The sequence below is a fragment of the Scleropages formosus genome, chromosome 11 (assembly GCF_900964775.1).
Source record: "Scleropages formosus chromosome 11, fSclFor1.1, whole genome shotgun sequence".
NCBI lineage: Eukaryota > Metazoa > Chordata > Actinopteri > Osteoglossiformes > Osteoglossidae > Scleropages > Scleropages formosus.
Window position 1 is genome coordinate 30,035,907 of NC_041816.1, and position 288,358 is coordinate 30,324,264.

Here is a 288,358-nt window from a genome sequence, read left to right on the forward strand (position 1 = left end):
GGGGGCCCGAGTGCAGCGTCCCACTAAAATAAAACACATGAGGTGACGTCAGGTGCAGCTGGACAGAGTAAACCTCAGCAATGTAATATCGCCGTCCTCTCTTATGATACTGAGGGGGAAGCAGAACCTAAACTGGGCTTCGGGGGGAGGGGGGGGGGTGCTGTGCTTATGGTTGAAATTGGACATTTGCAAGCTGGGAAATTAAATTTAAAGACATAGAGACTGCATTGCACAAGTACCACTTTTAAAACTGCACACTGTTCTCACAGCTTGTTTACAAATTACAGCAACCGCACACTTGAGTTTGGCATTCAGGTGGAAGTCATTTTCTCATGTCTCCTCGCAGTTATTACACTGTTGGTATGTACATCAGTGTTTCTTCAAATAGTGCTATCTATCTATCTAGTAGAGGAAGAGGAGGGTTTGAACTAGGAACCACACACACACACATTTTCAGAACTGCTTGTCCCATACGGGGTCATGGGGAACCGGAGCCTACCCGGGAACACAGGGGCATAAGGCCAGAGGAGGAGGGAACACACCCAGGACGGGACACCAGTCTGTCGCAAGGCACCCCAAGCAGGACTTGAACCCCAGACCCACTGGACAGCAGGACTGTGGTCCAACCCACTGCGCCACCACACCCCCCTAACTAGGAACCATTCGCACATAACGTTGCAGTGCTTTCCATTACACGACCAGCTGACCTGTCAAGTGGCCCAGAATCTATTCAGATTTAATCATTTTTAGCATTTCATACACAATCAGCTCAGCTGAAGTATTTGACGAAACATCCAACAGTTCACTTCTCCAGCACTAGAACAAGTTCTGTTCTGGTTAAAATGAACTTGTATGACAACATCATGTCAAGAGAGGGTTTTAGGGCAAGAACTACACAGAAGTCAGCCGTGATCTCGATAGTCAAATGATCTTTTTTGTCCAAAGTTTCTAGTGAACGCTTAAGCTGTGCTGGTGCAGCTGTCCTCATACTACCTCCGGTACTGGTCCCCTTGCTGGTTGTTCGGCAGCCAGCTGTTGCGAAACGATTCGGAATTTAGGCCCCGGAAATACAATGTTTGCCTCCGGAGTTCATTTCTTTATATTTTCAACAGAACCGAGGCTGCAGTTCACCAAACCATCGATGTTTCAAGATGTTCTTTAGATCGCTACCCTGCCTACTTCACTGTTCCTCTTCATTTCAGAGCACTCAGCCTCAAGACTGTTCTCCAGAACACAGTATCCTAACCCTTAGTGCTGCTCTCCATTTCAGAACGTACTCCCCAAAACATCCCCTGCATCTCAAAATATTTTACACGCAGCTCGCCTCTTCAACTCTGCATTCTGAGTAACATACTGCACTTCTCCATCTCCAAGCCTCAGCTAGAGGGAATAAGGCAAGGAAAAAAGAGAATTTTTTTAAAACGAAGGGAAAATGTAAACTGCTCTAACTTCTTGATGTGCAAGTTACGGGAATTTTGAAAGGGCATTTTCTTCTGTTCGTAATGGTTGCCGTCCTTGTATGATTTCCCATTTTCAGAAGTCAACCACCACAAGAAATCAAATGTTCAAGATAAAACTTTTTAACTTGATAACAAAAGCTGAAATTCTTCTAGAGGGATAACACAAAATAACCGATTATGGAGCAGGAAGAGTTTTGGCAGAAAACCTGCAGCGAATGAATATGAAACAAGGAACAATAATTTGCTGGGGAAGAGACTCGGCAGTTAGTAATTATACCAGCATTCGGCCGCATGTTCATGTGCTGTCGGCTAGAGAGATAAAGGACAATGTAAAGCATTGAAACACTAGAAGGATCTTGTCTGCTACAATTCAACGTTGGCAATGCTGCCCGTGCTGCACAACACTTTCGGTTCCGCGAGTCGCTCGGCGAATGATGTGCAGACTTCAGTGGGATGCTGTTGGGCCCGAACGGAGCATGACAGTGATTCAGAATGATTCATTTACTATTGTTTCTTCAGGTTTGCTGATTTGAGGTTCTTTTCAAATTCTTGCCTAATTGGATTCTTTTTGTTTGTTTCAGGAGTTCAGTAGGAGGCTGTTTTTGGAACATAAACCGAGGTGCCCAAGGGGCTTTATAGCCAAATGAGCTGGCAGTAGAGCTGTGCGGTTCGAAAGGTGTTTTCATTTATACAGTAGCATTTATCACCTTTAGGAGTTAGTGGATGTCAAAGCAGTTGAGCACACAGACAGTATACCAAGAAAAAGCAATTATGTCCACAGAGCGAGGACTCAGGGTCAAAAGGTCACAATTTATCACAGGTATGATCATGGAGCCCTTTCTAATAACCTCCAGAAGGGTGTCCAGATATTGCAGAATTCCTTACAAGTCTCATACAAATCAAGTGTCAGGTTTACGAGTGGGAGAAATTTAAACACGTCTGTCATCTACGTTTATGGACATAACTTCAAGTGTCGATCAGAGCGTTGAAATACAAAATTTGTAAGAGTGGGTGATCTATTGACACACATAGGGGCAGCTGGTAGCGTAGTGGTCGGAGCTGCTGCGATTGGACCCGAAGGTCACACCTTTGAATCCCACCTTTAGCTGTAGTACCCCCTGAGCAAGGTACATACCCTAAACTGCTCCAGTAAAATTACTCAGCTGTAGAAATGGGTAAATAATTGCTAGGTGCTTTCAAAAAAGTGCCAGAGTGTAAAAAAAGGAGTTTGGGTTGCGACTTGTGTCGTTGGGGAGAAATCAAATTTCTGATTAGGATTCCTGCATCGTTGTGTGAACCCCAGTCCAAGTACACTTGTATCTTACCACACTCCCAGAATAAATGCAACAAAGTGCCTGGAGGCACTTTGCACTTGAAGCACAGCAGAGATGTCCCTGGTATCCATCCATACATAACTGCTTCTCCCAAGAGGGATCTCAATAACACAGGCCGCAAGGACAAAGGGGGAGGGGACACACCCAGGACGGGATGCCAGTCACAAGGCACCCCAAGCAGGACTCGAGTCCTGTTTGTTCCTGAGTGCTGAGGGAGGTGCAGGCGGTGAAGACCTTGGAACACACACTCAATGTCCACAGCCGCTTGGCCCGAGTGGGGGGGTCGCGGCGAGCCAGAGCCTAACCCAGCAGCACAGGGAGCAAGGCTGGAGAGGGAGGGGACACACCCGGGGGGGGGGGCACCAGTCCGTCGCAGGGCACCCCAAGTGGGATTCGAACCCAAGACCTACCAAAGAGCGCTACCCGGCCAAACCAGCTGTGCCGCTGCACCACCGCACCCCCCTCTTTTCTATTTTAGTTCAATTCAATTTATTATGAAGTTTCAATTTATTATAAAGTACCTGAGAGCAAAATAGAGTGCAGAAAGAGGTTGTAGTGCTAAACAAGGTTACTGAAAATAATATAAAGTTACCCATTTAAAACATGAAATAAGCACAGCAATCCAGCTGGCAACAGTGGAGAGGAACCATCATGACGCCATCGACCTGTTAAAGGACAGTAACCTGCTGTAGACTTTATTTCCCATAAACAATCCTGACATTGGTCTAGATACGATCAGACTTACTTTTAGCCTTTCTACATGTTGATATGAAGCACCTTTTTACTATCTTTGAGTGCTGATAGCGAATCATCATTAGTGCCAACAGGCAGCATTAATGTGGAAACCTCATTGTCAGCAAGTGAGTCCAATCGGGCATCAATATCTGAAAGTTGGGCACGTGGGAAACGTTTCACATTAACTGCTTGGTTAACAAATTTCTGAAGTCTAATATTCTGGGCTGCTGAGTCAGCAAATAGTAGCACATTATTTTTGGGTTCGATGGACGGACTGTTGAGTGCCAAGTATTTACTACGAGTCCGAAGTGGTGACCTAGGATGCTGCGGTCCAAACTTTGGTCTCCTCCTGATTGTAACCCATTCACCGCTCCAGAGTCGCTGGTTTGAGTCTCTCACTGACTGTAGCAGAACCTGCAGAGGTCAAAGTATCTACACAGACTGAATGTACATCAACCTCAGCAATATCTGGGGTTATTAATATTACAAGCGGTACAACACATAAGAGGAGACTCTGAATTCGCATTCAGGAATGAACTCACATTTATCAGAGAGTCCATCACTGTTGACGGTACGGTACGGTCAGTGCACTGTGTTCATCCAGCTTGCTGCACTGACTCACTGGCTGTATTCATGGATTTCTTGTCTGGACTATAAACTAAGACCTGCTCACTACAGGATACCTTTCTAGAAGCACGTGTTCCAAACAACACATCTCCGAGGTTCAGTGGGGGACACAAGTGGCACCATGCTAAGGCTATGATCTGCCAGTAGACATCTCCAAAGGTTCCCAAGCCTGAGGTCAGAATCCTCTCCCACAAAACAGTGGGTTGCTCTCTCTAGGTGAGGGTAGAACAACTGCCCTTAGTGGAGAAGTTAAAGCATCTGAGGATTTTATTCACAAGTGATGGTAAAGCTGAGCAGGAGCTTGAAAGGTGGCTTGGTCGAGCGTCAGCAGTTGTGCTGCTCGGTACCACTTCATGATGATGAAACTGGAGTTGAGCCTTCAGATTTCAGACAATGTTTTCCATTTACTGATAACTGTACATCCCCACCCTCGCTCATGATCATGGGCTATGAGCAATGCCTTAAAGAATGAGATTTCAAATACAAGTGGCCAAAATGAGTTTCTCCTCAGGATCACTGGGCTCACTTTCCATGACTGGGTGAGGAGTTCAGCAATCTGTGAGAACCTCCAAGGACAGTCATTGCTCCTCCAAGTTTGGGTGAGTCAGTTAAGGCTGCTCAAGCGTGTCATAAGTATAGCCCCTGATCGGCTCTTGATGCAGATTTCTGGGCACATCGCACTGGATGGAGACCCTAAGGCAGATTCAGGGCGTATTCTTTGAGCTGCCCTGGAAAAGCCTCAGGATCTCCCGGAAGGAGCTCCAGACTGTTGCTGGGCAAAGGAAGATCTAGGTCTGCCTGCTCAACCTACCACCATCACGACCTTCTCCAGGAGAAGAGGAAGGAAACTGACAATTAATTAGTTGAAAGTAGTTTATGTGGGATTTGGTGGAAACGATGATAGAAAAAACAAATATGCCTTGTGTACGTCTCAGTTTCACAGTTACATTTCAGTTATAGCAGCACTGATCAAGATGCAGTTTGCATGAGAATGTTTTATCCACATCCATTTTTTATTTAATTCACAAATCTGTATATAAATGCCACCATTTGTAATAAATGTTAAAACACTTTGGGAAACAGTGTAGGTGAGTTTAAGGCATGATGGAAAATCAACGAACATGCGGTTAAAACAAGTCGTACGATCCTTCCTTTCTCGAAATATGCCAGTAAATGCTCTGCTTTGTGTCTCCCTGAATATGTCGGATGGAAGAAGAGCATCATTGTTTTTTCACCTATTAAAGAAGGTGATGAGACCATCTCATAATGTATGCATGAGCTCACTGAAGCAGAACTGGTTTTAACTCATGGAAAGTATCACCTCACCTGAAAGTCACACTTGAACGTGTGCCTTGTTATCGCAGCGAATCTTCTCTTTAACATTTATTGAAAATAGCCTCGAACCCTTCCAGGTGATAAATACTTGTTTGAACAACTTTCTGCTGATAGGCTGCTTTTCCTTACATGAAAGCGAAGAAAGATCACAAACGCGGGATCAGGCGTCAAAGGGGGCAGATTAAAATCGAGCAATTGCATCTGAGAATGATCAGAAAGTCAGGAACGAAAGCCATATCGAGTGTTTGGACTCCCTGTGGTTAATAGGCAGGAACAAGTTGAATATCTTGCAAAAAAATGTAAAATCTTGTTCTTATCTGAGAGTATTAATGTGTATAATAGATGGAAAAAGTCTTATCGCTCATCTTTCATCTCAGGGAATTAATCTACTGGGCGCATATTGCATCGAGTCAGTTTGACATGAGGATTGTGGTCTGCACCCCCCACCCCCCATCCCCATCCCCATCCCCCATCCCCCATCCCCCCTGCCCCTGAGAGAAAGAGGACAAATCAAGTCTGCTTGGAGCGATAAGACTGCCCTGTTTGTGGTGTCACCAGCCGGCGGTGTTGCTGCCTGCCGCTCACCCCCCCCGCGCCCCGGTGTGATCTCGGCTTATTATATTCACGTTACTCCCATTTGAGCAGCCGGCCGGTGCCTCAAGTCAGGTAGTGAGACTCAGTGCAGTGTCGCCTATTTTAGCCAGTGCTCTCGCTGATCTCATTCTAAGAGACTGACAACAGTGAGACCTCTACTGGGCGGGGCACTGGTGTTGGGGTTCAGTACCAACTCTGAAAAATATCACAAGGTTTGTCCACTTTCGGTTTCCTGCCACCGAGTGATTTTAATGTTAAAGTTTTGATCAGTTTCAGCTCCAAATAGAGTACTTTTCCAATACACCGTGGTTATTTTACCATTTATTATGGCGAATATTCCTTGAGGTGTCTGCTGTTGCTTATTAACGGCTGCTTCCATTCCTCTGCACTTCTGTATCCAGTGTTTCATAATCATTCATTTATTTTAATGGGTGTAAAAGGAAGAGAAAATCATGGCCAGACGCCGACTGAAGGTTTAAGGGACAAAGTGTTTGTGTCGGTAACTCTGAGCCGTTTCCACGTAGCACCAGGGTCCTGGAGGAACGTCGTTTCGTTTCACTGTGTTACTGTACCAACTGTATATGGTTGAAATGACAATAAAGCCACTTTGACTTGTTTTTTACTACGATCATTTAAAAAGTTTTCATACAAACACCAGAAGCTGATTTAACAGTATTTGCCTTCATGAGGTGGTGGCGCAGTGGCGCAGTGGGTTGGACTGGGTCCTGCTCTCCAGTGGGTTTGGGGTTCGAGTCCCGCTTGGGGTGCCTTGCGGCGGACTGGCGTCCCGTCCTGGGTGTGTCCCCTCCCCCTCTGGCCTTACGCCCTGTGTTGCCGGGTGGACTCCGGTTTCCCGCGACCCCGTATGGGACAAGCGGTTCAGAAAATGTGTGTGTGTGTGTGTGTGTGCCTTCATGAGATTCAAAGCACATGATGCAAAGTGTGATCATGCAACATACTGTACAATTAAACATGACAAATGCTGTAGAGCATCATGTTACCATAGTAAAATCTGCCTGTATCACATCCTGTCAGGAAGAGGGGTACGCTAAATCCCACTTTAATAGCCCGTATTCATTCGGCACACGTGAAACCATCTTCAGAGAGAACTTTGTCTCTCTAAATTTGAAAAGGGTTTCATTTTTAACTGCAAAATTAGATGGAAAACCAATGATTCTGGCCACGCAGAACAGTGGGAGCAGAAACGGTAAATCGGAGCGCAGGTGCTTTTCTTTAACTGACACAGCGCATGAATAAGCAGTGTGGTTTGGTCGCCAGGACGGCTTCACTGCGAGCCGATGTACTGAGCCTCATCATGACACAGTGCAATTGATTGCGACAAAAGAGAGAAAAGAGTTCTTCACACTTGGGATCCAACCGAGAGCCCTGATGCAGACCCCTAATAAGGCCCTGGCTCCCCGCTGCACCGTGGGCCACAGAAAGAGAACCTGCGATGTGCACACCCATCCTGGAGGTGCCGGAGAGGCCAGGGAGGAACACGTCTGGAGAGAGGCTCTACTCACCCCACCAACCACCACCGCAGCCTCCATCTCCATCTCTGCTCTTCTTGCCTATGAATATTTAACAGTGTCGCAGAAGAACAGCAGCAATCAAAAATTTAACAAAAAAAAGCCGGGGGGGGGGGGGGGGGGGTGAAACTCAGATGTGTTTTTTTTTTTCTCTCTCTTTTCTCTTTGGTTTCTCCTGAACAGAAACCGAAAAAGCTGGTAATGAGGCGGCAAATGGCTCCTAAACAGCTTTGTCCCAGTATCAAAGGCGAGCTTCTTCTGTACTGAGAGCCGTCTCTCCATAATTAAGGATGTTTCAGAAATAAATAAAGAAATGAGGGGAAACACAAGTCCGCTCTCCACCTTGTGCCTCACAGCCGACAGCAGGAAGAGCCCAGCTGTGGCCTTAAGGGCTCCGCTCGCCCAGCCGTTCTCCTTCGTGGGCTCCTGCTTCTCCCTGAAATTCTGCAGACACTTCGGCCGTTGTCCCTCTTCTATTGGATTTACCTAATGACTCTGTTTCGGTCGGTTCGGTGGCCCTTGTAACGAGTCCTCTGTGGCTCACGTTGGCAGAAATGGATCGCAGTTTGAAATCCAATTACTAAGGACTGTCCGATGCAGGGGGGTGCGGTGGCGCAGTGGGTTGGGCCACAGTCCTGCTGTCCGGTGGGTCTGGGGTTCGAGTCCCGCTTGGGGTGCCTTGCGGCGGACTGGCGTCCCGTCCTAGGTGTGTCCCCTCCCCCTCCGGCCTTACGCCCTGTGTTGCCGGGTAGGCTCCGGTTCCCCCGTGACCCCGTATGGGACAAGCGGTTCTGAAAATGTGTGTGTGTGTGTCCGATGCAGTATGGAGCCGCTGGCCAGTCCGATCAGCGGATTGACTCTGTCCAAACTCTTGTAGAGCAGCGCAAATACAGTGGGCCCCATCTGCAGGTAGAGGTTCCACATACTTAAAGGGCCATCTCTGGGGCTCTGCGTAAGCATGGCCGGTGTAAGTGCGAAGAAGGAAAAAGACATGTTCTCTTTTTCTCAAATTGAGGATCACGCAGGCTAAAGGCAATTCATTGGAGTTCTAGGCTGCTGATTCAATGCAGCTGCAAAGCAATTTGACCTCAACCTTTACTCTGAAATTTAAAGGAGGACTGCAGCTTAAATGTATCGTTTGCTTGGTAGCTGCAATGAGGATCCGAGCTTGTTTTAGACATACCGGATTCTGAAAAGAGTTGGTTTCACATTGCTTATTATTATTATTTCTATTTTCACAGTTTTTTTTCCATGTAATATACAGGCATCCCTTGATTTACAAAATTAATCCATTACTGAAACTGATAACTACATCAGAATTTTTACCTATTTCGCATTGTTTTCAATGAGGAAAAATAATAATGGTTTTGCAGGCCATCCAAAAACCTCAAACGAATTTTCCAAATATCACTAGAACACTGTAAAACACCTATATAACTATCAACTCATGGTTTCAGAACAGTATCTAACACTTATATTTGCACACTTGCTGCTTCAAGGCAACTCCCTCTTTTCCATTTGATTGAACATTCCTGTACAGGATGAACAGTAAAGCAAGCAGGGATCCACTGAGCATGTTGTGTTTATTGTGAAAAACCTTCTAAAACTGCACACTGCTGCTAAAACTCAGACACACGCCTGATAAGACCCAAGCTAATCTTCTCCTCTTTGCTCCGCTGTCTCCGCAGTCATTCCATGAAATAACACACCCAGTGTGGCCAACAGACGCTCCTGTGGAACTTCATACACTCTCACGTTCGAAATACACCAACAGACAGAGGGATCTAGATGCAATCTGCTCTTCTTTCCTCCCAGTTCATGGAGACCTAGAAAGTTGTACTCATGCTCCCAAAGGTTTACCATTTATATTGTTTCTGGGTCTCTCCCAAACGAAAAATCACAATAAGTAGACTGGTTAGAGTCAGAATTTCTTTCTTCTACCATAGAAAGGGATACACTTGGCCAACAATAACAGGAAAGCTTGCGTCCTGTTCTTGAGTGACCACTGGAACTGTCCAAGGGTTAGTATCTCAAAATACTGTAGAGCACAACCTGTGCCTCTGGCCTTAAGGCCTGCGGGGCTTGTACATTTATCTTACTTACACACACACACACACACACACACACACACACATTTTCAGAACCGCTTGTCCCATACGGGGTCACGGAGCCTACCCGGTAACACAGGGCGTGAGGGGGAAGGGGACACACCCAGGACAGGACGCCAGTCCGTCGCAAGGCACCCCAAGCGGGACTCGAACCCCAGACCCACCGGAGAGGAGGACTGTGGTCCAACCCACTGCGCCACCGCACCCCCTTCCATTTATCTTACATAAAGCAAAACTTAAATAAACCAGTTTTGAAGGTTACACACTTATGCTGACAAGGGTCTCTCATTTCTACAGAACAGATGAAAGGGAAGTGTCTCTCCTTGTTGATGCCAACAATGGGATCACTAGTGCTGGCTAAGCTGTGGGAGTGGGGCTTGTAAAGTTCACGGACAAGAGGGAAAATACAATTAAATGTCAACAAGAGTGGAAACATGGGGACTTGATTTAAACACAAACACACTCACACACACACACACACATACACATACACACACACACACACACTCTCCCTCCTCTCTTTCTTTCTTTACCCCTTTTCAGACCCCAGTAACTATTAAACAATTGAACAAATCTTTTTGGCAGGAAATGGGAGGGGTGGAGAGCACACACATTTTTAAGCAACCCATGTTCTGGGTGGTGTCCAGATTCTTTCTGAAGCTGGATCGGCTCCAAATCCATTCCCAAATTATGTCCACAGGGTGTGTCTGGGCATCGTTGAAGGAGAGTTGTATAAGTCTGCTTGGAGGCAGTTTTATGGGTTTTCTTTGTAAGGACGTCTACGGTACGGTGGTACACTCCACAAATCTCTCCAGAAAGCAGAGGCAAGTCGGGCATTATAAGATCATCAAACACGGTGCATGACTTCCATAAGAATACACTAGACAGTGGTAACAGAAGGGTAAAGCCTAGATTATCCATCTTTCGGAAGGCTCGTGTGTGGATGCGGTACCTGCCTCTGCACCCACTCACGATTTATCCCTCTGCCCTGGATAAATCAGCCTCCCATTGCGTGTTTGTGTCAGTAATGGGAGCAACCTCACCCCCACCCCCCAATGAAGCTCTTACCCTTCACCGCACGAGATCAGAGTCTGAATTCACAAACATCCAGGCCCAAGAAAGAGGCTTCATGTATGAGGTGGAGGAGAAATGAGGGAAGAAACATGAAGCTGACAACCTGAGAATTAGCGTAAGTTCCTGCCTTCGGAGGTAGACACCACCTTTGGCGGGTAAATGTTTGTGTCAAAGTTCAGCCTTAAAGCCTATAAACAATGTGATGCTATGCAAAATTTCTGACTTGGACCACATGGTGCATTTCAAATTACATCCAAGCAGCATGTGAAGCTTTTATTCTTGTGGCATTTCTCTATTTAGCAAATTGCGTGAAACAAATTAGATTCTACTAGTACTGGTCTGGGATGGAAATCACAGCTAACTATAATGAATATGGCATTTGTCCTTCATTCATTGCTCCCAGGGTGTCATTGATGTACAGTAGACATTCTCTGCTACAGCTGAACACATCTATTAGCAGCTCAGACAGCAAGAACAAAGCGGAATCAATAGTAATAAAGTCACATCGTAGCAAATTTATACCTGCAGCAATCAGTTTCAACACAATTACGGAAGATGCGAAATAACAAATCCATCATCACGATGGGCTGTGAAGGAGTCATGGTTACAGAGAGACGCTTTCCTCAGTGCAGTTCACATACTTATTAAAGTGTCCTTCTATCTTAAGAAAATTGGTTTATCCTTTAGACTCTCAATTAAGTTTGTCTAAGGGGTTTTTGGAGTTAATTGAATATTGCCTCATGCCTGCCAGATCTTATAAAGACTGCAGGTGAATTTAATGAGGCAGGACATGAGGTGCCAATCGGACCTTAAAGGTAACCCATCGAGCAGGAGCAGGGAGCGCAGGCGCTGTGCACATCTAATCAAAAGTAGGATCATTAACTGCTTTGAAGGAGCTGCATCGATCTTTCCATTGTCCACTTCCATTTGCTTTAATTCTGCTCCCAACAGCCGTGGGAGAAAAGAAGATAATTCTCACTCCAAAAATGTGTTTAGCCCCCTGGGCATCCTATTCACCTTTAGTGTGTGCAAATGTGTCATCTGACCTGTGACACCCCTCCATGGGACTTGAACATATATTGACACTGGGAAATAGCCATTCTCCCCTCTTCTGCGTGCCATTGTCTGGAGTGTTGATAAACGTTTACCGCCTCCTCTACGGTGTGTGATTAGAATTGCTTTCTTTAGCTTTTTACATGCTGTCATTCCTGCGTCAGGTCACGGGCAGCTATTCTTTAAGAAAGCTGTTAAAAAACGTCAGAAGAAAGAAAAACACATTTTTTAAATGTCTCATAAAATGGGTATCATTTATTTTAATTGTCAGTTTTTTTTTCTTTTCTTTTAATTACATTTTTGCTGTTCATTGCACATTAAACCCAGCACACTTTAAAAATGAAATCAAAAAACTGAACTTTAAAGATCTAATTAACATTTACATTTATTAATTTAGCAGATGCTTTTCTCCAAAGCACAACCCCTTGTACAACTTAATGAAAACAAAAGTACATTTCACCAACAGACAGAGAGACATTGTTGCAGACACGATTCTCAAAGTGCACTCGTTTTGTCTCTGGTAACGGTTTAAACCAGCGGATGTCGCGTGAGTAGCAGAATATACAAGTGGTGGTAAAATAGTGTAACATCCCACGCTACTGAGGGGTGCTCCCTAGGTGCGGGAACAGGGATGGACTGTAAATAGTTATAACGAACAAGAGACTGCTGGGTTATGTAAATAGTTGTGCAACCACAGAAGGGTCTGTGAGGGACTGGAAGGGGGTCAGCAGCTGTTGGTAGATGTGAAGATCTGGCTGGAGCTGTAGGTCCTACAAGACAGGATTTCATGAGACTGACAACAATACGCCCTTGTCCATTTGAAGATACCAGTTATTGTTACCTCTCGCTTGTTTTTATTCCCCCATTAGAGCCCAATGCTGCACTTGCTGCATTTCAAACTTATTTCTGACAGATGATATAATGTAAACTTATGGAGTAGATAAGGGATCTGGAGAGAAGTGAGTCTGAAAGAGGTCAGTTTTGAGAACCTTCTTCAATGTTAAAGCATTTCTGAGTGAGAGAAGGAGCTCATTCCATCACATTGGAACCAGAACTCAAAACCTTTGTGCTTTTGCTTTTGGACCTCATGTGTGTGTAGGATTGTCAAGCGGCCAGAGGTGGAGGAACTTATCAGTCTGGTCGGGTCATGGTGAGTGATCAGGTCAGGTAGATATGCAGGAGCAAATCCACTGGTGGTCTTTTGGGCTGTGAACAGAATCTTGAACTTGGTGCAAGCAGCCACAGGCAGTCAATGGCGAGAGACAAGGGGGTGAGATACATGGGAATGCTCTGGCAGGTGAAACACAACTTGTGCAGAGGTATTCTGTATCAGCTGGAGAGGCTTGATGGAAATGATGGGAAAAGGCTGGAAAAGCATACAGGAGAGTGCCGTTCAGGTGAGACATCATCATAGCCTGGATCAGAATATATTTTGAGTTTTTTGAGATGAGGGTGGATCCTGCAGATATTAGGGTGGACATAGGTCAAAGACAAGGTGGTGGCAACACTGTGTTGAAATAAGCAGAGATGCGAGTTGATTGTTACTCCCAGCAAGTTGTCCAGTTAGATGCAGTTCTTGACAGGAGGAAAGACCAGCTGGGAAGTGAAGAATGGCAGTTGTGGAAGGTTCAAACATCCAGGCAGAGGTGTCTGAAAAGCAGGCAGTGATATGTGAGGAAACATCTGTAGCTACAGAGGGGAAGGAGAAGAGCCGAGCATCATCAACAGCAGAGCTAAGGGAAAAAGTGTAGACGGAGAAGAGTAGGGAGCCCAGCACTGCGCCCTGTGGAACACCAGTTGAGAGAAGCTGAGGGGATGAGCGGGAGCCATGCAAAACTGCTTGGTAAGAACCACCTAGTAGGTAGGACTCATCCTGGAAACATTTCAGTGCAGTACCTTTGATGTCAAGCTGTCCAAGATAGGAGAGTGTGAAATGCTGCGGACAGGTCGAGGAGAATAAGGACCGACTGGAGAGTAGAAATAAATCAGCTCTTTGGACGTTCCTGAAAGGTTTGCCTGCTCTACGGTAACAAATATTATTCAAGAAAGCAATCTGTCTTGCAAGGTCAGCTCAGCTTGTTCGATAAAACTCCCAGAGACACTGCAGGGAAACGGTGAAATTCTTTATATGATTCTCAGCTATACTTTACAGAGCTTAATGGATCATCATGGTGCCATGTGACACATTTCAAGCTTGCAGTCTGATTGCACGACCTCCTGCTGAAAATGTTATACATTTTGTGAAAAGGAACTGGACTGGTTTCAGGGGGTTTTTTCTTTCGCATTTCTAGAATCAAAAAGTAAAAAAATACACTCTTAACAGGGGCAGCCTGATTGCTCGATGACTGCAGTGTTACCTCGCAGCTCCAACGCTGTATGTTTCAATACGACCTTCCCGGGGCGGCGAGCTGGTTGGATATGTGGTTTGTAAAATTAACGAATTACAGCTATTTACATGGATGTGGTCTGTCGCTGTAGAAGGCAAAACCAGATTTGCAATATTAAAATATTGCTACAGATGGGGTCAGCATGAGGAGAAAATCAAAATGTATCATAATTTGTTACTAAATCGATATGGGCAGCCTTTAAAATTAATCCAGTTTTTTTTTTCCCCTCTCTCTCTCTCTCTCTCTCTCTCTCTCTCTCTCTCTCTCTCTCTCTCTCTCTTTCTCTCCAAAGATTAGACGGTTGTTTCAGGAAAGAGCACTGATTGGGAGGGAGGACAAAGAACAGCTTAAAGAGCTCGCGATGCCTCCTCTCCGCGAAACCCTCCATTTACCGCGACGGCTGCTGGGCTTTCCAGCCGTGCTGAGCTCTCAGGTAATTCTGAGCGGTAAATCAAAGAATGGGCCTCACAGCAGCCCCTGGTCCCTCATTACTGATACACTGGGAGACTGGAGGGGCGTTTTGGAGTTTCTTCTTAAAACAGCTCGCGGACAAACAGTAAGTCTCAGTGTTGAAACGCAGCCCGATGTCTCTCACCTGCTCTCCCTGCCAATGAAGGTTACAAAATAGAACTTTAAAGACAAAGGAATACGACATGAAATTCCATCAACCCGCACCTTACAAACTCATACAGTGTTATTACCATGTTTACCAGTAATTAACGCTACATTTTGAAAAACTGCTCCCCAAGACAAAGTAGAAACCACTCGAAGATTTTTGCACGAAAACCTATTTTCATTTCTATGCATTTACACGTTTTCCTTCCTTGAGAACTTTCTTTTAAATGGCCTTTTTCCTTTTTTAACCCTTTATCAGGGTTAGGGAAAGAGTGGGGGTTAGAGTTGGGGTTAGGGTTGGGGTTAGGGTTAGGGTTAGGATTAGACTGGAACTTGGAATGTTGTGTACAACTGGACTCTGGTCTCTCACATAAAATCAGAATCTGTAATTTGTCTGTTTCATGAGCAGTGATGCAAAATGGTCTGAATCCTACCTGTGTTCACCTTCTTTAAATCTCCTTGGTCCTCATCATTCAGCAGTTATGGTGCTGCATTGTACTTCTAGCATTAACTTTTAGAATGCATTTTTTTATTCTAATGGTAATATCATCAGTGCATGTGCACTGAATGCAGTCATAATGCATTTTGTCTGCTTCTTATGAAAGAAATTGTGACTTTATTATGCAGAACTCAGTTCCATTTTAAGATTGCCAGTAATATAAATAGCTGAAGAAGAAAATGGGCAGGACTAGTGCTTATCTGTCTCTCTGTGTTTCTCTCCCTTTCACTCTCTCCATATCTCTGCCTCCCCTCCTTCCCGTCCACTCAGGGAAAGTCCACCACACTTTGTCAGTTCATATTTTGCTCTTACCGTAATAATACAGTGAGGAACGGTGCTGTGAACTCCCTCAGTTATTGGAGAACCGGGGAGGACGTCTGAGACGGAATCCAACAGACTTCCATCATCTGGGGGGGTAGATAGAGCCTGTCCTGCCTTTCACCATGATCTTGGGTGGGACTGTACTATTGAACCACTTAAGCACTTTCCAAGGATTTTCTGCAGTATTTAGTCTCTGTTTCTCAATGCCATTCAGTGACGTCTGATTTCATTCTTTTAGGTCATTCTTGGGCCAGTTACACACGACTCCATGGTTTCGGGGTGTGTGTGACAGAGCAGGTGTGCTCCAGGTTAGCGTTAGCAGGAAAGTCGTTCATTTCACAGAGTTCAGCTCACTTAGTGGGTTGTCTGTATTTTCATGCCAAACACTGCACTCCCCTTGTTATGTGTGTATTATGCTTAATGTGTAATGTTTCTATATAATGTATCCAGCAACACTGTTTGCTTTCAGACCAAAACCAAAGTGGGTTTCGGCAGCATGGTGGCACAGCGAGTTATCCCTGTTCAGTCTGTGTGGAGTTTGCATGTTCGCCTCGTCTCTGTGTGGATTTCCTCCGGGTGCTCTGGTTTCCTCCCACAGTCCAAAGACATGCTGTTCAGGTTCCCCTTAGTGTGTGAGTGACACAGAGAGAGTGTGTTCCACTGATGTATGAATGAGTGACCCAGTGTAAGTAGTATATCTAGCAGTGTAAGTTACCCTGGTGAATAAGCTGTGTGGGCTGATAACACTACATAGAGTTCATTGGAAGTCGCTTTGGAGAAAAGTGTCTGATGAATAAATGTAAATGTGAGGTTTTTGGTGGCTGACAGCATTGCCTGTTTCTGTGGTGCACATGTTCAGTTGGAGGTACATGAGGGAACTAACTCATTGTTGGGAGAGTTAGTAATCAGTTAAGTTTCATTAATCGTTCTTTATACTGGTGTCATAGGGGGTGCGGTGGTGCAGTGGGTTGGACCACAGTCCTGCTCTCCAGTGGGTCTGGGGTTCGAGTCCCGCTTGGGGTGCCTTGCGACGGGCTGGCGTCCCGTCCTGGGTGTGTCCCCTCCCCCTCCGGCCTTACGCCCTGTGTTGCCGGGTAGGCTCCGGTTCCCCGTGACCCCGTATGGGACAAGCGGTTCTGAAAATGTGTGTGTGTATACTGGTGTCGTGTGACAAGGGAAAATTATATTTATGTGCAAACCTATTGAAAGGACTTGATGTGTAACAATATATTTTATTAGTAGGTCAATGTTTTACCTGGTTCGAATCAATGTCATTGTCATACACACATTGTCTGAGACTGCTCGTCCCGAGTGGGGTCGTGGTGAACCGGAGCCTAACCCGGCAGCACAGGGTGCAAGGCTGGAGGGGGAGGGTACGCACCCAGGACGGGATGCCAGTCCATTGCAAAGCACCCCAAGCAAGAAAGCAAGACGCGAACCCCAGACCCACCAGGACCCGGCCGAACCTGCTGTGCCACTGCAACCCCTGTCATTGTCACACCTCGTTGGTGTAAATGTTTCCGTCCTTCCTACAACGATGAAGGGAGGCTATTTGAAGGATTCATGTGCTCTCCTGCAGAAGTGCAGTGTAAATGTATGCTGTTCATGTAGCTGATGGTCCATGTGATGTGTTGTGGACTTCTGTAAGTTTTGTACATAGTTCCTTCTTCTCACTTGGCACTCAGAAGAGCCGTTGTGACTTTGCAGCCATGACAAGAACACCAGAGGAAGCCCATTCGCACAACAGCAAGACGCAAGGCGTGACCGTGGTCTCGCCCCTCTCGTTCACTTAACATCATGCTGTATATTGTGAGCCTTGTGGCTGCATGAGGTATTTACCAGTGACCATACCCTCCAACATATGAAGTCCTTTCGCTCTGCTCTTATCCCCAGCTTTTTACCACATTCCTCTCTTTTTGTACTCGGAATGCTTTTGCATGTTTGCCCAAGAATTTACTGTATAACTGGCTTCCCAGGGAACATTATTGCTACTCTTTTTTTTTTTTGGCTTTGTCTGAGCTGACATATTTATTCATTTAGCCGACAATTTTCTCCAAAGTAACTTACAACGTTAGTCAACCTACAATTACTCAGCTATTTAATATATGGGTATTGTTACTGGATGCTACCCCTTGCTCAAGGGTACTCCACCCGGAGGTGGGATCGAACCTGTGACCACTGGGTCCAAAGGCAGTAGCTCTAATCACTACGTTACCAGCTGCCCTCTACTAGTGTGTGGGCTTGTATTAATACTTTATAGTGCTTTTTAACAGGGCAAAGGTAGCAATCCTAGATGGTTCACGGTACTGCGAGACTCAGAGGAATGCGCAGGCCATGCATTGAGAGCCATCGGCGCAGAAGTGCAAACGTGTGTGTGCTGGAAAGGTATGTTGAAGCGCTGTTTGCTGCACAAGGTGAAAATGTGCAGATGCCACAAAGGACGATACCACTTCTACCTCATAATATCCTCAGAAGAGTTGTCTGGCCAAGTGTTTTGGCTGATTTTTATTTATTCATTTATTTATTTGTTTGTTTATTACATCAGCAGATTGTTTCTCACGTCCCTGAAGGGGAGACAGCAGGCCTGGGAGCCGCACGGTTCAGCAATTTTCCATGATGGATCCCAGCCAGGTGTAACTGCTACCCAGAAACGTGAGAACAATGGAGGGAAACGCGCCAGCGAAGGTAAACGCCGACCTCAGAGACGGCGGCGACGCGAGAGCCAAATGGGCCGAGAGCTGTACAAACACCGGCGGCCGATAAGATGTGAAATATGTCATATTAAAAGCAAAACAGGGTGCCCCGTGTTTCTAAAGAGTAAAACAAAAGTGGAAAAGCGAAGGAGAAGAGAATAAGAGTGGAAGACTTGCAGTTTTGCCGTCTGTAAGGCTTTGGCTACAAAATGAGTTTTCTCTTCCGTGTTCATATTTAATAGTCCATCTGGACTTTTACTGTTTGGGCTGCAAACTGAAAGTGTTGCAGAGGCTGGAAAACTGCTGTAAACATATGTTCAGCTCAGATTCTTCTCCATTAAAACTGATTTGTGCAGTGGCGACTCAAGGATATTCAGCGCTTTACCTTGGGAATGACAGTTCTGAACAACGGGGGTGTGTGGAAGCAGGAAGCAGGAAGCAGGCTGTTATAACAATGAGCTCACTTGTGACAGTTATCTTACGTAAACTAAGACTCGCAGGTTCAGCGCTGGTCACATATCGCTGCCGTAGTGGCGTTTGTGTGAGAGGCGCTATAACGGTTGCACTGTGTGAAAAGAGCACTTTTCCCCCGAGAACCTTGACGGTGCGTCCAGCGGGCCGTTCGACAGACACCCTGCGACGAAGGTCCTCGTGCAGAACAGCCTCCCCGAGCCGGAGAGATCTTCTCCATGTTCCTCGCAGGCCAAGGGAGAGTGTGCGAGCAACCGGAAGGCCTGAGGTGGCGTGAGATCCAAGGTGAGCGAGGAGAGCGCCGTGAGGGCGGACACCCTACGTATGGAGCACAAATTCACCGGGAGACTCTTGACTCACGGAGAAGGCGCCAAGGACCAGAAGCCACGTCCCTGACCCATCGGCCAGACGCCCCGCATGCATAGTTAATGATCCTCACTGAACCGGCGTCTGCGCTCGCGTTCTGCTTCTTTACTCCAGCCTACATTTCAGACAAAATGTGCTTCTGCTCACAAATATCTGTAAGTGATGGTGAAAGTGTTCAGTTCGCTCCAGTAAAACCTCGAACGTCATCATGTTCTTGCTATTCTACATAGGATAAAAAAAAGAAAAAACTACAGAAGAAGAACTTTGTGGGTCCAGAAAACAATGTTAGTAGAGCACAACCGAGCAGTAATTATAATGCGCCGTAAGTGAAGTGTCTAAAGACGACACCGTCATCAAACAAATGTATCTGGGAAAATGAACCAATAGGCTGAGTTTCCCTTTTTCTTTTTTTCCTTTTATTAAATATGCAACTGTTTTCTCCTTCCACAACCACAAGTTACTAATTATTGTGGTAAAAGGCCACATACTGTGGTTCGCTGCTTCTCAGTCTCTCAATCAAATGGCAGCTGCAGGACCTCCTAATGAACTCCCACCTTGTTACTAATCTGTCAACCTGCAGAGAAAGATTGAATGTCACTGCTTATTAAAAATATATTTAAAAAGTGTGAAAAGAGTTTCCTCATCACATCTTGTTTTCTTTCTTCTTGTAATGAATCCCGGAGAAATGAGGTGTCATTTTTTTTTTTGTTTGCACTGCATGTCGACTTCAAAATTAGCAGCAACACATAATGTTCCGAATTTTAAGAGTTTCCCATAACTGGTCCTCAGCCGCTTTCTTCTCCTCATAGAGCGTTTGGCCGTCACCGCTGCGCTCTCGGTGCGGCGCTCGCTACGGGGGGTACGGCTTCGGCATCGGAGCCTGGAATGACTCCGAATTTTAGTTCCGGTAAAAGTGGTAAATGAGCCTGTAAGGGCAACAGTCCATGTTAATGTCAGCTGCTTAGGCCTTGCAAAACAAATGAAACATTTTCATAAGTATGTATCTCTAACAAGTTCGTATCTTAGGAGATGCGCTCGCGTTCCGGCAGCTTCCGTCCGTTGGAAGGATGTGTGTGCCAGAGGAGCGGGAAGTTACTCCGCGTGCTCTCGTTTACTCGTGGTCTGCCGGCCAAAGAGCTCTGTCCATCGGCTCCAGGGCCGAGCGTCCCGAGGGAACCCGGAAAGCGTATTGTGTGAAAGGGCACAGAAGAAACGCGCCGAGCTGCGGCACGAGAGCCTGTCCTTCCTCGTGAAGGACTAATGAATGCGGTCAGAGGGATTAGCAGCAATTCTTGAGACGTATTGCAAATGCATCACGTGGTGAAATAAATATGCCATGTACATTGACATAAAAGAAAATTATTAAGATTGTGGATGTGGCTGTCAGTCGCAGTTCCAGGTGGATGAGCAGATGTGCAGGACTATGTGTGTACATGTTAAAGTCCGCAAAATAATATGGTAATGAGTGTCTGGATGAGTGTGCGCGCGCGCGTGCGTGAGTGTGTGCGCACGTGAATATGCATATCAAAATATTAGCTAAGTGAAAATGAACATTTCAATGTTAGTGCCCTGTTGTGTCAACACACACACACACACAGTCTGAAGCTGCTTGTCCCATACGGGGGTCGCGGCAACACAGGGCGCAAGGCTGTAGGGGGAAGGGACACACCCAGGACAGGATGCCAGTCTGTCACAAGGCACCCGAAGAGGGACTCGAAGCGCAGACCCACCAGAGAGCAAGATCTGGACAAACCTGCTGCACCACTGCACCACCTTTGCTGTTTCTAGTTAACCTCTTATTGCATTTCATGTCTTTTCCACTAATACTGAATCTGATACTATTGAGCCTCCATGACCATAATTTTGACCATATAATATAAATGAGCATATAATATATATTTATATTTTCCTGACATGCACTTGAACGTGACCAGATGCACTCACTTCAGCTTACTATCAGGACACTGCTGTGAATTATTTTTTTAGTTATGCTGGGAACTGGAAACTGAAGGTTTGCTCCATAAGATGTCCATCTCAGGGATATGGCAAAAAATTTTACTTTTACACCTTTTAATTGTGTTATTGCTCTAGTGCTGATGCATTTTTGGAAAAGGACTTTTCTGAAAGAGCTTTATGTTTTATTTTTGACACCTCTTGTGTTAATTATGTCACTGAAGTCGGAGAATAAATGAAATACACAAGAATGAACAGAATGAACAGTTTCCTCTCAAAATGTGGTTGACAACTGATCACCAAATGTTTCAGTAAACATTTTTTTGCTCTAAAAATATCTTGCTTTCCTCACTGGTGTTTCTCCAGTATTTTTATTGTTCTGGCAGGAAAATGGAAAGGGATTATAAAACCACTTGCATTCCTCTCTTACCTTGAAAACCATGTGAGCGGTTGCCATGAGACGGGTTCGACTCGATGGCACGTCCGTCGTCGTCATCATCATCATCATCATCATCAAGGGATTATAAATCTGAATTATGATTCCTTTTAAAATTGAAATGTATTTAGGCGTTAGGCCTCTTCATCTTCATGAAAATAAGTAACGCAGAGCAGAACAAAGAACGAATGAACAGAAAGCCAACGGACTGCTTTCGAGAAACGTGTTTTGCACCTTCCGCATGTTCCACTGAGGAGCTTGTGAAAACAACCTAACGTTCAAGCAGACTCTACTTTTTGCAATATCCAGCTGATATTTCAGAGTGGAATCTAATCAGCAGGGCAGACAAACACAAAAATTAGACATAAATCATTTTCTGATCCACTATGAGCCGCTCTGTGTCTCTGTTTGCTGCCATCGATCTCTAGCAACACGGTAACGAAGCAATCCGAAGAGAGTTAATGTCTTCATCCATTGCCGTGAGACACCGAGACGCAGTCAAACCCACAATCCGCTGCTTTCATTGTTCAGAAATAGACGTGTTGCTAATTGACAGGAGAATAGAGTTTTGTGGACGCAACTCTTTTCGTCCCTGTGCTTCGACTCACGCATAATCCCAGAAATATGCCTACAGATATGAGACTGTGAGAAAAAGAGCAATCACACACACACACACACACACACACACACACACACACACACATTTTCAGAACCGTTTGTCCCATACAGGGTCGCGGGGAACCGGAGCCTACCCGGCAACACAGGGCGTAAGGCCGGAGGGGGGAGGGGACACACCCAGGACGGGACGCCAGTCCATCGCAAGGCACCCCAAGCGGGACTCGAACCCCAGACCCACTGGAGAGCAGGACCCGGTCCAACCCACTGCGCCCCCCAAAAAGAGCAATCAATAAAGCATAATGCTTTTGTCTCACCAGATAAATGACATTTTGATAACTTTTTAAAGGCCAAACGGAAGGACGTGAATCTGCTTTTAAAAAAGGAGCGGTTGACAGTTTGGTTAAAATTGACAGTGAAAGAGGCACAAAGGTGGTTTCCACCAGGTTTCGCGTGTTTGTGAGGCTGCGCGCAGACGGCCCGTATCAGCAGCCCGTGACAACCCCAGGAGCCCGACACGGCGGAGCTCTGCGGCAGCGTCAGCGGCGGCGGCGGCAGGCCGAGCTTTCGTCCTGACATCCATCTGTCATGACTGGGTGGCTGATCCTGTCGCCCAGGAGCGACTCCCCGGCGCTCATTTGGCGGCAACTGATGTGCCACTCGAACACTCATCCACACAGGCACACATGCACGTAGACTTCACACTAACCCTGGAGCCCTGTGTGTGTCTTGTTTCATGTGTTTGAAACAGCAGGTGACATGGAAGGTGTGCGCCCTCCATCCGTCCAGTTTCAATAACCGCTTGTCCTGGGTTGTCCAGGGTTGCGGTGAACCGGAGCCTATCCCAGAAGCACTGGGTCCAAGGCTGAGGGGAGGTACACCCTGGACGGGTTACCAGTGTATCAGAGGGTAGCCACAAACACACATACACACAAACACACACACACTCAGCCATTCACACGTCAAGGTAAATTTGGCATCAACAATCCACCTCAACCGTACGTCTTTAGACTGTGCGAGGAAACCAGAGCATCCGGAGGAAAATCACTCAGACACTGGGAGGACATGCAAACTGCACACAAACTGAGTGGACATCGAAACCTCGTTCTTTCACACCATCAAGGCTGTGAAGCCTGTGATGCCCTATGAGAGACAAATGGTCTGAAGGTTGTCACTGTACTAAATAATGAGCAACAATTATTGAAATAGAAAATATCATGACCTCATCCGAGCAGGTGAAACATACAAAGTCACAACTTGCACCTTACAAACCAGGCAATGTTACCGTCACCCAAACAATTACAAAACTCACAGATCCCATGAAGGCGTGGCTGTGGGTGTCTCAATACCAGTCCTTATAACTGGATTCTGCACTTTGTCTTCCACCACAACTACTGTGAGGGAGGAAAACTCAATTTACCCAGAATTCCTTGATACGTTTACTCCATATCTCTCTGCAGGGTCACGTTACGGGCATCAACAGCTCTCTCTGACTCGGGATAGTAATGAAACATATGTTCTGAAAAGACGTCACCTATGAAGATGTGTGGTGGCTTGCTGGGTCAGTTGGTGTGTCCTCGATTGTGTCCTCCCCCTCGACACAGATCTACACTATTGGGAGTGTCAGAAATGTTACGTCTGCCTCTTCCCCATGAGGAATGTCTGGACACTGCACTGGGTGATGGACGAAGCGAAGCAGCTTGTAAGCCTGACTGGATCTTTTCTCAGTGCAAATCCCTGAGACACATGAAGACAAAGACTGAGCGTCATTCTGCTACAACCCACTGAATCACCTCAAAGAGACAGTCACACCGTAAGTGTAAAAATACTGACCAACCACCGCAGAGTGCCCACAATCCCAGAACACATGCCTGATGGTTTCGACCCCTGAGCACTTGGGTTTTCGGCCAGACTGAGTGTCCAATGAAAATGTGCTTATGCAGGGTCCCCATTACTAGAAATCTCCCACAAAGACTCCTTGTTCAAGTCCCACAACCTGCTGTCAAGCCTTTTTGGGGGAATTCCAGTCCAAGCATCCTCCTGAAGACCCAGCATCACTTCCTCTTAACAGAGCTTTATATAACACTCTGTATTTGAGGAGAGTACAGGCTTCAACATCTGATGGGACAGATCTACTCCACTTTACAGTGTGAGCAAAGCTGTGCAAAGAAAAGACAGTCACATTTTCAAGGAAAGCCCAACACCAAGACCTCCCACCCCTGCCTTTGTCTAGGTGCATCACCTCCCACTGCAGACATTCATCTCCCATCCTATACCAAACTAATAGTCTTTTCCTGCGGCCAAGCAAGGGGTAGACGTACGTGAGATAAAGCAAGGTCAGGAGGACCTCACCTTCCACAGCTACAACTTCTGCCCGGCCATTGCTAACCATTCTTCTTAACTCTAAAAATGAGCTTCGAATCAGTGTAAAGCGGGTTCTCAGGGAGCCACAATCTTTAAAGCTAGGACTCAAACCCCAGGCACAAGGACTTAACGTAAAAGACAAACCCAGGTTGAAAAGCAACAGGAATCAGCAAAGAGCATGAAAGAATCACCGTTCATGCTGGTGGTGGGTCACCAAGTATAACAAACAAGCACGCACCAGAACCCAACCGAGTAGGTCAACAAAAGACAGCTGGTAACTTAATGGTTAGAGCTGTTACCTTTGAACCGAAAGGTCACAGGTTTGAATTCCATCTCCTGCTGTCACCCTTGAGTGAGGTTCTTTACCCCAAATTGTGCCAGTAAAATTACCCACCTGTGTAAGTTGGTAAATAATTGGAAGTAGAGTTGGAGAGAAGCATCAGCTGAGTGAAAAAAATGTAAACAGTTCTGAATATTAACATAATATGCCAAGAGTCTTCATACGCAATTTAAATGGCACATAAACACCTCTAGATGATGGGCCTTAATTCACATCTTCTCAACTATGTACTTCACTAACTAAAAATTTTTAATTGTTCAGGTGATATCAGTAAAATATTGTACAGTGGTGCGTGTTCGGTTTTGAAATGGGCTTCTTGGGAGAGGTTTGTATTAAACAGCTAGTAGGGTAGTGGTTAGCGTTACTGCGTTTGGACCCCATGGCTGTAGGTTTGAGTCTTCCCTTGAGCTGTAGTCCCCTTAAACTAGATTGCTCAATTACTCTAGTAAAATTACCCAGCTCTTGAAATAATTTTAAGTATCTTAACATTGTAAGTTGCTTTGGAAAAAAAGCATCAGTGTAGTGAATAAATCGAATTTGTAAAGTCCTTCTGAGACATAGAATTAATTTTTTTCTCCTTTTGCCCTAATGAAAAGGTTGCATCTCAGCTTATATGATTCTATGACGCTTGAAAGAGGTGAAAGAATGCATTTTCAGTCAATAGAATTTGGGTGAAAAATTTGTAGGTAAAAAAAAATCTCATCTTTGTACCCACACGGTGTCTAAAACCACTTGTCCTGAGTGGGGTCGGGGTGAGCCAGAGCCTAACCCAGCAACACGGGGCAGGACACATCCAGGACAAGATGCCAGTCCATCACAAGGCACCCCAAGCAGGACTCGCACCCCAGACTGACCAAGACACCGAACCCGGCGAAACCCACTGCACCACCACACCGCTGCAGCCCCTGCTCTATGTACCATTATATGAAGATATGAGTGATATTGAAATTCAGTTCTTCTCTCAGTATAGATTCACTGTATTGGCAGCACCTGCAACAACAGGCAGATATCAAAAGCCATTTAAATTCTATGGACAAATATATGTATTTATTACTGTGTGCTGAATTGAATAAAACATTTTTCTGTCTCATACTCATTCATTTTTGTGAGAAAACGGTCAAATTCGGTCTCAGTTTGTGCCGCTCACTGCCTGCCAGGTAGATGATTCTCCCAGGATGCACTGCAGTGCGGTGAACAGGCCCGGGGGAGGAGAATTTCATACTCTCGTCTACGTGAAAGCTGGAGAGCAGCGTTACCGGGTGCTACTCATGTCAGTCGAACCGAGTAAGAGAATTTCAGCTTTTGCTCACCGAACGACAGCGTCGCATTTCCGGAAAACCCTTCGTAGTTACCATCCGTAGTCATCCTCATGCGCTCTGAAATTGACTAAATTATCACCAACTGCCAGTAAAACTGACGCAATTATTTCAACTGTTATTATTATTATTATAACACAATATAAGAAGACCTTTTTCATTCACTAATTAGTCCTGCTCTTCAGCTCACACACTTTACACACCAAACACATACACATACTCTCCTGTCTTGTTGAGGACTTGAGTACTATTAAGGTAACCAGGGTATCATTGCGGTAACTATAAAAGTTATCCCACGTCTGTTTGTTTTTCCATTTAAATGGATTCAAATCACTGGACCTTCAGAATATGCAGGAGAATTTCGTCTCGTTGCTGTGTTCGAAACAGAACGTTGAACAATCGGGTTAGTGGCCTCCATCTGTGTGACCTTCGTGTGTCTCTTTACCGCCACAGTGGAAGAACAAAGTTTTTCGTTCTTTTTTCTGTTGTCAGAGTTGTAGCGTTGACAATGAACAAGTGTTATGAAACGTGCCGTTGGTTAACCTGAAAAAGCCTCTTTTCATTTTGCATTTATTCATCCTTTTCTCCAAAGCAGCTTACAAGTATTTACCCTTTAATACAGCTGGGTCATTTTTACTGGAGTAATTTTAGGGTAAGTACCTTGCTCAAGGCCCCTACAGCCAGAGGTGAGACTCAGCTATGCAACTTCTGGGTCCAAGGGCAGCGCCTCTAACCACTGCCACCGCTTTCGCTGCCAGCTGCCCCGCTTTTTTCCCCGAAAGCCGCCCTGCCCCGTCACCAGGTGCATGTGTCCCACCAGTCGCAAGTTCCTGTGGAGTTCCAACACCGGACCGCAGCACGAGTCCCACGCAGTACATTTCGACGTAATGGGACCACTTACGCCTCTTGCCAGATCAAATGCATTAATTCTGAATACTTTATTACATTGGAACTGCCAATTAAGTTCAGCCAGGGGCTCCGAAGGGCTCGGCGCAGCTTACTGTCACCATTTGTTACGATGATGATTGAAAGATGATTACCTGCTTCTGCTGTCTCCCGTGTCGCAGTTGCCGTGGCAACGGTGCTTCATCGAACATGAACGGCAATCATTTTCTGTGCCCTAGAGTACTGGAGCTACCGGAAGTTTCTTCAGGATCATTATGGGAATCTGCAAAACAGCTGGAACCTTTCCTACATATGGCGTGAAAGAAACGGCGCCGAAATCTGTTTCCCATTTAACTGTGTGAAAACAACTTGGATGAAGAAGGTGTTGGTAAGCTTTGCTGGAAAACAGTGAGTTGACAAACTTTGTGAGAAAAATGTGTTGTAGCTCTTCTAAAAACATTTTTTTCTAAATGCATATATAATAAAATAAATAAAATAAACCACATGATTGTATAAACCGCTTTGGGGCAATGATGGTGTTTATTTCTGAAGACTGGCGAGAAAAAGAGACCATTTTCGGTGAAAAGGATCTCAAGGGCGTTCGAGCGCTGAGACGAGGAGCACAAGCCCAGCCGATGGACGCTGAGGAACTCCAACGGTGCTGACTAAGGTGACATCACAGACGATGACGAGGACAGGAATGATGATGAAGACTAGGAGGACCAGGAGCGGGTTCGAGACTAGAACCGGGGCCACAGCTGCCGCTCAAAGCAGGTAATGTGGCGTGATCTCTGGTGAAATTCCTGGTTCCGTCTCGCCGGGCAGCTCTTTCAACCTGGCCAAAGAGACGTGATTTGGCGCAGCAGTGACGGACGGGGCTTGCGGAGCGACCAGGTTCAGGGTGCGAGACAAGTATGTAAAACATACGCAGCACAAAAAACACCACGAAACACATATTTGACTGGTAGAGGGACAACGTTTGGCCTCCACAGAGCACAGTTGTGCAGGAGAGCCGTCCCTCTGGAACCAGCGACGCTACAAATGTGGTGCTTCCAATCCACACCATGAAGGCTGCTTCACATTTCATCGGGCTAATGACAGGTTTCATAATGCGATAAAAACCTGCAATTATTCAGAAGCCATAAAAGTTGATGGTGTTACAGCGACTTAACCACCCTGAATAATATAGAGCTCCATAAACACACGCTGCACTTCCACGCATAAAGGCGCTGCGTAATTGCGCCATCGGCAATAAAAGCCCGACGTGTGACCACATTCCCTGGAAAAAAATGCAAATGCAGATGCTTTTCGGGGAGGGTCATTTTGAAGTCCCTCCTTTGCAGCCTCCCTTTCTCCAGCGGCTTTTGCCATCGAGAAAAAATCATTTTGCGGAGGCGCCGCCGCCCCCCGTGGGTGCAGAGCCCAGCTGGTGCCTGCCGTCACTCCCCTGCTAAAGCTGTCACGATGAAAAAGGACTCCTCTGCTCTTCGTGTAAACCGCGGAGGATGAAGCCGACGCCTAATTCCATTATCGGTGATATACTGTCATTTGCGCCGCCCTGAAGCCGCGGGACCCGTTCGCCGCAAAGTCAGCAAAGTCCCGGAAATTTCCTGCACGCTCTCATTATTTCGCCCTTTCCCTCCTTTCCCCCGCCGGCTGAACGCACCCGGGGCCTGAGGGAGGCGCGCTGTCGACGCACGCCGAATCCGCATCTGTTACTTTTCCCAACGACGCAAACGGGAGACGCTTCTCCCCGCGGTTCCATCGGCGCTGCTGTGTAGCTCCGGGCCCGTGTCCGTTGTCACTCTCAGCCGATCCCCGGACTCGGCGTATCGTTCCTCCTCAAAGTGGTTCTACGCGTCACACGTTCCGTGTGCGGACAGTCACGTGTATTCCGGCCTTCTTCTCAGCCCATTCCGCACGCTCTACTGTAGCCGGTCGCGTAATAAGCCGCCCGCGTCGAGAGAAACGCAAATACGATCAGCAGCTGTTCTTCGCGGATCACAAAAAAAGACAAACATCTCGACCCGAGCAGCCGGTTTGGAAACCGCAATGGATCGTGCGGAGGAGCCGTTTGCACCTGGCCGCTCGCTGCATTTCTGACAAACCGCTTCTGTGCACGAGGAAAGGTGCCAGGAAGTCGTAGCCTTCAAATCGGTTCTTGTACAGAGTCATCAGGCTGCTGAGAAGGGCTCGCTGGAATTTTCCAAGTTTTGTTGACATTTTCTTGCTGTTTCTGCAGAATTCGTACTTACAGTCAGCGTGGAGTTTGGTGATCTTCCCAATCTGCCTAGATTTCCTCCGAGTGCTCTGGTTTCCTCCCACAGTCCAAAGACATGCAGTTCGGGTTAGTTGGACGCTCCTTCGAATTGCCCAGTGTGTGTGTGTGTGTGTGTGTGTGTGTGTGGTTGCCCTGTGATGGACTGGTGTTCTGTCCAAGGTGTATCCCTCAGTGCCTTGCACCCAGTGATTTGAAGATAGGCTCTGGACTCCCACCACTCTGACCAACACAAGAGGTTATCAAAAGTGAATGCGCCGAACCTTGATGCAGTAAAACACAGTTTTGTTTTAGTGAAAAAGCAGCAGTTCTGTCTCCACGGCTTATTTACCAAAATTCCAGTTCACCTTCATTATTCTACCTTATGTGGGTTAGTCCAGATGACAGAGAGTAAATCCAAAAAATGTGTCCAGATGCTTTCATGCTATGAATTTTGTTTAATGACCATGGTTTTTCTCCACGTGCTTATACAGGTCTTAATGCAAGATTTTTAAAGGTAAAAGTAACAATGATACAGAAAGCAATGCGAAAAATGATCTTTCAATGAGTGAAGGCAGATACCGCCGACACACACACGCACACACGCACACACACACACACAGGGTGCAGGACCCAGCGAATGCTCGCCATCCTTTCCAGGGCAGTGTCGGGTCTCCACCAAGTCAGCGGAAGGTCTGAACCCAGTCCCAACCCACTTGAAGTCAACGTCCAACAGAGACTCCCTAGGTCTGTAGTCCCAGTCCCATCATTCTCAGATTCTCTGGAGTTCCTGCCCACGTGTTCCTACAGAGAGTCGGCTGTTGACTCTTACTTTGGACGCACTTTCGATGAACACTTTGCTTACCAGTGTGTACCAGGTTTTATTGGGGGGGTAAAGATACATTTTGAGGTCGCATTATGGGCCATCGAGGGCTTCAATTAGCAGCACTTTTGCAACTAAACTCAACGAGTTTAAAGTCATTAATTAAGTAACATTTGGATTTCCAGAAATCCAGTTTAGTTATTTTATTCCATGAGATATACTTGATGCAAATTACAGGTAGAATTTCATAAATTGTTACAGGAAACAATGAGACTCTTAATGTCACCAAAGAATGTGTGTTGTTGCAACTTTTAGAAAATCCCTTTAAAATGGAAAACATTCTTGTCTGTGAACGTGAATGAGATTGTTAGACTAGGACCTCCAGCTCAAACCTTCTCATGTAAGAGCCCTTCACCCTGTACTGTACGGCAAGAAAAACCTTCCCGCAAAATTATACAGAGCAGAACGTGCACGTTCCAAAAGCCGAGAGGTCGAGATCGCTGCAAAACTGCGAGGAGGAAAAATGAGTGTGTCCTGCAGTACAACAGCCCCTCATTAACAAACTGGAAATGAAATTATTATGCATGCGGCTCACTTGTCGACAGCGACGCATCATCCTCACACGCAGCCTGACGTGATGTCCGAGAGCTACGCGCGTTTAAGGTGCCGGCGCCCACGTGCGCAGCTCACCCAGGTCGGCTGAGGGTTCCAGGTGCGCCGACGCCTACGTCTCGAGCCGAGCTGCACCAAATTGCCCTCGGCAGCGGATGTGAGTCGACATTCTTACGTGTCATTTCCGAGCTCTTGTTCATCACCGGATGAGCGTGTCTTCTAGAACACTCTTCAGGCCCCTTCCTGCTGGGAGATGGTGCCAGGTGTGTCACCCTTCCGCTTCCCAGCGTTGCCGGGCCCGCTGGCCCTGCTCCGCCGCTGCCTCCGGCTCTTCATTTCAAGCCTCGTTTGCTTCCCCGCAGCGCGTGTTCTCTCGTGTGACGAGAGCTTCCCTTACTGTCCATCAAGCAAACATTTATTAAATCATTTATTTTCCATCCTTTACGGGCCCTTTTCAGACACTTTGGCGAGTTTGCGATTTTACACTTTGCATGTTTATGCTGCCGATGATCTTTCGTGAACCAATTCGGCTCAAGCGCTTTAGCGAAGAGTACGAGAGCAGGGCGTCCCCTGGGATCCCCTCTTCAGAGGGACGTCGGGAGACAACGTCCAGCGTCTCAGGTTTTCTTCCACTGTGCGGTCACTTTGAGAGGAGCCTTCATCCAGCTACGCAGCTCGAACTCGCAGTGCGGTCTGCGCCCACGGTCAGCTTTGGCTACCAGAACCGCTGTACCTTCAATTCTGCTACTAGATATTCGTAAAGGATTTTCACCGTTTCCTTCCAATCTTATGTAAGACAAAATATTGCTTTGGATTAAGGTACCGTCTGTTTACTAGGAAGAACAGAAACCTTGAGTGCTCATGGTCCACTGAGGACCAAGTCATGATAGCACTGTGCATGAAAGAGGCGGTTAAGGCATTGTGGAATTTTTCCCACACGTTGCTTTAAAAAGACTGTCACTCACAGTGTGCTTCCATGCAACTTAGCACTTTTCCAGTGTTTAAGAGAATAACACAACCGGGATGGCTTGGCAATATGGAAATGAGCTGGAAGGGATTAGAAGCCGTCCCAGCTGTTTCTTTAATGCCTGTCTCTTAGACGCCTTGTGCCTGGAAGGAAGTGGCACTCGACAGCCTCTTTTCGACAGGAGCCTTTGTTTATAATAACAAGTTTATAATAACTTGTAACATTAAACGCCCACCTGATCCTCCCACTGCAAACCAGCCCCCCTTTTCACATTCTTCCCACGAAATAGGTGTTCAGAAAAGACGGTGTCGTTTGTTTGGAGAGAAGGCCGTTAGGATGTACCGGTTTATTATCAATGTGTTCCAAAGTAACAGTCCTTGAGTTTTATCGTTCTGTTTCCCATATTTATGCTGCTTCCAGGATGCACTTATTACTGTCCCGCAACTGCTATGATAATAAACAAGCTTTCTAATGTGAGCCGAGAAGGAAACTGGACCCAATAACTTTCGCTGGAAGGACAGGAGGAAACAAGTGCTTCCTGCACGCTGCAGATGTGGAGATCATGAGCCGGATGACAACGCTTGGGTCCGAGGAGGGTACGCGGCACCCTTGAGATGAAGAGATACCTCCCGCTCATCGTTTTCGCTGATTAAGCATTAAGTCATTCCTGTTCCTGTGACTGCCCGTTTCCTTTGTTTCAGTATCAGTGTGTGCATGTGTGTGTATGAGAGCAGGGAGGGATGGAGGAGGATCCTTTTAGTTCTTTCGTAGCGCAGTGGGAAAAGGAAAAAAAAAAAAAGGAAAACAAGAAGACAATAGTTCTGGAAAGAGGGAAAGAGTCCCTTTCCAAATTTATTCAGCTCTGTTCATTGCAACTATCTGTGCAAACTGCAGACTGGTGAATAATCCGAAATAAAGAAAAAAGATGGCCGTATTCATGTTTGTGAGAATAATTTGTTCTCCCACAAATGGAACCTTTTCTGTCGCTTTCGGAGAGAAACATTTTGGATGTTATTGGTCAGTCAAGTTATTGCTGTTAAAATTCAGTTCTACGCGTCATGTGAACGAAACACCTCTGAAAACATAACTGACCTCGGTTTATCTGCTGGAGAGCGGAAGCCAAAACAAATAGTAATGTATGGAAAGAGTGTTTAGCAAAGGGTCACGGCAATTCTTTAAACAATAAAAGTACTGTGCAAGATTCAGTCATTAGCTTTCCAAACACTTTTATGCAAAGACAGGTCTAAAGGATGCTTATGTTTTTGCATCCCCTTTCTGTAACACATCTTAATTGTCACTCTATGCAGATTTTACTATGGTGACTCTTCCAAAATCCCAGAGGCTACCCAGGAGAAGCAATGCGGGATGGGCTTCTAGAGAGAAACCAGATGAGATTGCATTCCTCTGACTGGCCCCCCAGGACCCCCAGAACCCCTACAACACTGGCTGAGCACTTGGAAGTGAAAAGGGGGCTTTCTTCCTTGCAGCACCTGAGGCAGCGGCTCGTCTCCTGTCCTCCGTTCCCCTTGACGTTTCAGCAGGGGCATCCAGCAGAAAAGTCCCACGAAAGTGTCTGCAGATCGCCAGGAGAGGTGACGTGGGCCTTTAGCCATACGTCGCATTCCATGCTAAGCAGGCCGACCGGTTGTGCAGGCCACTGTCTCCAGCATCAGGCACGCGATCCTACCAGTTGCCAGGATTCCAGGAGGCTGAACCAAGGAGGGTTTAGGCTCATCAGATGTCCTGCTTATCGATGGGGTTTCAATGAAAAACATCTCAAAGTAAGGAGCGGAGCTGATTTATTTCACTGGATGGTGTAACCTGAACGGCCTTTGTGCCAAGAACCGTTTTTACTTCCATCGTGTCGTTGCGGCTCATAAAGAACCAGGTTCTCAGCATCAGTTCTCGCTCCCATCTCTTTGCTGTTACGTGTGATTTCCGAGAAGACGATGCAGTTTTCTGGTTTACTGAGCAAAACAGGTTTGCTTTATCTAATGGAATCACGCTGGGTTGGGCTGCAAGAAATACAACTGATCTTTTCTGATTTCAACTTCATGCTTTCATTTATACATATTTTACTTTTAAAAACAGATTAGCTACTAACGAAGGACTTTAACTCCATTACAATTTTTGTACATACTCAGCAGTGGCCTTTATGTTGTTAAAAGGGCTTTTCATTTACCATGCGGTTTTACCCCTGAGTTTTGAGAGGGGTCACCATCACTAACCACATTTTCCTTCACTGCAGTGATTGATCTCCACACTGAAAGCAACGGGTGGTTTCCAAAGGGTCTCGTTTCCAAACAGAGCGTCGGTTCCGCACTTTCTGTACAGGACAGGAACTGAATACGTACAAATAAGCAATAATAAACATGGGCAGCTTTTAAAATGGACTTTTAGAAACTGTATTACGCTAAAAACTGGGTCCTCAACTTACGGAAACTATTGGAACCGGAAGCCTTGCACTTAATTTGTTCATAAATTCAATCACTGCGTCATAATCAGTAAAAGCTTAATAACACGTTTACATGTTCATGTGTTCATTTAGCAGATGCTTTTCTCCGAATCTCACTGAAAAATGTAATGAGTGCATTACATCGGCAGGAAGAGACTTTGTTTCAGACACGTGATTCAAAACAGTAAATTTGCCACATTCCACCAGATCCTATTCCAGTCCGTCGCATCCAGACGTCGCGTCATTTATTTAGTCATGAGACAAAGCGATGGGGTTAGATCTGCAGTCACTGTAACACTTTTATTTCTTTATTCATTCCATTTTCAAACATTCATCCTTTACAGCATCACTGTGATCTGGAACTTATCTTGGAAAAGTAAAACGAGAGACACTCTACACTGTGTTTGGGGGGCCTGGGCTGTTGTGTGACTTTTACTTCATTTCCTCATATTAGCAGGAAATGAAACACTTCACACTTCCAGGAAATAAAGAAGAAATGTCCAGAAGCTCCTGTTAAATGTTGACTGTTGATCATTTCGTCACAGAAGCACGTGCGACTTTTCTCAGCGTTTTGCTCCTTTCCGTTTGCTGTAACAGCAGAGATGCACCTCAGTTTATTCACTGAGTGAGTTCTGTTAAACTCCTGGAAAAAACTAAAAAAAAAAAAAAAAAAAAAAGAGCAGTTTTATTGACTTTGATCTACAGTAAAATTTAAACTAATGTGAAATACAAATAAACTGCCTCCATCAATGGCAACTGTTGACATATTTAGGGCATTAAAATGTGCAATGTTCAACATCCTGAGCGATCACCAATTTATAGGAACACCAGACACAACCTGTAAGCACTGTGGAAGTGAGCTGAATTGATCTGGTCCTGCATTCGCTACCCTGTTACAGCACATTTACCAGTAACTGATGGCTGAGCGCAGTAAAGACAGGATATATTTGCTCCATTACATTTTTGAAAATAGACAAGCAAAGAAAATACAAATAAAAATAAAAGAGCAATGTTCATAAATGAATAACAAATGTTTAGAACACTCACCGTGTTTATGAATGTAATTTCTTTTGCTCGTGTCTCTTCCTGCCATTTCCTTCTTCCTGACAAGGCGCAGCTCTTTGGAATAAAGGGGACGATGCCTGCAGTGCTGGAATAGAAACCGGAATACCGTACATACCGTCATTCAGGTACCGCACTCAGCTCGGTGACCCATGACTGTGCAAACGGGTTTTGTTGTTCTGTAATTTTATAGAATACAAGTCAGAACAACTGTACAATTAGTAAAAACAGTAAACTTTGTCCTTGCATCGCCAGTACAGGGAGGCCATGTGCAACTTGGATGCTTTTGCTCTGCGAAATGCTGGAGAAGGTCTTTCTTGGTCAGAACAAATGGAAGAAATAATGGATGTGTGATGGATTTCATGACTACTGTTGTTTCGGTGCAAGTGCCTGAGGCTGAGCTCTTATTCCAGTGGTCTTGGACTGGGAGACTGAACCCACATGAGACACCATCACCGCACCCCTACGTACGTCTGACCCACCGACTCACCCATCAGAAGGGTTCTTGCGCTTTACTTGCCACTATTATCAATCACCTAGAATCTGTACAGTATTTTATTCACATGACATAAATGAACAGGTGGCACAGTGAGTAGCGCTACTGTCTCACAGTGCCTGGGTGGTGCGAGAGGACTTGGGTTCGATCCCCACTCAGTCTGTGTGGAGTTTCCATGTTCTCCCTGAGTCTGCGTGGGTTTCCTCTGGGTGCGCTAGTTTCCTCCCACAGTCCAAAGACATGCTGATCAGGTTCACTCATAGTGTGTGTGTGTTCCACTGATGTGTGGATGAGTCACCCAGTGTAAGTCACTATGGTGAATAAGGTGTGTGGGCTGATAACACTACATAGAGTTCATTGGAGAAAAGTGTCTGATAAATAACCATTGTCAACAACCACTGGTCCGGAGCCTAACACAGGACACAAGGCCCAAGGGAGAGGGGGCACACTCAGGACAGGACACCAGTCCCTCACAAGGCACCCCAAGCAGGGCTCGAACCCCGGACCTGCCACGCAGTAGGCGCCAGGTGAACCCGCTGCACCACCATGCCCCCTGTCTGCTAAACACATAAATGCAATGGAGAAATGTTTTGCATGCGCTATTTGAGAAGCTTTTTAATGAGCGAAAGCTCCGCACTGAGAGCAGCCCCTTCTTTTCACACCTTGACTCCTTGACAGAAACAGAGTGATCCTCGCAAATTCAGCTACCTCTGAAAAACTTGCTGTCAGCACCAAAAAGACTCTCCAAACACAATAAAACGTGCGAAAGGCAAGTGCACTCAGTGGAAGAGAAGCAGGACTATAATCTGGCGCCGAAGCCTGATAGTGTTGCAGGTGGCTGTTGTGTAAGTGTTTGTCAGCAGCCAGTAAACAACTTTTAAATGGCAAGGAATCCAGGATCAGGCTCATCCGCAGCTCAGGTGCTTCAGCAGGCAAAGACATCCAGCGTCACGGCAACATTTGCCATAGCGACACAAGCAAACAGAATAAGTCGCGATGTCCCATTTTCAAAGGCTCCGGTGTAAGCGAACCCAATCAGGGTGATCGATGAGAGCGGCAGTGGTGCAAATCGATAAACAATATGGTAACAAAAGAGTGGGAACATTACCTAGTCTCCCCCATAGTCACAACTACTTGAAATGTGACCTTGAATCCCATGTGAAAGTCTATGCTTGGAATGAGAAAGGAATGTAAACCAGGTACTGTACTATGGTGTGTGTGTGTGTGTGTGTGTGTGTGTGTGTGTGTGTGTGTGTGTGTGTGTGTGTGTGTGAGAGAGAGAGAGACTCTTAAATGTTGTTTCTTCCACCAGGAAACGTGAGCAATTAAAAATAACAGCTGCAGATCCAAGGAATAGCTGCAGTTTGGGCAAAAACGCCAAAAAGGATCACCAGAGTTAGTTTAAAACTCAATGCATACTAACACTGTAGAGTGTCATGACACCGTTCTTTACAAACGTTCATTGGAAGAGCGGCTCACGGCGACAGATATCGCCACGAACACAAGGAAATAATGCTCTCGCTCCCAAGACCCCCCTCCCTCAAGGAGCTGCACCTCAATCCAGCCTGCTGAGCCTTTCTCACGTTCCTTCACCTCCCTCACTATCCAACAGACGCTCCCCACCCCTCATAGTCCCAGCGACCCCCACGGCGGTGGCACAACTATTTCACATTTTACCCACAATTCTCCACTTTTTACAATGAACATGTTTTCCCGCTTGAACACGACACTCCCCAGAAATGCAGGTCGTTACAATATAAAGGAAGTGACGTCAAACTGAACTACTGGTAAATAGGCACACACACATTTTCTGAACCGCTTATCCCATACGGGGTCGCGGGGAACCGGAGCCTGACCCGGCAACACGGGGCGTAAGGCCAGAGGGGGAGGGGACACACCCAGGACGGGACGCCAGTCCATCGCAAGGCACCCCAAGCGAGACTTAAACCCCAGACCCGCTGGAGAGCAGGACTGCGGTCCAACCCACCTCACCCCCCCACTGGTAAATAAAGAATTAAAATCTTTTTCCCCTTACATTAATTTATTTAGCAGATGCTTTTGTCCAAAGTAACTTCCAACAAACTCTGTGTAGTATTATCAGCCCACACACCTTATTTACCGCAGTAACTTACACTGCTAGATACACTACTTACAATGGGTCACTCATCCATACATCAGTGGAACACACACACACACACACACACACACACACACACACACACACACACACACACACTCTCTGGGTGAACCTGCACAGGATGTCTTTAGACTGTGGGAGGAAACCCATGCAAACTCCACACAGACTGAGTGGGGATTGAACCCATGTCCTCAGCAGCACTACTCACTGTGCCACCATGTCACCATTACGGTGTTCTCTCTTTATTAACTCCCCAATTTTAGAACTATTTGTTTAAAAAAAAGTAAATTATTAAAATAACTTAAGCACTTTTCAAAATGAGGTGTGAATTTCCATGCTCCTAGTTTTCCTTCCTCTAAGAAGGACGCGCTACTGTAAAAAGGAGCCGGTATTAATGGGCTGCTTCAGCCGTCATGATTCTGGTCTCTTATCTTTCCTAAAATAGGTGTCTTGTGCCGTTTCTCAAGGAAGGCCATTTTTACATCACCAGGCCACCTGTAGCAGGTCCCATCAGCGCAGATAGGCGTTTACGTAATGATAGCGACTAAAGACGCGGACTTGAACGTCGAAGGCTGTCAGCTGAAGCCCCACTTACACTGAACTGCTCCAGCAAACATAGAGAGGTGTGTAAATGGGTCAAATAATGTGCCACTCGGGATAAAAATCACAAAAGCATCTGTTAAGTGGCAAATTAATAATACGCACAGCCTGCTGACAGTCATAGTTACGATTATTAATTGAGCGTCAGTACACACATCCCGGATCACTGCGTTATTATTTGGTTGCTTAGCAAAATGTTCCGTCGTAGTGGAAGCCTGAGTGAATTTCTCTGTGCAGATCAATAAAGTCTTTTTGTTATTACTGTTGTTGTTCTGGCCTCCATGCCTCTATTTCTCAAAGACGTTGAGGAATGCGTACATTCCACCAGTCTCTCTCTCTCTCTCTTACAGACACACACACCGTAAAAGTCTGTTCAGCAACAATCCGCCCGCATGAGAACTTCCAGTTCACCGTCATCCGAGGAGTTCCATTGAAACCAACTAACAGAAAAAGTCACGTCTTCGATTGTGTGTGAGGCTCTGACACCAGATGGCTGAAGTTGTGCAACTAAATATGATAATATCGATTAGCATAACGTGACACTTGGAGACTGATCATGGGGATCCGGAGACTCGGCAGTAGGTCAGCCCTGCACCCTCCGCCCTCATTTCTGGAAATGTGCTGAATTTGATTTTCTCGGGGGGTGATTACGGTTCCAGGACTCCATGGACGCAGGTGGTACCCTGGTTAGGGATGCAGGTCACGGCCTCCTGCTTACTGAGCTTCATTAGACTCACACACCTGTGAAACAGCCCTGCGCTCCTGCCAAACATCCATAGCCATGTCAATGAGTGACAGGCGTGAGACCCCCTCCCGGGGTGTGGCACCTTGACGGCGTGTCAATAAAGACAACCTCCTCTGTGACACTCGGTGATGCAAAAGAATTACAGTTTACAACAGATAGAATCAAACTTTATTTATAGCAAAGGTTAAAAATATCCTTTCGTATTTGACTACCTAATCTCTGATACACATGATCTTTGTGTTTTGCTCAAACGTCCAAGAAAGCAGCCGAGCGAACTGATAAAGCACAAACACTATTAGGAACAAACGTCGGACGCCAGGGTCCCTATGAGGAGCGTCTGCCAACGTTTCCACATCATGAGCCCTTTACACCTTCGGCTAAAAGCTCCATTTGGCCCATCAGCCTTTGACGTCCTGCCAGGAACGGGGTGAGTCGAGTGTAACTTCACTCAGGGCTGAAACTCCAGAAACTCGCTGCCGTCTCCCAACGTCTTTCCAAAGCTCCGCTCCTCCGTCTCTGAAGCATCCACATCCAGCTTCTCATGCTGGCCGTCTCCCCCCCGAAGGCTCCATTTAAGAAGATGGTCTCTTGGAAACAGTACGAAATGAGCCAAACCCCATAGGGACGCAAATGTGAAATGAATTTCGCTCCTCCAGCTCCAGTTCGCAAAGTGTCGCACGAGCGAGATGTGACTCGGAATCAGAGCACGGGGGAACGACTCCAGCTTGAAGGGCACATAATTTTACTCGGATTTTCGGGGAAGCGGAAGCTGTTTTGGGGAGCCTGGGATTGTGGCCATCTGGGGAGCGTTGGGTCCTTCAGTAAGTGTCAACACACAGCCTGACGTGGAGACGGAGCTGTATGTTCATCGGAGACATCAGCGGTGATGAAAACCTGTGTGTGTGAGCAGAATCTTTCCCGAAAGTGCTCCTGCCCCGTGGCTGGCCACGAATCCGAGACGCGACTCATACCGAGACTCTACGCCGGTCCGTGATCAGCCCTAATTGAGTGTAGCGCCAGGCGCTCACACACTAACACCGCTATAGACACATCCCTGTTCCCTGTCCTCCTCTACAGCCCTTACTAAAAACACCATTTGTCCTCATCTCCTGGGGAAAGGGAGGGTGTGTATAGTCTGCAGTGTGTGTGTGTGTGTGTGTGTGTGTGTGTGTCTAAAAAACGTAATGTAAACAAGTACGTTTTTATGAGAGAGACCCGTTAGTTCCTGTCCTGTTTCATTTCAGCCTGCAGTGCTCTGTAATTATAGCCTCCGACACACACACACTTTTCCCATAATCACACCCTAAGACCCTGCGACAATAGCAGGCTTCACAATGTGCCACCCGCCATTAGACAGCGGTAATTATTGCGGTGGGGAGGCTGGTGGTTCAGGAGGCTGGAGAACTAGTTACTCATCCTTAAGCAGCCATTGCAGACTGAAATGACAGCAGTCTCTGCAAAGCGAACTGCAGACAGGTATCCAGGGAGTGTGAAGCGAGTGTGTCACCAGGTGTTCCCGCTCCGGAGCTGGGAGCGTCAACTGGAGCAGTGCTCCGGTGACCTGTGTCAGCAGTGTGTCACACACCACACGGAAAGACACCCTTATTGACATAATTGCCATCATGTTGTCAGCAGCAATGATGTTGAAATTCAAACGCTCCTGTGAAACAGTTTGTCTCTTTTTAGGGTTTAAGGGTAAAGCGCTGAAACGCTGTACAGATGAATGAATATGAAATGCCAGGCAGGGCCTTTCACTTCAACGGCTGCGTAATGAGCATCAGATCAAGCCAAAAGGAAAACGTTTCCCTTTCATGCTGCCATTCTGAGGTCAAAGTTGCAGAACGTTTCCTGCTTCGCACCGTCAGCAAACACTTGCGCAAACGCAGCACACTGGGGAGCACAGGGTTAATTTGCTCGGAGACACCGTCTTGTGCGAATGAGTCGTCTCAACATTAATTGCTGTTGGGAAAGGTCATAATAATTAAGCGCCTCGATTCACAAGTTATGGCAGGAAATGTGCTCATTTTGCTCTATTTGCATTTAACTCACTATCTGAATGGTAATTTCATAAGTTTTCCGAGCTCCTTCTCGGTAACGACCAAAATCGCTCCTTAATGGCCATCCGTTCAGCGTCTGAGACACATTTATTCATTGCTACGTGGATTCGTCCCTCGTGACAAAGTCTTGTGTTTCCATAAAGATTCATTTCAGCAAAAATGTGATTGTTGTTTCCAGAAGACAAATCAATATGCAGACAGACATACTATAGTAATTTCCTCCTAATACCAAAGCCCTACTTTAACCGGTAGGACACTTCGGATTTTCATATTACTTTTTACGTTACATACGCAGCACTTTGAGTTCAGCAGTTGATGACATTAATAAAAAGTATATGTAGAGGTGAAAAAAGTTAAGGCTACATGTTAATGAGGAAGCCAAAGCTGGTGACGAGAGGATGGTGTGAATAATCAGCACGGCGGTACTGAGGAAACTGTGTAACTCCACATTGATTCACCGCTGGCACAATGCAATCGCGTGTGAGGTGTGTGTCATGCACCACAATATTGCGAACGGTCCTTGTTCCAGATGACAGTACATAGACGACCTTTGGACGACCTTATCTTGGTTAACGCCCACAGCCCTTCCCCCCACCCCAGGTATTTATTTAAGTTCGGATTTAGTCCAACGTCAGCCTCCTAACTGGCTCTCCCAGCAGAGATCCACGAGAACAAACACGAGACTAAGGACGACACGAGTGTCCTTTGGTTCAGCTCCTACCAGGCGGCCCCATCTTCTGAGTGACCCTCCGGCCGCGGCGATCTACACTTTCTTTTTTACATGCAAATGGAATTCGGCATATAACATTTCCACATTAATGCACCTCGTCTGCCTCTGTTTTTTTTTTTTTTCCAGCATCTTTTTACCGCGTCACTGGGCAGGTTGTGGGTAAAAGGACTTTGAAACGATGTTGCACCCCACAGCGTTCCAGGTTCAGATGGAGCAAAGAAGGACGAACGGACGCTGCTCATTATGAACATTTACTGGAACAGCGGCACAAAGGGAGACACATAGGCGTGTATCAATGGAAACAATATGCTCTCGGTCCGAGGACCCATTTTCCTCAAGGACCTACGCTTCATACCGGGCCTTTCCAGCCTGCTTTGCCTTTCCTTCACCTTCCCACACTGTCCAACCGGCACTCACCCCTTATAGTCCCTGTGAGCCCCCACAGCAGCTGTATAACTACTGTATTTTACATCTTTACTGGCATGCCCACGCCGTCCAGCCAAGGCAAAACACCTGGGGCGCGGCAGAGACTATCGCATTTAAGGCAGCGTCAGACCAGGAGCTGACCTGACGCGGAACCTTGTTCGGCCTTGCGGCTTGCGGCCTACCTGTATTGCCTCCACTCCTTCCCGATCCCGCAGTCCTCTCCTAGTCCCGTCTCCCTCCTCCTTAATCTCTGTAGCTCCTTATGATTATCGACCTTTTGCCTGAATACCGACCTTGCCTTTTGGGTTATCCTTCGACCGACGTTTGCGCCTCGGAGACCTCTTGCCTGTTCTTTGACACTGTTTCCTGGACTTCCCTGAATAAAGCCCCTTTTCCTTTGGGTCCGCCGTTTCCTTCCGGAACCGGCCATGACATTCGCCACAATTCCCAACGCTTTACAATAAACATCTGCTCCCGCTGGAACGCGACACCACTCAGGAACGTGGTTCGCTACAATATTAATGTTTAATATTGGGACATTTCAGTGATCGGGGGAATGATGCCCTCGAAAGTGTGGAGATGCGGGTACATCCATGAATCTCTGTCGCTCGCTGCCACCGGACACGACCTGAAGGATGTAGAGCCTTAAACATGTTTCACCCTTCAGCAGGTATTAATAGTAGAGCTGTAAGCTGCAGATGTGATGGAAGCGGATGCTTTAGATGAAAGCACCTGCTAAGTACATAATTGCCTGATGAATGGACTCGAACCTCCAACCACCTGCACCATGCAGACTTTCAGGGTTTGTGCTTCCAAGCGCACCGGTCTCACCGATTCCCACGGCATGTGGGGAAGCGCCCCACTGGATTCATTTCCTGTGATTCAGCGAGGTGAGAACGACCCCCCGCAATGCTCCAGAGAGGAGATTACCGCGTTTCTCTGTTTCCCACAATAATAGGGCATGATGAAACGCTTCATCTAATTTCTCTTACCTTACATTAAAGTTTTGGGCAAAAAGATACCTCAGCGGCGCCGTTATAAATACTTCCAATCTTGATCTTTCAAGGGAAGGATGGATCTCTTAAGAGATTAAAATTATCTCACCTCACATCTTGGGTAAAAGGAAATTGAATCATAAAGTAAGGTGCCAGTTTGTTTAAACCCGTGAGAAAACAATGCGCATGTGCTTCCATTTCCGTGTAGATTCCCGAAGAATAAATGTGTAACAATGAGGCAGTGAATCAGTGATCTCGAGGTACAACGACCAGCCACGCAACACAATGGGACGACTGCAGTACGAGTTGAAGCACGAAGGCTCCGCACCTCCAGCGACAGCGAACTACAGTAGTTGAAACTACTCGTGGCCACCAGTTAAGGGCCAACAGTCGATGCGTTTCAGGCATGTAGACAGAATGTAAAATAAGCAGGCCGAACTAAAAAGGAATACAGTATAAGGAAAAGTAAATTCATCAAAAGAACATTTAAAAAGCACAAATGACAATATTCACTGTTCCTTTTTCGCTTGTAAACAAGTGTTCTTGTACCGGCGACATGAGCTCAGAGTATTTCCACATGGTGTCACTGGACCGCACGTCCCACGCCCTTTCTGAAGCGACTAGAAGCCCAGAATGAGCCGTTACAAACAGGACTGTGCGTGAGAAGCCAGGATGAGCGCAAAAACAGTTGGGAAAAACATGATGTAGAACCTGAGGGGAAGTACAAGTACCGCAATGTACCGTGTTTCTCCTGGTACCACTTTAATGTCATTGACGCTGTTTGGAGAAGTTTGTTTGTTGGACCCACCCTGATCTCTGGAAAAACTGAACATGCCATATGTGTGACAGTGCACACCTCAAAATTCAATCACTTTTTCCCAGTTATCCGAATTACTCAAGCAGACCGTTCTTCAACCCTTATATAAGTCAAAAGTTACTTCTGTCAGATCCCCCTCCTCCCCTCCATTCAACACAATAATATTAAGAATTTTTCCATCTATTATTGCACCTTGATGTTTCTTAGTTCTTATTGTTGTTTTCATGCTCGCTGTTCCTTTCACGTGTTCCTTTATGCGCGCAGCATCCTTCACTATCGTGTTCACAGTCGATATGGCTAAATCTGGTTCCCGTGCTATAGACCATAATCTTTGTCCACAACCCTAACCCTTCAAACTTCCTTATTATTTTCAGTTTCATCTCCAAATCGATCGCTGTACGTTAGCGAGATGCTTCTCGTTGTCCTTCAAGTGCACGTTTACCACCAGATGTTGTGATCAATGAAAAGGGTAGAAAATATGAGAAAAAGCATTAAACTAAAGAGAGGAGATGTGTTCACGGCTCAAAACACGCGGGAACTGGGAAGATGGAGTGTCTGGTTACGTCGCTTGCACTTAACGTATTTTTGATCTTCTGGGTAAAATGGAAGTCCGTGAATAATGTGCATGCCGGGAACTTTTTACGGAAATCTAGATTTACGCAAGTCAAATTTACGTAAGTAGAGGTGTGTCTATATTCGTCAATGAAGTACGATGTCTGAGTCAAAACATATGCTTGGCACTCCAACCCCCCCCCCCCCCCCCCCCCCCCCCGCTGTATGTTATTGTGGGAAGCGAAGATCACAGCACAAGAATTTCATTGTATTTGATGAACACCTACAACAATAAAACTGGAAATTTGTCTTTTAAATGTCTTTAGCTGACTTTCATTTCAAACTACAGACCTTCAGATTGCAGGTAAGAGCCCCAACTACTGCTCTGTGTGATGAAAAGTACAGTAAAATAATAAAAGAGACCACTGATGTGTAATACAGTTTTCCAAAGAACCCCCCCCCCCCCCCCCCCCCCCCACAGACACACGCCAATACAGAATATAGAACACAGAATTTAACACATTTTCCTTTTACGTGATCGTTACACCTCTCTTTGACACAAGAGGACCACTGCTCTGGTTACAGTGTAAATTATAACACTGTATACTGGGACAGATCTTCAAATGAGCCCCCAGGATCAGCAGTGAAATAAACACATGTGAGAAGGTTAACAGCTCCAATTAGCTTTTCTGTCTTAAAGTTCCCTCTCTTTCCATTTATCCGTCCCTAATGCCATTCCCACGGTGCAAAATTAAACAGTCCTGCATGAGCAGTTGTGCTAATATCTTTTCACTCACAAATGTTTAGTTACTTGTAAATGGTAATTGCAAGGTTTGGTGGTGACCTGAAATAAATGAGTGCAATTTTCTACAGCAGCAAGAAAAATGCACATTTTTATCTAGCCTACAATTAGTCTGAAAAACTTAGAGGGTAATAATAAAAGCTATTGTCGGAAGGAATAATTATTGTTCCTGTTCCCTGGTTTTGAAACACTGAGTGCCGCTGTTCACTTCTAAATTAACAATTAAAAACCATGTAATCTCAGTACTGTATTAATAACATTTCCACCTTTAGGGACAGCAGTAAAGTGCAATTTTCATATGAATGTAGAATATAGTCCACAGGAAAAGAACGCCTCTAAATAAGGTCTGTCACACACACACACACACACATTTTCAGAACCGCTCGTCCCTTACGGGGTCACGGGGAACCGGAGCCTACCCGGCAACACAGGGCGTAAGGCCGGAGGGGGAAGGGGACGCACCCAGGACGGGACGCCAGTCCGTCACAAGGCACCCCAAGCGGGACTCGAACCCCAGACCCACCGGAGAGTAGGACTGCGGTCCAACCCACTGCGCCACCGCACCCCCTTAAGGTCTGTCAATGGGGCATAAAGAAAGGATAGAAATGACGCTGGATGACGTTTGCTGTCGAACTGAAGGAAACGGAGCCGAATTCACCGAGGACGGAATGCGAGAGACGGGCAGAGCAAGAGTGTCGGCCCTTATAAACAAACCCTTGCAGTTTCTGGCAAGCAACACGTTCATAACTCTCCTTGCGATCCTGGATGAGTTGGAGAGCGACGCTTGTGCTTGGGTAAAGAGCTCATAAATCAGTTTGCTAGGGGTGCAAAGCAACTAGAGCGCAGAGTTGGGAGCTGCACGGCATTTAAATCTGTTCATCTCCGCTTCCCGGATCTCGTGTCGAGAAAACGAGATATTTGACTCTCCCTCTACGTACTTGTGAGTCCGTCTCCTTGCAGGTTGACGCGTCGATATCCTCACAGCTCCTGTCAGACTGAAAGTTTCTTTTCTTGAGTTCGCTGACAGCGAGCGGCACTTTGGAGCCTTGTATTGCAGCCCGAATATCATATCGTGACCACAAAGTTCCAGCTTTGCAGGAGCCTGGATTCTTCACTGCGTGTGGGAGCGTACAGGTTATATCATGTTAAAGAGCACAGAATGTTAGAAGACTGTTACAGTGTACAACGGCAAACGTGGTCTGAATGACCGATTGATTGCTGGTGACTCATTCGAAGTTGCTGCTGCGTGTCAGTCACCGTAACAGGACCATAAATGTCTGGATGAATCTTATCATTTGACGAAAAGACTGGCCAAGTGCCGGCAAATTCCGAGGAGTCTGACAAAGTGGCCTCTTTTGTGCATGGCAGCACTCCTCGAAACTAATGCTGCGTATTCTTCGGGGGTAAAGCTGGTCAGTGCGCAACAGAATTATGGTGATCCACACCTGAGCAACGTGACTCATATGACGGGAAATGGGGTGAATGAACAATGGCATCGCAGACGGGTGGGGCTGCTGGGAGGGAAGCAACTCGCACCGGCGGCAAGGGCAAAAACCAGCAGTGTGTCTGTGTGTGTTTACATGTGTATGGCTATTTGCATGCATAGATGTGTGTGTGTGTGTGTGTGTGTGTGTGTGTGTGTGTGTGTGTGTGCGCGCGCGTGCGCTTTGCCATAGCAACAATTCACTGCTTCCCAAATCTTCATGTGCAGAGATCTGCTGAAAAGCCCGTGATCCCTCAAGGAGCGGAAGAGAGACTTCACTTCAAAGCCTGAAAGAAACTATATTCGAGCGCGCGGAGCAGGATGGGTCGGTACCGCAAGTGCACAGCGCTGTGTGGTTTGGGCCGTTCCCTCAATGAAGCGCTTGTGTGAGTCACTGCTGCTGAAGAAAGCGGAGACCCAATTGTATTATGAAGGGCACACAGTGTGTGTACGATGGGTCTGGAACACAGGGAGCACAATGCTGGTAGCTGTGAGGGCCAGAACCGATACTATAGTATATTATACTATATACTTTAGTATTATAATATTGTAATAACACTGCAAAAATCTCTGCTTTTGTGTTGATGTCAGCACCACTATATGACAGGAACTCGAGCGGTGTTTATTCAGGCCGGACAAAGTTGTGGGCGAGTTCCAGACATTAACACCCATGAGAGACAGGAAGGCTGAACAGAGATGCTAAGAGATGCTTTGCCCCTAAGCAGGAGTAAATTAGCACAGGCTCAGTTTACTGCTGCCATGTTTTGGCAGGACGAGAACTGTCTGAGGAGATGCCGGCCTGCATATAGTTACTGAGGTGAAAGATTCTAACCAATCAAGTGGTAAAATTATTCAGGGAAGTAATTTTGTGGAGCCCCACCTCTGTCATCGTGGGGGTGCTCCCCTGAAACACGGGTTCCCGCGATTAACGAAGGTCTAACACGTCGGGACGCTCTGTCCCCACAGAGGACAATTTAATCCAATCCAACATAGTTCATTGCGGTGATCTTGTTAAACGAAGCCAATGTGGCCTCTGTGTTATTGCAAAATTCAGTCATGTCTGTATCTATTGCCATCCAACTGCTTCTGGCGTTCCTGGGACCACGTGGGAGTTACACTGGTACACATATTATAATTCCCACATAATTTCCATAGTGCACTGTGTAACAGTCCTTTACGTCCTTCCAGGGAAGTTTATCTGCGTTCCTCATTATTAAGCTTTCCCTGGAACACACAATGTATTACTCTTACACAAAGTTAATCTGTATGTGTTGTGAAAGAGGTAATGAGAGGGAAAAAAAACACACAAAAACAATGGGAAATGTGTTTTCCTTTAAGGCTGAAAAAAACGGATCAATTGTTTGATCAGCTGCCTTCTAAGTTCTACAAAATGGTATGGAAGTGCAAACCAAAATATTTCTCAGTATTCTAACAAGGAAATGTGTGTATGTGCGTGTGGCGTGTGAGAACACAACGGGCAACTGTTAACGGGCTGAAATGTGCCGGGAATTGCCAACCCGCACATTAATAGCCTCTTTGCTACATGCACCCTATTATTTTGACAAGAACTTGAGTTCTTGAATAGAACAGTGACTTTGGATTGATCACTAGGAATTGATGCTAATTTTGTTTCATTTCATGAATTAAATATGACAGTTAGTGAAATGTAACAGAAATAAGCAGTGAATTTATGATGCATTAAAAAACCCTCAAAAATACAGCAAGGGAAGAGGTTGCAATGGAAAAAAAAGTGTTGATGAAAAAATGTGGCAAAGCAATGGGGGTGGAGGAGCCGCATGTCCAGCTTCACTCTGTCTGTTTTCCACACTTGGGAAGTTTCGCTGAAACACTCTGGATTCATTCTGGAGTGACCTTCTGCTTCCTCTTCATCGACTGCTTCTCATGACGCTTCTTCTTCTTCTCCACTTGGACTAAATGACGAGCTTTTTCTCTCTTTTCCTTCATCATGTAACACTGAGACGCCGGAGTGTAAGTTCACAAGGAGAAGCAGCACGACGCGCATCATCTGTGCAAGAAAGAAAAATCCCTGGGAAAGAACGGAATTTCCTTCCCCCCGCAGTGTGTGTGTGTGTGTGTGTGTTTCACGTTTCCTCGTGCCTCGAGTAAGAGCGGTGCGTTCAGAAAGACACCGAAAACGCGCTTTTCCGCCAACCGACTCAGCGCACAAACACGAAAGCGCGCAACATACTTTCTTCATACCTTCTTACCGTAACGTGACGCGCGACTGAGTCACTGACCCGCCTTGTGGGCGGGGCTACGAGCCCGGTGGGCGTGTCCCCGCGTGCCCGCTCGTGGACGGCAGAGGCTGTCTCGCGGCAGCCCGCGGCACAAGTTTGCCGTTGTCGCGCGGCGGAGAGCTTCGGTTTCCTTTTGGAGCGTGTGGTGTGTTTCGGCGGGACGGCGTGCGTGACAGGATCCCGCTGTGTGGGGGGTCCGAATGTCCAGCAGCTGTTGAAGACCAAGACGCGGATGTGGGACTTTTCTTGGACCGGCGGAGGAGGTGTGTGTGAGTGTGTTTTGTTTGTTCCTGTTTCTCAGTGTGGACCTACTACGACGTACTATGTATGTGTGCTGCTTGTTCTGCGCGCGCGTTGTGTGTCGGGGGGGCATCATCATGCAGTTGGGATGTGAACTCTTGTGAGCAGTGAACACAACGCATTTAGGCTGTATTTTTTAATGTCTTTTTGCCTTCGGTGCTGCAAGTTTTACATAATAATGATGGGGGTTATAACTTATTTTAAGAGAAAGATTTGAAAGGTCCTTTAATTAAAATAAATCACCAGGCAGGTTTACGTACGGATTCATTCTTCTTGTGCTACTAACGCGTGTACTTTTTTTTTTTTTTTATCCGACCGAGTTGAAGCGCGCTGCGTGCTGCTGTTACGACGCCGGTGCATGATAACGTTTAAAACGTGTAACGGAGACTCTAGTCTAGAGCTGAACAGATTTATTCTGTAGCTCATTTTCGGGAAAATGGGAAACATTTGATATTTCGGTGCCGCCTCGCGTGTCATTTATTATTCCTGCCTGGTCCTGTGAGAAGCGCCGTCGTCTTGTCGCCAAAAAAAATAAATAAAGAAATAAAATAAAGCGTCACGTTCCGCTGTGCTCGCGCTTGGAGTTCCGCACCTCGCCGGTGTCTCCTGGGCGCCGCGCGCAGTCGCTTCCGAGCGGCGCGCGGGACTCGCGAGTGGTTTTTTTTTCCCCGCGCTGCGCTTCCGGGACGTTGTTTGGACCGCGAGGACAACTGTGAAAATGAACTTTAAGTGACATAAAAGGCGAAGCCTCGTGCCACGTAGCTTTATTTAATTGTGTCGCATCTCTGTAGAGGAGTTTATTCGGAGCGGAGCTACCTGCGCGAGACAGAGAGACACAGGCCACTGAGTATTCCGTTCCTTCATTATTATTGTCATTATCACATGTTGTTGTCCTTGTTACCGGAATCAAGTTCATAATAATTAGTCGGTTTAACTGACGAGCTGCTCGAGGCTCGAGCCACTCGAAACATCCTGCGTTTCCCAGTCGCACTCTCGTTTCACACACACATCGCCGGCGAAATATTTTCTAATAATAAGAGGATCTTGAACTCGTCGTGCCGAGACACGAGCACGAGGCAGGAACGCGCGAGCGGTACCGGAGCGGGAGCGCGCGTCACGTGCGAGAGCCGCTACCCGTGTAGCCCGTCCGAGGTGCAGCTGGGCGGACGCGGATCCGCTCCGGTGCACGATGATGACCGAACCGAACCGAGACCCGGCCGGGGCTCAATTTCAATTGGGAGCGATGGTGGCGGCGCGAGACTCAGACTGAGGCGGTCAAGTTGCTCCAGTTTGAGTCTCACGAGCGAACTCCTTGTGAGGAGAGACAGCAGACACTCAGTCACTGTGTGTGTGTGTGTGTGTGTGTGTGTGTGAGAGAGAGAATTCCTACTCGCTGTACCTGTTCGCCCTACGGTACCTACGCTGAGCTCAGCTACACCTATGGTACGTGTGTGAGGAGCGGCTGCGGTCGCCGTCGACTTGAGGCACTTTCCTGTCACCTGGACCCACCTGCGCGCTCTTCCTAACGCTGCCTACCTGCAGGCCGCATCTGGACATCAGGAGTTATTCGTGTTTTGGAAAGGCATCGCGCGCCCTACGTGTCTCACGTTTCTGCTCCCTATTATTAAATATTACTCCTAAAGTGTGCTGTGTGAGAAAAAGTTGGGAGAGACGCCCCGGGGCGTATTAGACCGCGCCAACGTGCCGTCCGTCTACGCGAGCGTTTGTGGGGAGGAGGCTGAAGAGGAAACGCGGCCGAGAAGCGGTTCGCGCCGCTCTTTTCCGTCGTAACGCTCGCGGAGCTACGGCTTCCTCCCGAACGCATCTCGCTTTCTTGCTGCTTTTTCATATGTAGCTCTTTCTGAAATGGTTGCTCCTCTCTTTGCTTTCAGCGATTGGCTGAGCTGAGAGCAGGAGGAGGAGTCGGAAGGACACGGGGAAATCATCTGAGGTTACGCTTCCCCCCCCATCCACCCCCCCCACGTGCGCGGCAGTCTTGCGGTGGAGCCTCTTTCGATGTGGGGAACACCGAGGTCCTCCTCGCCAGGCTGATACGAAGCGGGTTCCAAATCTCCCGATGGCCGCCTTGCTTTTCGGGCTGCTGCTCTTCACGGCGCCGTGCCCTCTCGCGCTGTCTCGGCCGCCGGGGGTCACCGAGGTGCCGACGCCGGCGGCCGCGACGGGCGACGCGGAGGGCGCGAGCCGGCGACTCCCGCAGACTATCATCATCGGCGTGAGGAAGGGAGGCACGCGGGCCCTCATCGAGATGTTGGGCCTCCACGGTGACGTGGCGGCGGCTGAGAACGAGGTGCACTTCTTCGACTGGGAGAACCACTTTGAGAAGGGCTTCTCGTGGTACGTGAGCCAGATGCCCTTCTCGTACCCGGGCCAGATCACCGTGGAGAAAACCCCCGCCTACTTCACGTCCGGCAAAGTGCCCGGGAGGGTCCATCGCATGAACCCGCACATCAAGCTCCTGCTCATCCTGCGCGACCCCACGGAGCGGGTGCTCTCGGACTACACCCAGGTGTTCTACAACCGCCTTCAGAGGCGCAAGCAGTTGCAGCCCATCGAGTCGGTTCTGCTGAGGGACGGCGAGATCAACCTGGACTACAAGGCTGTGAACCGGAGCCTGTACTACGTGCACATGCAGAACTGGCTCCGCTTCTTCCCCCCGGAGCGCATACACATCGTGGACGGCGACCGCCTCATCAGGGACCCCTTCCCCGAGATGGAGCGGGTGGAGCAGTTCCTGAGCCTCTCGCCCCAGATCAACGCCTCCAATTTCTACTTCAACAAGACCAAGGGCTTCTACTGCCTGCGGGACCACGGGCGCGAGAGGTGCTTGCACGACTCGAAGGGGCGGGCCCATCCGCAGGTGTCCGCAGCCCTCCGGGACAAGCTGTACCGCTTCTTTCACGAACCCAACAAGAAGTTCTTTGAGCTGGTCGGCCGAACCTTCGACTGGAACGAGAAACGCGAGCACCATGAGTATTATCGCTAGACGCGTTCCCTTTGTTTGTAAACGATGCGCTGTAAAATATCTCGTGTACAGTATAAATACGGTATATAAGCTAAATATATTTTTTTATGATTTGGAAGTAATGCAGTGCAGAATTTTCTTCGTTTAACCTTTTATGTGGAGCTTGTGCATGATGTCATCCATCAAGGTTTCGCTTCCTTCGCATGATATGGCGGCGTATCTTTGAATTGACCTTGTTTTGCTTCTCGTCACCCTCCTCGGTGGCTCAGCACTTCGACCGGGAGGCAGGCAGGAAAGTTTGCGTTCTTGCCGGAAACGCATCCGACTTTGGTGCAATATTAACGCGTGGGCTTCGCTCCCGCGTCACTTGGTGTTACTTGCAGTGTGTTTGTTAAACTGGAAAAAGAAACTTTCATTAGTACAACATTTAATGAACATTGTAGGAAACTAGGAGAATTTTTTTTTTTTTTTCTTTTTTTCTAATTTATTTCCGGTCGGTTTCTCTTTAACTGCCAAGTGAATGTCCAGCATTTTCCTTTGGTTAAATATTCAGTAATATAAAAACCAGTCTTGTGAGTCTGTCTGTGCTGCTGTTTAAGTATTTCTTGTGTGTGTCGTGTCTGGTGCTTTTCAGCAGTAATGTAAAACCTTGTGCAAGTGTGGAAGAAAAGGGATTCTTTTGTCGCAAGTGTTTGTCAGATAAACATTGCTGTCGTCATGTTCTTTTTCACACTTAGCATGTTTGAATTAGTATTATGTAAATGTTAACAAATTTCATTTTTAAATGAAGGATTAACACAAATAAAATGTATTTTGATAATTCTTTATTGAACATTTTGTTCATTTTATTTATTTAATTTTTTTTTTTTTATAAATTACTTCCTTAAACTCCTGAGAAGGAGGAAGCAATCTTGGTTAATTTCCTTTTAGTGACGTAGACATTAATGCTTATGTTAATCTGCAACCGACCATGTTTTACGGCAAATTTCTGAACTTATGCAAAATGTGTGCTGGGAAGTTTTCAAATTGTTTTGGACCCATATTTGTTCAGTTGATCATCAACATTTCAGCCGTTCGCACTGCGTTTTTCTAGGGGACATTTAACCTAAAATTGTGCAACTGGGAAAGAAAGTGGGAGCCTGTGAAATTGGGTTTTTTTTTTTTTTTTCTCCCCAACATGTTTTGGTGGAATTCCTTCATTAGCGCGAGTGTCACGTAAAGTGTGACACAGAGTATGCGTAGTTCAAAGATGTACATGTGCCAGGTAGCAATGTTCTACTGCTTGGACCAAGAGCAAAGGTAAAACACCAAATGGCAGTGGTGATGGAAGTAGCACAAACGTGGCCTGTGACATGTTAAAGCTGCTGAGTTGAGCGTTTCCAGTGTCTTCATCTAGGTGTTCGTGAATTAAAGAGCAACACTGAAATCACCTTAAACCAGCACGAGCTCCTAAAGGGTCCGAAACACTGCAGCGTTACAGGGACCCGAGATCGAGCGGCATGTTGAGCTGCGGTCACCATGATGCCGTGATGCTTTGAACTGGACCGACAGCGGCTCAACATCACCGAGCGCAGAGAACAGGAAAGTGCTGCGTGGTTTTGCTGATTAAAAAATGTCCTCTGTGTCTCTCGCATTTGTGAAACGTACCCAAGATGGGCTAAAACGGTACCGAACCCACAAGAAGAAAGTTATCTTACTTATGTCATTGAGCCATAAAAGCCATAAAGAATGAAGTACTTAATCGCTCCAATTACTCTTTAGTTGAATTCACAGGCAGCACATTTCTTGCCTTTCACCTATGTTTACCATGATGTTACTCACAAAGCCTCTGTGTACAGTAAAAACAGTTCGAAACCTGTTGCTGCTTTAAGAGAAGGTGACCTTTGCTCATTTCTCCCTTGTGAGGCTCTTTAAGTTCCCACGGCCAAAGAAGGGTCTGTGCTTTAAGATATCGAACCTGAGACTGGAGGCCCCTGCATACATACTGGATGTTTTCTTCACCCCTACATTAGCGTCTCATTCAGCACATTTCCTTGGGCTTCGGGGCCGCAGTTCCGGGCCTTTCTGGAAAGTTATCAGTCTGTTAACGTGACCTGCTGTACCGCGCTGTACCTGTAACCTTAGTGTTGTCAGACGATGTCCCTCAGTCACTGGACAAAATTCATGTTAATTTAGGATCGATATTGCCTGACCAACAACGCAACAAAAAAAAAAAAAACATAGTAAAGTGATAGTAAATGTAATGTTTGGCTCGGCACTGCAGACTAACAGATTGCTCCGCCGTCTCATAACACCGGCTTTGTGCAGTTGGCTGTGTGTTCCATCCCTGCGCAGTTTGTGTCCTCCTCGTGTCTGTAGGGGTTTCCCCTGGGTGCTCTTGTTTCCCCCTACAATCCAGAGGTGTTTCTGGTTGACTGGTGACTCTGATTGTCCTGTGTTGGACTGGCCTGCTGTCCAAGGTGTACCCTACTTGGGATGGGCTCTGGACTGGTACCGCGCTGCCTTCGGAAAGGTCCTTATCCGTAGTGAGCGAGTCCAGCTGTTACTAACATTGTCTCATTGTAGAAGTGTTTTCAGTACATCAGACACCCTGGAAATCATCTGGATTCGGACAAATGGGTCAAATGGCAATATTCAGAATTCGGTTCCAATGAATTAAGCTGGAATAATAACGAACACGTAGGATCAGCACTCAATAGAAGTAGCTGAAAAATGGCCCAGAGTCTTTTGCTGTCGCTTGTTCATCTTCATGGATGAACTGTGCAAGCGAGATGTTGAAGTGCAGCCAAGAAAGGAGAGGATGACATGAGGACAGCAGGTAGGCGCAGTCCGCCCACTCCGGCCAAACAGCTGGCAGAGCATGCAAATGGTTCTCTGTTTTCTTCGTAAAACACACAAAGCATTCTTCTCGACGTCAAAAGCTACTGGCAACAAAATGCATGATGAGAGTTAGAAAACGGGAGGGAAATTTGCTTTAAAGCACGAGGCCTTGTTTTGCAATTCTCCTCGGGAATCCCACTGTCCCTCCGCTGACACGCATGTCCCTTGATGAGGGACTTTTCTGCAGGACATGGACTGCTCCTGGGCCGCAAAAGACCATTTCAGTTTCATGGACGTTGCTTTTATTGTGCGCTTCCACTGATCATGGATGGAGGCCTTTGAGACTCGTAGAACATGCAGTCTTCAATGATGAGCTTTTCTGAGGAGGTCTCTGAAAAGCCATGATAAGTGCTCATGTTTGGTGGAACAGACCTCTGCCCTTCTCTTTCATCTGCTGCTCACAAAACATGGGTTGAACGGCAAGAACAATGTGATACCAGGCGCTCGGTGCAATGATTGAGACCCCTGGTCTCCTTGGGGCTGCACCTCCTTTTTGTGAGATCTTATTTGGCACTTTTGGGATTGTTATGCATAACACCACTGCCAGAGAGGGAAAAAAAGAACGTTACAAAAAGTACATCAGAAATGTCACAGAGCTTTGGTTAGATGAAAGACTTTACTAGGAAGAGAAACAGACCTTTCGAAATGTCAGATGTTGTCAGAGTGACCGACAACAGTGGGCGCAGAAGCATCGTGTGGAAGAGCTTACGGCAGCTCGTGATAAGTGTCCCTTGGCCAAAGCGTGCCGTTCGCCGAGTCGCCATCACGTGTGACTAAACCGAGCTCCGTTCCGGTGATCTGATGGGGTATCTGGATCACACTGGGACGACAACGTCCACCGTTGTGAGTGTACTGTCAGAGCTGCGGGTCTTACTGCTGTAGAGAGATGCAGAGTATCTAACCTTGGCAACGCTGATGATCTTCTCCTGCTGTTTTTCTGCTTGAGAAATTGTTGTGTTTCCACACAGTGTACAGAATGTCTGATCACTTTCCCTTTAACGGTATGAAAGTGCAAAATGATTTATGTCCAACCGTCTAACAGCTCAGGTTGGCTCCGGTTTGACGCGTGTGAGGATTTACGTTTATTTCTTCAGAAAGAAAAAAAAAAAAAACAAAATTGTGCCTTTCCATTTGTTCATAATTTCACTGCAGATAATACGCCTTTAGGCCAAACTTGTTTTTCCTGGTCCACCATTATGATATTTGGTTCTTTCCCAGGAACCTGTGTGAAAACAGCTGTCCTCATCTGTGCCAGGACAAGCTGAGAACAGGTGAGATGAGGTCATTTGGCGTTTTTCACAGCATCCAATAAAATGAGGCATTTTGCGGTTCTAACCACTCCCTGCCGGGGATTTGGGCTCAGGGTGGTGAGGAAGGTTGAACAAATGAGCGCTTTTTCAGATTCAGGGACTCATAATCAAGTGTGGAAATTCCACATTCAGCGCGTGAAGAACGTCACTTCTGAGGCAGAACCGTTTTAGCGTAAAATCTTATCAGATGGGTTTTTCAATAAAAGGGATCATTTTGTGCGTCTCCATCATTTTATTGCCCGATGTGCACAGTGACGCGCTTTTCGGGAGTGTGTAGGAAGACGGAATCAGTCACAGCGGACACAGTAAATACACACCCTATGGTACCCGAGGCCGCTGGACGACCCCCGACCTTCGCACTCTGGCTGCGGTGGAGGAGGAGCTCAGTCACAATTTACATGGATTGAGCTTTTCTCCAAAGTGACTTACAGTGATTTACTCGTTTATAGACTTTCACCTTTTTTTCTGGGGCATTTTAGGGTAATTACCTGGCTTGACTGTTTTTGACCCAAAGTTTTTGCACTTTAATAATATAATATAATATAATATAATTGTATCTAGCAGTGCAAGTCACCGTGGTGAATAAGGTGTGTGGGCTGATAACACTACATAGAGTTCATTGGAAGTTGCTTTGGAGAAAAGCGTCTGATAGATAAATAAATTAATATAATGTCAGTTAAGAGTTTTAAAGCAAGCTCGGGATTCTTCAAATGCAAGGCTGTTGCTCTAACCGCTACGCCACCTGTTGACAAGTCTTTGCCCTCAGCATCCCAGACACTCGCTGTTTTAAGGGGTTTTGCAGGATACTCTTGCTCCACAACTTTGTAGACACAGTTCTATATTTTGTGACCATCATGTATTTTCATTAAATGTGTCCCACGCTCTTCTGACTTCCTGCTCTCCTCACGTGAGCCCTGTTTTTTACACTGATTCTTGCACAATATCATCGAGAATCCAATAACAATGGGGGGCCGTTCTTACATGCCCGTGGGTTTCGTTGTACTGATTTCACATTCCAGTCGTCGTGGGAGAGTGTGTGTGTATGTTGTTGGGGCAGGGCGGCGCTAAGGAAACACTGCCTGTGCAAAATGCAAGACCTTTGACATTCAGTGAGCTGTGGTCTCATAAGTGCTTTTCTTTACCCTTTCCAGCGTTAACAGTTTAGCCAAACCACATGGTTTCTTCTAGCTCCTTTTACTTCTCTTTTTAATTTTACTGAGTCAGGTGGGGAAAAAGACTTTAATTTCTGTATTTTTGCAACATGTCACTTGGTGGTCCAGTAACAATCAGGGACTCTTCACAATTCATCGCAGTAACAACTGCTAAGTCCCAAAAGAAGACACCTGTCTTTAGTTACATTAATTCATTTAGCTCATTTGATTTGGCTCACACTTTTTTCCCAAGCAACTTACAATGTTAAGGTTACAATTATTTACCCGTTTGTACGGCTGGGTAATCTTACTGGAGTGATTTAGGGTAAGTACCTTGCTCTACGGTACCACAGTCAGAGGTGGGGATCAAACCTGCAACCCTTAGAGCCAAAGGAAACAGCGCTAACCACGACGCTAGCAGGTGTCCTCAATTCTTTCACATCAGAATTAGTTTTAGCTGATCAATGAGTAAAAATGATTATTGGTGTGCCCTAAATTTAATGATCAAAATCAACAATGAAGGGACAAGTGGTGAGAAATCCGATAAGAAATCGCTCTCGGAGAAATGGCTATGACAGATTCTGAAACGAAGAGATGTATCTTTGTGTACAAAATTTAGCATTTTTAAGCTGGGCCATCCTCCGTTGTGTCATATGGAGGGGAAAGTTGGACAGAGAAGAAACAGGATGAAAATCAACGCCTTTGAATCTCGGTGTTGGCAAAGATAACTGGCGATGCTACGTACGGACTGCCCGAAAAACAAATCAGTCGGTGCTGCGCGAGATCAACTCCAAGTTTTCCCTCAGAGCTCAAATAACAAGACGTCGGCTTTCATACTTCAAACACATCATGCAGAGTTGTAGATCATTAGAAAAAGACATCATCTTGGCAAGGTCGAAGGTCAATGCGAAGGAACAAGAGCAGAATGAACAACGCGATGGACCGATGCAGGAACAACAGCTACGAGTGCCAGTCTAGTAATGATCTGCCACCTGAGAGTAACTGTCCAAGCGGCCAGGAGTCATGAGGAAATTTAACTCCTGATGAACATTTAACTGGAGACTTTGAAATGCATCTGCAGGTATTTACTTATGGCAATTCCATTGCGGAAGGTAACTTGAGTAATCAAGTGTGCCCTCGGCTCTTCCTCATAACTCAAAAGTACAGGTAGAGGAAGGAAGAACGTGTTCGTCAGTAAAGCGTAATGCGCCTAGTCAACGTTGGTCTCTACGTAGAGCGAGAACCAAATATCTTGGTGATTCCAGCTACTTTGTGGCCACAGTGTGAATTCCTGTGAAGAAAAGGAAAAATCAGAGCTTATAATTAAATTCAACGGCATTTAATAGTCACAACAATTAAAGCATTTTGGGTTCCCCCTGATTCATCTTTACTTTGACTTTATCCCCCTGTCCGTCCGCTGACTCGAGTCTGGAGTCCTCGGTTACTGCTGAACAACACAGCACCTTAGGGGCATACAGAGCGACTCGGTTTTACTACATATACTGTTGATTCATTTATGGAGTACAAACCGAGGTATTCGTTCCACAAAAAGATCTCTGGACCACCTGTGGGATGAGCTGGATATCTAGAGTGTCGCACAGAGGATAACTGAGTCCAGAAGGGACTTAAATGGGGAAGTCATGGTAACTAGGTCCATATTTACATATATTTACATTTATTCATTTCAACTGGTGTTTGTTTGGCATTTGTCGATAGGTGATTGTTAGTTGCAACCAAGAGACATGTGGAAAGTGCTATAGACATGCACCGCACACAGATGCGACTACACTCCACACAAACAACACAGCCGCCATACACACACGAGGTTACAAGCACTTACCACGAGTTACCATGAGTTACCATGATCCTTCTGCTTACCTTCCTTCTGCCTTCAGCAGGACGATTTCTACGCTCCGTCTCCTAGAGCGAGAAACGGAGAAGGACCAAGGACTGCAGCTCAAAAGCCCGAGTCTCTGCCTACAGTTCTGACGCCCTTCTCCCCGAGGACTCGTCCAGCTTGAAGTAAAGACACATTTACATGTACGTTTACATCTATTTGCTTTGGAGACACTTTTCATCCAAAGCGACGAACATCTCAGAGGAAAAGACGGTGCACTACATCAGCAGAAGGAGAGCTCTGCAAGCAGACATGTCATTCTAGAGTACAGTGAGACGCAGTGAAGCGGGAAACCTGAGTTGGCATCCTCTTGTCCCACCAGCCAGTGCAGCTGTCCTACTGCCATTCTGAGAAGTATGAAACATTATTTAACTGTGTTCCAGCATTCATTCATCCTTTCATTCAAATTTTGTGTGTCACCTCCTTTGTGGTTTTACCCAGGTACTGAAGAATGTCTAAAGTGCTGTGTCAACGCCAGTAACCGGTATGCGGCATACAATGACTTATTTCAACAAGTATGATGGAAGTTTCGTGGGTCGTTACACACCTGGTGAACCCAGACTGGTTCTGCAGCTTTGCACTAATCAGGCACAAATGAGTGTGACAGATTACGAGGGTCTCGCTGCCGCAAAGCTACAACATTGCGGCAAAGTTTCCGGAGCCTCGTTCCTCTGGGGGCATCGCAGCGGGCTGCCAACCACGGCAGCTGGGGAAGTCTACGCTCCCGTGGCCACGGTGACCTTGGAACGTTCCGGATCCCACGTCCAGCACCCAGCCTGCTCAGACCCGTGGCTTTCCTTCCTCCGCTCCGAGAGCACGACGAGATGCGCCGGAGCATGACCCTGCCGTCACTGTGCTCGCTGCAGCCTTTCTCATTAAGACACATAATTTGTCCACAGGTAACAGGAAGAAGCAGCAGCAGAAAGAAAGGAGCAGCTTCGGGATCCACACTTTGTGAAGCCACAGCTACCAGGATGTCAGATTTCCAAACAGTGCGAGTAAAAACCTCTGCAACTAAGAAGCCCTGATGCACCAGGGGTCTGGAAACAAGGCGATGAAGGTAAGAGGACAAGAACGTTAGGGGAACGTGTTTCTGGAGCCTGCTGCACAGCGGGGGAAACCGGAGGCCTCAGTAACTGAAGGAGACCAAAATGGGACTAAAGACTGGCAGATGGTGACCAACTGAGTCTCTTTTTGAAGATTCTGATCATACGTGCACATTAATTTTTTCTTGTGTTGGTAGGAAAATGTGGCATTTAATTACAGCTCCATAATCATGTTTCAAAGTTATTTTATGGCAAGACATCAAGAAATATTTGAGTCCTGATTTTCCCGCATCTTGGGGAACAGCAGCATCCCGCTGAAGCTCACTGCCTTCTCAACGCCTTTACGAGTCTGACAGACGCTTCGCAGCTTATTGGACGGAACGGGATGTATTGAGTGCTGACACAACAATAGGTTGAAAGAAGAAAACAAAAACATTGAGTGTATTGAGAAGATTCACCTTCCCAGGCATCAGATCCTTTGAACTAGACAGCATTTAGAGTCCGTTAGAAGTAAACATCCCCTGGAACATGGTGACCTCTAGACGCAAAGCGTAACAAAGCGCAATCGCTTCATCACCTCCGGTCCACATTCGTAGACAATGTGCGAGACCATAGTTATGGTGGGCTGCCATGAATTGGTTGTGGCCCCCAGGCTGGGCAATGAACTGTGGTTCCATTTCATCGCTGTTCCATCAACGCGCCGCATTTCGGCTTTGAAGAACAGGGTCGCCTTGAGAAACCTCTGCGTTTCTGGCATGTTTTTGCTTTCACTGCAGTCCTGTGCTCTTAACTGTTACCCCCCTGAGAGCCATGAGGATTGTGAACAAACTCCCCATCATTTGAAATGAAATATATCTGTTACTTATTTCCTCTGCAGATTTCAGGCTTCGGATGCCCTGGTTCAAACGAGGTCATTTGGTTCCCCTCGGTTTTCGCTTCACGACAATATTCCTCTGCAGAACAATTCGGCGAGAATCAGCGCCTGGGCTTCAGCGGATCCTCGGGTCCCCTAAAGGAGCGTAGTGCTGTGGCTCAGCATCGCAAAATGTTAATGAGCACATTAATCTGCCTTCGTGTCCGCGGCCTGAGTCGCGTTCCCACCTAGTGGGAACCGCAGGTACGGAGCTCAGCGCTCACTGCTCCGGTACTCTGGTACAATACCCAAGGAGCAGGTCCTTCCACCATCACAGCCACAAACTCCAAGTGGAGCTCAGGTGGGTCTGCGGAGGGCCAACGTCGCACCGCTGGAAAGGAGGTGCGCTGTACGTAGGCAGCGGCGGGACAAGAGCCGACCTGCGATACCCAAGAGCGCACGCTGCCGGAGACACGAGAACGAGGCAGCGACGGTGCTTCTCCTTCCCTTCCCCGTACACTCGCGGTGCGTTTACGCAGCACGGAGCAAATGTGCCGACACAATCGAACACCACAAGTTGCTGCAGTAATGCATTCTTTCATTGGTTGAGTTCAAATCTGGCTTTGAAGCCACCCTGGTTCAGCTCCTGGTCACACATGTTTTGGAAATCCGACTGCAGACAGCGAGTCTGTGTTTTTCAACAAGGTGAAAGAGGAAGGAAGAGAATGAAACAGGAATGTGCTCCACAGTGAAAGCTGCCTGTAAGCCATGTGAACGCTCTCATTGTTACTCTCTCTCTCTCTCTCTCTCTCTCTCTCTCTCTCTCTCTCTCTCACACACACACTGTCTGAAACTGCTTGTCCCATACAGGGTTGCGGCGAGCCGGAGCCTAACCCAGCAGCACAGGGCGTGGGGCTGGAGGGGGAGGGGACACGCCCAGGACAGGATGCCAGCCTGTCACAAGGCACCCCAAGCGGGACTTGAACCCCAGACCCACCGGAGAGCAGGACCCGGTCAAACCCCCTCCCCCCCATTACTCGGCTTCTCCAAATAAGGTCGAAATGAAAAAGCTCTCGTCTTGCATTGTGCTGTTTGTACAAACGTGAATCACACCTGTTTCGCACCGTCGCCTTGAGGCAGGATGTCTTTAGAAAACTTCCCGCATTAATCCGATGCAGTGCGGCCGGTGCTGCAGTGAATGACTCTACCTGCAGTACTTGGCCGAGGGACTGCGGTCCAGGAGAGCGCCGACGCCTCTCTGCTCAATCGTCCTTTTTGGCAGACCGGGCAAAACTGCTGCCCTCCCTCGAATTTGCTCAGCCATCATGGCCATTTTCCCGTCATGCATCTGGTTCAGCAGCAGCACATGTCAAACTTCTTTGCTGCATTGCTGAGTGTGTGTGTGTGTGTGTGTGTGCGTGCGCGCTCACTTTTACCCTAAAAATCATAGTAGATATTATCCATGCACCATGCATGAAAAACTTTATTCACAAAGTCCAGCAGTTGAATTTAGCACATGTGGGGTAACATTTGAGAATTTTACATTACATTACTTTACATTCATAATATATAAACTGTAGCTGTTAAACTTTGTGGATTTTCTGCTGCTGCCTTCCTCTCGAACCACCGGGGTCTGGATCCCACTTCCTGCTGTAGTATCTTTCACAGCAGTAAGGTACTTTCCCTAAGTTGCTCTGGTAAAAATGACCCATTTGCACGAAAGACTAAGTAAGTCACTGTAGGTAGGAAAAGAAAAATTAACTGAATGATTGTTAACGTCGTCCGTTTTTTCTTCACATGAACTTGTCAGACCAGTGTAGGAATTACAGCAAGTTGACACATGGAATTTTGAGATGAAAGTTTGTTATTAGTCACAGACACCGCAGCAGAATCATGATGGAAGCCCCTTGGGGGAAGGAAGGGAGGTCCCGCGCCGCACACGTCATGATGCCACCGCCACGTCTGGCCAACGTCAGGAGAGCACAGATGGTTCTGCTTGGTGGGGGTTGTGATGACATCACCAAAAGTCTCTCGTTGCCTGGAATCGGTGCGCAGTTTCAGGGCTGCGTCCAGCCTGCCTGCCTGCCGGAGGGGTGGGGGTTGCAGCCCAGCAGCCCGGTTCACTGCACTGCTCATGCGCATCTGGTCGGGTTCCAGCCAAATGCCACACGTACCTTGGATTCTCGAGGCAAAAGCAAAATGCTGGAGCTGCCCGGGGGTCCGGCGCTATCGGACAGTTGTCCTTTGTGTCTGAGGGTCTTGGGTCCCGGCGCAAAGCAAGTCCCCCCACACATGGAGCACATTTGTTCAGGAGAGTCGTGTTCGGGAGAGTCTTTGTCCCAATAAGTGTGTGTTTGAAGGTACAGTACAACCGTACCGCACTTTCAAGGTCTTTGCTTCCCTCCAGGTATTGCGAAGAAGGCTGTGAAGGTGCTGTGTGACGAGTGTCCAAAGATTTATTTGTAGTAATTCTAGTAAAAGGGGGGCTGCGGTGGCGCAGCGGCTTTGTCCTGTGCCTGCTCTCCGGTGGGTCTGGGGTTCGAGTCTCACTGACGGTGCCTTGCGGCGAGCTGGGTGCGTCCCCTCCCCTTCCAGCCTCGCGCCTTGTGTTGCCGGGTTAGGCTCCGGCTCGCCGTGACCCTGCTTGGGACGAGTGCTTTCGGTCTGCGTGTGTGATTCTGGCGAAGAGATCGGTCAAAGCGACACTTGTTGGCTTCCAGCAGAGGTCATGTGTAGGAAGACGAACTTCACTGTCCTCAGGACAAAACCCAGATGAAGCTGTGCTGGCAGAGAGTAACGTGCGTCGTGGAAACGTTGGGTAGATATGAGCGCTAAAGAAAACGCAGAGGGAATAACAGACAGAAAGTAAGTGTTATGGTAAAGAAAGAAAAGGAATCTGACAGCTGGTGCCGCACAAGTTCTGTTCACCGAGTCCAAGTTTTACGGTGATCAGTAAGCGGCGTGTGGCCGACGCGTCCGCCCAGTTCCACCACTCGCGGTTGGTTCTGTTTCCTCATCTTTCCACATCTTTCCTTTTCCAATCTCATGTCGCTGTCACCCTAGTTGAGCGTCACAGTTTACGTCTGTCTCGGTCCCCCCTCCCCCCACCAGGAGATGACTCATACATGATTGAACCCATATGGTGGACAGCACACACACACGCACGCGCACGCATGGGGCCGTGTCACAATAGCCCCAGACGAGGTGCGCCACACGTGTCTGGCTCACGCTGCAGAGGTGGATGGACACAAGGACAGCAACATGTCTTCATGCATTAAGACACCGGAATTTACCGTGTTCTTCACTGCAAGATACCAGCTCATCTTTCTCTCATCGCCTTTTTTTGCAAACTCGTTCACTCAGAAATGTCATTTTCAAGAGCAAATGTAAAGAAGTTTAGTATTTATCTTAAAGTAAAAAATGGACTGTTGGTGTAATGATACGGATCCCTGTACCGCGGTAAGTCCTTACGGGTGAAACTTTCCCTAATTGTCACATGTGCTGGATAAAAGCACCAGTTTGTTTCAGGCTCTTTGGGCCAGCGGTGGATCTGAGGAAAAGGTACGGGACAGCTGCTAGTGTACGGGAAGGTTAGGTATCGGACCTGAAGGTTACAGGTTTGAATCCCACTTCCAGCTGTAGTGCCCTTGAACATCTCATAGAAAATACAAAGCGTTCATTAAATTAGGAGAAAGAGACACTTAGAGGCAGATGCGTCATTCTTAGGTACAGTTAGTTTGTTTCTTTCCACCGTACGAACCAACGTTCATCGCACGAGTAACTGCGTAAAACTCAGAATATCAACAATTCCTGATCACTAATTAATCCTGATTAATGGTCCGGTTAAGTGTAAGTTTGCAATAAAAGGTATCAGCTGTAATGCAGAACCTCTGAGAACTTTGTCATCATGTCAGTAGCTCTATATTCTTTGTCCGACATGACCTACGATGTCACATTTCTTCAGTACCACGGTACTACCGTTGGCCAATATTCTGTTTACACTATAAAACGCACTGTATTAACGTTGGGTAATAGTACTGAATACTTCTCCACAGCCTGTTTTGCCAGATGTTTTCTGTTGGACACTCATCCTGTAGAGTGTGAAGACCACATGTTCAACACTCTTTCATTCACTCTCGTTGTTAAATAGCACAAACTTAAGAGTGGTGCCGCTCCAGTGAGAGAGCTCTGTGCGGTAATACCATGGTAATGTGAGCACTTTAACAAAGGGGCTGGAGAGAAAGCCATGGTGCTTAAGAGCTGCAGAGTTCATTTACTTTTGTCAATAACCGTGAGGATAAACAGCTCAATCTTTTCTTAATTAGCCAGTATTTCCTCCGTTCCGTTCTCCGGTAGCTGTACGTGTCGCTGGTGTTCACTTCCACCGGCAGTTACGAAATACACTGCACTGCAGTTCTGAAAGTGCAAGACCTGCACATCTTTGGCATCAGTCTTTTGTTCCCATGCCTGCACCTGAAAAACATTTAAAAAAAAAAATAAATAAATATATTTCATATGATGTATTTAATTAATATAATGTATATTCTGTATGTGCCTCTATATTCATATAAATAGTGGCACATACAGTAGATACACTGTATCAGACACTATATTAAAGTAACATCCTAAAATGCCTATAATGCACCAGGATCAGTTTCCTTTTCCAGCTGTGATTCTCGGGCTTCTTCACCATTCCTTCCAACGAACTGCAAATGTTACTCTTTAACTATAGGAAGAATATGCAAAAATTCATAAGATGGTGTGTATTTAATGCATGTGTGAAACAGATATTTTCAATGCTATCATTTGCTTTCATTGCATGGTCTTTTTACCTTAAATTGTATTTTTGCACGTATTTATTGATTTATTTATAAGGAGCACACTCTTGTATGGTGCTGACTTTGCAGTTCAGAGGTCGTCGAGCTCTGTGTAGTTAATAGCTAATCTGCTTTTTCCTTAGTGACCTGTGAAAGACGCTAATGAGCAGCAAAAGACTTTTTCAGTTCCAAACCTTCCCTCTGTGAGCTGTGCCTCTTTTTCAGTTGCGGGCGAGGTGTGTGTGTGTGTGTGTGTGTGTGTGTGTGTGTGTGTGTGTGTGTGTGCGCGTGTGCGCGCGTGTGTGCGTGTGTGCGTGTGCGTGTGCGTTCCTTCTGTGTGTCTCCATGCCCTTTGTGAGCAGCAGCTGCTCCTTCTCTCCTGATCTGCTAGGATTTCATAGATGGCATCTCCAGCCACTTCCCCAGGAGCTGCCCTTGGAGGACCGACGTGTGGAAATGGGCAGCTGCGGACCAGGTGGACGGGGACTCTCGTTGTGCGTTCCAGCGGTTGTCTTCCACAGTGGCAGTAAGGCTCCCTGGTCGGCAAAGGCAGCTTCCCATTGCGCTCATGGCGCTGAGTCCTGCTAATGCCTTCGCCCGGATGACTACACGGACCAAGACATGGGAGCCCTGCGAGGGTCTGAATTCCCTTCCAGTGAGCTGTCGATTCTTTCTTATGCCATCAGACATGACTTAGAAACTGAAGGAAACCCCATACCCTTGCAATGGTTGGTGGACCAGCACTGCTCACTTCTCATGTATGTAAAACAATAAGCAAGAATGTACGTGGCTGTCTTTCAGCGAGCCGCCTGCACGCCCGTGTAACTCCATTGCCATGGGATTGTTTCGGTACTGATTGCCTCCAGCCTCCTTTAGAATTGTACTTTCTTTTGGAAACCTCAGTTCTTTCGAGTACTCACTTCATATCCATCAGCCAGAAGCGAAGGTGAACGTGAACAAGCCCAGGTCCTGATGATCTGGAGGAACGGAGATGCGGGGTGGGGGCACTTTTCTTGCCGTATTGTTGAAGTGGGAGGCAGCACGGTACCTACGGACACGCGCTGGTAACCCGAAGGTTGCTGGAAGGTTCCGTCCCCAGCTAGTGCTGTTAGACTACCCTTTGAGGAAGGCACTTTCCCCGAATGGCCCACTGAAGCTATTGAGCTGTATAAACTGGCCAAATACTGTGAATTACTAATTATTACGTTTTCGGTTCAAGTTAGTGATGCACCAGGACATTTCCCTCCCAGGGAATAAGCTGAAGCTTTTGTACACATATATACAGTATATATTTTTATTTTCTATTTTTTCTTCAAACCTACATGATCTACATCTCTACGGTGAGCACCAGGACCAGAAGAACAACTTCATAATTAGTGCATATTTTTACATGGAAAAAAACGGGTTCTTTGGATTGTTTTTGGGAGCTCTAGAAATACCTTTCCACAGCTGCTATATTAATTTAGCAAAATAAATAAATAAGTTGCTGTTTTATTTACAAAAGTACTGAATTATATACATTTGGTTCAGCAAAGAAGTAGTTGTTCCTCGTTTTTACTTGTTTTTGGTGTTTCCCCAATTGTGTACCATAGCGCTTTTCCGCTTTAAACTTTTTGTCTGTTACCATGGTAACGGCTCCTCTCCCATTATTGTTCAGACCGCGCTAATAAAAGTTTCTCTGTGTTGGACATTTCTTATGGTAATGCCCCCCCCCCCCACAACACTGCATTTATAAAGGCCTTAGGAAGAGAGTTTTGTTTTGTCCATACATGCAGTCGCTTCACGGTTTGCCTGTTGCGGCCCTTGGGGGAAGCGTTGTGTGTAAAACCTTTCGAGGGACCAGAAATCAACTGAAAATAAAGGGCTCTTGTTCTCATGTCCATCTCATTATTCAAATTCTTATTTTTCTGAGCACGTGAACTGTAAACCCCGAAGGCTACAGCTGCTCGGCGACTCGGTCCGACTGCGCCACTCTACTGAATATCTACGACTAACACACCTTTCGAGATGCATTCAAACACGAACGTTATGGAGATAAAACAGGGATTAACGCCAGCGGTCCAAGAGAAGGAGTGAACATAATCCCACAAGCAGCTGCGCACCCTGGGTTGTTGGATCCAAAGGTATAAGTCAGGTTACAAAGAACATCATGGCTGAATTTCATCTTCTGCCATAAGGCAGCAGGATCTAGTAGCTGGATTCAGACCCGTTAAAATGTTAAAATACAGGTTCTAGTCCCATAGAACTGGGGTAGCCAGGACTAGGTGGCTGTGGAGGGTTGGCACCACCTGAGGGAGACCAGAGGAAAGGAGGGTCTGCTCAGGTCATTGCCGTGCTTCTCGGTGTCTTTGTTTGGGGGTTTTGTTTATTGGCCAATCGGGTTTTTCCGCCGCCCATTTTCATTTTAATTAATTGCATCATAATTAATAGTTCTCCCCCCAGTGCGTCGTCTCAGTTCTCTCTGTACTTGGATGACGGCGATTTCAGAAGTCTGCCGCTAGGAGCCCACTGAGGTTTTTCTCACTCGGAGTCCGGCGGCCTTTAGTTCTCTGTATGTGGACGACAGGCATTCCTGACCCCCTCCCCCATCCCTGCTTGCGTAGACTTTACAAACAGATGATCCCTTTACTTTAAAGATGGGGGTCTCTAATCTCGCTTTCAAATCCAGTTTATTTTGGACTCAGGACTTTGGAGGAAGCAGAGCGACGATAACCACAAATTCGCTCTGCACTGTGAGCAGAATCCATTAATTCTTTATGGCGCTCGGCTCAGATGATGAAAAGAATTGTCACCCAAAATGTTCTCAGACAGTTACTATGTGCACAAAGATGAGGAAGAATAAAGAGGAACTTAGCATTAATTCATGCAGGCAGACAGGAATATTCATTGCACGACAGCGTAGTAAAAATTAAGTAAAAACAATATCACCTCTGGTACCGACAATATTGTGCGACTGTTACGCTGTGATGTCACTGCCGACACAAAACAGGGAAATCAGCGCATCCTCGTGATGGCCAACTCCTGAAACAGGAATACTCTCTTCCCTGACCTTCAAAGGTCTCGTTTTCACATCAAACTGCAGGATCTCCACACATTTTCACTGTTAGGAGTGTCAGTGCACCGTCTTCCTCGCACACAGCGGCATCGTGAGAGTGAACTACCAAACCACCGGTGCGATTCTTTTTATCGAACTCTCTCCTCCAGAGTGACTTATAGCGTTCGTCTTCTTACGTTGATTTGCCCGTTTTTACGGCTGCGTAATTTTACTAGAGCAATTCGGGGCAATAACCTTGCTCTAGGGTGCTACAGCTGGAGGTGGGATTTGACCTGGCAAGCTTCTGGTCCAAAGAGTCGACCGCTGTAGGAACAGTCGTTGATATGGTTCCCTTTCTCCGAGGATGGCACTGAGTGAGATGGGAGCTCCTTCAAGGGACAGAAGTGGGATTGCTCTGCAAAGACCTGCTCCATCCATCCCCTGGGGTCGCGCTGTTCCTCCTTACAGCTGTTCTGTTTAAGGCAGTGTAATACCCTGCTAATCTAAAATAACACTGTGGGATTCCAACCAACGGGTAGGACGCTGTGGTGTCCAGGTCAGCGGAAGCCCACCAGTAGGGCTGTGCGGTGCTGCCTGCGGGACCTTCTCTGGTAGGGAATCTGACCCAAAGAGTGTAAATAACTGGTGTAAATAACCTGCCGACCCCCCAGTCCTGCAGAGCTCGCTGAAAAACTTTACGGAAAACTGAGATCGGCAAGACGTGTCGGGCCACTCCCGTATTCCAGCAGGGCGCGAGCAGTTGCCGAAGCGCAACGGAGGGGCGGGAGGGAGGCATAATGTCTGTCCACTCTCCTTTCCACCTAATTTCACACACTGCTGAGCGTAGCGAGTGTGAGAGCTGAGCACGCTGACGAACATGCCGGCAGCTGTTACCTGTAATGTGTTGTCCTCCCCCACCCCCCCCTTCCGCAGCACCGCGGTTGTTTAGCACCCTCAGATACCGGGTAGCCTCCTATTGGAAGTGCTGTGCGCGCGCGTGTGTGTGTGTGTGTGTGTGCGCGTGCGTGTGCACGTCTGCTCATATCCCCAGTTCTCTCACCCAAAAAAGCTCTTAGCACCTTCAGGTCTCCAGCGTGTTTAGTCTCTGACTCAGTTCCTTGTTCCAATGTGCTCTGCGTCTCCTGAGTGTCCAGATTTTCTCACTTTTTTTGTAAAACATGAGTTGGTTGAGCTGATGTCACCTCGGGTCAGATGGTCTCCGGGCTTCGGTGTTGTTTGGGTCTCATTTTGAATATTCATTTAGAAATATATGCAACAACAACGATAATAATAATAAAACCACTGACACCGGGGTTTACAATGCAAAGGTTTTTCACAACGATCTCATGGTTAGGAACTAATTTCATTACAATTGCTCAGTGTCTTCAGAGAACAACTTGTTCCTTGGTTGAACAAGCAGCGACAGGTATCCGAAAAGTGACTAAATATTTCTAGTTTAGTGACCAGAAAGAGCCCTAAGGAGCAGCTCCGTGGCACAATTAAGAATGACTTGCTTTAATACTTTAATATTTGTACTTTATATTTAAATGCATTAAGTGTAAAAATCAGTGTCTGTGAGCTCCTTTCGAGATGATTCTAAAACAAAAAACAGCCAACGACAGGAAAAGGAATATAAAGGAAGCGCGAACGTCTCCAAGCGCAGCTCGGCCCAATAACCGATTCCTTTATAAGACGCCGGAAGCCGCGTTCGGCGGACGAACGGCCGTCACGGCGGCACGTTACCGGCGAGACGAAAAGCGTCGCGGACACGTGGGTTTCGCAGCACGCGAGTCAGGAGACGACGCGTCAGCGCTCGGACACGCGAGCGCTTGCTCTCTGCTGCTCGCTTTACCGCTGACTTTACCGCATTTACCACCAAAGGCTTCCAGCTGGCGAAAGTGCAATGAGCGAGTGTAGAAACACGCGATCGGTCCAGAGAAACGAGGCGTCGCGTGTCACGGGGTGGCGTCACGCAAACTCCCCGACGCTATCGGCGCGCCTAATAAATAAGATTGTCTCTGTGTACAGCGACACATTTCATGGAAAGAAAGGGCCTTTCCGCGTCACAGGAATAAATAAATGAAATCGCCGCAAAGTAATCTAGCCGCTGTCAGCCGGGCCCTGCCGAGGCGCGGGCCCTATCGTGATCTAAAACGGTTTAGCCGTTCTGTCGGCGGGGCCAAATAACATTGCGGAGCCGCAAAACAAGATAAGGCGTTTTTGAAGGATGAACTCTCTCGACGCATCCTGACAGGAGCTCGGGACTCAGCGGCGGTGCGGTAACAAGAGACGGGCTAGTCAAATTTCTACAGCGAGGGAAGCAGGAGAAGTGCGGAAATGTCTGCGTTTTGTGCACGGTAAGGGCGGCGGCGAACGTCGCTACTGCCGCGGAACTCCTCGTTTGTTTATCCGCCTTGCGGGCCGGTCACGGCGACCCTGGACCGAGACACGAGACGGCAGCATTTGAGGCGAAAGCAAGTTTATCTGAAAGAAAACCAACCAACCAACCAAAAAAAACTCCAAAACCTTCAGACCAGCTGTCTTTATAGTCCACGTAACTGGCCCTTAAGCGTCAGCTGCTGCTCCTCATTGTTCGGTCAGGGCAGGATCGGGGGCCCTGGGACACCGGACCCCCGCCAGCTCACGGTCTCTGCAAGCAATGTGCTTAATGCAAGGTGTCGCAAGTTCCCTTCGTGATTTGTTGATGTCGAGCTTTCCTTTTCCCGTCAAAGCTGGTCAAATATACCGTCACAACTTCACATGTTGGTCAAACAGCCATGACTGATCGTGTCGTGTCTATTGGCCTTCAGGCATTCTTTCTCTCCGCTGGTATCTTGTAACGTCCGTAAGAAGAGGCAGAGTAAAAAGTATAAAACAAAGCTGCAGAGACCCCGTCTGCGATGCGCGAGCACGCGGCACCTGTTGTCGGCCGCCGTCGCCATGGAGAGCCCCGTCTGCCACTTGACTTGTAGTGCGGTGAACCGCATCGGCACAGAAATGGGATTTACCGGCTCGGGAAGGTCACCCTGAGCCCTTCGCGCCTGTTATCAAAAGTGTGGATAAAAACGGAGGGACATAAAGCAGCGTGTTGCCCGGCGAAGGCCGAGGGAGCAGACAGAAACAGGCGATTTTCTCGAAGGACCCAGTAAATCCCCTGCTGCGAGGTACCTTACTGCGCTCGCTGTCACAGCGCCTCCGCACAGACGGGAAAGGGGAAAGGAACAAGTTTTTAAGTAGCGACGATTTTTAAAAGTCGGCGACGGACAGCTCTTGGTTCCGCGCACCGGTCGTTTGGCCGAAACGCTGACGCTGGCAGCAAACGGCGTGGCGGACGACCGCGTCCGCGAACGACCTCTTTCGACAGCAGTGGCGCAGCACTCTGCTCCGTCCCGTTACCTCCGGTTCGAGATCTGCAAAGAGTCCGCAAGAAAACCGCGGAAAGGGACTGTGGGCAAATTGCCACATTTCTCAGAAAATATATGGACCGGGGGGGTGCGGTGGCGCAGTGGGTTGGACCGCAGTCCTGGGGGTCTGGGGTTCGAGTCCCGCTTGGGGTGCCTTGCGACGGACTGGCGTCCCGTCCTGGGTGTGTCCCCTCCCCCTCCGGCCTTACGCCTTGTGTTGCCGGGTAGGCTCCGGTTCCCCGCGACCCTGTATGGGACAAGCGGTTCTGAAAATGTGTGTGTGTATATGGACCGGTGCAGAGAGTGGACAGGGCAATGGCCGTCTCCACAATAACTGGACCCAACCCACTTAACCGGACCCCGTAGCTCGGGGACTAATTACTCTCCTTTTACCTCTTTTCTCTTGGCGCTTTTACACGGCCTGTCTGTGCCGTGTGTGCTGTCTCGGAGTTGTGTTTCAGGCGGAGTCACCTATGCCTCGGTACCCCGTGTATGTACGCGATCGACGGTCACGGTCAGACAGGCAGAAGCAGTGCGGAGATGAACGTATTTTCTTCGTGAAGTTCTTTCTGAGTGTGAGCAGCTTGGGATTGTGGGACACTTGTGAAGGCGCCATCCGTATTCCAGTCAGCGCTCGGGACACTGTCTCCAGTCACGTCCCGTGTCCTCGCATCACGACTCCAGCATCTGTGGACAAAGGGCTCCCAGGAAGCAGAAGCGGTGAAAGCGAGACAGTGAGACATGCAGTACGAGACCAAGGCCACCTGTGTATGTTACCGCGGTTTACTGTTGCAAACAGAACCGAGCGCAGGCCTGACATGGAAAACGGGAATTTGGACACGGGCAACGGAACGTAATTTGCACCCGAGAATTCGCACTAAGAGCCATTTTTGTGCGACCGACAAGGGTGGAAATGTGAATTCAAAGCGTTCACCTGGTTGCTGTGAAACCCCCACAAGGAGGGCAGAGTCACCCAGGCAGGTGCTTTGGGTTCTCCTGCGTGTCTCTTCTCAGGTACCTCGGAAAGTCTTGCGTGAAACTCGATGGGATGATGAGAAAATTGTGAATGATGATCCAGCATCTGCAGCAGAGACCGTGTGAATTTGTTAATTCATTGAAATGACACCTTACAAATAATTCAGCGGGGGGGGGGTTGACTGACTGAGGAATTTCGAGAATTGCTTCATTAGGTAGTGTGGTAATAATAATGGCAATAATAGCACAGTAATAACAACGTGTACTCGGTGTGCCCGGCACTGAGTGCCCCAGACGAACCCAGAGGGATCATGAGCACCACCTGGTGTGTGTTCACAGTGTGACAGCAACCCTAGTGGCCGGAGCTCCTCTTCCAGCAGCATTTCGTCCAATAAACTGTTGTCGATGCAGTTCTGGACGCCCCGCTGCGCGTCCTGCTGAAAACGCTCAGTCACTCTTTTACTGTCATTAACCCCTTGTCCCTCTTAGGGTTGCGGTCGTCCGGAGCCTATCCAGGAATCGCTGAGAACGAAGCTGGGACGCTACACCCGGCATGGGATGCCAGTCCATCACAGGGTAGCCAAGCGCACACATTCGCACGAAATGGGCAGCTAGAGTGTCCATTTCACATTAACTGCCTGTCTTTGGTCTGTGGGAAGAAACCAGAGCACCCAGAGAAAGCCCATGCTGATCAGGGAAAACACAGAGGTGGATTTGAACCTGCGCACAAACAGCCCAGGTGTTGTGATGCAGAAGCGCTCGCCTCTGCACCATCCTGCCGGTAACAGTGGGGAACAAAAGCCTCGTCGGTGATCACGTGTGGCCGAGAACGCGAGGTGAGAGCAAAGAGCGGCCAGGGTGGGAAACTCTGCAAGAGAAAAAGGAGCCGACGGGACACGTGCTGCACGTACCTGAATGATGCCTCCGCGAATCGATCGGTGCAACTGAACGGGATGACGAGCCTCTGCCGGACCACGGTGACCCCCAGTGACCCCGCACGGTCCCGGTGGCGGTCAAAGCGCACGTGAGACACATCTGTACGGCACGAGAGCCGGTGCTGACGGGGCGAACTGTACAGTGCGGTAAAAACACAAATACTTTTGTTACCAAGGTACTTGGAAGCAATTACATATTTTATATATTTCTCGTCTCCTCCAACCTCAGTCAGTGACTGCAGTGTTTTTAGTGTCTTGGCTCCGTAACAGTACTACGTGTTCTCGGTTCTTGTTTATTTATTTATCTTTATTTGTTTATTTATTTATTTATTCTTCTTTCTGCTTTCAAGAAAATACAGAACAAGTAGTAAATATTTGAAGAGAGTTTGTAGCAGAAGAGAAGAGCAGGATGTCCTTGTATGAAAAGCAGTGATTGAGAGTCAGCTGGAGCTCCTCTGTCCAGTGCAGTGTAACCCCACCCGCAACCCATGTGTCACATCACAGTGTTTTACGCAACTTTTCAAGTTCTTGTGTGATTCTGTGTTTTTATCAGTTCCCAAATTTGTCTCCAACGTGTGTCCACTGCGCTCTGATTTGTTCAGTATCTAAAAGGAAACGTTTCACCGGCGGCGAAAGCGAAAGATTTCGGCTGATTTCACCTGCCGCTGCTGGGCTGTGAGGCCCAGTTTCCCGAAGAGCGAGAGCGAGAGCTCAGCTTCTCACTAAAGCTCAGCGCTGCGCTTGAGTGCCGTAGAAGGACAAGTTCTCCCGCGATTCGGGAAAAATCATCTGAGAAGAGTTCCAGAAGGAACATATGAGACATGACGGTAATAAAGGTCTGAAATGAAATTTATTAGTTTTTTGTGTGTGATTTGTGGTGTGATGTCTTCGTGTCACATGTTTGCAGTGTGTGTTCATTCGGAAAAGCGCACACACACACGCTCACGCACACACACGCACACACACACACACACACACGCACACACACACCTTTCCCACTCTTGTGTGTTTGCCCTTGACGTGTAACGTGTCGCATTTCTGAAGGACACGGCTGTTGTGACGGAAAAAAAATTGCTGAGAAATCTGGCAATGAAGTGCAATCGTATCAATTGTGAAACAATTTTTTAAGAGAAATAAAAGGTTAATAATTAAAAAAAAAAAAAAAAAGACTTTAAACCAAACACATTTTGTTCCTGAGCTCCTGATGGATCAAGGTTGTTGCTGCAGCAGCACGAACCAAGAAACCAGCAGGGAAACGCAACAGGAAGAGCTACTCATATTTTAGGCAAATCACATCTTTATACATCAGGTGACGGTAAATTACTGCACCTTTGTACCATTTGGAACTTGACCAGCTAAATCTGAACACAGTTCGAAGTAGTTCAGGGTATGGACCTCGGTGAAAGGTATGACAGCATGAGGCTGGATTTGAACCCAGGTCCTTCAGGTGCAAAACAGCAGCTCCCACTGACCACTATGGTACCAGTATGGTATAGTACGGTACCTTTTTAAAATAGTTTCTAATGTTTTCACCGGTAATGATTATGGCACCAAGGCAGGGCCACCAGAAAACTTTTTAAAACGATCACACAAGATTCTACAGTAAATTCCCTCTCTCATCTGACACTTTTCTCCAAAGCAACTTGGAAAGATTTGCTATTTACTCTAATTTACCCCATTTATACAGCTGGGTAATTTGACTGGTGCAGGTCAGGGTACGAACCTTTTATTGCTGGACAAAACCACGTACTTTAATTACGAATCATTTTGTTCTTATCGAATTTACCACATTCGGTACCTCCTCAGAACCAGGGTACCAGTCGTCAGTAATGTCACAGTGTGTTTTACCATAGTGACACAGTGTGTTTGTCCATAGTGACACTGTGCTCATCGTCAACAGTCTTTTTTTAATTATAGAGGGATTTTAACCTGATGAGCCCCGTGAAGAATAAAATCATCTGTATTATATACTCTTATACATTGTCTTATCAGTCATTACTGAATTAATTTCTTACACCTTTATTGTTCAAAGATTGTTTTTACATGTTAACATTTACTGTTGCTGCTCAAAATACCTTTGGTGTTTTTTCACATTCTCCTCCATTTGCCGATGGAGAAGTGCGACAGAAAGAAAACTTGCAGTGGACGACAGTCTCCGAAATCACCGATTGTACAGCGTGTGCCGTGTTGCTCAAATGTTTGAGTTCACCGACCAGAAATGACTTTTTTAAAATGATTTCTTATGGTTGAAATGGCTTAAATGGACATTTTGAAAGGAAATTAACACCTTGTCCTTGGCAGTGAAAAGGTGGCCCAAAGCAAATATAAAACATGAAACTGCCAGTTATGAAGGGAAGAAATACTTTCTGGGGCTGAACTCATACCTGCGACCGGTGCCTCGGCTTCAAGCAGCCGCGACAAAGACGCGGCTCCAGATGACACGTTAAAGTAGTGGAACGGAGAGCAGAGCAGTCAGTGACCAGAGCGTGAAAGTGTGTGTGGTTGCAGAACAATCCGCTTCGGTTCTGCCAGTCACAGGACTTTTATTCATTTATATGTCCAATTATTGTTGTGTGTGTGTGCGTGCGTGCGTGCGTGCGTGCGTGTGTGTGTGTGTGTGTGTGTGGTTTTTATGTCTGCAGGCCCCTGTCACTTCCCCCATTTCCTGCCATCACTGCCAAATGACAGAAGACCCCGATACACCCAGCAGACCACCTAGTCGTGAGGGAGGGAAGGCGCCACGACTCCGAAGCTCTGAGCTCGGAACATGTTCTGCAGACGCCGTATGAGGGATAATGAGGGTCTTTCTGCCCTTTACTCTCCAATTTGGATCCCTTTACTGCAGCACCCCCAACTGCCATCCCGGATACAAACTGTGTAAACCCCTAGCAGGTGGTCCTGCGCACTGCAAATCGACCCCCCCGCCAGTGGCCGTGGTCAGTCGCACCACCCATCACCCAAACCTCAAAGGAAACCCATCAGAGCAGCCTTGTCCTCTTTTTATACCATATCCTCTTCTTTCTGGCTGCATGAACGCAAGTGTGACTGCAGTTAAATGGCGGGATAGCGGGGGGTCAGGACACACACACATACACACACACACACACACACACACACAAAATGAGGACTGTTTACAGTTCTGATAGGCCCATATTGTAAAGGGTATTTATTTGTGCTGTAGGATGAGCTTAAAAAACCCTCTTAACAGCCCAACATGTCATGTAGTTGAACACAAACACAACTGTTCCGAACGAGTCGTGTGTTTAAAATGCTCTCTCCTTCCTTCCAACACACTCCCACACGGTGATGGACAGCTGTCCTGTCCAGTGTGTACCGGGTCCGGGCAGGATGGGCTCCGGAGCACCGCGACGCTGCAAGCAGGACAAGCGCTTCTGGACAGTGTGTGTGTGTGTGTGTGTGTGTATTTAGAGCTCACTCACTTCACAGTATCTGTGACTTTATTACAGCTGATCATTCTCTCCCCCAGGTGTGAAGAGCCCAGGTCCCCCCAGTTTATCCTGTGCGTCTCCCTGACAGCTGTGCCTCACGTATATCACACACACACACACACACACACACACACACAAAGAGCAGTGGTGCCACATTAGTTTCTTATTCGTGAAGCCATGTGGAGTGACCTGGCAGCAGCTGCCAGAACACACACACACACACACACCTCATTTCAGTGCTCATTCTCACTTCCTAGTGCTGACGAGAAGCTATTTTTGCCTGTCGACTTTACCGAAAGAGTAACCCTGCAGAGAGCAGGACGCTGCAGTCAAGCAGCTCGAGCCGAGCAGTGGGGGGTAGTGGTGACGAGGGGGGGAACTTGGGGGGGCAAAGCGAGCCAGAGAGCCAGAGAGCCAGAGACCCAGAGCCGCCCCGCTCGCCTTGTTAGAGCTGTGCTCAGAGGCAGGCAGGCAGGCAGGCAGGCCGTGTTTGGGGGAGGTGGGGAGAGCAGCGGGGCGACGGATCACGGAAATAAAAGGATGATGAGGAACGACTGAACCGCCGACTGCGATCTGACCTCCATGTGGGTTTTTCAGCCAGGAAGGAGCTCCCCACACACCGGCCCCGCACGCATCCATGGCTTTCGATGCTCTGAAGACCCCCCTCTGCAGGGGCAACGGGGGGGGAGGGGGGGTTAGCCACGTGAAAGACCTTGACACAGATTCCAGGAATGTAGAGCCCGTTGACGGAAATGAGAGGAGGCACAAGAGAATATCGCCCTTCTCTTTCGCTCATTCCTTCGCTGCACAGAAGCCAGTTGCACTTATTGTGACACCTGTGTCGTGCCGCACGGCCTCGACACGACGCGCACGGCCTCCCTGCCCCACGTATCCATAGTCCCTCTTTGTTGGGGTGCGGTGGTGCCGCGCAGGGTTTGGTCCCGCTCTCTGGTGGGAGTCGGGTCCGAGTCCCACTTGGAGCTCCTCGCGATGGACTGGCGTCCCGTCTTGGGTGCGTCCTCTACCCCTTCAGCCCCGCACCCTGTGCTTCCGGGTTAGGCTCCAATTTGCTGTGACTCCGCTTGGGACAAGGGGTTTCAGTCGATGTGTGTGTGTGTGTGTGTGTGTGTGTGAGGTGGACGATGTGAGAGGTACTGCACCTGGCACAACCCGGTGAGAAGAACCAGGACAGAAGTGCTGTAAGGAGCTCATGCCCTCCTGCTTCACCGGTGGTTGATTTCACACGCACATTTCGTACAGCATGTCTTCGGGTCTCTTTTTGAGATTAATCTCAGCCTTTTCTTTATTGCAATGAAAAACACACGAGCGTCCCGTCGACACCTTTCCTCGCTGTTGGGCAGGACGACTCAAAGTCCCACCTTGAAAAGCAGCCAGAAGTCACCGGCCGACCGCCTGTACCGCAGGTCCTTCGTGCGCCGAACACGTCACTGGAACAGTTTGCAGCTTCCTGTGTGTCGCCACCGTTCTGCATCTTGCTGCTGTGGACCTCGCAGAGCTGTCAGGAAGAGACGACCAGGAGCTCAGAAACGTCGCCGCAAAGGCACCAAAAGTAACAAAAGGCAAAGGCGAAGTTTTCGCTTGCAATGAGGTCATCTTTCCAGTGACTTGGTCACACCCAAGAAACATATTTAACTTTTTCTTGATTTCTAGAGACCCTTCCCTAATAGCCCTGGGGTTTCTGGCTGCAGAAATAGTTAATGCGCACTTCAGACCCTCTGGCCTTTCCATCTTTAAAGGATAGCTTTATTTGGCCCTGGGGGTGGTACTGTTTTACGTTGAGGTTACTCTGTGGTCACTGAACCGCTCCTCTTTTACCTTGCTGCGTAATGAACGCTCCTTGGTAAACTGACCACCCGAGTCAGTGGCTTTCAAAGTATCTCCGCTGAGGCCGATGCTTCAGAGACGCATGAGCTGAGTTTCCCAGGAGCCCAAACGAGGGTTTTTATGTGGTGTCATTGCTCTCGGTTCATCTTGGAATGCAGTTGTGAGAAAAGAGGGCCCTTCCACGTGACAGGCCGTCACTGACCGCTCTGCTGCCGCTCTCCAGCCCAAGCTACGTTTGAGAACACTGCGTGGTAGAAGGGGGGTCTGCGCTTCGACCCACGACCCCCTGTTCTACCAAGACACAATTGACACCAGTCGTCTGGCAGCATTTCTACCATCATATCTGCCCTGATGTTGTTAGTTGAACTCTTGTTGGCTCACACATCACCCCTCATTCACCACTTTTTGAGCTCCCCCTCCACCACCAGTCAGCAGGCTGGACCCTTATGATCACGTCTACAGTTACCGAAAAGCTTCAGTTGCATGAATGTGTTGCCTCAATCACTTCTCGTCGTCAGCATGCAAAGGACCAAAAGAGACGAAGAAAGAGGTTTATCTTTAATGTAAATAATAAAAAATACTTCCAGTGGACAAGCCAAGACATGTGCAGATTCTGAAAGCCTTAAGGACGAGTCAGGATCAAGGTTAGCGAGCAGGACCTGTTCTCGGTAACACGCATACTCATCCTGTCATGATTCGCTCTTTGCCGGACTTTGACTTTCTGGATTTGTTTCCCCTTCAAGGAATCATAACACGACTGGATATGAGCAGAACAAAACAGTGCGTGCTGCTGCTCTTGAGGAGCTTCCTCTTTTTGTTCCTTCTGCCCCTCCCCACCTGTGTTAGGAGACAAGCAGATGAAGACACTCAAGCCTCACATCTGTCTTCAAGCCAGACTTTGGTCTCAGCGTCTGATCAGAAGGTGAGAAAATTACTATAACACATCAGATGACATCATCACCACATATAAGTGAACAAGTCCTTATTAGAACAGAAAGCCTGTTCAGAAGGAATATTTGAGCTGACCGGAGAAGTGCATGTGAGCGATACGGGGATCGCTGGAAAAGACCAATATCCTTTACATACCATCATACAACATTATTTTAGCCGCTTGATGTCCGCCTCATATCCGCCTCAACACCGACGAGAAACGACACTGAACTTTAACATGAAATAGTTTCCATCTTTGTTGCGACTATATTGTCAATGTTATTTCCGGCACATGTGTATTTTTGTGTGCGTGTGTTTGTGTGCAGCATTGTAATCGTCCGCTCGGTACTACTGCACCTACAACCTTAGCACAAGCTCCAGAAATACAGAGTAAAGTGTTGAGCGATTAAACTCGGGACCCCAGGTATACGGTCCTCTTTCGCATTTCACATGGTAAGGTCTCTGGTGTCACCAGTCAAACATCTCATCTGCAAAATCATTTTCAAAAAGGCTTGTCTATTCTTATCGGCTGAAACCGACCTTGTGGTGTTCGTGTCCACTGGAACTCATGACTCTTCCGCAATTAGGTGGAGCTTCTGGCGGTAGAGGTCAACAATGAAGAATTGTGAGCCAGTGCCTACTTCTCTCTACAAGTGAAAGGAAGACAGAAAAGAGCCACATCTCAGAGTTCGGGACACAAGATGAAGAGGACTGACGAATACGTCAAGGTCTGCAAGCGCCCTGATCGATTGGTCCACAGGTAAGATCTGTCGTCTATGGGAACGCACACCTGAGCTCACAAGAAGAGCAGCAGTGCGGGTTTATCTGATCACCGGTCAATGGGAGGTGACCCCGAGACACAGGTGGAGGCACTAAGACAGTTGCACCCAGTTTTTAAATCTCAGCTTTACTCTTGAATGCTACTCTTTAAACACATCAATGTCGCTTGAGTTCCCTCCCGGTCAGCGTCCGAAGGAGACGTCCTTTCACCTTTGGTACATGTGAGAGAGGAACCTGGTTCTCAGAGCCGCAGCTCACCGGGAAGCAGCGTACAGCACGGCTGTTGTCCCACGCTTGGGCTCATAGCTCAATTTAGTGGCGCAGGACTTGACTTGAGCTCAACAAGCCCCCAGGAAACCCAAGTCGCACATTTATGAAGCACCGGAGCGCTACACACTGCAGTGAGTGAGAACCGATTTCTCCGCGCCGCTTAATTTGAAGGCATCATGTTACTCCTTATTCTGCTGATAGGCACTCAACCTGATCTTCAGGCTTCTTTGACTGCATTGATTTATGTCTTACCTCATCACTGCAAGGTTATTATATCACACTGCGATACTATCTATCTCTTGGAATCAAAGGATAAGTGTGTGATCTGTCCTCTTGTGAAGCCAGCAGGGCAACACAAACATACATTTTTCATCAATGTCACATTCAAGGTCGCCGGATAAGTTATCACTTCTAACAAGTCCTTTGGAATTACAGGCAGATCCACAGCATGTGCTGAAGTTTAATTTCGTGGCATTGTTATTATTTCTGGAGCGAAGAGCTTGCAGGAATGACTGAGCAATACTGTGGAAACAACGCAGATGTTTTAAGGAATGTCTGAGCAGCAAAACAACCGACGTTTTGAGCAAGAATGGCAGCTCTTCAGTATGGCGCAGATGAGAGGACAGAGCGCTACGAATAAGGTACGACGTGACGTCAGTCGACCCGCAGGAGCTCCGCACGGCAGCGGAGATTAGTTTGGAGGAGGGAAGGTCCTTTACCTCATCATTCCTGGGTTCTCGCTGAAAACAGCAGCTAAATCCATGCTGAGAGTTAAGCCATATCTGAGATCATTTTGAGCATAGCGGGGTAAAATAAGGTCTGAGCTGATTTCTGTTTGAATGTGGTCGTGCAAAGGGGGAAGATACAGAAAGTCCAACAGAGCCTGAGATGAAGAATATGAACATGTTTTTGATGCGACTCTGACTCTGGTTGCTACTGCCTTTGCTGAAGTTCTAGGAACATGATAAAGGGAACTTTTGGGACCGGTGACAGGGAAGCCAAGGGCACATTAGGACATTTCCTACATTTTACAGAGATGGCAAAAAAGCTGGAGAACGTGTAGAAAACCAGAAGATTCTCCCAATGAAGCTGAGATTGTGATTCTGAGACCCTAAATCACAGTTCCTGGATCGGGGGCTTATCGTGGCAGACGGGCTTGCGGGATCTAGGGATCTCCAGAGCTATATCGTCGGGAGTAGTATACTCCTGGTAGGGTCTCCCAAGGCGAACAGGTCTGGAGTGAAGATCTAGACTAACATGATCCAAAAACCTCCATGAAAAAAGTAAACAGGAGAACGTTTACCCTGCCCCTGGAGCCAGGCCTGGAGGTAGTGTTCCTAGGCGAGCGCCTGGTGGCTGGGCAATCCACGTAAGCCGGCCAGGCTCAGCCTGAAAAGGTAACGTGGGGGGGCCATGTGGGTCCACCACCCGCAAGGTCCAACATGGGTGTCGGGTGCAATGCTTTTCAGGCAGCAGGAAGGGGCAGGGCGGCGCATGGTATCGCAGCCCCTTGCAGCAGACACTGGTTCTTGGCACGTGGAATGTAACCTCACTGGGGGGAAGGGACGAGGCCCTGAGGTGGGCCCAGGAACCGCTGAAGGGATTATATCTCCCAGTTGGCCTTGGAACAGCTGGGGATCCCCGGGTTGAGCTGGAGGAAGTTGCGGGGGGAGAAGGGCGACTGGGCCTCTCTGCTCTCCCTGTTGCCACCATGACCCTAGAAGGTCAAGCGGGCAAGAAAATGGATGGATGGATGGATGGATGGATGGATGGATGGATGGATGGATGGATGGATGGATGGATGGATCAAGGTCCTTCTGCCGGACCTTGTGACAGAGCACAGAGCTGAAGGCACCTGCACCTGAGAGCACAGATGTTCAGCACCAGAGTCACTTGTAGGTTTACCAGTTCTAGTGCCAGGAGGGGCCTGCTGTTGAGCCTTTGTCGAGATGCTTCGCGTGAGCATGGCTGAACATAATGATAATAATTTTGAAAGGATGAGGGAATGTGGATGGTGTGTGCACATATTTAGGCTTTATTGCTCCTATGAGTGTTGGCATATCACTGTTTACAACCCCTCCTCTTCCAAACTGCCACACACACACACACACACACACACACACACACACACACACACACACACACACACACACACACACACACTGGATTTACAGATCCTTATCTGGTCATCTTTAATTATTCACACTGCTGAATCACCTGCTCTTATCTTTCCCAAGAAAATTCCTATCATCACTTTTGGCCCGACCTGCTGTCTATCTGCACAGATAAGTATGGGAAGCATGATATTTGCTGTAACCAAAGTCAAGTTCGTGCCTTTGAGAATAAAACATGGGCATTTTTATAACACGTTGTTTCAATTTCAAGTAGATGTTTCTACGCAAAGCCACTGACCAATTCTATAGGAGGATGTTTTAGCAGAGCTCCTCAAAGCACAAGGTGGCTCCTCTGAGTAGAGTCATCGGCCGGAAGGCTACACTGACTCTTTCACCGCTGCGGTAGCTGATGGGCTGACATTTACTGGTGAAACACATCTTTGGGTAATCATCGAAGTGAACGGTGACTCTTGCATTAGGGTTACATTTAACAGACTAATTAAATGTCAGCTGAGCTCTGAATTGTGCTCTACGATCCTGGGCGTCCATGAATACAAGCTGTATAATGTAAATAAATGTCAACGATGATGATGACAGTAATAATAATACACACAACGTCCACAACCGCTTGTCCCGGAGCCTAACCCAGCAACACAGGGTGTGAGGCTGGAGAGGAGGGGACACACCCAGGACAGGACGCCAGTCCATCCCAAGGCAGCTCAAGTAGGACTCAAACCCCAGACGTGCCACACAGCGAGTACTAGCAATAATAATAAAAATAAATAATTTGAAGAAGAAGAAGATGATGAAGATAGTAGCAACCCTCTGAGCTCCCGTGAAGTAATTTTAAGACAGAAAAGTTGAAATGCAGACAGTGTGAGAAAAGAGCGAAAGACGCACATACACACCAGCATCGCTCCTCAAGGACTGCGAGCAGCCTAACGCCGCAGTCCGTGAGCCGGTGGGGGCTCCGCTCAACGTCTCCGTTCACCGGTTCTCCACTCTGCTCAGGTTCACTTAACGAGAAGCTCCGTCGTTTTTAGTGTACGTTCAACTCTGCACCTGCGTCCCCCATGTCAGCTCTCCGGTCGTTCGTCCGTATGACAGGAAGACGTACTTTGTCTGTGTAAATTTTACCTCACGCTTAAATTGATCTCATCGAGTTGTGAATCTGCAGAAACAAAACGTGTGGCTTTATTATCTCTTTGCTTTTTTATTACTTAGTTGCAGTGCTGCGTGACACCTGCCTCTTTTTATTCTTCCTTCCTTGTTCAGCTGAATGACTTGGATGAGTGCAGTTTGACCCCTGAAACCAGAAACTTCTCTCCGGGGCACATTGTGGGTCCTCACCAGGGCATCAGATGAACGGCTGAGTGACAGAGGCGGCTTCAAACAAGAATCAGTAAATATGAGAAGGAGATGCTTATCTGGTAGAGGAAGTGAAGCTGTACAATGACAGAAACCACGGGGTTTGAGAAGGGTGGGGGGGGGGGGTGGAATAAGGTGGGTGTCGACCAGGCGGCCAGGCGTTGACCTTGTGCTACACCTCGCTTGATGGATATAGTAGGAGTGTGACTTGTGCTGCACGAAACGTGAGCTCAGATCAAAGTGGCACAAACATTTGTTGTCGCCGTTCGATCGCCATGGAAACAGCGTGAGGTACGTTCATCAAAGTACGGCTTTACATCTAGTGACCTTTCTGTGTTTGCGTAGCTGGGAATAGGCTGCAGCTGCGGCAAAAAGAAGCAAAACGGCACCTCGGAAAGTGACACTTTTCACTTCGACTTTTCCGTCTTCTTTTCCTGCGTCTGTCGCCTTGTGCTCAGCTGCACTCTGTTTTACTATGTTTGGGCGTCGAGATGTTTCTCACAGTCAACTTGTGCTTTTCACTATGGAGGGTACAGGATACACAGGATACACTGGTACCACAGGATACACGGGTACCACAGGATACACTGGTACCTCAGGATGCACTGGTACCACAGGATACACTGGTACCTCAGGATGCACTGGTACCACAGGATGCACTGGTACCACAGGATGCACTGGTACCACAGGCTGCACTGGTACCTCAGGATACACTGATATCCAAATCTAGGCTGGAGGAGACTCCTCCCTCCCGTCTCCATGAAGGCAGTACGATGCGTATCGTACGTACGGTGCGCTGCTCGTCGCACAACAAAAGGCGTAAAGCAGCAAAGTGAGAAAAGTCGCAGCGGAGGAACGACGGGCGGCGGAAGGTGTTCTGTCGGAACCTGTAGGAAATGCGGGACCCGTTTCCTATTTCAAGAACACAGAAACCTGCCTGCTGTTCCTTCGCTCTTGGTTTGTTCTCCAGAAAACACCGTGCTTTTGGACAGGCGCAGCGGCTCTAAAGGCCAAATGTGACGCGAAGCGAAGCTTCCTCACCCAGGCGAGAGCAGTTAGAGACGGACACCCCCCCCACCCCCGCCCCCACGCCACCTTCGGCCGGCCCTGCCAACGCCGCTCTCCCTCCCGTCGTGAGCAAAATCGGCCGCGCTGCGTGAGAACGGAGGAAAGGTGCGATTTGCACGATGGCGCCGGTCGGCCAGCAGCCACAGGAAGCGCTAAGAGATCGACGGAGAGCTCCGAGCGCCAGGCGCCGGGCCGCGGGAGAAGGGATGGGCCTTGCTACATGTAGACAAGGTGCAGAATAGTTGCGGTGGGTGGCGGCGGGGTGCAGGGACACGTTGTGTCACACGTGCTGCAACGAGGGGGCCGAACAAGACGCGACGCGGCGCGAAACGCGGGGGTACGACAAGAGGCGGAAACGCTCGAGCTCAGAGAGCGGCGACCGGCAGAGGGGCGAGGAAGAGCTCGAAGCTGAGAGCTGAGCGCGAGACAAACGGCAGAAATGTGAGAAAGAGGCCTTAGAAGTGCAGGAGAGGAGCACATGGACGTGTTGGACTGGGAACAGTAATGAGCGTGTGAGGCCTGAGGGGTCTCCGCAGGTCAAGAGGCGAAACCCACTGAGACGCGGTAAACACTGTAAGCAAACAGTAAACGGCGAAATACGGGCAAATACGCAGATTCTCGGCAAAGCGCCGACACCTCGTGCGTCTTTCGTCCCCAAGAGTGAGTCGCTGCGTTTTCGCCCCGAGCTCCTCCCTCTTGCGTCCATCTGAACGGAGTCTCCGAGTTTCCCGAACGCGACTGGCCTGCAAATGGTGTGAATGTGGAGAGGAGAAAGCGGTTCGCACACATGAGCGTTTTACAGCGCTGGGAGTGACTTTGGCGCGACTTTTCTGTGGAATAATAGCTGTAAAAGTCCTTGTGTTTCAGGTCCTTTTTTCAGTCTCACTGCTCTCTTCAGCCCTCGTGGAGGTTAATGGTTCAAGGTGACAAAGTGGCAATAATTATTTTCCTTCTTGGCCACATGCAGCAGGTCAGCTCTTACACCGACAGTTTTTTTCTCTCTCTCAGAAAGTCTGTGCATTTACATTAAACGATTTAACTTATACTGCATTTACAGTACAATTACATCGTTTTGGCAATCAATGTAGAATGTTGTAGTTTCGTGTGGGAATGAGCTCCACTGTGTTTTTTTTTTTTTTCTAGAGAAAAACAGAGGAGAAAAAACAATTAGCGGGTGTGAATGATGCTTGAGAACACACCGCACACACCTCCTGCCAAGCGAGCTGTTAGTGATCCTACACCGAGCCTCACCTGGTCACTCATGGTACCCCAGGTACGAGCCCAGCGCTCGCAGGAAATATAAAAAAAAGAAAAGGAAAAAAGAGGGAAAGTGCAATATGTTACTACCATGATCGTATGATTTATTTTTCTCAGCGGACACATTTTTCAGAAATGTTCCGACCACACGAACTGCCGTTGTTCGGTAAGAGCTCAGCCTTACGCCTCCATTTCCGAAGCGCTTCACGGTGAACGAGCTGGAGGCGACTTCTGTGTTTAGGGGCTCCGTGCGTCATCCCCTCCGGACGTCAGTTGCCAGGGCTCTGGATTTCACACGTGAAAACAGAAGGTCCACATTTTGGTTTGGAAAGAGTGTGTGAGACCCCGTGCAGCAGTTTTAGCGTCACCACCCTTGTGACATCTCTCCAACAGCTCTTCACGCCTCACGCAGCCTCCAGGGAGCCAAGTTCTCCATCAGATCCTCTACAGCAGGTCAGTTTGTTTTTTTAACTCATATCACACTCAGCAGAAAGTTATAATAATTTTACTTGTATTATAATGGGGGGTGCAGTGGTGCAGTGGGTTGGACCACGGTCCTGCTTTCCGGTGGGTCTGGGGTTCGAGTCCCGCTTGGGGTGCCTTGCGACAGACTGGCGTCCCGTCCTGGGTGTGTCCCCTTCCCCTCCGGCCTTACGCCCTGTGTTGCCGGGTAGGCTCCGGTTCCCCGTGACCCCATATGGGACAAGCGGTTCTGAAAGTGTGTGTGTTTGTATGTGTATTATAATGGTGATCGGGGGGGGCGCGGTGGCGCAGTGGTGCGGTGGGCTTGACCGGGTCCTGCTCTCTGGTGGGTCAGGGGTTCAAGTCCCGCTTGGAGTGCCTTGCGATGGACTGGTCTCCTGTCCTGGGTGTGGCCTCTCCCTGTCCAGCCTCGCGCCCTGTGCTGCGGGGTTAAGCTCAGGTTCCGCGCAACCCAGCATGGGACGAGCGGTTTCAGATGATGATGATGATGACGATGATGATGATGATGATGGCCATTATTAACAGTGTAACGCCTGGTTCTGAACACTAGTTGTACAATTGAACTGCAGCCCATAGTAACAGGATTACAAAGTTATATAAGTACAGAACTAGAGCTTGATGACTGTAGAAGTTCAGAGTTTATGTCCTCAAGACCCGGCAGGACAGCAGCGGACTCACACAACAGACCAGCATCGGGTCCTGTAACCCAAAGGTTGTTGGCCTCGGTCCCCGAGGAGGCCTCGCTTTACTAGCCAGGTGTGAAGGGTTCGACCGAACTGCTCCCGTAGCGTTTGTAGCGGCACCGACGAGCGAGACGCAGGTTCCCTCCAGCGAAAGTGCTCCAGCTCTGCTAATGCGCTGCAAAGGACGCTCAGTTCTCCTTTCCCTCTTTTCAGTTGTCCTCAGTGACTTTTACTCATTGTGTTGTAATTGTTTCTATTACTGTAGTACAGAAATCCCTTCTCTTTGCAAAGATCTTTCCTCGGTGTGTGAAGGCAGACAGAAACATCTTACTATCTGCGGATGCTTTCAATGCACACACACACACACACACACACACACACACACACACACGTGTATGTATGTTATAAAAATATAATTGGCAGAAATGTTCATTATATTTTTATAACGCACAAGGGATATTGTACGCTAACATGTATGTATGTTAACTCTTCTATCAGCACATTTTTGTGCTTTTTCAAGGTTTGTTTCACTCAGAGGGTATTTGAAACACTCACAGTGTCCAGTAGAGGGAAAATTACAGTCATCCAAAAAGGAAAAAAAAAAAAAACAACTCACTTCTGAAGGTAAAACCAGAAGCTGGGGTTGAATAGACTCCCTTCTCCCAGGACAGCAGCGGATTACTATGGTTCTTCTTGTTCTTCTTCTTTTCTTCTCAGCTCACATTGAAAACAAGTATCAGCTGTTAGCCTGTCTCTCATCAGTCATTAACAACATTCCCTGGTATCTCGCAGTGACCACTAGGACAGCTGGGTACCAAGCCTATCAATGTACAGGAAAGACAATATGACACATTAAAGGACATACAGTTTATTGATACAAAGAAATAAATTATTTTTCTTTTTTTCAATTTCAGCCACAGACGAACCACTGAGTCAAATCAAGGCCACACTGATCTTCATCACTGTAAAGGTAACACATCAGTCTCTGGAATCCAGTCTCTTTACACTGTTATCTCTTCATTCACAACGCAATTGTTTACCTACATTTCACTATATTCTGCTTTTGTGAAAAGGGGACGTTCAGAATGTACTTTAAAGTAAAGCACCGAACTTCAGAGTCTGCATCCAAATCTGTCCTTCTGCTCATGTGACGCACTCTTTGTGTCGTTCTCTGAGACGTACGTCGCTTTGGAGACGAGTGTCTGCTAAACGAATGCATGTAAATATAGATGTAAATGTTCCCTTTTAACAAATTTATGTTCATCCTCAAACAAAATCAGTTGTGATGAATGAAAATTAGTAGAGTACTGATTACAGCTGCTGCTTCGGCACCTAAAGGTTGCAGGTTCAGGTACCGCCTCTGGCTATAGCACCCTTGAGTGTGATACTTACCCTACGTTACTCCGGTAAAATTACCCAGCTGTATAAATGGTAAATAATTGTATGTAGGCTGAAAAAGTGTCAGATAAACGTATGGCAGTGTTTCTGAAACAGGAAACTTCAGGTTGTACGCATGCATTTTTGTGGGTCCACAAAGAATATCTTGTGATGTGTGTGTGTGTGCGTGTGCGTGTGTGTGTGTGCGTGTGTCTGCGTGTCTTTCAGAACAACAAAGGAACCACAATGAGCTTCCACTCATAATGGTGAGTCGATGGTGTCGCACATCCGGTGGCCGATGGGCAGTTCTCAGCGCTCGCATGTGATCTAAACATTGATGCAACGAGAAATGTGCACCATTACACTTTCATGAGAGGTGGAACAATTTATTCTGTCTGCTCTTCTCTTCAAGAACCTTCCGTTGTACTGCTCCAGTCCCGCTGGCCAGCATTGAGACCTTCCCCTTTAGAAAACGTTTAATGTTTTTTGCACGTGATGCCAACATTCAATCTGTTTGAGTGTCACTGACCTTTTTCAAGTCGAGTTTAGATTAAAGAGTAACGGCTAATGGCATTCGCGCTCGACCCAGGAACGCAATCTGCACAGCAAACGGTGCGAACCGAGGCTCCAGCGCTTTCATGGCAGAATTGAGCAGGAGTACCACACCGTTGACGACCGAGAGGAGACGCTATCCGTACTCATCCGTCCGGCCCTACCCATTCCCTCCAACAGAGACTACGTTGGTGAGAATCTCTTTCCTCTCCAGTAATATTTTATACATAAATTTCTTTTATGAGTAAAGTATTTCATGTGGCCTATGCAGCAAAGCATGTTCGACCAAACATGGATGGTTTTCCCTCATGCGAGCGACACGGTGGCACAGTGAGTAGCACTGTTATCTCACAGCACATGGGTGGTGCAAAAGGACATGGGTTTGAGCCCCACTCAGTCTATGTGGGTTTCTTCTGGATGCTCTGGTTTCCTCCCACAGTCCAAAGTCTTGCTGTTCAGGTTCCCCATAGTGTGACAGAGAGAGTGTGTGTGTGTGTGTGTGTGTGTGTGTGTGTGTGTGTGTGTTCCACTAGTGTACGGATGAGTGACGCAGTCTAAGTTACCCTGATGAATAAGGTGTGTGGGCTGGTAACACTACATAGAGTTCGTTGGAAGTCACTCTGGACAACAGCATCTGCTAAATAAATAAATGTGATGGTTTCTGTGCTTTTGCTTACATTTTGTTGAAAGAAATAATGACGGTGAAATGTGTTGTGTGTCGCCTGTTATCTGAGGCTGGACTTGTCTAATTATAGAAGTGGGGAAGGACCACATGATTTTTATTTATGCCCTAATATGTAAGACCACTGAGCAGAAAGATGTACTTTTTTTCACATGACTGTAACACCAGAGACTAGAAGCTTTCCTTTTATCACTTTGCTGCAAGCACACTTCGGAAAAATGCATACAACTTTCAACAGTTCACGCCATTGAGGTTCATGAAATCATAGTTTACGTTTACATTCATTTATTTCGTGACTTCCAATGGACTCCAGCGTTATCAGCCCACACACCTTATTCACCAAAGTTTAAATGCAATCAAGTGAGTTTAATTAAACATAATAAAAAGAGTAGAGCTGGAGCAAAGAGACTCGGTCACACAGTGGATTCCGGGCCTGCCAGAGAAATTTGGGAATTTTATCCTGCACACCTTAGGATGGAGTCAGTGGATTTTTGCATGAGCTGAATTGTGTAAAGAAGCTTTTTTTCTAGAATATTCTGCACTGCAGAAAATTTATTTTACTATTCTGACATATAAAACTATACAAATAAGTATAATTTACATGCTCACCTCAGTTTCACAAGTGGGGTTGCGATGTACTGTCCGACTTCAGAATATGCCAGAAAATATACTAAACTTGAAGCTGATTCCAACATTGCTTGACTACAGTCTTGTGATGACATGACTACTGGTAATGAGTGCTTTTTATTTTGACCAGTTATTTCAAGGTAAAGGCAATCACACGTCTGTACCTGCTCTGGCTGCGGCCACTTCCTACCGACCTTGTGTTCCTCCACTGTGTTTCTTGCTTGCCATCTTGTGGTGGCTGTAAAAAGCTGAATTTTCTATTCATTTAAACCAGCAGTGACATTGTCATCAGCCTTTATTTACGACCTCTTTGTCCAAGACACTGTTACATAAGGAGCTTTACACTGATTTACTCTTTTATATGACAAGGTGTCCTTAGTATATCCATGGATGGTGAGTACCTTGGTCAAGTGAAGCAGGGTTTCAACCTGGACCTATCAGGCCAAAACTCTATGAACTTACTAAATAATAATAATAATAATAATAATAATTTATTTTTTTTATAGAGCACTCTTCTCACGCTTTAACACAGGCATACAGCAAGAAAAACTGATACAAACAACGAAGGCAGTCGGCTAATGGCTACCATAATAAAGTACTTTTATAGAGCTATAAGTATGCCTACTGGTCACTGGGGAAAGGAACAAAAACTCCCAACTGAAGGTTGAGGGAGAAAAAACCTCTGGGGGTCCAAGGGCCAGTGGTAGCCCACCCCTCCTGGGCATTCTAGAAAATAACAATTTGTAAGCCAGTGTGTAACAAGTAATTATAATGTTGGTAAATGGCATCTTGGATCCCCAGCTCGGCATCATAATAATAATAATAATAATAATAATAATAATAATAATAATAATAATAATAATAATAATAATAATAATAATAATAATAACAGAACACCATTTCCAGGACATCTGGTAGTCTAGTGGTTAAAGCTGCTGCCTTTGGACCCAAAGGTTACAGGTTTAAATCCCACCTCCAGCTATAGTGTCCCTGAGCAAGGTGTTTATCCTTAATTATCCTTAGAATTACCCAGCTGTATAAATGGGTGAAACATTAGAGGTATCTTACTCACTTTGGGGAAAAGAATGAGTTAAATGAATATGCATGAATTTAACAGCACTGTGACATTGTGCTTTATGTTATTTCTTCCAGACCGATGTATGTCTTCTAAGGACTCATCTCCAGCAATGAATGTAAGTGATATTGAAAATGAATTCAATGCCATACGGTTTTGCTATCCAGAAAGTCAAAAATACCCATAAAGGCTACATTTTCATCTTTTAGCTTGACCTTACTACAATTAAATAAACTTTAAAATATTTTATTGTGAATTTTTCAAGTATGACTATAACATAGGAAGTATATACAAAAAATAGACATTTGCCCCAAACATATAAACACATTCTAAAATACTCCAGTAAAGTCACCCAGCTGTATAAATGGAGAAATAATTGTTGGAGGACAGAATCAGCTAAATGAATAAATGTAAATTTGGAAGGACTGTGGGGCAAGTAGACACATTTAGGGTACCAGGCGTTCAGTCAGTTCCTGTCCAAGAGTCTCCACTTGGACTGAACAGGTCTGACTGTCCAGAGTGAGAAATGGAGCAACAAACTACAGCCCAGGGTCACAGGGCTCAAGGTCCTGGGGAAAGAACAGCTGAGAACTTGGAGCAAAAACCTGCACACATGGAGTCCTGCGTGAAATGATGCAGAAACCTGTGGACCCTGTAGAATAACGTGTGAATTGTCATTTCTAGAAAAGTCCCGATACTCCACCCAGAGTGCCGAGAAGGAATGTTCCAGGTAATCAATGACAGGGGGTGCTGTGTATCTGATTTTGACCATGATGCAAGATATTGTAGACAAATTTACTTCTTTCTCCCTTCCACCTAGTACCAGTGTCTGAGACGTGGAAAAAAAAAATCAGGCAAAGTTAAACCTGAACTGCTTATACAACGGGAGACCAAAAATAAATGTACTGTTATTATTATTGAAGATGTGTGTGTGTTATTATTATTATTATTATTATGTGTCTTATCAAAAAACGTAGGACCTGCTGTCCACAGAGAACTGAAGCCCAGCCGGCAGCAGAGAGCTCAGCAGGCCTGTGAGTAAGCCATTGCATACACTGTGTGCACAGGTGTGTCTTACCACATTAGGCCCTCCTCGTGCGCAATGGCCATATTATATTCCCAGAGCTGTGGAGTTTATCTGGTGTGATTTCACTGAGAAGCACCCTGTTTACATGGAGAAGAGGAATCCCTGTAGGTGGTCGGCGTCTCGCGCTCTACTGTGAAACACTCCTCGTACTGCAGCCCAGATTCTGCACTCTTCCTGTAGCTAAAAAATGAAAGGTGAAGAGAAACAGCACTTTATAGACTTCATGCAGCAGGAGAGGCCTGCAGCATGGCCGTGCCAGACAAATGCATGCACACACACACACACACACACACACACACACACACAATGAACAGTGGTGCTGTTAATGGTCTCATATGGGGAGGGAAATTCACCTGATCCATACACACACCAAACACACACCTTTCCCTGAAGGCACTGGCACACATGGTGTTCACACCAAACCCAGCAGTGCACCACTTTAGAGGCAGAGACACTCAAAAGTGCAGACAAGACTTGCCGTGTGTCGGTAAAAAGTACTGAGTGAGGACTTTGGGGAAGTGAAAGTGAAAGCAGTGCATGTGATGAGCTGTAAAAAATTGTGCCTTGTCAGTACTGGTTGTGTTCTTCCCTTCTGTTTAGCTGAACCACAGTAATATTGTGACACTTCCTTTAGTCATAATAACTTTGTCATCGGCAGCTTAATCACCACAATGTACTGTTATCCCTGCAGATGACAAAAAGAGGGCAGATCAAGATGCAGAGGTATAAAAATGTGTCTCCTGTGTCTCATGACTGAATATGAGAATGTGTAACACATGTAAAAGGGCTTTGATCTTTCACAACCAGTGCAAACTGTTGAATGTTCAGAGTACAGCCCAGACAGTAGTGCACTGCCATCAGAGCTCATCTACACACAGAATTCATCGCTCACGTGAGGTCTGCAAATGGCGATGGCCTAATGCTCCTTCTCCCCTTCTCTTTCAGAGCCTGTTCACTTCCCAGAGGTAATGTTCCCTTTACAGCATCTCCCCTGAGCACAGTTTCACAATACAGGCCAGGACAAGAGAGCTGAACTGTGCGTGTAGAATACATTTACATTTACATTTATTCATTTAGCAGATGCTTTTGTCCAAAGTGACATGCATCTCAGCAAAAGTACAATTTATGCATTACATTAAGAGAAAGACAGCTACAGACGTGTGACTTAAGTAAACCTAGTTTGTTCCCTACCACTTGCTGCACCAAGGTTCATTGTTCAAGTAGGTGCATGTGTATTTTTTAAATAACATTATAAAATACACAAGCCAACAAAAACAATGCCGGAGTAGTGGCTAAAAAAAATGCTTTATCTGGTGATGCTCATGAAGTTACGGTGCATGAACATTTACACCGTACATGAGCTGGAGATATCTCGGGAGAAATGGGTCCGGAAAAGAAATGGTTTCAGACCCTTCTTGAATGTAGACAGAGTTTCCGCAGTTCTGAGTGAGAGGGGAAGGTCATTCCACCACAACGGAGCCAAAACCGTGAACCTTCGAGCTTTGCCTTTTGTGCGCTGGACCACCAAGCAAGCAGAAGTAGACGAGTGAAGGGGTCAAGTTGGGGTGTACTGGTTGATCAAGACCTGTAAATAGCTGGGAGCAGTTCTATTGATGCATTTGTCTGCATTTGTGTGGGAACACACTGGCAAATCAAACACAACTCGTGTCGCAGCATTTTGTAGAAGCTGCAGAGGTTTGATGGCAGTAGCAGGAAGCCCACACAGGAGAGAGTTGCAGTAGTCCAGTCGGGAAGTCACCATGGCCTGGACCAGTAGTTGAGCAGAGTCAGCTGTGAGGTAGGGACGGATCCTACGAATATTATGCAGGATGTATCTGAAGGACCGGGCTTTGTCTTCCATGTGCTGAGAGAAAGACAGACTCATGTCAATCGTTATTCCCAGACTCTTAGCTAAGGAGGTAGGCAAGATGAGTGAGTTGTCCAGTTTGATCGATAGATCATGACAGGAGGACGGGCCAGCTGGGAGGTAAAGAATCTCTGTTTTGAAGAGGTTGCATTGGAGGTGGTGATCAGACATCCACGAAGAGATGTCCGACAGGCAGGCAGCAAAGCATGCAGAGATGTCTGATGCACCAGGTGGAAAGGAGAGGAAGAGCTGAGTATCATCAGCATAGCAGTGGTATTTGAATCGATGGAAGGCTATGACCGGACTGAGGGAGGTAGTGTAGATCGAGAAAAGAAGAGGACCCAATATCGAGCCCTGTGGAACACCGGTTAAGAGAGCCAGAGGAGAAGAACGAGAGCTCCGCCAGACCACTTGATAGGATCTGTCAGAGATGTAGGACTCAAATCATCTTAGTGCCACACCTTTGATCCCAAGCTGGTTAAGAGAGAAGAGTAGAATCTGGTGGTTGACTGTGTCAAATGCCAGAGACAGATCAAGGAGGATGAGGACCGAGGAGAGGGAGGTGGCTCTAGTGGCTTGGAGAGCATCAGACCCCGCCAGAAGGGCCATCTTAGTGGAGTGACCAACTTTGAAACCAGACTGATAACCATCGAGGAGACGGTTCCGGGTGACGAAATCAGACAGTTGATCACAGACCGCCCGCTCTAGGGCTTTAGACAGGAAGGAGAGAAGAGAGACCGGTCTGTAATTTTCAACCAGACTGGGATCCAGGGAGGGTTTTTTTAACAGAGGTGAAATTAGAGAGGTTTTGAAGGCAGCTAGGAAACAGCCAGAGGAGAGCGAGGAGTTGATGATCTTAAAGATGAAGGTGGACAGTTGCAGGGAAGTGTTCTGTAGGAGTGACGATGGGATCGGGTCAAGCGAGCAGGTGGTGGCTCTGCACAGTATCATGAGGTCAGAGATTTCTGATTCGGAGAGCGGCTTGAATTCGGAGAGGATAGCTTTGCAGGGAGGTCTAGCATGAACCAGGCAGGTTGATGCTGAGAACTTTCTCTCGGAAAAACAAAGCAAGGTCCTAAGCAATGAGAGAAGAGGGAGGAGGAGGTGGCGGGGGGCACAGAAGGGATGAGAAGGTCGCAAAGAGTCCGTGTGGTTTGTTAAATGCAGACTGTATTTTGTTGTGGAAGAAGGAGGTTTTAGCTGAAGAGACAGCAGACTGAAAAGCAGCTAAGAGTGACTGGTAGGCAACCAGGTCCGATGGAGTTTTGGATTTACACCATCTACATTCTGCAGCCTGCAGTTTGGTCCTGTTAGCACATAACATATGAGACAGCCATTGGGTAGCGATGGGGCGTGCTGGTCTAGAAGACAGAGGACAGAGAGAATCAAGGGAGGAGGATAGGGCAGAGAGGAAAGTGTTAGCGGCATCATCTGTAGAAAGATTCGAGAATTGCACAGCAGAAGGGAGAGCAGCCAGAGAAGGAAAGGCAAAGCTGGAAGGCGACAGAGATCTTAAGTTGCAGCGAAAGGTAACAATGGGAGCAGAAAGAGGCAAGGAGTTAGTGATGAGGCAGGGTTGAAAGGAAATGAAGAAGTGGTCAGAGACATGCAGCGGAGTGACAGAGAGGGCAGGACAGCCACAGCTGTGGGAAAATGCAAGGTCAAGACAGTTGCCCGCTTTGTGAGTAGCAGGGGATTGGGACAGGGAGAGATCGAAGGACTGTGGGAGCAACAGAAGGCCGCTTGCATGAATGTCATCGACATGCAGGTTGAAGTCACTCAGGAGAATCAAGGGAGTGTTGTCCCCTGGCAGAGAGCTCAACAAGATGTCAAGGTCATCCAGGAAGTGGCCAAGAGGGCCAGGAGTGTGATAAAGAACAACCACAACAAAGGGGCAGTGATAGAGACAGCATCCCATTCAAATGAGGACAGATCATGCAAATGAAGAGGAAGAATAGAATATTCCCACCAGGGAGAAATGAGCAGGCCTGTGCCTCCATCTCTGCTGGAGGAGTAAGGGGTGTGAGAGCAGTAGTAGTTAGTGCAGAGTGCTGCAGGTGTGGCTAAGTTGTCTGGGGTGATCCAGGTTTCAGTTAGGGCCAGGAGGTCAAGTGAGAGATGGGAGGCGTAGGCTGGTATGAAGTCAGCTTTTCTCACAGTGGACTAGCAATTCCAGAGTAGCCTATGGAGAAAGTAAAGCAAGATGGAAAGTTTGACAGGTGAGGATAGACCGGGTTAGTGTAGCAACAAGAGTGCCCAGGTCTCCGGTGGTGGCGAACTCGCACGGCTCACTTACCGTAGAAGACTTTGAAGGTCGACATGTTGGGCGCATGATCCATTGAGGACAGCTGTACAGGTGACCTCCCTCGGTGGACTCCCGCAGGTAGACTCCCTTGTCTTTGCACCCTGAGTCTTCACACCAAGAGGCTGCTGCTACGGATCACCAGCCGCTATTTAAACCAGGCTACCGCTAATCAGTGGAGATTCCTAATCGAAACTGAAACTACTCCAACAATAGCGAAAAAAACAAACAACCAAACAGATGCGATTAATCAAACCACAGAGTCACGCCCACTCCCTGCTACAGGACACGGAAATGATCCGGAGAACATTCGCCCAACAAACCACTAAATACTATTCAACAAACAAATTAATTACAGTGTCACGCAACACTACACAGACGCACAACCGATTGTGTCTATCCGCACAGCTACAGAGCACGAATGCGCGTCGGGAAAAAAGCGGTAGCAAAACAACTACACTTACCTGAAACGCCGCGTACAACAGCGATGGACCTCCAACGCAAAATATACAGAGCAACAACTACTATCCTAGTGCATACATAAGCTTTTTTCTGTTATTAAGTTCATGTGTACTGCACATTTAACACGTGTTTATGTCTTTCTGGGAATTAAAAGGTTATAGCAACACACATCCAGTGAAATCATCTCTAGAAACGGACATATGTGAATTAATTAAAAAGTGATATCTCAGACATCTGTCACAACCTCAGGTTTCTTCAGTACTGAACTCTGTTGGCTTTGTAAGAAGCGACCACTGTTCTCTGTTGAGTGATGTCCTCTTGACCGCTTGTTGGATGCTCCTTGTTCCAGGCACCTCATTTGGACCCCCAGAAACCCAGAGTCTCTGCTGCGGGAGTCTCCGTGCCTCACCAGTCTTAGGTGAAGTGTGTTACAAAAGTTTTCTATTTTTTATATACATTGTAATTGTGTTTTCCTCACTTGTAATCAATTTTTTCATTGATTACATGGACAATAAAGCAAATTGAAACTGGCCAGATGCTGAACATGTTCCACAGCTTGTTTCAAGTTAATAAAAAAGTAAAAGAAGTCCTGTGACTGACTGGCTTCCCGTCCATGGCTTATCCTGACCCACGCTCTACGCTCTCAGGATGCGCTCAGATAGTGCGTAAAAGGAACGATAAAATAAAAATAGATTAAATGAAGTCTAGCTGTGAATTTTTAACTCATTATGTGTCAACATGTTCTTTTGGTATATTCATTTTTTTTTAAATTCAAAGTTGATCCTCAAACACGAGTGAGAAAAGAAAAAGGTATCTTTGTTGTTACATCTTCAGGATCTATGATCTGGAGAAAAATCCAAACTCTGTCACCACAGTTCAGTGTCTCTGTTCTTCATTTCTTACAGGCCAGGAGATCACTCACACGTAAGTTACACATTAACTGAACATTATTTAGATGAAACCACTTTTCAGATATGACCAAATTACTCAAGCAGTTTGAACATGTCTTCCTTCCTTCCTTCCTTCCTTCCTTCCTTCCTTCCTTCCTTCTTTCACGAGTATATTTCACCCTGTCCTTTCTTGGGCTCTCTTAAGATCAGATGAAGTTCAGTGCACCAACCCAAGCAATAGAGAAATACAAAGTGAGAGAGTTTGACAAACCTACTATAAATACTATCCTAATATGACAATTATATACAGGAATGTGTGTGAACCCATCAAAGCCATATGAGCATAGAAGTGGGAAAAAGTGAGGGACTAAAATGTAAAGACGTGTCATCGGTGACACTGTAATCCATATTACTTTTGGACATGTACTGCACTCTGTTCTGGACAATACTGATCATGACCTGTCACTAAATTGAAGCATTTAGACTAACACTGGAGTTCTGTCAGTGAGCAGCATGTTCATTAGCTCTTCCGCACTACCTGACCGGGGTCCCTGATGGGGGGGCTGCTCGCGAGATCTTGGTCTCAAGTGCAGCGTCTGGTGAAGAAAGCTGTGCTACGGTGCAGATGTGCACAACGACGCCTCATTACACGTTCGAGTACTGAAACATGTTTGACTCTTTGCAGGCAGCGACTCCCAGTCCCCGCGGAGGTGAGTGTGTTTCTGTCTCACCGAGTGAGGTGCTACCGTGTGACCGCACACACCGCAAGGCTCCCGTCGCTCAGTCACCGCTCTTGAAGAGACCGCTGTGTTGCAGGACTGTTCAAAGACGAATGCACGAGAAGCAAGGCGCCCCCCCGCATGCCCCGATACTCCCAGGACCTCGAGTTCAGAGAGCACGTGGATTTCGGGTACAACGCCGACCTGTCGACGTCCACTGCTGTGGGAGCGATGCTCTTTGACATGAGGGAAAGCAAACATTTGTTCATCAGCCGCATTCATGGGGCAACTGGGGCAGCAGGTAGCGGCGGAGCGGTTTGAGCCACTGCCTTGTAATTAAAAGTCCCAGTGAAAGGCTCATGTTCAACAAGGTACTTACCCTCAACTGATGCAGTAAAAACTGCCCAGCTGTGTGAATGGCTAAATAACGAAGAAGTGTTGTACAGAAACCAAAATGACAAGTTGTTCTGGAGAACATTTTGAGTATTTTGACTGTCCAGTAAAATATTCTGTATTTTCTCTTTCCCCTGTTCAGCTTCAGTGCACAGAGGAAGAATTACTTTGAAGGTACGTTTTACTGATCACGTTTCAAATCGGAGCAACATGTGCGTGTAATGCATTTTGTTTTTATGCTGTTTTTCAGCTGCACATGGAATGTTTTCCATGGCTTTTGAACAACTGCTAATGTTAACTTTTTCAGATAGTGGCATGACACGAGAAACAATGGGTGTGTGTGTGTGTGTGCATGTGTGTGTTGCAGCTGCAGGCGCACACAGAGGGAACCATCAGGTCTTCACGACGCTACAAGCGCAGGACGACATCAATGTGCACAAACACATCCGTAAGGCCAGACCTGCTCAGGTGATGTCCTGTTTGATGGACGCACACGATCCATAAAAAGACAGTTATGCTAATGTCTTGTGCTCAGCTATCTGGCTCCCCTGGTTCAATTCGCTTCTGTGTAGGACAAGGACATAACATATAGCACTTGAGTCAAGAAAGCCAACTTTGTGGACATATATAACACAGAATGATATGACAAAGCTGAAGGAATTATTGCCTCTTGCTATTCTGTACACCACAGGTAAATGCCTACGATCACAGAAGGACAAGGCTGAGAGGTTGCTGCTGCTGTTGTTGTTGTTGTTGAAGCCCAGCAGTGAACCACCATGTTTTACTGAACCAGTTCAATGGTACTGAGTGAGCTCTTAGAGGTGTAAGGAGAGCTGGGACAACCTGGTGACTTTGGCCCCCTTCAGGCAGAGGGACAGTAGATGACTTCTTGTGGTTTGGTACCCTGTGCTGAAGGGTCTGGTGCTTTCAGATGTGTGACATGAAGAGCTGGTACATCGGCGCGTGTGAACGGACCAAAGCGGAGCAAGCCTTGTACCTCAACAAACAGGTATCTTCTCCCGCTCGGCGCTCACAGTCATTTCGTCTTTCATTACCAATGAAAAAAAGATGTCAGTGGCCTGCTAGGTTAACACGTTCAACCCGATTGCTACCCGATTGAACTTGAACGCTGCACTTCTGTGCAAATGGATCCACGAAGCTAGCGAAATAAACGTTGGCTGTATCTCCACCTAAGGCAGAATTTCTTTGACAAAGGCAAAATATTGGTCAAAAAAACAACCCCAAAGAGAGCGAACGCTGAAAGTGCCATCTGCCCAACAGGACGGGGTCTTCCTGGTACGGGACCACTCCAAGACCACTGAGGAGGAGCCATTTGTCCTGGCCGTGCTGCAGGACGACAAAGTTTACAACATCAAGATTCGCTTCTTAAAAAGCAACCAAAAGTTTGCCCTGGGGACCGGACTGAGGACGAATGATGTGAGTGCAGCTCTTGGCCCTTTTACATTTACATTAATATTAATGTTTTTAGCAGTCGCTTTTCTCCAAAGGGACACAAATATCAGAGAAGAAGGCAAAGAGTTCTTTACACCAACAGAAGGAGACATCTGGATGTGGACACGGGATTCTTCGGGACAGTCAGTTGTTCTCACAGCAGTGTAAAAACCAGTGTACATTACACCGGTAGCTGCGTATAGTGTTGTTTTTGTTGTTTTTTTCTTAGCAGACTATGTTGCACACGTGTGACGCGACACAAGTTCGGAAGACTCACTTTAGCTTCTTTTCGCACAAAGTAACTGCAGCTGACAAAAAGCACCGCCTTGGTATCACGACCATCCTTTTTACGGCAGGGGGCCTCCCGGCTCCTGCTTTATTTCTTCGAACACGTTGAAACACAGCCCGGTCTGTGCACAGTTTGCATGTCCTAGCGGCGTTTGCACGGCTTGGCTCAGGCTGCTCCGGCCTCCCTCCACACTGCTGTGTTGTGCACATGGAATGTAAACACTGAACTGACTTCGTCTGACGTATCTAGCTGGCATTGTGAGTTGAGCTGGACAGAGGCATCAGCTAAATATAAATTAACATTAATCAATGTCCACACCCCTTTTAACTCTCTTATTCCTCACCGCCAGATGTTTGACTCGGTAGAAGACATCATCAAATTCCACACCATATTTCCAATAAACCTAATCAATGGGAAGGATCAGTCAGCCTGCAACAGAAGGTGCACCTTGACCTACCCACTCACTAAGGAAAAAATGACTCAGCTATTGGGCTAGATTATGACTGACAAATACCTGTTCTCCAGAAAACAAAACCATTAATTCTGACCATTTTTACTGAATTCCAAAATGTTCAGTACCGCTAATTGTTTCACTTGATTTTATTCAGTTCTTTAATCTGTTGACTAAGGACCGTTGATGCTGATATGATGCTTAAAATACCTGGCAGGACAGATACTTAAAAATACTTAATGTGTGTGTACAGTTGTATATCGACATCATGCTGATGTTGAACTTCAATTAAAGAATACACATGTAACATTTTAATTGAATTAGTTAAAACTTAAGACCACAAAAAGAAAAATTCTGTCTATAGTTTAAATGCATTGATGGTACTGATTTTCTTATTTAAAATTATTAAAGTTAGCCTGTAAAGTTCAGTGTTTTATATAACAAGTGATTTGTTTGAATTTTCTTGGAAGTTTTCCCTTTACAGTTTTTCAGAAAATATTAAATAAATCAACCAGTACACAGTATAATAGACGGTTTCAATTTATGCTGAACATAAAAAAAAGTCAACTGAGATTTTAAACGAAATTTAATAACACTAGAAAAAAGACAAATGTTAACAGCAGTTTGTGTACAAAGAGCAAAAATGCATTGCAAAAAACCCTTTCACATACATCTTTACAAGAATGATGAAAAACACATAATGGAACTCTTTTTTTTTTGATCAAGCTGAAGTCTATTTCATTTTGTCTTGGATATAAAATGGTAAAAATATGGATATATGTACATTTCATATTTGTATTTACATAGGAAACCATTTATTTCCTTAAAGCAAATAGTGAACAGGCTACAGATGTATCATCGTAATGCAAGAACAAAATCATTCTCCAGTACACACACACACACACACACACACACACACACATTTTCAGAACCGCTTGTCCCATACGGGGTCACGGGGAACCGGAGCCTACCCGGCAACACAGGGCGCGTAAGGCCGGACCCCCCTGAAGAGCAGGACCTGGTCCAACCCACTGCGTCATTCTCCAGTACTCCTTTGTAATTCCTAAAAATATACAGATAATGCCAAATAATACATGCCGAAAAAATACAATGCACATTCAGATGTGTGGCTGAGAACTCACGAAGAAAATGGAAACACACACATCCCAGTATTTATTTACTTTCAGTGTGTAAAAAGACCTACAGCCAAAGAGTGTTACTGTGTTTGATATTGGATGGCAGAAACATTATTTCACCCCAGGTGAAAAGCATGGGCACAAACTGGTGGATCAGTTAACACTAACTCTGTCAAACAGGTGGCTCTTCCTCCCGCACTAAGGAGGAGAGCACTGCCACACTGGGCCCATTCCCCGAGATTTACTAGTCCAGTTGAGCGCTTAATGAGTCGTGCTATTTACGCTGTTGTATTCGTACCAAAAATGCACAGCTTCAGTCTTCAGCTGTAGGCTTTTCTTGTTCAGAATTTTGAAAAGCATTCACATGGGGAGCTCAGTTGGTCTGGATAAGGATGTGGGAACAAACACTGCACACAGTTCTTGAATTTGAGCCCATTTTAACACTGGCCCACAGACAGAAAGACAACCTTTAAATTAAAACTTTGGCATTTCTTCCACTTACAATACAGCAATATGAACATATTTCAGTTCCATGTTAAAATGAGCAGACATGCGCAACAGACAGCAGATGTTGAAGTTACTACATGGGCACTTCAGGGTTAAATACATGAGAATGAGTCACATAATTACTCTGACTCATGATTAATTTTACCATGACATAGTATTCTATTTACTAATATTTAAGGGAAAAAGGGGATAAAGAAATAGTACTGATTTTTTTAAATAAACCAGTGGAAATATATTTCCAAATATCCCTCAACAGGAATAACTCAGATTTATTGATTACAGCTTACGCTAGCATTTTTGCATTATCTTGGACATTAACTGATTTACCATAGTAATACACAATTTGATATGAAGTCACTCCACCTGCTGCTCCAGGTGAAAATAAAATCAATTTAAATTTATTGCTAAAGTGCTTTTTTGCAGCCCTGCAGGACAATGGCTGGCCATCCCTATTTCACAATATGTAAAAACACATCAGTAAAATGTAACATTTGCTTCATACACAGTCAACTGAAGCCACTTTAAAATGTTTTAAGATTTCTAAAGAAAAAGTCAAAAGTGTCAAAATGACATTAACAATTAGGGAAGAGGTTGGAGCAAAAACAACACATCGCTAAGGATTTTAAACGTTGACATCCATGACATCCAAAATGCACATGCTTTTTTACAATACTGTGAAGTTCCTTATGGGTCTGTTTTAGTGTCATGTTTGGCATTTTGGCAAGAGATCCTGCACCACAGAAAAAAAAACAGGAGGAACCTGAAGTTAATTAAAAATCACATTAGATACACATCTTAATCAAATAAAACAGACTCATGGATCTTGGCCAGTGTTTTGACTATTCCACATTTTATTAAATAACTTGTTCAGAAAACGGCTATAAACTACTGCCAGTTCTTTAAGCAGCAAAGACCAAGGAGGATTAGTAACGTAAGCAGTAAACTTTCACATGCATGCATGGGCACTGCTTCAGACACATAAATCTGTTACTTAGAGAAATCCACACAATGTGTCTTTGTTTATTGAACCCATTTGGTTGGGTTGTATACATAATGGTAATTTTTCCTCAATGTATAGTAATCCTGTAAAAAAGGATCATGTCTGGAGTTTATATATAATGTATAACCATAAAGTGGTACACTTGTGTAGGGTTTAAGTTTTCACTCAGTTTCATAGCATTTCTCATGTACATTTGTCAAATTAAAAACATTACAATAGCTTGTGAAACTAGCTCTTTGTTGCAATGTCCCTATAAATGAATCCCACAACTTTGTACCTTTTCTTATTAACTTTCTTAAGCTTTATTTTCAACAAACACTGTGTCTGCACTGCCTCACAGGGCACCTGTTGAATGGAACACGAATCTGTTGAACAGTTGTGTTTTCGGACCTTGAATCTGTAGACATCTGAGGTCATGCCAGAGGCATGAGGCCTTGGGTGGTTCAGAACAACGACTGGCTGGTTAGGGCTTGGGAAATGAACAAGCTGGTCAGTTCTGAGAGGTGTAAGCCACCGATTAGTCTCATCTCTATGTGTGACCTCTGGCAAGAAGGCCTTGGTATTAAAAGCCTTCTTGTGTTTCTTCCTCTTCTTTTTGTGTTTTGAAAGCTTCCACGTGTTATCTTGCCTGTCAAATGTCAACTCTTGCTGCTTCCAGTATCCCTCGTTTTCAGCTCCCGATCGCCTCCGTTTCAAAGAGAGCTTGAGGCCTGTGCTTTGCAGTACAGCATTTACCTCGGGTCCATTCTGTTCATTCACCCCAGAGGAAAGGACAGGCCTTGGCAGCCAGTTCCCTTCAGCACTGAGACTTTCTTTGGCAGTTTGTAGCCCTGACAATGGCTGGCCAGTGGAGTTGGAAACCTTAAGTACAGAGCCTTGAGGAATAAACACAGGCTGACAGTCCTGGGCATTTCCTCGACTTCCCAGCCTTTCATCTGCACCTACAAGATTTTTTTTGTTTTCAATGTTTAGAGAAGAGCTATGATTCAAAGAATTCTGATCAATTCCCTGGTCCTGGTCAGCAGGTGATAAAGACTCGAGCACAACCGGGTTCTCCACAGGAAGAGACATGGGCTGGCATTGCAACTCGGATTCTTTTGTACTCGCCCAACTAACACAAGGATCAAGACCTTCAGAGCTGCTTCGGAGAGAAAACACAGATGAAATTATGGGCAATTCTCTGCTTCCCAGCATGCCATCAGAGTGCAAGTCCTCATCGGCTATATTTCTAACAGCCGAGACAAGAGGATCTGAAATGGTGGGACAACATTCTTTTTGTTTCAGAAGAGAATGATTTGCTGGTTGAGGTGAAGGAACAGTTATTGCAGGTTTCTTGCATATGGGAGACAACAGCTTATTCACAGCACTTGCACTTGGGAGTCTTTTTGGGCTGGCTTCCTGCTGACGGACACAGTCTATGACATCTTTGTTCGGCAATCTTGTAACAGGATTCTCCAGCTTCATTAAGTTGAGAGATGCTCTTTCATGCTCGCACATCTTGCCTGGCTCTTTCAATATTTCCTTGTTTGAGGAAATTACACTTTGGATTTTGCCAACTTCAATCTCATGTTCTTCAGGTTCCTCTTTGACAGTCAATGTTTGCTTGCTACATTCCGTCAACGGAACTGATGCTACTTTCTTTGTCAATGGGAAACTGTCTTGTTGCTGCCTGTGATGGTTCTGTGAGCAAGGGTTGGGCAAAACAGCTCCTTCAGCTTGTGAAGTTGAACTGCAATGAAAAGAGGGCTTAATCACGTCAACATTCTGCATAATGGATTCCCTAATTCTGCCCACAAAAGATTTCTCTGGTTGATCTTCAATAGGTTGTTCAGGCACTAACTTCAGCTCCAGCTCCTTGGTTCCATTGACTGTTTTCACTTCAACAAGTTCAACAAAACATCCAGGAGGTATGGACAGTTCTGGTGGATAACTGACAGTTAAAGGTCGGTCATGCTGAATGGGTTCATTTAATGGTGCCAAAAGTTCCACCTGGACTTTAGACAAACCACTGTCATGGAGTGTACTTTCTATAGTGTCTTTTCGAACCATTTTATTGGGGTTATTGTCCTCAACCCTAGGTAGAACCCTTGCTTTTGCACTCAAAGGTGAAATGCATGCCTTTGATGGCAACGGAGGAATGCTTTTAAAAGCAAGAGCTTTACTTCTTACACCATACGGCCTTTCTCCAAAATACTTGTGCACTCGCTCTGTGTGCTTGACGATATAGTCATTCCGTATTGCACCATAATCACAAAACTGGCACCTAAAAGGAAACGTACCAGTGTGCAGGACAAGGTGGCGCTGTGACTCTCCTTTGGTGTATGAAACATGGCTACAGTAGGAGCAAGAAAAAGTCATTTCTGCATGTTGCAACACATGTTTCCGGAACTGTGCATGGTTCTTGGATGAGAAGCGACATTTGTTACAGTAATATCTGTCCACAATCTTGGATTTTAATCCAGGTGCTTGGGATGGCTCCACATTGCATTTCTTCTGTGCCTTTTTCACAAATGAAATGAAAACATCTTGGTGCTGACTGACAGGATTCATTCTGTGGAACTGCTCTACAACAGGTCTCCAGTGGAAAACTTATTACGAGATGACTTGCCCATCATTTTCATTAAGGGTATACTCTCCTTGTATACTTACGTCAGCAGTTCTCTTCATGCCCAGAATCAAACTGTTTAACTCATGTTGTCAGTCTTCCAGTGGTTAACATTTTTTAAAAATCCAGAGTAGATCTTAGACAACGACCACATTTTCAAAAGTAGCAGCATTTAATGTTCTTCTCCAGCTTGTCAGTGGGTTACTATGGTCCACCTGCATAACAAATTGACAAGAAAAGAGAAGGCAGTTGACACAATTTCACAACACAGACACTCACCAAATGAAATGGTATAAATACTAGTAAAATAAAATACTGACATACTGTCTATGTTTAAATGTAACCACTACTGACAATACAGTCCGCAGGGTATAACCTCCCTAGGGCAAAATACTGATTTTATTCATATTTTAGCTGATGCTTTTCTCCACTCCACTCCACTCCACTACCAGCTGTTCTTAGGCATTATTTAAAAGCAACAATTCATTTAATTATAATAACAATAATAAACACTTTAATTTCATAGATTCTTATACATAAAAGCACCCCCAAGGTTCACAGTTCAGTTCAGTACCATGTTTGTGGTACAAAGCATGGCTCCAGTTTCACATGAGTTTTTCACAGTTCTTATGTCTAGCGTAACGCTTCAAAAGCTGAGTCAATGATAATAATCTCATATGAAAACTACATACATGAGATGCTGCGTGACTGTTTTCTGAAGCACCAAATGCGCGCGCGCACACACACACACACACACAGCGGTTCATTTCGAACGTGTCACGAGGCTCCATCATATACGTCGGAGACCGGAGTGAGATAAATACACAGCAGAACAACAACAGCGACGATGATGATGAGACTCGTGCAACAAATGGTTCGTTTGTCTCAGCAGCAGGTCTCACAGTGACAGCGGCTCCGGCTGGTACTGTAGTTTCTCGAAGCTCCGGGGACGCGGCACGGCACGCAGAGTACAATGCAGTACAGTGCAGTACACACACAGTACTGTACTACAGTACGCTATGAAACGCTGCTGCAAAGACGCCCCACCCCCTCCGTTCGAACGTTTCATTTTCCGCGCGCACGCAAAACGAACTCACCTGGAGCGCGCGCGATATTCTGCGCTGCTGTCGTGCTACTAAAACAGAGTAATTTGTGTCCTGTGTTTACATAAAAGTGCTGCTCCTTTGAGTGTCTAGAAAAACGAGGTGGGGAGCGGGCGCTGGGGGGTGGAAATGGGGTGGAAATGGGGGGGAAGGGGGGTCTATTGCCTCCCTTTCATTGGCCGAACTCGCGCTTCGCCAGTAGATGTCTACTGGGGGTTTAACCCCTTCCTCTGTCGAGAGCTTCACAAAAAGGAAGAAAACTCACGTGACTTTGAAATTATACATTTAACAAAACGATTAAATGATAATCCAATATATGGCAGGGTATTGCGTGCGTATTCATGACTTTATTAAGGCCAGTATTAACACAAATGTCCCGCATTTTGTTAGTCAAAACAAACCCCGTGATTCAGTGGCAGGTAGGCTTAACAGATGTATCTCACTCTTCAGACTAATATCTTAAAGTATGATCTTTATATATGCATTATGGCTGTTTGTTGAATGTGCAGACGTTTGCGGAGGACAAACCTCCCCGTCCCTCATTCCTTCAGCACGTCCTTAAAAGTGAGCTCGCGTTGCTGTCGTTGCCCAAAGATTCTGTGTTCGGAAGCGCTGATTGGACCCTACAGTAGAGCTCTACTCGCTCACTGCAGTGCCGTAATACTAGTAGTAAATCCGCCCCCTATTTTGACTGTTTGCGCTGAATGTAACTACTGTTAATTTAATGTAATAATTTGTAAGAACGTCGCTTTTGTGGAACTGTATGTTTTAACGCGCCATAAAATTGTATTTTTTTTATTACTGTATAATCGTTCAGGAAGCCAGGTTACAGTCTTGTTGCAAGTATTTCTAAGTCACACCTTAACATTACGTGCTGTACACGTAGCCGACGGACGCCATTTCACATTCTCAATAGCCTTGAAAACCAGGGAAAGTTCTGGAAAAAGCTGGACAAAATGGAGAAGTACGAAACCAATATATTCATGTCACCATAGACTTTTTTTTTTTTTTTTTTTTTTTTTTTAAACATACACTCCTGTGTATCCGAATATGTCCGTGTTACGCTTATGTTATATGCATAACATGGCATTTCTGTTTAAATTGGAACAGCATAATGGAAAAGTTAGAAATTGACACTAGTGTGTGGTGGGGGAAGGGGATCTAGTAGATTACTTAAAAATGTTGACACTCGTTCCTCATACAATGGGGCTAATTCATTCAGTGAAATCACCCAGCTGTTTGTCTTAACCATTGGTCTGTATGGGAAACAACTGGTTGTCACTTAAAATTAATTAAAATACCAATTTAAAGGCATTTTTATGGCTGTGAAAATAATACCACCAACTCACAATCAGAAAATGCTTGTCCTAGGCATAGCTACCGTAGTCTAGAGACATATGGTGCTATGACCTTATACTTGGGCTTGGCTGTTGATTCATCATGAGGGGATGGCTAAAGATGCACACTCTTGCATACAATCACACTCAACTTCTGGCTCTTTCAACAGCATATCACAAGCAATTTTAGGTGAGACTCAAACCTGCAGCTTTATAAACCAAATGTGGACTCTTTATGTCCTGTATAGTGTAATAATTTAATCCATATTGTGAAGGACTTGAATGCCTGACAGATGATTTTAATTGTACACTAAACTGTAATGCAGATAAATGGACACTTGTCTTTTGTGTGGAATTTAAAGTCCTCTATAGCCCTCATGAATACAAGCATCAGTCTATATCCTGTTAGCTGGAGAGAACTGCTCCTTGACACTAAGGATAACACATTTTATTCTAACCCCCATAAAGTGTAGATTACACTTGTTGTTGTTTTTTTTTTTTTAAATTCCTTCTAGTTTTACGTACCTAGTCAGATCTTGCCATATTGCCCCCATTGTTCTCTCAGATATGGACAAGTATATTTGGAAGTTGACTTTCAATGGATACCTCCTAGGACAAAACAAGTAAGTCTGAACTCTGTTCTTTTGGACAACAAACTATCCTTTGGGGACATTCAAGAAAACTCTGCATTATGTACCAAGTGTTGGTACTGGTTCTTCTTACTGTAATGAGGGAGACTTGGGAAGATGACCTTCAGGTGTTTCAGTAATGACGAATGGTTATCGGCCTCTAATTTCCCTCCTTCCAACTCCAAATCGAAGAGAACGTAGGAGCGATTAGGGGAAGCCTCTCCTGAGGGGGGGGCGTGGTGGCGCAGTGGGTTGAACCGGGTCCTTCTCTCCAGTGGTCTGGGGTTTGAGTCCTGCTTGGAGCACCTTGTGGTGGACTAGTATCCTGTTCTGGGTGTTTCCCCTCCAGCCTTGTGCCCTGTGTTGCCGGGTTAGGCTCTGGCTCCCTGTGACCCTGGATGGGACAAGTGGTTCAGACAACGTGTGTGCGCCTCTCCTCCTTACTGGAATGGGGCTCATTCAGTCATTGAGAAGAAAAAAAAAAACCTTTAATAAAAAGTTTGATTTGCTTTCTCTTAATTTTGTTAAACCACAACCAGAATTCCTTCTTTGATGAAGTTATGGAATATAGGCTAACTGCTCCTACATATCTGTCAAGGAAATGCATTTTAATGCTATGGTCTAAACTTGAAGTTCCACCTGTCAACATGTGGATGACTGATATGTTTAATTCTCTTCCATTGGAAAAATTAGCATTTGATCTGTGTACTGTCTCTGGGGGCTGTGACCCAATATCATTCATAAAAGTAAAAATGTTCCCGTGACAGAATTTGTGTTGTAAATCACTTCTACTGTACAACGCATGTCCCACACACGGAACGTGAGCAAGGGTTCACCATGGCCACATGCCAGTGCCAGCCTGTAATGTTCTCTGCCTTTATAGTGTTATTTCATGTGCTATGAACCGTGGGCCCTTGGAAAGACAGCTGTGTCCCTTTCTAAATCGTCCAATCAGGTGAATTTGACACATAGCAGTACATGGACTACAGTCAAATTCTGGAGGCTTCTCAAAGATGTCCTAAAGAAATGGGATGTATCTGAGCTCAATTTGGAGTGTCACACAAAGGGTCTGAATACCTGCGTAAATGAGAAATTTCACTTTTCATTTTTAATAAATCTGTCAAAACTTCTAAGATGTGTTTTCACTTTCTCATTATAAGGTAATGTGTGTTGACTGGCAAAAATGAGTCAGATCATTTACTTGAAGTAGATTGGAATTTATGGTCATTTGCTTAATTTATTGATTTAACTAAGTAACAAATGTCATAATTCTCATGTGTGTCTTGTCACTGTCATTCTGTCTGTGCTGTGGAAGCTTCTGTCACCAAGACAAATTCCTTGTATGTGTGAACATACTTGGCAGTAAAGCTTGTTATGATTCTGTTTCTAATAAAATATCTGATGAGGCATAAAAAGTTGACCTCCTGTAATAAAGATAAAAAAATTAATAGAGCCTCTGGTGTATTTCTTCTGTGCTGGTCTCTCAAATAAGGCCTTGAACAGATTGATCAAATACACAAATGTTTCAGATGGTGACATTGAGTAACCTTTCAGATACTGGGGGAGCAAAAATATGAGCAGCAGTGCTCAACAGTACAGTAATGGAATTAAACTCACATATTTAGGGGAGCCGTGGGGGGGTCACCTGTCCTATGACGTTGAGTAAATCGCCTACAACAAATACAGAGTGTATATTTCCACACAGATGCTCTGTGTACCCCTATTTTGAGGCAGGATCATGGGAAGGCGTGCTTGGGGCTTATTCAAACGCCATAGTGTTTACTGTCAGAAATACATGCTGCTTGTTATTATGTTTCACAATCAATAACCGACGCAGACTTTTAGCAGCAACATCGAAAGCTCCACTTAGCTTGGCACCGGCCGGGAGGACGACTGGAACCACTTAAAATCACATTTGATATTATCATCATCATCATCATCATAGCGACAGTGTGACAGAACGAGCCCATTGATGAGTGGAAAAGCGCGGCCATGGATGGATCACGGAACTACTCTCACCAAGAACAGCTTTACAAAAGCGGCCAGCTGTTCTGTACTGTACTGTACACAAACTAAAGCACACGACAGTACAATAACAGACAGGATGCAACACAACCGAAAGCGTCTAAGGATTAGTCCTCTGTCCCTGAGCACCGAGCTTCCTAAATCCGGGACTTGCGCAAATACGTCATTTCCTCAGGATGGCGAGCGCGAGCTCGAGCGCTGCCCTGGTGGCGGCCGGCGGGAACTGTCAAGCCGCTCGAGCCACGGCCGACTTTACTATATATGGGCAAAGGCGAGCGAAACGGGCGCGAGCGCACTCTTCCGTGTTTGTGTGAAATCGGGACGGAGCAGAACAGGAGGTAGCGGCGCCGCGGCCTACGGACGTTCGGCTTCCATTCATTCGGAGAGACAAACGGAGCGAATCCGCCAACATGCCTTACGAGCTCAGTAAGTGGCGGCGCGCGCGTGCGGCCCCCGCCTGGTGCCGTGCGCCGTCCCCCTTTGGCGGCTTTTGTTTTGTCACGAAGAGCTTTATTTTGGTTCGCTTTTCCGTCCCTCGGGAAGCTCTGTCAGCGACAGCGGGCGAGCCGGCCGGTCGGTCGGATGGAAGGAAGGAAGGACCTCGCCCTCCCACTGACTGCGATTGATTATGATTATTATGATGATTGTGGCGCGGTGCTTGTCAAGTGTGCGCGTCTCCGCTATATTTTCTGTGAGATCCTGCAGCATCCCCGATGAGGACACTTACGATATTTGTGTGTGTGTCTGTGTCTTACATACACAACTCCTATGGCTATGCGAGCGCTCTGTTCTCTGGTGGGGGCGGGGAGTGACCCTATGGCGTGGTACTAATGGTATAGGTACTATGGTAAGGTGCGGTACAGTGCGTATGTGTACCCCCGTTCCCCCTGGACTCCTCACCCCTACACACCGTGACTGTCTCCTCTAGCTGAGGCAAGAACACCATCTGTCCTGTTTACCGTGAATGGGCGGCACTAAGTAAGTAGGACGCACGGTGAGGGATCTTTCTTTCTTTCCCACCCAAAAGTGTTCAGTCGGCATCCAGGTCGCACTTGTCACAGTCATTTGTGTCATGTGCTCCAGTTCCATGTGGACCGATGGCCTCCAAACCAGCCGGAGGTTTCCGGTAGGGGTCGGGAACCCTGCGCTCGACCGTCGTCTTCGTCGTTCCCACACCTCTTCCCGTAGCGATTCGACGACTCCTGTGTTCTAACAGCGAGTTGGTTTAACTACTGCTGCTTCCCCTACTTCTCTTTGCACAGAAAAGGTGTTTGCCAGCCTCCCCCAGATGGAACGGGGTGTTTCCAAGATCATCGGAGGGGATCCGAAAGGGAACAATTTCCTCTACACCAATGGAAAGAGCGTCGTCATCAGGAACATCGACGTACGGTTTTGTTTTACCCTGAACGCTTGACAGAATTGCGCATGTGGAATCTGCTGTGGTTTTGCTCTTGGTCAGAGACCAGCTCCTGCTTTCCTTCTTAGCAACGAAGTCCATTAAAAGAGCTGCTTGGTCATCGCTGTTGAGACAACTTCCTGTCAAATGCTCCCTATACCTTTTTGTCATGGTTCAGGGTTTTTGTGATGCACAGCAGTCAAGTTTAGTGTTTTGTGTGTGTGGTTTTTTTAATTATAGTGGTGTGTCTGTATCTAGATGTACCTGCTTGTCTTCAGAGGAACGTGCCAGGAAAACTAGTTAATTTGCATGTCAGACTTAAGGTCTTGCTTTGAGTTCCATGAGGTCCAATAAGATGAAGCTGAACTCTGACTTATGTGGTGAGACTTTTGCACCTGGGACTTGTTCTAGAACCCTGCCATCGCAGACATTTACACAGAACACCCTCATTCAGTGCTCGTGGCCAAGTACGCTCCCAGCGGCTTCTACATCGCATCTGGAGGTAGGACCCCGATCTTGAAAGCCTTACTTTCATTTTTGCTTTATTTGTACTTGTGTTTAGTGACATTTGTACTGATGTGTGGATTCCCCCCCCCCCCCTCTTTTGGGCAGTTGTTGGTGTAATTGAAATTCTGACTTTACTGTTCAAATAAGTTCTGTTTAACTGCTTTACACTTCCCTATTTATGATGCAGTCTTGGAGCTCTTCTGGTACAATTTATTTGCACACCAGCTCACGAAAAAGTTGCCGTTTTTGTTTTCATCGTTGAGATGTTCTGAATGCTGCGTATTTTTGTTTGTCTTCACTAATGTCCAGACGTCTCTGGCAAAATCCGCATCTGGGACACCACCCAAAAGGACCATCTACTGAAGTATGAGTACCAGCCCTTCTCAGGGAAGATTAAGGACATTGCTTGGACGGAGGACAGCAAGAGGATCGCTGTGGTCGGGGAAGGAAGGGAGAAGTGAGTCCAGTTTGGGTTTAGCTTGAGCCGTTGTTTGGGGTGGGGGTGTGCTCCGAAGTTAGTGGTGTCAGTATCTGTGCCCTGTATTTGACAGTGAGGTCAGCACTTGGGGACACACTGTAGGAAGTCTGCATTTGGTCAGCACTGCGTGAGGTAATACGCCAAACTTGTGTGTGTGATTATTTTTGGAACCAGTTAACTAATACCTCCGTAGCACAATATGTGATCATATTTGAAGCCCTTTTTCTTTTGCTCAGCAGATCCACCTGTGGACTGTGCTTGTTTGCATTTGTGTCCTATCTGCGTTTTCCTCAAGCAAGCAGCAACACCCCAAAGCAGAGCAGTGATGAGGTGTAGAGCTACGATGCCATAACCACAGAGCGGCGCTTCATGCACAAAAGCTCATCAGAATCCTTACAATTACACCGTTCTTATAGTATTTAACACCATGAGAACATAATAGCATAAAGAACCCTTTTAAACATAACTGCCGTTTAACAAGATGCTAGTATATTTTAACTGGTGCCGTGGCTCAGTGTGCTTTACTATGGTACACTAGTTACATAAAGCCTTTTATTTGCTGAATTCAGGTTTTTGTTTATTCAGTACACCCCCCCCCCCCCCCCCCCCTTTTTTTTTTTTTTTTAGTTAACGCGTTTCTGTTAAGCAAATTCCCATCGTGAGGGGGTTGAATTAACCTCATTATGAAAAGAATTGGTTTCCAAACAAAAAGGTAGACTAAAATTAGTTGGAAAACAAGTAAAAGGTATGTTATGCATGAAAATGACAAAACTGACTCTTTTTTTTTAAATATTTTTAACAGAAAAGTCAAGCGTTTGTCTTCTAGTTAATTCATTAAAAATAACTGCTTGCCCTGTACAGGGTCACGGTGGACCTCAGTTAGCCTTGCAAGTACTGTGTGAAACATGGTACACAGTTCACTGGATGGAGCTATTTTGACAATTCGTGCCAAATGACTCCTCTGACCTGAGATCTGGAGATGAGAATTGTGTTGTCTGGGGTCTCCTCTGTAAGGTTGTCAGTTGTATGTGTTTACTTATGCTGCCCATTGTCTTTGTCAGGATCGTGTAAAATACATTTATGGAAATAGAATGACTGTATGGTGGGGGGGATTCTGTTCTTGTGTGTCAAACTTGGTGCTGATGTCCACGTCTTACTGCTCGATGACACTGTGGTCAAGCAGGTGGCTCGTTGCATCAACAGACCAGTCTTGCTCAACGTCACACCTTTCCCGATATGGCAGGTTTGGCGCTGTGTTCCTGTGGGACTCTGGCTCCTCCGTGGGTGAGATCACAGGCCATAGCAAGATTATCAACAGCGTAGACATCAAGCAGACGCGGCCCTACCGTCTGGTCACCAGCAGCGATGACAACTGCAGCGCTTTCTTCGAAGGGCCGCCGTTCAAGTTCAAGTTCACAATGAGTGTGAGTGTTGTGGGTTGCTTCAGTTCACCACACTTCTGTTTCTCCCTTTTATCATCTGCATGTTTGTCTTCTAACAACACCAGACAAAAAGAAACTCACTCATTCGCTGCTGATACCTGCTTATCGTGTGCAGGTCAGGGTGGATCACAGCCTCTCCTGGAGGCACTGCCCAAGAGGCTAAGCAGGCTTCACCCCAGATGCAGTGCAAGTCCGCAGGGTCAAAAAAATCAGAATTGCATTAACTGCAATAATGCCAGGACTGAATTTGTCTTTCTTTGGTCTTTCCAGAAGTACAGTATCCCTAAAGGGAACTTGTTTCGCTGCTGTGAGTGGTACCAACAGAGCCCCTCCTAAGCACACATGAAACTAAAACATTGTCATCATTTAGCAGAAAAGTGCACTCTTGGTATTGATAGTTTGAGCTTTGATGCCATTTTACTGTAGCATTAATGTAAGCAGGGATGATTGAGGGAGCAGTGGAAAAGGACCTCAGTGCCAGAACTTGCATAATCTGCTTTGACCACAGATTTTCCTTTTTTTTTTTTCTTTTTTTTTTCCCCTCCTTCTTTCTTTCTTCCATTCAATCTAGCAGTGTAAGTCACTGTGGTGAATAAGGTGTGTGGGCTGGTAACACTACATAGTATCCATTGTAAGTCACTTTGGAGAAAAGCATCTGCTAAGTGAATAAATATAATTGAATAAATGTAAATGTTATGCCTTACGCCCTGTGTTGCCGGGTAGGCTCCGGCTCCCTGCAACCCCGTATGGGACAAGTGGTTCAGGAAGTGTGTGCGTGTGTTACACCTTCTGACTGATGCTGCTATTTTCCATGTCTGATGTGAGCTGCTTTGGGTTTTGGTCCCTTCAGGGCTGCAGAAGTTGGCCTGTCAGTCCATCTAACTGCGTGTGATCTTTGTCCTCTGTGTCCCCACTCCAGGATCACGGGCGATTTGTCAACTGTGTCCGTTTTTCCCCAGACGGAAACCGGTTTGCCACGGCAGGTGCTGACGGCCAGGTGAGGACCTCCTTTCCTGGAGCTGATGTCACTGATGTTTGGCAAGAAATGCGGCAGCATGTCCTCCAAGCTCTTGTGCCACAGTGCCCAGAGATGTGGGCCCCTTGTGCTTTACTTTGACCCTCTTCTGCAGGAATTTCCTCTGTGTGAGAAGTGTCTCGATGTCTTCACAAGCTCACATTTTCCTATAAGACTGAATACCTTTTTTAAACTAGAAGATGACATGCTGCTCTTTGACTGTTATTCTCAAACCAGATATTCCTCTATGATGGGAAGACTGGGGAGAAGATCGTGGCCCTCGGTGGTGCTAAGGCCCATGATGGTGGAGTCTATGCTGTAAGTGTCAAACGCAATGCACCACTCGCCATGGTAGTGACACCCCCTGCGGTCAACCAAAGGGCACTTAGAAATGCAGCTGCTGAAAGAGGCTGTTTTGAGTTCCATAGATGTCTGGCCACTTGTATCCTGACTTGTTCAGCTGTATTCCTGTTGAAACCTGTTGTCACATCTTTTTAGTAAATAACATTGAAATGTTCAGGTTTCCACTTCTATCAGTGTTGAAGATTTTAAATGTCTTTTAGCAGTTAGTTGTTACATAGGAGAGATTGGGGTATAAAAGATTGGCAGGCAGAAGTGGAGGTTAAATGTTTCATTTACTGTTACTTTGGTAAATTTCTGGAGAAATAGTGCTGTTACAACATCAAACACCAGAAATGATAGTAATATTTCAGAATGTGAAAGTTTCACCTTGGTACAGTGTCAGGGACAGCAGGCCAAGCCAAACTCCTTTTCTATGATTGACGCTACACCAGGGTAAAGGTTCACTGAGGTGAAACAGATAGTGGGTACAGCCAGTTAAATGGACATTTTGAGCTCTAGAGGGTTTTGATGGCTCTTTCTTTGAAAGCTTATTTTCTGGACCACTGTTTTTGTTGTATACAGAATTTTGTTACTTTTTGTTTTGTTGTTGTTTCCTTTGGTCTTTGGCTTCATACTGTTGATTGAAGCATGTGGGTTAAAAATCTTTCTCTCCCCCCTCTGGTCCCTACTTCCCCTTTCCTGTACCCGCCCTGGAACATTAGTATGCATCTGAACCAGTCACTCTTTACATAATCATTTCAAATTGATGCATTCCTCTTGAAATAATGGGTGCAGTTTTGTTCTCTCCAAATGGGATTTCCTTATCCTCTGAGCACAATCTTGCTGATGATGCATTGCACATTTTTAAAAAAAAAAAAAAAAAAAAGCTTCCCTAAACAAATGCCTGCAAAACATTTACTGTGCAGCTCCGTAGAGTGTACTGTATCATGGTTAATATATTATCTTGACTGATCACACTTCAATCTTACTTCTTTCTTTGACTCATTTTAGATGAACACCACAAGAAGACAGTAGCTAATGATATTAAACATTTCCGAACAGTGCTGACCACACTTTGGATCACAGTACAAGAGTATAAACACTGGTAAATGCTTGGAATCAAAGGTCTTGTCTGTTTCAGTGGTCTTAAACAGTGCCCTGGTCTTAGTAGCAGCTTGTGGTCACCACAATGGGAGTGGGGGCCAGGATCAGGGCTGCACTCAAGGGTTTACTTGGCATATAACTTGCTCCAGAGACAGATAAGCTTTCTAATATAGATTAGATACAGAAATTCTAATTAATCTGTATTCAAACTACATGGTCCATCTTTCAAATGATTTGCTTGGGTATTTAGTACTGCAGTTGTACACAGTAGTTGAAATGAGAATTTGCACTGCATTAAGTTCAGGTGTCCACTGTCCTGTAGCTGAGCTGGAGCCCAGACAGCTCTCATCTGATCTCTGCCTCCGGAGACAAGACTGTGAAGCTGTGGGATGTGGCAGGCAATGTGGCAGTCACCACGTTCCACCTGGGCACCGACGTACTGGACCAGCAGCTTGGCTGCCTGTGGCAGAAGGAGCACCTGCTCAGCATCTCGCTCTCAGGCTACATCAACTACCTGGACAGGAACAACCCCAATCGGCCGCTCCGTACCCTCAAGGTCAGCTATCTTTGGGGGTGGGGTTCGGTGTGTGCGTGTGCGCGTGCGCGCGCGCGCATATGTGAAGCTGTCACATTTCATTCAAAATTTGCGTCTGATTAGAAAGTGCTTATGTTACGATGCTGATCGCATGATCAACAATTTTCAGCAGAAGTCAGGGGAGGAGGGTTCCTTTATCATGATACTTGTGTGTACGTTTTATTTATCGGACGCTTTTCTCCAAAGCGACTTCCAATGAACTCCGTGTAGTGTTATCAGCCCACACACCTTATTCACCAAGGTGACTTACATTGCTAGATATACTACTTACAATGTGTGTACTACAGATGGAGGTGAGTGTGTGTTACGTGGGACACACACTCATCTACATCTGTTCCCTCTGATCGTTCCCATTGAGAGAGTGACAAAGACCGAAAATCTCTTTAGCATCGATGTGTCATATTGTTCCCTGTTTTTTAGCTGACAGAACTACTTCAATTTTGCATGTTATTTCTGTGCTCTTATGCTTATTGCTGCCTTATCAAAATCAATGCAACTGGACAGTCCATTCACTTTTATACTATGGCAGGTCATGCTGCTTTGTTTTTATAGAGCTTTTATTATAAAGGTAGAATAGTGCAGTTCAGTGGATTTAAAAATGGCATATTTCAGCAGCGTAACAATTGCCACAGTGATTTTTATTTCTGGACATCAACTCCTGTACAGTCTGGTAAATATATGCATTTTTTTATTTTTATTTTTTAAATGACCTTATTGTTAATATTGTACTTAATGACCAAGAAAAGTGAAGGTTTCTCCCTATTGGGTAAGTATTGTATTCCTAAGGGTCCTGGGAACAAAGCTTTTGTAAAGGTTATTGCTTTGTCACACTTGTCTTGGCCATATCCTAATTGGGGCACTTGGTAACCATAGCGATTACTTGTCTTCTGATCCGTTCGTCTCACCTCCATCTGTAGTACCACTTGTTACATTACTTTGTTTCTCCAGTAAAAATATGGGAGTTGCTTGATGTAGTACGCTTAGCATTGTAAATCACTTTATACAAAGGCTAAATAATGGTTAATAAATTACTATGTTTGGTAATGTACCCTGTATGATGAGAAGCTGCTTGTGGAGTTTGGCTTCTTAACTGCTGTTCTGCCTGTAACATGTAGGAGGCTTGATTTTTGTCACCCACCACTGACTGACTGATTTACCTCTGTCACAGGGACACAGTAAAGCCATTCATTGTCTGACAGTTCACAAAAACGAGGGGAGATCTTACATCTACTCTGGCAGCAACGATGGCTACATCAATATCCTTTCTCAGAGTTGGATGGTATTGGGAGGGGATGAGAATGTGGTGGTGTTTCATTGAGAGGTGTGTGTGTGTGTGTGTGTGTGTGTGTGTGTGTGTGTTTGAGAGAGAGAGCATGCAATATGTTCTACTGGAGTTCATCCCATGACCTCGACAGCCATTTGAGAACCTCTCTAGCCACTGTGTGAAAGATGTGGGAGAGCAAAGCTGAATGTGACCAGCCTGCTTGGATTGACAGTAATCTGTTAATGTCTGAATGGCATTTGAGGGTCTCCAGTTTTTCCTGGAGATACCAGAACATTAGTATTGGACCAGGTTCAACCCCCCCCAAGTGCAGTTTCGTAGGGGATTAACTTTGTGTGTCTATTCATCCATCCATCCATCCATTGATCCTGATGATACTACAGGAAATGACTTAGAAACCTGAAGAGACAGTGATCTGCAGTGTTATACTGAACACATTAGTGTGTTTGCAGAATCCAATTTGTTATGGAGCTCTTCTCACACTGTCATGTAAAGCACTGAACAAAGGGATAAGGCAGTTGACTATATACTGGAGTAATACATTGTCCATGCAGTTAAGGCTATAAGTATGACTACTAGCCCTGTTGGAAATGCCCTGAACACTGTTCAGTCTCTGCCCAGTTTGTTGGAACTCGATGCTGAGTCCACCCTGGAGGAATTAAGCAACGCACTGGAAGCACTCGTCTGCAAAAGCCTCAAGGAAAGATGGCATTGCCCCAGAACTCCTCAAATATGCCAAGGATACTCTCATCCCAGAGCTGCATGAAACCCTTTGCCGATAGTTCGGAGAAGGCAGCATCCTATAAAACATGAGGGATTGTCAAAATTGCAGAACACATTGCCGGAAGGAGGGATCTCGCGCACACGTTACACATGCTATCTTCTAGTTCTGAAGAGTGCGTTACTCTTGAAGTAGGAGAAACACTTAACTGTACTTCCCTCTGTAATCCCTGTAATTATTTTTCATAATGGCTGCTTTGTGGGTTTGATATGCTCTGCCGTGCCATCATCCTGGTGTGATACTCCTTAACCCCTTCCACATTACTGGGATGCTGAGACGGGCACGAACGATGGCTTTTCTGGCAAGGGCCACAGCAACCTTGTGTCCAAGATAGCTGTGGATGGGGATGACCAGCTGGTCTCCTGCGGCATGGATGATACTATTCGCTTCACCAGCCTGACCAAGAAGGAATACAGGTGAGTGTCCTACCTTTCCTTTTCCTTGTTTTTCTTTTTCCTGGGCTTCTGCCCTCCTGTTTCTCATAATTTGATTTTGAAGTACTAAAAGTGCTTCTCTCTGGACTTCTTTGTGTTGTGATGCTTGACGCATAAATAAATCTGTCTCAACCAGTGTTGATGAGAAAGCAGGGCAGTTGGGGCAAATCTTTCTTTGAGGGGAAGAGATCTGTATAAGCAGCTCTGAATGATGGATGAGGCATCTCAGCCATGTCACTTTGGATGTCAACCAGTAGCTTCCTACTCTGGAGACAAGTTGCTGTGACGACATGAGTAAATGAGCTCTGTGTGCTGCTCCACCAGTTTCACACCCCCCCCCCCCCCCCTTCTTCCCTCTTCTTTAAATCTTCCCCCCCACAGTGCTTCTGACCTAGTTAAGGTGGATGTACAGCCCAAGTGTATAGCTGTGGGACCAAGGGGATACTCCTTGGCTGTTTGTATTGGGCAGGTAAAATGATCTGTAGTTCCTTTTCCTTTTGCCCATTTGATTGAATCGTGTCAAATCCCATGTTTGTAACCATTAGCAGCTGTGCAGATTTTACTGTGTTGACTTTTGAGAGAACCTCATTTTGTCAACTGATGCATTGACATGTGGAGTGAAAATGCTTTCTGTGGACTTTTCTCTGCTGTGCTTTTGTTTACCTTTATGTCTGTGCACCAGCTGATTCTGCTCAAGGACAAGAAAAAGTGCTTCACACTAGACAGTCTGGGGTTTGAGCCAGAAGCAGGGGCCCTTCACCCAGGGGGAGGGACGGCAGCAGTCGGAGGAGCTGTAAGTAGCTGATCAAAATGCTCATTTCAAAAGAATGAATTTTGTGATCCCTGGGAATGTGGTTCTGAGGCTGTGGTGTTCCTGGCTATTTATAGCAAAGCCTCAGGTGTAGGGCTCATTTTATATAGCTTGATGCTACATTTTGAGTAACAGTGCAGACTTGGTGCAGTAGCAGTCAATTCCTATTTCCCTTTCCTGGGGAAGTGCTGCTACACCACTTTAACATCTATGTTATCACTGGTTGAAGTGTGTGTGTGTGTGTGTGTGTGTGTGTGTGTGTGTGTGTGTGTGGTGTTTTGTTCCCCCTCTAGGATGGGAAAGTGTATTTGTATTCCATCCAAGGGAACACATTAAAGGCTGAGGGGAAGACCTTAGAGGTCCCTGGGCCGGTCACAGATATGGCCTTCTCCAACGACGGCGCCTTCTTGGCTGTCGCCGATGAAAAGAAAGTCATCACTGTTTTCTCTGTGGCTGACGGATACACTGTGAGTTGACGTGTTAATTGCCTCATTTTTCTTTTCTCGCCTTTTGAACTGAAATAGCAGGTTCAGCCATGTGTTCCACATGATCTCCTTTGCCTTAGGGTAAGAATGAATTCTACGGGCATCATGCTAAGGTGATCTGCCTAGCCTGGTCACCAGACAATGAGCACTTTGCCAGTGGGGGCATGGACATGTTGGTGTACCTGTGGACTGTCAACAACGCTGACAAGAGGATCAAGATCCCAGGTAGGGAAATATAGTGCGGGCAGCGTCTGGTATTCACTACCGAGGCACTTGAACCCTTTCTTGGTCCCTGTACCCATAGCAGCTGAAGAACTGTGTGTTGGGACAGCTCACCAGTAACAGTCCAAGTTTTCAGGATCTCGGTATGGGTTGGTTACGATCTGCTTCTTGCCTGTAGGGCGTCAGCAAACAGTCCTGAGGTGTGTGGAGGATATTACAGTACAGCATCATTCAGCTGTGACATGAGTCTTATTCGTTCACTATGATGAATGAAATTAAATAGCCTTGAGTCACAGACTTTTGGGATTAAATTACATGAACGGTTAATTCCACCTCGTGATCCATCTGTCCTGACACTTTCTGAGGGCGGCAGCGCAATCTCCTCTTCGCTCCTCTCTGACTGCATCCTCTCTACAGATGCCCACCGGTTGCACCACATCAGCGGACTAGCATGGTTGGACGAGCACACCCTGGTGACTACCTCCCACGACGCCAGCATCAAGCAGTGGACCATCAAGTTTTAAAGCAGCCCAGGGCCGGCCGGATCTTCAGGGACTGGGAACTACTGTAGAAGTCGTGGCATTTTTCTCCCCCTCAGTTGTTCTGCACCTACTGCCTGTTTCTATGATAGTTTGCTGCTCACCATCGCTGTCACCACCGTCGTCTTTGTGTCTGAGGAAAATCTCATATCTAACTCCGTGTGCTTTTTTTTAAAAAAACCGTTTTATTATGCTTCAGTCTGTTAACTACTTGCGCAAAATTTGAGACGAGGCAGAATGGGAGCACTTAATCATTCTGGAGTTTTCCTTTCCATGTTGACATTCCAGATGCAACGGCCTTTTTTTTTTTTTTGGGCTGCAGCAGACGCACTGCTGTGTTCCCTCGTGTTTTGGAGGTGTATGCTAACGGTTTGTGGAGCGGGACTTGCGCTGGCCTTTGTGTGACTACAGAACATTTCTGTATCATTCAGAATAATTAATTTTGACAAATTTGGAGATGGCTGAACACAAATATTAAAGTAACATATATGATTGAAATGCTGTGCAGTTGGTGAGGCTTTGTATCTTTTTTTATTAAATATCACAGTGCTTCTGTATTTTACTACTTTTGCCTCCATTCTTTATGGGTGAATATGGTTCATAATTATAATAATAAAATGTTTCTACACATCTGAAACTTCTGAATTTGATTAATCCCTGCTTTGATAGTTCATCAGTTACTCTACTGGACATGGACTTGTGTGTGTGTGTGTGTGTGTGTGTGTATAAATGCATAGATGCCATAAAAAAGGCATTAATTTAGGAAAAACCTCCCAGTTTTACTCAAGGTACCTCACAAATGTCAGGTACATTTGAGAAAGGAACACCGTGTGTTAAACGGGAAAGAAGCAGACCATCACCCTGGGTACCACAAATTATGCATGAGCAAATGGTTCAGAGGCTTTCTGTTTCAGGGGAGTTGGGTATTTTCCACATCTGTAACATGCTGACGATGTAATTCATTTCACAGGGATGACTGTCTGCTTGTTTTAATGGTAAATAATGTGTTAATCTTCAAGAAAACATGACTTTCAGGCAATACACTGCAACAGTACATTAGCAAAAAACATCTTTCTGACTTCTGTTCAATATGTATATACACTGGTAACTTATGTTCTGTATGTTCAAGTTAGGATTTTTCAAATAAAACATTTTCCAGGTTTATAGTTTCGTTTTCTCAAATTTCTCTGTGCTGTGGATCAGATGTAATCTCTCTTTCTGCAGTGAGTCATTGCTGTGCAGGGAAATGCACCAAAACTGTGTAATAGGGTGGTACAAAGTACTTCCCTGAACTGCCCCAACTTGATTAAAACTCGGCCTTTAAAAACTCGGCTGTATAGCTGAACAAAGGCCGAGTTTTAATCAAGTTGGGGCAGTTCAGGGAAGTACTTTGCTCAAGGGTACTAATGTAGGAGGGGGATTCAAACCTGTGACCTCTGCGCCTAATGGCCACAGCTCTAACCACAACGCTGTTAGTTTTAATTTTAGTTGTCTGATCTTAATGTTATCCCTGAAAAACCAAATATTGTTACACATATGAGGGTAAGCAAAAAAGTATCTGCAATAATGTTTTTAATAAACATCTCTTACCCTCATATCACGTTATACAGGTTGTCCTCAACTTGCAAAATAGGCAACTTACGACAACCTGGACTTTCAACCTCCAACTGCTGCTCCAAGAACATTGTAAGTATTATTCTCCAGGCTCAACATTTGTTAATGATGACTGACAGCGGCAACTTCAATTGCTGTACGATATTGGTTGGCTGTGCTGCAAAAAGGCACCGTATTTGTAATTGACTCCTTTTTGTTGCAAAAGTTTATTTACAGAACGTTTTCTTTGTGATTCCATTCAAGTTATAGGAAATACATGCATCCTGCATTTTTTCCTTTTTTTTTTTTTTAAAAAAAAAAAAAAAAAAAAAAAACACAGATGAATAAATATGTTCTGCTCTGCCGTCATCAGCAGAGCTTCGTGTTCCAGCAGTAAACTCTGGGTTTTGGTTCATAGGCCTTGTTACAGCTCATATTCCTTGTGTCACTCTAACTCTTCAGATAACTAGCCTTTCTGGAAGAGTAAGAAGTTCAGCACTCTGTGTCACAGTGTGAGAAATGCACTCTATAAAAATGCATTGAAATGAATTGAATAGAATTGAATTAATACAGGCGAAATGGGCTCTGGAAAATGAGCCAGAATAGGATTAACAGCCTCATGTGGAGACGACAGACAAATGTCTGATTCGTTTTTTTTTTTCCTCTGTGTGAAGCTGACCACGTTCTTCTACTTTTGGACTTCATATCAAGGATGATGTAGAATTTCCATCCTCCCTCATTCGTTCTTCTCGTGAGCTTTCATAATGAGCTCCATGGGAAGAGCACCTGCCCCCTGATGTCACATAGCAGAAGAATGAACGCACATCCTTTAGCACATCACAGTCATAACAAGGCTTCTTGTGACTCTCCTCCTTCCAGTGATCCGGTTTTCTGGAATTTTAACACAAAGACATTTGGGACATCTACCCAAATTGAGTTACTCATTCTCTGCCATGTGATGTTGGTAATCTCATTATAGGGGCGCGGTGTCCAGCCAACAGCCCTGAAGATGCTCACAGCAGAGCCACCGGGTGCAGAAACGACAGTTCCAGAGGACCCAAGATCAGAAACGTGAGTCCTTATATCTCTTCGACATGCTTGTCTTCTTTCAGGGTTCCAGAGATGTCATCGGGGTTTTCATCAGAGGTCAGGAATCAAGTGTTTAACTTCATCTTTTTGTTCCCCAAGTTAGACATTCTCTCCGGTACTATGGTTTGTGAGCCCTTCAGGGAGAGCTGGAGAAGCTAAGCCTGTGCCAAGAGGATGATGTCTGAGGAATCCTGATGTACGTGGTTCTCGCATGACAGTTTTAGCCTCTTCTTAAACAGATAAAACATTTATCCACTATGACCATCTATCTGACAAATAAGGCTGAAGAATACTTCTGAAAGTCTCAAAGAAGCTTTTCATTGGGATAATGTCTGGAACGCATATCTGACGTTGTATGACCTGAATATGGATATTTAAGTTCAGCAATTGACCGAATGCTGTATCCCATGGTCAGGTGCCTAATTATATTTGAAAACTACATTTCTGCTATATGGCTCTGTATCCCATTAGCAGATGAAGGTACAAACTGTTGAACCCTGATTAATGTACACGTTGGAGACAATGGCCAGTGTCCAAACCCATTTAAAGAGTTCACACGTCACTTTGGAGTGTCTAATATTTAAAAAAATAAAACATAAATGTGGAGGTCAAAGAAAGCACTTGACTTCACCCTGGTGTTCATGAAATCACTCCTCCATGTGTTCAGCAGTGTGTATCTAGATGATAGCGCCCAGAGACCCGTCCCTGCCATAATGAATAATGACGACAAGCTGCTGACACCTATGGACCAGTTGTATGAACGATAAAGGCAGCTGGCCTGAAGACTTTGGTGGTGTTCTCGTGGAGAAGAAGCTAAAGGAAGGAGGCTGGGGTTTGTTTAATTTGCTTTGGTGTTGTGTTTTCCCAGTTCTGTTTGGGGTTTGTCTGTTGTTTTTGTTTTATAACCTATTTTGTGGAAAAGCCCTAGTGTCCTGTGCCTCGCCAAACCCATCAGGATGTGGAAATAGGTTGAAATATGACTTATTAGACCATGTTACTTTTCCCCATCTCTCAAGGGTCCAGGTTTTGTGCTCCTCATGCCAACGTTATGCATCTGCATTGAATGCAAGCAGTTTTAAATGTCTGCTCTGCCATAACTTGGGCTTGTGTGTGTGTGTGTATATGAATCACTTTGTGCGTCATGCCAGAATTACCTTGCCTGGAGCACGTGCGAAGACACGAGAACTTGAGGAGTGCAGCTCGAGACCATCCCGTGGTACATGTGACTGTCACTGAGTGTGTTCAGGGGCCCCCAGCGCTCCTCCTTTCCTGTGGCCACCTCTCCTTCACAAGGGACTCGCTCTGCTGGGCCTGCACTGCATGGGCTGCTTCGCCAAAGCAGAACATAAGCAGGGAGGGAGAGCTCGAGGGAGAGACGGGAGGGCGGGTTTGGGATTCCCTGAACTTGTTCTCCTCGTGAAGCTTCTGCTCGTCCTGCTGCTGAGCCCCACCTGTGGGGGAGGGATCAATGCTCACACCTCCCTCCTGCTTAGAGCGGAAACAGACCTCCGTTTGACAGCGAGTTGTGAAGGCCGTTGCCATGGATACCGCAAAAAAAGAAACGCATGACGGGCCTCAGTTTGTCGAAGGACAGACCTCAGAGGTGAGGTAACTGGGAAAAGACAGGAGGATTTTCCCCGGGCAGCGACGCTTCTAATGATGTGTTTTCACTTCCTGTCGGTCACGTGGTTGGAGCAGGTAAGGAACTCTGCAGAGGAGGGAACATTAATGTGAGAAACTTGTAAAAGTTCAACAAGCACCATCTCTTCTGGTGCAATGTGTCAAAGGTTGTATATGGTGCGTGTGTGTGTGTGTGTGTGTGTGTGTGTGTGTGTGTGTGTGTGTGTCTGCTCGCATGTGTGCACAAACACTCGAGTGTGTAGAACAGTGGATGAAATGAGCACAGAACAAGGAAGTGATTGTGTGTGTTATCCACCGTGTAATAGGCTTTAGTGCAAGTGCAGCATACTTGTTGTCCCAGCGTGCGCTTTACCCCGGTACGGCCTGGACGCTATGCTGAGAAGGACCACAGAGAGGCAGCACATTCCAGTGTATGGTGCTGGACAGAAGGAAACATGGTACGGTACTGTACTGTACTCAGACTCGCCTTTCCTTTCTTTACACCTTTCACATTTAAACATGGATCCTTTGTTGTGCTTAATCACTGCATTAAATGACATCTTTCAAAGCAAAGATGTTTTTTTTCTTGGTTTCTGCTGCTCTTTAGGTGTTGTGTGTGTGTGTGTGTGTGTGTGTGTGTGTGTGTGTGTGTGTGTTTTTTTTTTTTTTTTTTTCTGAATTCCAACCAAGGTATAATCCAGGATTTGTGATGTAATTCCCAAGGGGAAAGTTAAGGTTGTTCCTCTCACCGCCGCAACATCCAAGGTGAAGACCGGTGTTGGATCCGTCAGTTAAATCTCTGTTAGAAAGTCACAAGGTGAGTGGAAAAGTGTTTCCAGTAGCACTTTAGGGTGTTTTATCCTTAAAGGTCCATACAGTCCTATGAACGTGGTTCTACTTGCCGCTGTTGGAATGGGAGTGAAGGTGAGTGTGATGAAGGTGACTGACTCCCAGCAGAGCACTCATAATATGTTTGTTGTGCGACCCCTTCTTCACCCTTAGCTGGCAGCGTGACGTCGGTTTCGGGTGTGATTAGTCGCTTTGTGAAGTGTGCGTGATGGCATTTTCACCAATCTGTTTTCAAGAGTCAAGCATCACCTTTGCGCGTCCAGCCGTTACTTAGTAACGTAAAGGTTTGTTTTACCGCTATGTGACTAGAGCTTGTTGGGTGACGGACGAACACTTGCGCTGCTGCTCACGTGATGTACGGTGATGTACGCTGGTTCATCTGGCCGATTGCGACTGTAGTCTAGAGTCTCGCGTCTGCATCCGTACCTCCCCTCCTCTCGTTGACATGCACTCTTTGTATCGTCCTCCGAGCCGTACGTCGCTGGAGAAAAGCTCTGCTCGACGAATACACGTAAATGTAGGAGAGAATAAAGCGTACCCGAAGAGAGTGGAAATGTGCGAGTACAGTGTATTGATAATAATTGCAGTATATTAATTGAGTTCCTTTGCACTGTTTCTACAGCTTGTGTCCGGAGTTTGTGATCAGTCAGAAAATGAACAATGTGCTACATGTTTATGGGCAAAATCAGTCAACAAAAGGAAGAAAAACTAGACATTTCTCGTGGCAATAATACAGTTTTAAATTTAAAAGTTCTTTTAATTGTAATGTCACTTCAGGTTAATAAAATATTACAAGAATTACTGAGACTTACTGTTTGTATCATCGCTCTATCTGACACTTTTCTCCCTGATGAATAAAGAGAGGCACGTCTCCGGTATCTCAAGATTTTATTATTGTGCAGATAATGAAGCGAACTGGCCACGTGCCTCAGGGATTCCTGCTAATCATTCACCGGGTGTCTTTGCCCCGAAGAGCAGCTGATGAGGCTGATGTGCTAACCAGACGAAACCCCTGCTTTAGCCGGACCTTCACGTTCGCAGAATTCAGGCAAGGAGCTTCTGGGAGGGTGAGTTACACCGATCTTCACGAAACCTTTTGGGTCCTTTAGAGCGAATCAAAGTTCATCACTGGGTCTCTGGAGGTTAAAGGTCAGGAAAGGGTTCGGTTACAGTGCATCCAAAGGCTTTATGACCTGCGCTTACTGTCCTTCACCCATGACCTTTGTAGCCTTCTCTACATCACTTTATTTCTCATAAATAGAGGAAAAACGCAGTTGGTTTTTCTGTGCTAACCTAAGCTTTCCAGTAGAGTTTTTATGTGTGAGAGAGGTGCAGCTTTGTGTGTGTGGGTGTGTGTGTGTGTGTGCGCGTGCGTGTGTGTGAAAGGCAAAGCAACAGTGCGTGTTATTAGTTGAACTTCGAAATAAAGCTCGGCCGCAAAGGCCTGAGATTCACTCTTCGCAAGCGATCACTGTGCAACATTTATTTACTTTGGATCACGTGACTCCGGGTCAGAACTTCTCAGCAGCTGCTGGTTCCTGAAGCCACCAGAGAAAAGGAAGCAGTTGCCTGTCGCCGTTTGCACGTTTTGCTGCCTCACGTGTTTGGAGCGTAGGCTACTTTCATTTTGTTCACTTTTCATTCAACATATGAGAAGAAAACCTTGTATCCCTGAAAGGTGCGACAAATATGAACAATGATTAGCAAGTGCGTACGAGTGAACAAGTGAATTACTGTTCTTTCTTTCTTTTTTCTTTTTTTTTTTTTTTTTTTTTTTTTGCGAATGTGAGCATGTTTGTAATATCTGACCAGATGGCACATCATGGTCTGAGACTTTGGGGCGTGGGGGTGTGGTAGGGGTGGCCAGTGCCTGCTGTGTGACGGGTCTGGGGTTCGAGTCCCACTTGGGGTGCCTTGCAATGGACTGGTACCCCGCCCTGGGTGCGTCCCCTCCCTCTCCAGCCCTATGCCCCGCGTTGCCAGCTTGGGCTCCAGTTTGCGGTGACCCCACTTGGGACGAGTGCTTGTTGATGTCGGTTTGGGACTACTTGAGATTATGCTCTGATTTGTTTTTTCATGTAGCATTAGCCCAAAGATTGTGTTTTTTACTCAGCTGCAAATAAAGGAGATGATGTGGAAGTTACTTTCCTGAGAAAAAAAACATGCCAATGGTGTCAGATTACACTAAACATGGCCTGGGAAAGTCGACTGTGACAGAAAGCTTTTTACTGAGCATTTTGGCACCATGTTGGTTCTTCTGCGTATGTTTAGTGCATCTGCTGAATTACCACAAGTTACAGGCAAAACTATCTGGTTGCTGTAGAGTACAAGTGTCTCCTGAGCCCATTTTTGTTTGGTTTTGGAAAAAACCAAGAGAAAGGCTGGTTTTCGGAATGTGAACATAGAGCATCCTGGTTAGTTTTGTCCTGTCTGCATCTCTGGGAACGAAGGAGCCCCATGCAGAGGACCTTCTCCAAGTGTCAAGTATGCGCAAAGTCATACTAGCACTGGTCTCCATGGTGGCAAGGGTGTGGTTCTAAAGGGGTGGCACGGGGTGGTGCCACCCCCACAAAACATGATTGGCCCCCCAACGCCAGTGGCCTATCGTTCTGTGAATCTGACAATGCTCAACACCATTGGATCAGAGCTCTGCCAGTAGCTGCTTCATTTGTGATTTACACACATACACGTTGTCTGAAACCGCTTGTCCCATTCGGGGTCGCAGGGAGCCGGAGCCTAGCCCAGCAACACAGGGCGTAAGGCTAGAGAGGGAGGGGACGCACCCAGGACGGGATGCCAGTCCTCCGCAAGGCACCCCAAGCGGGACTCGAACCCCAGACCCACCGGAGAGCAGGACCCGGTCAAACCCATTGCGCCCCCCCCCCCCCCGCGTTGTGATTTACCTTCAAGTGATTCAGTAAAATTAACCAGCTGCATAAATGGGCAAATATAACTGTAGGCAGTTTAATGCTGTAAGGTGCTTTGGAGAAAAGAGCCAGATGGATGTATGGAGATGTAGAAGCTGGAAGACCAGGTTGGAGACAGTTGCTGCAGTCCAGCTGCGATGTCACAGTGTTCTGGACTAGGAGCGTACGGTCTGTTGTGAGATTCGGGTGGATTCTGTGTGTTTTTCACAGGATGTGTCTATAGGACCAGGTTAAAGCTTCACTATGTAGAGCAAAGGACAGACGGACTTGACTTGATCGTTACTCCCAGACTCCTAACCGGAGAAGCAGAGGTGAAATGAGTTGTTGGGTTTGAGGGAAAGTCCTCGACCGGAGGACGGACTAGATGGTAGGTGAAAAACACAGGACTTGTCATTTAGGGAACAGCCTGGGATGCGGCGATGCTGCTTTCCGTTCATAGCCTAATGGTATCTGCCAAGAGTTCCTTCAAGTGAGTGTTTGCGAAGCACAGAGGTTATAACCAACAGGTAATTTATTTCCAAAGAAAAAGTCATCGGAACGCATGCCACTAGAGTACAGCGTCTCCGGCTCCTGCTCCAAACCCGAGTGCTGAGCGAAGAGGGTGTCTTGGGGCTCGTGGCCCCACTGATACCCACAAAGTAACGACTGGCTGCTTTCTGGGTGCTCATGTGACCCTCTTCCCCCTCTGATGTACTGGTCAGCACAAAAAGTCCTTTCACAGCTTGCGAAAGGGAGGGAAAAAATCTTGGCAACAGTTTAAAGCACGGTTTTATGATGGGAACTGCACTTTCACCCTAGTGGGGCAAGGTACAATTTCTCAACCCCCCATGTTCCCCAGGTGACGAACATTTGAGTTTCCAGGATCTGCTCACCACTTTGTAAGTATCGGTGATCAGATCCACAGCTCCAGCTTTGCACTGTTAGTTTGCTGTCATTGGTCTGTGGTGTGTTGTTATGCATCCTGGCATTTTGTCCAGCGTACCGCACCTGTACCGCACCTGTACCGCACCTATACGTGTCGGCCGTGCCCGTGGTCATGTGTTGCTAATGTCAAGCTGCTCGTGACCGATTAGTTGATGCTTATTGTCAATCAAACCTGAGAATTTCCTCCATTCTCGCTAAATGTTTGTTCACGTACTGTACATCTGTAGTACGAGTCAGTTTTGTGCGCTTGGCCATTTTAAGGCGTACTCACCATCTGCGGTGACGAACACAGCGGTGTCCCGTGGTGCGCAGTGTGCTGCGTGTCCTATATGTGCGCAGGTTCCCTCGATGGAAACTTCTGTAATGAGAGTGTAGCCCTCCTGCGCAAACTGGGGCGAGAACTCAAATGAAGATCTGTATGAATGCAGCTCAGGAGATATTCGGTGTCACCTGTTCGCCCGGCTCGGTACTCATCTGTTCTTGGTATCCGGGGAAAGGAACGGAAACCACTGGACAATCTGTGTGGTTTTTATGAGATTTTATTGGGGTTTGATGGAATCCCCTTGGTTTCCATGGTTTCTCTTGGTTTCTCCTGGTGATGGAATACAGCGGCCTGTCCTCAGCGCATTACTTTGAAGGTGTAGTAATTATACTGGAGTGTATAGTAACCATCCACTAAATGGACCGCGATGGAATTTCAGCTAGCCGTCCTGGTGTCACTGGGGCTTAGGTTTAGGGATAGAGTTAGGGATATGTTTAGGGTTGGGTTAGGATATTGAGTTCAGTCATACAGATCAAATGCAACCTTTCCCAGAGAAAAGTGTGCCAATTCCTGCTACCTAATGAAACATAGTACATAATGCTGTAATTTTGGTTAGGTTTAGTGTTAATGCAATTGTAATGTTAGGGTTTGTTTGTTTTTACCAGTATCTATGTTGATTTGCAGGTATAGTTAAAAACACACAGAGGAACAGTGCTGTGATTTATTACCATCTTTAACTGAAAGTAATCTAGTTGTGCATGTTAAGTACCTGAACATCGGGTATTTAGTGGTAGTCATAAAATGTATGGAAATGTTTGCAGAGAATGCCTTTGTGATGATCGAAAGAAAAATGAGAAAACAAATTTACTCAGTTCAGTGAAACTTCAGCTTTAGTGATGGTGGACCCTTAAGAGCCCAGGTGTCATAAAAATCAAGAACATGACCGTAAAGTATCGTTTTTTTTAAAAAGTTTAATCCTGGGAAGTGTTTAATTTATCATAGCTTTGTCTAACAATTTTACAGAACCAAACATGAGACTAAATGGAATCAAGTTCGCATTGTAGCTTTTATTCAATTGTAACTTAGTAGTAACAAGTGAATTTTGAGTTATGAACAAATCAAGGTATGAACAGACATCGAGTTCCAACTGCATTCGTAGGCTGAGGAGCCGATCTATTTGATTAAATGAGCTGGAATACACTCTTCACACACGTGAGGTGGGAGCGCTTTCCGCCCCAGTCGAGCTCCTCTCCTGGCCCGCTGTGTCACTTGTGAAGGGCCCTCTGAGCTCTGGAGCCCTCCAGCAGCTGAGGGTTCGAAACAGCTGTTTCCGCACCAGAATGGTTGGGCTTCCAGTTATTCTTAAAGCTCAGCAGAGTGTCTGCGACACATACGCTGACAGGGTCTCCGTTGTTTTTCACCCCTCGCGAAGAAGGAATGGAACCAAATAGAACCAAACTATTGAACTCTGTACTGAGTAACTTTCTTCCCCTCCAGCCTCTGAGCCCCACAGAATTGTGACTAAATGTATGTTGTGACAAAAGTGTAACAAAAATGTATGCAAAATATAACTTTTTTTCTGGTAAGATTTTTTTTTTTCCCCCACTCCCCAGTTGGCTCTCAGTGTCTCAATTCAAATACTCCCCCCGGTGTAAGAACACAGGTGATGCCTGCAATACCACACATGGCCATCAGATGACGCAGTCTATACAGCACAACTCTGCAGCGGGTTCCACTGGTGTCTGAGGAACTCTGCAAGCGCAGGACCTGCTTTCATACTGATGTGCCAGAAGGGATGCAATAGTTTTATGAGCAATGACTCAATGAAAAGGCCTTTATTTTGCTGCGAAAACCATTTAAATTGTTCACCACTGAATGAGTGACTGGTTTTCTGTACATGTATACAAGTGGTGTTTTATAAAATGATGTATTTTAATTGGTGTGTGTGACTGTGATTTTCACAAGCACATAATGATAATGAATGAATGAATGAATGAATATTGTAGTTGAATTTTAACAGCTGGGCAGTTAAATTCAGGTTCTGAACTTTTCTAGGGAAAAATGCTGCAAAGGGTTCAATAGATTTAGTGTGAAACGGGAATGCGTGCTGAAATGTGTGTGTTAATCTCCCTGCAGGGCTCCGATACAGCGAGATGGAGCAAGTTGAGAGAAGCCAGAGGGCGGAAAATAGGAGCACGGGGAACCCTGGCGACTCCGAGGAGAAGGTGAGAGGGATTTTTCTCCTCTTCTCACAGCGAAAGACGCTGGAAACGCAGCCCCTTTAGCAGCACTCGGTGTCGATGGAAGGGAAATGGTTTTTTGGAAAAAATACGTCAATTAAATAAAAACAGCACCAAAAACACTTCAGGTGTCACATGCTGAGTTGTCATTTGAGATAAAGCCCAGCTTGACAGGTGTGAGCGGCGAACGTGGAGACGCGGTTCGAGGTCAAGTGTGACCTCAGTCACCCTGGGGGATCTTGTTGTTGTTGTTGTGCCATTCTGTGACTCTTCTCCCTTCACAGAGTCGCTCACCTCCCCACCCCCATGCACCCTCAACCAGTAGAGTAAAAATGACCCTGGGGTATAAATGAGTAACTAATGTAACACTGTGAGTCACCTTGGACAGGTGTTTCAGCCAAGTAAAGGTTAATAATAATAGAAAACAATGGCGATGAATACTGTGGTAAAAACACAGTGGGAAGTGTGTAGTGGGGACTAATGTAACGCACCTGCTTTCGTTCCGTTATTTATTTCAGTATTTATGCTCGAGCTCCGTGCAGCACGGACACCTTCCCCGCGCTCCGTCGCCCCGGCACTCAGACCCGTGTGCGGAGCAGCGCTTGGAGACAATCCTCTCCGCGCCTCCCTAAAATATCGTTTGACCGTGTTGCCAACGGCGGCGTCGGGTTGCGCTGCATCCTCTGGAGCGCTGAGCTGCGAAAAGTCCATCTGATATCGAGAGTTTGCAAGAGCGGCCTGTTTCCTCGCTAAGGCCTCGTCCCTCACCGGTCCGTCCGTCAGTCGGTCTTTCTCTCGGCGCAGGAAGTGGTGAGTGAGTGAGTGAGCGAGTGAACGAATGAATGAATGAGCGAGCGAGCGAACGGCGCTCGACCAGTGCGTCCATGAACAGCTCCGTTCTGCAATCTGAAATTCCAACCTATGAAAAATTATGAATAAACAGCACATCTGTGTAGGCTTTCTGATCGTTTGACCTTCAGATCGTTCTAAAAATGAGCTCTTTTGACCAAATTTGGAAACGGTGAAAAACGTAAGTGACTGATGAGAGGAGCTCAGGTCCAGAGAAATCTGAAGTTCTCCTTTAAATCAACATGTTTTTCCAGTCTCAGGGCTCAGTCCCAACACACCGATTACTGCTGTTACACCACGGTAAAGGGGGTCGCCGGATCAGTTCTGAGCAGGATGTGAGAATTTTTTTGCTGACACCTTTATCTCAGGTGAGTTACAGTGTTAGATACACTGCAGTACAGTAGCTACAGTGGATCACTCACCCATACGCCCGGACAGCACATTCTCACACTGCAGCCACAGTTTAGTCACCAATTCAACTAAGACACATGTCTCTGAGCGGTGGGGGGAAACCAGAGCACCCAGAGGAGACCCACTAAAACCTGGAAAGACCATGCAAAGCACATACAGACTGAGCAGGGATCAAACCCACTTCCTTTTATGCCGTCCAGGTGCTGTGAAACAACTGCGCTACTTGCTGCGGCGCCATGGTACCTGGTACTGAGTGCTATGCATTGTGGGTAACGAGGTCCAATGCAGTCGCTTCTGCCTGATGAAGCAGTACTGCAAATTCCCTCCTTCTCTTTGCTCGTGGGTTCATAAAATTACATTGCCGTAATCACTGAGGATTTACCCTGAATCCCACCCGACGCCTAACGGAAAGACGACCGCAACCCTGCGCTGGACAAACGCTTATTGATGACGGACTGATGGACAGATGGACGGACATTGGTTTTTAAAAGCAAAGTCATGCAGTTTGCACAGTGACTTTCTGGCCCTCTCTGATCATGTGTCTCTTGTACTCCATTCAGTGGTGTATCCAGACACACCTGCACAGGAAACCCTGTCCTTTGTCCCCCCACAGCACCTCACTACCTGCCTGGTCACAGCCGCACTGTTTGGGTGTCTCGGCTCCTCCTACCTGTACGGCTACAGCCTGTCCGTGGTGAACGCCCCCGCTGTGGTGAGTACTACGAGCCCCCGCCGAGTCACCAGGTAGGGTAGTACTGAAGGGCCTTAGTTACTAGCCTGGGTGGTTGTTGGCTCAAATCCCAGTCTGATCACTGCTGACATGACTTTGCTGAAGGTGGAAAATGTGGAAAACACTGAAATTTGGCAGTTTAGGGTCCACCTGGAGTCTTTATCAGGATTACAGCTCTTCATTCCTCTCATGATGTGCATCCTTTATGTAACGCGACAAGTGGTCCGACCAACCGACCGTGTGGTTTAACCAACCAGAAAACGGTGCAAGCGGATGAACTATGTAAACACCACAACGTAATTCTTGTGCAGAAATACAGTGAACAGATCATTCATTCATTCATTCATTCATACATTCATTCATTTTGTAGAGCTCAGCCTAATTTTGCCCTTTTTCAGTTTTTCAAAACAAGTGTTTGGTTCAAGGCAACAGGCCATGTTGACTCTTCTATTTCACACTGTATCCTTCCCATGAAGATCTGCACAAAGTCACAGCGAAGATCTGCTGATGTCTGGAAACACCGAGTCCCTTTTCCAAGCAAAGGACACATGCAGCAAGTGCAGGGAACTGTGTGGAGTTCACACTATGGCATCTCAGCAGATCTGCAAGGGTGCTTTCATTCAGAAACCGTAACGGCTGTATGTGTGTGTCAGTCAGGGGACAGACTGCTGTAAAGATATTTCTCCCTCTGAGGTCCACATTGCTGCTCCAAGTCATCAGTGGCGGTATGGGTAATGATCTAATCCCCTTTCACTTCCAAATAAAAATTCTGCACCCCGCAGGAGGAAAAGATGGGGGAGCAGAATTTCCCCGAACTCCCTCACTGAGTCATGATGGGAATTAAATGATCCCTGAAGTTGGAGGACTGTGTACAAGTGGAGGATGAGGAGGCGTTGAGAGCAACCGGGGTCGTTGAAGAAGAAGAGCTCCAACAACAGATGTTAGATTATTTTTCAGAGCTTTGGTAATATGGCCATCGTATCGCTGGCAGGTGGCGCGATTTCGCCTGACGTTTTAATCAGGAGTCGTCGCCCAGGAGCCGCGCGACTCGCCTAACGACAGCACGCCCCGGAGTGCGGCGAAGCCCCTTCCGGTTCGTCTTTGTCCGGCGGCCGACATCTTGGGCGATTTTTGCGAAGCCTGGTCCCTGCCTGGTCCCTGCATGGTGCCACCGGGGTTCCTTTGCCTTCTCCTGGATTAGCTGTTAGGCCTCGTGGGCGACAGACGTTGCCCTGCCGCTGCACCCATGTGCTTCCGCAGCTTGGGGTGAAGGGGAGGGTAAATGTCAGTGTCTCCCATATGACCCCCACTTTTCAAAGCGAAGTACTGAGCTGTGAGGTGTTTCGTGAGCAGTGAGCTTCGTAGCCTGAGCAGAAGGTTGTACATGTATAATAATGGTGATGATGATGATGATATGTATTTTTATACTATGGTCCTGTTGCGCAATTCTATCAACACACTCTGTGAGCACAAGTGTAACCAGCGTGTTCAATTTTCCTCCGCTTGAAAAATCAACATTTGATTTGCATGTTAATTGTAAAGAACTGTGGAACATCTAAACAACTTTCCAGCAGTTACTACAAAGTTCCAGGCGATGATGCCTGCGACAAGTGATCCAGTGTAGAGCACGTTCCGGAACTGTTCCCGGGACTTGACCGGGACACACTGTGACCACGAAGCCACGTACACCAGCAGCGGCAGGCAGTGATGGAGTCGCCCTCTGTAATGTACGCAGCAGGACTGCGCTGCAGAAGCAGCACGAGAGGCTCCTCTCCGCCACGTTCACACTGACATTCATGGCTTTTGTCTTCTGCGCTCGCAGGCAAACGGGCGCGGTGTGATGAACGACCCCGGAATAACTCCGCGCGCTCCGTAAATGTGCCGTCAGGTTCTTCCTTGAGGTAATCGGATAGTCCCTGCCGTCAGGATCGGCCGGGTTCCGCTCGACGCGCCTCTTCTCGCGCTCTGTGGACGCGGGGGTCAGGACCGGCGAAACACCACCACCAGAGTGTCAGTGGGCGCAGTTGGTGTGACACGCTCCCCCCCCCGCAGGCCCCCGCAATCCGCACGGTCGTCGGCGGCGGACGACGGCCTCCCCGAGTCCTGCCGTGCCCTTTAGAGAGAGAGCGGCTGCCCCGTGACCCCTGCAGGACAGGACGAAATAGGCGGCGCGGTGTTATCTGCAAATGGCGTGGATAGAGAGCGGTCGACGGTGTGCGTGTGCAGCCTGTCGTTGGTACCGTCCTCCAGCAGACCTCTCATCTTTTGCCTGTTTGCAATAGCGTTGTGCACCGTTACTGACTGTTGGCACAGACGCGAAGGCGTAGCGCCCCCAACAGGCCGCTCGCACCTCCTGCGCCGCTCTTTGGGAAGAGCACGTTTTGCTGTGCCGATGCTCCAAGAGCCCCCGAAGAGCCAAATTCCCTCCGTCCACTTGTTCTCTCCCACGCATCCACACCGCCAGCGGGAGACGGTTTTCGGGAAACTGGGACGGACTTTGGACAAATCGTGTCTGTCCTCCTCGTTTCCTGACGTTACTTCAATGTACAAACCTTGGTAAAATCTGAGGGCCGGCAAGTTCTCCAAACCCGAATTTCTGCCTCCTTTATCAGTCAGACAAGCAGTGTTTGCACAGCTTGAGCGCAACTGAGCCCTAATGTCTGTGGCAAAGTGTAAGATGACACAAAATCGATGTCCATGAAGGAGAAAGTGCATCAAAAGCAGAACTACATGAATAAAGCTGCCGCTCAAAAGCCGACACCCTTCGGCGTCGTCGACAGAGGCGTGTGGATAGTGTCTCGCCCCCGGTGCCGCCAAGGCCAACTGTAGCGTCCAGTGCCATTTCCTATTAAATGTAGGCCATCGAGTTGTGCCGTGGCTAACGGGACGCGTCTGCTCTAGGACGGGGGGTCCGGGACCCGGGCTGCAGCTCTCAGCAGAAGAAATCGTCCCAGGGGAAGCGAGCCGTGGCCCTACCCGCTGCCGGTGTCAGCGCTGCAACAGTTCGAGCTCCAAATGAGTGTCCAGTAAATAGTAACGATGTCGTCCAATATCCAGTGATAACGAATAACAGTACAGCAGTAGACTATATGGATCATTTCCCGCACTGAATGAATGAATGAATGAATGAATGGCTGCAGAAATTCTATAGGATTGGACACACTAATCGCTTAACAAAGAAAAAATCACAGAAATTATGGTTCCATCCACATTGGTTCCATTTGCATCACTATCAGCACAAGCTGCACCCAAAAATCCACTAACGAAAAATACAAAGTGCCAATAAACTGACTACTCACTGCCGGTTAAATGACTTCTGTACAATGTGCACTGACTCTAAGAAACGGAATTAAACGGTTAATTGGAAAATAAAAAGGCCACAAATAGAGACTCTTGCCTATCAGAGGATGTCATCAGGGTCAGGGAAGCGTGTAGAAAAGCACATGAACTGAGGACAGTGGTGACTGGGGGGGTACAGTGGGGGACAGTGTCCTCCTTAAGTGGCCCACGGTAGCGCGCAGAGGAACACCTCCACCTGCGACCAGGAGGCGGTTCGTTCGACTTCCGCGAAGAGCCCTGCCCTGTACCTTCGATCAATGCATTTAACGAGAATTATTTCAGGGAAAAACCCATCTGTGCAAATGGGTCACTTCTAAGCTACCTAAATCACCCTGGATCACAGTGAGTGCTGAAGCAAAAGAGATAAAAATGTATTGTCCCAAATACCTTAGAAAAAGGAACTTCCCCAAATATCATTAATCATTTTTACTGATGCTCAATGTAGGAGATAATTAAATGGAAACTTAATTTGTCCATTTATGAAATGAAACCGATATCCCATGACATTTATATTTAAATATCAACTCCTAAATGACTTCAGAGATGAAAAAATTATAAACCTGTCGTCTGTTTTTCACGACCAGATTTTTTCTGCAAGTACTTGCAGAGTTCATGTGCAGATCAAAGTAAAATATTTTTGGGCCATTCTGATGTTTTTTCAATGAAAATTAAAGATGATGAAAAACCTGCGACCTGGTGCAGCAGCAGAAATGTGCTTGATAGACACCTGCGGCACAGGACTCACCTGTGTGTCATGTGGGGACGTGTGTCCATTGAGGAAGTGGCTTTCGGAGAACCTCCGAACACTAACGGAAGCTAACGGTGACTCGGTGGCTTTTTTTTTTTTTTTTTTGGCTTTCTGTCTGAATTTTACACAGATTTTAAAAAGCTACTAAATACACATTTATCTCACATGATCAACAAGTTTGTTTGTTTGTTTGCTTGTTGATGTAATAATGCGTGTCGACCAAACAGCCTGTGAGCAGTGCTCCTCTTCGCCCGCAGTACATCAAGGCATTCTACAACCAGACGTGGATGGAGCGCTACGGGGAGCCAGCAGGGCTGGAGGTACTGACCCTCCTCTGGTCCATCACTGTCTCCATATTCGCCATCGGTGGGCTTGTCGGTGCTCTGGGGGTCTCCTTGCTCATCAAGATCCTTGGGAGGCAAGTCCCACCCTCCACCTACCCCTTCTTCTTCTTCTTCCTCCTCTCTTGTGTGACATGTGAATGCTAAGGCTGCTCCAAACTTCACTTGTGGCAGATATCTTGTGGCCATGTTTTACGTTACTTTGTGCAGAAAGACTAGAAAGAATAAAGTTTCCATCACCGAGGAACGGATCAAAGCGGTCAAGGAGGGCTCTGTGGCAGAGGGTTCGAGAAGAAGCATTCAGAAGCCAAAAAAGGACTGTTTTGAGAGTTCTGCAAACCTCATCTACTTCTGCTTGTCTGCTGGCTGATCAGACTATCAGGGTCACAGTGTTGATGGTTGTCCAGTTGCACCGGAATTTTGCATGTAAGCACCTTTAGCTTTTAGAACCACAACTCAGAAGTGTGTGTGTGAGCCCTAATCTTCTGCAGTGCATCAGAACTTATCTGCAGCCTTCGGTTAAGGAGATAAGAGTGTTTGGGCCAATCCTGAAGATCCCAGTGGCCTGTGCACACAACCATGACTCTTCATCTGCTCTTCATCTTATCTTCATCTACCAGGTTGCCTAGGGAATGAAGGAAACCAGAATGGGTTTCAGAATAAATCCTCAACTCATACTCTCCAGCATCTCCAGATTCCACTCCATCCAGGGAAACTCTCTGCCTCTGTTGTTCAGCAAGTAAATTGTCCTTCCACTATATATGCCTTTGGGACGTAGACCATGATCACTACTAACGCAAGAACATGAGCGATGAAGGGCAAGGTCACATATGGGATGAAGGAGCTCGCTGCCATGTTGACCCCGGGTGTCCCCTCCGTGACAGTCTGCCGCCTCTGCTGAGCCATCATCTTACAGACCCCAGGCCCCTGAGCGGTTAATGCAGTTCTGACACTTGCCGACGGAGCGACCGAGCGAGCGGTACAGCTGCCTTCCTGACCGTCCGGTCCGCAGGATTTAATTATTGTCGAGGAAAAAAGTGCACGGCACCATTTCTAGAGGTTTCTCTGTGCTGTGCTACTACATTGACTGCTTTTTGTTACAGGGGAGGTAATCCAGTCCTTACAGGCAGTTCCTGCCTCCTTTCCTTTCCAGGACTAATTCCTGAGGGATACATGTGGGCGTCACAAGGGTACGCTTTTGTGTGGAGCCTTTGTAGCAGGAGCTTCCTTGCACACCAGCACCAGGGTCTGCGGTGGATGAACTGATTTTTTTGTTGAAGGTCTATCAAAAATCCTGTTAAAACAGGTAGCTCCTCACGTTTATATATACATTATATATATATATATATACACACACACACAGTATATCTGCAGTATTAACATGTTGTGAAACAAGTTATTGCAGATACTTTTTGACTGCAGCCCGTACATATTTTTTCCTTTTCAGGTGCTGAAACCCAGTGCAAGTTTGACCAAGGAAATCCTCTAAGACTATTAAAATTAAACGAAAACATAAACAGGACTGCAAGACGTGGATTCATGAAAGATAGAGACAGATTGTGAAGTATAGCAGGTGCGATGTCTAAATGCAATGTGATAAGAAGAGCAAATGTGGTGCTTTACCTGCACCAGTGGCCCCATTTGCAATGAAATTATGCAGAATTTGAATTTTTTTAATTACATTTTTCCCCATCTATAAAACATCAGTCCTTCTGTTTTTCTCCCAGACCCAGAAAGGAGCCAAGTTCATGAGTTCCTAATTTGCTTTTGTTTTAACTTCTCCTTGATGAAATTTACACCGAGTGGTGAAAGTTTTACGAGGGACGGTGCGTAACGGGGTCGAGGACGACCGAGACGTGTCGCCAGCTCGCACTGGAGGAGCAGGAAAGGTGCTGAAGTCCTGATACGGCGGCTTTGCGCCAAGGTTGTGGGTTGCTTTCCAGGAGATGCTCAGAGGCAGGGACAAGAGTTTTTGCTCGATTGCGGGACTTTTTACGGCCTTTAACCTTCGATTAGAGTGAAAACACCTCCGCTCTGCGTGGAGGCAGGTTCAGGAAATGGGGTCGGTAACCCCAAAGAAGTTTAAAAGGGAAAACTTCTTCCGACTTTTCTTTCACCATCGTTGGCGTTTTTGGGTATTGAGGCTGGCGATACTCGTGTGGAAAATCCTCGTATTTCCCTTAGAGCTCACGGTACAGGTTGTATCAGAGGGAGAGACCGAAATCAGCAGTTGATAGGAAAGAGCGTGAGCATTTAACACCCCTGATTCTGGAAGGCAAACCAAATGTTATATTTTCAACCTGAACAATGCAAATGGTTCTCCTGGTATCTGGAAACAATAAACTCCTTTTTCTTGCTGTGGGTGTGGTGATGATTGATGATGATGATGAGCCAGGATGTGGATGTATGAGAGAGCTGTGTGGTAATGCATTTGTTTCTGTTGATCAAGCTCAGAAAATGAGACTGTGTTGCCCAAAAGGTTGGTTTAGGTTTCTGCTGTGACGGAAGAAAGATGAGATGAGTCTTTGGAGAGCACAAGTCAAGTCCCCCTTTGCCGCATTCTTCCTCCTCACGCTCTCTCTCGCGGTTTCAGGAAGGGCACGTTGCTGCTAAACAACAGCTTTGCCATCCTGGCCGCTCTCCTCTTGGCCCTGGGGGAAAGAGCGCAGGCTTTCGAGATGCTCATTGTGGGCCGCTTCCTCATCGGTGTCGACTCGGGTGAGTAGATCGCCAGACCCCCTCTGCCTGGCTCAGGTCACTAGAGCTCCGCTCACCTAAATGTTGCCTTCGCTCTCCTATTAATTTTTAATGAATAACATTACTGTGCACCCTGTTCTCTCCAAGAAGGGAAATGTTACCCAGACTATCTATGTTCGAGCTCCTGGAGTCCAAGATAAGTGCAAATGTCAGCATTTAAACAAACTATTTAGAAACATCAAACTGTTTGTGAGGCTGTAAAGAACAATTGAGATCCTGACAAAATGATGTTCTTTGGTGCATTTTTGCAAAAGTGGGATTTTCTCTCTTGAAACACTCTTCAGCACACAGATCCCTGTGAATTTTGTGCGCAGACACTTGTGTGCACACAGACGTCGAGCCTTGCGCCAACATGCAGTCAAAAGGTTTTTGATGCTCACCTGGTGTTTTGTTTTCTTAAACGTTTCCATTTCATTCCTGTTTATTAACTAAGCAGAAGCAGGAGCTTTTCTCCAGAGCAGCCTAGAAGTTAGAGTAAACAAAACTGCATCAAGAATAGACAAAGAGCTTTAGATACAGACATTTTTCCACTGATACCACTGTTTCTACAGGCACAGGAATGAGTTCCGAATGCCCAGGAACCTTCATGCTCCTAGTTGCTCAGTATTCCACAACCTCAACCCCACCACCACTGCTTCTGTTGTGCAGAGGTGTCCCAAACCGGAGACTCAACAACCTCGCTTGACAGCAGCTGAAAGCCCTTCAGTGAAATCCTGACAGCCTGGATGCCTTTCGTTGGCTCCAAGTGCTGCACGTACATTCCTGACCACTCGGAACGCGTCATGAGCCTCGCTCGCAGCTCTAAGTCCAGTCAAAAGTACCGCAAGCACTCAAATGCACAACCGCAGTTCTGTGCCTCCGGCAGCTGTTAGCACAGTGGTTAGAGCTGCTGCCTTTGGACCCAGTGGTCGCAGGTTTGAATGTCACTTGTAGCTGTAGGAGCCTTGAGCGACGGACTTACCCTAAATCGCTCTCATGAAAGTACCATGCTGGGTAAATAATTGTAAGTACCTTCACAGTGTTGGTTCCTTTGGGGAAAAGTTTCAGCAACACGAATAAATATAACTCCTTAATTTACTTTATAGCCACAATGGCTGAATCATTTGCAGTACAGCTCAGTTTCTATGTCCAGGACGTAAGCTCAGACTACGTTAAAATCAGTTCCCGAACAAGGAATTTATAGCATTATAGAATTTATATTCTGTTGAGAAAAAAAATATATTTATTGAGACACAGAAAAACAAGATAAGCCACAAAGTGAAACCAGCTTATTTTTTGTCATGAAATTAATGAGAACTTTATTCTGCATCTGAGTGATGGCTCAGGTCACTGTGTCCCTATGTTTTGGAATTCAGACCAGCCCCACTCATTGTGAATCTTTTTAGCAGAGTCTGCTGAACACCCACGACTTTGGGGTGATCTGTATTTAAGCCATAAGCCCCCGCCCCCCCCTCCCAACCCAACCACCTCAGTGCTTCTACTACATGCTGTCAGAATAGACTGTTTTGCTGGTGCTGACACTGTCACGAGAGCAGGGGTTTCGTGACCTTTTAGGGAGTGTCTCAGATTTGCACCAGCGTATCACTGGGACGCTGCCATGTTGGAGAGACCCTCATCACTCAGTGGTGCGACAGATACTCTGGTAAGCAGAGTCCACTATGTGTTTTTGACAATGTGCCACTGGAGCTCCTACCGAGTGCATGAACGTGCGTAGTGTAGCGCAGGTTGGCACACCATCCCAGCCCATGATGTAAACTCATTGTTTATGTCAAATAGGAGATCTTACTAGTTAGTTGGAAGGACTCCCAATTACTTTTTTGTGTGTACCTGTGTACTAGGTAATACTCTATATGGTGTGTGTACAGGTAGCGCTACTTAGTTAGTGTGTCTGCACTCTGTGCACTTTCTGCTTGTACTTGTCATATTTATTGTTCTGACCGAGAGAAACAGTTTGTTTCCGCTGCAGTGAATGTGTCAGTGACAGTAGAGCTTCTTGACATTTACAGCATGGTATCATTTATATTTGTCCCACAATCAAACTCTTTTTAAGCTGTCCTGTACAGTTTTTTTTTTTTTTTTTTTTTTTTTTTTAAATAAATGTGGTTGTCTTTGGATGCATGCGAGAGCTGCGTCTCTCTCCTCCGTTCTCCCGGGCCCGAGGCAGCGCTCTATGCTTGTTCCCTACAGCAGGGTTGAAAATGTACAGCTTTGTCTTAAATCTTTGGCCATCAGACCTTAAACTGGAGACAAACTCCCGAAAAAAACAGCGTTGCTGTAGGTCTCCGGGTTTGTCCAGGTTCCAGGATCCACTCGATGAGCACTCTGAGCAGTTGTCTCAGAATAAATGAGTACTTGACGGCGTCATTGAAATAGCAATTTCCATTGTGGAATTCAGTGTGATCTTTTTTAAACTGGACTCCTGGGAAACCTGAAGAAAAGCTGCACATTTTGCAGGTAACAGCCGCTGCTCTGTCCGAGGTCGGCCTCTAGCGATGAGCCCGAAGTGTGCAGATAAATTATTCATGATAGACATTAAAGTTCTCACACAGTCACCAGACAGGGTGCCCACACTCACGAAAACTGAAAATTCCAGCCATGGTCCATACAGCTTCAGGAAATTTCAGAGTGCCGCAAATCACAGCGCGCCCACTTTGGGATTCGGGGAACACGGTGCAACCGGCTCGAGCAGGATTAGCTCTCACCCTCGGGTCAGTGGTCGTCCTCCCGTCATCTCTGTCAATGACAATAAACAATTTTCCAGGGCACCCTGACCGCTGCTGGATGCTGTCGCCTTGTGACTGACAGTTAAGCCATCAGCCTGCAGATTCCAGGGCTGACAGGCCGCGTAGCTGAGCCTGCTGTCCATTTGTGCTGGTTTCGTCCGTCAAAGGATGTATGTTTGTTTACAAGTGTAATTCAGGCCAGCCTGGTGTAGCCCGCTCCCTCGGAATTTCTGTCTGCCAATTTCGTTTTCATTACAAAGGGTTTTAGCTGGATCTGCGGCAAGGTGACCGAGTGATGAGATATTTATCTTCAAATAAATGGCGTGTGTTTGTGTGTGACACTTTTTTGTGTTTTTCTGTGTCCTCCCTCCCTCCCCCCCTGACCCTCATGCAGGCATTGGCCTCAGCGCCCTCCCCATGTACCTGGGCGAGATCTCGCCTCGACACATTCGCGGTTCTATCGGCCAGTTCAACTCCATCTTCATGTGTGCCGGTGTGTTCACAGGGCAAGTCCTTGGCCTGCCAGAGCTTCTGGGCCAGGTAGGTCCTCGGTGGTCCTTTTCCCAGCTGCCCAAATTGCTGGTATAGCCTACAGTGCAGCTATAAAGTGTGTGTACACCTCCTGGAAGCCTGTTTTTTTTTTTCTCTCTCTCTTTTTTCCCACAAGGCATTCGGGTAACTGGTTTTGGAAGGAAATCGAGAGCAGTTCCCAGAGATGTGGGCACTTGCAGGTTGCATTGCTTTGACTTTTTTTTCCAGTTCAACATCTACAAGTAACTTCCAGGCTGTCCAAATGTACTCATACTTTTGACTGCTACTGTACTGCTGTACAGTCCCATAATGCCCTAATTTCATTTGACTACCATAACATTATTGCCAGACAACACTATAGACCTGGCATATTCATATTAGTTATTCAGGCCACGGACCGCAGTCCTGCTCTCCGGTGGGTCTGGGGTTTGAGTCCCGCTTGGGGTACCTTGCGACGGACTGGCGACGCACTGGCCTTATGCCCTGTGTTACCGGGTAGGCTCCGGTTCCCTGCGACCCCATATGGGACAAGCGGTTCTGCAAATGTGTGTGTGTGTGTGTGTGTGTGTGTGTGTGTTCAGGCCATGACTCAGGCAGGTAAATCGTCCATGGTCCTGTCTGCAGTTCTCTCTATTACTGCAGTAGATACATGTTAAAGCTGTCCTCAACTCAGGTTCTGATACTTCCTAGGAAAGGCATTCGGGTGAGATGATGAAATCACTATTCCCTCTAGAATGTGTGTTTTTTGTTAATATGTGGTAACAAATTAGATATTTTCTTTCAACGTGTGACCCGGTGTTGGAATGAATCCTACAATGGTCTACAGTGCTGTTCAGTACTTGTCCTTGGTGTAACACCTCAAGCTCTTCCCTGCGTTGCAAATAAAGTTGGCTGTGGTCTCTCTGTGCTCCCACCGTGTTCCCACCGTCCACCATCCACTTCCCACCACCCACCTGCCCACCATCCACCGTCCACCACCTGCCTTCCAACATCCACCGTCCACCACCTGACTCCCACCATCCACCGTCTTCCTTCCACCGTCTACCACCTACCTCCCACCACTCACCTCCCACTGTCCACCATCCACTGCATCTTTCATCTTCCAAAAGTGCTGGAGAAGATCCCGTTCTTCACCGGAGCAGCCTGCCGTGGCGAGAGCACGTGTCCCTCTAAGATGATATTCTCGTTGTTGGCCATGAGAGTCCCACCACTATAATAATGATTTCACTCTGACCCATTTTTTCCTTTGTGAATGGAAAATTTGTTGCTAAGTCTAGGATGAAATCAATAAATTACAGAATCAATGCATTGCTTTTTAGATTTCAACCTTTCTGAACTTCTCCTTCTGACCTAAAACAAAGGAGAAATTTGCAATAAATAATCCATTTAATGAAATTAAATAAATGAGTTAAACTCACTTGGAGGTGTCGGTGCTATAAGAAGCAATCATTTCATTGTTTCCACACAAGTCAGTTAAAGCACATTAGACGTTACATTGAAGTTGTAATTAATATTGCGAGTGCTTCCATAGACTGTTTGCCATCTTAAGTAAATACTTTGTGTTGTTTTGTTTACAGCGGTATTTGGTGCGCTACATAATTAGCTGTAAACCGCCCTAATTCCGACAAAATGATCTGCAGATGGCTGCACACTGAGGCATGTTTGCCCATCTGCTTCTTGATCAGACAAGTGGATAAAGGACACGGGACAATCAACTGGAATATAAATTACCCTTGACAGGGACCGTTCTGTTTACAAACGAAACACTGTGCAAACAGAGTACGTTTGGTGAAAAAGGTGATACGACTACATGAGACAAATGTCCTTCCGCGGGTGTAGACCGGACGAATCGGGATTCTTGGCGGAAGCCGCATTGAGGTGGTACATCCTTCTCGTTTGTCTTTTGTCTTCGTTTTCTCTTTTCGTTTCTCCAGCAGCCCCAGTTTTTGTTTACACACTGCCCACTGCTCCATTTCCAGAAAGACCTGATTTTGTTTGCAATCTGGTGTTTTGTCTCAACAGTGAATTTCCCTCTTTTTGATGAACCTTTCCGCTCTGTGCTCTTCTTTATCAGAATACTTTGACGTCCCCTCGTGATGTAACTGCTGTGTGTGTGAAAAACAGCGTACTTGGTCAATGAGTGGGGCTGCAGAAGAGCCTGCAAACCGGCGCAGCGCTGGGCTGGGCTCAGAGAGCCGAGCCCAGAAGTGCACTGAGATCACGGCAGAGAAAACGGAACCAGCCAAAGCTACACGAGCTCAAGATCTATAGCCGTGTCCCTGAGCTCTTTAAACAGGCATCCCATCCCATCTGCTCTTTGTCCCCGAGGACCGTCATTCACAAGAGTGAAGCAGAGAGCAAAATCCTCTTTCTCGGCGAACATAAAATCGATGCTCCTTCTTGGGATTCTGGGACAGTCCACCTGAAAGAGATCTTTTATCTCTCTAGACCTTCGGAGACTTTTTTCCATGTGCTACACTTGAAATAATTCTTTAAAGCGCTTTTTAAAATTTCTGTGGTTGATTGCTTTGGCCCACAAAATTCTCTTTCTTTCTTTCTTTTTCTTTCTTTCTTTCTTTCTGTTCCCCACTGTTTCCATACATAAAGGTCACATTGCTTGGTGGGTGATTTAGAATTTTTCGAAAGAAAAAACATGGCTTCTTATAGCGTCACTTGTCATGTAAGGTTTTGGGGAGTCTTGCAGCAAATGTTGGGCATAAAGTGAATGTGAATGAAGACATTGACTTAAGACTATGTAAAAGTAACCAAGCAGGTGCTGTCCATAAATATACACACACACACACATTTTCAGAACCGCCTGTCCCATACAGGGTCGCGGGAAACCGGAGCCTACCCGGCAGCACAGGGCGTAAGGCCGGAGGGGGAGGGGACACACCCAGGACGGGACGCCAGTCTGTCGCAAAGCACCCCCAGCGGGACTCGAACCCCAGACCTACTGAAGAGCAGGACCCGGTCCAACCCACTGCGCCACTGCGCCCCCTCCATAAATATAACTTTATATAAATATAACTTATATTGTTAAATAAGCTTGCATGTTCTCACCGTGTTCGAGCGCGCCTGAACTGCACTGAAGTTCACTAAACCAGCTCTATAACTTGTACTTATTTCAGTGTTCGCTGCTCTACTCTTCTGATGTCCTAAAAGAACAAGTGTTGAGATGGTCCAGATAACCATCAAGTCAGCTACACTGACTGACGCTTGAAGTTCAGACACTTTGATGATAGCATTTTACCTTTCTTTGAGTTTGGGGGGTCTGAACTGACCTGTAGCGGCTAAAATGTGGATATGGAGCAGAGAGGGATCTCGATTCCACTGTGCACCATCTGGGTTGGCAACGTGACGTGACGTTACCCCAGGTGTCACGATGACAAGGTGGAGGGGACATGCACCTCTTCCACCATGTATAACTGGATAGTCACATGTTTCGCAAGACTCCATAGCACGAGGTGGGAAGAGGCATGTTTGTCGATACAGGTGGTCCCTGACTTACGATGGTTCAGCTTACGATTTTTTTGACTTTACGATGGTGAGCTGGCAATAGACATTCAGTAGAAATGCTACGTTGAATTTTGATTTTTTCCTGGGCAAGCGATGAGGACGGATACCCTCTCGCGACGCTGAGCATCTCCCAGTGTGTCACGCAGAGGTGTGTATTAGTGTATTAAATGCATTTTCAACATAAGATATTTTCAACTTACAATAGGTTTCACAAAATGTAACCCCATTGTAAATCAGGGACCACCTGTACGAAGAGTCTCATTTCCTCCCATTAAATATATGCTGAATATTTTGTCAAAAGATGGTTTCACTTGATTCTTCTTTACTTTGCTTTATATGTCCTGCAGAAAACATCTCAAACCTGAGTAACACAGATGTTGGTAGACATCCCAATTTTCTTACTAAGGTGCCCTGAAGGGTGTTGAGTGATACCAGCCTTTTAATTAATATTCATACTGCCTATTATGAGTTTTGAACTGCCTTAAGTGACTCATTTATGTTTAATTTTTTATTTTCATATGCAGTCTGATTTATTACATTTTAATTTATGACCTTTTCAGTGCTAAAAAAGAAAAATAACAAAGAACAGGGAATGAGGAGGTTACCAGTTATCTGCTTCACCAAAATCAATTTTCCCATCAAAAACATATATTCCATATATTGGAATCCAAGTAACAAAGTTCTCATCAAATCCATGTTTTAAGACAGAGGCAAAAAAAATTCTTTGTGATATTTAGAGTAACTGGGGAATGTTGTTCCTACAAAATGTCATTGCATAGGAATTTATTTCAAGGCTGAAATGAAAACTGAGTCTCGTAGTGGAATAAGAGTAACAGGAGGCAAAGTGCCCTTCCCACAGACCCTTTTCTCAATCTAATTACAAATAGAACAATAGGAGGGACCAACATTTGGCTACTGAGGTGGCAAAACAGGTTTAAATCCAATACCCTATAACTATAAACCTCTCATATAAATGGTTAGAAAGGCAGGCAGCTTTTCAGTAGGTTCATTGACTTTGCACAGATAAGCGTCGGGGTTGGTTTTGTGACGTCTTTGGCTGCTACGTAAAATTCCTGGGGGCCTCCGGGTCCCTCAAACGCACCGGTGGGCTTAGTGACGGTGTCCTGCACAGCTGAACTTGCCTGCCACGCATACTTGCTTAGAATAGGAGCAGGAGCTGCTTGGAAGGAAACATACTTAGTGAGAAAGTGTCGAAGGCATTACTTACAGGATTGGGGGTGAGCGGGAAGGACGAATCTTTTGACAGGAAAGCTGACTGTGTTTAAGCCAAAGAGCAGGAGCGTTAGATATGATGCGGGGAATGGCAAGAGCGACCATATGTACGTTCTCTACAACTCTAGCTGATGTCATGTTCGTAAGCGGAAGGCTGGCCGTTCTAGTCCCGAGAGCCCTCCTCTAGTTGTGCTGACTAAGGCATTTAACCTCATTTCCTCCAGTGAAAATGTCGACCTGTGAAAATGGGCAAAAATGTCAAGCTGCTCTTAATGGCGCTAATCTCCATAATGGCTAATAATAGTTTCGACCCTAATACACACTGTAAATTCTTCCACTTGCGCGCGCACACACACACACACACACACACGTCCTAGGGATCCCATAATATCAATTTAATCTTCACACCATGTCTACTTTTAATTACTGGTTTAGTAATTCACTGGGAATGATGAGGGACTTTGCTGGGTCTAGGATGGCGTATTATGGTCCCTTGTGTTCAGAACACTTGAGGTGTTTTCTCATGCTGACCGTGAGCTCAAGTACTCCTTGGATGTGTTGTTTGTGGAAAGCTTTGCCTGAGAAGCGGCAGTAGTATAACAGAGACGGATCGCAAACCGAGTCGTAAAAATGTCAGTTTGGGGTTATCGGTGTGTTCGTCCTGCAGCTTTTAAAAATACAGCCCAGATTCACTTATTATATTGTTTGCTCTCATTTCGGTTTATTACATTTATTCGAAGCGGATGTTTCTTCTTTCGAACAGGAAAAGTTCTAGTCTGATGATCACTTATAGCGGGAGGCAGTTTTTTCCCTTGGCTCGATGAGTGAGTGGGTGTCTAGATGACTGACAGCTCCACACTATAGAGGCATCATAAATCGCAGAGACAGAAATCATTGAAAAAGGCTTCTTGTCCAGACTTCCGCAGCAACATGGAATGAAAACATCTCGCATCGTGGAGCAGGAAATGAGTTTGATTCCCAGAGGCCATAAAGGAGGAGAAATTGCAGCGGGATCAGCCCGAATTGCAGTTGGCTCCTCTCTCGCCTTGGAGACGTGCGTCTTCCCCTTCCCTCTCGACAGGCTCTACCGATGATGGTGCGCTGGCCCTCACACAGCAGAGGGCGCCGCGGTTAAGAACCTAGAGCCCACTCGGGCCGACCTCGCGGCCGGTTGCGGCGTCCGTTCCCACGAACAAGTCTGCTTCCCTCCAAAAGTTGTGCACGATGAGGCGTCTTGCGGAAAGAGGTCCCACCAGCGTCTCCAGTCTGCTCGGCCGAACGCTCATTAGTTTGACATCAGTTCTGGACGTTTGCTGCTGTCCCACAGGACTGGCTGTGCCACGCTAACTTAGTACCAATTAGCGCTGGAGTGACACTTTTTCTTGCATTTTTTCCCCACCGAGGACAGAAAACGCGGTAAAAGCTGCAAAGCTGAAATCTTGCGGCTTTAACGTAAAGGTTAAGAGAAGCAGACGTCTCTGAGCTGGGGGTAATTGAAGGGGGGGGGCTGGCATTTTGCCTCCACAGCCGGAACTGGGGTGCGGGGGGGCACAAACATGCCGCTCGCTGTCCCTGAGAGCAAGTGATGTCTGCCTGTCTGTCCTCCTGCGATTTCCAGAACACTCCCAGGACTCTGATTTCGTTGCCAGTGGTTTACTGGCAGGTTTTAGCTCCCCAACTTGCGATAAAACGCGATTAGTCTTATTTACAACATTCACCAAATCTTTCAGTTGCCGTGCTCTGGCACAAGTATCAGTTCTGAGAATATTTCAAACGTCACAGAATTAAGGAGCGCTACTGATGGGATGTCGCAGTTCCGGTTTTCCTTTTGCGTTGGAGTTTCATTAGACAACATGCAAATATGGCATAATTAGTCACTTCCTCACTAACAGTAACCTGGTGCCAAAAGACGCACCGCAGGAGCGATCTCGTCTACGTGTGTGTGTGTGTGTGTGTTACACTCCCAGACAGCATCGTAACCCAGTGCGTGAGATGTCCTCAGGGTTCGAGCGCATCCGCTCCGGTGCACGTTTCCTCACTGCTGTCCCCTCCGGTCGCCCCAGTCCGGGGTCCTTGTCCACTTCACCCCAGTCCACTGCTTTTCCAGTCTGAGACAAACAGTTTTGTCCCTGCTTTTTCGGTTCTTAATTTTACACTTTAGCTTTTTCATATTTATTCAAAGCGACTTTGCCTGTGAACCTGTCCCACTCTCTTCCTTCGTTTATGTGAGTTGGTATATTTACTCCGGCAATATTCCAACAGTTAACTTCCTGAAAGGTACAGCGTAGGTTCCCTCCGTGGGATTTGACGCTAGTGCTCTAGTGAAAGCAACGTAAAAAATGATACAGTAAAATCCCTCTGAATGACGATGCATGTAAGCGTTCGCCGGACGATTGGTGTCTTGAGCACTTCTGAACAGTGAGGTTTGAAGTAAAGGGTCACGCAGCAAGAGCAACTTACACCGTTGTGGAAAAGACTAGAACAGTTACTTGCAGGAGGTTCCTTGTGCGATATCACATTACCATGTAATTAAACACGTCGCCGTTCCCTCCATACAGAGCCGGAGCAGCCAGTGGGAGTCGGGACTTTAACCGCCGGGGCACGGAGGTTGGACTGAGTGCAGTGAAACCTGAGCAAACGGACTCACTGGTTTTGACTGACACACACACACACACACACACACACACACATAGAAACACAAAAGTCATTCACATCCAAAATGCATCATCATCATCATCATCATCTGCTGATTTTCCACTGAAAGGCCACATGGTGATTCTGTGCTGCAAAGAGAACAGAAAGGTCAACAAGAAAGGCAAGATTAAAAAGTAACAAGCGCTGTGTGAAGATGCATGAAATAAGTGATAAATTGAGAGTTAAATATGGGCGACGCCACGTGTGCACCATGTAATATTACGGCATCTTGTGCTACTTGTGCTGTTCAGGACATAGTAACACATGGAAAATAATTTCACCGATTTTGTGCACTGGCGACTATCTGTACGGTAAGATCATGCTTTTCATGCAAAACGAATTCTATCTTCCGTTTCCATTTTAAGAACTGCTGGTGCAGTGCGTTATGACAGTGCGTTACAGCTCCTAAGGTGCTCCTTTGAATGCAGCTCAACATGTGTCGAGTTCTATTGTCTTGCCTGCGGTATCAATCCAAAGAAGGTGGCGGTAAAGCTTTTTTCGTACCTTGCTTTAGCGAGTAAACCAGGTGAAGGGTCACTACGAGTCCGGTCTGACCCCGGAGCGCGGTCCCCAAGCCGAGAAGGATCCCGTGCAGAGAATGAGCCCTTTTATGAAGATATGATGCCGCGCTATAAACGAATACCACAAAGATGCCGAATGCACTTTGTTGAGACACTGCTGGCTGAAAGCCGGAGCGTTATAGAGTTAGACGATGATATGGTGTTATGGAACGATTGCATCAAATGACAGGACAATTTTCGGTGTCAAAATAAATGGAAACGAGATGCGCGGAAATACATCGTGGACCCCAGCTGGTAATTTAAAAAATGACAAGTTTTTGTGTGCGTTGCAGTACGTTTGGAGCAGTGGAGTCGCACTGGGGCACACCGTTTTCGCGTCAACAGACAGACTCTGATGTCCTTGCACAGGGAAGAGGTGACAAACACGGCGGTAGAGCCCAGCGGGCCTCCGAGGGCTCGACTTGCTCTTTCGTGTGGGAAACTCTTAGTCCGTCTACATTTTCCTCAAAAATGAGAAAGTGAAGGTAAAATCCCACAAATAATTTCAAGTGATCCGGGAAATGAAATGGTTTATAGCCGATTCTTTATTTGTGTTCATTAGTTTTTTTTTAATGCTTCATTGTTCCGTTCGTTACATGGAATGACTGTCCTGCTTGGTTGCTGTCAGTTGTCATGACAGCAACATTCGTGATGCCCTTGTGCTGCCAGGGCTCGGTGTGCACCTTGGAACTCCTGGGCGGAAAGCAGGTTGGACTTCATCACTTTACACACACACACACAATTTCAGGAGCATATTCATAGCATGAAATAATCAGAGGTGGAAACATTTCGTAGTAAAGCATTTGTGTTAAAATGTGATTTTCTTGCCGAGAGCGTTAAATAATCATAAGTAAGTGAACATTGCAAGTCGCTTTGGAGAAAAGTTATAAATAAATGTAAATACTAAAGGTTTGTAGGTCATAAACACAACATGATTTGCATGTTGAACGTAGTTATCGTTGCTTCACTTCCGCTAAATTTTCTGCATTAGAACATCTTTGTGTAACGTCCATGACTTAACCAAACGCACCTGGGCACCAAGTAGTGTGGAAAAGAGCCTTGTACCATATGGGAACTCACTCACGTCCTCGCGGCTTGTACGGCTGTGTCTTCCGGGATTGGGCAGGGTGGGGGTGCGGCGTTGGGGGAGCAGGGCTTCATTTTGTGCTCTTTGGGGTCGTCCTCTCCGGGGGGGGACTCGCACACAGGTGGAAGTTCATGCAGCTCCTTCCTCGTCTCCTCGGTCAGGGGAGTTTCGTCCGTCTGATTCGCTCTCTTCCACGTCTCCCTTTTACTCTGTTTTTCGGAGAAAGTTCTGACTTTGACTGTTCCTTTGGAGGAGAAGCCGGTCAGCGGGATCATTACAAGCTCTTGTAGTCACCTGTAATGAATGATGCAACAGTGTGTTGGGATTTTTTGACAAGATGAGCGATTATTCGAAATGGTAATGAAGTCATCAGGTGATAAATGGTCTTTCCGTTCTTCGCTCTTCCCTCCTATCCTATGAGGCCTTCTTGAAATGTGGCTGTTTCTTTGCCTTTGTCTGCCTAATGAAACGTATGAAAAAATGTATGGCATTTACAAAGATACCCTTGAGAAGTGTTTTTGTCGAATAGAAGAGAAGATAAACGTAAATATGTGCCTTCCATGAGACGCTAATTCTTCAAACTTTAAGATCATCCCCAGATAAACTTTTAGGCAGCTACTCCTGTAAATGTAACGAAAATGTTTATATATCTACAAAAAAAAAATTACTGTGAATGTGATCAGGAATGCTTGATATTGGGATAAAGTTTTATTCAGCTACTAGTGTGACGAGCATTGGTTCATATGGTGGAAAGAAACTAACTAACCGCATTTAATAATCACACGTCTGCATCTAAGTGTCTCTTTTTCTCCTAATTTAATGGACACACAGTATTTTCTATGAGATGTTCGTTGCTTTGAAGAAAAGTGTCTGATAAATGAATACAAGTACATGTAATATAGGCCAGTATATTATGTGTTGCATATAATAACTTTTCCTCTTTATTATCTACGCAGGTGATTGTAATAGATTAATACTTTCTTACCTGAGAACAAATCACTGGCCATGAGCAGCACTTTCACAAGTATCTTTGCAAACAGTCGGTTTAAAACCTGCCTGTGCGACCAAATGTTTAACGTCGGCGCTCGTTAAAATCTCTCAGCTGTTGAAATGAGACGGATCGCCTTCGTCCGCGGTGTCCTTGCCGTGGACCCAGGCTCGTAGGAGGAGCCTACAAATGCAGGTACCTCTTTCCGGCCGTTAGGTAACGGCAACACTACTGAATGAGAAGAGGGTCCTTCTTTTGTGGCCTCTTGCAGGAGTCTCGCTGGAACTTCCTCTTCGGATTTGTGGCGCTGCCGGCCGTCCTGCAGCTGTGTGCGCTGCCCTTCCTTCCTGAGAGCCCGCGCTTCCTACTCATGGAAAGGAGAGACGAGGCCCGTGCAGAGAAAGGTATGAACACCTTCGGAGGAAGAAGCACAGTCAGTGTTTACACACACGCCCGCACACAGGAAAGGAAGCACTTGTGCGCTTACACACACACACACACACACACACACACCACACCTCAAATGTGTACCGCGATATCTGGGTGGAGGGAAGTTCAAGACTACAGGCTGCAGACGGTACATACACACACTGATATCCACCTGCACGCAGGCAGGTGCAGCGCCCGCAGCGACGTGGACACACGCAGATGGACACACTAAGAAACATTTTGTGAGTAAGTGTCCATAAGGGATTCGTCCACTTGATCTGCGATGCAAACCGGACTTTGGGAAATCCATTAAGTTCTCATTATGTGACACACAATGCAGGCAGAACCAGCTAATGAACACACAGAGCATCCAAACCCATCCTCCATGTAGATACAAGTGATTATGCAAATCCCCAATTTCTCCAGCATGCCAGCTGCCGTCTCGGTCCAATTATTTGAGCCAAATCCCACTCGGTGGAAACAAAATCAACAGCTGGCCATTTTCAGTCTTTCTGGCAAAGTAAGTGAGGAAGTTACCCATTCTGCTGGATCTTCTGATGACAAGGACCATGACCAGAACCTTCAGAATCCGCACAAGCCAAGAGTTCCAGAACGAAATAGGGCACAACTCTTTACTTCTGATGGGGACGACGTTCCGTTAACCTCATATTGTTTGAGGCTTCTTAGCGTCAACTCTTAAAAATGGGCTCCTGATTTTCTCTTCTTGAAGATGGTCAATAAAACAGGAGAGCTAACGGGGTTACACAGCGATAAAAACAGTCTCCTGGTTTCAACTATGTGATGTACACCCTCTGCCCTCGGGGTGCCCACTTTCTTCTGTTCACGTCCGTCTCATGGAGCAGTTATGAGGACCATTCTGGCCCACCATTCACTGTAATAAAAGATAGGGAGAGTGGCGTTTGCTGCTCATTTGAGCTTCACAGTTGCTCTCGCACAACAGGCTAGAGGTTAGGGTGCCACAGCTGCGATGGTCAAGTCAGGAAGCTATGTGTTCAGGGAGGGGCTGCTGGTGTCATGGAATCTGCTGGGTGAGTCTTTCGGTCATTATCCAGAGGTGGAGACAACTGCTATCCTCACGATCGAGTGCTACCTTTCCAGTTCTATATATAAGCAACTGATTTTCCAGTGTTAAACCAACAGAGGTTTACAGCCTGGAGGTCTAGCTGGAGGTGTAGCCAGATCCTAACTGCTGAGTGCTCAGCGCTCCCCTCGGTGCTTTGTCATCCTGAACTGAGTCGACCCCCTTAAAAAATATTTCTTTTTATGCTAAAGCAAAAGCAGAACAAATCTGGTTTCTGTCTCTGAGCTTCCCTTCCACTTGCACACCTCCTGTCCTGGGTGGCAGTGGCAGCAGTGTGGAGGGGGAGCTCTTCTGTCATCCGGCGAGGAAGGACAGAGACGCAAACAGCCAGTCGCACTTGAAAGAAAGTGGAAACTGAGCTGGAGCTCATCTTCCAACACCAGCAGCCTCCAGAGGGTCGCTCGCTTTGTGCAGGCTGTGTGTTGTGAGCGCTTGGGTGGTTTCCAGCGCTCCAGGGGTCACGTCCATGTTTTCTGTATATTTGGCCTCGGTGACAAAAGGCAACGTCATCAGTTGGCCGGGAAGAGTACAGTCTGACAGGGGTCTCATCCTCTTCCTCTTGCTCTCCCTCAGGCCAGTGGCCTGTGATGACTCTACCCCAGCTTGCTGTCACCCTATCCACCATGTTTCTGACACAGTGACACCATGAGCTCGCTCCACTTTACATTGACGTGTACATGTATTCATTTATCAGACACTTTTCTCCAAAAAATGACAAACATCTCACAGAAAATACAATGTGTTCATTACATTAGCAGAAAGAGACACTTAGATGCAGACGTGTCATTCTTAAGTACAGTTAGTTTCTTTCCATCATATGAACCAACGTTCATCACATAAAACTCAGAATATCAACGATTCCTGATCACCTTCCTACAGTTTTTTTTTTTGCAGATACACAAACATTTATGTTACATTGTAAGAGTAGCTGTGTAAAGGTTCATCCTGGCATCGTCATAAATTTATGGTGCATGAACATTTACACCTAACATGAACTTAAGCGATGATGGGAGAAGTGAGTCTGGCAGGGGGTGGTTATTCCACCACAACGGAGGCAGAACCGAGAACCTTTGTGTTTCACCTTTCGTATATGGAACCACCAAGCGAGCAGATGTGGAAGAGTGTAGCAGTCTGGTTGGGGTGTAGCGGATGATCAAGTCTCGTAGATATGTGGGAACAGTTCTACTGATACATTTGTAGCCTGTAACCAACGTTTTAAATTTGATCCAGACTTTCACATCCCCTTCTGATCGACCCCTTTCAAAGATGCTGCTCATCTCTGCCTTGCGCCCAAAGGTGTTCAACCAGCAGCTTTGATTGGTGAAAAATCCAGTGAACAGGACAGCTGGTAACATAGTGCTTAGAGCTGATGCCTTTGGATCCAAAGGTTGAAGGTTTAAACCCCACCTCCAGCTGTAGTATCCTTGAGCAAAATATTTACCCTAAAGTGCCACAATAAAATTACCCAGCTATATAAATGGGTAAATAATTATAAGTAGCTTAATACTGTAAGTCACTTACAGAGAAAAGTGTGTGGTAAATGTAAGACTATGAAGGAAAACTCAGAGGAAGGTCACTCTTGACCCACAGCTGCCAGGAGACCCATATCTTTGTTGCCAGGACTGTGCAGAGACACAAAGCCATTCCATATTTATGTTTATCTGACACTTTTCCCAGAGCATCTTGCGGTGTATACACACTACACTACACTACACTACACTACACTACACTACACTGCCAGCTGTACCAGACTACATCTCTTGTCTGTATGAAGCAAGACTGTAGAACAGAAGTCATTGCAGGGCTGTATGAGATCTCCAGCTGGTCCAGGACTCCAACACTTTAAAACATGTTTCATTTTCTGAACTGTCTTTTCTAAATACTTTCACTCGTTCGACATGTCAAAGCGAGTGAATGAGGGAGTCATGAGTGATACACCAATTTAACGGTTGCATTTAGTGCCACAAGCGTTAACGCTTCTGTTGAGGAGCTCAGCGGGGTGTTGATCCCTTGATTGTCGCGGTAAAGGCTTAACTGGCATTCATGATTTTACAGTTATTCACTGCGCTGGGGGCGACACGGTGGCACAGGGACTCGTGCTCTTGTGTCACAGCCCCTGGATGGGCATCGATCCCTGTTCCGCCTGCGTGGAGTTTGCGTGTTCTACCCACGTTGCATGGGGTTCCCTCTGGTGCTCTGCTTTTTCTCCTCCGTCCGCTTCGGTGATGTGTTTTCGAGTGAATCGGTGGCTGTAAATTACCTGTAGTGAGTGTGTATGTGAGAGAGTGTGTTTCACAGCTGTGTAGATGAGTGACTCATTTTACATAACATATGTAGGACGCAGCTGGTCACGTAGTGGTTAGAGGTGCTGAGTGCGGACCTGAAGGTCACAGGATTGAATCTCATCTCCAGCTGTAGTACCTGTGAGCAGGGGACTTACCCTGAATTACACCGGTAAAATTACCCAGCTCTATAAATGGCTAAATAACTATAAGTTAGGAGTTGCTTCGGGGGAAAGCGTGAGCCGTATCGCTCGGTGTAGATATGTAGCGCTGTGGGTCCCTTTGGGTTAAAAGATGTGGGCTGATGCAACTACACGGTGTTCAGGGGACGTGGCTTTGGAGAAAAGCATGTGCTTAATGAGAAAATGTAAGATTTTTAAGGTATATTTGTTTTATTTTTTGTAGGTACAGTACTTTGTGTTAATTCATAATCAATAATACTTGTGTCTGCTTGTACAGACACATCAGCTGAACCTAAACCCTGAGACCGAAGCCCCCGGAAACTGATGAATGTGAGTTAATCTGAAGTTTTCAGCATCAGATAGATGCTGTATATTTGCATGATTTCATTTAGCTGATGCTTTTCTCCACAGCAACTTAGTGTTAGACTACTTGCAATCATTTATCCACGTGGCTAATTTTACTGGAGCAATTTAGGGTAAATACCTTGCTCAAGGCCGCTAGAGCTGGAGGTGAGACTCAAACCTGTGACCTTCGGGTTCAAAGGCAGCAGCTCTCAGCACTCTAACCCTCAGGCGGCAGCAGTGTATTCAGACGCACCCCACACATGCAGTCCTGAGGAAAGCGACATGACGTGACAGCGAATATTTGCTCGTTTTTAAGCTGTCGTCAATCCGACTATTTACAGACATACTGTAGCTGTGAACACGAATTCCTCGAGGGCCTTTTGTATGTAAAGTTTCCTAATTAGTGAATTAGCCGCACCATTTGAATGGTTGTGACATTTTGTTAAATGACAAATTACATGGAGAGATGACACCTTTTCTCAGTCGATTTACCTGCTGCCGCCTTTGACACCGCTGAGCTCTAAATAGTGCACATAATTCAGTGTTCAGCAGAGCTCTCAGAACAGGGCTTCCGCTCGAGTGGGAACAAGTATTTAAACAGCCACGCACCTCTAAGAGGGACACATCGCAGCTGTAGAGGAACTGGGGGGCCTCTCATTGTAACTGTGACTTGTGCTGACTTTGGGCACCATCTGTCGCTCTGCCCCCAGCGTTCCAGGCCTTCCTCGGGAAGAAGGATGTGACCAAGGAGCTGGAAGAGGTTCACGCCGAGAGCCGGGCCCAGAACAACCTGCGCGTCGCATCCGTTGCCGAGCTGCTCCGGAACCGTGCCGTGCGCTGGCAGCTCATCACGGTCATGGTGACCATGGCCTGCTACCAGCTGTGCGGCTTGAACGCCGTGAGTGAACGGCTGCCGGGGACGGGGGGACGACGGAAAGTGTGTTCGGCGGAGCGTAACGGAACGTAACAATGGCAGGGGCTTCATACACACGAGTGGTTGTTGCTTTTTCTCTAGTATCACCACCGAAGACGTTCTAGTGATTCGAAGGAACAGTAGTTACCGTACTAGTTAGCGAGGCTGTAGTAAAAGTTACTGCAGTAATGAAAGTAACATAAACGGTGCTGAAATAAGGACTCCGTGTTACTTCTGCAGTAGTAGGAGATGTGTTTGCGAGAACTGTCTAAAGTGTCTCTAAGTGTGTGTTTTTTATGTAACTCTCTTAGTAGAAGTAGGAGTGGCTACAATATGTGTTGTTGAAGTACGAGCAGTAAGGGAAACAGCAACAGCTTCGGTGTAAGTGGCGTTTGGGTACGAGTTGCCCTCGGAGGCGAGCAGAATCGCCGAAATCATCACTCGAGGGAAAACGACCCATCGAGACGTTTTCTGTACCGAACCCGGCAACACGGGGCGTAAGGCCGAAGGGGGAGGGGACACACCAGGAAGGGATGCCAGTCCATCACAAGGCGCCCCGAGCAGGACTCGATCCCCAGACCCGCTGCACCCCCCCAATTGCTTTAATTCAGGTGAAGCTATTTAATGCTCCCTATTCAGTGCTGCCCTACAAATAGAGCTGATTACAAGTCAAAATTATCAATGGCAAAAATTTCTCCAAAAAGCACAAGTTTCCCAAAAATCCACTCAGGACGAGTAACAGAGTACACCAAACATGCTTCCACCCACGTCTAGTGGTAGTAGACACAGCAGTACCTGTAGCGTAAGTGGTGCCGGAGGACCCACAATAGAACGTGTCAATGTGGCTGTAATAGGGCTTGTGCTGCAGTACCGCTGTGGAGGGTAGGGTCCCTCACAGAACCGCCTCCACCGGCTGCGTCCGGAACTCCGCACTTGGGCCCGAGCCACAGCAAGCCGAACGGGCTCCTCTTCAAAGGACAGGATCGTTCCTCGGGGTTTGCACGCACCGGTGCTCCGGGACGCGTCTGAAGCCGCTACATCTAACGTCTGCGCAGCTGTCAAGGTGATGCGCAGACAACTTCTCCTGGGTCTCAGCATCCTAACGAGATGAACGATTTCTCTATAAATGGAACACGTTTCTCAGTGAAGTCGCTTCGCCAACATTCAATTACTTCTTGAAACGGTGCATCATTTGTAAGATGAGACGCAGTGAAATTTTTCAAAGAGAGCTCTGCCAAAATGGCCCACAGATAATGAACTAAACACAGACACAGGAAATTGATAAAATGTGCATGTTTTTTTCTTTTTCCTTCCCCTTCAATGAAACGCTTTTCACCCTGGGAAATGGGAGGCAGAATCGCAGGACACATTGTCAGCCGCAGTGAGAAGCAGTGATTGGAATCATTTCTGTGAATTATGTGTCCTGTTATATGATATGGAAGAAAAATTCTGGTTTCATTGACACGATCGGGAGAATGCAAGTTCTGGGGGCGTAATGAAGTCACATGGTTACGGGAGGTTTTGTGCCCTAAGATTATTAGTGTTTCTGTTCACTCCCCACACACTTTCATGAGGTTTTACACTGGTTCATGTCTCAGCACGGATGCTGCGAAAGTTTTTACCATGTAAGACGAAAAATCCTGACAATCCTCAGCAGTGATGATGAAGTCATTCGACGCCCAAGGGTTGTGACCTTTGGCTCTTGACTTCAAGGGTTTGTAGGGTCTGCTACAGATTAGTTGAATTTCACACTATAATTGGCTTTAATGGAGCTGTTTCACACAGAGAACATAAGTTTAATGTTTCAAACTATGCCGCTCTGACAGTGGATGTCACTCATCACTTCGCTCCAGGTGGTGGAGGTGACCGGGAGGTTCTGAGGAGCACTGCGCCTCTAGAGGAAAACTCACCGATCTATCGCCTTAATAGGAGGCCTCCCGTGGGCGAAAAGTACGGATAATTAGCTTAATGAATATGGAAAAAGGTGCAATAGTATCACACGCCTTGCTGACTCTGGCCATCAGTCCAGCAGCGCTGCAGATCCTGCAGTTCCACCATTAAAATATCTACATTGGCCTTGGAAATTTCCCTGTAACCCTTGAGAGACCGACACAAGGTTGGTTTTTGCAGGCTGATCGTGGACTCGGATTCTGAAAAACCCCGAGATTGCAGCTGGGGCACGGGAGGGCTGCTTGTGGAATTCGAAGCTCCTCGCTGAATAAGTTTGGATTGACAGGTTGTACCTCAAGGTAAAGCGTCATCCGTGTGCGTGTAGGTGGCCCTGCTCTCATTGTAAGTGCCCACAAAGTGAGCCTGAGCGTTTTTATTGGAGAAGCGCTCAGCACAGCTTTGGATATTCATGACAGCTGTTTTTTTTCTCCCTAAATTGCCCGGTTCAGAAACAGCTTCAGGGTCCCGCACAGTTGTGTTTGTCGGTGAAAATGACGAGAAACACTTGTTAGTGACATCGCAGGTCCGTCGTTCTTTACGCTTCTTACAGTCCCGTCTGAGTATGAAGCTCAAGGTCAAGGACTGAAGAGGTGGAAACGCTGCAAACCACATCGCTGTCGCGACACAGAGGAATAGAAAGAGTGCGAACCGCATCAGAGCCGTAACACAAACCCATTTTCTTCCTCGGGTTCTGGAAGCCACATGACCCCACGCTGGCCTCGCAGAGCGAAACAGTTGTCTCCGTTTTTCTCTTCTTATGCATTTTGTTTTGACAAACCTTCAGTATTGTAACTACAGTTTTTGTTACTGTGGGGATTAGAACTCTTTTACTGAAAATCATACTTTGTGAAATAGCTCAACATTTGCAATAAGCGGGTGCGGCAGCGCGGTGGTGCGGCCGGTTTGGCCGGTGCGGCTGTATGGCTGGTCTGGGGTTCAAGGCCTGCTCGGGATGTCTTCTAATGGACTGGCTTCCCGTCCAGGGTGCGTCCCCTCCCCCTTCAGCCTTGCGCCCTGTGTTGCCGAGTGAGGCTCTGGGTTGTCGGAACCACGCTCAGGACAAGCGGTTGTTGACGTTGGTTGGTTGGTCAACAGTTGCAGGTTGAAGCTCTTGGAGAGAAACCCAACAAGTACATCTGGTTTTGTGATGTCAAGCAATAAGTATAGAAGTTCATTTGTCCTTGTTTATATATGGGTGGAAACCTAATGTGTGACCTACACAAGTCTTAGAAAACATTTTATCATTTTCCCCAATTCAATTAATACTTATTTAGGCCCCAGTTCAACAGCAAGTTTGTGTGACCTAGTGTGATGAACAAAAAACAAAGTAACTGCACTTAAGAATCACACGTCTGCATCTAAGTGTCTCTTTCTGCTCATGCAATCAACACACAGTATTTTCTATGAGATGTTCGTCGCTTTGGAGAAAAGTGTCTGATAAATGAATACAAGTACATGTAAATGTAAAAAAAAATCCAGGAACATGTGACATTTGTAAATTGAAAGACGCCTTAATTGCACTGGAGCGAATATGTAAACTGATGGACTTGCACTGTGGGCTGTAAGATGCTGCACCAGTAGGCATCTTTGGGAGGGAACTGGGAATTGTGGGAAGTGGCATCACTGATGAACCGGTGCACTTGTGTTCTGTCTGCATTGACAGATCTGGTACTACACCAACGGGATCCTGCGGGAGGCGGGCTTCGCCGAGAACCTCATCCCTTACATAACGCTGAGCACCGGGGGCCTGGAGACCCTTGCTGCCATATGCTCGGTGAGTGTGGCCCGTCAGGTGGGCGACTGTCGAGACGCGATGAGCAGTGGGACTTCGCTCTGGGCTTTTCTCGAGAAGCCGGAGCAGACGAGCCTTAAATACTGTATGTGATGTACACAGCAGAGTGTAATGCAATATTAAAAGCTCTAGATTATGATGTTCTTGTCATATTTTTATTCCCAGGAAAGCAGTCGTGTTGAATACGTTCCTATTTGTACAACCTGCTGCTGTGCTCATTTTTGCTGGAGAATATGAACCAGTGCACAACTGGAACAGACCTCTAGATCCTTAACTGCTACCCCAACCGCTGGACTTCATATGGTCGGTGTCGAACAAGTATCACCCTCAGGAAAAATGTTCCCCCATGAGAACATGTGGCCTTTATACTGGCTTTGTAGTAGTTAATTGCCTCAACCTCAGAAAAATCATTCTCTCGCTCTATATATTCATAAATATTCACTACATCACTTTATTTTGTACAGAAATGTGTTAAGTCCCACTCAGTTAAAAATGTTTCTATAGGTTTGCATACGAGTACTAAAATTTCAAAGGAGCCACGATGGCGCAGTGGACAGACTAAAAGTCCTTAGGCTGTGGGTTTGAATCTGCTTCTGTCTATGTGGAGTTTGCATATCCGTCCATGTTCGCATGGATTTCATCTGGGTGCTCTGGTTTCTTCCCACAGTCCAGAGATGTGTGTTTCAGATGAATTGGTGATGCTGAATTTACCTTAGTGTGTATATGTGTGAGTGAATGAGTTTGTGTGCGATTGCCTCGCAATGGACTGATGTCCTGCCCAGGGTGTATCCGTCCTCACACTCCATCCTTGCAGGATGGATTCTGAACCAGCACTACCCTGAAAAATGGTTGTTAACAATTAGTAGATTAATGAATAACACGTGAAATGTATAATCATTGCTAGATATTTTCATCAAATAGATTTTTTTCTACCTACATTTTCACTACCGCTATAAAAAAATTACATTTTCCTCCGAGAAATTAAGGTTTCTCTTTACTATCTTTTTGGTGGTAAAACAGAGTGGCCTTTCTTGAGACTGAAACTGTAAAATTTAGTCCTTACCATCTGTTTCATCCCTTTGGCCACATTTATATGTATGTCTGTGTGTGTAAGTTTGTGTGAGACAACTCTCAATGGACACATAACTCCACAGTCCATGTGGTTGAATAGCAATGTGATATATTTGTTCTCTCTTTTGGCCATTGTTCCGTGAATGAATGGATGCGCTCACCTCCAGCTGGAAGGGGGTGAGGGTGGGTGGGTGTGGACTGGATGTGGTTCCAGGCTCCAGGGTGTTTCATGTTCATTCTCCTGCGGTGTTGTTGCAGTCCACAGTGTCTGAAAAATGCCAGCTTCCGCAACACCCGAGTGCGTCGACCACCCCCCCCCCCCCCCCCCCCCCCCCCAGTGAGCACTGAGCCACGGAAAAGGCACCCCTTAGGCCTCAAGGAGTGACGAGCATCATCATCAGACTTCTGGCTTTCATTAGTTCACATTGAAGTTCACTGTCAGAGGCATCATAATGTGCCTTGCACTCACATATGTTTTTGCTTTTCATTCAATGCTAAGATTTATTTATTTATTTATTAATTATTTTTTGCTTATACATTTTAACCAAGGTTAGAATAAGGGTTAGGGTTGGGTTTAGGGTTAACACTAGTGTTTGGTTTAGAGTTAGGGTTAACACTAGTGTTGGAGTTAGTGTCACACACTGTTCCTCTTTCTGGATGAAGCTGTGCTGATGTTCGAGGACTCTCTTACAAGCTCTTTAGATCAACTTTATGTACAGAAGGTCATGTTACATGCGTCAGCGTTTTAGAAATGAGTCGGGAACCCCCTCGGTTTCATTGCTATCAAAGATGTACACAGTCAAAACTTTCTTGTGTTCTGTTCTTTGAAAGAAGGTCCCTCTGTGGAGTGGAGTTTTGCTGATCTCTGTGCCTTGCAGTTTGTAGGCGCTTACAGAGCGCAGTCATATAAAGCAGGAATAGCCTGAGTCAGGCAGGCAAGACCTTGCCTTTCACATCACGATATCACCTCTGGTACAAGCTGTCAAAAGCAGAAGCCAACATGCATGTATGACAAGCACAAGTATTACAGAAAGTGTGTCTTTTCACATAGGGAAGTGACGTTCAAGAACGTACTGGTGTGTGTGTGTGTGTGTGTGTGTTTGTGTCTATACGTATTTAGGTAATTGACTCAGTCACTGACTTCCTATCATTAACTGCTTTTCCAAGTCAGGGTCGCGGTACAGTGTGCGTGTGTGCGTGCAGCAATCCCTCTATTTACAAAATCAGTTAATTCCTAAAAATGATGCAGATACAGAAATTTCAGACACCAAAAGCCAATTTGCCATTACTTTAAAAGGAAAATATAAAAGTGTGTTCCCAGACCATCAGAAAACCCCTAATGCTTAATGAGGTCGTTAATGGGTATGCTTCAAGGCGGAACATTTATGAAACTAATTGCGTTTTTCTTACATCCAGCATGTTCAGTAATGACATTTACGCAAAAAAAAAATTTAGACAACAATTTAAAATATACATGGCAATTGACTTTAATGAAGTTTTCGTAAACTGTATTCACTGTTCGAAGAGAAGGTGATTGTAAATTGTGTTGGGTGGAGGGGGGGGGGGAAGGCTTGGCAGTCATTCTTGCACAAACAGGTGGAAGCAAAGCAAACACAAGACAGGAAACCAACAGGAAAAAACTGATTGTACACTAGTGCTAACTACAGTACATTTTTACACTTGTGCTTTACCCACATGACACATGACTTTCACATGTTTTTGGACACACTTCTGATAAATTTAGTTGTAGATTTTTTATTCTGGAACTCAAAAAATTGAGTGCCCAAAACCAAGAGCTGTTATACCAAAGTTTGCATGAAATGAGTTTGTAAATCAAGGGGTGCCTCTGTGTGTGTGTGTGTGTGTGTGTGTGTATATATATATAAAATATATATAAAGTTCAAAGAGAGGAGGTAACATTGTTGTCACTCTGGACGTTGGCTTGTGACAAAGTGAGCAGACAATCAATTCCACAGCAGTGACGCACTGGGGGTTATTTCTCAGGCTCTGTACTGTGCCCCAGTGAGTCACCAGTTCACAGCCCCACTCCCATGGTGGCAGCTCTCCTGAGTCATCCTGCTTCTTCTTCATGGGCTGCTGGCCTCACGGGGCTGTGTGCAGAGCAGAGAAGGCCTGTCAATGTACCGCTACCCTTCCCCCAGTTGACTGCTGGCTCCCTCCATCACAATGGCTGCTTGGGGGGTGGGGTTTGGAGTGATCTGGGTCACTGGGGGATGCGGGAAATGAAGGAAAATTAGGGGAAGTAATCTGGAAATAATAGGGAAATTAGAACAGTCTGTACTTTTATTATGAACAGAGGAACAGTTGAAGGTGCTCCAAAGGAGGCTGCAAGGAAACGACGGTGGTCTTTCCCAAACTAAAATGATTCGTCTGATGTGAGAATAACAGTAAAAAATCTTAAAACGCCAGTACACTGTTCCACTGCCCAACCAATACCTAACTTTAAAAATCTTACTCAACAGAGAAAAAAATTGCATGACTAATAACCAATGTGTTTAAATGTTACTTAAGTGTTATTCCATGGTTACATGTGTAATAACAGGAGCAGCGATTTAGGCAGACAGCCCTGCACTGCCCTCCTGACATAATGGGGCTGCGCTCTACAGTACTGTCTTTTAGGTCACATGATGGATGTTGTCATTGTGTCCAGTTCATCTCCTGTCAGATGATTTTTGTGAGCACAGCATCCCTGCATCTTCATCACATCACTTGGTGTTGTGCTTGTCCTTCAACCAGATTTAAGGACCACCCTGTGCTGACAAGGAAATAACTATGTGTTCCTGTTGTGTATCACGAGTACATTTACATTAATTCACTTAACAAACACTTTTCTCCAGAGTGACTTACAATGGATACTATGTAGTGTTATCAGCCCGCACACCTTATTCACCGCAGTGACTTACACTGCTAGATACACTACTTACAATGGGTCACTCATCCATACATCAGTGGAACACACTCTCTCTGTGTGTCACACACACGCTATGAGGAACCTGAACAGCATGTCTTTGGAGTGTGGGAGGAAACCAGAGCACCCAGAGAAAACCCACACAGGCACAGGGAGGACATGCAAACTCCACAGAGACTGAGCAGGAATCGAACCCACGTCCTCACGCACCACCCAGGCTCTGTGAGACAGCAGCGCTACTCGCTTTGCCGCCATGCCACCCCCCAGTAGCGTGTGGTACTTTCATATGTTGCAAAGATGATTTTAGAAGATAAGTTTAATTGGATCACCTTCCATAAGTGCTTCTGCTTTCAGCTTTGCGTTTAAATTCGTCCAAATGGCCTCATTACCACAGCAGCCTGTCAGGGACCAACAAGCTGGTCGACCCCAAAGGAGAGGGGTTCTCAAGTGACATCGTCTTCTGCGTATGGGCCCCGAGCTGCAGATTCCAGTCATGGGAGGTGACTCGACAGAGTTCCCAGAATGCACCTGTGCGCTTCCTCCAGAGGATTGTTGTCAGTTATAGGGTTAAACAGAACGCTCTATGATCCAGGCATTCAGTGCGGTGTCAGTCTCTCATTGGGGGCCAGTTGTGAAAACCTGATACCTGTCTAATAATCTCCAAACACTAGCGAGCATTTTTTTTGATGAATGAACTGAGTCGTAGTTTAAGAGAGCCATTAGGGAGCTGATGAGTATGAGTATGAATAAATGGATGGATATGATGAAGATGAGTTAAACGTAAAGACGACACACCAGATTTTACCGCGTTACTACACTGGGCTTGGTGTGAGTGCGTGGGCAAGTGGGTGGGCCAGTGCGCAAGACAAACACAGATTTCCTCTTGGAGCTTCTTCCTCCTGCCCTCCTCTTATTGCTTTCAGTCACTGCTGTCGGCTCCGTCCACAACATCTAAATGCGCTTCAGCGGCTCCCATTCCGATTGGTTTCTCGCACACACTGCTGCGTGAGACGTACAGGCTTTCAGAGGGGTATATTGTGGAGCTAGGTGAGACACGGTGAAGTTCTTGGACACGGTTTTTATTACCACCTCTCTGTACTGAAGTCGATCACTGGAGCCGTTCCAGTTACGCTGCAGTTTGGCTTTTGTTCCCACCACTGGTCCACATTGTATTTCCCATATGTCACACACCAGAAGGACCCTCCAGCTGCTTTTGTTGGCACGTTGATGAGCAGTCCTGCTCCCAGCATATCCCATGTAGGCCCAGGGACACGATCATCCAGTCCCAGGTTCGAGATGCGGAGAAAGGTAGCATCGCTGCTTTTCAGTTGATCTGGAATAACTGAGCCGTAGATATCCTGTACTTGATATGTTTATTTAGAAATACTTTGCTGGTCTCTCTTTTGGGGCCCAGTAAAGCACTGCTGCTAAATTTTGGCTCGATGGTGCGGTTCAGGCAATGGACTGAATGTGAGCTGCATCATTCTTTTTCATTTGATTGCATGTTGGAGTCTCATAACAGCATAATAAATTGGTTTTGAGGGTTCAGATCTGCTGAGGCTGTTATTGAGGCTCGAGGCAGAATGACGGTTCTCTACCTGCCTGCTGGGTGCCCACAAGTTGCTGGTTCCTGCCAGCGGGAGATGAGGTGCTCCTGCAGTCTGCACTTACAGCTCCTGTGTGGTGCAGTGTCGTTCTCAGTGGGAAAAGTGGGCAGCGTGGGAGGAATATGATCCGATACAAAATACTCCTGTGGTCCTCATCTTCCACACTGGAGGCAGTGAGTGGCAGCTGAAGCAAAGTCAGTCAGCCTAAATCGAGATGAAAATCTGTTTAGGTGGGCGGAGTCCTTCCTTGATACCTTGCTTTTTCCTGCCCAGTATTTGGAACTGAAACCACTTTTCCTGGTTTCCATGGGACTGTGTCCATTTCTGCCTGAGGTTGATCACAAATATCAGAAAGAAATGGAATGACATTGTTTCCTACATTTATTATTGATATTATTGGTTGTCATTGCCTGCCATTAATGAACTGATTTTTTTTTTACATTTCCATTTATTCATTTATCAGATGCTTTTCTCCAAAGCGACATACATCTCAGCAAAAATACCATTTGTGCATTACATTAAGAGAAAGAGACATGCCTCAGGCATGTGACTCTTAAGTAAACCTAGTTTGTTACCTTCCGCTTGATGCACAGATGTTCATCGCTCAAGTAGGTGCATAAAAGGCAGGGCAGATGTGTCCTGATAACCTTCCTACTATTTTTTCTTTGTTTTTTTTAAAATAAGGTACACAAACATTCACATACAATGCCAGAGTAGCGACTGTGTAAAGGCTTATCTGGGGATGATCATGAAGTTACGGTACATGAACATTTACACCTTACATGAGCTGGAGAGATCTTGGGCGAAGTGAGCTCGGAAAAGGTGAGTTTTCAGACCCTTCTTAAATGTGGACAGAGTTTCAGCAGTTCTGAGTGAGAGGGGGAGGTCATTCCACCACAACGGAGCCTGAACTGAGAACCTCTGTGCTTTACTTTTCATGCACAGGACCACCAATCGAGAAGAAGTAGACGAGTCTGGTTGGGGTGTATTGGTTGATCAAGTCTTGTAAATATCTGGGACCAGTTCTCTTGATGCATTTGTAGACAATAGCCAGGGTCTTGTGTATCTTTTAATATTTAAAAAAAAAAAAAAAAAAAAATTGGTGGGAGGGTATCAGAATTTGTCTATCCTGCGTCTTATGCACCTACTAGAAGGATGAACCTTGATGCAGCAAGTGGAAGGGAACAAACTAGGTTTGCTTGAGACTTTCATTTCTGCAGCTATGTCTCCTTCTCTTAATGTAATGCATACATTGTACTTTTGCTGAGATGTACGTCGCTTTGGACAAAATGTAAATATATGTAAATAAATAAATATAGAAATGTATAAATAAATGTAAATATAAATGTCTTGAATTTGCTCCAGGCAGTTATAGGAAGCCAGTGCAGAGAAATGAGTAGAGGAAATACATGGGAGCACTTTGGCAAGTCAAACACAATTCGTGCAGCAGCATTCTATATCAGCTGCAGAGGTTTGATGGCAGTAGCAGGAAGGCCACACAGGAGAGAATTGCAGTATCCAGATGGGATGTCACCATGGCCTGGACAAGTAGATGGGTAGAGACAATTGTGAGGTAAGGAAGGATCCTACAAATATTATGCAGGATGTATCTGCAGGACCGGGTTGTGGCTTCGATGTGCTGAGAGAAAGACAGACTTGAGTCAGTTGTTACTCTCAGATTCTTAGCCGAGGAGGTAGGAAAATGAGTGAGTTGTCCAGTTCGATGGATAGATCGTGACAGGAGGACAGGCCAGCTGGGAGGTAAAGAATCTCTGTTCTGGAGCGGTTCAGTTGGAGGTGGTGATCAGACATCCATGCAGAGATGTCGACAGGCAGGCAGCAATGCATGCAGAGATGTCTGACACACCAGGTAGAAAGGAGAGGAAGAGCTGAGTATCATCAGCATAGCAGTGGTATTTGAATCCATGGGAGGTGATGACCGGGCCGAGGGAGGAGGTGTAGATCGAGAAAAGAAGAGGACCCAATACCGAGCCCTGCGGAACACCAGTTGAGAGAGGCAGAGGAGAAGAACAAGAGCTCCGCCAGACCACCTAATAGGATCTGTCATATAGGTAGGACTCAAACCATCTTAGTGCCTCTTCTTTGATCCCAAGCTGACTAAGCGAGAACAGTAGAGTTCGGTGGTTGACAGTGTCAAATGCTACAATTTTTTTTGCAGGTGCAATTTTTCACCTGATATTGCACGTCACACGTCTCATGGGCCCTCAGCTACACGAGCAGCATTCAGTCACACTTTAAAAACAGGAATTCAGCTGAAACATAAATGCGCCTCATTGTTTTCAAAACAGTAAAACATTCCTCTACAAAGCAAGTGTTTGTCTTCTGCGGTGGCTCCAGTCAGAGCGAATCACTAAAACAAAGACTTTTGAAGAAGTAGGAGCACTTTCATCATGCATGGAAATAGACATGTGCAAAGCCTGTTGAGGTTCTTTCAGACCTGCATGTGCAAATATTCCGGAATGGTTTACTTGCACATCTTCCTTTCTATCGATATCTTGTCTCTTATGCAGTTTTTCTCCAGTTGAGGGTCTGCTGGGAGGCTCCATATCGACACTTCTGGAAGAAGGGTCTTCGTGTCGGGGCTCTTGGTGCTGCTTTGTTTCTCCAGGTCCCCAGGTAGATACGTGTCAGTGTTTGTACTCTATACATCATTTAAGGTGAATCAGATGTCTGTGTCTGGGGTGTAAAAACGAGGCAACGACGGTAAACCTGTGTCCTCGGGCCACTCACGTCTACATGGACTCGACAAAAGTGTTTTTGATTTGAACCCCTGACACACAGTTATGGGTTAGTGTCTCTACAGAGATTCACTATAAAACTGTTATTTCGACAAACTTGTTAAAATATCTATATTTAAAAATTTGTAATATTTCAATCTTTTAGAATTAGACTTTCAAGCAGCTTAGTATAAAATCCCAACATTGCAAGTTGCCTTAATGAAAGTATGAGCTAAATTTATTATTTTTCACCCCTCCCAAAAAAATTCAGACTTTTCCCAGTTACCCACATACCGCAGCAACGCAGCAGCAGACCTTCTGTAGCCTGAGAACCCTGAGCTGTTCCCTGTTAGGCTGCGGTTCTTGAGTTAACCCTGGACCCCTGTAGAAAAGGCTTTTGACAGACATTACCACGTTTCTAGAGTGCATCAAATAACATGGAACTTCCCTCATGTCATATTCATCCTAGATGAATTTGTGCTTGAAAAAAGTAAACATAATATCAGCTAGACAATGATCCTGCGTGGTGAAGCTGCCTTGGAAGGGAACATAAATCCATGATGATTCTCAATAAGGTGCCGTATCTTTTTTCCTTCCTATTTCCATATGAATTCCCTTCTTACAGTGCAGCTCATTTCCATTTCCTATGTGCAAATGAGCTCTTTGTGAAATCCCTGTGCCTTGGCAAGGCGGAGCCCTCAGCGGCAGTGCAGATGAAAACATCCACACCATTCCATCCGTTGCTTCTGAGAGCACTTGCACGGGACATGAGGTCTGGCAACTCCAGCAGCGAGCTGAGAAAACTGTCTCCTACTTGTGCATTTTGGAGCCACTTTTACAAACATTGGTGGAGCCAGGCCAAAAAATATTTCTTAAAAATTTAAAAATCCGCTTGAAAACTTGTCCTTTTAGAAGTGTTACCTCCTGGGGCTGAGACGTATATAGGTCGGTTTTTGAAAAGTCACATTTTCCTTTATCCTGCAAAAATGATTAAATAGTTTGACATTCCAGAGATTTCACTGCATGTGACATCATCCACAAGTGATGTTCCACACTGGAGATGCTGTGCCATCGCTGGTTCTTTGAGTTTTAGTGACATGAAAAGACTGAGGTTCTCCCGACGTTGCTGGGCATCGGTTTGACATTTCCTATGTCCTGTATTCTTCACCGGCATGAGACACCAACTTGGGCGAAGTGAACAGGCGCATCTGGGCTACAGGATTCATGGAACAATATCACATTTGGGCAGGAGCAGCAGGGGTAGCAAGGGGCACAAAGCCAAACACATTTAGTAACCACAAGAGAACACAGCCTGGTATCTGCTCCTTGGGCTTCTTCAGCACTGATGGCCAACGGGGCACAGCGGGCACACGCCAACTTGCTGAACCTCCAGCAGGGAAGCCCTGCACACGTGGGTGTCAGTAATGGACCCTATAAGCCCCCTGTGCAATGAAGGATGACTGTTGGACGGTGTAGGCACCCTCACCCTCGCTCTCAAAGTCTCCCCGGCCCTGAGAATTCAGCAGTTGTCCCACCATCACGCAGCTGAAGGCCTCCGACGTTGTGCTCTTCCGACATGCGTGCGACAGAACGTACCGCATGTTCCAAGTCTTAGGAGGCTCTGACAACATTGTCACTGTGTCCATGGGCACAGCCTCCCGTGACACTGACTTCGTTCTTTTCAGCAATTGTGATCGTGACCTCCGCTCAGCTCCGGGGTGGTGGGTTGCACCCATACACCCTGCTGGATATTGTCTTTTTCTGTTTGTGCTGCAGCATCAAACAGTCGGTGGCGCCGCATCGGAAGCTGTCGATCGGGGCCTCTAAGTGAGCTCTGCAGAGCGTCTTGAGCAGAAAGGGACGGTGGAGTCGCCTCCCCGAGAGTAGAGGTGTGTGTTTGTGGGCACAGGCCTGAATAATTCATGGTTAATTGAACCCCAGATCATCAATCTGTGCCGCCTGTTTGGCAGTAATTAACTGGGGGAGAAGGGCTCGTCCCCGAGCCGACCGGGACTCTGCTGCTGGAATCGGTGACTGTGACAGACACCATCTCCATCCCTAGCTGAACATCAGTCCTCCAGGGCTCGAATTAACGCATCGCCAAGAGCCTGAATCCGTAGGAAAGAGCACGACGACGTCCTTGAATAATAATAAACGCGGTGCTCAAGAAATACATTCCCCGAATAACAAAGTGTCACTCAGTGTGAGACCAAAGTAAATAACCCACACGCTGCATTACGATTGCGGTAACTGCAACTTCTGTCAGTTTGGGTGTTTTAACTTCTGCCGATTTTCTACAGATTATTCTTATTGATTTTTGTTTCTATGTTGAGCTGAAACGCTTTTTGGCCTTTTAATGTGCCGGAGATGTGGCAGTGAGGTCTGGGGGGGGGGGCGGGGTGCCAAAGAGGAACCCCCACATTCCAGGCTCCTTGTGGGAGATCTGCGGTGTGACTGACAGCTGCAGCTGCAATACTTCCTCTCGTGGAAGAACCGAGACGGGAACTCTTTCATCTTCCGTACCGTATGAGTGCGTGCGATGTACAGTGAGTCGCCCCAGTTCACTTTCTCTCTTTAATCTAACATCAAAGCTGAGCTCTTTCTTTCCCAAAGCATAGACCTTTCGGTTTCACTAATGATATATTGTGTACTGCACTCCTCTTTAAAAAAACCAAAACCGGGGGGCATTGGGGCAACAAGTAAAAATGAATTTGCTTGAACTTTTCCAAAAAATAAACCATCAGATAAGCAACCGGCCTGCAGTTCCTGTGGATTTAAAGTGATGATATCAGCTGTATGAAATGCAATCGTTTTCGGGAGGTTTATATGAGGGGGTAAGAAAGACCAGGGTGGAAAACTGGCTCACTTGGACTTTCTGACGGTGGTGGGGGTGGGGGTGGAGAACAAGTGTGCCGTGTCCTCCTGCGCCGGTGGCCTCATGGCGCCCAGTGGCTGAGCTTTCTCATGGGACGGAGCCGCTCTGGCTGTAGACATGGACCCCTGACCAGGAACAGACATCTTCAATAACAAAGCGCAGTGTAAGGGCAGCGCTTTACTGTTCCTGGGACAGTTTCTTACACTGCATGTTGGGGAGTAGAACACCTGCTCGTATTATGCATTAGGGGCAGGACGACTACATGCATGCATTCAGTGTGGAAAAGAAAGTTACCGTTTATGTGTCCAGTAATGTAACTGCTTGTTTTTGGCGCTGGAATCGGGGTTTAATTTCTTGCGCAACAGGACGCTGTGTAACTGCTCTTTACAGGAGAAATTGTGCGACTGCCCGTCTTGTGCACTGGTAAAGAGTGGAACTGTGCTTATATTATACTCCATATTTTGTGTGTGTTTGTGAACAGCTGGCCGCCCCCCAGCAAAGCTGTAGCCGTAATCCCCGGAAAAAGAGCGTGGCTCAACGTGGATCAGTTCCGTGCGTGTGGATCAGCAGCAACACGGTACCTCTGGACCTCGTGGAGCCTGCTGTGCGAGACGCAAGAATGGCTGCAGTGTGATGAACAGCATCGCTGATGATAATTACATCAAAACAACGCAAATCTGTGTATTGATTTATGCCCCGCAGAGAACGTCTTCAATTTAGTGGGTCCTACTTTTGTCAAAATGTAGAGATGTTTCACGAGCGCTGTCCTGAGAAGAAGTCGAACCACCAATTACTCATTTAACCCAACATAAATGGAGCTATTTTCCCTGGAGGTTTGACAGCTCTTCCGCCATCACTGGTGAAGGATGTCTTGTCAAGGGCACAGCAGGAGAGAAAAAACACTTCCTGTGCCCAACTTTGCAGTCCGGTTGCTGCTGGCTTTTGAGCTTCCTGCTTAATCTGAGCTTTCATTCACAGAACTGTGCGCGAGTCGGTCTGGCGCGATTAAAAAACACGACAGCGCCCATGTAATGCCCCGGCATCCGCTCTCTTGCTTGTTGCTGTTGCTGGGCGACGAGCCATGGCCATCCCGCTGGAGCGCCAATGCCCAGCGAGCTGGGGGCGGCGGAGGAGCGGCTTCGCTGGGGGGGGGGGAGGGCAGCGAACCACCACGGAGACAGGCTCAACGAGGGGTAGGAGAGAGAGGCAGATTCCCCAGTGACTTGTCACGCTGGAGTCGGTAATCTGCAAAGCAGATTTCAATGGATGCAGGTTATTTTTAGATGTACCTGTGAAGATCTCAGTCCATTCTGAGTGTGGGGGTGGCTAAAGGGCCAAGTCTCCAGCTCTGAAATCTCGCTATGCATTTGTGGGAGGTGAACCGCTTCTCTGCCCATTCAGTGATCTGCTGGTGCGCCGCTGGGGCCGCTTATAGGACCAGTGACGTGATCCTTTGCAGTATCGTTGTTTCAACTTTGCCGAACTCTTCTCGCTGAGAAGATGCTGCGATGACGAGCGTTACCGAGAGTTTGGGCGGGAAACAGGTCTATTGTAAAAAGTTGCATTATGTGGGAAAGATGTAATTAAAGTGTGCAACCACTAGGGCGACTTAAGGGGTGTCCGCATTTGCCAGTGGGGAGGGGGAGAAAGCCTTGGGGCGCTAAGCAGGCTGGGGAGGCTGGATTGAGGTGCAGGTCCTTGAGAAAATGGGGTCCTTGGACCGAGAACATTATTCCCTGTGTGCCGGTGTTCTAATACAACGTTCACAGTGAACGCTGCCCGTGCGTCCTTCTTCACCCCATCCCAACCCAGAGCGCCGTGCGCCACAATATCGAGAGTATTGAGGCTAAACTACATTTGTCTGGTGACTCCAAACCGATGCGTGTCAAAGGAAATGGACATTTAAATAAGAAAAAGACAGAACCTGAACTATTGTCAAAATTCATCTTTCTTGCCTGAAGCAAAAAAGTTCAATTGGAGCAGCTGGTCGTTTAGTGTTTAGAGCTAATGTCTTTGGACCCAAAGGTTGCAGGTTTGAATCCCATCTGTAACTATAATACCCATGAGCAAAGTACTTACCCTAACTATACCCTCCTGTATAAATGCTTAAATAGTTGTAAGTTGCTTTGGAGAAGAAGTATCTGCTCAGTGAATAAATATATGCAAAGCAGCAGATGGCACTGCGGTTAAAGCGGATGCAGTTTTTCAAGAGCTGCAGTGGCTGCTGGGTTTTACTACTTCAGTTTGTGACTCGGGGTACAGCCTGGGAACGCGTGCATACATACCTTCTGGTTACGAAGGGGTTTTGGCAGCAAAAGAATAAGCGAGCTTTGATGCCACCCGCAACATCACTAAGCACGCTGACCCGGCCGCCTTGGTGGTGAGCCCACACCTGATCGCCAGTAAATAAACATAAAATGCTACTTTTTTGCCGTGTGTCTATGTGTGGCTGTTGGGGCATCTGTGTACCACGTCAGTCTGACCCTCTGCCATAGATGAATGTCCTCTGGAGAAAACCGTGGCCCTTCGCCTGAGTAAAGGGGCCAGCTGCAAAACGACGGTGCGTTCAGGTGCGGAGTGTGTCCCCGCCCCTTCCTCCTAGGTTCTAATGAAGCCACACACGGTCGAGGGGTTGTACACACAGCCGCAGAGACCGTAACAGACGCAGCAAAGCTCTACTTGAGGCTTGTCGCGCACACAGGCATATCACGCAACGACACACTACAGACTCAATCCAGACAACTGAGCCGAAGTCTCCTTCTCGCCGGTGTGGTGTTTTCGCCAGCGGACGACTCTCATCAATTCTGCTCTCCTCCCCACACTGAGCAGCTCAGCTTGCGTGCTCAGACAGGTTGTTCCTCAAAGCAGGGGTCGGCCAAATACGTCATCTACACCCAACCCGTTGTCTCAAACTCCCTTCGCAGACCCTGTGCGTTTTTAGACCACATCACTGACGCAGGTCTGTCTTACCGCAAAGTTTTATTTTTATTTCACATGACGCTCCGAAGGCCGCGTATGGTGTGTGCACCGACTGCCCGCTGGATCGCACCTTCTGACCAGGTGGTAGTAATGAGTCTTGTTAATGTGGGGATGTGCAACGCCAGTCAAAGGAGTGTGTCTCTGTGATTCACCTGTGCCCGTTATCTAGATACCGAGATCTGAGGAGCGGCCTGCCGATGTACTCGGACCTCACGCGCAGACACTTGCTGAGAACTACAGTACATCGTACATTTAGACTTATGTGACGCTTTTCTCCAAAGCGACTGGCCGTGTTTAGCTACTTACAGTGATTTGCCCATGTAGAAAAGAAGCGCCGGCACAGGCAAGGAGATTTTGGGGGGGGGGGGCGGCTTTTATTCAGGGTCATGCGGGGAAGCGGACAGAGGGGGGAACGGGGAGATCGTGGGGGAATTCAGTGTGTGGGGTTGCGGTCGGGGTCGTGCTCGGGATCGCTGACGTCTTGGGGCCGTTTCCGTCATCGGCTCCTCACTCTCTCTCTCTCTCTCTCTCTCTCTCTCTCTCTCTCTCTCTCTCTCTCTCTCTCTCTCTCTCACTGTCCGGTCCGGGGAAAGAAATAGAGGCGTTAATTAGCTTCAGCTGCTGCTGGCCTGTCCCCGGCTCCGCCCCTCTTCAGACCGTCCCGGCACGCTACAGCCCATTTATACAGCTGGGTAATTGTACCGGAGCAATTTAGGGTCAGTACCTTGCTCACGGGTACGACATCCAGAGGCGAGAATCAGACCTGAGATCTTTGGGTCCAAAGGCAGCAGCTCTGGCCCTACGCTAGTAGGTGAGAATGGAAAGTGACCGAAGGAGTTGCTGCGATCTGCTATTTGACTTTGGTTCTAGTACAGCAGGTCTGCTGTGCCACGCCGATAAAGGTTCGCTCATCTGCTACAAATCCAAACCCCTCCCCTGCAGCCACAGCCCCATGGAGAAACGGACAGTGAGCCCCTGGCCCACATCTCTCAGTGCTCTTCTTTACAGCCTCGAACGGGAGCGATAAGTAGGTAGCGCTTCCGTATCTCTGGCTGAGGGCCGTATTTCAGCACCACCATTAATTTGTGCTGTGAGCAGTAAAGGTCAGTGGCGTTTTTATTAAGTCCTGAACACCTGTGTAGTCAGTGTTTTCTATCGTGTGTGTGTGTGTGTGTGTGTGTGTGTGATTAATGATTGTGCTGTTGATCCTACGACTATCTGCGAAACCGATCATTCCCTGGTGCACCGCGATTGACTCCCTCGCTCTGTTTGCGTCACATCCCTGGTTCTCCCGGCGGATCGCTCTCGTGTCGAGCGGAGTCCCATCCAGCTGCATTCCACATTTAAAGGTGCAAATGTGTCCTTCCTAATGGAAACTTCTTGACCCGTCTCTCCCCTGCAGGGCCTCGTGATCGAGCGCATCGGTCGCAGGCCCCTCCTCATTTTCGGCTTTGGGGCCATGGCCGTGTCCTTCTCCCTGCTCACCATTTTCCTCAACTTTCAGGTACGTCACTCCTGCCCTCCTTCCTGTTCATTGCAGGAATGTTATTGGGGGGAAGTTGTTTTGAGTCCGACAAGCACGGCGATCGGAAGGGCCTCTCGACATCAGCTATGGCCACGCGTCCGATTCTCACAGCAATTGCAGTGATGGAATAATCTGGAAGCCATAGGATACATTCTTCCAGTGTTACTTCTTAAGGAGAAGAATTTGGTTTTCCCAAACTAGTAGTTACTCCATTTGTCACGGACACCTTGTTGGTCAATTTTGGCTACAGCTGTCGACATACTGATAGCTATACTGCTGTAATACTGGTATTACCGCAAAGCCACTTCTTCCCATTTCATGTCCACGTCCAAGGTGTGAACCTATGGACCTCGAGGTGGATTCTCATTCATGCAGACCTAATTGTGTTTCAGTGGTTAAAAGGCTACAGCAGTGAGGCAGTCCTGCCTCGTAGGTTAAACCAAGTGAGTGGGAATGCCCTGCCCTCCATTGCCTTGCGCACTGCAAAACCAACCGACCAACCAACGTCAGCAACCGCTTGTCCTGGCGAGCCAGAGCCTACTCAGCAACACAGGACAAAATGCCAAAGGGGGGAGGGAACACACCCAGGAAGGGATGCCAGTCCACCGCAGGGCACCCCAAACAGGGCTCGAATCCAGATCAACCACACAGCGGGTACCAGCCAAACCCACAGTGCCACCGCATCCCCCTGCACCGGAAATCAGATCCAATAATACATGTTTGCAGACGATGCTTTTGCAAGTGTTGGAAAGGTTCCCTTATTGTGCCATCAGTGGCACGAAGAACTAAGATGAGCAAGGAATGTTATCGGACTGACTACAGCTGTTTGGATGAGCGACTGCACCTCGTGCAGCTCCTCGCATCTCCTGTGATCGAATTCTGAGGTCTTAAGCTTTCTACCCAAGTCTCATCTGCCTCGGCCCTAGTTTCCCAAACAGTGAGACGAGGTGACAAGAAGGATGTTGAGAAGAAATATCTCAACTCTTTTAATGATCCGTTTCCATCGTGTTTCAGGCCGCCCTGCTGTGTGATGTTCACATGGCCGTTGACCCATGATGCTTTTTCCTAGTATGACCACCTTTCTCCTGCTGTAGGCCTGGCTGTGCTGGGTTCTGAGTAATTTGATACCCTGGGATTACAGTACCATTATTATGTCATTAATTTATCACATCATGTATATGACGGTGAGGGATTATCATGGTAATACTTTAAAAAAATTATTATAGTGCACCGCACACACCCACACAGACACTCACCGCACGAACAGCACATGTACGTGCCTGGAATCCTGACTCGGTTACAACTGACAAGCACTGTCACCAAGACTCCCCTTTTTAAGCCACTTGTACCCACAATGAGGTGACTTCGGGACCCTTGGCTACACCTGTGATCGGCTTCTCCCCAACGATACACTGAAACGTGAGCCTTGAGTCCATGTCCTCTTGCCCTGCAAACCAGCGCAGCTGTTGTTGGTTATACTGTATCAAATGATGGTGTTGGGTTGACTTATGGGTATTATGAGATTGTTCCCTCTTCTCATATGTGGGCAGGTGGTTATCATGGGATTATCATGATCGTTCTACATGTGTCTCATTCGGTGGTTTCTGTTCTACTGTAGGACAAGGTGGCGTGGATGCCGTACCTCAGCTTTGCGTGCATCCTGGCAGTCATTGCCTCTTTCTGCACTGGTCCAGGTAGGTCTTGCAGTATTTTGTGAACCGTTGCTGAAATCCTGATTGTGTCCAAGATCCAACAAGCAGCACTTGCGAATAAAGCCGGCGGGTGGGGTTGTATTTCTGCGCCTTCATGCTTCTATTCTGTGAAATGAGTCTCTGTCTTTGTGTGTTCGGTGCACAGGGGGTGGAAATTAATTGGAAATTACACTGCTATACTGCTCGGATCTGCGTTACTGAATTACCAGTGGTTGAGTTTTAAACTTTCCAAGACACACACATTTCCCACTACTTCGGTACACTCTGGATTTCATTTCCTTCGCTGATCGGTTTTCTGAAATCTCCATTTATTACACATCCACGGCTGCTGATAGCAGTCAGTTAAAAGCACCCAAATGGCAGAGGAATGTAAAACTGAGTTATTACACTAGCTCTGGACTTGGTGGAGACAGTGTATTTTCACTCATTTAAAAATGTTGTAATTTTAATGTAGCTCGAAGCCTAATGTTATAAAAGCGACGCATGCTGTGCTTGGGGACAAAGATGTGCATTCGGAGACCTCGAATGCGGTCCATTGTGAGGGAAAATCGCAGGATGTTTGATGAGCCTGATGAGCGCCCGAGCCCAAGAAGGACTGCGTGTCGCTACAGATGAGCTGATGTGACAGAGACAAGCATGGGCCGGTGGGGGGTGGGGAGACGGCCTTCATGTGTCATGTGTCACACCGATGAAAACAGGTCCATGTCGACATGTTATTTATTGAGATGATGTTTTCTCCAAAGCAACTTGCTGTTAAGTGTCTTGCAATGAGGTCCTAGTTTATACAGCTGGTTAGTTCTTACTGGAGCAATTTAGAGCGAGTCTCGTGCTCAAGGCTACTGTAGCAGGTGGGTAGACTCGAACCTGAGCTCTTTGAGCACAAGGCAGCAGCTCTAACCACTGAACTACCTGCTGCCTCAAAAGGAGCTCCTTTTAGTGTTGGGTTCGAAAGAGATACACTTAATCTTCGTAGAAACTCAACGGGTGTGTAGCTGCACAACTTGCCGCTCTACCCTTCCGTTGGGCTCCACGTTCCACCGAATCATTTCAGGTCCGCTCTCTCACACGAGGTTCCAGTCTCTCCTCTGATATAGGAACCTCTCCTTCTTTCAGTGCTCTAGTGCTGCTGAGCCGTATTTACACGGATGCAGGGACTCTGCACTGAATTGTTGTGCCACAGTCAGGGGTGACATGGACAAGCGGGGGGGCTTACTGTCCACCTGGGACACACGTTCCATAAACCACTGGGTTTATAGCCAGAGCCAGAGGGCCACCTGGAGTGAAGACCTGTGGGCTGTGGAAAGAGCAGTGCGATACCCCTCCCCCAAACTGCGTCTGGAGTTGGCGAATTGTTGACCTGTAAGCCGCTGAAATTGCCCCCCATAAGGGAGCCTCCAGAGCCAGTAAGTGGCGTACTGAAGGACTAATTAGCTGCTCATTTCTGGCCCCGGTGTCCGAGTGGAAAAGGCCCGAAAGGAGCGAATCTTTTGCTTTGCAGGTGACGAGATCAGGAGGGGCAGGTGTTTGCTTCTTAACTCATCAGGAAGGACTTGCTGGTTATTTTTAGTGTGGAAAACGGTGTGACTCAGTAATGCGACTTGTCTTCGTGCCCAAACCGTGTGTATGTTTGAGGTTACGATGTAAATGAGGAACGTGGGAAAGAAAGTGCGTCAGCGAACGTGCCGCATACATTTCCTGACATCTGCACTGCAACGCTGCCAAGACCTTTTTGAGCACCTCTACCTCCCACAGACCGAAAGCACCGATGACCGGGTTTCAGCGCTGGGGGTCACAGCACCACCATCACAGGATGCCTCGACCGGAGGCTCTCTGTGAAGTGCATCGGTGTGGACGTCTTCCGCTCCCCGACACGTTTTCACCATGGCAACAGGGGCACGGGGGGGGTGTATTCGATGCAAGGCAGAAAAAGGAAACGAAAAGGGCTGGATCGAGATTAATCTGTCGGAACACAAGTAGCCGTCACAGTAGAGGCCAGAAATAGAAAATGAAACAAAACAAATCGTTGCACAAGGGAAGGGGATTATTTAAGGTCTTTTGAATCTTTTGAGATTTAGAGATGAATTTGACCTGAAAACCTCAGTGCTGTACTCCGACCCCCCAAATCCAGCATGTACGAGGATCACAAAAGGGAAAATATGACTGACATCATGAAGACTTGTCTAATATTTGGAGGTTGTGTGGCCCACAGGTTGTCTCTCTTTGTTTTTCAACTGATTTGGAGAGATGTTTCTTTGGTCCAGTCAGTTGAACTTCTGGTCAAAAAGCAGCTGAATGGCGGAGGGGTTGTGTTCACACTTCAGTAGCGTGTTAACTGACGTGTGTTTGGGTTCGTACGGCTTCCTTCTGAACAACTCAGTGCTTTTCTCGTAAAGGATTTTTTCACCTCTAGTGGAAACGTTTTCTCCACACCCTTCCCCGTAGCTAGAGGACCTGCTGCAGTGGCTGATGAAGATGTACAGCCTTCTTATTTAGCACCTGACATCTTTGTCCCTGAAGGGTGATCATTTTATTCAGTGCCTACTACAGTATGTGTTTCACTATGATTCCTCCACTGGAAAACACTGACTGCTTCCTACTTACTCTAATTCGTTCACCTGATGCTTTTTTCCAAAGTGACTCACAATCTTTAGCTATTTACAATTATTCATGTATTTATACAGCTGTGTATTTTGACTGGAGTGATTTTTGGGGAAGTACTTTCCTTAAGGAAGGAATCGAACCTGCAACCTTTGGGCCCAAAGGCAGCAAATGCTAATCGCTGCACTACCAGCTGTCCATGTCGCACTGACACATTCACAACACCCAGTGTAATAAGCTCCGTTAAAACATGATTCGACACTAAACTTTAAAAATATAGAATTATGTAAATGACTACATATTATAATTTAACAATTTCATTGATGGGCAGCACAGTAGAGCAGCTGGTAGCAAACAGCCCAGCACATTTGTGTTATGACTTCACTTTTGTGTTTACAGTGAATAGTGTGTGTGTGTGTGTGTGTGTGTGTGTGTGTGTGTATAATTACACTAGCCTTACAACACTGTATTTGTTTTATTGCAGGCTTCAGCACCGTTTGTAAGTTTCTCCCAACTTTTGGTGAGAATGTATTAAACTTGTCATACATCGTCGTTAAAATATAAATATGAACAATCCATAGCGCAGTTATGCAACTTTAATGACAGCTATCAAATATAATGTTCTGAGTCTTGCTCCCTAGTCTGCATTGTGGGCTTTTACTCCCCTGTTTCACTGGAACACAGTACTGACTCTGGAGTAAGAACTTGATGACGATGAGCAGTAAATTACTTATTTCTATTTGGAGGAGGTAAAATACACTTTTATGAAGCCCTCATGAAGTTCGTGAGAAACAGATGGTCATATCACACAGAATCAAACTGTAATCTCTCGTCTAACCCAGATTTCTGGTTAAACTTGTAGTGCTCCCCGTATTCAATGTTTATCTGTTCTGTATCATCAGCACTGAACAATAAGTTCATACCATACCTTGTCCAGGATTGTGGGCTTGTGACTCGGGGAAGAACAGTATTTAAATAATTTGCTGTACCTTACTTCCAGCACGTAAACAGTTCTCTTTGACCCAGCTTGACCTGTATGACAAGATATGAGCGAAAGATTTATGATTTAATGATGACTTTTCGTTTAGGTTCTTCCAATGGACTAGAGTGGTATGTACTTTGGTTGTAAACCAGGCACTCCTCTCGAACCCTGGGACTCCATATTTAAATAGCTTCAAGTGGAGACCCAGCTGTGCGAATAAATCATTGATAAGAGAGAAGCAGCGTCGTCCAGTGATGATTCTCAGTAATGGAGCTGCCATGAATAGAAGAAACTCCAGAACAGTGGCAGGAAGGAACTGCTCCTGACCACTCTGCACCTTAAGCAGTCGTCCTCTTGACTGCTTTCGTTACAAAGGGTTACAGCCCTTGTTCCATGTTCAGTGGCAACACTTAAAAAGTAGTGTGTGTCTAACTCAAAGAAGAAATATTCAGGCTCGGCCAGGAACTGGTCTCAACTGACGTGATAACATTTGCTCTAAGAGCGTGCGGCATGTAGTTTTACTACGTTCATAACTTTGTTCTTTTGTGGCAGTTCGAAATAAAAACTTCTTTGACTCCTGCAATTATGATTTACTGAACCAAAACAGAGAACATTCAGTGGTGAACCTGGCACAGAATTTAGGTCATGTTAATATTAATTCCTTTTTGTTGGTGTTGATCGGGGACTTTGATGGCTAAGCCTGCAGGGAGAGGGAGGAAAAATCCGTGTAAGGGTCTTTTTTTATAGGCCAGTCAGGATTTATGTACAGCGAGTTCTGTTGGAATTTCTACTGACTCCGATGCCGTACTGTCGGAGCTTTCTGTGTGCTCCAAGAGCAAGGAGCTCTGCAGGGAAGAACAGAGTGAGAAGGAACACAAGTTTTAAGCCCTTCTTCCTTCACTTACCCTCTGTCATTTTGATGATTTGTGCCTAATGCTCCGCTGTGTAAAGTTACTTCTCTGCTCAGTTAGTTCTCCACCCAGTTGAAAGACACACGAGCCTAACTCATCGTCCAAACTCTCAGGCTACATTTTGCCATCTGCACGTCGGTTTAAAGTGTGGAAATGGATGGTGTGAGGGAGTCTTCTTAACCATGCGTTTTGCAATAAAACTCCTTTATTTCTCAGACAGCCGGTCAAGGGGACATGTAGAGTCTTCCGTTGTTATTAGTCAGAGCCGGATGTCACTCTGTTGTGCTACCCATGACCAGGCCTTGAGTGGACTTAAAGGTTAAAGATGAGACCTAGTCATCCCAATCATCAGCAGGGCCTCCAAGCTGGTTTTCTGCTTCATTTCCCTCACGCTGGGGGATCACCATGCTGATGGACTAACAAACCATTCTGCCAGAACTTCCATGCATTTGAAGGTCCTCTTGGAGGGGTAGGGAGGGGCAGGAGTCCTAGTGCTACAAGTCCGTTCTAAAATGGAAAAGAGGAAATCCCGCTCAGCCAAACCATAAGGAGACCCTGAAGAGCTCTTGCAGCTGAACCTGAACAAAACCCAAGGGAACCATAAGGAGACCAATTCAAGACTCCAGCAAATCCAGATTGTGGTACCAGGACTGTTAAGACAGGTGGTTTCTAATGGCTCTTTGACTGCAGCAGAAAGGTCCCCAACCATGAACTCGCATTAGAGGAAAGTCCGTACATCTCCTGTGGGTCCCAGAAGGCTACAGGATTGTCCATCCATCTTCCATTTTCACTCAGCACTGGAGGTTGGTTGAAGGTGATGCCCTAAATATTCAGCCCCAGGGAAAGAAAACCTGGTCCTATGGGTCTGTGTACTTCTCACATGCTCTTCCAGCAAGAGAGCAGTTCTATGGTACCTGTACATCCTGCATGAATTTTTAATTGTTTGCTGAGATATAATACCTACAGCTACCCCCACTGGGATTTTAAGGAGCCAGTCTGTTGGGTAGAGCAAGCCCAGCAACTTGATATGGACTCACATGTACTGAAGCAGAAGACAGAAGCACAGAACCTGTTTTTCTGCAAACTCATACATCCAACCTGGCTGTTTGTTTTCTACACCTCTGTGTTGACAAATGTCTGTAGGGGTGTTTGTTTCTGTTCTTCCTCTGGATTTGAAGGATATGACCCAAGAGGAACAGATCATTGGCAAGGGTGCTGGTTTACCATGCTTAAAGGTAATTCTGAAGCAAGTAAAATAAAGCTCTGGTTTTTACGTAATGGTGTCAGGGCTGAAAGCAATTCCAACCAGAGGAAAGTACAGTTTCCACCCAAGGATTATTAGTATGCAGGTGTGTCAACGAAAAAGCATGCGCTCACGGGGGTTCGCGGCGCTCTAGGCCACATGACGCGACTCCTGCACTTTAAGTGGCCCGTAGTTTATGGACAGGCTGTTCAATGCGTCCACAGAGTGACTCCCTCAGGTCCTGAACCTAGGAATTCCACTCACTTCAATCACTTCACCATCTGCTGCCTGTGCTTGAGCTGCGCAGCCATTCCACAACCAGGCAACCAGCTGCTGCCATTTCCAGTGCCAGACTGCTATACCTGGTTCGAAAACCACTCATCTTCTTCCTTCTGTCAGTTATTCAGAGTTGTTTCTGTACAGACCATCCGGTGAGAAGGAGACCGCCAATATGACTGACTAATTGTGTCCCAGAGACCTGTGGAATATCACGGGCTTTCTGGAGAACTACTGTCATGGGATTTGATGACCCCAAAGCGCTTGGTATGTCGCTGCACTTTTCAAAATGCCATATTGCAGTTTTGCCCATGGTATAATCCCAAAACCAATCTCTCATATCAGACAAGATGGAGACTACTACTGTGGAGTTCCACAGGTCTGGCACATATCTACAGAGATTACACTGCACACTTCTATTAGAGCATCCTGCTCATCCAAGGAATTTATCTCAAGCCCAAGAGCACAGAAGGTTAAATTAGAGAGCATGAGAGAGGCAGCAGACAAGGGTCACAGTTCAACCAAGGTAGTTCACACATGAGCATTCGACATACACAGTTATCCCCATCACCGAGTGTTGGGCACATGACCAAACCCCAACAGCTTTTCCGGTGGTGCTGGAGCATGTCAAGTCCACTTTACAGGGTCCTCTGATAAGAACGTAGTCGAGTAGGATGTACATCCCGAATCCCTTTTGATTTTTTCATGAATATTTTAAGTTCAGTGGCAAAGAATGTCTGATGGTTTAGCAGACGGACCTTTTAAAAGTGAAGACATTCAAACAGCCATTATTTATTGCAGACAGAAGTGAACATGAGGTGGACTGAGAGAAAACTCCAGAAAGTGGAGCTAACAACTTCTGACATCCTTCAAACTGGTTAAATCTTGGTCATTCTTGAGGTAGTTGGGGGGAGGGGGGCAGGTGATTGCTTGTCCTGACATTTTTCCTTTATTTAAAACAGCACAAGCATTAATGTCCAGTACATTCCCGTGGTTTGTTTTGTAAGGCTAATGTTCATTGTTTGTTCTTTTTAAAAGCGACTTGCACAACATTGGAAAATAACAGATGCAAGATACAGAAGCAAACATGATTAATAATACTATTCACAAAGGGCATATAAATCAAGGGGCATTATCAATGTTTCTGATACAGTTTGCTGCCCATAATAACCCTTAGACTATAATAGAGCTCACAAAGCGCTGCTGCCTCCACTATCAATGTAATCAGAAGCACCGACTCAAGTTAATCCCTCCAAAACCCTAACGATGAATATCTCAGTCCAGTCCGGTCCAGGTCCATTTGTAGAAAAGCACAGAGATGCAGTTGGATTGCACGTCCAGTTTTGTGAGAGTAGAAATCACTTTTTTAAATAAAGGTAAGGTATCTGGCACTATAAAATTGGGATTTTTTTTTTTTTTTTTTTTAAAGTTTTAGCTAAGTTTGACAAAAATGTGTATTATACAAAGACATTCCATTGGTCTTCTTGCTGTAGTAATTTCTCATGTGTTAACAGCACATTGGAGCTTTTTCTTCCACATTGTGTGCAGTTATCTGCTAGTCCTTATTACTAGGCAATAAGGATCTCATCAGGACTAAAGCATTGTTGATTTACCTTGTGTGTCCTAATAAAATCCAATCACTCCAAAGGATATTGTCAAAGTTTCTGAGAATGAATTAGGCCTGAAAGTGTAATTGATGATGATGCAAGTAGCTTGAAAGTTGAGTCTGCATCAGCCATCTGAGCTCATCCCCTCTTCCTTCATTCTAAGGTAATATAGGAGCAGCTACACGCACATTTGTTTTATTCCCTTTCCATCTCATTACACAATAATGCTCTGCCGTATTTCCGTCTATGTTAACCAACAATTGCGTGTCATTCACTGCTCATTGCACATGAATGTACTGGCTTATGAGTGGCTGCACAAACATTAGCGTTTCTGCCATCCTGATGCGTTCCAAGGTAATACACGGGGATGGGAGCAGCTGTTCCAATAAAAGTTTGATGCCTTCATTAGATGTGACCTGTGATTCACAGCATTTAAACAGGCAGCTGTACTTTCAGGCTCAGCTCCTTATACTTGACTTTGTTGGGGTTTGTACATCTCTACTGCGGCATGAGCTACATCAACCTCACCTTCTACATACGAAAACCCTGAATTACTTTTTCCCTTGTGATGCAGCCAGGCTTTGGATAATTCTGCCAACTGCTAATGTTTTGGTTATTGTTGAGTTGTGGGAAACACTTCCTGTACAGTGTACATTGCAGCACGGCGGCTGTGTACGCCGAAGTGTGTCGTGACGTCTGTCGCATATGAACAAGTGAAGTGGTTTCACCGAGCCTACACTCCACAGTGTCCTTGTGTGCAGAGTGGGACACCGTCAGTGTTGCTCGAGCGTTGGACGCAAATTGAGTGCGGCAGACTGCCGGTGGGGTCATGCTCATCTGCTGAGTCTCATCAGAGGCATTCGGGTGCCGTCTCATTGGGAGGTGTGAGCTGACCTCCTCCTAGAGCGACTCTCTCTCTGCTGCCCGGTAATGGAGCGATCCTGTGATTTCCTGTGACCACACCGAAACTGTCTTTAAATGGCTTTCTGGAAATGTTTTCTGCTTGCCCTCATACCCCGAAGGACATTTTGTTTCTGTTTATTGAACAATGGTGAATAGAGACCTGTAATGGAGACTCCAATTTCACAGGCCTCATTGCCTGCGAATTGACCGTACCCTGGTGTACCGTAGTATGAAAACACAATGACTATGGAACTGCATTTCTCCCTGGAAATGGAGGTTCAAAACCCAGGGACATCCCACCCTGAGTCCCCCACGAAGGCCAGTTGTTTTCATCGACAGACTTCTTAGCTGTGCTGAATTGCTGTGGATAAAAGCCTCTTGGAAAGAAAACAGAATGTAGGTCACTATGGGAAAACACATCATCGAGATGAATGAGACACACATGCAACCCAGGGGTTGAGAGGGAAGAGCTTCATAAGTGCTCAGCTGGAGAGTGAATGAGAGCCGTCTAAGGAGTAAATGCACTGCTCGGTCACACTGCTCAGGGGGTGGAGATGGACCGGTGTCAGTGGGTCAGGGTCTTCGTGATTTATTGAAGGGACGCTTAGTCTTCTTGAAATACGCCTCTAGTCAAATGTACGTTGACCTTCACTATGAGGAGAAAATTCACATTCCGAAAATGGAAAATACTTTGAAAGCACTCATTTCCTTGGGTGTGCATCATGTTGAGCTCCAAGCCAGGTTACGCTTTACTCGATTAAAGACCTTAATGAAACGGTAATGATGGGAGCTACCAGAGCCTGGCTGCCCTGCAGCCTGTTGTTATCGAACTTTGAAAGACCGGTCACACGGAGGAAACTCGTGATACCAACGCAGCGCTGAGCCTCGGTTCACTCTGACCAAATAACTCATTAAAAGCATTAAACTAGTGGCCTTGGCTCAATACAAAGAGCAACAATGCGCACAGAGAGCAAACCCCAAATACTGTAAACACTTGGCAAATGTACCACGAGTTAAAGATTCGCCGCAGCTCCTTGGTGATGTGAGCGTCTGTGCGATTCCTGCTCTCATAACGGTTGCAATTAGCAGCTCATCACAACAGTTTATTTATCTTCATGAGTTCTAATCATGCAGGGGACACACTGTTGGTGGTGTATTCCGCAGTCATATTCAGTTGCTGGAAGGCTTCATAATTGAATCCCTGGAGTTGTGTTCTAATTGATGTCAGTTCCCCCCCTTGGCCCCTCGCACACCCAGACACACAGCCAGGTACCATTCCTACCAGTTTGCTGCATTTTGCACAACAGTTCCATTTCCCTACACTCATTTCCATCATGTATTATTTTCTTTATTATTTTGCGTGTCGCAACACATGTGGTGATGACATATATAGTAGACGTGTACCAAGGCTGCTGTGTTGTGTTATGTAGTTGTGAGCTGGCAGGTGGTCATTCCATGGTGGGGGACGGGAAGAGCCGTGATGACGCGATGATGAAATTATTGATGACCAGCTGCTACCACTTGGACCCGTCAACGCGCACATATAAGCAGTTGGCCTGAGAGACTTGCGTTGAGAAAGAAGGGAGGGAGCAGGAGGACTCTCAGCGTTTGGCCCGGCCACATTGTGCGGGTTACTATAAGAGCTTTTTGTTATTGCGTTTATTGCCCAGTAGTTGTGCGAGCACTGCCTTATTCCCTAAAGGTCATGTCCAAATTATTATTTATTTTCTTAATAAAATCCTTTTGTTTAGGAGACTAGTAGTTTTTCCTCAGTCCTGCCATGTAGCGTTTTGCAAGTATACTGCATTTCAGGAGAACTGTGTTAGATGTGTGCGTATGTGTGTGTGTCTGCTCCACCGCCTGCCCTCTGGACTTCAGCAAGGGGTCCTTGTATAGAACTGGACAGCTAGCCAACATTTCCTGGCTGCTTTCATCACGGGACACGCAATGCCATCGTGCCCTTGAGCAGGTGGTCAATTTTAACCGCACCTGTAAACAGCCACGTTTGGTAAACATCCTCCGAAATGTCGGCCTCAGGTGATAAAGACAGAATTTTGAAATGGGCACAGAACGGGTATCACACCAACATCTTCCACAAAACTAATACACATTTAAATGGAGCAAATGTGCTTTTCATAATTAGCTGCTGGTCTTCCACACAAAGGTGTTCTGTTCACAAAAATTTGGGTGAGCAGCTATAAGACCAGGTGAAAAAAATGTGTAGATTTTCTTATTGTTTACACTTCCTTGAGTTGTGCTGTAAACAAAACAACATTTGTTTGCATTTCCCACTTCCAAAGGACTGCATTATAATTTTCTAAATATATATTAATAAATGACCTGCTTTGTTTTTTCAATATTGAACTGGCAACACAGTTGAAAGCAAACGGTGCCCAATAGATAATGATTTTGTACCATTTGCATAATTTCCTTCTCCGTTCCTAATCGGCACCAGTGATTAAACAATTCCATCAGTCCATTGTCATGACAGCTGCTCCCCTTCTGTCCTGCAACGCTTTCTGGAACACATTTAATCCCTGCAATATTGAACGGAGGCCCTTTTGTCCACAACCGGGCTGCTGCACGTCAAGAAAGTTGCGAAGACGTCTTTTGTTGTCCGTTCATGGCTCTTGTCAAAGTTTGTGCAGCAGGTAAATCATGGTGCTTGAGCATGAGAATGAGTTTTATTGGCCAAGTTTGCTGAGGCACATGAGGAATCTGCTGTGGTTCATGGTGTTTCCAGTATTTACAGACAACAAAGTTGTTAAAGGCAACTTCTCCATTCTCATTTGAGTTTCTTGGCTGGTTTTGAGAGTTGGTATCTCACATACACATGTTAGTGCAAGTCCACCTCCTGGCAACCCCTGCAGGATCACTTTCTGAAGGTGACATGTCACACCATGATTCTTTCTAATCTGGACAGTTTAATGGGTGGCAGGTAATGTAATGTTTAAAGCCGTGGCCATGTAACTGTGCTCCATCGTTGCACTGTTGTATCTTTGTCTCTAAGTCACCTTGCACAAAGGTCTGGGCTAAAGAAAGAAGAGTAAATGTAGAATCCTACTTAAGATGATCCACCTCAGTAAGTGGTCATGAGCACAAAAATAAGGCGAAAAGCAGTGTGATTGATTGCTGGATCCACCGAGTTCTGAAACATGAGCTGATGACTCAAAAATCCGTTGCCATTCGTTTCGTTGTGAAAGTTTCTATGCGTTTCTGAGTCCCCAAGAGTGACACCAGTTTGTTAAACATCTCCGAATCCCATCGAAACAGTTACTTCAGTAGTTCACCTTAGGCATCATAACATGGCACTTTCACTTCATTAACTGCTCCGTTGCACTTTTTTACTGTTTTTATGCTGTTGAGGAGCAGGTAGAAGTCGAATGACTGAGGCCTTGAGGTCAACCTGTGTTCATTATTCACACGTATCCATAGCTTCCCCAGCCAGCTGCTGCAGTTCTCTTGGAAGCAATGGGTGGCGCTGGGTTAGGGGGTCGTCTCATCACGTAGACACTGGGACGGCATCTAGAAAGTGAGGAAACTGGGACGGCGCTCTCCCAGAGTGCAACTCATTTGGCTCGTCTTCACCACAAGGTTGGACATAAACAGTGCGGGGGCCCAGCGCCCTGGCACAACAAGGTGGAAGGAGGACGAGAGCCTCCCCAACTCCACTGTCAACAATAGAAGCCAGTCATCCTTCGCTTATTTTCTCTCCATTTCATTCTTTCCATCCTTGCTTTTCACCTGTTTGAAACATCAGTCATTACAACAAGACCAGCTGAGTTGCCCATTATTGTACTGCTCCGCCTGGCACAACCAAAGTGTGTGGAAAACACAGCTGTCTGCAAGCAACCTGTCAAAAAATGGTATCTGAGAGGAGCACTTGAGTCTCACTGGGCTGGAAAACTAAACAGTTTGACCGATCAAAATTGACTTTGCATTACAAATGCAGAGTGAGAAAGGTCATCTCATGCCACGGTGTAGCGACGACCCCCTGGCCTCAGCTTGCACTGCAGATTTGTCACGTTAGCCCATCGCACCACCTCCAGCGCAACGAGCTGGAAAGAGCAGCTCCGAACTCCAAAGAACTTTCACACACTGGGGAAGGGGTGGAGAGCAGCGCGAAAAAAGCAAGACGTACAGATGAGGCTAAGAGAGAGGCGGGCTGTGTCCTATCGCCTCTAGAATGTTCCAGCTTGTGACCAAAATCGAGCTTGGCTGGCCTGTCGGAAGGAACGCAGGTTCGAACGTAAGGTCCCAGCACTCGTGGGGTGCGGAGTGTGGAATGAAAATTTTCATTCCACGAGAGACAGTTTGTCCAGCTGGGAGAGAGGACACGTTAGTCACACTGTGATGTCCTTCGAATTAATACACTCGTTTCGGGTGTTATTGTTACACTAGTATTGACGTGGTGTGCGGGCTGAAAAGGCGTCGTCGTCTCAGATTGAGGGGCTGGGGGAGAGAGAGAGAGAGAGAGAGAGAGAGAGAGCGCCAGTCCACTGCACTGCCCCATTTCTCTCCGAAATTTACATCTGTAGAGTCAATCCCCCGCAGAACTGTTCAGCATGTCGACATTTGCAATTATTCATTTTGTCCATCGATACACATACAGACGCCTAATTTTCAAAGTCCAGCCATTTAGTCCAATACCATGGTATTACCCGAGTACCTGCGTGTAGACTTGAGGACCTCGCCTACTTTGTGTTACGTTCGACTTTCAGACCAACTCTGCTCCCAGTGTATGACTCAGTGTATTTGGCGGACAGCACTTATCGGGTCGCGCCCTGGAACCTCGGGCGGGAAGGCAGTCGGGGTCCAACGCAGAATGTCAGTGCGTTGCAGGTCACTTGTACACACAACGACCGCGAGGGACAGCGCAGGGAGCACTGCTGCCAAAACCAAGGATTTTATGAAAAAAGCCTCAGATTGAGGTCAAACATAAAGAGCGAGGGGCAGAAATGCAGACGACGCCACAAAAGGAGCCGCCTTCAGTCGGCACCACACGCTTGTGGAGATTCCTTCCCAGCTCCATGGCCCCTCGGTCAGTTAACAGCAGCTGGTCATTAATGAGGACAATCTGACAATCTGGCAAAATCACACGTTCGATCAAGTGTGGCCCAGCCTGGTGGCCCCTCTCTGCACCCTACCAGCTCTCAGCGCCCGCCCACACACACACACACACACACACACACACTCCAAAGGGGATTTAGGACCACCGTTAATCCACTTTAGCAATGGGCAGTGGGGGAGAGGACGGAGGAGGGAGACACAACACATCGTAATGTCCCACAGGTATCATTTCTGCTATTATTCTTGGCTTCCTGCCTCAATTTACTGTATAAAGAGGTAAATAACTGTGATATTCACTGCATACGCTCATCTCTTTTTTTGTATGTGCAACACCAACCACAGCACTGAGTGGAATCAAAAGTTCAGCAAAGTTTCTGCCTTCACCTTGCTGTCTCGGATGATACCTAAAGGATGAATCAAGAGCCTCTTCGAAGGGCAGTGATTTTGACAGCGTTCGCATTCCGACGCAAGTCCAGCGCACGGCTGCTCGGCGTTCGGTCGGGTTCAGCGCCACCGTCGCTTCGGCCCTGAGACCTTTCTGCGGGTGACATCCGACGTCAAACCAGGGATCACTTTCAAATCGGCCCGTTTACTTCCCAGAGCAGAGCCGTGGAACCCGGGAGTGAAAAACACGCCTGTCCACCTAGATTTAACCTCCAGTGACCCGACGTGCTGTCCTGCTTAAAGAAATAAACCCGTTTCTAAACTCTCCCCGTATTTGCAGTCGGTCTTTGTTTAATGTACGGCTTCACTTATTTGCACCCAATGACCCGTTCTGTTTACGTGACGCACGGTACAGGGCGCGCAGGAAAGAGCGGAACACGCTGTATCGATCACGTGTCTCACACGCACGCCTTTAAAGATCAGTTTGCTTTCAGTGTGTTCAGTGCAGTCTGCCTGCAGTGTGTGTCTTTTTACAACTTAAAGTTGACCTTCTAATGGAGACATTGCTCAGGGATGCTGTGTAATCTTCAAGAGCAACCCTGTGTGTCATATTCACTCTCTTTCTGAGCCCCTGTGCCCCTGCGCCCCCACCCCCCAGCTCTCTTTCTCTCTCTGTCTCTGTGTTTCTCCCTCCCCCTCCTTTCCCTGTCCATCTTCCGCTCCATAATCTCTCCCCGTCCCTCTTACTCTTGTCCCTTGCGTGACTTGTGTCCCTGTGCTGTGTGGAAGTTACACAACCGGTCAGCCCCTGGGAATACCCCCCCACGCCCCGCCCCACAATAACAGGTCCCAGCGATATAGCGGGACCCCTGTCTCCCCGACGCCAAAGAAGGATTTTAAAAAGTACTCATTCCAGTACAGCAAACAAAACACTTTTCTGCCCAACAGTGAAGCAAATTTCTTGTCCTTGTCCATCTCCAGTGAGGACAAGGCCTGTTGTGTCCTCCCGCAGCGCACAGTGTCGGAACATCACCCTGCCTGCAGGTCCGGCGTGAGAGCGTTAGGCCTCCTTTCCCTAAAGTGCTGCAGTCAGTAACTGTAACAAACTCAGATCAGCATCACGATGACAGTAGAGGGAGGAGGAGGAGGAGGAGGATGAAGACTCCTTCACTTCATTAGGCCTGCCTACCTGAGCGCACACAGCTTCTGAGAACAAAGGCACACACGTGGTCACTGACGAAGATTCGGCACAGGTTCTGTCCCTCCAATGGACACGTCCACAGCATAGTGACGTGGTGCTGCTCCAAGACACAGAAGGTATCAGCTCCACTCCCTGGGCAACAGTACTTTCATTGCCGTGTGTGTGTGTGTGTGTGTGTGTGTGTGTGTGTGTGTGTGTGTGTGTGTGCGCGCACGCGCGCTCTGCTACCTTTTTTATTTCAAGTCCTGCACTTTGGCTTGACTGGTTCCAATTACACAATTAGCTATTTATAGTGAACCCGCTGCCCTTATGTAATGGCAGTAGCCCTTAGGTAGGTAAGTAAGGAGTCGCTCAAGCGGTAAGACACGCGAGCACTCTGTCCCCCCCCGCACCCCCAACGTTGTGCCGGACAAAAGGCAGCCTGGTGGGAAACCACAGAGACGGCCGCCGCAGTGCCCCTTGTGCGGAATCGTTACGGTCAACATTGTCCTAAATACAGTGGCTGAAGCGGAGACGGTCGGTGATTCCGTCAGCGAAGCGCACGGCTGTGTGAGACGACCCGCTAGATAGCCGGTGCACCATGTTCACGTACAGAAGGCAGAATCGTGGGAAACAATCTGCCAGCGGGTCAGTCCCGTGAATCAGCGGGGAACGGCGTCTCCGATGATTTCGGCTTTTTCAGTAGCAATCAGCCTTCAAACCGTCCTGCTGGTGCTGTAGTGCTTGGAGCTCGTTGCGTCACCCGAGGATTGCGGGTTCGAGTCTCGCCTCCAGCTCTAACGCCACTGAGCGAGGTATTTACCTTAGATTGCTCCAGTAAAAATTAGCGAGCTGTTGAAATGGGTAAATAATTATAAGTAGCTCAACACTGTAAGTCGCTTTGGAGAAAAGCACCAGTTGAATGAAGAAATGTGATTTAACCTCCGTTTGAGAAATGGAGTCCTCACATTTTTCAAGTTTTCTATATATGTATATATTTTAAAATAAACTTTTATTTAAATCTTTATTTTTTTTACTAGAAATCTCATTACTGCAATGGGTCTGGATGTAGAAAATCTATAATCTAATACATAAAACCTTTTTGTTTCTTTTACAGCAGCATAAATTAACATCTTCTTAAAAATGTGAAATAATGAATAAATATTATTAAAAATCTGAATTAACCAAAATTATGGTGTGAAATGAACTAAAATTATGGTGTCCGGACGCATTTCTCATCATCGCTACATTTGTTCAAATGCCCGTCAAAGTTGGAATCGAGGTTTATATAAGATTTGGCTCATCCGTGTCTGAAAGATCCAGATGTGTATTCGAACTGATGCTCCTTTCCAGCGAGTGAACAGCACACACTGCAGACAACAGTCGTGTTACCTGTAACGCTGAGAAAAACAAATGAGAGGAAGAGGATCTTCTACAGGACAGAGAGGCGGTTAATGTGGTCGTGGTTTCACGAACCGCTTCCATCCACTCATGTGTCACGTTTCTGTCCTACGCTGACCAGTGACCGTGTCCTTCCAAGGGACAGGGATTTGCCCAGGTTCCCTTCCCCTTCTCCCCCATGGACTGGTCATCTCTGGAAATAACGTACGGGGAGCCGTTCTGCACTTATCCGGCTCATCTGTACTGGATGAATCCACTGAGAAGCTGGACTCTGCTTGGGGTCGTTCATCTACCGGGGAAGCTGGAGGACCATTCCGTGTCCTCCGTGACGAATCTGCTATTGAGCAGCCAACTGTCCCGGAACCGCTATGGATTTAAGGCCAAACCGGCTGCGCCTCCTACTCCTCCCTCCTATAAACTGTCATCAGCAACAGGGTGTCTTTAGCAGCAGATACAAGCAGTGAAGACCTTGTATCTTCAGGAATGGACATCGGCGCTCCACAGCACTGTGTCATGAAGAGCAGATACCAGTGCTCTGAAACATCCTGTTTTTACACCACGCACTTTGCTGACACACACTCGGGCACTTTGTGTGTTTGTAGAACATGAAAAGCCTTGTGGTCTCTGTGTCTCTCTGTGTCAGAGCAGCAAAGGGTGTTAAACTGCAGCGCCAGCAGCTTTTTTTCTCACAGCCTGTTCTTAGTACAGGGGGCACAGCGGTACGGTGGCATGGTGGCGCAGCGGGTTTCGCTGGGTCCCGCTCTCTGCCTTGTCTGGGTTTTGAGTCCCGCTTGGGGTGCCTTGTGACAGAGTGGCATCCCATCCTGGGTGTGTCCCCTCCCCCTCCATCCTTGTGCCCTGTATTGCTGGGTTAGGCTCCAGTTTGCTGCGACCCTCTTGGGATAAGTGGTTTCAGTCACTGTGTGCGTGTGTGTGTGTGTGTGTGTGTGTTCTTAGTAAAAGGGAGGAACAATAACCAAGGAAACAGCAGTCAGTGTGACTGTCCTTTAACCTCTTGGCAGTTTTGACCAGTGTGTCATTGACTGGTGTCCTGTACAGGATGGACCCCAGCACCCACCCAGCCTGGCACCCAGTGACTCTGGATAAAAATGCCAGACAAGGAACAGAACAATAATGAGCGCTAATAACGGGGAGTTTCGAGCTGCACTATAGTAGAGTTCTCACTTAACGTAACGTGGGATTTGTCAACTTCTGGGGTTTTTTAAAATATATTTCTACAAACTGTCAAAGTGTGTTTCGTATGTTCTCCCCCAGCTTGAACAAGCAATCCAGAGAAGTGCGCTGGGCGGGTGGGGGTGGGAGTGGGAGTGGGAGTGGGAGTGGGGGTGGGGTGTCTGAACGCTCAGCTGCCTTTGGAGCCCTTAAGATCACGGTCTGCTGAATGGGGCTCGAACCGCATTCAGGCATTTCTTTGTCTCGTTCCCCAGTGTCCGGTGTTCAAAAATAGGACACGCCGTGCTGTTTCTAAAAGCACCGCTATCTCCTCGCGGCCCTCGGCGCGTCGCCAGCGCGTCACTGTGACGTGTGGACCTTTTTTTCCTGGATTATGGAATAGCAGTCTGCGCGAGTCCACTGACGCTGAGGTGCAGGAGTCTGTGTCCTCGCTCATCGTGCGGCCCAAGGTTAAAGTGTGTGTCGATGACAGGGGAATGGGATTTGTGCCAATAGTCAGTTTAATCTGTGTGTGCTTCATCATCTGACTTTGAGCTGTGTGAGGAGCAGAAGATGTGTGTCTGTCTGTGTGTGTGTGTGTGTGTGTGTGTGTGTGACACCAACAGCTGTCAGAGTGTAGCTATTAACTGTGTGTGTATTTACGTGTCCACAGAATGTGCTGTGTGTGTGTGTGTGGCATGTGTGCTGCGCCGCACATCTGTGTCAGAACGGGCCGTGGACACGTCGAAGCGTCAGAGAGCAGAGACACGTGAAACTGCTCCAGACGTTAAACACAAGTCACACAGCGCCGTTCCCGATTAGCTGGAGACCTGCGGCGGCGAAGTCGGGAGGAGGGAGTCCACGCAGGAAGGGTGCCTGTGGTCCGAGGTCACCGTAGCCTGCACCAGGAGCTGCGAGGAGCGCGGTGTGAGATACCGCGGTGCTGCTGTCAGGGTGCTGGAGAGACGGTGGCGCTACAGACGTGGTAGAGGGACGGCGTCACCCTCGCCGTCACTCGAGGAAGCACAACCGCTTCCCGGGAGATGAGCGCCCAGCCGGACGCCGCGCCGCCCTCCTCGTCACACTGCGAAAGAGACGCGCACGTTACCTGTATGGTCCCGGTTCCCTGGTTGACGGAGCAGCTGTACAGCTTTACTTTACACTTTCTGTATTTTGGGCGCGTCACTATGAACCTTGTCTCCTTTCCCAAATCCCTCCCCCGATCACTGATTCGTTTCTATAACTTAATGTTACCGATGCTCCTCGGTGCTTAATTTCCTCGTAGAAAAGGCCGTTCGCATAACAGTGCACATTTCACGACGCTTTTTCTCGGGTTATTTCAGGTTAAGTGCTTTGCTTAAGGCTCTACCAGAGGGAGCCTGAAACAGTCATTTCAGGTGTAGTTAATTAATCAGCGAAGATTTAAGACCAACGATGCCTTTTATTTCCGACATTTCAGCACAGTGAGGGAGGAATAACGTCAGTTTGTGCGCGTTCAGATGTTCGGGACTGTCATTTTAGGAGCACGGCCCAGTGTTGCGCGCTCCTCCCGTGCGCACGCAGTCCATGCGCGTTGGAACTTTCCGCTCAGAATCCATCACAGTGTGAACCTTGTTGAATTGTACAGTTTACAGTCAAGAGAAGCACAGCAATGTTTTGCTTCGCACCTGGGGCATTCATCGCAATCAGCGGAAATGAAAATCCTTGGACGGTTTTAGCTCTGATGCCGTGTGTGGATGTCCCAGGTTGCTGGACAGAGACCTTTTCCTTCCAGCTGGACCACTTTGGGTTGAAGGAAGGGGACGCCATCCTTTTGAACCCTTTCGCAGCCGTTCAGGCTCCGCGCGTCTGTTCCTGTTTCACTCTGTTGGTCACTAAGGGCAGCGGCACGATGGGAACACTACCTACATCATCTGCATTGACCGCCATTAACGGCACCACGCACATTACACGTACGTGTACGTTTATTCGTTCGCTCATTTATTCATGTATTCACGTATTCATTCAGCAGACACTTTTCTCCAAAGTGACCTACATCTCGGAGAAAAAAAGAGTTCCTTACATCAACAGAAAGAGAGATCTGGATGCAGACATGTGCTTTTAGAGTTCTAGAGCTCTACAGTCCATGTGTCACATAGCACGGTATAAACCAGCGTGCGTTACGCAAGTAGCTGCATGAAGGATTTTAGCTATTAAACATTAAACATAAACACTTACAGGTTTATCGTGCACTTGCGAGAAACTGATCTCACTAAAACATGGGCAAACATCCATCATGAAGAACTCTAAGAGTTTCTGGAACATTATTATGTTAATATTTATTTTGGTGGTACAGCAGGTAAAGGAGCCTCACAGCTCTTGAGCCGCTCAGTGGACATGGGTTCGAATCCAGCTCAGTGTGTGCATCTCTCTCACCATGTTTGCACTGCCCACACACACACCGGCAAACCATCTCTGCTCCTCCCTTGTCTTAAAAAAAACACATAACTGGTCGTCAAGGGAGCGATTCAACTGTCTGGCACTTACACTCATCGGCCACTTTATTAGGTACACCTTGCTAGTACCGGTTTGGACCCCCTTTTGCCTTCAGAACTGCCTTAATTCTTCGTGGCATGGAAGATGCTGGAAACATTCCTCAGATTTTGGTCCATATTGACATGCTGGCATCACGCAGTTGCTGCACATTTGTCGGCTGCACATCCATCATGATAATCTCCCGTTCCACCACATCCCAAACGTGCTCTATTGGATTGAGATCTGGTGACTGTGGAGATCATTTGAGTATAGTGAACTCATTGTCATGTTCAAGAAACCAGTTTGAGATGATCTGAGCTCTGTGACATGGTGCGTTATCCTGCCGCAAGTAGCCATCAGAAGATGGGTACACTGTGGTCATAAAGGGGTGGACATGGTCAGCAACAATACTCAGGTAGGCTGTGGCATTTAAACTATGCTCAGTTGGTATTAAGAGGCCCAAAGTGTGCCAAGAAAATATCCCCCACACAATTGCACTACTACCACTCTGACTCTACCATCTGAATGTCGCAGCAGAAATCGAGACTCATCAGACCAGGCAGCGTTTTTCCAATCTTCTCTTGTCCAATTTTGGTGAGCCTGTGCGAATTGTAGCCTCTGTTTCCTGGAGCGGCACCTGGAAACGCTTCAATGACATTTAATACTTTTCTTGCTATATTTTATCTGATCAATGCTTTGTGAATATTTTCAATTCTTCTTCAATTCTAAACACTGCAATAAGTTACTGTGTTACAGTGAATGTTTTCAGATGCTGTATTTTCATTATTGTGAACGGAAGTACAATCACTCAGTCACTGTGATTCCCCATGTGCAACATTCCACATCCAGGTGTGGCACGGATTGACCGGTATTGTGTACAGGAGGAAAAGTCGTCGTCCCGGTGTTGAACAGTACGCTCCTCAACTGGGTCCATCTGTGTTCCACATGAAAGTGTCTTTGTTAAGAGGTGTAATGTTCATCACCACTCACAGGGGATTCTCTGCTCCATTTCCAAGGGTTAACAAAGGTGTTCTGACCCGTTGTTCTGACACTCCTTCTGTCACCCCACCAGGTGGAATACCCTTCATCCTCACCGGAGAGCTCTTCGAGCAGTCTTACAGAGCTGCCGCCTTCACGGTTGCCGGGACGATCAACTGGCTGTCTAACTTCGCAGTTGGCTTGCTCTTCCCCTTCATTCAGGCAGGTTTGCCACCATATCTGATGCTCCTCTTCTGCATTACGTAGAATTACCTTCCTCAGCATTGTGTGTCATGTGGAGCTGTTGAATCACTGCAAACTGATGGAAGAGTCCTCCTCTCAGAGCACTGCGGAGCTCACACTTCTTTGTCCACGATACAGTTTAGCTCGCTGACCATTTCCTTCAAGGTATCCTTAGACTAGACATAGGTGTCTCCTTTAGGTTCTACTTCTTATCCAGTAGTTTGTCCCTTTGGAGCCAAAGCAATGAGACCCGTTCCAGAGACAAAGTAAGTTCCGGATGCAACTGGTGTTGAAATACCTACGCAGCCACACCTCTACCTCTCTATTCTTCCAAATCAACATGATGCCTTCATACTTTGTTGCATATCATTACCCTCAAAGCTCCGAGGTCTCCGGGAGTCGTCGCAGTGGGTCAGCGAAGAAAGCCCCCGCGTCTTTTGCTATTTTTCCCTTCCTGTCCCTCTGCAATAATCATTTGCCTGCTAGCGGTGTCCCTGTGACCTCTGATCAAGACATCGCCCGGTCCACCCCCTCCCCGGCCCAGCCCCCCGGGTCACTCGTCCCACCCCTTTGACAACACTCTCCACTGCTTCTGCCGCCGTTCTTCTTTCCCATCCCCTCCTTCCTCCGCTCCATCCTGCACCTCGTCCTTCCGTTTGCAGCTTTCGGAGGCGGCCGCCGAGCAGTGGATTTCCTGCGCATGCCAGCCAGAGAAGCCGACTGCCTGTGATTCTGTGTGATTATTAATTTAGGGTAATGATGGCACCCGCTGTGAAGATCACAGCCGCAGCTCCCTCGCTTCTCCTCCCAGCTCTTTAGCGCGAGAAATGACTCCATGCCACAAGGCTGGAGCCGAGCCCGAAAAGACATTTAAGCCTCCGCCCCCCGCAGGGGTCAGCTCATCAACAGCGGGCAGCAACGGTGGTTGAGACACTGGACAGTGATTAAATGGATTTACAAAGGATATTTGTGCTGTAAAATTTGCTGAAGGGAAAGCCTACGAGGGGTAGCTGCTCTAGATTAAACATCTACAAGGACCCCCTGTGGATCGAGGAACGGTGCAACAAATGGTGCTGTCATGTACTGTTTGTATAAAACAGGCACCGGAACAAGAAATGTTCACACTGCTGTAGAAGAGAGATTAGCAGCGGTGAAGGAGACAGATAAGGAGACACGTGAGGACAAGTCTTGTTTAAGGAAAGGACACATTTTAGTGCCGTACCGCTGCAAGGGGCTCATCGTCAGTTTTAGTGTGGACTTGATAGGGACAAATTCTCAATGCTCTCTTTCACATCTACAGCGAAGGTGTCCGCTGTTCTTCGCCTTCCAACACCCCCCCCCCCACACATATTATATACAGGGATATACAGGGACGTTTGTCTCAGCAAACTAGAGCAAGTGCCAGGTGGATCCTGGGAATGGCTGAGTCACGCATATTATGGGCATCATGTATCATCTGAAGACTCATCTGTCCATAATACAGTCGTCCACCGTCCAACGTCTCTCTTCCTTTCCCATTTGAACCTTTTAGTTTTATTTGCCAGTTTCGGATGAGGCTTTTTCAGTGAAACTCTTCTCGAAGGCCAGCATCCCAGAGTTGTGTTTTCACTACACACACACACACACACACACACACACACACACACACACACACACGCACGCACAGACACATGCACACAGTCATACTTTTTTAATTCAACATTAGAAAAATGGCTGTATAAAGTACTTTTAGCATATATTAGAACTTTTACACATAAATAATAAATTACACATTAAAAATAGAGTTGCAGCATAAATTTGAACAGTAAAATACTTCAAAATGAAGTGTAATCATTTCTTCCCTTTATCTATGATATCATGCTCAAGGTCGCAGTGATCCAGCGCCTGTCCCAGAATCGCAATGTGCAGTGCTGGGGCTACACCATGGACAGGACACCAGTCCATCGCAGTGCAGCCACACACTCGCTCAGTGACCCATTCACACACTTTGGGCAGTGTGGTGTCGCCAGTCCACCTGAACCTCACGTCTGTGTGACTTGATTTGACTCGCTGCATCCTAGAATGGCGAGGTTGCAAATCCTCATCTCAGCGGCTACCTGTAAGGTCTTGCCGGTCTCGAACATGGTCCTGACGTTCCGTGTCCCGATGGTGATGGTGGTCCTGGTTGATGCTGTTCATCGGCCCTGTGGCATCAAGACTAGTCTGGCTTTCGCCACTGGGCTTCATATTATCTCCAGCTGGAGATCCATCTTCTCCCAGGCCCGAAAAGCTCTTTAAACCCATTAGAAACCCACTTAGACACAGGAGAAGAAGCAATCTCCAGACAGGCTGGGCTGAATTCGAACCTGCACCCAAACAGCCCAGGTGCTGTGAACTGCACCAGCCGTAAGGAACATGATACATGTATGTAATTAATGAATATTGATATTAATTCATTATAAGCCCATAAGCAATGCACATGTGTGAGCTGTGCTGCCTAAAGAGAGGTCGCTATTACTGGTAGGTTGTGCAGGTTCAGTTGCCGATGGGACCGTTAACCCTATGTGCTCCTCGATGTGTTCACTAAAATGAACATTAGCAAACGTGGCGGCGGAAGTGCACCGTCGTCAACCGTGCAACGACTGCGTTCCGTTTCACCACGTGCCCCTGGACAAGGCTGTAAGGGAACCCCAGAGCAACACACACACACACACATCTTCAGAACCGCTTGTCCCATACGGGGTCACGGGGAACCGGAGCCTAACCCGGCAACACAGGGCGTAAGGCCGGAGGGGGAGGGGACGCACCCGGGACAGGACGCCAGTCCGCCGCAAGGCACCCCAAGCGGGACTCGAACCCCAGACCCACCGGAGAGCACGACTGTGGGCCAACCCACTGTGCCACCGCACGCCCCCCCCGCAGAGCAACATCCCCCGAAAATCTCATTGACAGCCATCGGTGGAGAAGTTCTGAATTCTGAACTCAGCATCCTGTTTCCATCCAGCCGGATCCACAGGGATGTTTAACAAACTGCGAGGAGCTCTAGTCTCTTTGGAGGAGGTTTTCTGGGCATCACAGCAGATGAACGTTTTCCAGAGGCTCTGCCTCCTAGCTCACGCTGAGCTTCCCATGATCCCCTGCGCACACTCTTCACGTTGGCCTTTGCCCCGGAGCCGAAGCTTCAGGGCGGCAGCCAAAATTCAAAGTGACGGTCCTGTTCGAGTGAGACTGAAAGCATCTTTTATTTTCATACAGAGACGTTATGCCAATTAATATCCAAGCATGAGTGACCACTGAGTGCCCAACGTGGAGTTCAGGTTCGCAGAGTTTTACTGGCATTAATTACAGGAATGTGAAGAGTCCAGTTGGAACTGAAAGACACTGACAACTGTTGGGACTGAAGTAATTGAACGCAATGCAGTTTGCAAAAAAATTATGAAACGATAAGAGTATGATCGTTATAAATGACCAGAACAAATGAGAAAACAGATTAAGAAGAGAAATATAGAGTAAAATACAATCAGCATCATCTTCGGGAGGGAGTTACACACTAGGAAAGTCTCACACACACACACACACACACACACACACACACATCCAGTGCTGTTTTAAATTTTTCAGTTTCCTACAAACCAGAAAAAACACATTACAGCAGGGATGTTTAATAGCAGTTTATGGCAGGTTTCTGTTCTGTTGTCTGTTGTTTCTATTTTTCTATAAAAATAACCCACTGCGTCACACTGAGCTCTTCTCCTCTCATTGTAATGTTATATTGAAAAAGATAGCACATGAACTCTGAATAGTTTTATGTTGCTGTACTTTATTCAATAACAGCACAAAAACAAAACAGTTCGTTCATGATGGGGGGAAATGTGCACCCTTGGAGTCAGGAGTCAGGTGTTGTTGTTGCTGTTGTTGCTCGCTGTCAACTCATGGCCACTCTATGGATAGTTGAACCGGCTAAGAGCGGAAAGTGGGGCGTCCACGGATGTGGTGATCGTGTCGATCCACCGCGCAGCTGGCCTTCCTCTTTACGTTGACCTTCCACGTTCCCGGCATGACGCCCTTTTCCATTGACTGTTCTCTGCGCACGATGTGTCCGAAGTCAGAGAGTCGAAGTCGCGTCGTCTGACCTTCCAACGACACCTTCGGTTTGATCTGCTGCAAACCCACGCATTTGTTTTCCGGGCCGTGCGGAGGTTCAGTATACATACAAAAATTCATGTAAATTGGTCCTTTCCACATTTTTTTCCCCTCTTTGCTTACGCGTGACCCGGAATCAACGTATTTCTCAGTAACTTTCAGCAAACTGGAATACAGAAGTCAGCTTCTGGCTGTGGATTTAGAGGTGAAGCAGGGATATTAGCTGAGTTAAGATATTTTCTCATATTCTAATCAGTCAGGGAGAAAAAATGAAATGTTCAGATTCATTTTGTTGTTTTACATTTTTTCTTATTATTAAAATCAGTGTTTCATGTAAACTTTTTTTTCTCTTCAGTTGAGGAGAGTAAGGATTTTATAAACCTTAGAAATAACTATTTCTGAGTCCGTTTGGTTTAGCTATGTACAATACATATATATATATATATATATATATATATATATATATATATATATATATATATGGATATGTGTGTGTGTGAGAGAGAGAGAATTTAATTTTTTCTGGGTCTACTTGAAAAAAAAATCATTCTAACACCTCTGTTTTATGTTGAAGGGGGGTGTTGGTGGCGTAGTGGGTTTGGCCGGGTCCTGCTCTCCGGTGGGTCTGGGGTTCGAGTCCTGCTTGGGGTGCCCTCTGATGGACTGGCGTCCCCTCCTGGGTGTGTCCCCTCCCCCTCCAGCCCTGCGCCCTATGTTCCCAGGTTAGGCTCCGGTTCACCGCAGCCCTGCTCGGGATGAGCGGTTTCAGCCAGTGTGTGTGTGTGTGTGTGTGTGTGTGTGTGTGTTTGTTTGTTTTTGTATTGCTGGAAAGTGTTTTCTCCACATTCCACAGCAATATTTCGAGAGCTATAAGCCACTAAGATAGCGCAGTAAGCCCTGATCATGTGTAGATCCCCCGATGTGATTATTAGCAGTGACACACAGTGGTGACACGTTCATCTCACTCATGTCCTCGTTTTGAGTCCTGTTTTCTGTCCCACATTCATGTTTTCTCATCACAGCCGGCAGCCTCAAGGCCATCTCTGTTTCAGCCTCTCCTGCCTCGCACCACGTACCAGTCGCAAATTCTCTTTCTAGTAATAAGCTCCCCCTTCATGCATCTGTGCGGAGGACCCAGGACTGGCCGTGTGAACGTGCAAATGCACAAAGTCACATGTATGTTCTCCATGCGCCAGAGCCCACATCCAACAGTTTGCTCATTTACATGGCGCTTTCCCGAATTTTCATCGCTCAGATCTTAATTCATGGGTCTGTGTGTAAAAGTGCGGATGTTCGCTGAGATCTCCGGCTCTCGTGACACTGACCACGGCTGACGGGCAGGGTGTGGCTCTCGCATCCCATCGATTCATTAGGGCTTCACTAGCCAAACTCATACTGAACCGAGCCTTCAGCTGGGGCGGCGCTCGGACTCACCAAGAGGGTTCGGTCCCACGTTTCGCACGCGGCACTGGTACCTCTTGGCCGCTCTTTCCTCCTTTCCCGGCAAACGGGCCTCCATTAGGAAAGTTCCTTTTCCCACAGCTGCGTCTCAACGTCTGCTTGGCCTGCAGGGAGGTGGAGACCAAGTTGTGGTCTGCACAACTAATTTGGACTTTACTTTACTAACCCGTTAAGGATGAGAGACGGGAAAATCCATAGATGTAAAGGGAAAGTAAGATTTGACGGCAAGATCGATTGGCCGAGTGACCGGTTAGAGGTGAAGGGGTCTTTACTGCTTTGGGCCACCAGCCCAACTTGGTCACATCGACGCAACACAACAACGTGACTTGACACACTCGAACCGCAACAGTGACACTAGTGCAGGACTTTACAGAATCACAACAACACACACACATGCGACCTCACACATGCAGACTAATAGAACACACTTGCGTTATCTGCACAACACACTCGTGTCTCCTTTTACCGTAAAACAACCTCGCTCGCTCTTCACAAACACATCCCTACGCCCGCAAAGGACATACAGTCGAGTTGGTGCGCTCACATGACCCTGCACGGACGCAGCAGTAGAGTTTAGAAACAAGCGGCCCGGTTCTCCCAGTAAATGTCAGTGTGAGTCCGCACACGCCGGCGGACCCATCGCACACCGGCCTGCGAGGGCAAGGCTTCCCAAAGCGCCCGGAACGGAGCGTCGAGCTTCCTTTGGCGTCGCCCGTTTGACAGCAGTGTGCGACGCAGCTCCGTTCCGACACACGCCTGCGCACCTGGCTGCCTGTGTGGCACTTTTCGCACTTCCGCCGGTTTCTAAAAAACCTTTTGTGTTGTATTTCACAGTCCCGTCAACTGGACGTCTTTCCTTCCCGCGCTGTTAAGTGCAATACGACCGTGAGCGACGACCTCGGTGGGCCGGTCTGGCGTAGGTGATGTCGTGGAAAAGCCCAGGGCCACCTTTTCTCCATCGTTTCCGTTTTCCGATGAAACGCCACCTTCTGTTCTTGTGAGCAATTTCATGATGCTTTTTCAAAGGCCAGTTCTCACTTTGGAAATTCATCACCTTTCGGGCCACGTGAGTGAGGCTGGAGCGTCCACTCCTCGTTCCCCACTCCTGACGGAGCGATGGCTACGGAGCCCTGCGAGCTGCTGTGTGTAAACATTAGTTGGCGCTCGAAATGGCGAGATATAAAGCAGAGTGACGTGTGTGTGTGTGTGTGTGTGTGTGTGTGTGTGTGTGTGTGTGTGTGTGCGTGTGCGTGCGTGCGTGCGTTGGCTGGGAATCGCATAAAAGGGTGAGTGTGTTCCCTTAGCGTTTTCTCGTAGAAATATTTATGCTTCCCTCCCTGCTTCAAGCCCAAGAGAGCGTCACTGTCACATTCTTCGTTTTTCTTTTTCTAACCCGTTATGAGTCATGTTCATATATGTACAGTGACCTCCTTTGTTATAAATGAAAATATTTCACTATTTCTTTCATTTATTGTGTGACTGCAATGAAAACTCAGGCAGGTGAATTTATACAAATATCTTTCATTGAATAACTCAGTAAAAATGAGTAATTAGGAACTGAAGTCTTTTATCGTATCGTACCATACCGTACCGTACCATTCCATACCGTACTGTACCATTCCATACCGTACCGTACCGTACCGTAGCAGACCGTTCCATACTGTACCATTTCATACCATACCATTCTGTACCATATCATTCCATACTGTACCATACTATTCCATACCGTACCCTACCACACCATTCCATACCGTACCATACCATTTTGTACCATACCATACCATACAGTACCATTCCATACCATTCCATACCATACTATACCGTACCATACCATACCATAAAGCAATGTCATTTTCAATGTGCTGGAGTCTTGCATGACTGCTTGTTTTCTGGTTATGAAAAACTGCAACCATATACGTATTAGTGTCTGGGAAAAATCTTTTTTATCTTCATATAAATTCCTTGTATGTGTGAACATTTTTGGCAATAAAGCTTGTTCTGATTCTGATTCTGATTTACGGACACAAGTACAATTATACCTTACTTAAGACAGCTCCATTTCGCACTACTTTGTTACAACATACCTGCCAGCGGAACTCGGAAGTGCTGCTCTCTCTCTCCCTCTCTTTCTCTCTTTCCCCAGACAATGTCACGTAAGCACCGGTTCTTTAGCCTTCGCTGCCCCCATTCTCTGTGTATGGCAGCCTGGCAGTTCCAGTGCTGTAAAGTGGCACCGGGAGCCCATTATTCCCAGTCGAGCTGTGTGATGTGCCTGATGCTCCCTGCATCCGCTTAGCTCGGTGACTCTAAAGGACTGAAGGAGACACTGCTGTCCACACGCCGTCCAGCTGGTACACTAGAGCATGAGCTGCACATCATGTAGAGCGCAAGGACGGGTGCAGCCGTCTCACACAAGCTGGACAGGGGACTTGGTGTGTTGGAGCAGATTGGTCCTCTGATGTGTGCTGTGCTGCGCTGCTGTGCTTTGATCGCTGTGAGCCCATCCTTACTGCTGTGTGTGAGTCATCAGTGTGACCCATAGCTCAAATGCAGTTCTAGAACATGCTTCTCTCACCTCTTACATCTTGTAAAAGATGCACAATGAAAGTTCATTCTTGTTCTGCTCTACGTGTATTTTCACCTTTCCAATAAAATATAGTGATATAATTGTCCCCTTTAACACTGTTTTGGTTAGTGTTCCTTGTTCTATCCTGAGTACTGACCGGAGTATTACCGTATTCCTTCTCTCTCCTGGCAATTGTCCCATAGATGTTAAGCACGCACAACAGGGTAACGCACACGTTTCCGGAATGGAAATCTCACGGAGAGCTGCTGCAGATGCTGTTACAGTCAAGAGAAGTCGTTCCCTTGAGCAACAGCTTGGAGCTCAGTGCCTCGTCACTGAACTTTGTAAACAGATAGAAGTGTAAAAACATAAAAGCATCCATACAGTCACATGACAAATGCAAACACAGTGCCAGTGTGCCCTTCGGCAAGGGGTTTAAACTCAAAGGGCTTCAGGAAAGTAAATGTGTTGTGTAAATGAAAACAAACACCAGAATCCTGAAAGGAGGAGGATCATTTAAAGGAGCCTTTGCTTGGGGAACTGGGGGTTGGGGGGGATCTTGGTGGACATTCGCCTGTCCCGCATTGACTGCCTTACTTTGTCTTCTCGTACTTTTTCATGTACTTGTATTCATTTATAAGACTCTTTTCTCCACAGCAACATCTCATAGAAAATACTATGTGTTCATTACTTGAGCAGAAACAGACTCTGTGATACACACGTGTGACTCTTAAGTGTAGTTTCTTTGTTTCTTTTTACTGTATACACCAATGTTCATCACACGAGTAGCTACATAAATCTCAGAATACTGACGATTCCTGATCGCACACACATTTTCAGAACCGCTCGTCCCGAGTGGGGTCGTGGTGAACCGGAGCCTAACCCGGCAACACAGGGCGTAAGGCCGGAGGGGGAGGGGACACACCCAGGACGGGACGCCAGTCCGTCGCAAGGCACCCCAAGCGGGACTCGAACCCCAGACCCACCGGAGAGCTGGACCCGGTCCAACCCACTGCGCCACCGAGCCCCCGATTCCTGATCACCTTCCTACTATTTTCTTTTTTTTTTTTTGAAACACACAAACATTTATGTTAATTACAGGAGTAGCTGTGTAAAGGTCTATCTGGGCATGATCATAAAGTTATGGTGCGTGAACATTTACACCATACGTGAACTTAGATCACGGGCAAAGTGAGTTAGACCCTTTTTAGATGCGGACAGAGATTCAGCAATTCCAAGTGAGGGGGGGGGGGTCGAACCAAGAACCTCTGTGCTTTACTTTTTGTGCGCAGGACCACCAAGCGAGCAGAAGTAGACAAACTAACGGGTCTGGCTGGGGTGTAGCGGTTGATCGAGTCCTGTGAATATCTGAGACCAGTTCTATTGATGTATTTGTAGACAGTAACTAGGGTCTTGAATTTGATCCGGGCAGCTATAAGAAGGCAGCGGAGAGAAATGAGAAGAGGAGATACATGGGAACGCTTTGGCAAATCAAGCACAACTTTTACCACGGTATTCTGTATCAGCTGCAGAGGTTTGATGGCAGTAGCAGGAAGGCCACATAGGAGAGAGTTGCAGTATCCAGACAAGATGTCACCATGGCCTGGACAAGTAGTTGGGCAGAGTCAGTTGTGAGGTAGGGACGGATCCTGCGAATATTATGCAGGATGTATCTGCAGGTCCGGGTTGTGGCTTCGATGTGCTGAGAAAAAAACAGACTTGAGTCAGTTGTCACTCCCAGACTCTTGGACCCTTCTCCCAGAGTGTCGGCTGTCAGTGGACTGTTTCCTGACCCTCGCTGGCTTTTGGGATTAGGGTTTTAGACCTGTGAAGGATCCCAGCGAGAGATACAGTGTGTTTCTCTGTCTAACTATATCCTCTAAGGACAAGACGTAGACGCTTTCCTGCCACAAGAGTTTTCCATTTGGACTGTCACTTTGTAAGCCTGAGATGCTCCTCTGAATATTTAACAAGTTAGCTGTAGTAAAAGAAAAGCAAGGGGTGCAATGGGATGCTGATCAAAGAGCTGTGCAGCATGTGCTGCGTCCATGTGGGTGTGTCTCCGAGTGCGTAACGCAGCAAAAAGAGCCGCAGACAATTTACATACAGGTGCAGCTTCCACACTCTTACAGTATGATTACAGGATTGGACAAACATTCCACTTTGCTTTGGTACAGTTTCTTATGCATCATCAACGAACACTCACATCGCTGTTTGGGTGCGTTCCTAGACAAACCGCTGAGATCCTTAAAATGCGTTTTTCCACCAGTATTTTGCTAGTTGTTCGCCCACATGTTCTGCTTGATAAGTGGAAATTAATTGTCCGTTTCCTCTGCTGGACCCAGGTACAAAGTGCCAGGCAGATAGGAGGTGGTCTGACAATCCCTTACCCCCCCACGATATTCTTCTTTCCTCAGCATACAATACTAGTGTAGCTACAAGTTTTTTTGTTGGCTGTCAGCACTAGGAGTTTTGTATGCTCTTGCTCTGTACTCTTTTTACATCACTTTTACTCTTTTGGGTGACACTTTTCTCCAAGCACCAAGTTATAATGGCAGGAGACCTGGATAGTTTTATTTCTCCCTTTTAGGGTTAGTGTCTTGCTCAAGAGTACATACAGCAGTATGTGAGATTCAAACCAACACCCTTCAGATCTGAAGGCAGCAGCACTAACCACTGTGCTCTCAGCAGCTGTTTTTCAGCACTTTTTCTGAACTCGCTGTCATTTTCACTACTTGTTGCATATCTCCCTGTAAATTTTTCATTATTTCTATTCTGCTCTCTGAGACAGCCTGTTGATAAGAACACTCTACAAATATAATTGAATTGGTCGAATTAATAAGCTTGTCCTGTTAACATATAACATGTGCTAGACACTTTAGTCAATAATATGCTTAAGATCCTCTAGACACCCAGAACTTCCTTGCAGGAGCATTGCATTACTGTAACTGTAAACCTCTGAAATAAATATGTTGTGTCATATTTTTTACCAATTTTGGGTCACATTATTTATTTCTCTGATGCTTTTCCTCAAAGCAATATAGAATATTAAGCGAATTACAGTGATGTACAAGAATGACATTTGGTCAATTCTTACTGGAGCAATTTAGGGTAGGCACTTTATTCAAGTGTACTACACCTGAGATTCGAACTTGAGCCCATTGAGTGTAAGCTAGTGGCTCTAAGCTCTCTTCTACCTGCTGCCCAGTCTACCTTTTTCTTCCATTCATCCTGAATTAATAGAGCTTTAATTCTACATCTGTCCCTTTGCATGTTTTTGACATTGAAAAATCAGTTTCTGTAAACCAGACATTGAAATGCAGGTGTGTCCAATAAATGGATGGTCATCAGTGGTTTGTCAGTTGGCCACTGACCTTGACCCCATCTTATTGTCCTTTTTTGGGTTTATGGATATTTTCAACTTATTGTCCTGGCTGAGACTCCACTGCTTAAGTGCCTTATCCATCATCGCCTCATAGACGGCATCCGAATCCACGTCAGGTGACTGAATCTTGTCTGTGGGTTCAGTAGTCTAGACACATCTCAGAAACATCAGTTATGTACATGAAGGTGGTTCTTGTATATGTTGAGACATCCTTAGTTGGCAAATATTTGCATCTCCTGATGATGTTGCATGGGTACATGTTCAGTCTAAGTACAGAGTGCAGGCGTTTCTCCTCAGCTTTTCTCAGAAGGTCTTTGCTGCACTGGGTTGTGCATCATCGAACAAGGTTCCAGTGCAACTTTTCATAGGGCAGGTTGGGTGATTATAGCTGTTATAGCTCAGTACCCCTTTCACGTTCAATAATAAAAAGCATCCTCCTAAAGCTCTGATCTTGCTTTCTGTCTTTAAAATTCAGTACTTTTTCCACCGCTGCCTGTATTTGCTTTGCTTTCCTTTGTTGGTCTCAATTTTGAGATGTGCATTTTGAGAATGCTGTAGATAAAGCATTGTGTTGCATGAGTGCTACATGTACAATATAATCCAAACATCCTGATGCTCTTCACCACTACCACAGTGCACAGACAGTTTTCCCCCAATGTGAAAGCCAGCATCATCTCCGCAGAGTGACAGAGAGGCACCGCCCAAGTTGCACGTGCAGCCATAGGCTAAATGAAGTAATGCAGAGAACCAAACAATTTCCTGCACCTTTTCTGCTATCAGGGAGAATACAGCGGTGCGAGGCTGGCGGGTAACAACCGAACCTTTAATTCCCACTGGCCCCTCTATTAAGTTCAATGCGGAAAATATCTCATGATTCCATTTGGCTCAGCAGAGAAAAATTCTAAAAACAGAAAAACGAAAAAAAGGAATAAAGCCTGTTGAGAAGATTTTAGCCATGACTGAGCAATGATCATGATTCATTGTAGGGTCCAATTACAGTACATTTACATTTATTTATTTATCAGATGCTCTTCTCCAAAGCAACTTCCAATGAACTCTATGTAGTATTATCAGCCCACACACCTTATTCACCACGGTGACTTACGCTGCTTACACTGCCTCCGCCCGTGAGTCTCAGTCTGGGTTCCAGCATTTCCTGGGTACATCAGGTCCCTCTGCCAGGACAACGTGATACTTTCTGAGCACTGGAGCTGTCAAAAATCTGTTTTCTCTCTCTCCTCACCTCTGCCCTTGTCTCTTGCCTTCACTGTTTCTCCCTGTATGTCTGAATCCACCATATGAAATATGCAGGTACCTGAGGAACTCAGAGATGTGTCCACGTATGAAAGGAATGGTTACGAGGCCAGAAAGGTAGGAGACCCCCCGCAGGGTAGCTGACGATCCCGACACTATGAGAGCTGTGCGAGAGCTGTGTGTTCTGAGATGAAAAGAGCCAAGAGCCCCTGACAGAACAAATCCAGTTGTGCTTACAAACAGATAAGGTGCTTCCTACCTAGAGAGTCGCTGTGAACCACAGTGTTTTTATCACAATGAGTTTAATTGGCCAGTTTGCTGAAGCACACGAGAAATCTGCTGTGGTTCTTGATGCTTCCAGCATTTACAGACACGAGAGAACAAACAGTAGTATAAATTTAAAAAATGTAAATAAATGCAATGCGATGGGTTGACACAATTGCTGCAACAATGAATGCAAATGCTGGAATGATCAGGCATGCGGCACAAGATCACGCAACATCTCGCTCTGTCACACATAGGGTCACCATGAGTCCTGAACGACTCGACGGCAACTAACTAAGTAACTACTCAATAAATGCCACTGTTTGCTGGCATTAAAATGTTTTTAGGTCCACTTTTTCAAGATGTCCTTGTTCAATAATGTTTGCACTTACTGGAGTTTGAGACGCAATTTTCTATTAAGTACCTCCTGGGTCTCCCACCATATAGCCCACTTTCAGGGAGGTGACCGTGGATTGTGTCACTTGAATCTTTGTTGTACTTTGTGTCTGAAGGTCAACAGGAATCTGTGTGGTACCTGACAGAAGTACAACTGCTTCACTGTGATCTTTCGTTAAATTTTCTCTTACGACCTGCGGTGCCGTGGGCCATGAACCTATTAACGAGTCCTGTGGAAGCAGGAACATGAAGATCTATGGAGATGGACTTGTAGCCTTGAGACCCTCCATGCTTGACTACAGTCTTGTGCCTCATCTCTGCAGACAATTCTTTGCTTTTCTTTCTTTCTTTCTTTCTTTCTTTCGTTGTGCTCCACACAGTGACAAAAAACGGCTCCTTTCCGCTCTTCACACTGGTTCAGTGAGTGATTTCTACCTTACAGGCACCTCCAACTCACCACTGGTGTGTTCCCTCCAAAGTAAAGGAGAATCACACTCTTGAATTTGAATTATTTCTCACTACTTGTAGAAGGCAACAATTTTATGATTTCCCAGAAAATAGATTTTTTTGGGCCGCATCACTCTGCCTCCGACGAGTCGCTGGACAACAGCAGTCACAAACAGCAAGTGCCTCCTGGGCAGGGATACAGGGTCTCTTCCAGGTTCTTTGCCAGGGAAAGGTGCAATGGAGTGGCAGGGAGGCCAGCAAAGAAAGTGTGGGGCCTCTTCCGGAGACCAAGGGAGGTCACAGGGCGAGTAGGACGTGCTACTGAAATGAGAAGAAACACAGCAAGCGAGAGCAGCGGCAGCTCGAACGTTACTGTGGACACAAAGAGCTGAACTGGTGGTAAAATGCGAGGAGGAATGGATGGAACAGAAGTGCGAACACACAGGTTACTCACTGTTTAAAGAGAGAGCAGTGGGAAAAGGGGGAAAGAAATCCTGTGTAGAAGGATGGAGGGAAATTGGTGTTAAAACTAAGGAGGGTAAACGTACCCTATGCACAGTAACGGCTGGGGAGGGGTGACTCTGTCCCACGGGGGCTGTAGGATCAAACCCTAAAACAAACTCTCTTCTTGTACCTTCAGTGAGATTCTTCATTTTAAATTGTTCAGTGTAGTGCCCTCACTTTACCCTGTGTCAGCCTGACAGTCTACGGTATTAGAGGAAATGGAAGACCATTAAAAAATTCCGGCACATTCTCCCAAAGAAATTCTGCGATACGCAGAGGGCCAGCGTTGCTTTGGGAAGCATTAAAGGCTATTAGTTTGGTTGCCGTCGGTAGGAGGTGTCCAAGGGAAAATAAGAAACTGATGAGGTGTGCAGTACAAGTCTATAATGAGAGGTCTCTTGCCAGAATGTGCCAAGTGATGTGAGCAAAACAGAAGAAAAAGCTATTTTCCTCCAGGAAGAAGAGACAAATTAATAGGAAACGTAGCTGACAAGCTGGTACTTGCTGATCCATGGAGCACTTGAGTGCCTTTAGCTGATCTCCCTCATTCTAGTGCTGGTCACTGCTGGTTTGCATTAGTGGGGCAGCTGGTAATACAGGGGTTTGTGATACTGCCTTTAGACCCAAAGGTTGCAGGTTTGATCCCACCTCCAGTTGTAGTGCCCTTGAACAACATCCTTATCTAAATTGCTGTAGTAAAACAAAAAAATTACCCAGCTCTCTAAATGGGTAAATAATTGTTGCTTTGGAGAAAAGTGTCAGATAAATATTAGGTCCCATTTTGGTAACACCAGTAGCATAAATATGAAGCACCCAGTGACATCATTGATGTCTCTAACATGGTACATCGGTGCCAGCGGCGTGTACTGTATACTTGTGCCACTTAAAAGCTCCAGCCCCCGTCCGTATGATGAGGTTTGTTTTGATTTCTTGTGCTAATGCCCAAAGGGCCCTAATGCTCAGCTACACCAAACCCCATGGAACCAGACTGTTGGAAATGATCTCCAAGATGATGTGACCTTGCTCATCTGAAGCACCAGCACCTCGAACCAGCGAGCCAGAAGGGGTGAGGCCTTGTGGCTCTAGGAAAAACAGGTGGCTTGCAGTGACGCCTGACCCATTTGGCGTACGTTTCGACCAGGGATTGACCCATTTGTCGTGTGGCCAGGGAAAGGTGACTGCGTGCAAATTTTGCAAGGGGAGGGGGTCACCATCATACTCTGTTCCTCTCGGGAGAGCAGGGCGAACATCGCTCACTTCTGAGTTCAGCCACTGGCGCAAAGGAGTTTAACGGCACAAATACTTTACCTGTAAAACACTGTTCACGTACAGCACCTCTGCGGAGTTTCCATTTGCTACATTAATAAAGCATTCATATTGTAGCATGTTGATACACTGTAACCCTCTGCTGCCTTTTCATTTCACCGAAAGAAAAAAAATAAAATAAATAGTTGTATGTGGACGAAGTGTGAGAAGGTGGATGGGTGAATGATTAGGGAAGAGAGAGTGAAGACGTGAAATGCAACAGTGATTATGGAGTAAAACGTCCCCAGGAGGCGGGGAGCTGATGAACGAATGAGTCGCTGAACAACAATGATGCCCGAAGGAATTAGAACAAGGTCGGCAGCTAATGAATGAGTGATTGGAATGAGTCAATAGAAGGTTCCCAGATAGGTGAGTAAAGTGCGAATGACTGAGTGAGTGAGTGAGGTTGTGCTGAGGTCTAGCCAGCTTGGAGGAAATAAAAATGGCAACACACCTGGGACAAGTGAAATTACTCCCACAGTTTCTTAATAATTACTCTGACATGGGGCGGCACAGCGGGTTATCCCACCCCGTCTCAACAGCATTGGGCTCTTCAGGTGTAGCTGCGAATCCAACTGTGTGGAGTTTCTATGTTTTCCCTGTGTCTACATGGGTTTCTTCCAGGTGCTCTGATTTCCTCCCACAGTCCAAATGCAGTTCAGGTAAACTGGACACTATAAATTGCTCGAGCGACTGAGTGTGTGTGTGTGTGTGTGTGAGAGACTCCCCTGCAATGGGCTGGTGTCCTATCCACGCTGTATGCACCCGCTGATTCTGAGATAGGCTCTGGACCACGCGGCCCACACCAGGACATGTGTAAGGAGAGCGTTGGTACTCCAGCATGTGCGACATGTGCGTTGCAACGCCGCGTCTGGCGTAGTCCGTGTACCGCATTCCTTTCTTGAGCGTGTCTGAGCTCCAGCCGACAAAGTGGAGCCCAGTGATGGTGTCTGTATCCTTCCCCAAAACCGGCACTGAACAATCCAGGAGTTACAGTCCAGTGGAGCGACAGGCTGTTACTGCCCCGTTTATGGCATTACCGATGTAAAGAGGCGGAGCAATCAAGTGGTGCCCTTTTCCCCTTTCCTGTGTTAATTGGATATCTAGGGGGTAGCTGGTGGTGTAGTGAATAGAGCTGCTGCTTTTGGACTCAAAAGTTGCTGGTTTGATCCCCATCTCTGGCTGTAGTGCCCTTGAGCACGGTTCTTACCCTACATTGCTCCTGTAAAATTAACCAGCTGTATAAATGGGTAAATAATTGTACCCTTAACATTGTAAGTTACATTGGAGGCAAGCGTCAGGTAAATGAATAAATGTAAATCTGGCGGGACGATGAAGAGGCCAATGGGTACAACACCTCATTCTGCCGGTGCTTCGTAGGGTGAAGAGTAATCGGTCATTTTGGCTTCGGAGCTTCAGTGTCTCCAATAAGGCTGATATGATGCGGCAGAAAAGGTCATAAATGTGCACAGACGACGTGACCAGAACTTGCCTGAGGCCATCATCTCGGTCCATTATGGCTCAAGAGGTAAACATGAGGATTTCTGGATGTTTCTACATGGAGAGTTTGGACTGAAGTTTGTGAAATTCCAGTTCATTGGTAGAGCTCAATGTCGTGGAAACTTGTCATTTTCTATTGAGAAAGACTGTACGGTGGGAGGCTTCTGGGGGGGAGGCACAACTGTGGGTACGCTACCCCCACCCCCCAGTGTGTTTATATACCCCCAGCCTGTTTAATTGGCATTCAGCAGGACACCCTCAGTGAGGTCAGCCAGATCGGCTCCTGGCCGCTGCTCACATTTCCCAAGGAACAGTCGCAGAAAACCTTCTTTTACACACGTCTTCACACATTATGTTCATCCTTATCTGTGAGGGGACACAATCTGGAGGAACGAACCATCAGCCCCCACACGTCTTCAATCAGCTGCAGTTGTCAAGGAAACCAGCAAACTGGGAAGGAGGTGCATGTATTTAAGTAGCGGGGCATGGTGCCCCGGAAGTGACTGATGGACGCGCGGTTTGTGGGACGCCGCTCGCTTTAGGGCACCGTTAATGCGTTTGTTTTAGGTACCAATGGACACGTGTGGGGATTAAACATGCGTCTGCGGCGCTCCAAAGCAGGTCACTTTGGGCTCCCGGCCTCTCCAAAATAATCTGGATCTCCACGGTTATAATCTGCTGCTAAGCGGCTTGATTGACAGTGTGAGGTCAGCTTTCCACGATATTTTTCTGTCTATTTAAAGTATTTGTTTCTTTTCCGCGGAAATATTTAACCCAATTTGCCGTTTCACATTAGTCTGATGAGCCTGTGCGATGCTGCAGCGTCGCTGCGCTCAGTCCGCTCTGTCCTGTTGGACTCCGCTGCCGTCCTCGCGCTGCTGTGTGGGGAGCGGCTCCTGTCCCCTGGTGTGCGGTCGCTCTTCTCCCTTTGCCCCCCCGTCACGTGTGGCTAAACGGAAACGGGCGTAATTAGCGCAGGAACACGTCCCCTCTTTACCGTCCTCAACCTCCGCTCTAAGGTAAATTGCGGTGTAAAACATCTCGTGGTCGGGCCACAGTTTGGATACTGGGTACTGGGTACTGGGTACTCAACACTTTGGGCTCCTGCTCCTGCGTGGTGTGTGACACCCCGGTCCGCAGACACCACACAGTCTGGTGGTGTACTGTACTCTACTGTACTACCGCACTTTACTGTCGTCTTCTGTACTCTACTGTACTTCACTGTACTCTACTGGACATTACTGTACTTTATTGTACTCTGTTCTAGTCTACTGTACTTTACTGTACTCTACTGTCCTGTACTTTACCCTGCTGTACTTTACTGTGCTTTACCCTACTGTGCTTTACTCTACTGTACTCTACTGTGCTTTACTGTACTCTACTATACACACATACCTGTCTACAGCGGAGGCATAGATACAGACTGTTCACTTTCATTTTCATGGCTGTTTTCAGTTTCAGTTCAGTTTCTTTTTCAGAAATTTTGAAGAGGATTTTAGGAAAGTAACGTTAGACCCCCTCAGTAATAAACTCAGACATGGTAAGCAAGGTTAGGGTCAGTGTCACTGGGTGAAACCACTTGTGTGGTATTCATGGTAAGGGTAGAAAGGGAGACGAGTAAAAAGGCAGGTGCGCAGACTGCAGCACGGACTGCAGCATCAAAACTGCCTTACTGAAGATAGATATGGCAACGAGAAGTAGTGTATCGTAAATCTATATTGAAATGCAGTGGCTGGAGAGGCGTCCCTAAAATTACCTGGTTTTACTGTTTCCCTGTACTGAGGTCCTGGGTCTGATGCCTTTATCACCAACTTATTTATTTCTTTTTGACTTTCTTACTTGTAGGATGAAAAAGCTTGTATCCTGTGCTGAAAGAGCATGTTTTGCCTTCTTCATGTTGATGTGTGATAAATACAAACCGAACCAGTCAGAACTTTGTCGACAAGAAATCCAATTTTAAATCCTATCTTTAAATTTACTGTGAGTTCATGCAGAAGAAATAGTAAATATATCACTGTACGTTCTGGTTTTTATTAAGGTCCTGATTCTGCAGCGACGCAGGGTTCGGATCCCTTGAGAGTAAAATATTGCAATAGTCAATAGGCAGCTGTGCTCAGGTGTGCGTGCAGTTTTTGAGCAGGAAAAATCCTCCTCAGTTATGCAACATTCTTACATTAATCAGAGTGCAATTTTAAACATTTCTAGAACAACATGATTTACACACTGAAAAGAGACTCAAAACCCACAGGATTTTAAAACCTTTTAACTAACAAGCGCGTTTAAATATTTCCATTTCAGTAATAGCTGGACAAGAGGTGCGCGGTCGTCCGGGGCACCAGTGCTACCCGCTGCACCACCATGCCACGTGCTGAAATATATCAATCAAAGATGAAAATGAAAACACTGTATTGTAATTGTAAACATCAGATGTGTGACTTACTAATGGGAAGAACTGCAGTTCCTGATACCTCCGCCAGAGCTGTGGCTTCAACGGTTGTGCGATTGGTCTGTTGGCCTTAAATGCAGTCTGTGCACATTATAAGGCTGATGAAAATGATATAAATAAACGTATTTTTTTCAAAGTAGCACACTTGTCATCGTCAGGGTCACGGTGATCCAGTGTCTGTCCCAGAGACACAGGGTGCAAGACCAGTCAGGGTGTGCCCTGGGTGGGACTCCAGTCTATTGCAGGGTAGCCCCAACCCTACAGGCGCACGCACACACACACAAAAAAACAGTGACCAGTTCGCCTGAAAGACGTGTTTGAACTGTGAGAGGAAACCCAAACCAATGAAAGAAGAAGGTAAATCTCCAGATTCAAACCCACACCCTATAAGCCCACACTGTGTGCAATAACAAACACTACCCGCTGCGCCACTGTGCTTCCTTTCCTGACACCCCCATTAAGATCTAGTTTGTGCATTGAATTCAAAAAGCTCCTTGCTTTGGAAGAGATATCCCCCTCTTGCAGCGCCCTGCTTATTAAGAGTCTTCCTTTAATTTACTTTTCGTTTTATTTTGTTTACACTTGCATTTTATTAATCATCCGCAGGGTAGTAGAGGTTCTGTGGTCATGCTCCTTCAGCCTCATCCTTTAATTTCTCAGCAGGCATCTCAAGGAAACAATTTTACATTTTGCTGAACTATTCGTCTACATAGTTTCAGCAAAGCGGTCAGACTTGTGCACCTTTCCGCAAGGTGTGGCGAAGGGCTGCTCTGGAACTTCGTCTCCAAGTTGTTTGCCCATTGCTTCATCTTCCGTGCCGTTCCACCTCCCTCCTGTGTCCCTGCAGGAAGCCCTGCAGACGTACACCTTCCTGGTGTTCATGGTCTTCTGTCTTCTGGGGGCCACCTACCTCTACTTTGTCCTTCCTGAGACCAAAAACAAGACCTTTGTGGAGATCAGCCAGAGCTTCACCAAGATCAACAGGGTGTCCCACTCTGCTCCTGAGAAAGAGATGGAGGTTGTGCTGTCAGTTAAGCCAGGAGCCAAGGAAATGACCAATGGAAACCCAAGCGGGGTCATCGAGATGGAGAGCTCTTTCTGAGCTCCTGAGAGCAGGGATGTGGCCGGGACTGCGGTGCTCTACTCTCTTACTGTATGCACGTACATTGTAATTGCACTAATTATGTTATTTTTTTAATTTGTCTGTTTCGCCAAGACTTTTTTATCTGTTTTTGTAAACATTTGTAGGTCTCAGGTCTGATTTTCGAATAAAAAATGACAATTCTTGATTAGGATATGGTATTGTTTTTTATTTCAATGGAAACTATGTTCACCATTAAGAATAAACCAATTTCAAGTTTTATAGCAAAAGTCCTACGTTTTGTGCATGAGTGGAGGCCAGAATAATGGAAACATGGAAAGTGTTCAGACTCTGAAGAAAGCAAATCATAAAGCCAAAGGCAGCTGCACAGGTCACTCTTCTTGAGCATCCATCACGAGTATAAGAGAAGTTTGACAAGCGCGACGGTATTTTAGCACGTAAATGTTTCGTGTACCCTGAGACAGGCAACAGAATTTGACGGAGGTAAAGCGGTTGGTGCAAATTGCAGGCGCATCAGTCAGCGAAGACGCAAAGGAGACGAAACCGCACCAAGGCATAACGCATCGTGTCTTCATCTGAATTAACACCATTCCGAGGGTCTTTTCGACCTCCCGTCCTCCAGCAGCCAGAACTACTGTGTGTCTTGGACTCCTGAGCAGCGCAGCCTCCGTCAGCATGTGGAGGAACAGCCAGCGGGAGAGCAGTGAAGGAAATGACTTCATGTCAATAAACATTGCGGGGCCTGTTGTTCTAACCTAGTGGCAAGTGCTTCATTATAGTGGGTTAACGAACAAAAGAGCCAAAGTATGAATAGAGGATACAAAATATTAAATAAACCTGCAGACAAAATTGTAACAATAACAACAACCCAGGCACAAAAAGTAGTGTGTGTGTGTGTGTGTGTGTGTGTGTGTGTGTGTGTGTGTGTGGGCCCAGGGAAGGCCTGCGGTGACACCCAGGCTGTACACCTGACTGGCTTCAGGCCACTGTAACCTTGTCCTGAAAAATGGAAAAAAAACATGCAATAATAAGAGTGGTAGAAAATAATAGCTGTGAATAAAAACAGTGTAACAATGGAGCTCATGTGACCCTTTTCAAGGACACAGCCATGGTGGACAGTCCAGGTACCATGTTAATTCAGAATAACAGTGTATCAATGTGGTATGAATGTGAATGCCAGAAATAACTGTGAAAAGTGCAGTTTTTCTTCACAAATGTACTTAATTGTGAGTAAGTGTCACTTATTATTCTCCAGCATGGGTCTGTTTGGGAATGTACACACACACACACACACACACTGTCAGAACCGCTTGTCCCATACGGGGTCACAGGGAACCGGAGCCTACCCGGTAACACAGGGCGTAAGGCCGAAAGGGGAGGGGACACACACCCAGGACGGGACGCCAGTCCGTCGCAAGGCACCCCAAGGGGGACTCGAACCCCAGACCCACTGGAGAGCAGGACCCGGTCCAACCCACTGCGCCACCGCACCCCCTTACATTTGGGAATGTACTGAGTAGGGATTACTGAACGCCCCCCCAAGCAGGGATGAGCACTGACAGCATCAGTGTGACCCAAAGCGAAGACTGCGGTCCTTCCCTGATGCAGGAGGGGCCCCACGAAGGAGTGATGAGGAATGATGATGGCGGCACCACACTGATGAATAATTATCAAAACTTCCATAATCATAATAACTATCAAAGCTATTATTAGTGATATTATTATTATTATTACTAATCCTAGTCTATTGTTGAAAACAATACTCGGCTGCTCATGGAAAACAGGAAATCTATAACTTTATTATAAGTCACCTTTTATGGCCTCACTGAAATAACATTGTCACCAGTTTGCTAAAACATTTTATTAGCTTTTATGCAACTCTTACATTTTTTTCTCTCACATTTAGCGATTTGATTTTGAGCGTTATATTTCATTGCAGGTTAGAAGGGTAAAAACTGTGGTTCAGGTTTATGATCCTACATGTTCAGGGAACACTAACTGAAGAGATTTTTATTTAAATGAGTCTTTTGCTTCCACGGTTAACATTTCTGTAATGAAATACAGAAAGTGAAATACACAGTATTAATACTGCGTCGACTCTGGAACTTTGGAAATAGTTTGCTTCCCAAAGGCAATTTTTGCCCAGATTAACTAAAGTAATATTGTCAATAATGAGAATGGATGAAGTCCTACCTGAAATGTTTTTATCGAAATCTGCAGACATGTTGGAGTCCATGACAGCCTGTCACCCTGAAAGACAATGAGGATCACGGTCTTCAGTTGTTATTGTTCTTCTACCTTCTGTTTTTCGTTCCAGTGATACTACATGTTACATAAGCGAACATACCGCAAAACAGCAGTACTTCACTAAGCAGCTGCGCTTAAAGCGCAAAGAAGCAAATGGGAACTTTTGACATGTCACCGTGTTCCAAATAACGTGCTCCGGGTGGTGCGGAAGCTGGCGGGCGCAGTGGCAGCGTAATGAGAACGCGCCACAATGAGGACCGTGATGAAAACTGCGAGAAACGGCGAAACTGGGACTATCAGGGAGATTGGGAATTGCAATTTAACGAAGTTCAAAACACAAGCTTAATGACTTCATGTCAGAGGAGTGAAAAATTAATGGAAAAGTAAAATGTCACGGAGAGAAGTTAAGACTCGTGAAATTTGTCCTGGGGTTCATGTGACACGTCAGGACCGCAGTAAAGACCCAAGAGTCTGAACACTTTATTCGCAGTATGGAAAACACCAGAACCGCTTGTGCTTTTGGTGTCCAGCACGACCAGGATAACTTCACCTTCCTCAGGCTGGGAGAGACACTGAAACAGCGAAGAACCTGCGGGAAAAGAAGCATAAAATAGGAATGGGAATGGGAATGGGAACTGGAAGAAGAATAGGAATAGTAATAGGAAGAGGAATTCATAGAATTAATAACAGTACAAATGAAGTGATAAATTATTCACAATAATTCAGTTACGCTCAAGGGGTGGACGATGAGATCCGATCCACCTTTGTGCTCTTTCAGGGGTTTTAGCATTTGCGGTTCTCACAAGCAAGGGCAGGATGTCCTTCACACTCATCGTTCCCGCTTTGTATACGAAGAACCCCGACTGACAGTCTCTGACTGCCCGGTATGGGGGAGGGAGACCACACCGGAGCCACGGGCGACAGGAGCAGATGCGTGCAGCAGGGAGAGAAAGTCGGGGGCCGTGTGGTTTTCGGAGCTTCCTGCACCCCCCAGGCCGCCTGCATCTTCCGGAGGCAGAGAATCACAGCGGTACTCGGTGTCCATAGGATCCACGGCAACGTTGCGTGTTTAACCGCCGCGTTTCCTCCCTCCCTCCCCATCGCTGCCGGCACATTTTGAGCATTTGAACGACGAGGCCCGGAGAATCCCCGTTTCATGTTAACGTGATCTTTCCTGCCGCGATCCTCTTTCCCCGCCTTGTCTTTCCTCTTGTTTTTAGTTCCAAAAGCGTTCATCATTGATGCGGCCGGCGCTCTCCAGAGCCTACTGGTACCGGTACCATTGCTGTTACTAGAGGAGTCGCTCAGTCTTCTTGGCTCTAGCAAGCGCCGATAATGTATTTCTCTAGTATATAGTCAGCTGTCTATTTGTTTCTTTGTCTTGTGTCTTTGTTCGGCGCTGTGTCACTGTGTGAGAAGAGCTCTCTAAAAATACATTGAAATCACCTGAAGTTGAAAGAGCTGGTAGTATAGCAGTTAGCGCTAACACCTTTGGAGCCAAGAGTCGCAGGTTCAATCCCTGCTTCTGGCTGTAGCAGCCAAGAGCAAGGTACTCACAGTAAATTTTCCCAGCTCCATAAATGAGTAAGTAATTCTAAGTACCTTAACGTTGCAAGTTGCTTTGGGGAAAAGTCTATCATCGGCCAAATGAATAGACGTACGTGTCTCCACATCTGTGTCACACTCCCAGCTCTCGCCCATCACTCCTCGCTGTTGCTGAGCAGTTCCCATCAGCCCTGACCATGTTCATGATGTTTCATCTCCGGAGGTTCATTATGGCTGGAAGGGTCCAGCTTCTCAACAGGAACCGCAGTGATCACCCTTCCTGGAATGGGGTGGAGCTCAGTAGATCTCGAAGGGCTGGAACTCTCAGTAGGAAAGACGTCACTTTACAGAGCCAAACCTCTCCCCAGAACCATCAGATAAATACAATGGACACCTCTCTCCAGAACTGTCACCGTTCGAGTGCAAAATGAAAGCGCATTTCACCAACAGGCAGAGTCATAGATCCAGACGCACAAGCACATTCTCAAAGTGGTCAGTTTGTCCACTACCATGATTTAAATGAGCACACATTACATGGGTATCTGCATATAGAATTGATAGGAAAAACCAGGGTATTTGTGACAAATGATATAATGTAGATTTATGGTGTAGACAGGAGAGCTGGAGAGTGTGAAAGACATGAGTTTTGAGACCCTTCCTAAACATAGACAGAGGTTCAGCAGTTCTGGGTGGGGGGGGTCATTCCACCACATTGGACTCAGAAAACCTGTGCTCTTGATTTTGGACCTTTTGGGTGTTTGACCACCAAGCAGGCAGAGGTGGTGAAGTGCAGCAGTCTGGTTGGGGTGTAGAGTGATCAGGTCTTGTAGATACCTGGGAGAAGATCTGTTGATACTTCTGTAGACCGTAACCAGAGTGTTGAATCTGATTTGCGCAGCTAAAGGATACCAATGCAGAGTGAAGAGGAGGGGGGTACATGGGATCACTCAAAAGGTAAAACACGACTCATACCACAGTATTCTGCATCAGCTGGAGAAGTCTGAAGGAGGAGGTTTGGAGGTTTCAATCTGATTGCTCTGTTGTTCTAGAGCAGATGCCTGACAAGAAAAGATTTATTGGTTTAAAGGTAATGAATGCAGACTTTAGAATTGAAATCCATCATGTATTTTCTATCCTTTGATTAATTTGCATTTCTTCGGATTTATTAACGTTGCTTTTTCAGGCTAAAAGCAGACAGTTCAAACGTTAATAAAGAACTACATAATGTCCTTATTTATCTTAACAATGAGTGACAGCAAGGAAGACTGATCCCGGTCATTTCACGCTCTTCGAAAGGGGAATCCAAGTGCGGTCGCTCAAGGAGACGTGAGTCAGGTGGGAGAGATTCGATTTGTTCGCCCAGATGGTAACATATTGTTTCTATGGCATCGCAGGCATTTAACTTGACAGCGTGAACAATCAGCATGAAAATGACATTGTTTCATTTTTGAACATTGCAGCTATGGCTGTGTGTTAATAGTCACTTTAATGATTGTTATTCATCAGTAAATTCATAATATGATTTTTATGAAATTATAAATTTACCTCTATTTTTGTAGGTTCCAGCAGAGGAGACACAAAACCAGAATCGACTCATAAAAGGTATGTGTATTATTAATATTCTTTCTGTACAACAGACACACACACACACACACACACATTTTCTGAACCGCTGGTCCTATATGGGGTAGCGGAGAACCGGAGCGGGACTCGAACCCCAGACCCACCGGAGAGCAGAACCCGGTCCAACCCACTGCACCACCATGCCCCCCTTCTATACAACAGAGACATTCAGAAATCTGAACTTACCCAGTTATGTTGCTCCTTTACAATATTATCTGTAACTTTGGTGGTTTTGCTTTCATTTCAAATTATAATGGTCTCTGACTAAACGTGACACATGAGGTCAGCATCACCGCACCCCACTTGTGCTCAACACACACAGTATGTTGCTCTTTCCTCTTCTGCGTTTCACACCATTGCAGCCACTTGCTGAACAGGAATAAGGCACACTGGTGTTAAGATTCCTTCAAGAAAGCATTTAAAATTAGTATTGATTTATTCAGTAATTGGGGGGGGCATGGTGGCACAGCGGGTTTGACTGGGTCCTGCTCTCTGGTGGGTCCAAGGTTTGAGTCCCACTTGGGGTGCCTTGTGACGAATTGGGGTCTCTTCCTGGGTGTGTCCCCTCCCACTCCAGGCGTACGCCTTGTGTTGCCGGCTTAGGCTCCAGCTCGCCGTGACCCCACTTGGGACAAGCGGCTTCCGCAAATGTATGTGTGTGTATGTGTGTGTGTGTGTGTGTGTGTGTGTGTGTGTGTGTGTGTGTGTGTGTGTGTATTCAGTAATTTGCACATTAACATCCGCTGCATCATCGATGGCTTCTTGAATGAGTACATGAGTTCTGTAAGGCGCTACAGGTGAAAGGTCAAATCCATTCCCCCGGTAAATCAGTGCCACCGACTCGGAGTACACAAGCCTTGTGTTACACACCCGATTTGGGCCGCATTTGAAAGGAAGCACCTCTCCACGTCAGCTCCTGCTACTCAAACTCGAAACCTTTCGCCTGCCAGAGCAGTTCTCCTCCCGTCCCATCATGCTGCTCTTTCCATGAATCCATGGCCACATGTGCTGTGTCCCCAGCGAGTTACTGTACTGCCTGTGCCTGGATACGTGTTGAGCGCCTTCTGCCTCATTTTGCCGGATGAGCTACGGTTAAAAAGAAGATCACGCTGCCATTGGATTGTTGCATTAGGGGGTTGAACTAATGGGGTTCCAGGAGTTCTGGGTGGAGGTGTCAATGCTGCTCATGTCACTGAGCTTTAGCCACCTTCCAGCAGATGGACACAGGGAGACACGCTGTCCCCAGGGAGGACCTGCTGCATCTGTACCTCCTTTTACCTCACTTTACCTGTTTTCTTCTTCCCCTTTTTTATGATTCCATTTGCCATCCCCATCAGTCAAAGTGTTTTTTTGTAAATGAAAGTGCTGAAGAGACATCAATGGCACTTCAACGACGTGACCGTCACTACAGAGACTGTGATGACCGTCCGCCGCGGTCGACGTGGTACATGAAGGACCGCTGCCAAGGGCGGCTCTTTGTCTTCGGGCAAAAATGAAGCTTTTCTTCCATGCTGTTGCTGAGTCACTGCTGCCAGCCTCATGTTTCATTTCTCCACCGTGCCCTGCTGCTGCTGCACTGCTCAGCTCAGTCTGTGTGGAGTTCGCATGTTTTCTCTGTGTCTGCATGGGTTTCCACTGGCTGCTCTGGTTTCCTCCCTCAGTCATTCATGCAGACATGCAGGTCAGGTGGATCGAAGCTAAATTGCCTGTCGTGTGTGTGTGCGTGTGTGTGTGTGTGTGTGAGAGTGAGTGTGTGTGCGTATTACTACCTAGGGCTCTACACTGGTGGAGTACACCCTGTATGGGATGCCAGTCTATCACATAGTAGCCACGCACACATACACACACACACTACAGGCAATTCAAAATAGTCAGTTCACCTGAACTGCACGTCTTTGGATTGTGTGAGGAAACCAGAGCACAATGGAGTGCCTGTGTAAAAGTCCAACAAGGATTGGAAAAGTTTACCACAACTGGACAGCACCGGATTGTGTGACACCTACCTGAGCAGCGCTGCTTTTACTTTTTCCCTTTTCTTGCAGCTCTCCAAGACCCACAGTGAGCGTATTAGTGACAGAAATCCCTTTCCGGAAAGATCTCCCAACGCTGTTCTTTGACAAACAAACTGGCATGAAAACGTTTGCACTTCTGTGCCATGAATGTGTCAAAGAATAATTAGTCCAGTTGAAGAAAAACATGAAGAAGATTCATTACTGGATTTACTGGGTGTTTCAAGTGACCTTCATTAACATGTATTTACTTCCACAGTAATGTAGATACCATTAGTAGATACCAAAGTATTTCCTGAAGTACTTTCATTTATTCTACACTGTTCATTTCTGTTCTCTTTCATTCGTTTCAGAGCAGTAACGTTCTGACGAGACAGTAGCTCGTCCACGGCGGTCAGCGGTAGTTAACGTCAGTCTCTCGAGATTCGCTGCATTCCTTTCTCCTCTCATTTGCTATGTTTACGAATTTGTTACCTTTATGTGTATTTTTTTGAAACTTTACAGTGAAAAGTTTGGCTTCTCAGTTTATCGGCTGTTCTGACATTTTACGCAGATGATGATGTTTCGTGTGACCCCTGTGACCCCTGCACTTAATTAGCTGCACAACCAGTTCAGTTGTGTTCAGCAACCGTGGGCTGTGGGTGGTGGCGGTGGGGGGTGGGGGGTGGGGGGTGGCGGGTGGCGGGAGTGCTCGGCTTGGGTGATTACAGCCAAAGTGATTCAGGGCTTAGGTCGCTGTCTCACATCTCACAAAATCTTACTATGTTTGTCTCTTTTTCGGTGCCATTTTTCCCTGTTGTCCCATGACCTTGTCCATCATTTTTGTGACACGTTCAGTAAATCCTTCATACACACGTCTCGAACACGGACACCCATGCATACATGCACGTCTTATCGATTTTGCGGTGGACATCGCATGGGTAACTGAGATGATGTCCTGTTCCTGTGTCCTGTTCAGCGGGCTGCGCTCCATCTACGTGGGTGGCATCAATGTGGACGTTGTGTCCGACACCCAGAAGTCTTTTCCCGCCTCCTGCTTTTACGTTACGCCGGTATGGACGTGAAGTGCGGCATCGACATTTCTGATATCGAGCTGTTGAGGCCGCTGGGAGAGACGCGGTGATGCCGCTCCGGGGGGGAAATCGTCGCCACGTCTCCAGTGCACCACCACAGAACGTGAAGGAGGAGATGCTGTGAAGGGCTTTTCTGGACTAATCCAAGGACGAGCGATGATGCACATCAGTCTGGTGCGACCCGTAATCAGGTCTGTGCCGCCGATCAGGATGATGCGCTGATGCATTGTCGGTAAGGGCTCCACTCGCGTGCAGAGAGTTGAAATGCGAGGGTGCGATGACAGCAGGGACAGGGTTTCTCTTTGTGGTTCTGGAAACGCGCTGACTCTACACCCCCCACTAAGTTCTGTCCCTGTGGGGCCACGAACGCAGCAGCGGCATCCGTCTCCGTCTCCTTCTCTAACTCTGAGCCACAAGCTGAGCAAAGTGTCACATTTCATCAGTGCCGTGCCAGTCCTGTCCTGTCCTTATGTAACATGTCAATGCACAGCCCTCGAGGTTTGTTATGATTTTGTTGTGTTTTTCAGTCACCCAGCTGTATAAATAGGTAAATAATTGAAAGTGGATTAACACTGTAAAAGTAACTGTGAGAAAAGCGTCAGCTAAAGGAACAAATGTAAGTGTGTGTGAGTGTACACGTGTCTTCGTGTCCCATCGTGAAGCGTCCAGCAGTTTTTACACTTTAGACCTTGTTTTACGAAGCGCTCCAACAAACTGCCAAGCGACTGGGGGCCGGGACTTCCCGTTTCGGTACCGCAGCTCCTGTTTCCTTTACCCGCGTCCCTGAGCGATGGGGAACCTACCGAACGACTCATCCACACGGTGGCCTTCGGGTGGCAACCTGGATTCCCACCTGCGTTGCATTATTTGTCTCCCATAGCGAAGAGGGGTGCCCACAGTCCTGTCCCATTACTGTCTCCCCCTGACACCGGGGGGTGTCACCGGTCATCATGATTTTCGAGTCTGTCGAGGTCATTGAGCTCTTTCCACTTCTTTAATTTGTGTTGTTTTCCATTTCCGTTTGCTTGCTTTACCAGAACTGGGATGTGGGCACCAGTCTCCTCTCATGATCCGTCTTGTCCAAGATTATCCCAGTAGTTCTGCGCTCGTGTAGAAGGGCGACACGTTTGGAGCTGTGACTGACGGTGCCGTCTCACAGCGCCTGGGTGGGGTGGGAAGATATGAGTTTAATCCAATTCACGCTCAGTCTGTGTGGAGTTTGCATGTTCTCCCTGTGTCTCTCCTCTGGGTGCTCCGGTTTCCTCCCATGGTCCAAAGACATGCTGTTCAGGTGGATTGGTGACTCTAAATTAGCCCATAATGTGTGTGTGTGTGTGACTGACAGAAAGTGTGTTTCACTGGTGTATGGATGAGTGACCCATTGTAACTAGTGTCTCCAGCAGTGTAAGTTACCCTGGTGAATATAACATAACGTATCATAGCATAAGAGTAAGATAATGCAGACTTTCACGCTTAATGCAACGCCAGTGAGAGTGTAGCAGTGTCCCCTCGAACGACCGGGGAACGGGAGCTTTTATTAAAAATATGCTCAAGTACAGCATTTGCTGGAGGCATCCAGGTAGGGATTTGGTGAAATGCTGGGTTTGTGTTTTCCCTTTTTGGGACACCTGGGCTATGTGCCTGTCTCTCTCTCTCTCTCTCTCTCTCTCTCTCTCTCTCTCTCTCTCTCTCTCTCTCTCTCTCTCTCTCTCACACACACACACACACACACACACACACACAGTGAATCCTGTGCCACCCTGTTGTGAAAAGACTTTCATTGGCGAGAAAAGTGCAACCCACTGGACCTTCTGGAAGTGACTTTGCAGGGTGACTGGTCCCACAGCCCTGCGCTTTGTTTTCTTTCTGCCCTAATTTGATAGCTCTAAGCCAGGATTATGGCGTGTTAAATTTATTGCTGCTAATGACGGGAGGAAGAACACCACTGAAATGTCTAATTAGAGCAACAAAGGCACTAAATTCCGTCCAAAATAAATCCAATTTGCTTCCCGTCACCCCATCTCCACCCTGACACTAGAAATGGCACCGAAGCCAGGGCATCTGCATTAGGGCAGCTGTCAACAGATGGAATTTGCCTCTGTGCGTGCGTGTGTATGTGTGTGTGTGTGGAGGGGTTTGAGCAGACAGGTGAAGGCACAGGGGCCACAGGGGTGAGCTGGGCAGGAATGGCCATTTCAAACTGAACTGTCAAGGTGCTGACTGTACAGGGAGGCAGAGATCCTTCCGTGTCTTGTCTCCACGTGCACAGGGCCTTTAGAAGAAGCACTGAGGTGAAGTGTGCTCGAACCCAGAGCCCAGGGTCCCGGCCCCCTGCAAAAGGGGCTCTGTGTGTTTCTGTGCCGTCTGTCTTGTCTACCGCTGAGCTTGTTCAGTCTTACTCTCATATTTTCCGTGGTGTCACAAACCTCTCCTACACACTTGTCTTGTTGAAGCTTCACGTCAGTGTCACGCGCGCACACACGCACACACACACACACACACACACGCACACACTCTCAGACACACAGTGAGCATAATAGACAGTAAAGTACAACTGCTACACCCTTGATCCATCACTGCTTCCAAGTAAACATTCTTTACTGTAAAATTCAGTCAAATTGTACAGTAAATTTGTACAAATTTGGCCAAATCTTACATTTTTATTATAACTTTTTTTATCTTCCAAAAGAACACATTTACATTTACATTTAAATTTATTCATTTAGCAGACGCTTTTGTCCAAAGCGTCGTACATCTCAGCAAAAGTACAATTTATGCATAACACTGAGAGAAGGAGACATAGCTGCAGACGTGAAAGTCTCAAGCAAATAAGGTACACAAACATTCACATACAATCTCAGAGTAGCGACTGTGTAAAGGCTTATCTGGGGATGATCATGAAGTTACGGTACATGAACATTTACACCATACATGAGCTGGAGAGATCTTGGGTGAAGTGGATCTGGAAAAGGTGGATTTTCAGACCCTTCTTGAAAACAGAGAGAGTTTCCGCAGTTCTGAGTGACAGGGGAAGGTCATTCCACAACAACGGACCCAGAACCGAGAACCTCCAAGCTTTGCCTCTCGTGCGCGGGACCACCAAGCGAGCAGAAGTAGACAAGCAAAGGGGTCTGGCTGGGGTGTAGCAGTTGATTAAGTCTTGTAAATAGCTGGGAGCAGTTCTATTGATGTATTTGTCCACAGTAACCAGGGTTTTGAATTTGATCTGGGGAGCTATTGGAAGCCAGTGCAGAGAGATGAGTAGAGGAGATACATGGGAGCACTTTGGCAAATCGAACACAACTCGTGCAGCAGCATTCTGTAGAAGCTGCAGAGGTTTGATGGCATTAGCAGCAAGGCCACACAGAAGAGAGTTGCAGCAGTCCAGACGGGAAGTCACCATGGCCCGGACAAGTAGTTGAGCAGAGTTAGTAGTGAGGTAGGGACGGATCCTACGAATATTGTCCAGGATGTATCTGCAGGACCGGCTTGTGGCTTCAGTATGTTGAGAAAATGACAGACTCGCATCAATCGTAACTCCCAGACTCTTAGCAAATGAACTAGGCAAGATGAGTGAGTTGTCCACATTGATCGAGAGGTCTTGACAGGAGGACGGGCCAGCTGGGAGGTAAAGAATCTCTGTTCTGAAGAGGTTGAGTTGGAGGTGGTGATCATACATCTATGAAGAGATGTCCGACAGGCAGGCAGCAATGCGTGCGGAGATGTCTGATGCACCAGATGGAAAAGAGAGAAAGAACTGAGTATCATCAGCATAGCAGTGGTATTTGAATCGATGGGAGGCTATGACCGGACCAAGGGAGGTGGTGTAGATCGAGAAAAGAAGAGGACCCAATACCGAGCCCTGCGGGACACCGCTTAAGAGAGGCAGAGGAGAAGAACGAGCGCTCCGCCAAACCACTTGATAGGATCTGTCAGAGAGGTAGGACTCAAATTATCTTAGTGCCACACCTTTGATCCCAAGCTGCTTAAGAGAGGAGAGTAGAATCCGGTGATTGACAGTGTCAAATGCTGCAGACAGATCGAGGAGGATGAGGACTGAGGAAAGGGAGGCAGTTCTAGCAGCTTGGAGAGCGTCAGATACTTCCAGAAGGGCTGTCTCAGTGGAGTGACCAACTCTGAAACCAGACTGATAACTATCGAGGAGATGGTTCCGGGTGAGGAAATCAGACAGTTGATCACAGGCTGCCCGCTCTAGGGTTTTAGACAGGAAGGATAGGAGAGAGACCGGTCTGTAATTTTCAACCAGATTGGAGTCCAGGGAGGATGTTTTTTTCAACAGAGGTGAAATTAGAGCGGTTTTGAAGGCAGCTGGGTAACAGCCAGAGGAGAGTGAGGAGTTGATGATTGTAGAGATGAAGGAGGAGAGTTGCGGGGAAATGTTCTGAAGGAGTGACGATGGGATCAGAACAAGCGAGTAGGTGGTGGCTCTGCGCAATATCAGGAGGTCAGTAACTTCAGATTCGGAGAGCGGTTTGAATTTGGAGAGGATAGCTTCGCTTCCCCTACACATCTGACTCTTCTTTTTTTTTAAGCAGTAACCTTCAGTCTCCAACATGTGCACTAAAAGTAGTCTAATTCCATCTCTGTTGTTAAAAAGGAATAATTTGATTTTGTCAAGTCCCACTTTTAATCAAAGCATTTTACAAGCAAAAGAAATTCTTTCGGTGAAGGTGTCATCGTCAAATTTAGACCTTGCAGAAATACACACTAGAAACAAGAAAAGTGGACACGCAGCCCAGTCTTGGTGCAAATGAGTTGACTGGAACCTGAGTGACATATTTCTGGCAGCTGCAGTTCAATTGGGCTCGGTTGTTCACCTCGGACAGAAGACTCTGCAGTCTTGTCCAGCAGGACGGGTCGGCACAAACAGACTGTCAGCCCTCACAGATGAAACTTCTGTTCAGTTCCCTTTATATTTTTCAGAACAAAGGATCATGGGACACACCCGAATGCTCATGACCACTTGGGAACTTGTGTCCTTCTCTCTAAAGCATAAGAGCACAATGTTCCGCTTCCACGCGTCCACAGCAAACCCCACTCTGAAATAAATGAATGAAAAGGTTTCCACCCTTTACATGAATATTTAAAAGACACTAAATAAATACAGGTTGTGGTAAAGCCAAAGAAGGGAGCTCTCAACCTTCTCCATTCCTTTCTGTGCCTGTGGTGAGCTGTCGACGGTGGTGTTCGACTCTGCGAAGTTCTCCAGGCCTCAGGTGGAGCTCCATGCGCTCCTGACTCGACCGAGCTCTCGACTCACTTGTTCCGGCCATCGGTGAGCAGGAATGTGTGTGAAAGTGATCAGGAGTCGGTGAAACATTAATACGAGTTCAGCTGCGCACCGAGGGCATGAATGCGTCGAAAAAGCAAGAGTCATTAAAAAGTTTCGCTCGGCTCTTGTGCCAAAACTGACAGTAAGTATTTTGTATCTTATGTCACTCGCTCGAGTTTTGCTGAATTTTTAAACGAAGGCTGATTGCAGGCACGGTTCAAATCGGTTTCTGCTTTCATAATGTAGGAAAACGAATGAAGAAATTAAGGGTTTTAAAAGGACAGTCTCACACATTAATGCCAAGTGCACCATTAAAATTAATTGGATATTTCATTCTGACAAAATGTTGATGCAGGAAATTTACCAGGAAAAGTGAGGTTTTGTTTTTTTAACTATAATTTCTCCCTTTCAACAAGTAAAAGAAAACCTCCAAAAGAATTGCATATGAAAGTAAAATAGTGCACGTTCAACAGCTTCATGATGAATGATTGAGGACATATTATCTCTGATTCATATTTAAACTATGGCCTCACATGAATAAGGAAAAGCTAGAACTGGAGGCAGCAATAAATGGAGCTGTTTGGAAATGTACATCAGAGAGTGTATGAGGGGGGTGGGGTGGCAGGCACGAGAGTCGCTGTCAGAACGAAAGACCGCAGACAAGGCACTGAGGCACAAGAGCCTCTTTGAGCTCTACCTCCCAGCCATCGAAGCAGAACCACATCCACGTTTTTGAGAGTCCAGCTCTTCTGAGTATCCTACTCTCTTGTCTATGAAACCCCCCTCCAGGGAAAGGCCATGACAAAGGATCTCATGTGTCTGTGGTTTGGGGGCTGTCATGGGTGAAGTCAATAAGCAATATTATATTTACATTAATCTGACACTTTTCTCCAAAGTGATTTACACTTTTAAGGGACCTGCAATTTTTTTACCCATTTATACAACTGGGTCATTTTACTGGAGTGATTTAGGGTAAGTATCTTGCTCAATAGTACTAGAGCTGGGGGCAGGGTTCAAACCTGCAGCCTTCGGGTCCAAAGGCAGCATCTCTAAGTGCTACGCTAGTGTGTGTACGTGTCGCTGACTTGCCCACGTTGGACGCTTTCTGTACACGCTGCAGGATGCCTGGTGCAGTTACTTAGGTTCGTATCCCTCCAAGACGGGACCCAGTAGTGAAATCCCTGCTCTTGGTTGGAGGACAAAGCCAGTATCATGTATGATTAAAATATGAGGAAAAAATATTGCGATGTCACAATAGTATTTCCAGTAATGTTTGTTCTTGCTGTCATTTTGAAGGAAATGGATATTTTCGAGAAGAAGGGTTGGGCCCGGGGGGTACGGTGGCACGGCGGGCTTGGCCGGGTCCTGCTTTCTGGTGGGTCTGGGGCTTGAGTCCTGTTGGGGGTGCCCTGCCATGGAGTGGTGTCCCTTCCCTTATGCATCCTTGCACCCTGTGTTGCCAGGTTAGGCTCTGGTTTGCTGCGACAGTGCTTGGGACAAGCGGCTTTAGCCAATATGTGTGTGTGTGTGTGTGTGTGTGTGTGTGTGTGTGTGTGTGTCATTGGCCCATTACTGTCAGGGACTGAACCGCTGCACTTGATCACCAACCAGCATTTTGGTCATGAAAAAGCTGTCACTGGTTTTGACTGAATTAAAGAGCTGGAAAATGGAAATATGTCATTCTTTATAGCTGTACGTTGTATCCGTGTATCTAGTTATACACACTTATAATTACTAACCACGTGTACTGTACAGCAGCTGGGACTGCTGCTGATGTGGCTGAACACTCCTCATGTGTTTTCACACTAATTGTGTTGCCAAAAGTAAACTGAAAAGCCAAACCTTCTTTATTTAGGTTATGTTTAACTTAAAGTTGTTTGAGGCCAATATTTACAAAACTGTAATGAATGGTGACCTGTTTTCATCGTACACCCATACGTAGGGAACACGTGCCTTCTGGGCCACCTGTGCAGAGGCAGGAATTTCTGGTTCATGTACAGGGACTCGTGAGCTGAGTCCCTAAAGCAAACATTCACAAACTTGTTCCGGAAACGGGACGGTCAAATGGGTGCTCCGTCCCGCACCTTGATTGACCCTGTTTGTACCTGGATGCATGTCCCCTCCTGCAGCAGGAAGACCGCGGTCCTGCGGTGGTCATCACACCGCTGAGGCAGGGGTTACGTTCCCGGAGGAAGCGAAAACGACCCCTCCTGGTGTCCATCTTTTCCTCAGAGCTGCTGCCTTTGTGATTTCATGTTGAAGTTGAAGATGCTTCACCTGCAAGTGTTCAGTTCCAGTGCTGAGACTCTGCAGTGAAACTCTCTTCTGCAGGCGACTGCGAGCTCTACAGCCTCTACAGCCTCTACAGCCTCTACAACCTCTACAGCCTCTACAAGCTCTACAACCCCCCACCCCCAGCTTGCTGACAAGTAATTCTCAGTAGTCCCAGGGTGCCTGAAGAGGAGCAGGGGATGATGGGAAACTGTTGATCATTGGCTATTTTGTGTCCTCAACAGTCGCGCAAACCCTTTAGCGTTCGAAAGGACTGGTACTCAGCTCCAGTGACAGTTACAGGGCCTGGCAGGTGGCACGTGTGCCTAAGAGGACCTCACTGTGCGTCGTCCACAGGACAAAACACTTGGCAATGGTCCCGCCGTCAGATACACTCCGCATTCCCTTGAGTTTCTTTGGCAGGCGTTTGAATCGTAAACGGTGGTTTTCCTCGAAGACACAATGACAGCTCCTCGCCGGGAAGCCGAACGTACAACGTCCTTCTCACAAGTCCATCTCCTATATCACCAGTGGATGCAAAATGCTCCTGGAAGAAAGTGGGCACGGATATTGGCTTCTCATTCCAGCCGGAGCTCAAGAATTAAATACCCCCCCAGGGGACTGTTTAAAAGGCGGGTTTAATCAAGTGGCCAAGAACCTGCTCTGTGCTTCATACCTTAAGAGGAATTACAGGAACGAGAAACGATCTACAGTATAGGACTGCTCTCCAGTCCTCGAGACATCTTTCACAGACCCCCCTGAACTCCTGTTAACCCTTGACAAGTGCTGTAATGAGCTACTGAGAAAGAGTTCTTCATTTCCCCAGCAGACATTGTGTCAAGTCCCACGTGTGGAGAAGAGGAGGCATGAAGAGCCACATACAATGGAGCTCATAGGCAGCAGGAGCAGCTCAGAAGGCCAAGTAAGAACCTGGTTCACAGTGGCAGAGGAACCGAGTACACATGTTTGTGTGTGTGTGTGTGTGTGTGTGTGTGTGGGTGGGTGGGTGTGTTCACTTCATGTGATGCTTCCGATTTGAGGCCTTTAATCCATCAGTGAAGCAGAGGATCTCATAGGAAAATGTATCACCATGTTCCTTTACTACTGAAGCACAACGTCTTTCTGGAGTGATTCCATTGGCTGCACCAAAGTGACAGCTGCACCCGAGGCAGTTCCGCTCACCTGATGGACCGATGTGAGGCACGGTGTCTGTACCTGTTTACGGAGGAAACGACACAAAAGCTTGAGGCATCGGCAGGCTCTGCAGGCTCCATCACACACACGCACACACACCAGTGTGTACAGGTCAGGGCAGAAACCAAACATGTCTCTGAAGATCCATCAAACATTTGATGCTCTCAGAACTACAACAATCACCCCAGAACACACAACCATCTGCATTTCCCCTCCTTCTGCGTTTTCTATTAAACCTTCACGCAGCTACTTGTACACTAGTTTATACCGTGGTATGCGACGAATGGACTGTACTCTAGAATCACGTGTCTGCACCCAAAAGTCTCCTTCTGTTGATGTAACGAACTGTTTGGAGCAAGAAATGAGGGTAGCAGATGCAGACAGAAGCCTTCGCCGGCCTCACTCCGGGAGACGACTCGTTCCACACACGATGCACACGGATATTAAGAGCGTGAAGTACAAACAATGTTGCCGCAGATGGCACAGCAGCCGAAGGCCACAAACGTTACCTTGATTACCGTGATGCCATTTATGCCAACGTCACACAAATAAGTGATGAGTATTGATTCGGGAGTTCAGGAGTGTGAAACGCTTTGCCCTTCAGATGTCTCACACGTCCCCAGACCAGCACAAGGCTGCACACACAATGGGAAGAAAGGAACGCAAATCCTCATGTAAAATGGGGAAAGACGTCATGACGCAGTACGCAGTATGGGAATACTTCTCACTACAAGGTAGAACATAAGAGTAAAGCACGTGAAGAACTCCACAGCCTCAGCTCAAAGCATGATCTTCTCACCACTGACTGTCACACCTAGAACACTGAGCAGAGCTGCAGCACCGCAGGTCAACCTGTCCACGTATCAGAGTCAATGGACCTCTAGAGAGACGAGTGTGACACGACTGGACAGGACACCACCCTTCTCTCTGTCCATCTTTGGGTCAACAGGTGCTGTAGCTTCATGGATTTACAACCTGATGGTTGCTGGTTCAAGTCCCAGGAAGGATCTTGCCATAGAACTCTTGAGCAAGATTCTTCACATTAGCTGCTCTGGGAAAATGTTGAGTTGTATTAATGGACATCATAATGGGTCTGGAGGAAGAGATGGGGAAGTGTAATAGTATAAATAATAGCAGTTTAATTCAAGAGTAGTTTCATTAATTGAAAAATAAGAGTAATTTAAGAGCCCGACTTGTGGCTTTTAACATCACGCCACAAGAGTGTAGGGTTATTTTTGGAAGCCTTTTCTGAGGCCTTGTTGGAAAACTCAGTGAAGGTCAAAGACCATCTGTCCTTTAAAATGTTATTTTTCTTCCGGCGATGTCGTTCCAAGACACTGCATTCCCTGGGGGAAAGGGGTTCTTCCGTTGAACTGCGGTGCACTGTGCTCTCTGTCCATCTATTCATCTGCATGATGTAGCAGGGCTCATCACTGCCATCAGCTCTCAGAATAAACATGTCATTCATCTCACTCTGCCTGCTGCATTCTCCTCTCTACGCTCTGGGTCGATGATCACAAATCTACATTTTTCTGAACATCTCAAGAGCCTGAAGACACTTTGAAGATCCCTCGAGTGTGTTATATTAGATCTATAATAAGTAGTATTCGTACTTTGAGATTCAAATGCACCTATTAGGTGGTTTTGTGGTTAAGGAACTGAACATATAGAGCAATGTTTCGTGGGGAAGTTGGAAATTGTTCTTGCTTCAATGAGCTGTTTCATTAGACACTGTATCCAGAAAGGTCTGAAGCCATGATGCACAGCTGTGGACTCCTGCCAGTTTATGATTTATAGAATATAAGTGATGACAGGGTGATTGTGACGAGTCGGTCAGAATGATCGATTCAGTCACGCTGGCCAGTTCATCGCGGAACGACAGCAATGAAGAGCCTGAGACTGAGAATCGCCCAGGAGCTCCGGAGGTCTGTGCAGACCAGACTTTCCTCATTTAGAATAATTATTTGGTTGAACACACTGTATATATAATTGAAAGTTGCATCAATGATTTAGCGTTCAAACTCCATGGTGGTAGTGGAAATAAAAAATGAACTTTGAAATATGGCTGTAAAATTCAGTTAAAACCGGATGAAAGTTTTGCGGCACAGGGCTCTCAAGGTGCAAGCTCTGCCTTTGGGGAGTCCTCCCCACAGGTTCTTCGGTTCCTCCTGCCGCCCTCAGGCATCTTCTTCAGCTCATGCGGTCAATCCCCGTCCAGATGGTGTTGATGTCCATCAGTTCCTCCATCTGAAGTGATGTGTGAACTGTTGATTTTACTCAGTTTTACTCACCTCTTCAGCTGTTATTTGGTTTGGTTGAGGGAGCCGGAGAGGTTGTGAGCTCCACCTGCAATGACCCCGCAGGCTGGTGCTGATCGTGGGCCCCGTGCGCTTCGTGCGTCTGTCTCGATGTCCCGTCAGAATGCGCCGGAGGGCAGGATCTCCGGAGGTGTCCGGCGGGGGGTAGCTGACGCTCTGACCGGTTCATTCCACCAGAAACTCGACGTGTCTGTGGTCACTGAGGCCGAACTAACGCAGTGTGAAAGATACACTTGCTCTTGCGATCTGACTCGGTTCGCATTCTGTCACTTCTGCCATGTCTCTTCTTCTGGTATCACAGTGTGAGAGTAGCTCACACACACACACACACACACACACACACACACACACACACAGGAAACTGGAACTTTCCCGCAAGTGTTCCACTGACCTTTGACATATGCAGATTTTCTGTTAACAAATTGGTTAAATTTATTAATGCAGAATCAGGAACATTCGGAAACACATCTGACTGAAGCGCAAACACTACTTACTACCATTTACACCACATTGTCCACCATTTACTACACTTATCCATTTAGCTCTTCTCCAAGGCGACGTACATCTGGGAGAAGAACACGAAAAGCGGATCACGGTGAGAGGTGAAGAGATCTGGGTGCAGACGTGGTCCCAAGTGCAGAAGGTCTCCAAGGACAGGGGCACTATGCTAGGAAAGAGCAGAGTGAAGGGGAAGAGAAGCAGGATCATCAGCAGAGCAAAGAAGAAAAAAAGCAGAGACGTTGAGAAGGAAGGGAATTCATTCTTCTAACCTATGCAGCTGGCTGCAGCAAAGGCAGCGTGCTCTACCCATCATGCCGCCCAGCTGCACTTCAGAGATGCGTAGTTGTAGTGGCTTTTATTCTGGAAGGTTCTGTTCCCCTGTGCAGAGGGTGTAGTTGAATGCTGCCTTCCACCACCATCTCTGACAAGATTCTGCAGGTCACTACCTGGATGATTGCATCCTGTTCCACACCCCCCTCCTCCCTTGAGTCCTGAGACTAATACTGTCAACAGAGATTAAATGTCTGCCTATTTGTATTTATCATCGAGACGTGCAGTGAACAGAGACCTTAACGCTCCAGACTGAGGCAGTGGGCGACCAGAGCGACCAGAACGACCAGGGCAGCCAGGGGTGTTCCTGTACTCGTGTCCTTGAGTGCGAAGGGGCCGATGCTGGACACAGGTTCATGGTGACCAAGTTCAGCTGCTGTTGTGCCAAAACAGCAAGGAAGGAGTTGGGGGGCGGGGGGGCAAATACATGAGAGGAGGGAAGGGGTACGAGATCCAGGGGGGGTTAGGGAGACTGATAAATTAGAAGAAGAATGTTGGTTTTCCTTTTCTTGGTTTCTTCTTGACAAAACTGATTTACAAGCACTAGATGTGGTAAATTACATAGTACAGCAGAGTAAAGCTGCAGAAGCATAAAAAAGAAACAGAGAAGAAAGACAGAAATGGAGAAATGGAGAAGAGTGAAGAGGAGGAAGAGCGAGTGACTCGTGGAGTTTGGATGGAAGCTGCATGACGGCTTTGTATAAATTCAGTTTCCCCGCAGTCCATTTCCCAGAAAAGTGCCTCCTCGGTTCGTCCCTCGGCCAGACGACTGCAAGAACACAGGAGAAACAGGAAGCGACACTTGACGCAACTTCACGGGCCGTCGGCAGCCAGTTGTGTAATAAGCAGCTACTGGGTAGAGGCATTCCGAGGCTGCTTTTGTACACCATCACCTTCCAGAATATTCCACTTCTTTAGCCGTGTGCTCAACTCTGCACACCGTGTGACGAGCGGTGAACCCAAACAAGGCACCTCCAAGCTGACGTTCCTCACCGCCCCCAGCCGCATCGCTTCCCACCCTGGATTCATCTTCCGGAAGGTTGTAGACACCACAGGGCCACATCCTCCATCTCCCGGAAACTCGAGCTCCATGAAAGTCCTTGTTGTGTTTTCGCACCTCTTTAAAATTGTGTCGCTGTGTCGTGTTGAAAGAGGTTCTGTGGAAAGACTCTCGTCCCTGATCTGGGAAAAGGCTTTAATGTTCTGCCTTTAATTTGCAAGGTTCATGTCATAATTTCCATTAATGTTTTAGTAGGTTTTATTGCATCATGGAGATTGTTTAGACTAACTGTGAGATGATGATAAAAGGGATGAACATGGAACAATGATAAATGCTGTAATATAATCAAGGGCCTAAAGGCACAAAGGGAATATAAATAAAAATGATTAAGGCAAAGGTTATTATAGGCATCTATTTTGATTTGTGTGTGTGTCTGTGCGTGTGTGTCTGTGCAGATCGCTGATGCTCAGCAGCTCAGGTTTAATGGAAATTAACGTGACCCATGCACTGAGTTCGAGCAAACGCAGCGAGACAGGTTTGTGGCTTTCCCAGGGATACACTGCTCTGCACTCAACAGCTGCAGATTGAAATCCCAGGAGAAAAATTACACTGATAATCAAAGCTCTACCTTAATCCTTTCAGAAAACATTTGGCTATGAAAATATTACCTTCTACACATCATTTCCAGAAACAATGTTTGAATATTTACCTGTTCTACACGTGTTCCCTGTTCTCCTCCACAAGGTCACCAGATAATTCAGCTGATGAGCAGAAAGAGGAGCTTCTATGGACCTTCAACAGCCATGAGCCTTCGTGATGCCTCTCAGGGGCGCGTTGGGGTGGGTTGGGCCACTAAGAGTCTCACACACACGCACACTGGAACCGCTTGTCCCAAGCAGGGTCACAGCGAACCGGAGCCTAACCCGGCAACGCAGGGTGTAAGGCCGGAGGGGGAGGGGACACACCCGGGACAGGATGCCAGTCCGTCACAAGGCACCCCAAGCAAGACTCAAACCCCAGACCCACCATAGAGCAGGATCCGGTCAAATCCACTGTGCCACCGCGCCCCCCGAAAGCCATTTTTAAATGACAAAAAAATTGTCTTTTCACGAGGCAGGGTGCAGTAGTGCGATGGGCTTGGCCAGTGCCTGCTCTGTGGCAGGTAGGGGGTTCACGCCCTGCTCGGGGTGCCTTGGGGTGGACTGGAGTCTCATCCAGGGTGTGTCTCCTGTAGGCTCCAGCTCGCCACGAGCCCATGTGGGGCAAGCAGTTGTGGACATTAGTTGGTTGGTCAGTCTTTCCACATTAGCGAGGTTTTGCTCTTCTGCACACCTTCACTGTTGCGGAGCTGATAGAGCTGCTCAATTACGAAAAACGACAAACAGCTGTATTTTAGAGCTATAAAAATAAGCTGTACCAGAAAAAAATACAAAAACTGAAATAAGAAATGAATCACACACACTTCAGTCTCAGCTCTTAATGAGGCCACAGAATATTCTCCCTGATTTCACAAAATATTGCACCTGCTCAAGCAGCTGGGGAAAAAGGTTCTGCCATTACATGTCCAGTTTTGGTGTGACTCTGCTGGAATACGAGTGTGTGTGTGTGTGTGTGTGTGTGTGTGTGTGTGTGTGTGTCTGAGTGCGTCTCTGAAATGAGTGCAGCTCCACTTGTGTACCTTCCACGTCCACACAGAGGACAGAAGACCCTGATCCGCAACGACTCTGTACTATAGTAAAGGTAAAGGTATGTGTGTGTGTTTCAGAGTGAGCACGTGGGATGCGGACGGGCAGCCGGCAGCATAGCATTTGAGCTGCTCCCTTCCGATCCAGAAGTCCCAGGTTTGAATCTCACCTCCAGCTGTAGCACCCTGGAACAATACCCACTGAAAGTTACCCCGCTGTGTAAATGGGTAAGTAAGTGTCGGTACCTTAACGTCGTGAGTCTCTTTGGAGAGAAGCGGCAGATGTTTCCCTCACGCTGGACAAGGACTTCTGACAATTCCTTGAAACAGATGAAGTATATTGATCTTCCTTGTCCTCTGCTGATGAAATTAAATCTGAAATTTTCTGAGATAATTAACGTTCAGCACTTTAGATGGAAATGTTTTCCTTGGGAATCCTGAACATTTCAATAACGAAGATATGAACTCAAAGAGAAGAATTGTGTGATGTTTTTGAGAAGAGTGCAGTGAAATTGGTGTAAATCGGCATATAAAGGAAACACACTCAGCAGTGTTCGGTGTGTTCAGTGTGTGTGACTACAGAAGGGTGACTTACGACACGGTTCGACCGAAAAGTTTTCGGACGGCCGGTGGCGTAGAGCTCAGAGTTGCTGCTTGTCACACCAAGGACTCAGATTCCAGCTCCTACTGTAGTACCCTTGAGCAAAGCACTTGCCTAAAAGTTACTACTGTAAAACTTACTCGGCCATATAAATAGATAAATCATAGTAGTGGCTTAAGCAGTGTAAGCTGCTCTGGAGACAAGAATGAGGTAAATCAGCGTAAATTTGATTTGTGGTTAGAGCTGCAGCCTTTGGACTCAGATGTTGCAGGTTTGAATCCACCTCCTGCTTTTGTACCTTTGGGAAGGTGTGTATCCTAAATTGTTCCAGTTTGAAAACAATAATAGAGTGAAAAAAGGACCCAGTTGTGTACATGAGTAAATACGCTGGTCGCTTTGGAGAAAAGGGTCGGCGAAATGAACACGTGGATTTCAGGGGTTTTATGTGCTGATGATTAGGACTAGAACCTAGAACCAGATGCAGCCTCTTCACTCCTGCTTGTGCTGGGTTTCAGCGCTTCAACATTTAATACGTTTCGCAGGCAAGTTTGCAGTCAAAAGAGGAGTCAAAATTACTGGAGCTGCAGTAATAATTGACTGAGCGCGAAGCGTCAGAGCGAAAGGAGAATGAAGACGTGGAGACGGCAGAACAGCCCACAATCTGGAGCGAAGCCAAGGAATCTAATTCCGCTACACTGACAACTGTTGGGCTCGGTTTGCGCTCCTGATTCTGTCAGCAGCTCCTCCAGTTCATTCATTTTCACAAACAGGGTCTCAGCAATCTGCAGCCCAGATGGACAAGACGAGGCGTACCCTGAGAGGACAGTCGTTCATCACGGGACATGAACTCGCACACTTAGCATAATGTATCCATCCATCCATCCATCCATCCATCCATCCATCATCCATCCATTCCTCATGGCAGTGCGTGTGATTTTTTACATGAAAGTCATGATAATATTGACCTGTGTGAGACCTCTTGTGTTGCCTACTGCAGCATGTGAAACGGGGAGGCTGACAGCCCAGCTTTGTTGTGAAAGACCAGTCGTTGCCACTGGTTCAAGGAACAAACGCACAATCAAACCCGATACAGAAGCATCCAGAACTAGCTCTGTGTTTGACAGCTCAGAGTTATGAACCCAGAGGGAATAAAGAGCATTTGTGATCAATACGAGATGATGAGCCCAAAGACAGGGACTCATCTTCTGTGGGTCCTTTTCAAACGCCTCTTAAGGAAGTGCAGCTCTTTGCTCTAAAATTGAGAGCGATTCAGACTAAGAGTGTGTGTGTGTGTGTGTGTGTGTGTGTGTGTGTGTGTGTGTGTGTGTGTGTGTGTGTGTGTGTGCGCCCACCATGCTGTGAGAAGAGTCCTGTATGGGAACTGCATCCTTCTGGGACCTTCGCCACAGCCAAGGACACGGTGCTGGTCCACATGATGGACTCTTGAGTCCAGCTGCACTCATTCAGCAATGTGATGCAGGTTCTGATCACTATTCATCTTAATCACACAATCATCACCCTGCAGCCAAGAACTACAGTAAGTCATCAATGCGCTGAGGGCATCGGAAGGTCCTGGGTTCAAAGTCTCTAAGATGCTCACTCGTTGCCTGTGTGTCCTTGTGAGGGCTGCGGGGGTACTGAACCTATCCTGGAATCACTGGGTACCGAGCCAGGAGGGCCATGCCCTGGATGGGACACAAGTCTATTGCAGGGTAGCCCCCCCACACACACACCCATGTGTTTGGCCTGCGGGAGGAAACCCTTGCAGACACAGTCAGAACATGCAAACTCTACACAGACTGAGCTGGATTTGAACCCACAGCCAGGCACTGTCAAGTCATAGTGCATAGAAACAATGACCTGCTACACCGATGGCTAAAACTCTCTGTAGTTGTTTATCTAACAGCGCGAGTGACTTTGGACAAAAGCATCAGCATCACAACAACAACAACAGCAACAACAACAACAACAATAATAATAATCATAATAATAATAATAATAATAAGAAGAAGAAGAAGAAGAAGAAGAAGAAATCAAGTAAGTTAATTGAACCATGAATACAGCCACTGGCCACCATATGGTTTTATTATGTTTGCAAAACCACTGTTCCAATGTGTGTACAAACAAACAAAACATAAACACTGCGATCTTCATGTTACACAGAGGTGGGGCTGATGGTAAATCCTCCCTGCTCTATTACTCGGGTTCTCGTGCAAAGGACTCGGCTTCTGCAGCCAAAAGTTTCCCCGCACCTTCAGTGAATGTCAGCGCTAAAAACAACTCATTGAAGGTTGTGTGACTTTCATTTCTAAAAGTCCGGCACTGAGTCTGAAGGACTTCTTCAAAATAACAGAAATTCCAAAGCTCAGCATGCCATTCATACTTGACATGGCATTTTAATTTTCTCCTGTATGAACAGCTCACGCTTTCCAGCTGTAATCAACTGCTACCAACTTCTGGCTCTATAACTGGTGGACTTTCATTCGTGTTTATGGAGGAATGAATATAAACTGGGAAGATTATTCTGCTTTCATTGCTTGGTTTCCACTCCAATCAGCGAAAACCTCCTCTGGAATCTGCAGCATCGTTGCTGCGTACCTCTTCATTCTGGCAAATCAAAGGACGACGAAAGTTCAAGGAAACAGATGAGTGACGTTTTTCTCTCTCACAGTTAATGGAGGAAAAATGAATAAAATCAACGACAGAAATGGGAGAGAAAGAGGAGCAGGAGGCCATAAAGGAAATGGTGAGGAATTATTAATAATGAAGAAGCTGTTTGCAAAAGAGAGAGAAAGGAAAAAGGCAACGTATGCTGGAGAGGTGGGAATAGAGAGCACAGATGATGAGCTCTAAAGGAGACAAAGCAGCGGAGATGCTGGTGGAGTCCAGGGGGGTTGGGGGGCAAGCAGGAGAGCGAGAAACTGTTTCTGTCTTCCAATGACCTGCCATTCACAGCTGGATAATGAGCATGTGGACGCAGAAGGAGATGACGAGCTCTGTGTGTGTGTGTGTGTGTGTGTGTGTGTGTGTGTGTGTGTGTGTGTTCACAGCAGTCTCCTGTGTGTCTCGCCCTAGACGACAGTCTATGAAGGACTGGTCTGTGACCGTTGGAACAAACTGTGAGCAAACTAAAGCGTCTGGCTGCAGCTGGACATGTCAGCGGCGACGGGACAGTTTCCTTCACTCGGCACAGAGAAAAGAATAATCCTTCCACTGTCCCTCCACTGTCATTAAGCGCCCGTCCTGATGAGGGTTGCAGGGGTGCAGAGCCAAAGAAGAGAAGAAATAATTCTCTAAAAATTCATGAAATCTTTGTATCATTTAGCCAGTCAACTTTGGGAGACGAAGACATTCCTCGCAGCGTGCCGGCTGCTGTCCCGGACGTACGTGAGCAATGTGCTGGAGGGTCAGTAGCTGGAGAGCGGCCGACCCTCAGAAGACCCTCAGAAGACTGCAGAGGACAAGGGGAGGGACGTCGTCCAAATTTGGGCCCAGGTTGGCAATCCCACATCAGAAAGCGCTTATCTCCATTCTTTTCCCTCCACGCCCCTCCCTGTGTCTCCCGCCCCCTCAGTTCTGCCCTGGATTCTGGGGGTCGTTGGGGACGCCGCGCTCAGCCAGCGTTCGGAGGACTCTTAAAGAAGTTGGATTGAAGATCAAACGGTTGCTCTCATAAATGCCAGAAGGTGAACTACGATTGCAGCCATGAAGACGGTGCTTAATTTGCCATTCTCCTGTGCATATATTTTATGCAAATATGCTATTGTGGGGAAAAAATTGAAGACATAAAAGTGATTTTGAATAAAAGTCTCTGTTAAGTATGTAAATGATGTAATAATAACAGCGACACTTTGTGATGTTGGACCAGGACGTAAGGCTACAAAAAGTAGGGCTTTTGAGATGTCACGTTCAATGGTTCACATTAGAAATTGTTCTTGCCATAAAAGCTGAGCCCGAACCATTATTAACTCTTGTTCAGCCAAAGTCTTTGTCCAAGGTAACTTATAGCGCTACATAATGGGCCTTACACTGATTTACAGGTCAATACAGCAGGGCATTCTTCCCGGAGAACAAAGCCAATCATTTCCTTCGTAATAGCCTGTTGAAAATTTGTAGGTGAGCACAACAACTAAACCCTAAATCTGCTGTTACATTTTCTTAAAATATCGCAAATTGTATTAATGGGAAGTTATTATTACGTACTGCATTACTGGTCAGCGGAGTGTTTTCTGAGAGCGAATGCGTTCCTCCCTATTCTAACTTCGTAAAGTAAGCATTGGGGATTCAGTAAGAATTTCCCAAAATAAGTGAAATGTGTGAGGCAGTCAGTTGTGTCTTTACTCCGTTCTTTGCTTCATTAATACTTTATTTATTTCTGAAATAGATGTGATTCTTTTTCAAGGCTACAGCAGCTCTTTCCGCGTTACAGTCACACTGCAGCAGAACAGCCTTAAACAGAACAGTGAAAAGCAGCAGAACAAAATTTAATTTCTCATTTTTTTATTATTATTTCAAAAATGTGTGCACTTCAGTGAATGAAGAACAACTTACATTCATAATGTGTCCTCTGTACATTATAAAAAGCGAGAAATATACCATTGCATTTACATCCAGCTCAGTTGTGTCGGCTCACTACAACTTATCAAACCATTCTTATTTTAAGTCTGCTTTTATTCTTTTAGCATAATTAAAAAAAAAAAAAAAAAAACTTGTCTTCCAGTCTAGAAGTTCAGAGACTTTGAATTAATTTGTTGAACTGTTCAATACTTCAAATTGTTGAAATCATGTTCTGAGGCTTAACGAGTAAAATCAGAAATGTACATTCTCCCCAATGGATTCAGTGAAATAGGAAGAGGCAGCGTGTCGGTGCACAGTGTCACCAGTGGAGCGACTGAGCAGAAACCCCTCCTGTAATAGCAGCTATCGTGTACTCTGATTTTACCGCAGACACCCATGACTTACTCCAGATGAGACTCCAGTCTTAAGGACGGCGTAATAAATTCGAGCGGAAGAACCAGGAGACATGATGCTTGCTTAACAAGTCACCGCAGCAGAGACATCAGCGGGGCAGCTTTTCCTCTCTCCTTTACACACCTGCTTGGGCCCTTTCCTTTGCGTTGCACAAACACACTCTCGTGCCACATGCGATTCATTCCGAGTGAACAAGTGTCACAGCAAACGATTATATGTTGCAGATAATAATTACAGATCACCATGGTGCCCCGTCTCTCTGCGCGACATGAGCCATGGATCCACATCTGTACTTTTTAATCTTATATGGGACATTAAGATTTAAGTGAATCCCGACTTTGTCTGGTTGCAAAATGTGACACAACAACTGCCTTTGATGGACAGGGTCGGCTTCTGGGGGGGGCGGGCGCTCTTAATGGGCACTTACATGTTTGGCATCCTGAAGTGCAGTATGCTACACAATAAATAAACACATACTTTACCTTCCTGCTCATTGCACACTTTTCTGGAGCGAACAATAAGGCGTTTGAGTTTTTCTCCAGCCAGGTGCTCGGCTTGGTAAGGCGCTTTGCCCCCTTTCTCTGGAATGAAATATTTGTGCCGCTTACATCCTATACCGTATTACGCACGAGAGCGTCACGTCACTCTATATTTATTTTTGTTGAGGAAAACAGGGTGAATTGACTGACTGCAGACAGTGTGACCGTGACCCGTGTGTCTGAAGTCGGTCACTGATCCACGGGCAGGTCATCGTCGCCACTCGCTGTGTCGAGTGAGTGTTCACTTGCCAGGGACTTCGTCCTAAGTAACTCCGTTTTACGCACGAGGACGCAATGGCATGCTGCTGGAAGCGCGCGGAACCGGGACCCAGGGACGAGACAGACAGAGACAACAGCGATGATGTTTCCTACGTCTACCGTCACGACGAGAGAAATCACGAGAGCGCACTGAGTGACTGTGAGCATGATCATCATGTGAGGGAAGAGCAAGAAGAGCAACTTTTCTTTTTCCAAACTACGCGAGGAGGAGGAGAGCAGCATCCTTTTCACGAGTCGGAAGCTACGAGACACGACGACGTCGTGTCGTCAGTCAGTGCAAACCGTTGGGGGTGAAGGGCGTCATCCTCTCCAGGCAGATCTCGGCGTCGCAGTCGTCCAGGTCGCACAAGGAGTCGGTGTGGAGCTCGTCGTTGTTGTGGGAGAACTGCGATATCCTGTCGAAGGTGTCCTCCTTGTCCATGCACTGCACCACGTTGGGGATCATGTTCACGTAGGCGCTCGCGATCTCCTTGTGCAGCAGCGTGTCCTGGTTGTAGGAGACGAGCTCGTTGCTGATGTTCACCGTCTCCACGGGCGTGTTGGAGCACCAGTGTCGGCAGCCCAGCAGGCTCGAGAAGGCTTTTCGGAAGTCGGCGTTGAACGCGTAGATGACGGGGTTCAGCGACGAGTTGGTCCAGCCGAACCACACGAACACGTCGAAGGTGGTCTCGCTGACGCACGGGAGGCCCGCGCGGCCGTCGCTCGGCGGCCTCTCGCAGAACGGCACCATGCAGTTGAGCACGAAGAAGGGCAGCCAGCAGCACACGAAGACCCCCATGATGACCGACAGAGTCTTTAACACTTTGGTTTCCCTTTTGATGGACGTTTTCAAGGTGTTGTGGTGTTGGCACTCGAGCCGGCTGCCCCGGCAGCTCTGCGCGTGCTCGGCCGCGCGCTCCAGCGACGCGATCCTCCGGATCTGGATCTGCGCGATCCGGTAGATCCTCGTGTAGGTGACGATCATGATGGCCACCGGGATGTAGAAGCTCACCAGGGAGGAGGAGATGGCGTACTCCCTGTTCAGACTCGAGTCGCAGTTCTCGGCCTTCTTGGCGCCGCGCGCGCTGCGGTTCGCGCCCGCGCCCGCGCCGGCGCCCGCGCCCGCGCCCGCGTCCTCGCCCGTTGCTCGGTGCCAGTTGAGCTGCACGGGAATGAAGGAGATGAGCACGGACAGCGTCCATGTCACGCTGATCATGACGAAAGCCACCCTCTGGGTCATCTTCCTCTCGTACCTGAAGGGGCTCGATATGGCCCAGTACCTGTCCACGCTGATGACGCACAGGTTGAGGATGGACGCCGTGGAGCACATGATGTCAAAAGCCACCCAGACGTTGCAAAACGCGCCGAACGGCCAGAATCCCGCCACCTCGGCCACAGCCTTCCAGGGCATCACCAGCACGGCCACGAAGAGGTCCGACACGGCCAGCGACACGATGAAGATGTTGGTGACTTTGCTCCGCAGGTGCCTGAACTTGACCACCGCCGTGCACACCAGGATGTTCCCCAGCAGGGTCCACAGGATGAGCAGGCAAAGCAAGCAGCCGGTCACGGTCCGGACCACGAGCTGCCTTTTGCCATCCGCCGGCGCTGCCGAAGACTCGGTGCTGTTCCACATGATCCCTCCGAGAGAGACGGGAACGGAGCGGCTCTGGTGCGCAGAGAAGAGGTACCTCGCCGGAGTCTCCATGCGCTCCCGGTCAGGTGACGGAGCGATGCATGGCCACCTCAGGGGTTCGCGGGAGAGCCGAAGCGACGGGTCACGCGCGTCTCTCTCCTCCACGGACGCGATCGCCCTGCTGGAAAAGCAACATGTCGCTCCCGAGCTGCTGGATGCCTGCGTCTCCGGGGGGTTTCAGCGCAGAGCGCGCGGCCGGCAGCAGCATCTGGGCCCCCAGGTTCCTCTCGGCGGAGGACATGGCGATGGCGATGCGATGCTCCGCTCCGCGCGTCCTCCTCTCCACCTCGACACTGCAACCGCAGCTCCGGCGGCTCGGCGGTTTTGAAGCGACGGGAGGAACAGGACGGGGGGTTCCGAAGCGCTGGACACCCCCCCCCCCCCCCCTCCCTTACCTCAGCATGCGCAGCCACACGGACCTCGAGACCTTTTTAAAAGTATTTATGTCTCATTTACCTGCGAATAGCGATGCGGTGAAACGAGATTTGCAGCTCAAAAAAAGTGAGCTCCTCCTGCGCCGCCGGTTTGACCCAAAGAGGAGACGCACGAGAGCCAATAATATCCTGCGTGTAATACTGCACTTGATCCTTTCGAAAGTAATTGTCAGCGCAATGACGTGTAAACAATTGTTGGCCATTGGTTACAGTGTATCTAGGGCTGAATTATTGCGCGGCCGGCGAAACATCATCATAAACGTAATTGGTAATTATAAAGCAGCACATTGAATTGTTAATGAATTTATGAATACCATCATTAAAACCTTCAAAAAGGAATCGGTCTCTACGCGGCTCGTTGCCTTATTCGCTCTCGATGATGATACAGCTTGACATCACCATGTTTTACCATAACCGCAAACAATTCCGTGGTGACGAAGTCACGCTGAAATAGTGATGAAGCGGTGCTGACATGGTGACGAAGTGATGATGAAATGATGACCAAGTGATGCTGAAAGGGTGAAGTGGTGGGCGCCTGGGTGGTGCGAAAGGACGTAGGTTCGATCCCCGCTCCGTCTGTGTGGAGTTTGCATGTTCTCCCTGTGTCTGTGCGGGATACCTCCGGCTGCTCTGGTTTCCTCCCACAGTCCAAACATATGCTGTTCAGGTTCACCCATAGTGTGTGAGTGACACAGAGAGTGTGTGTGTGTGTGTGTGTGTGTGTGTGTGTTGCACTGATGTATGGAGGAGTGACGTAGTGTATCTAGCAGTGTAACTCACTGTGGTGAAGAAGGGGTGTGGGCTGGTAACACTACACAGAGTTCATTGGAAGATGCTTTGGAGAAAAGTGGTTGATAACTACTGTAAATCAAGGTAAGCGGTGAGGTTTCTGAGGACAGGCGCTGTCCGCGGTGCTGATTCATCCGAAAGGCCACTGAAGAGGAAAATGAGATGGAGAATCAGAGCAGTTAATCTGCGATTAAGTTGAACGTTACTTTGTAACACAATATAAAGCAGCGCGTGTTTTGCACCGCGATGACTGGCGCAGATTAGCAGCGACGGTTCGGGACACTCGCTGACCATCGCATCGTCTCTGTCCAGAGCCCTGTAGGCTCTATGTGATGATGTGACGGGACTTTTCGAGTGGATGTGGCGCTGTGCCGGCGGACACGGTGGACACAGTGGACACCGTCTCTCTCTGATACTTCATCTCGAGCGAGAGAAGGAACCGCGGAGAGACGCAGAAGACAGAAGACGGGGGCGGAACGATGTCGCAAAACGCAGCAGCACGAGCTCTGAGAGCGGCTTCGGCACAATGAATGACACACGACACGCACGAGACGTGTCCACATGTGCTGATATGATGCAGACCTGCGGAAGACAACAGAACAACTTGATGCGCGTGAACACGCGTGAGCGATGCGCTCGCGACAAGGTGCGCCGCGCAGCTGGGGCGGACGAGCGTCTGTTAGCCCCGTGTCGGGTGGTCTGGGGGGGTCCAGTCCCAACCCGTAGCTCTTTGTCATGAATGAATGAGTCATCATCTCACAGGCACGAAGCCGCCGAAGCGGCACGTGCTCAGTTGGCGCGGCTGCGCGCAGTGAATTAGCCGCTGCGCAAAGCTCTGCGAGGACAGCAAGTTTTATTAACCTTTTATTAACCTTTATTGAAGTATCTTGGGCGACCTGCATCGCGTGACCATCAAGTTTGCCAACGCCGGTTTCTGTGTAACGCGACACGGTTGTATTCTAATTCTTACTCCATGAGTTGTGATCAGCAGGGCTACCGCAGCACGAATGGGACTCGAACCCCCACTGTAAACACCACCTGCTGTCCCAGATATAATCATAATAATGCTCATATCGTGCAGCAGCGCGATGTGAAACCGTGAAACATGATTTCCATTTCGCTCCTAAGTTCGGGTAGTGCGCAGCCAAGGATGAAGACGGACGCGCCACACACACCTAGAGGCCGCGCTCACGGATGAAACGCATCATTAATTTAATTACCGTCCTCTGGATGAACGCAGGAGCGCGGCGTGTGACTGACGTAAGGCTGACGTCGTTCAGCGGAATAATTTACAGCTCAAACACATGGCATGCGCGTCTTCGTATAGGTGCGCGTGCGCGTGTGTGCAGCAAGGCTTGGGCTGTGGAGAGATGTGGCTTCTGAATAGAGTTGCAGGTTTCACTGGCTGTGTTTTATTAAAGAATGGAGTACATTTAGGGCACAGGATGCACACACACACACACACACACACACACACACACACACACACACACACACACACACACACCAGTTGTTCAAGGCTTTACATGAGCTCCGCATTCACGAACGTGGGAAGATGGAAAAGCCATGAAAAACCTGTGTCCCCATCTAGTGGTGAAGACGGCCACCTGCCCACAGAGCTGCGCTCACCTGATACACACTTGAACTGGACACACTCTTCAGAGCGCTGCTGCTCTGTACGCTCACTGGTAAAGAAATTAGCACAGCAGGAAGGTCATCAACCCCGTTAACAAATGTGATTTGCAAACAGGTGATGCACCACCAGGCTACTGCCGTTGATCCCCCATCTCCAGCTGTAGAACCGTTGAGCGAGGTCATTACCCTAAACTACTCCAGTAACATTATTCAGGTGTGTAAATGGGTAAATAATGGTACAGTATACAATAGGCCCCAAAGTAGGAACTCAGTGCAACAAAAGTCAGTACACGTTTCATTACTGAGATTCCAATCTTGTATTTTTTTAGTGGCCTCCTTTATTTTTCATAACCAACTCAATCCTCCTTGGCATGCAAGATACCAGTGATGCACATATTTCCGGAGAGATGTTCTGCCATTCTTCAGAGACATTTTTTTTCAGCTGCTCTTTGCTAGATGGGTTGTGTTGCTCTACCTTTCTCTTTCTCTCAAGTCATGTGACATGCTTGGCCAGGCCATAGTTTTCCCTTTTGACTTCTTTAGAAACTATTGCATGTTTTTGGCAGTGCGCTTTGGATCATTATCATGCATGTACTTTAGAAACAGTCATATATTCCTTTTCCGCCAAGCTTCTTGAGACTGGGAGTCATCTCGTCAGCCAAGATTCTGGTATATCCACATGCATTCATGGTGCCATCTATAAAAGTCATCTCCCCAACACCTTTTGCACTAATGCAGCCCCATATCAGCACACTGCCACCTCCGTGCTTCACTACCGGGACCATGTATTTGACAAAGTTCTGGTGTTCACGGGAGAGGGGGATCGATCCTGTCATCAAGAATAAAGGTGGATATACGAAATATTGAAAAAATAAAAGATTTGGACCTCAGTAATGAAAGGTGTACTGACTTTTGTTACACTGAGTTCCTACCATGGGGCCTGTATTTTTAATACAGTAAATCTAAACTGTTAATTTTTAATTTCACATAAGAGCAAATACCCTACTTGTGAACACAGAAGTAATGCAATTATTGTAAGGCAATACAATTTTGAATCATTAGACATTTGTGATATTGCACAGTGTTGTACTCACTTCTGTTGTATACTGTAACTTAACATTGTCAGTCACTTTGGAGAAACGCATCAGCTAAACGAACAAATGTAGTGTTTCTCACTTAGCGGCTGAATCAGGTATTATTCACTGATGAGTAACTGGTGCATCGAAGTCCCAGTAAACTAAATAAAGAACACAGACGTTCACTTGATAGCAGATCGCTACATTACGGAGATACAACGAGTTCCATCATGTCAAACAGCTGATGTTGACAGTGTCAGCGGGCGTGTCCATCAAGCTTGCGGTGACGATGGCAGCCCTCGGCTCTCGCTGATCCTGCATCGGCCATTCGAGACCGACCGCCGATTTGTGCAAACCTGACAGAGCGCGTTAACGGTTAAGGCACCGTTATCCCAGACCCCGTGGAAACGTCGCCGGTGAGGAATCAAGCTCCTGTGGCAGCTGTGTGAAAATTCAGCTAGGAATGGACAGAACGCCATCGAGCTTTGCTGAGCATGTGAGAAGCAGTGAAACACTCCGTTTAGGGTACACTCCTCTCCGTTTACACCGAACGCTCGACAAAACTAGAGCGAGTTGCTCCAGCACGGCATCTCCCGAACTGATGAGACAAGCTTCCCTGCTCCCAGTCTGCTGTTTACTGGAGCAGAAACGTTGAGAGGCAGATGAGAATGTGCGAGGCGCCCGGGGTCGGACGGTGTGGGGGGGAACGGGGCTCGCAGGATGCACAAAGCGCCCGGAGCACGAAGGCCTTTCGACAGCCCGGTAACGGTGGTTATGCAACGAGTGCGCAGAGTTCCTTGTCGACTGGCAGCGAAAGCACGCAAAATCCCTCCGGCTAAATTACAGCTTTTGTGACGATATTTACTGGAATGACACTACAAAGCATGGTAAAAATATTTATGTTCAACAGTGGGAATGAGGAGGAGTCAAATCAGAAAGAAAGGAGATGCATATAATGAAGAATATATAGGTGTGTATTTTGTCACGCTTAAACTGCACACTTCCACATTGGGTTACACGGTGGTGTGTAAGAAGATTCCCCTAATCACAGTTGGCATGTTTAAGTGCACTTTTTTCAGCATTCATGAGAACCTTTACAAAGACACCATTTTCTGGTTTCAACATATTCATATTCATGTTCATATTCATATTTCATTTAGTGACAGAGTTCTGATTAACAGGCACTTTGGTACGAAGTTAAGGAAAATGGTAAAATTATAAAACAGCCCTTAAAAACATGACAAGTGGCACCTTGTGATGCAGTAATTTTTTGCACTTGTGAAGGTATTTTTGCTGCACAAACGCCGTTTAACAGGAGCTTCGCGGCGGCAGGTCAGACATTCACTACCTGAAGTACTTTAGAAACAGTTATAAATGCAGCACTGGAGTTTTTTTTTTTGCAGTCCTGCCAGTCGTCCTGTTCAGCTCAGCGCACTTACAAAATGAGAAAGAAGGAAAGGAAGGTATGAAATTCAAGTATATTACTTTACAGTAGAATAAAGTTCTTTACATCTCGTAGTCGTGACTTTAAAGACAACCTGCTTCCTGTCGTTCCTGATCCCTTTTTTGCACTATTTCTATTTGAAAGAGAAACCACATATGAAGCTCCATTCAGGCTGACAGGCTCCGTTGTCACCCAGCACCAGATTCGGTGCCCTGATTGCACCTCGGCCTTTCCTCCAGATGTTCTCCCAGTACACGTGCAAGGTTGCGTGTCGCCGCTGCGCTCCCGCGGCCCTTGTCCTCACACCCTGCGGAAGACTTCGAAGAGCAGAGCCGAGGAATGCATGCGGTAGAAGAGGTTCAGCGGCATAGCGAAGTTCAGCACGGTGTTCCACGTGGTGAAGCCGAACGTCTCCTGCTCCAGCTCATTGTCATACTGGGGTCGGCAGCCGAACGCCGGCAGGATCCAGAGCTTCGGCGGTGGTGGAAGGAAGTGAAAGAGCATTAGTGCAGTGAGCGTTGGAGCGGCTTTGCGCCGCGTCTTAAAAAGGTGACAGAACACAGAATGTGGTGCAAAACGGAGGGAACTTACAGACATGTTGCACAGGAGCAGGAAAATGGAGATGTTCTTCAGAACCTGGCGCCTCCACTTGAGCGAGCGAGCGTGAGGGGATGCTTTGGCCGGAGGTGGGGCCTGCGCCGGGGGCTGCGACGCCTCGGCTTGTCTCTTAGCACAGCTGAACCCCTGGCCGTTCTCCTCCTGCCCACCCTCTGGAGAGGGACACCCAGACTCCTGGTTCTCGTAGGCCCGGTTGACGATGCCGCTGTAGGGCGGGGCGTCGATCGCCACGGAGAAAACCTCAGGGGTAGCCGGGGGGGGCGCTTCCACGCCGTCGGCAGGGTCTGGCTCGCGGTACAGCGACTCAATGATGAAGATGTTCTGCACATACTTCTCCAGCACCAGCAGCAGCGAGTACAGGATGTTGGTCCAGCGGTAGCTGGGGGAGCTGTGGGCAGCTGCTACCGCCACCACGCTGCACCAGGACATGAGCCAAGCCCCCACCGAGGAGCTGAAGAGCAGCTCCGTGTCCAGCCGCCGCGACGGGTGCTTCGTGGAGTCAAAAGGCCGGCGGTCGACGCGGTACAGCAGCAGCCCCGCCCCACCCGCCACGCACATGAACGCCAGCATCACGATGCCGTAGCAGTAAAAGATGTATATGGCCGACTCGTGGGTATCCCGGGAGTCCTCCACGAGGATGATGTAGACGACCAGGACGGCGATGGTGGCGGCCACGGCGATGAGCCCCAGAATGGGACCCACTATGGCGCTCGTGAGCCAGTTGGAAGCGGCCTTCCGGCTCCCGTGATAATTGATGGTGCGGCCGATGTTCTTCCACATGACAAAGAGCATGGCAGAGACCAGAATGTGGTACTCGATGTTGAACGGGTAGAGGTAGTACAGGCTGTTCAAGAATATGGTGCAGATACTGCTGGTGCAGTTGCAGTGAGGCTCATGGCTACCTAGGAGGAGAGAAGAAAAGTTGAAGAAAATAAAATAAAAATCAAATTTAAAAAAAGATTTATCTCTCTAGAAGTGCCTTTCTGCATCAACACTCACACCGACAGGCTCCTCATCTCATGAGCTCCCGGTGCGCGAGCGAGAGCTTCCAACGAACGTACCGTCTATCGCTTTTTTCTTCGGAACTTTGAGGAACAATGGACTTGTTGTGCCGCTGCAGTTTAAACATTTTATCACTCTTGAGCGAAACCGAAACAGTTTTTCTGGAGTTCTTCAGTCAGGAACATTTTCTCATCAACTGCTTCAGAAAGACCCCATGTCTGCTCTTGAATCCCCACGTGGCCATTAATCCATGTACCAAGAGTCAGACAACTTAAATGAAGGTGTTACATAATTAGAAACAGAAAAGAAAACAAAACAACATCTGCGTTGATCTCCGTCATTAACAGCCAGAGGAGCGAAAGGGGCGTCGGCGCGGTGTGTGCATGGTTGCATAACGCTAGAAATAGAAGGGAAGAGCGATAGAGACTTTGAAGACTTTGGATGAGTGAATAATGGAAAGAGCGAGTGTCGCTCGGACGTGTCTTCGTTGAGAAAACGCCGCATCCTGTCGTTACGTTTAGCGGCTCGCGGTGAATCGGTCAACGTCCCTCGGGGCTCCAATACATGATGGGCGTCGGAGACATTCGAGGCGGGATCTGAAGAGTGTCCCGCCATCGCTGCCCTGTCCTCTCAGAACAACAACCCTTGGCCTCAGGGTGGGGGTTCAGGCACTATATCAGCACCAGCTGAGACAAAAACAAGACTGGACACGAAATGTACCCGTCTGAGGCTACGGGGAGTGACACACTCGCCATGTTTGCGTGGCTTTCCTCCCACGGACCCAAAGGCGTGTTTCTGGAGTGAGTGCGCGAGTGTGTGAGCGCGTGTGGGTTATATCGGCTCTGCTGTCTTGATGGGTAGCTGCTTGAAAGTGCGCGTAGCGCAGCCGATCGCCTCGACACTGATCGGTAACAATGATGATGAGGACATTAGAGCCCCAAAGACGGGAACTGGGAGCTCAGTGCCTGCAGCTCTGAAAAGCAGGAGCAGCAGCAGCCGCTTCAGGATCCAGAACTACTAGCAAATAATTTGTAGCTGAAGGACCGCGGGGCTCCGCCTTTCCCATAAATCATCGTTTGTGGAATTAAGTGAATCCATGAACACACATGCAGGTGCATGAGTCTCGCACGCAAGGACACGGTTGATCTCTGGAGATCTCGCTGAGCCACACGCTGCCCAAGAATGAATGGCGCCCTTTGTGTGCGGCGCAGCTACGTTTAACCTTTGATTACCTGTGTAAGTTCATCTCGGCTCACAGCGGAGCTGCGCAAGTGACTCTGATTACTGACACGTGAAAAGGAGCGACAAAGAGGCCCATTTGAGCAGCACTGGAACAGAGTGACGCTTGTTTACGCAGCGCCTCCAGCTGACGGGCGACACTCCCCACTGAACCTTTAAACCAGTAAGCCCGGAGAGACCCGTTGAAAGTTGACAGTCCGTCGAAAGCTCGCAAATGCAGTTAAATGCGTCAAGGCCCCCAAACTCTAAGCGCCGGGATGCGATAGGCTCTACAGTCCAGTGCGACAGTGTGAGTGGAGAACCGGAATATGAGGCTTTCTGTTTAAAGCCATTGATCCCGTCTTCCAGCGTGATGGGGTTTAACTGGACCCCACTGGGACTGAGTGGACCTCTCTGGGTCTTGCTGGGCCTTGTAAGGCATCTCCGAGCATCTATTATTACAGAAGTGCTGTCTTCTTTAAGGTCCTCAGTAGCCCTCTCACCCCTCCCCACCCCATCCCAACCCGCTGTTTAATTAAGGGAGGAATCGGGCAGCAGCGCAGCCGGATATGAGGGAGTAAGAGGAGCTGCGGCGGGCGGCTGTATCGGTTACAGTGACTGAGCCCCCCAGGGACCTCCAGCACAAGTGTGCTGTGGGGGGGGGGGGGGGGGGGGGGCGCTTGAGGTCAAGGGAGGAGGCGAGAGAAAGGCATGTGTGTGTGCTGAAACTCGGGAGGAGCGAGACGCACAAACAACACCGACCCAGTCTGCAGACACACACATGCGCACGCACACACATGCACACACACGCACACACACACACGCACACACACACACACACGCCTACAGCTATACAGGATCCCTCCTTTAATCCTTTCCCGTATTGACACACACGGACACACCTCTCCACACAGATTGAGACACACAGCTACCAGTAGCAAGACTCAAAAAAACATCTGCGTCTCTTTTCCTTTCAGTCTTACTTGTGGTGACGTTGAGGTATCCCAGCTCTGTGAGTCTCCGCCTCTGGTTGTTCATGAAGTGATGGGCCTCCGTCATAATGCCGTTGCACCACAGCAGCAGGTTGGTGAACACAGCATGGATGACCCCGAACCTAAGGACCGCCACAATTTAGACCACGTCTATTAAGAGGCGACACAAAATCACTGCATGATTCGCTCACGGTCTACAAGAATAAATAAATAAAAATACGATAAATAGGTAGCACTGGTCACACAACACTGACTGTGTCGTTACACTGCAGTTTTAGGAACAGGACGCTGGGCAGAAAGTTGAGATGCACACACACAACTGCTGTGTTTAAGTGTAAGGTGTATTAACAGCGTATTTTGTAAAAGAGGTGTTGACTACCTTTCAAAAGTCTCAAAGGTCTTGATCACATCCTTGATGTAAAACCAAAGGAAATGCACCTAAAATATAACAAACTTCAACATGCAGAACGCAGGAACGTGCAAAGGACATTTGCAGATACGGAGAGAGCATTTCTCCAGAAGTGACTCGCCCCCCGACACTAGAGCGATGGGCTACCGCTGTAAGGAGCCCAACAGTTAACGGTGTTGGGAAAGTACCATGGTGTCGAAGGTGAAGACGTCTCTCACCTGGGAGATGGTGTGAACAGCGTGAATCACAGGATATACGGCGAGGGCAATGGAAAGGCAGCTCTCGTCTCCCACGTAGAAGCCGATGCGGAACGCGTCCATGATCAGAGAGAGCAGGGCTAGAAGGGTTAGTCCTCCTGCAGAGACACCAAAATAAATGTATTATTTACAGTGAAAATAATAATAACATCATCATCATCATATTTGTCCAGAAGTGAGCCGTTTCACCTATCCTCACAGTGGGCATGACCAACAACCTCATTATTCCCATTGCCTCCCCATACATTCACGGGGGGTCATTTCTCTCGAAGGGAGTCTGTACGAAACACACCCTCCCTTCCGCGCACCGCTTCGCCGTTCATCGGGCGAAATGATGTCATACAGCAGCGGGGCAACGTGGCTACAGCGTCACTTGAAAGCCTCTCTCTAGGAGACCCTCTCGCACTCAGCTGTGATGTTCACACAACGCATGTGCACTTGGGCAGGGGGCTTAGGGTTTGGCGTTTGGCTAGGGGTTAGGGTTACGGTTAGGTTCCGTGACATTGAAAGAGCCCATTGCCCAAGCAGGGTGCCCAGATATGAAGGTGCGAAAAGTTTTTGGAAAGGTATGAAAGGCCATTAAGAGCTCAACTTCTATGAGATAGGTGTACGTCGCTTAGGAGAAGAGCGTCTGCTAAATGAACAGGCGTAAAATGTAACTGTAAGAGCGGGGGGGGGGGGTTTCGACGTGCGCAGCAGAGGCCCTTCTTTGCGCTCCCTGTGTGCCCTCTGTCCGCGCGCTGGCACCGTGCCACAGTGGTTAAGACACCGGAGCGGCGCTCGCACCTCGGATCCAGCTGGTCCCCGCGTCCTTGTCCCGCTGCGGGCGCGCGTGCCTCATGCGGCCCCTCCTCACCACGTACCACAGCATCCAGAAGAGCTGCAGCAGCATGAGCGCCGTGATGAAGGAGAGCAGATGCTCCTCGCGCACGAGCGCGTCGTCGTGCGCGGCGGCGAGCATGAGCGCGACCCCGACGAGCAGCAAGTTCGTGCCGTACTGGCCGCTCAGCATCTCGGCGTTCTTCTTGGGGTAGTCCTTGGTGAGGGACACCTTCATCATCTTCCTCTTCTTCCTCGTCTTCTTCCTCATGTTCTCATTGCCGTCGTCGCCCCCCTCTTCCTCTTCATGATCCTCATCCTGCTCGTCCTCCTCCTCCCTGTCCTCGCGCTCCACCTTCTCCCTGTCCCCGTCCCTGTCGCTGTCCGCGGGCTGCGCTGCTGGGAGCTCCGCGCGCGGCTTCTTCTCCACCACGCGGGTCACGTCCAGCTCGCCGCGCTCCACGATGGCACCGAACTCAATGATGTCCAGGTCCTTGGAAAAAGCACACGCGGCGCGTGAGAAAGGGCTCACCAGGGGGGCTACGCACGCGCGCACGCGCGCGCACACACACACACACACACACACACACACACACACACACACACACACACACACACACACAGAAATGGACGAGGGAACAGGGGCTCTGTCACCTTCATGGCGCTGCGCTCGTGCCTCTTCTAGGAGATGGTGCAGATGGCGAGCAGGCGAAGCTCTCTTGGGCGCCGCACTGAAGCACAACCGAAGAAGGTGTGTGTGTGTGTGTGTGTGTGTGTGTGTGTGTGTGCGCGCGCGCGCGAAGGGATGCGCTCTCTGTCCGCCTTTCGCAACGCGCAGCCCTTTATTTATAGCGCCTCGCTGACTCACCCGCATTACGGCCCCTTAGGTTGGATTTCAGCCGAGTCCTGGGTCCGAGCGCACGTGAGGTGCCACACACACACACGCGCACGCACGCGCGCACTGACAGTGTCCGAAATGCAGCTCCGTTTCCTCATTATTTTGCTGTACATGATATGGTGAAGATATGCAAGTCAGAGGTCCAATCCCAGCGCCATGCGGTGGTGCGCGGACATCCTCCTCACCCCCAGTGTACAACCAGTCAGTGAGGCACCCCCCACCCCCCACCCGTTACACACTCGAGGGTCATTATTCTATATCGTGCAGGATTTTCTTCTCCCATCAGGGCTCCCTTGGGGTAAGAGAGGCTAAAAGCTTTAAAGAAAAGGGAGATGGGGGAGGGGGGGGGGGGTGAATCGAGTTACAGCGTCTTTCATGGGCTGCTCTTTGTACACCCATGTTACACCACCTCACCTGTGCTGCTTGTTGCGCTGAGTCATGTGGGCACCTGTGATCTGTTGAAACACATTAAACCACCTCTATCATAGAGTCTATGCTTTCTGCAAATGTCCCTAAATGAGTGACGGTCACCACTGGCCTTAGAACAGCTCAGCTGTGACCGCATAAACACACACACATATATCTTCATTTTTTTTCATTTATTTTTTTAAGAAAAGGAGACCGCGGAGACCGTGGAGGTCATATGTGAGGTTTTTTTCGCAGAGGGTCACGGGAGTAATAAAAATGACTGTGGACAAACTGTACTATTAAACTTTTACGTTTACTGTCTTCCATCTGTGCCAGTCACGTATGAATGTGTGGAAAATTACAGACTGAAGTGTAATTTAGTGAAACTGAAGCGAGTTCACCTTTTCAAAGGAACCCATTATACTTGGACCTACAGATGAATATCCTATAACCCGAATTCAGTCACGGATCCATTGACCCAAGCCGTGTTGCTCATGTGATGCCACCGTGCTCAGCTGTTACAGTCCAGCCGTAGCAGTGAAATAGAGCGACGACCTCAGTGAAAACCGGGTCTTTGGCAAAGGGGTGGAATCGGCCGCCCCTTCCGGCAGAGCCCTTCCTCACCGTGCATGGGGGGGCGCAAGGTGATGATGAAGAGTGAACCTGTCCTCAGCAGCTGCTTCCGTCCCAGGGATGAACGGGAAAACGGACCTTTCCAATCGCTCCTCCGGCTCTGAACGATAAGGAGTTTACCGAGACGGTGATTGAATCGGACCTCTTCACCACCGTACGCTAGTAAATGGAACTATTTACATTGATGTGATGTTTCTCCAGAGCAAATTACAGTGCTAATCTACATACAGTTTTTTACCCATTTATACAGCTGGGTAATTCTACTGGAGTAACTGAGGGTAAGGACTTTGCTCAAGAGCACTACAGCCAAAGGTGGGATTCAAACATGTAACAGTGGGTGATGTTTTACACATCATATTTTTTGCTTTATTATTAGTATCTATTTATTATGAACAAATTATTATTAGCTGCACAAGGAGTTGGTTGTACATGAGAAACATGACATAACCCCAGTTTCATTGTGGAATTCATATGTAATATACCTGTGCAGAAGAGCTGATTTGTACAGTCGGCCTGTGGAGCACAGCAGAGCACACACAAGCAGCAGTCTGACGGTGAAACACACACACACACACACACACACACACACACACACACACACACTTTCAGAACCGCTTGTCCCATACAGGGTCACGGGGAACCAGAGCCTACCCGGCAACACAGGGTGTAAGGCCAGAGGGGGAAGGGGACACACCCAGGACAGGACGCCAGTCCACCACAAGGCACCCCAAGTGGGATTTGAACCCCAGACCCACTGGAGAGCAGGACTGTGGTCCAATCCAGTGCGCCACCGCACCCCTGACAGTGAAACATCGATGCGCAAATACAGTAGAAAAGAACGTTTCTCTTGTCTCAGCCAAAGTGGACAAATTGCAGGATTAATCGTGTTGCTGGAAGCCTTGAAAGACACTTTTTTACTGTAGACACACCTCCATACACACCTCCCTTAACAAACCACAGGAGCATAATGCCAACATTACAGAAAATCCAGCAACCAGTTTGGCAACTATATTAAATATATCCTTGTCTTCAAAAACATTCCTCAATTACAACAGTGATGGAAACTTTCTAGAAACCTGTCTAAAAATCATATTGTGCATTGAGGGAAAAGTGATTCTTTATGTGACCAGGAAGAGTCTTACCTCAAGGACTTCATTTTTCACATTTATTGTGTAACATTATACCCCCTTTACACCTTGAGCTGCTAGAAGATGAGAAGTTCTGGCATCCTTCTAGAACACCATTTACCACCACGAGCAAAACTTATGGAGCCCTTTTCCCCTTTATCCAGTTGCCCTTTGTTTGCAAAACTAGAAAGAGTAAGAATAGCAGGTACAGGACATTCTGAATTCGTTTCTGTCAAGTCGTCCTGAGACAAGCAGTACTGGGATGAATCAGTACCGTGTCGGAACCGGGTTGCAGCCAGTCAGGTTCCAACAGGTCAGCGAGTGACCTGATGAGGCACTTCTTTCCAGGCGGCGACTCTGCACGGAAAGGCACGAGTCCACAAGCAAGGCAACACGATTAATCCTGCAATTTATCCGCCTCGTCCAGTCCAAACACATGCTGTCCAGGTTCACTCATAGCATGTGTATTTCACTGATGTATGGATGAGTGACCCAGTGTAAGTCACTGCGGTGAATAAGGTGTGTGGGCTCATAATACTACAGAGAGATCATTGGAAGTCACTTTGGAGAAGAGTCTGATAAATAAATAAATGTAAATGTAGATGTAAAGCGAAGAGGCCCGAGTACAAGAAAGCATCCGACGAAAGAGAGATTACATAATGTGTGGTAAGACTAATTCCTCAATGAAGGCACACCTCAATTCTTAGAAAGCTCAAAAGTCAGCATTCTCAGCATAATCCATACACAAGATACAGTCAACGTTATTGTGCTCCGGCTTTCTGCACAAACAGGCTGCACAGGCTTATTCGTTCATTTTCGTTTTTATTGGGAAACTGGTAAGAAGGAGAAATTAAACCCACAGAAACTTGCGAGCTTCATACGGCATTAGTTCACATTTAGGTTTTATACAACTATATTTTAATTAGAAAAAAATAGAACAAAACAGTTGTCAGACATTGTAAAAGTGCGTTAATCTGAGTGAAGCAGAGCAATCGTGTCATTACTCTGACATTCAGCTTTTGGCTTTTCAGATCACTGACAAACTGTCTGAAAACAAAACGCTGAAATACTTTGTAAATCAAATTTTAAAGCAAATACAAAGCCTTGCTACAATTCTCGTATCACATACAATGAAGACATCCAGCAGAAAAGGTTAAAAAAGACTAATATTTAGTATCAAGTTTGTGCTTTATCAAATATGACGATGTTCAGATGAAAGTGGTTTCTGAAGAGAAATCTGAAAAAGAGAAAAGCAAGGCAACATACAGTAAAGTGACAGTAAACAGTGTACTCAGTGTCCTTCAGATTTATCAGCTACCAGACATTCCCTGCTTTAGACACAGTGTGACTGACTGGAAGAGCCATTCCATGCCGTGTCCTGCCACACTGTCCAACGGGGGGATTTTGGCATCCCCCTGAACTGAACCAGTGCTATCCAGTGGCAGCGCTTCCTTTTTGTGTTTCTGCCGGTGACTCCCCATGCTGTCCTTTAGCTGATCGGCTGAACTCCAGCTGATCCATCGATGGTACAGAACCGAGGAAAGGACCGATTGACATTACGCTCCGTACTCATTTACTCCATTTTTGACTAATGTAATTTGATTTTTTTCTTCAACTATCAAGGTGTATCCATTTAGTAAGAAAGTGTATTGTACTGCTATGGTGGACACCTGAAGCTCCTTCTGCTAATATATATACGTGGTTGACACACAAGTGTCTAAATTTCATCCCATAGAAAAGTTGGACCTGCATGATTACTCCAATGAATTGTGGAATGTCTGGACACCCTTTAGGAACTTGGACAGTGCTGCATGACCACCCCTGCAACGTATAGTACACGTTTGCCCTTATACTGCATTATGTATGGGTACGCATTCACAGTTACTCAGTAAACCGAGTCTGTCTCTATTGCAGTGATCCAGGTCTGTTGTTCATCAATAAATAAAAATAAAACATGTTCAACGGTTGGTTTGCTAAACCCTGCCCTAGCAGAGGACATCACAACGAAGCTTATTTGATGTGTTTAGAGATGAAGAGATGATCTGAAGTAGATGAAGCACACACTGTGTCAAGGCCACTACCGGTTTATTTTACAGCACTGCCTGTATAACTAAGTGGTTATACAGCTAATGTAATTACAGTTACAGAATCATATAATGTAATATTGCTATCGTGTCCCAGTGACTGATTGTACAACTCGATTCTTGGTCATGATCTTGACTGAAAAAAAGACGTGACAGAAATATTATCCTGAGCTGCAGACCCGATGCTGGGACAGGAAGAGAGAGAGAGAGAGAGAGGAGAAAAAAAAAAAAAAAAAAAAAAAAACAGGCGAGCTAAACTAGGACCCTGTGTCTGTTTTGAGCACAAACACTCACACACAGGCACATTGACACAGTGCAGAGATGAATGTAAGCAAGTCTGTGTGTTAAAGATGTGGGCGAACTGCATTATTAAAAGAATCCAGCTGAACTGAATTTTCACTGCTACAAGCCAGTTTAAACACAATATTCACTTATCACTAATTAAGAAGTACAGAAATTATATGAAACGAGGGTGCAAACATTAACTGAAGCTGGTGCCGTGGGCACAGTGCTCTCGACTTATGACTTGATCCTTCATCCTTACCTTCGTCTGCTACCCAAGTAGAGAGATGAACATCACCATTCCCATGAATTGGGTGAACAGGATTACAGGAGTGAACACCGACCACACAGGCCAAAGTGCTATGTTAAAGCTGGCAGAAAACAAAGGAGATTCTTCCATTAACAGACACCTAAACAGTATTACCCAGTGTTCTTGTGGGTTTCCTCCCACACTCCAAAGCCATGTGTTTCACATGAACTGATGACTGTTGCCCTCAGTGAGTGAGTTAAGTTGCTCTCATGTGTGAATGGGTAAATAACTGTAAATCACTCAGTGTAGTGTATCTAGCACTGAAAAACATCTTGGATAAGGCACCAGAGAAACACAAGTTATTAAAAAACAATAAGCAATCACACTTTCACGTCTGCCTCCAGCAGTTGAAATTTGAGGCAAAAAATCACCTGACAACCTAAAATGGTTCACAAATGCAAGAACTGTCCTGCTCTGAAAGTAGGTTTATGCACCAGCTAAGTACACAGTCCCTCGAGATACTGACTCCAAGTTAAGCGATTCCGTACAATGGCGAATGACAGTGGGCCCCCCCCTCCCCGTTCCAAAGCCATGTGACCCCCACAGCCGACAAGGAGCTCACCTGCATGACGCTGCGATGAACGCGGCTGTGGTGACAGGGGCAATGGCCGGGTACTGCACGTCGTACTGGCGGATACCCCGGAACCACTCGAGGTAAACAATGCTGAAAAGCGCAAGGGCCAGACTGACCCCCAGCAGTGCGACACCAATGTTGAACCACCAGCTGCAGCCAAGAGACACACATACATGTAGTAGCTGGTCAAACAGGATACACAGTACTGGCCGTAATGCCGAGTGTCCAGGTTCTGCGCTCGATGCAGCTTTCCGAGAGCAAAACCAAACCAGCGGTTACCCGTTTCCCATTCAGTGTTGTGTGTTATGAAGCGTTAACTCCTGCGAATGTGGTCAAAGCTTTAAGAACGAAAGCTCAGTCACACATACAACATGTCTGAATGATGCAAGCAGGTGGGCCAAAAGAGCAACACGAGGCAAGGGAAAGGAGCTCATGAAAAAGGTGAATATTTATTAATGTTCCTATAGACAACAGAAAAATTGAGCACAAAAGGGAAAACATAATGACTTTTATGTGCACAGAAATCATCCTCACAGAGTTTCTGGTGCTACAAGTCTTTTGGAGGCACCAGAACAAATGAAAAAGTGGAACAAAAGAGGCCCAGAGTGAGAGGAGACGCAAAAGCTGCTGTCACGTGACAACACACACACCTCATTTGCCCAGCACAAAGCACACCTCACTATCAGGGTTCTGTGAGGACAATGTTTTGGCCAAGCAAATCAGGACATCAGATCTACTAAGATGGGCTTGTGGAGGTGGGGGGGGGGGGCAATCAAATCACTTGTGGCAACATTTACTTTCTTCCTCCCCAGTGAACCTGGACCAGAGATCTTGTGTTACTGAAGAATAAAAAATGACATGTAAACACCATTTAAGGTCCTTTTCAAGCGGACTGTGAACCCAGCCGCTATCGCTTGTTGAAAACAGTCTCCTCTCCAACTCCTTGCGTGAAGATGAGTTTTCTAGGCTGCCAGTTGCTTTCTTTGTAGCTTCCCAGCAATCACTGGGATGAACCACAGCGGACCACTGAAGTTTATTGGAATGAAAGAACATGGTCTCTGAACTCCACTGCTTTTTACCACAATTAGCTGGGGAAAAATGTATTTTTTTCTGGGGCACAGAAATGTTTAAAGAACTTCACTGTGTTTGAGAAGTGCAGCACCACACTCCTCTTCATACTGGGTAGATGATGGAGAAACTTAAGTTGTTTCATGTGTTACCATTATGGTACCAACAGCGGTATTTGTGAGGGGAGAGACAGACACATGAGGGAAGAGACATGAAGACCAGTGACACACCTGAGACTTGGGGAAAAGGGGCAACGAAGGGGCACATGTCCATAGAGTCCTACAGAAGCATAAGACATAATACCTTTTAATGTTCGCATCCCTTAAAAGGACCGGAAAGAAGTCTGTGTAGTAGGTCAATCCGACAGATGCCATGATCCAAAAAACAGAATGACGATTAAACCGTGAGAGGGGTTTGATTTCTTTGCTTTCTCGACCTGAAAAAGAAAAGAAGAGCTGCTCACAATGACACAGGAAAACACATGAAGGCAGCAGAACACTTTTCAGTTGAACCCATCACAACTGATGGGACTCAGTGGTCTGCAGAGCATCCAGGCTTTGGCACGTGATCAACCTCTGCGACCAAAGAGGACAGTGGCCTATGAACACGACCGCACTGCTGTGTGCCTGTAACCAGAGACCTCATTGGAGAACTTTGTGCAGCCCAGGCGTTTGGGTGTTCTAGTGCACCTGTAATACAGAAACATGCAAGAGGAGTGTGTGCATGTGTGTGCGCTGCACAACAGGGCCTTGGGTTCAGATTGATCCAGTGAGGGTGAGAGGACTGTGGCTCCTTTTCCTTGCTACAACATCTATGTTTGCTACCAATATGGCTTCTAGAGGGTGAAGAGCACTCGCAAGTGCAGCTGCTGTGCTTTGGGAAAGGGGTGGCACAACAGCTGGCTCATTAAGATCAGGAGGGAAACTGGTAAGGATTCAAAAAAAAAAAAAAAGGAAAATTAAAGAGAGAATTCACAAACAGCACCTTGTTGACGATTCCAGGTCAAACGGAGGTGCTGTTTGCCCTGCTGTGTCTATATAAGTGACTTTGTGTATATGAGAGCTTTGTCATTCTGTGCACTACATGGGTCCACATGTAAATGAAAGGATGTGATTTCATGTACTTCCATGGAGTGTGTGTGTGTGTGTGTGTGTGTGTGTGTGTGTATAAACCAGCATGTGCACATGGCAGCGCAGAAACAGAACTTTACGGGCCAGTACTGGCATGCGGGCAGGTTAAGTCCAATCCTTGCTAACCCCAGTTTGTGAGTACAGCAGACAACTGGGGTGCTGCGAGACGTCTCGAACCAGTACTTGGCTTGACAACGTTGCTCTGAGAAGACACAGGGAAGGAAGACTTTCAGCACTTGGGGATGCAAACAGAGGCGCTGTCCAAAAAGCCCATAAACAGGGATTCATTACAGACAGGCGAGCCCAGAACATGAGTCTCGGCAGTGAGAAGATGCTCAATCCCTGCTCTGCAGCTTAAGTGCCCTCAGAGGATGAAGTGCAGGTGCCTCCAGTGAAATGGACTGAGCCCTAGGCACTATTAACTTACGGCTTGGAAAATCCATTAATCTCCGCAATCTACTGGCTTGATAAAAAGCTCCAAAGCTGACAATTGGCTCCTCTATGAGCCCATGGAGATGAGAAGAGTTTCCAACACACATTGCTCAGCCAAGAAGTTTTGTGTTGCCTTTATTCATAAATGAATAAAAGTTGTCTTCTGTCCACTATGCAAAGAGATGACAGGAAACGCTTTGTAAAAACCTGTGGATCTGTGCATCTTCACAGACCCTCCAATAATTGCGGAAGAGGCTTTCTATCCAAACCTCACAAACAGAGATTATAAAATACCACCATCAGTATGTACTTGTGTGGTGCCTCTATGTGCACGACAGAAAACACAATTCAGAACATTGCAGCAGTAGTTTCACTCTGCCTGGCTGCGCTCTCAGACACAACTGGCCCATGTGGGTACCAACAGACATCCTTTTCACTTTTTATTTGGTCATTTCGAAATCAGAACATATCCTATTTTAAACGAACGTCTGTGTGACTCAACTATGTTTGTATGACACGGTGAATATGCTGCACTGCAGATGTGGGTTGTCCTCTAGGGCCGTTAAGGGGAACCGTGGACAAGGGTTTAGTCTGGGTTCAACCTGTGCGCAGGCTGAGTGTTTTTTTCCATGTTTCAATTAGTTTGTTCATTCATTCACTACAGTATTCCTGTACTTGTACTCCTCCCTGTCCCTGATACACTTAACAATGCCATATCATCTGAAAACTTCTGCAGATGATATGACACGGTGTTTTACTTAAAGTCAGCGGTGTACACGGTGAACAGGAAGGGATCCCAGACTGTCCCTTGAGGGGACCCCAGCCTACATTTGACATACAGACTGTACAGCTCACTGGAAAATAGCCCACGGACATGAACTGGCACGATGCGGAGAGAGTCCTGGGGGACAAACAGTACCATGTTCCTGGTGAACAACACTTCATTTCACTTCACCCAGCAGCATCACCACAATGGCCTTCTGTTGTGCGTGTCAGTGGCGTTCCGACTTGGCGAGGCCACGCCGATCAACAAGATACCTGCCAAAACTAGCCAAAAATGTGTTTGACACACTAAATACCCGGCAGTTCAACTAAAGGTCCGCGTCTGTCTGAAACGTGGAAACGAGCTCTTTACGCATCAACAGGTGATACAGTTACACAGATGACATCAACAGCGCACTGTAAAGCACAAGAGCAGCAGGTAGCGGGTTTATCGCCATGGCCTTCCCACCTCGAACTCTACTTCTGCTCCCATATCCCTGGACAAGGTTTTTAGATGGAGACACTCCGCTGTAGAAACGGGGGGATTACTGACACAGTAAGTCGCTCCGGACAGGGAGTCATAGAACTATTACTATAGCATAGTGAACAATACAACAATGACATGTGACATATTAACTACCATAACTACATGGTAAACGGACATCCTGTCACCTGAGACACACTGGCTGCCTACTTGTCCTAAACCCCCCGCCCAACACACACACACACACACACACACACACACACACACACACACACACACACACACACACACACACCAGCAGCGTCACTGACTTGGTTGGTTGGTTGGTTGCAAACTAAAACTACTCAGGTGTTTCACAACTAGCGATGCCCCACGCACCACCACATGTTTGCTTCTCTCCAGGAGCCCAAGGGAGGAGCCCACTGAGTCAGTGCCACCGCTCTGCTCGCTCGCTCACTCACTTACTCACTCACTCACTCACTTATCCGCCTGCCCTCCTCAGCTCGTCACTGCAGAAAAATTAACTGATACCATGGTCTATCAAGTGCTTCTTTCCGCTTTATGGCTGCTTACTTACTCTTTTCGTCGTTATCATTGTCTGCAACTCCGTTCAAAAGAAATTCTGCGTCTTTTTTGAAGCGATTCCTCAGAGTTTGAAACTCATTGTCGATCAGCAAGTCCGCCATCTTGTTTGTATGCGAAACTAACCTCCGGTTTCTTGTTTAGCGCCTGACATTTTGAAGCCAATTGTCCGCAAGCAAGTCCGCCATCTTGTTTGTATGCGAAAAGGACTCGACTTCCTGTTCTGTGCCTCTCGAGCTATCGCGTAGACGGTGTTCTGTGTTTAAGGGTCTTACTATAAGTTGTCTGAGCAACGTTTATAGTATAACAACACTTTTACACTCCAGGCTACTTGCATAGAGTAACAAATTAAAGTAAAGGCAGCTGATGCTACTTTTCATGTGAAAAGTTGTGTCATTGTGTTTTCCTTCTTAATCCAAACCAAAGAAAATTGTCGAATCGAATGCCATTATTTTTTACAATATTACATTTGCTATTTGAATTTTGAAAAAGCACAATTTTATGGTTATATCATTTTCACGCAACACTGAAAATGCTATCTGTGACTACCAGCTGCTATTGCAGTGGTTGGAGCTGCTGCCTTGGGAACTGAAGGTTATTGGTTTAAATCCCACCTCCTGTTGCATTACCTCTGAGCAAGGTTCTTACCCTAAATTACTCCAATAAAATCACCCATCTCTACAAATAATCATAAGTTGCTTTGGAGACAAGTGTCAGCCAAATGCATAAATGTAAATCCATATCAACAATGCATAACTGTGTAGACATTTTAAAATTGTCCTGAAATAAGAGCTTTTATTAGATAAAAGCAGGGGACAAAGATGAGAAAAATATTATGTCTGTGCCACCGCAGTTACTCTATGTCGAGCTTAATGGGTTGAGCACTTGAGTGAGATCTGTGTGATCTGGCATGAGTTGAAAAGGTCATGCAGAGAAACCCCATATGGGGGGTGGGGGGGTCACGATTTCTGAACCCCCCACAGAGCAGCTGATTTGGGGTCAATGGTGAGGGCATAATGCATCTGACTCAACAGCCAAGAAGATGCAGTAAAGATAACCGGGGTTTTGGTATGCAGCTAGGTAGCTTTTATTACCATGTTTAACAGTTACAGGTGCCAAGAAATGGTTGAAACAAGCTTGATAAGACAATGGGCCTGTTTTGTACACAGAATCTCTGAAAAGAGAAAGGAGGAGATAGTGTTTCGCAAAATCGCAAGCCAAATTCTGGTGTACATAAGACACAATAGGTTTAACGACACAGCAGGGCTTGACGCCAGCTACATTTCAGAAGGGGGCTCTAAGAGGATCAGGGTTTCGAGTGCAGGGGCAACAAGACTTTTAGAAGAAAACGATACGGAAAAAAGACGGGGGGTGAGAGCAGTGTAATTAATCAGAACCAAGGGTGACCAGACATGAAGATATTGAAGCTTTTGTGGCACTCTCTTCCAATCCAATGTTAGATTATAGACTAGAACAGGAGGAGGTGGGCATATCCGTCATGTTTCTTCCCATGCCATACAGTAAGTACTGGTGGCTCGGCGCTCCGGGGCACCATCTTGCTTTCGCGCCACTCTCTGGGCTCTTTCGCTTCACACACAACTCATTTGTTCTGCAAAAATGCATGTGGATTAACGTTTTCACAGGACAGATAATGAGTCCTCATAATTTCAGAGGAAAAGTTCTGGGCAATGGAAAACAGAACCAAGTCACATGATGGACAAATAATATGAAAAGCCCTATAAAGGTCATGTATTACAATGACATGTATTTACACAATGCTGTGCTAAAGACGTCAGTTGCACTGGGGCCGCTTGCACTTACAGGGCCCCATACTGATGATGCACTGACTGCCGTTTCCTTTGGCACTATAGAAGTAAAGACTTTCCGCTTCATAAACTTCACACCTTCAGTTCAGTTCAATTCAATTTATTTTTATAGAGCGCTCTTCTCACGCAGTGACACAGAGCACTTTAACACAGGCACAAGGCAAGAAAAACAGATAGAAACAAAGAAGACGGTCAACTAATGGCTACCATAATGAAGAACTTATTATAGAGCTATAAGTATACCTACTGGCCACCGGGGAAAGGAACAGAAACTCCCAACTGAAGGTTGAGGGAGAAAAAAACCTCTGGGGGTCCACGGGCCAGTGGTAGCCCACCCCTCCTGGGCATTCTAAAAAATAACAATTTGTAAGCCAGTGCGTAACAAGTAATGATGATAATGTTGGTGAATGGCATCTTGGATCTCCAGCTCGGCACGGAACGTCTCGATCGTCACGGCAGATGGACATCATCCTCCGTCAGCACTGGATTCGTCTGTCACCACTGGCCGGCCTCCTCAGGTCTTATGTAGCGAGATAGTGCTCAACGAGAAGATAGGACAGAGTTAGTAATTTGTTACTTAAGTAAATTTAATATGCATTTTTATAAAGGTGATAAAAACAACCATTATAAACCTTCTAAACTTACACACAGCAGAGTACTGCACTGTACTGTAACAATGCTCATACTGCTTACTGATGAATTTAAAATGCCAAGTTTTCCTTTGGCCAAACTGTGTGTCCGGTCCATTTACATTGATTCATGTAGCAAACCGTTTTCTCCAAATTCTCCAAATTTAGTTGCGGCGGACTGGCGTCCCGTCCTGGGTGTGTCCCCTCCCCCTCCAGCCTTGCGCCCTGTGTTGCCGGGTTTGGCTCTGGTTCACTGTGACAAGCGGTTTCAGACAGACAGTGCGTGTGTGTATTTTTATAGAGCTCATCAAAGTGACGTAGATCTCAGAGAACAATACAATGAGTGCATTACATGAATGCAAGGAGAGATTTAGATGCAGACATGTGATTCTAGAGTACGGTCCATTTGTCACTTACCATGGTATAAAGCAGTGTACATTACATGAGGTGTTATTCTAGTGGCATATAGGGTTTTTTAAAAAAACACCATTACCAATACAGTAACAAATTAAACTCCTGTAACACTAAGAGGGTCATGCTCAATATCTACTGCCTATGCACTGGATTTTTGACAAAAAGGTAAAGTTCCCAGAAAAATATCTCTAAGAATAATATAGAGTTCATACTGCAGAAGCAAGAAAAAGAAGGGGAAAGTGTATCTGAGTGAAAAGCAGAGATTTATCGTTTTCACCCTGCCAAAAAGAGGCCTCCCATGTCTCGGAAGTGCTGATCTACTCGGCATGGTAGAAGACCTTCTGAGAAGAAACATGTACTTTTATACACGTTTCTTCTCTGCATCTCTTTAGCTTTTATGAACTGGAAAGTAAAAATCTGTGAGCAAGGAGCAGGGGGTTGGGTACAATTCACACCCACCCGTGTACTCCTCACCATCTCTCAAGCCCTGCTGTGTTGACTCGACCTGGGTCAAAAACCATACAGCTGAGTCCCGCCGCACTGCAGGACATTCAGTAACAGGGAGCGGCAAAACAAGGAGGAGCCCAAGGGGAGAAAAAGGATCATTTACCGCGACAGGACTAATGAAAAAACTGACTGGACTCATGTTGGTACAGAATTTCTCCGTGGAATAGCCGAAGTGTGAGCCACACCATCCAGAGCCCGAGGTGGCGCTGTAGTTGTGGACGTGGTCTCCTGTCACCAAAGAGGTTATGAACCATGAAGTGGAAACTGTTTCAGTAGAAACCCTGGGGTAAAAATGAATAAAACTTCCATTTCAGTTCAATTCCAAATGAAAGGATTCAATAATGGATAAGTGAATTGAAAATACTGTAATACAAGTGATTCAAAGAAGGTCCAACTGAGAAGTGAGAACTGTTCTAAGCGCTCAAGGACCTCATAGTTCCGCCTGGTTTTGCTCATCTCTGTTGATCGTGTTTCATTACTTTTCAAAGTCAAAGTGGATTTATTGTCATTTCAACCATATACAGTTGGTGCAGTAACACAGTGAAACAAAACAATGTTCCTCCAGGACCCTGGTGCTATACAGAAACAACTCAGCGCTTCCTACATAATAAACAATAAATATAAATTTATTTATTCATATGTACAAACATAATAATAAATTTAAACAATAAAGGGTGTAAATGTAAACTTACTAGTTAGGTTTTAGCAGCAATTTAAAGAAGAGGAGTGCAAAAAATTGCCAAGGGAGTGGAATAGTGTTCAGTTGAGTACGTGTGCATGGGTTGGTGTCAGTCTAGCCCCTGGGTACTGAGGAGTCTGATGGCTCCTTCATTCATCTGCTCATCTTTGCTGAGCTCACACTTTACCCCCTTACCATCCATTTTATGTAAGCTGCGCACAGCTGTCCAGAAAAGGGAAAAGGATTTAAAAATGCTGCCGTACCGCAGTGATTTGTGGCGTCTCTGGGAGGTCACCTGGGTGCGCAGACGACAAGCACGCAAACATAGTGTTTCCCGAGAGTTCAAACCCAGGGCCGCCGCGCGAGTCGCACCGCTCCCCTCGGACAGGAGACCCGAGTTCAGAACAAGGGACAGACCCTGGACACTCACGCGGCTGTCTCCTCGCCCTTTGAAGTGTGGCATAAATTAATAAGAGACCTTAAAACCTCACTTCATCCCAGAAAACACAACTTGAATACCTTCGATCGCAAGTAACAGCTTTCCCTAATGCACAAAGTATGTGATATATAATTACAGGTAAGCGCCAGGATGAATGAAGATCAGTGTGGGACTCCAAGGATTAGCAGAACTTCATAAAGAAGGGGATATCTCCTCCGCGGCATGGTGTGTGTGCGTGTGTGCGCGAGCGTGTGGCGGTCGCTGAATCAGACAGCATGAAAACGGAACCGGAGGCCCACGGCAGAGACCCGGCTGTATGGGTCTTCTGTGTACTCGGCCAAATGAGCCTTGGTCGGGGTGCACAGGAATGTGCATTAGCTGCTCCGTGCCAGATTCAGATTCGCCCCTGGTGGCCCTCGCACACACATCCCCCCAAAATAATTAATCCTGGAAAATATTTCTCAGCACGTCGCAAAAAAATGTATGGTTCCACCGGTGTCTCTTAGAGGGCCGAAGAGCGAGTCCCTCCAGAGAAAGCAGAGGAGGCTTTCGGAAGACTGCGCAAGCGGCAGTCAATACCCCCCGTGGTGGTGCTGCCAAAGCATTAGTGGTCCCAGACCATCGTGTGACAGTCCCCCAGGGTCAAAGAGACCTGCACTCTTCAGCACAGAGCAGAGTGCAAGTAGCTTTTGCGTATCAGTTCACTGGACAGCACAGCACTTAAATGTTGTCTTTAATCCAACTTTCCATGTGAATCAGCAATTTTTCTAAATGAGCCAACGGGATCTGTTCATGAGACCTGCTGAACTGCAAATGCCCTCGAAGAGCAACATTCATAATGCGAGCATAACCGTACCATAGCCATACCACAACTGTGTCACTTGCAGAAGTTCTCTGAGAACTGTGCAGTTGTTGGGTGCGTGGAGACAAGTGACCATGTGGAGGACAGGTGTCCAACTGAGGACTTTGTTTCATAGTGTGAGGTGAAAGGAGCAAGGAGGAGGTGCAGATGGTAAACTTTCCTCTTGTCAGGGAGCCCTTGTGCAGTTACTACTGAAAGAACAGACATGGAGGATCTTCCCTCCTACAGATAGCTGAGGTCTATACCGATGAGCAGCTCTTTCTCGGAAGGCTGAGCTCATTTAACCTCCTCATGTTCTACCAGACTCCAGTCACCAGTCTCATCTTTGACACTGCTGAGTGCTGGGGGAACGTCTCTGCTGGCGAGACCCTCCACCTCAAGAAGCTGGCGAAGGAAGCAGGTTCTCTCACTGGTTTGACCCCCGCCTCCCCGAGTGCAGGCGGTGGCGGTGGACACGGACACAATGAGGAGGAAGTTAGAGTCCATTATGGACAATGGCGCAGAGCCCCTCCACGAGGGGATCGCCATGAGCTCCCACAGTCACCGGATTGTTCACTTATGGAGCTTTTGAGGACCTTCTTGCCAACAGCTGTGGGCCTCCATGATGCCATTCATTTTAAATAACTGCGAGTTTAGTGATGATTACTGGATTTACCATGATGACACTCTACCAGCAGTGGCACAACGACCGATCAGAAATTTGAGGCGCTAAAATATCAGCGATAGTACTGCGAGGAGTGGTAAATCCTGTAAATGGTGTAGGGAAACAGGTTCACTGGGACACCTGGGGACATGGTACCGAACGTCCATCCTGTACAGCATCAGCTTAGTTCGGTTTCCTCTTGCTGCTCCTGGACGGGGTCACGATGGTCAGTGACACTCAGGGACAGTGTTGGAAATGTTCACTGAATTCTGGGTGTAAACTACTCAGAAAAAAGCTATTTGAAAACCTCAGTAAGACCCCAATGGAAGGGGCTGCAGTAAGCAGACGGGACGAATAAAGTTGTGTTTGAACAAACGGAAAACAGACGAGTACTATAAGGTTTCTCATGCAAGGGTGCAAAACGATATTCGTGTTTCCTGAGAACATTTGTTGAAAAAACCAGCCAAACAACATGGAAATTCTGAAAGGCTCATGACGTCAGTTCCAAGTTTATATTACAGGTTCTTTTTCATACTATTTACACTCCCAAGCAGGTTCTATAAACAAAATATCTTCAATTGTTAAAGAACCAAAAAGGACCGTTTAAAAAATGTTTTCCCCATGAACACACACACAGGCTGAAGCCGCTTGTCCTGAGTGGGGTCGCGGCGAACCGGAGCCTAACCCAGCAACACAGGGCACAGGGCTGGAGGGGGGAGGGGGACACACTCAGGACGGGATGCCAGTCCATCGCAAGGCACCCCAAGCAGGACTTGAACCCCAGGCCTGCCAGAGCAGAACCCAGCCAAACCTGCTGCGCCACCATGCCACCACGCCACCACCCCCATGAACACATGCAAAGATTTTTTTCTCCAGTTTACACACAATCTGAAAACGAATCCTTGTCTGTTAAACCCTACGCACAAGTTTCTTCGTAAAACACCACGCTCAGCAATGAAAGGTCAGTCAACGCTTCACACACTGCTCTCCATATTAGCACGAGTGAACTTTGGGACGGAGGACAGCAGCACCCAAGATGACGAAACGGAAGGATGCGCGTGTGAGGAGCTCGAAAAGCGTAAAAAGAACACTTCTGCTCAACTGTGGGTGATTTTGGTTTACCGTGTTCCTACCAACGCTAGGACAAGAATAGAAACGGTCCCAAGTGCGGCCAAATCTGCGTCACTTCATTCATGTTTCTGTAATTTGAACGTTGTGCGGCTAAGAGAGGTAACTGTTCACACACTGCGGTACTGTACCCTGCATGTTGCTGTGTCAATGCAAGCGGTAAGCAGCCTGAAAACACATGATGCCACATGAACTTGAGAGCCATGTTTATATGCGGTATGCAGTAGTTTGCAGAACCGAGAGACACGGAACTGATCATAACAGACCACCCATGCGTAAGGAAATGCCATTTTAGTCAAGGTGCGCCGTCTTCAGCTGTAGAGCACCTAAACTTTGGAATAGTCTGCCAGGACTATAAAAATGCTCAAGAATGCCCCACCTGCATCAGCCCTTAAATCCAGGCTTAAGACTCCTGTGTTCACTCTGGCATATCTATGCTGGCTGTAATTCATTTACTGTGCTTTCTTTTTGTACAAAACACTCATCTCATTATGCCATTAGTTACTATCCTTTTCTTTCTTGTTGAGTACTGCTTTCTTACGATGAGATCCGAGGAGGCCGGCTATGATACCAGCACTTCAGGTTGACGGAAGCTGACGACTTCAAGACACGGTGTATGAGATGTGTCCATGTAAACCGGGACATCGAAGTCATTAGCATTCAGTTGTAATTTTTTCAACCAGAAAAAAAATGCATTTTTCTGCATTTTTTCACTGTAAATTGAATTGTCCTTTT

At 46.9% G+C, this 288,358-nt stretch overlaps 8 protein-coding genes and 1 long non-coding RNA gene across 18 annotated transcripts; 5 read left to right on the forward strand and 4 right to left on the reverse strand.

The window, feature by feature from the left end:
* The first annotated feature begins 49,414 nt into the window (after positions 1 to 49,414).
* hs3st1 (heparan sulfate (glucosamine) 3-O-sulfotransferase 1) lies at positions 49,415 to 53,465 on the forward strand. Of its 2 annotated transcripts, none has more exons than XM_029256544.1 (2): positions 49,415 to 49,653; positions 51,577 to 53,465. In XM_029256544.1, the coding sequence occupies exon 2, from the start codon at positions 51,762 to 51,764 to the stop codon at positions 52,686 to 52,688; it is 927 nt and encodes a 308-aa protein (XP_029112377.1). In that variant the 5' UTR covers positions 49,415 to 49,653; positions 51,577 to 51,761; the 3' UTR covers positions 52,689 to 53,465. The 2 variants fall into 2 exon arrangements, with proteins under 2 accessions (XP_029112377.1, XP_018590863.2); XM_018735347.2 differs by having other exon boundaries at positions 49,415 to 49,647.
* A 6,447-nt stretch (positions 53,466 to 59,912) lies between these two features.
* Positions 59,913 to 62,583, forward strand: LOC108924153 (uncharacterized). The gene is made up of 3 exons (XR_001965270.2): positions 59,913 to 60,048; positions 60,805 to 60,965; positions 61,829 to 62,583. It is a non-coding gene; the product is annotated as an uncharacterized LOC108924153 (long non-coding RNA).
* A 19,212-nt stretch (positions 62,584 to 81,795) lies between these two features.
* Positions 81,796 to 103,777, forward strand: clnk (cytokine dependent hematopoietic cell linker). The gene is made up of 19 exons (XM_018735356.1): positions 81,796 to 81,953; positions 88,444 to 88,503; positions 90,131 to 90,186; positions 90,822 to 90,859; positions 91,183 to 91,336; positions 93,607 to 93,647; positions 94,214 to 94,259; positions 94,507 to 94,563; positions 95,308 to 95,339; positions 95,562 to 95,581; positions 99,597 to 99,665; positions 100,153 to 100,171; positions 100,823 to 100,847; positions 100,954 to 101,047; positions 101,392 to 101,423; positions 101,617 to 101,717; positions 102,181 to 102,258; positions 102,531 to 102,686; positions 103,340 to 103,777. The coding sequence occupies exons 1-19, from the start codon at positions 81,895 to 81,897 to the stop codon at positions 103,484 to 103,486; spliced, it is 1,284 nt and encodes a 427-aa protein (XP_018590872.1). The 5' UTR covers positions 81,796 to 81,894; the 3' UTR covers positions 103,487 to 103,777.
* A 640-nt stretch (positions 103,778 to 104,417) lies between these two features.
* znf518b (zinc finger protein 518B) lies at positions 104,418 to 109,877 on the reverse strand. Of its 5 annotated transcripts, none has more exons than XM_018735353.1 (3): positions 109,787 to 109,877; positions 108,734 to 108,904; positions 104,418 to 107,813 (listed from the first exon to the last, which is right to left on the reverse strand). In XM_018735353.1, exon 3 carries the CDS (start codon positions 107,579 to 107,581, stop codon positions 106,313 to 106,315), a length of 1,269 nt encoding a protein of 422 aa, XP_018590869.1. In that variant the 5' UTR covers positions 107,582 to 107,813; positions 108,734 to 108,904; positions 109,787 to 109,877; the 3' UTR covers positions 104,418 to 106,312. The 5 variants fall into 5 exon arrangements, with proteins under 5 accessions (XP_018590869.1, XP_018590868.1, XP_018590864.1 ...); XM_018735352.1 differs by having other exon boundaries at positions 108,364 to 108,904; XM_018735348.1 differs by having other exon boundaries at positions 104,418 to 108,904.
* A 4,144-nt stretch (positions 109,878 to 114,021) lies between these two features.
* Positions 114,022 to 125,853, forward strand: wdr1 (WD repeat domain 1). Its single transcript, XM_018735426.2, has 15 exons — positions 114,022 to 114,209; positions 115,046 to 115,167; positions 115,591 to 115,681; positions 115,996 to 116,143; positions 117,408 to 117,588; positions 118,526 to 118,603; positions 118,859 to 118,939; positions 120,390 to 120,623; positions 121,831 to 121,918; positions 122,985 to 123,141; positions 123,541 to 123,628; positions 123,842 to 123,952; positions 124,264 to 124,437; positions 124,536 to 124,680; positions 125,095 to 125,853. The coding sequence occupies exons 1-15, from the start codon at positions 114,194 to 114,196 to the stop codon at positions 125,199 to 125,201; spliced, it is 1,821 nt and encodes a 606-aa protein (XP_018590942.1). The 5' UTR covers positions 114,022 to 114,193; the 3' UTR covers positions 125,202 to 125,853.
* Positions 125,854 to 129,435: 3,582 nt separating this feature from the next.
* On the forward strand, positions 129,436 to 227,981 carry slc2a9l2 (solute carrier family 2 member 9, like 2). Of its 5 annotated transcripts, none has more exons than XM_018735417.1 (14): positions 129,436 to 129,596; positions 129,845 to 129,976; positions 136,617 to 136,705; positions 138,594 to 138,692; positions 143,055 to 143,215; positions 145,732 to 145,856; positions 149,013 to 149,158; positions 159,502 to 159,634; positions 164,281 to 164,468; positions 168,097 to 168,207; positions 183,827 to 183,928; positions 185,568 to 185,643; positions 206,976 to 207,103; positions 227,622 to 227,981. In XM_018735417.1, exons 2-14 carry the CDS (start codon positions 129,952 to 129,954, stop codon positions 227,874 to 227,876), a joined length of 1,638 nt encoding a protein of 545 aa, XP_018590933.1. In that variant the 5' UTR covers positions 129,436 to 129,596; positions 129,845 to 129,951; the 3' UTR covers positions 227,877 to 227,981. The 5 variants fall into 5 exon arrangements, with proteins under 5 accessions (XP_018590933.1, XP_018590935.1, XP_018590936.1 ...); XM_018735420.1 differs by lacking the exons at positions 129,436 to 129,596; positions 129,845 to 129,976 and adding exons at positions 130,605 to 130,651; positions 131,341 to 131,434; XM_018735419.1 differs by lacking the exons at positions 129,436 to 129,596; positions 129,845 to 129,976 and adding an exon at positions 130,587 to 131,434.
* A 29,644-nt stretch (positions 227,982 to 257,625) lies between these two features.
* On the reverse strand, positions 257,626 to 259,041 carry drd5a (dopamine receptor D5a). The gene has a single exon (XM_018735394.2). The coding sequence runs from the start codon at positions 259,039 to 259,041 to the stop codon at positions 257,626 to 257,628; it is 1,416 nt and encodes a 471-aa protein (XP_018590910.2).
* A 5,548-nt stretch (positions 259,042 to 264,589) lies between these two features.
* On the reverse strand, positions 264,590 to 270,688 carry otop1 (otopetrin 1). The gene is made up of 8 exons (XM_018735395.2): positions 270,591 to 270,688; positions 270,377 to 270,453; positions 269,690 to 270,215; positions 268,865 to 269,001; positions 268,617 to 268,675; positions 268,229 to 268,359; positions 264,999 to 265,927; positions 264,590 to 264,878 (listed from the first exon to the last, which is right to left on the reverse strand). The coding sequence occupies exons 2-8, from the start codon at positions 270,380 to 270,382 to the stop codon at positions 264,708 to 264,710; spliced, it is 1,959 nt and encodes a 652-aa protein (XP_018590911.2). The 5' UTR covers positions 270,383 to 270,453; positions 270,591 to 270,688; the 3' UTR covers positions 264,590 to 264,707.
* Positions 270,689 to 273,552: 2,864 nt separating this feature from the next.
* On the reverse strand, positions 273,553 to 280,664 carry tmem128 (transmembrane protein 128). Its single transcript, XM_018735354.2, has 5 exons — positions 280,492 to 280,664; positions 277,410 to 277,542; positions 276,027 to 276,188; positions 275,417 to 275,525; positions 273,553 to 274,025 (listed from the first exon to the last, which is right to left on the reverse strand). Exons 1-4 carry the CDS (start codon positions 280,598 to 280,600, stop codon positions 275,426 to 275,428), a joined length of 504 nt encoding a protein of 167 aa, XP_018590870.1. The 5' UTR covers positions 280,601 to 280,664; the 3' UTR covers positions 273,553 to 274,025; positions 275,417 to 275,425.
* Between the last annotated feature and the right edge of the window lie 7,694 nt (positions 280,665 to 288,358).

Bases quoted from the DNA above. Each gene is read 5' to 3' on its own strand.
- slc2a9l2 (XM_018735417.1), top strand. From the start codon at position 129,952: ATGGTGCTGGACAGAAGGAAACATG. The intron at 138,693-143,054 runs GTGAGTACTACG...CTTCGCCCGCAG, and splicing joins TGGTGAACGCCCCCGCTGTG to TACATCAAGGCATTCTACAA. The intron at 183,929-185,567 runs GTACGTCACTCC...GTTCTACTGTAG, and splicing joins CCATTTTCCTCAACTTTCAG to GACAAGGTGGCGTGGATGCC.
- znf518b (XM_018735348.1), bottom strand. From the start codon at position 108,634: ATGAATCCTGTCAGTCAGCACCAAGATGTTTTCATTTCATTTGTGAAA.
- tmem128 (XM_018735354.2), bottom strand. From the start codon at position 280,600: ATGGCGGACTTGCTGATCGACAATGAGTTTCAAACTCTGAGGAATCGC. The intron at 277,543-280,491 runs GTAAGTAAGCAG...TTTCTTTTTCAG, and splicing joins CAATGATAACGACGAAAAGA to GTCGAGAAAGCAAAGAAATC. The intron at 276,189-277,409 runs GTATTATGTCTT...TCTTGGCTGCAG, and splicing joins AGGGATGCGAACATTAAAAG to CTGGTGGTTCAACATTGGTG.
- clnk (XM_018735356.1), top strand. From the start codon at position 81,895: ATGAAGAGGACTGACGAATACGTCAAGGTCTGCAAGCGCCCTGATCGA. The intron at 81,954-88,443 runs GTAAGATCTGTC...TCTCTCCAACAG, and splicing joins CCTGATCGATTGGTCCACAG to CTCTTCACGCCTCACGCAGC. The intron at 95,340-95,561 runs GTATAAAAATGT...CTTCTCTTTCAG, and splicing joins GGGCAGATCAAGATGCAGAG to AGCCTGTTCACTTCCCAGAG.
- hs3st1 (XM_029256544.1), top strand. From the start codon at position 51,762: ATGGCCGCCTTGCTTTTCGGGCTGCTGCTCTTCACGGCGCCGTGCCCT.
- wdr1 (XM_018735426.2), top strand. The intron at 121,919-122,984 runs ATATCCTTTCTC...AACCCCTTCCAC, and splicing joins CAGCAACGATGGCTACATCA to ATTACTGGGATGCTGAGACG. The intron at 123,142-123,540 runs GTGAGTGTCCTA...TCCCCCCCACAG, and splicing joins CTGACCAAGAAGGAATACAG to TGCTTCTGACCTAGTTAAGG.
- otop1 (XM_018735395.2), bottom strand. The intron at 265,928-268,228 runs GTAAGACTGAAA...CTCTCCTCCTAG, and splicing joins ATACCTCAACGTCACCACAA to GTAGCCATGAGCCTCACTGC. The intron at 264,879-264,998 runs GTAAGTTCCCTC...CCACCGCCGAAG, and splicing joins TGCTCCTGTGCAACATGTCT to CTCTGGATCCTGCCGGCGTT.
- drd5a (XM_018735394.2), bottom strand. From the start codon at position 259,041: ATGGAGACTCCGGCGAGGTACCTCTTCTCTGCGCACCAGAGCCGCTCC.